This window comes from Euwallacea similis, chromosome 6, assembly GCF_039881205.1.
Source record: "Euwallacea similis isolate ESF13 chromosome 6, ESF131.1, whole genome shotgun sequence".
NCBI classification, from domain to species: Eukaryota; Metazoa; Arthropoda; class Insecta; order Coleoptera; family Curculionidae; genus Euwallacea; species Euwallacea similis.
In genome coordinates, this window is record NC_089614.1 from 3,846,121 (window position 1) to 4,074,811 (window position 228,691).

A 228,691-nucleotide genomic window follows, 5' to 3' on the forward strand; every position below is an offset into this window, starting at 1 on the left:
CAATGTACGTATTCTACCAGGAGGTAGAGTAGTTCCACACAATTCAAAATAACTCATAAGATGGGTCATTCTCAATTATTTGCCAAGATATGGGATATATATCCCCCCCCCCTCTCCGTTTTACCCTATTGCCTTTCGTGCGTTTCGCGAAGTTCCATTAGTTTTTCAGAATAAATGATATATGTATAAGATATCTAAATTAGAAATTATTCATGACAATTTTTTGGCGGAGTCCAGACCTGAACTTCTGTGACCGGCATTCAATGTGTATTACATCATCAATTTTGTCATCCAAATTTGAAATTATTATACAAGCTACTTGATAGCCAAATGAAAACTTGGCAAACATGTAAACTTCCCTGTACTTTGATAACAAATCGAAATTGACCCTTTCTGTATACGATTTTGAACCGTGGGGAGCTAGTCTACTCTCGAAAAGAGTTTTTATCTCTGAATCATGCTATATATGAACTGAAGACAATCAAAACCGCTAAAAACTGATTCTTGGTTATGCTAACTTAGCAATCGGTGTATGAGTAACTCAGTTTTCCCTGAGTGTCTTAAGATGGCTACTTAACGCTTATTTTCAGAAAAGGAGACGTTATTGTAACAAATAACTATCGCCCCATATCTCTATCTACTGCTAATTATGTCCAAAGAAATAGAGAAAAGTATGACCCAATAAATGGTTTCGTATTGAGCAGAACACCACTTATTCACGGACTGCCAATGGGGTTTCAGAAAGAATAAAAACGATGGCTGATGGAGTCTTGGACGTGCTTGGAATGCTTAGAAAAGCACATTTTAGAGTGAGTTACTTATATAAAGATACGTCATCATAGAGACTTACGTAAAATATCGTTTTATTATTTTATTTCCAAACTACCAAAGTGTCTAATCTAAAGATTATTTCAAATTTTATACAAAGAATGGTTTCATGAAGAGTCACAAGAATAAACAATATAGTGAGCAAGATTATCAGGGGCGGAGATATGGGTACTACATACTAGTAATTCGACCAAAAAAAATAGCAACGTAACAAGATGGAGCATTTACTTGTAGACCAATTTTTGTCCCTTGATGTTTTTTATACTAGTCACTATTTCGTTGTAAATTTGATTTTTATAGTATATTGGTTTTGAGTTTGTTGCATTTAGACTGTGAACTTTATTCATAGATATAAAAATTATAAATATCACAATTAAGTAATTTTAGATGAGAAAGAGATATTTAACAATGTCGACTCTTGCTGCTTGAGAATTCTTGGAAAATTGAACCACTTTTTTTTATAATCTATGTTAGAGTAATTAAATATTTTACCAATAGAATTATAAGTCGATCCTATTTCTTTTTTTTTCTGATTTAATACACTGGGTCGACGGCCCAGTGTAATCCGATATTAATGATGTTAACATAAATAAGGGCCTGAGCGTGGTTCTAGGGAAAAGAGGTAAGGGCAGTTAAAAGGATGATTTTGTTCGGGCCTCTTGGCTCCAGATAAGTTTTTTCTCGATTTTTGTTGGAAAGTGAAAATAAAAAGTGCTGTCTGCGAAATAAAGTGTCTCATTTTCAATCCACCTACTAACATCTATACCTACTTTTTTTATATACCAAATGGAAACTGTATGTATGACAATGTGGTATACATGAATGTCGTAGAATTCAATTGATAAAAGTCTTAAGACTCCCAGGTGTAATTTGCTGAAGATATTAATTATTAGTTTATAACGCGCATAATTTTTGAAGGACTTGTTGAAAAGATCGTAGATTAAAGGTATGTATGGGAAAACAATCTTAAAATTTAGGAAATAGCTAGTGATGCGGGAAAACTCAAACGACAAGAAATGGTTTACATTGGGCATACAATTTCAAATTATGAAAATTAAGAGTAAACGATGTAAAAAAACGTGTATTAAAACGGCAACAACACCAGAAAAAAATCACTTAGCTGATTATAGAAATAATTTAAGACGTCTTATATTTTCAACTAAATATCCCAAGAACAGTAGAAACTTCGGAACTGAAAAACCGAAATCGCAACTAAGATACAAGAGTCAATAAGTTCATTTTTTATTATTTTTAATGATATAGAGACTTAGGGACTTTTTTGAGCTAGGATAGGAATTCGAGAAAACTGTAAAATACAAGATAGGAGATGTTTACAACCTGATAATATTTTTATGAAGGTAGACGATCACCGTCTTATGTAGATATAAAGTTTTGATAAAACATTGTTAAATCCGTCTGAAGAATGCACTCTTACTTTCATATAAACCGTGAAATGCAGTAATAATAATTGTATAATAGCAACAGGCTCGATTTTCGATATACTCCGAGGTCACCAGGTTAAAGGCATTGAAAGAACAAGTTTACTGTTTAGTAAGATTTAATGTCAGTTGGAGACCTTTATTCATTTCTAACCAGGAACTTTCACTATTCACATGTTTTCGTTATAATTTCCTGCTAGGCTGGGACTAGGTCAGTGGCGTATTATAAAGGAAAATCGTTTTGTAATTACCGCGGATAATATATTTTGATGACACATTGGTGGAGGAAAATAATCTGGAGAAGATAAGATTAACATTTATTTTAGCAATGTTTAATGAAATTTCAGGAATTTTATTTATTTGATTATAGATCATGATTGTTATTTATTTATAGGTAACTAATAAGATTCGGTTAGGCGAAAAAGTTGACCGTTGTTGCCACTAATGCTATGTATGCAAAATTTAATAATAATAATATTTCACTCCGCGCAAATGAAGCGAACAATTAGCTAAGATAGATTTCTTTTGTACGTTTTCTTTCATGTAGTTTTCAGTGACTTCATTTTAAATATGTTAAAATTTGAATAATAATTCACATAAAATAAGAAAAACAACGGCAACGCGGCAATTTAGGCTATATGTATGCGAGAGATAAGAAAGGAAGCCAGCCGATCGGGTGAACGGAGTCGGCAAGCGTGGCATATAATAGAAGGTACCAACGAAGGTATGCCATCGTCCTCATAAGGTTCTTGAAAAGTGAATGACTGAATTCGCGGGTGTTTGTTTTCGTCATGATTTCGCTAGATCAAATTAAAGAAGTTATCAGAGAGTGCGAGCAAGAACATATTTTAAAGTTTTACGAAGAACTGAAGAATGACGAGCGGGAAAGTTTTCTGAATCAACTGAAGAGAATTAAGTTTAAAGAAGTGAATGGACTCTTCAAGAAGGCACAGAAGGCTTATAGCGAGGGTGTAGAGAAAGTCGATTCACGGATACAGCCTATTCCTATTGACCAATTCGGATCGGAGAAGAATGCTGACCCAGAAGAAGTATTGACTTACAGAAGTTTGGGATTAGAGGCGGTCTCACAAGGTCAAGTGGCGGTACTACTTTTGGCGGGAGGACAGGGAACTCGTCTTGGTGTTAGTTATCCTAAAGGAATGTATTCCGTGGATTTACCATCTGGAAAAACCCTGTTTCAAATCCAGTCAGAGCGAATCCGAAGGGTTATGCAACTGGCACAACAGGAGACTGGCAGAAATGGCAGCATTGTTTGGTACATCATGACAAGTGGTCCCACCAACGCAACCACCAAGAAATTTTTGGAAACCAACAACTACTTTGGGCTAAATAAGGAGAACGTTAAACTATTCCAACAAGGACTGCTGCCGTGCTTCGACTTTGAGGGCAAAATTCTTATGGAAGGAAAGAGTGTGATTGCTTTGGCTCCTGATGGCAATGGGGGAATTTACAGGGCTCTTATGGAGAACCACATTTTAGACGATATGGAAAAAAGAGGCATCAAATATATTCACGCCCATAGTGTGGACAACATTTTAGTCAAAGTGGCGGACCCTGTGTTCCTGGGTTATTGTATAAAGAAAGAAGCCGAATGCGGAGCCAAAGTTGTCAGCAAAAACAGTCCAAATGAGGCGGTCGGTGTAGTTTGCAAGGTTGATGGGAAGTACCAAGTAGTCGAGTACAGTGAAATCACGGAACAAACGGCAAACCTCAGAAATTCTTCGGGGAATTTGGTGTTCAGCGCTGGGAATATCTGCAACCATTTCTTTACAACTAGCTTTCTTCAGAAAATTGGAAAACAGTACGAATCCGAGTTGAAGTTGCATGTGGCTAAGAAGAAAATCCCTTATATCGACGACAAAGGGGAGAAAGTAAAACCTTCGAAACCCAACGGAATCAAAATAGAAAAATTCATCTTTGACGTGTTTCAATTCACTGATAAGTTTGTTACCTGGGAAGTACCTCGCATTTCCGAGTTCAGTGCCCTCAAGAATGCGGACGCTGCAGGAAAAGACTGTCCCTCTACAGCTAGGACAGACCTATTAACTTTACATAAAAGTTATATAGAACAAGTTGGGGGGCATATTAATGAAGGTGTGGAAGTTGAAATTTCTCCTTTATTATCATATGCCGGGGAGAATATCGAACAGAAAGTTAAAGGGAAGAAGTTTGATTCTACCACTATTTTACTGTCCGAAGAGGAAGCTCTCCGGTCTTACATAAATGGCGTTACGAATGGCTAGGCGTAGATACCAATCAATTTTCAACATCATGCCCAAGGCAATCTTAATAGAAACATATGGTAATGAGAGATGTGGGGTATGTGCAATAGAAAGTATTTAACCTTCAATATGTGATAATTTATTTTGTATTATTTTTTTGAGTAAATTATTAACTATTAAATTACTGAGATATATTTTTGATATTATACGTATAACGTTTTGTTTTAAGTATATTTTTTTATAAATTGCTATTGGTGAAAGGTAATACACTGTTAGACAAAGATATTAGGTGTGTTCTTATTTATTACCTCGAGCTATTAGGAGAAACTAACAAAGAGCAGGTCTTTGTTTTCTAGACAAAGCGTATCATAATACGTATTATTATATCTCCAATATTCAAGGTATGTAATAGATCTAAAATTACATTATATTATTCAAATTGGTACTTTGTAAGTACCAGATAAGCTCAGTACTAACATGTATCAATAGATCGAATCTAAAAATATTTACCCGATCTGTACAAAAAGTTGGTTCGTAAAAAAATTGTTTTTTTTTGCATATATTATAATGTGTTAAGTTAAGTACAAATATAGTTAGTGCTTTAGCGTGATAAATATATTTACTAAGTCTTATTTCAATTTGCTTTAAGTATACGGTATCACGAAAACATAAGAATATATTACAACCTCGTTTGTGTCGGTGAATGCACAAATTAATTTTATTAATTTGCGATTTAATTTTTTGCAATTACTCCACGAATTCTTGAGATACCAGCGAACAAAGTTTAGCAAGTGAAAAAAGAATATGTAGGTACTTGTCTTCCTTATGCAAAATTTCCGGAAATTTCTGAAATATTTGAGGTGCTGTTCTTCGATCTAATCGACTGGATGGTATATAATCGATAGACCCTACATTGAACTTGGGGGGATACTTCAATTGAGGCTCTGAAGCTTTGAAAATGCAGTTTGAGAAACTAAGATGCTATTAAAAAACGTATAGATTTAACCCGGTAAATATTTTCAGGCTCTCGGCATAAGATATGAACATATCGAATGTGCCACTCCATAGTCTAAGTTTGTTTCGCAATAACAAGGAAAATGTGAAAATTACAAAACTGGAAAATGTTACCGATTTATACAGTGTGTACATAAAGTATGAAATAAATTGATTTTCTCTGTCTGGAATTAAAATAATAAAAAATGCTTGGACACGTGGGCTTTAATTTAAAATTCCACATATTTTAGATGGACAATATTAGCCGTGACGTCATCATTGTTCCAGATATGACGTTAATGTTATATTTTTTTAATAGTGACCCCTGTTTTTAATAATTTTACGTAAAAGAGCTCACTTTTTTTATGTACACGACAAACTTTTTTACTATGTTATATAACAATTTCTTTGTGTTATTAAAAAACGCATTGTAATACAACTTTTATTTGAAATTAAACTTTCATGAAATCAAACCAAAACTAACAAACATGAAAATTGAAACATCATCGCAATGTTATGTATTAGACGAATAAAAATGTCTTTTCTACTAAAATCAATATACAAACCTTCCAAATAAATCAACAATAGACTACCCCGATCTGTTCAATGAATATCTTTTATTGTTAGATACTGTAAAGAAAAATATGTTTTCGAGAATTTATCAGAAATTTGGTACGCAACATAGTAAAAAAGGTTATGTCTTATACGTAAAAAAGTGCTCCTCTTCACATGAAATTATCAAAAATAGGGGTTAGCGTTAAAAAAATTTAATCCTGGCGCCATATCTAGAATAATGATGACGTCAGAGCTAATATTAACCAATCAAAATATGTAGAATTTCAAACTAAAGTCAACGTGTCCAAGCATTTTTTATGATTTTAATTCTAGATCGAGAAAATTAATTTATTCCATACGTTATGTACACATTATATACAGTGTGTCTCACGATTCATGGAGCCACCGTCACATTTCAGGAACCACTTACGCGATTTGTTTCAACTTAAGGTGATTAGAAGAGTATCTTTAAATTGCGATTTTAATTTTGTTAAGATCATTTCCTTTTACAATTGGTGTACATTTTTATACTAAAAAATAGGTGTCAATTTTAAGAAAAAAACTTTTAGGATAATTTTTAACAGTATTTTTATTGCAGTTTATGAAAAAGCATCGTCAGAAACCTCCTGATATACAATTTTACTCAAATAAGACTGACTGTCTTTGAAATATAACATTTTAAGAGAAAATTAATTTAATATCAAATCATTTAAATTCTTTTGTTACTAGCGTTAAATAATTATAAAATGCGTCAAATAAAATATTTTTATTGTTTTTAATCATTTTAGCAAATAGTGGTATTGTTACTCACAAAAAAATGTAAAAAAGTAATGCTCAACCCTTGTTAGAATATTCAAAATCAAGATTTTATCCCTGTTACCTCCATTAATTTTTTTTACATTTTTTTAAATTCGAATTAATTTTTTTGTTATTTTTTATGTTAAACTTATTTTTTTTAGAACGGTATATTGAAAACAAGGTACACATTACATATATTTTTTAATATTTTATTAAAATATTCTCGCTGCATCTTAAAATAAAATTCCAATTTTCAAGAAAAATTTATTACATGGTTCAACATAAAAATATTTCAATATAGCCTCCTTCTTTTTCTATACAACTTATCTATTGCAGTTTGAAGGTATCGTGCAATTTTTCCAATTTATATAGAAGTTATTTCAACTCTTTGGATCACTCCTCGGGGTCGTGGTCTATTTGAATAAATTTATTTTTTAAACGGCCCCATAAATAAAAATCAAGAGGGTTAAGATCAGCAGATTTGGGTGAAATTTTTTAATTCAGACTCCTAGGACCAGCCCATTTATTACCAAAATGTCTATTTAACCAATCCCTTGCAATATTATGGGCTGGAACACCATCCAGTTAAAAGTATAAATTATCTCTTACGTCTTATGGAAGTCTGTTAAGATATGGCTCAATCTCATTATTCAATAAACTTTAAAATGTCGCTATTTAGAAGATTCATGATTCTGTTTCTCCACAAACCGCATCAAACGTTTAAAAATGTACTGCCTCTTAGAAGGAATAAACCAATGAAGGTTTTCATATGCCTAATACCGACAGTTTTGAGAAAATATTATACTACTAGACGTAAATGTTGCTTCGTCTGTAAATATTATGTTTTTTTTAAACTTTGGATTATTTAACTATTCCCTTTAAGCCCCAAAATAAAATTCTAATCTTCTCTCACGATCTCCATTTTCGAGGATATGCAGATACTTTGGCTTAAATGTACTTTATCGATGTTTCTTTAAACAATGCCATACCTTATCCCTAGTTATACCCAACTCCCGAGCAACAATTCTAACACTTAACTGTGGTTGATTTCGAAACACTTGCAAAATTTATTCTTCGATTGTATGTTGGCTGTGCCTCACGTTATAACTTTTACTTCTTAATTTTGAGACATTGCCAGAATTCTTAAATAAATTATTTACCGCGGCTATAAGTTTCTGATGAATTAAAGGCTGATCCGGATGACGTTGGTTAAACTTTTCAGCAACCTACCTGAAAAATCCCGTATTCTGTTCGACTAATTCAATTAATTCGGCTTTTTCTTGAATATTCAATCGGCGCACCATTGCCAAGATAATTATTAAATGCAAAATAGAGAAAATTCACTTTTTAGTTTAGAAATTGACTATCTAATATTTTTCTGGTTTGTATAAGAGTAATTTCATTGCAAACAATTTCAATTCTTCTTTTAAATTCAAAAATTAGTATTAATTCAACAAGTGGAAATAACATGAAATTTCTCTTAGCAACCTCAGATATCAGCCAACAAAATTATTTAACGCTGGTAACAAGAGAATTTACATGACCTGCATATTAAAATAAGGTTAAACACTAATACTAAACAAATAAGTTAAACATTTAAAATTTCTCTTTTCAAAGATGACCGGTCCTGTTTCAATAAAATTGTACATCAGGGAGTTTCTGACGATGCTCTTTCATAAAATGTAATAAAAATGCAGTTAAAATTACCATAATAGTTTTTTTCTAAAAATTGACACCTATTTTTGTGGTATAAAAACATACACCAATGGCAAAAAGAAATGATCTTAATCAAATCAAAGTAGCAATTTAAAGATATTAAAATGAATAAAAATTTGAAGCAAATCGCGTAAGCGGTTCCTGTAACATGGAGGTGGTTCCATAAATCATGAGACACGTTGTATACATGAGATATGCCATGTTATAGCCATATGCATATTAGGTGTTTGAAAGATATGAATTCACGTGATTTTGGAATTATCTACGTTAATTTATTTACATTTTACAATATTGAAAATTTAGTTAGTTTACAAAAACTTAGCCGCCATACATTCCCAAAAATTTGCACAAAACCTACCTTACCATAACTGCTGTGAAGCATATGGTTTATAGTTGGCAGATGACGTAGCTCATCGTCTATTGATACCATATGGTTCATGGTTCCAAGTTCCCCAAACCCAGATGGAAGTTCCAACTCACCCAAATTGGATAGTTTCGTTTTTAGTCTAGACTCATTGAATCGTGTAGTCATATTCAAGACTATACGTTTCAATTTTAATTTTCAGCTATTCTGAATATTATCACGTTTATAGCATTTTCATTTACGATTGTGAACCTCCACGTGCTGCCATCTGCATTGTTTTCTTAATCAACATATTTAAAACGTTTAAGAATTAATCAATAATAATTAACAATAGATTTAATACACGCAAATACTGCTGTAGGTATTTGCAAAAAATGAGTATTATAGAAAATTAAATTAGAAGAAAATAAAAATAAAAAGTAATATAATTATTAATTATATTAATAAATAAAATTAATAATAATATATATAATAATATATAATATAATATAATAATAAATAAAATAAAAATAATTATTAATACCAGAATACCAAGAAGTAGCATATGACAGGTATGTCAAAAGAACATATCAACTAAATATTCTTATGAGAATAGTCATAGCATGTTCTATACGGAACAAGACTGGATGCTTATTCATATCAAGTGAAAAACGTATTACAAAGTTCATGCTCTATAAAAAACCCATTACGAATGCGCATAGCACCTGAACGGAATTTTAATGTTTAGTGGGGAATCTTTATCTCAGAAAGATATATTAGAACTGAAAACGTTAATTGAAGTCCTTAGAAAAAAAGGCAATTGCTCCACAGATTCTGGAGATATTGATGCTCAAACTTTCAATGAAGGTCTAGAGTAAATACTCTAAAAACCTCTACTTTTTAAATTTTCAAAAAAATTTATTATATTCAGTCTAATCGGCTGATATTGATTAAATATTACACGTAGGTTCTTTAATTGAGGTTGTAGAGCTTTGAAAGTACAGTTCGAAGGATCGTCATTTTAGAGGCCCCTTCAAAATAAAAAAAAGATATTACAGCCTGGTTTCCCTCCATCAAAAGTAATTAAAAAGAAATACTTCCTCACTACACAAAAATAAGTACTACTATTTTGGAAATTCTCGATAAAGTATCTAATTTTGGAGTGTCTGGTTTTTTACTTTAATCGACTGATATGGATCTTATATTGGACCTGTATAGTGCTTCAATTATTAAGCTTTGAGGCTCCTTAATTTTAGTCATACTTTCAAATTCATCGTAAATGAAAAATAGATCGAATCTCAATGTACGCTTGAGGGAAAAATTTTTAACTAAATAGATTTTCGTTGTTGTATTCCTCTATCGGTAAATAGGTTAATTCTGATTAGATCAAGTCAGCTTGTGAGTAGTTATAGAATAACAATCATTAACGTATTAGTTAATGAGCATCCGAGGTTATATACTGCGTGACAAAGAAAGGTAAACACCCATTAAAGATAATTTTATTTTGATAATTTTTTTTGTACGTGTTCAGTACCACATACTTATTCAATGATTACATTTTCAGCAAGATCAGAGGAAGAACTTCATTTCTTTTTTCAATAGTGTGTTGAGCATCCACGGTTCCTTATACACTCATTGATACGCCTGGGCTCGGATCTAATAAGATTGTCAATGTCTTCTTGAGGTATCTCATTCCAGGCAATCTGAACTTCATGAGTAAGGGCTGCTAAAGTCTGTGGAGGGTGCTGTAAACTCAACAGTCTGCGGCCAATCATGTCCCAGACATGTTCAATAGGAGACAGATCCGGCGATCGAGGTGGCCAGGGTAAACGGTTGATTTGATGTTGATCCATGAACGTTATTGTTTGCCTAGCAACATGAGGTCTAGCATTGTCTTGCTGGAAAATAGCGGTCGGGATAGTTCGAAAATATGGAATCACGTATGGCTCCAACACTTCTTGGATATAGCGTTGGGCAGTCATGTTGCCTCTAATGAAAACTAGGGGTGACCTGCTACCATATGCGATAGCACCCCATACCATAACGCCTACAGTACGGTGGACATGACGCTCTATGTCAAATTGTGGATCTCGCCTTTCACCCCGTCGCCTTCTCACCCTTGCCCGACCGTCGTTCATCCCCAGACAGAAGCGGGATTCATCACTAAAGATCACCTGAGTCCATTCTTGGTCCCACTGAATCCTCTCTTTACACCATTGTAAGCGGTTAGATCGATGTTCGCGAGTGAGAGGCAGCACCCAATGCGGACGATAGGACAAAAGGCCAAAACTTCGTATTCGGCGATATACTGTACGCATACCAACCCTATTCCCATGTTCTTCAAACCACTGATTTGCAATAGCTCGACTGCTGCTAAATCGGTCTCTAAGAGCCAAAAGTCGCAATCGACGATCTTCGCGCTCTATGGTTCCTCTGAGTCGCCCAGTGCCTCTGGCTCTGTGCCCACAGCCTTCCTGAATCCACGCCTGGTAACACCGCACTATGGTTCCTAAGGATCTGTTAGTTCTTCTAGACACTTCTCTGACCGACAGACCTGCTTCGCGCAACCCAACAATCCGCCCCCTCTCAAAGTCACTAAGCTGACGGATCTGTTCAATTCTACGCACTCTAGCCATAATGAGTAAAAATTATGACCGATTGCAACACACTTCACAAAAGTTGCGATGCAAATGTGAACAAAAATGTTTAAACAAAATTTTATTTTTTTGAGGAACGACCCATGGAAACTAAAAAAAAAATTAACAGATAAACTTGAAATTTTGATAATTTCTTTCTTTTTTTAAGATAAGTCAACATGCAAAAAATTATCAAAATAAAATGGTTTTTAATGGGTGTTTACCTTTCTTTGTCACGTAGTATATTATCGTGATAAAACCGACGCGACAGGGTTCCTAAAGTAAATAAATAAATGCTTTATTATTAATATTTTATTACACAAACTTTTTTTGAATAATTTTCTTTTTCAAAATTACATCATTTTAGTTTCAATTGCATTAGTTTATAGCTATGACTTAGTAAACATTTGTATAAAGTAAACATATAACCAAAACGTGGTTATCTGAATTGCTATATCAACATAAAGTCTCAGTAAACATTTGGTTTCACAAGTGTGTGACATTTTATTGTTAAAAAAGAAAACATTCTCTGAGATTATTCTATTTTCCTAAGTTTTCTTTAATTTTTTTCAGTTCGTGATCAGAAATAAAGATAAAGATCATCAGATTATCCTGAGTGGATAATAGCTATTATATGAGTCTAAAAAATGTGTTTCAACTTATGCACGATTAAATATCCGTGCGCTCCACATATTAATAACTAATTTTTTTCCTAAATTTCACTCGTTTTTATTTATGATTTATGCCCGGTTTTATACCTTCAGTTTAAACTCCACCTAAAGATAAACTCAAGATAACGACAGATAATCAATGGCATATACATCAAATCTGGAGTCCAATTTCAGGTCGAATTTAACCCTCGGTGATACAATCTGGCCTTAATGCCCAATTCTAATGCACAAATGGACTAAAATTAAATTAACTTTTTTGATTTTCAAAAATTTTCCTTGTCAGATTCTTGTTTCTAGAGCTCCTAATTGATTCGGACTTATATTACTAAGGAATTAATAATATATTATATAATATTTTTGACTTTGCACTCTTGCTGCTGCATAGCGGCTTGGAGATTTCAAAATCTAGTGTGTGCCATATTTGAAAGGTTCTATGGCTCTAGCCCTCTATTGGGGCATTCTCAGAAAAACGTTTACACGTAATTTTTTTCAAATTTTTCAATGTAGAATGAAATCACTTCCGGAAGTTTAGTATATGAGTTTCCGGACAATCTTTATTAATATCTATTTCATATTCCTGTCGACGCTTTCATTTACAGTGAAAGACAAGACTCATTACGTGTTGGTAAATTGATGCATAATGACCATATTTTTACATAGCTGTAGACAAAATTTATTTTGACGTTAAAAGGTGAAGGAAGAGGTAAGACTAAAAGAAGGCAATCACGCAGAGCTGGTATCAATAGATTTCGCGAAATAAATAAAATATTTTGCGCCAGTTTTCGATACGACTGAACCAAAACTACATAGAACGTGACATTTTTGATCAGTACGCGTAGGTTTCTTCCAAATGCAAATGATTCTGAAGCTGTTCCGTATTTTTTCAAAGTCAAAGGTACATTTACCTGCTGCAGGAATGGGAATTCTTTTGACTTTTATTTTTCATCATTAATGCCTTAAAATTATGATATTTATTTTTATGCTCGATTCGCGGAGTATCAACCATAGGGGCAATGGCAGGACATTGCAATCAAATATCCTCTTTTTTTGTATTTAATGTCCATTTAGCTCTTTTGGCCAGTAATGTAATAAAAAGGCGAATAGATTAGCATTAATAAGACAGAACGAAATCTGGATAGATTTACGTGAATCCCCGAATAAGAACGAAAGGTTTTATTAACATAACATCAATAGTGGAAACGTTTTAGAAAAGAAAAACAAAATTAAATTCTCGGCTGTGATTCGCTGAGAATTTCTATTACGCCGGATATGGATTCCAGTGTTGACCAAATAAAACCGAAAAACCTGATCACATTTTAAATCGAAAAACGTTTTACGTTGTATTTATTTGAACAGGGAAATAGACAAGCGCGTTTTGGACTTCCAGTTTCCCGAAAAAGGGATGCTGATCGTTTCGGGACTTCAATTCCAGCGTTCAGTCGCGTTAGAAATTTAATGCGCGTTGGTCTGTGAGATCTCGGCGTACTTCTCGAACTTCGGAAGTTTACGTGGTGAGTCTATTGGAAAACTTTTGCTGACTTGTAAATTTAATTGCCTTTCCTGCCTCTCGGCGGCACCAATCCAAACTCCACAAATAAAACTTATTTTAACTTTTTTAAGCTTTTTTACAACTATTGGAGATATCATACCAGGTATTTATTAACATAAAAACAATAAAATAATTAATGTTATCTTAATTGATCTAAATTGATCACTATTGTTGTTAGTGGTATACAAGGCGTCCCACAGACAAGTGTACAAATGAGTATTGGGTACTAGATGGAATAAAAATAGAGAGTAAATTTCAATTAAGTCTTTCGCTGCACTGCCAAAGACCTTATTCGCTGCCTGTATTACATTTTTTCACATTTTTTCACATTTTTTAATATTTTTGACATGTTTACTCACGTTTTCAATATCGATAATTAGCCATAATTGTACTAACAGCTTATTTAATTAGTGCGATAAGTAAATTTTGTTATACTTTCACCAGTACCTCGACACATGAATTCACTAACATGATAATATTAAGAGGATAAATATGGTTTGTGTTTATGCGTAAACAAATTTTAGAAGTCGTTGTACTGCTGAAAGGTACATGGAACATTATACCAATCATAGACAGCTAGATCATCGAATTTTTATGACAAACTGGGTAAGATTGGTCATTCAGTTAAAACCAGATAATAGAAGAACAAAAATTTTCACTGTGGATCAAGAAGAGGAAATCTTCATCTGAATCCCGGAGGATCCAAAAATTAGCATAGGCATTTTTCAAGCGACGGGGACCAGCAAAATATCAATATCTAAACTTCTACGGAAAGAAACGCTGTTTCCATATCACTTTACGCCTGTTAAAAATGTGTTGTCGAGGGATTTTAAACCCACAATTGATTTCTGCCATTTGTTACTCCAAAAGCAACATCATGACCCTTGTTCTTTAATAAAATATTGTTCACCGACGAAACAGCATTTACAATACATGGATAGGCATATTTAATTGGAAAAACAGCAATTTTTACAGCACAGAAAATCCTCATTTAATGAGAGGACATCATTTTTAACATGAATTTTCAATAAATATGTGGTATAGGATTTTAGGAGATATAAATTCATAATGAGATTAATATTCGGCAAAACTGAATAGAGAACGGTACTTGAGCGTCTTGAGAAACGATTTACCTCTAGCTTTGTAAGATATTCCTTTGACTTTCAGACATTACTTTTGGTTCATGCAAGATGGGGCCCCCGCTTATTACATCGTACATGTAAATGAGTTCTTGAATATGAATTTTCCACATCGATGGATTGGTCACGATAGTGAAAATCTGCGGCCACCACGAAGTCCTGACTTACATTCGTTAGATTTATTTTTTTGGAAGTCATAGGTATACAAATTTGTACCTAGCAGCAAAGAACAATTATGGGGTAATATTCGAGAAGGTATAAACAAAATCAGAAAAAATAATCAAACCCTTTTCAAGATGCGACAAAAGTGTAGTTTGAGACTTGGACAGGTCAAAAAATGTAGGTGAGGCTCTTAGTTCAACTAAAGATATTATTGATTTCGTGAAATAAAATATATATTAACTATAGATCACTAGATTGTTTCCTAATATTTAACGAACTCAATTGCTTCACAGAATAGTTGGTAATAATTTTTTAATAAACTAAATAAACATTTTATTTTTTTCACTTTTCACCTGACGGGAGAGGCGCATCAAGAAAGCCATATTAACGTTAAAAAGTTGAAAATGCACGGAATCACTCGATTGAAAATATCTCCAAAACCCTCAGAGAGACGAATTTTTTCCAGAATTTTTTTGATGTAGAAGAACCGAGAGAATTCGAATTTTCAAAATATGTTAGAGTTTATAAAAAGTTAGGTCGATTTTATACCTCGGTCAGGCACAGGCGGCGCCACCTATCAGCCAACCTGAAACAGATGTTTTGAATGAATTTATCGAACATAAAACCTCCCTAAGGGCAATTTCAACCCTGTAAATCAAAAACCATGAAAATTATTCCCAATTTACAAGATAAAAAATGTTTAAGCATCCCGTAGAATGAAGACAAGCAATTTTTATATGAGACGAGTTTAACTAAATCGCTCTATTTTCTTACTCTCTAGCACCCAACACTCATTTGTACCATTGTTTCTGAAATACCTTGTATAACCGTAAACGTACCTGCAGTCCCACACAGGATTCCCCCTTTAAGCACAAAATCTGTTAATGACACGTTAATTTCTTAATGTCTAAAAGTATAATGTTACTTCGGAAAAACAAAATCTCCCGGGGTTCTCTCATCTCTTTTGAGCTCCGTTGAAGCTATTTTAATTACTCTAAGCTTATGTCATGAACACTTAATAGGAAGCCTTAACTTGATTAATTTCTTTCAAATTACGAATGTTCACGTGCGCAGCCAGAGGTGATTGGTTACATCGTGTCTCATTTTTCCATCTTATGTATGTTCCATCTAGATACTCAGATTCACATTGGACTTCCCTGTTTTTATAACTAGATTTTCATAAAATTGTGGTATTTCCAATATGTATCTACCAGTAAAAGTATTCAAACTAAATCTTTTATTACTAGAGTGACATATTGGATTTCTATAGAGACTTGAAATTAGCCAAAATTTGATTGATCTGCTATCTGTTAATCCTGACTTATCGTATAGCAATCTGGAAATGATTGATGTTGTATTGTTTCAAGGCAAATTCGATGAAAAATCCTTCTGCTTCAAGTGGCTCTTCGCGTTTTATCTGAAATAAGCATTTTTATAATCACTTATTTAAATTTATTTTTACTGAGAAAATGTCTCGGCGCTAACAAACTATAAACTTTTGACTAGGGCCTCACCTTCGCTTTAAAGTCGCAAAATAACTTTTAATGAATAATTGCTTAATTAAAGGTCTGTTTTAGCTCCGAGGCATTACAATATTTGTGTGTTCTTAAACATCTTAAATGAAATACGAATCAATTAATGGCGAATTTTGTAAAAGGACTTGAGGGAAAGCTATTAAATAAATAACTCGGAGCATACAGAAATGTGAAAAGTTATGGAATGCATGGGGCGCTCGAGTTGGAGCTTTCCTTTTATAGACAGATGTAAAGCTATCGATAAATAGATCTATAAAAGAAAGCTTCGACCTCGGAACGTAAAATGAACCTAAAATTAAACCGTTGGCGCACTGGAAGTTTTTCCATACTTTTTAAACTTAGTTTAAGGGCAGTCTGGAAGAAATTGCGTTTTCAGTAGTTTTCCTTTGAGCTGAATAATTTACTATTTTTTTCGTTTTACCTTCCATATATAGTGTTTCGAAGAGAAGAATGTCCAGCATGGGGATTTCGTAAACGGCAAAAGGTAGAAACTTGGTTTAATGGAAACGAACTTTGCTTTCGTGGGATTAGCTTCACGATGCAAATAAATCCACAAAACTATTTTTGATTTTTCAATTATTTCGAAAAAAAAACAAAATTTTCGATTTTTTTTTAGAATTTTTTCCAAGTTATGGTAATAGATTAGAAGGAAACGCAACTTATAAACTGCATAAACTATCGGGGACGTTCTTAGCCACTAAAATCTCGGCAAAGCCTTTGACTCTCGCTTTATGCATGATTGCTTTCAGCGATTGCTTAACGTTCACGACCTCTACAGCCAATTCAGTGTAGTCTCCTTCAATAGCAGAAGCGCAGATCGTTAAACCTTTGCCAGCTTTCAGTTGCAAGACTAAGGAAACATATTTGCGATGCTCAAATTGGAACTCTGAGTCCAATGTTATCAAGAGCAGAAACCTGAGGACATCAATTTTTGGTATGTGGCCTTCTCCTAAGTGGAGGACAGAGAACCGTACAGCTATTAGAGCTGGACCTGTAATTTCGTCTCCCCATTCCGTTTCAGTCCTGGCGCTCCGTTTCACTACTTTTGGTAGGTTGATTGTTTCAACGAAAATTCATATGTCCGATTTGCAGTACTGAAGTAACTTACAAATAAGTGTACAAAAGTCGCAGAAAAAAAGATGTTTTATTCTTTAACCAGAGATAATGTATTGTTGTAAATGTTTGACAATGCGGCCTCCAGTTTGAGGTTCTAAGAGAAGTCTGCATAATACCGAGGAGGTGAACAAATCCATAGCACATCAAGATGAATATATAAAGAAGGAGAGCCAAAATGTCTACGTTTTTGAATAATAAATCATATTCGTAAATGACGAGGCTGAAAACTAGAGCCCTGGTGAGTTCCTCATGTGAAGATGGAACAGCAAAAGGAGCTGAAAATGGTATGATTTAATTTTTGGCTATAACTTATAATAGTTGAAGAGCCTCAATAAAAGATTGTATACCGGCTCCCAATGTGGACAAAAGTAGACCTATCAAAATAATTCATTGGTTTTTTTTATTTCCAAAACTGAAGGTAAATATTGGCCATACACTTCGTAAAATAAGGATGTCGAACATGGGGATTTTGTAAATAATAATAGGCGCAGACTTGATTAAACAGAGGAAAAGCATTAAAAGGAGAACGGAGTAAATATTTTACGATGAAAATAGATCAAGAACATTATTTCTCAGTTTTTCAATTATTATGAAAAAAACAAAATTTTCGAATTTATTTTTTATTTTTTTCTCAAGTTATAGGAAAAGACAAATAAAAATTAAAATTAATTTTCCTTTACACTTTCTTATAAGCCTCAACACGACAGTCTTGACTTTATTCTTTGATATTTCGTTTATCATTAATAATTACAACTTTTTTCTTTAAATACGACCGTAATAAGTGTTTTCTCGATTTTAAAACAATTTTTTTTACAAATTTATTAATGCATCACACTTTATAATTTATGAAATGTTTTGGTTTTTAATAAATCTTCATAGATTAATTAGTTTTCGATTGTCCATTTAACATCTTCTGATATTATAAAATGGCACAAAACTTTTCTTCTGACGAAAAATTTGATTTGGTAAAGTGTCACTTTTTGTGTCATAATAATACAGTTGAAGTAGAACGCGTATATGAAGAGGTTCACTCCGAAGGAATACAGCTAAATCATAAAGTTTTTGTACTCGTAAAAAGTCTTAAAGTATATGAATCATTTTATCAATCGGTAACAACCCGTAAGATGATGAAGAATAAGAAGAGCATGCAAAGTTATCGGTTACTGAAAATTCTGAAATATCGCTTGATGAATTGAACATACCATATAATATATCCCAAAATTACCAACTGGGTTTCCTCTACTTTTCCAGATGAGTACCATCGCTTGAAATTTAGAATTTGTCAGGTACTTTGGCCCGATGATAACGAAGGGCAAAGAACATTTTGCGAATGGTACACAGAAACGATCAGATGACAAAAAAATTTCCATCTACAATTATTTAGAGAGATGAGAGTCAAGGGGCAACTAAAGCAATTTTTAGCAGAAGAAATACGAATTATACTAGTATAAGGAGAACCCCCGATAAGATTGCATATTATCAGCATCGCTTTGAGTTTCACATTGGGTTGGAATATATAGCACTAGAACAACTAGTCCTTAGTTTACAACCATTCAAGCCTTAGAAAATATTCCATTGGCTTTAAGATGTAACTGTTATATTTTCGTACAATGCAAGAGTTGCACAGGAATATCTATCACATAGATTTCTTGAAAGATGAATAAGCACCCAGACATCACTCCGCTTGGAGATGAGAAACCAAAACGTTGCGTAAATTATTAAGTAAGATACACGAATGAATCTGTAATAAAAAGACGTCTTAAAATCGTCCAAAGACTTACCAGGGCTGTATTTAGAAAAAGAGTTTCATGCTCATTCCTGACAAACGAAATGTAGTAAAATAAAACCAATACTTTCATGTTGAAGTTAAAAAAAAACTGAAAAAAAAATGGATTCTAATTTCGATCTATCTCCGATAATTTGGGAAAAAAATGTTTTTAATCGAAAATTTCATCTTTTTCGAAATAACTGAAAAACTAAAAGTAATTTAATGGATCTGTTTCATAGTGAAAGACTACTTACTTAAATGGTCAACTTTCCTCCCTTTTAACCCAACCTGTATCTATTACCGTTTACGAGATCTCCATGCTAGACATCTCTATCTTGGACGTACTGTATTGGAGCGTATGTTCCCTTATCCATATATAACTAACTAGCTATCCAAAGCAACAAGTGGCAGTCGATACAAATATGTATTACCTATGGTAATGATTAAATAAGTTTAACACAGAGTTTGAAGCTATAAGGCTTGTGAGCTCGAAATGCACTGGACTGAGAAATAGAAACTACATTTGCCGTCATGCAAAACCGACGGAAGGAGCAATCAGTATATCTCTGTATCGATTGGTCTTTCAGCATTTGCATCGCATATCAATAAGCCTGTACAAAAACCAGCCCAACGAACATGTAAGAAGGGACCCTTGAACCTTCAATATTTTGGCCATTATCGAACGAATGTACAAAAATAAATTGTCACATCCTATTACGGCTCTTGTTCAATAACAACCAAACTGAATAATGGAAAAAGGAAATAAATATAATAAAACGTAATTTTCTGATATCTCTAGGGCTCCGATTTTGGCTACAGGAATATAGAAAATTCGACGTATACATATAAATTGAGGTATTTATTGAATGTTCATTTTGGGTTCTGTTACCCAATTGACATAGGATTTTCTTTTCTTGATTTAAGCTCTTTACGGTTCATACACTTTTATATTTTACGGATATAGCCATATTAAGAAGGATTCTCCTTTTCAGATCTCGTCGCGTTCGGATTTGTGATGGAGAGATGGAAAACAACAATACTGCTAAATGCGCTATTTCGGCTCATTTCGGAATTCGGTAAGTTGCTTTGGTAATTGACATATTCAACAGTCTAGTTAAATTAACTATCGTGGGATTCCCGGTGAGATTCCCCGTGTGTTTAATTCATCTAAATATATCTGAGTGTTCAAGCACAACTCTTTCGTCTACTTATTGATTAATAAGTGCTTTTCATCTTTCTGATGCAAAAATCAATTTTTACTCGGCCCCCGAATATTTTCTCTCAGGATGTAGCCTCGTTCAGAATCGAACACGACACCACTCATACATATTTGTGGTCAGAAAAATAAAATTGAATTCTATCCTTTTCCGCTACTTTTTCATTTTCTACGTGCACTTGCTTGGCATTAAGCGTTATTGTTATGTAAGTACATTCAATGCCGCAACTACAATTCTCTGAATATCGAATAATTCTGCAATATACGGATTTATACCTAATTGGGTAAGTCAAACCTGTGACGATATTGCAGTATTGTGAGAGTAGCACTTAATTTTACGGCTAGTGCTTTTTACCCTGGAAGTGGCATATCAAAGTGCGCCAACCAGTAGGTGAGGGATGAAATTTTAAATTTTATACATGAACTCCTGGGTTGAAGAACTTAAACTGACAGTAAAAGAGAAATACGAACTTTCGAACGGAAACTTTTCGGAAAATAACTTCTGAGGTGTTCGATGTTGATCGCCGGACTTTAATTTATAAATAATGCCCTTGGAGTGAGTTTCTAGGAACAAATTACTCAATTTCAGAGAAGGCTAGATTATAGTTTCAGTAGATTGAAGATTTTAGTAGATTAAGTCGGGAAAGTGCGAAATTTAACCTTATTAGTAATTTTTATTGGAGCGGTCCTATTAATAAGTTTATTAAGTTTGTTGCATCTAAGAGGGTCAAACATTTTCATGTGCTGTTTTTCGCCTTAATCAGCCGATACTATACAGATCTGTTATTACCCTTTAAGCATGGTTTGGGTTCCGGCAGATCAAGTGCGACAAATATTGTGTTGCAGTACTCATCACGTATGTGACTCTCTATATGCTCAAGCTCAAGTGGACATAATTTGTACATACTTCCAGAAAGCCTTCGACTAGATTGTCTATGATGGTTTCTTATTTAAGCTTAAGCAGCAGTTTGGTTTCTCTGGCAACCTAATTGGGATTCTTCGTTCACACTTGGTGGACCGTATTGTTATATGTAGAATAAACAAAGAGAGAGTACGCCATTTTTGATTACTCTCAGCCAGTGATTTGATCTGACCTTTTTTATTGTTTACAATTCTGATTAGTTACTTTTCACATGCTCCAAGATTATTTTTCACGTGTTCACGTGTGCGTTTATTTTTATGGGCCCGGGAATTCTTTATGCGTACTCGTAGTTTACTTATCACGTACCCGTAACTAAATTTTTATATGCCGGTAGTTTATTCCTACATATCCGTTGATCAAATCAAGCTTTAAATAAGTTAAAACGGCGAATATTCTGCTTAAATGTTTCAAAACTACTGGATGTCAAGGAATTGCCAGAAATCATGAAAATAATGATAAATTTAACTAATTTAGCCAAATATAACTAGTCAAGAATGTAAGTTATGCATATATGTACACTGTCCATTTTATATTGGTAGACTTTTAATCGACTGTAAAATCATAATTTTTTAGATACAAGTGTCATTAAAAAATTAGGTGAAATGTTTTTTTTCCAAAGTTTTATGTCGTAATTTGACATTTTCTCTATCGCGTTCGATTTTCCAGCTGTCGCATAATCTCATTTTTTTCAAATGAGGTGGAAAAAAAGAGCTTGAGCCAGCTCAAGCTCTAGTTTGAATCAGAGAACTAACACTGACATATTTCTATGACGCATATTTAAAATCAGAACAATAATATCTGTTGAAAAATACCAAAATATAAGGGTGCCCCATTTGAAAAAAATGAAGTCATACAACAACATAAAAATAAAACGCGATAGAAAAAAATCTAAAATTACGACATTAAACTTTGAAAAAAAAAACATTTAACTTCATTTTTTAGTGACACCTCTATCTCAAGAAATAATTATTTTACAGTCGTTTAAAAGTGTACCAAAATAAAATGGACACAATGTACATATATGATTAGAGTAAACATTTTTAACAAAACTATTTAACATCTCGTTTTATATTTGTGAATTCGATAACGTTGAGAACTTTTTAAGTTGAAGTTTGTAGTCTTTATTGCAACATTTGATTACGCTCTTATTGTTTATTAGAACTTAAGAGAGAAAGAATTAAGCTGGAAAAATAAGATAACACTAGTAATTTCTTTTAAATTTAAATTTTATATTTAATGTGTCCACTTCGCTTCTCAATGACTGCCAACATTCGAGGAGGCATTGAATTTTTGAAAGATTCAAGGATATTTCAAGGCGGTTCTAAGAATAACAGCTAGGTCTTCTCTGTTGCTAAACTGTCTTTCGCCGATATAGATGCGTTTGATTGTCCAATCTCACAAGTTTTCTATGATATTTAAATCAGGTAAAGTGGCAGGCCATTCTAAAACTGAGTATATTATAATCATTCAATTATATCCAATTAACATTTGGGAAGAGTGAATTGGCGCCTTGTCCTGTGGCAATGTTCAATCTTGTCCGCAATCCCAAACACTTTTGAACAGCCTGTCGACCTTTCAGACACATCATCCCAACCAACTTGATTTAAACAATCAAAATCATCGATATTAAACTTTTTTTCTATCGTCTAGGATCGCAAGAACTTAAGGAGAGTAATCAAATGTCGCCACCTTAATTATAAAATTCTCTTTAAACATTTTTTCAAATTATAGAAATGGAAAGTATGAAATTAAATGATAAACTAATATTGATAAAGTGCTCAGTCTAATTATATGTGTAGTGTCCAAATAAAAATTTTGACCATTAAACAAATTAGACCGAACCATTAGGTGAGTATTAACAAGTCTTGCGCATTCTAAATGGTCTGTATGAATAATTTGGTGTTTTGCGAGGCTCACACTTAGATTTTCTTCTCTTTAAAATTTGTTTTAACGATTTAGTGTCTTGTTCTACAGAAGACTGTTCAGTTTCTCATCGGTTGGTGCTTTGAAAACCGATAATCTTAACGTCGGTATATGAGTCGTAGTGCCAACGGTAGTACTTTGCACTGGTTCTCATATTATCTTTGATTTGAAGATGTGCACCTTGCGTTTTATTCAATGTCAATGTCAGCTTCAACGCAAATCAAACAAAGCAGTTGGTGTATAAGTACACGGCTCAAACGCATTTTCGGTACCACGTCATAGCCGGTTAACTCCCAACCAGGTCACGTATAACTGACCACACTAGACTGCATATAACTAGCTATTATGTACAAAACCCTGAAGGTTGCATACAACCGACCCCTCTTCGACTTATCAGTACAGCAGTGCAATAGGTGAGGGTTAATTCGGGTTAATTCAGGTTAGTTAATTGATTTTAAGGTCACGGGGTAAGGGGGCAATTTTAAATTTATTTATGAAACCACTAAACAAGTGACACTAATTTTTTTTATCTGTAGATTTTAACATTGGAGGCCAATGATTTCTTTCACAGGGGAAGCATATGTCACGAATAACGCTTTATACACCCTGGTGTTATATTAGATTCGACTTCGGCTATAGCAAGATGTGTATAACCAGCTATTTTCCACATCATATTGAGCGTGGCCCACGACAGATCCCTTTTCGATCGATCACTAGATACGGTAGTTCACCTCCTTGACGGTTATTCTCCAAAGGGGATAATCTCCATTGTCCTTAAGAGAAGGGAACTATTCATACCACCATAATGACATTGTCTCCTTTACGACTGGCTCATTACCTCAATATATAATAGTAAGTTCCTTACCGCCTTACACCTGTGACAGCAGCCAGTTACCACAGGCTCGAAAATTTAATTTTTTCCCTACAGCGTTGTTATAGCTATTGAAGTAAAGAACCGCAGTTTTTAGATATCGGTATACTATGATTACGCATAATGTACGGTATGTCACATTATTTATAATATTATTTTATAATATATTATTACATCTTTTCTTAGCAGTTTGTATTTCCTTTTTAGCATCTCATTTTGTTTAAAAAAATTGAGTCCCATGGCTACTGAAATAAAAGACGATTCATACCATTATACAGTCTGTCCAGCCTATATCCGTTTCATAATTTATTGTATAGATAAATTGACCCATATGTACCTGTGAATGGGGCATCCAGTTGCGTGCGTGTGGACATTTATCTATTCCGTTTACATACCGCCAGTCCTATGTGATGGAAACGGTATGCGTAGTGAAAATCAGCCTTAAAGAGCTTATTTATATTGACGCTAACCTGAACCCAGATTCAATTCGTTCTGTGTGAGCCTACGGAGCTAATCAATAGTTTGGTCGATCTAAAATTGCAAACAGTTGAAATTGAGGAAATCTTCGAAATTTGTGACATCGTGCTATTCGGTGGAATCCACTGATATGAACCAATATTGAACCCGGACGTCTTAAATGACGTCTCATAAGGCCTTGAAAATGCAGTTTGAAAACAGAAGAATCAAAGTAACTCTATGTCTGAGAAACTAAAAGAGATATTACAACCCAGTTTGTGTTTTAAAGAAATTGGATTCCCGAGATATCGGCGATCGAATTTGGAAAAGTGGTACAAAGTAGATACCTTTTTCCCTTTACAATTTTCGTCTTATATGCACTTTATATTGAATTCGGATACCTCAATTGACGTCCTTAAGCCTTAGAAATACATTTTGAAGCTCATTTATTTTTGAGGCACTTTCAGAATTGCAGGAATAGGTAGCGAAATGATCCCGTATATCAGAAACCAAAAGAGATATTACAATTCGATTTGCATCACCAATGTAGACTATAAAGGTCACCGACATTATTAATTTAAACTAGTAACGAAAAAATGTAGGCGCCTCTGTATAATAACAAATTAAGAAGGATTCTTAGCAGAATTTTTTGTATTTCTAATACGTAAGAATTTGTACAAATTTTCCATTTGCGGATTTTCGATTTCGAAGACACTCTTCCTCCCTACGCCACTGGTTTGTAACAATTAAGATAAACATTTTCATATTTATTCACCATACTTTAACAACTATTGTTGCCTGTAATGATGTAACGGAAAATACTTCGTTTTTGCGATAACATTTGTTCAGAATTTTTCCTTTACGGTTCATTCCAGTTTCGAATTTTATCTTTTTCAATTCGCATTCCCTACTCGACCATTCTACAGCAAACCAAAATACAAATTTTTCCTATTTATCCGCAATACTTAGAGTTATTATTGCCAAAAAGCGAAGCACAAAAAGTTCCTGTGTCTGTGATAATAATCTCCCAAAATTTTCCCTTTGCGGAATGCTTTCAATTCAAATATTTTTCAGTTTAAATTTTCGCGTCATCTAATATACTTTCCTTACGCTGCGCAACAGTTCTACAACAACCAACACATAACTTTTCTTATTTAAGCACAATTGTGGAAAATCGCGACAGAAAACTACTTAATTTGGAATACGATTTTTCAAAATTTTATTTCTCTGAAATCTAAAACTTATAGTTTTGTGAAAAATACCAAGGGAATATAGTAAAAGTACTCTTAAAGCTTTGGTTTGGTCTTGCACTCTTCAATTTCTCTTGCAACCGCCCCTACACCCCAAAATTACACCCCTAAACCACTCCTCTGCTCAACTGCTTTCACTGCAAATTTTCAGGAAAATATCGAATCGAAATCGACTGATATAATGGACCCTAGATTGAACTCGGATACCTCAATTGAGGTCCTCTAGCTTTAGAAATGCAGTTTGAAGGATTAGAATAAAAAGGAAAATAGGAATTGAGGACAAATGTTATAGGCAGCTTCTAAATGCTGTTGATGTGAAGACTTTTCGGAATTTGAGAATAGTATGAAAAATCTCTCAACGAGAATTATCCAATTTCCAAATCATGATCCCCACGTTATTAGGGATGCCTTTAATTGATGTTCTAAGCTATTAGAAACACGCACGTAGCCAAGGGCCAATATACTGACAGGTAATATAAGACTAAATTACCCTGTGAGAAAACTAAATACGATTTAATTTCCCTAAAATTACCGTAACACTTGTTTGCCGATGAGCGACTTCTAATTTAAGTTTCCGCGGGACAATAATAAGGCAAATTGAAGCTAAATTAAAATCTGAGGAATTTACTTGGTTAAGTAGGGAGTTCTTCTCTGAAGGCTTTTAATTATTTATATTGATAAATGTTATTTTGATGTTCTCTTAGAATTAGTTCTTTTCGAAACATAAATATAACGACTTTAAATTGAAATTCGTGCTCTTCTTGAGGAAGAACTTTTATGTATAAAGGACGCATTACGTACGAGCTAAAGGAAAATAAACAGTTCAGTGGATATTTAGGAGCCGTGATAGAAAATCGCTCGAGTATGAGGATGCTCTTGCGATGGCCACAAGGGATTGTTTGATTAAAAAAAGCAAGTTTTCTGCGAGCCTTGGAAAGTCGATGTTTCTGCTTTCTAAAATTTCCTGTACAAATTCATCACCAAATTAGAAAATAATAATATAGGCGTAAATTCGTTGAAAATGAGCAGATGATTGATCACTTGTTATCTGTTTGTTTTCTTCCTTTTCCATTTAAAGTGATTGATGAGTAAAATTTTTGATAGAGAATATTCCAAAGGGCGATGCTCACCGTTATAGCTAAGGTTTTATTAAATTTCGCCTGAATGCTTTTTGATACTACTCAATAAATACAAAGAAATGCCTCGAGTCTAACAGCTCTTTGAAGGTTCATTTGCACCACACAATGCAGAGCGATTGTTAATTTAGTTAAATGGATAAATAAGCTAACGAACTTAAATATTAGAATTTGCCGTTAACTAACGCTTTCATTATAACTGCAAATCGGGACATGTGTTTTTCGCTTGTTATCGAGTAGTTGAGAGAAAATAAATTATTGCAGGATTTAATCTGGCCCAAAGAAGGGATTTGAACAAAAATCGATCAAACAACAATAATAATTATTAAATCAGGTAACGCAATTGAAAACAATCTCACTGAGTGGTTCAACCAGACTCCTGAATCCCCAGTGGAAATCAGAAGTTACCTACTCTAAGGGGATATTATTGATTTCCGGTTTTTTTGAAATAAGATTCGGCCATAGCTTGCTTGAAAAATACTTTAACTACGTCTTTTAGTTTATACAATTTATGTGTCTGATGTGTTGGAAAACTCAAAAAACATTATTTAGAGGTGTAGTGTCACTTTGTGGAGTTCAACTAGAGGCAGCCATAAAACATAAGAGGCCGATTAAATCGGGACAAAATTGCGCAATTTAGTATTCAAGAATATGCCGTTTTAAAATTTGAAAAGTTTCTATAATTAATAATTTGAAGGTATACGAAAAAACTGAGATTTTAGAAATCGTTGATTTGGCAAGGTAACTCAAAATGATCGACAACGAATCAATGAAATTTTTCCTCTTCTACAACGTCCTTAAAATTGTGATGATCTGCCTTTGCAATTCATTAACATCGATGGATACAGACTTCTAGATTGGGTCTTTCATAGTTTCTCCCAAACAATAATCTCATGTGAAAAGATCTGATAATCAGCGTGAATTGTTTGAAATGTCTCTACTGAGAAGCATTTCAGGTTAATTCAGGTTAGTTCAGCCACTTTCCTAGCGTTACGTGGCGGAGCACCATCTCGTTGGAACCAAACGTTATTCAAGCGGGTAAGGTGTTTTTATTGATGATCGTAATCCGTAAGATGGGTTCTTGCAAGCTTTAAACATCGATCGATAGGGAAATTGTCTTCGTAAATGTTCTAGCCAATTATCGTATCAGCAAAGAAACCAATTCATAGGTTTAGCCAGACACATATTCGTGGTCGACGCCCTTTGTGTTCGTGTGGTTTTTGAGTGGGTCAGACATGTTTATTGTAATGACTGAACATGCCTGCGCTGGTAAACTTGAACTCATTCATGAATATCACATTAGAAAGAAATTGGGGATTTTGCTCCAACAGTGCCATGATGTTCCCACAAAACGCTACTCTGTGATCAGTATTTCCTGGATGCAAGGCTTGAGTGATATAAATGTTTTTCCAAGATTCCCCACACTTTCATTCAATTCGAACTTCAAATTTAATTTGTGAGTTCAAAAATGTGAAAATCCGAGATGATGTCAATAAGAAAAAACAAAGGTAGTGATGGTTGTCGAAAATCTAAACGTTGGATTTCAAAAATGAGATCACCACGTTATAAAAGAGGAAAACGATAAGGTTTCAATCACTTTGAGTTGCCTCATTAAATAAAGTGAGAGCACAAACGCACAAACTCATACTTAATCTACTCAACCAATGTATTAGAACGAACACGATACCAGAAACTTGAAAAACGGGAATAATAATATCAATCATCAAAACTGAACTGGGCAACGAACAAACACAAAACTACCTATTACTTACTTTTAGTGTTGAGCAATATATTTGAAAATATCATAAAAACTAGGCTTCAACAACTAACTGGACAACATATACCACCGTACCAATTCGGGTTTGAACCTAAACACTCGGCTGTACATCCCTTTTTTATACTGACCAACAACATAGAAACTACACATCTCGACAACAATAAAACAGCGTGTCTCTTCATGGGCATTAATAAGGCTTTCGACAGTGTTTGGCACAAAGAACTATTTATACAAATTACACAAGCTTAACACATCAAAATACTTAATACATACAATAAGGAATTTAATTAAAAACAGATAACTAGAAGTACGCATAAACAACACCCTTTCCTTTACCTTCCCCTCCGAACAAAGGCTTCCACAAGGGTCACCACTATCACTATTTCTTTACAACATACATTGCCATGACATATATAATCACAACTTGCAAGACAAAAACTATTTTGACAAAACAGCCTACATACTGCAATAGGCAGATGACACGGCACTGATCGTGCACGACAAAACTTTAAAGAAAGGCTTTAATTATTGACAGACAACGCAATTACTTGGTTCTACAGATGGACATTAACACTTAACGCCACCAAAAATCAACTCTTACTGCTGAACCATCAAAGTAAAGAAAACTCCCCCAATAATAATAGCAGACGGTCACCAAACTCAAGCAAAACATTACGTAAAATACTTGGGGATAATAATAAACAAGTTGAAATTCACCAAACACGTACAAAAGGCAAAAACAGAAATTATTAAAAGGACTAAACACTTTAGAGCACTGACATATAAAGACACAAGTATTAATGCAAAAACAGTCATCAAAATCTACAATTTCATCTGCAGACCGCTACTGGACTACGGACATATTCCGAGAGCAAATATTACTGACAAAACAAGGAAACATACAAATTGCAAAACAGATTGCGCTGAGACTAATTACAAAGGTAATACACCCCGGAAATCCCCTTCAAAACTCATTTAACGAATTCTTATACAAACGGACACAAATGACTAGAATAACAGGAAGACTACTAAAGTTACAGACAAAATGGAAAGACAACCATCATAATTGACTATATTTAATCCTCTTTGCCTAATAAGGCGGACGAAACAATCCCGATACCTCTTCCCTCCCACGGCCCTGTTGGAACATCATTCAGATTGAAAATGTACTCACCTCTTTTTGTTTTGTTTTTTTTTTTAGAGGCTGTGGAGATTTAAGGATGATGTTATAAGATACATTATTAATATTGTAACATAGGCAGAAAGACTAAGTGGTCCATAGCCTGTTTCTTCGGAAATAAAGATTTGTTTAACTGAGGGCAAATAAAAACCTTTTTCCAAAATTTCAGTTTTTGCCAAGTCATCCGAAAATCATTGAAACTTTTGAAATTTTAAAGCGGCATTGTTTTGAACTCCATACTTTGTTCTGATTTAACCGCCCTGGTATCTTTAATCGTTACTAAGATCTTGACGGTTGAATTTCGGCGATGGACACCCTGTACATGACATCTTTTTGTTTCCACATTGGGTTGTTTGGAGTCTTCTTATTGAGAAAAAAAAACAAGAAAAAGGGCGTTTCGCTTCAAAAAGCCCTTTTTGGGAGAGATTATACTGCAAGATTACGTCAAATTGAGATAATTTATTACCCCTGTGTACTTTTCGTGTGTATCCTATGTGAATAATCAGAAATACTTACTGATTGAAAACAGAATGTAAACAGCAACTCAATTAACCCAGCATATGGCATAAATCAATAAAAATCCAATTAAACTATATGGGATATATGTAGTGGTGAATATAACCCATTACAGACTTCGATTGCGTATACCGCGATGTGTAAATTTCATATTAACGTGTTTAATCTAGCATGGTCGGCACGGCGACATGGACATAAACAAACTGCATTACTGCATGCAAATTAGCGACTGATGAGATAGGGGTCTATGCATAGCAAGTTTACCCTTACACACCGAACTTGCTAACAAACACCCCATTCAGACCAGCTTATTTTTGCTAGTGCCCACTGAATCGATCAGGAACCTTCCAATTTCCTTTGCACCTGCAGGAAACACTGGATAATGCCGTTAATGCATATTCAATAGCGTTAATAGATTTCATAATCACGACTGGGCTTATATTCAGCATGTGGGTGTATTTAGATGGAAATGTCGAATTCATATTCACAATTAAAATAATGCGGTCTGACTCCACACATTTCAGCAATAATTGCCACTGTTTTGTTCGATTCTGTAGGCTTTCATTGAAACGTATTACAGCTGTTCTCTGATCCATCTATTGAAACCAGTCATCGAAACAGTAACCAAAAATGTAATGCATTGGTCGATGCTGAATGGAATCGTCAGTAAATGCAGTCAGTAAAAAATCATTTGCTACCGCATTTGCCACTGCGTTGAAATGAACCTCGCTTATTTGAATCAACTGACACCTAAAAATCTTTTAAACCGAAATTCAATAACTGTAAATTACGTTTTCGACTTGTTCTCTTCATTTTTCATCCAATCTTGTTTTGCCTTTTGCCCCAGTTTGATTTTTTACAAGTGACGCTGATTGGCACTTAACTGCTGGAAAATATATATTAAATTTTATTGATTCATTTCAGGGGTAAAGGCTCAAAACCATGGTCCGGTGTATCTTTTGGAACCGCCAGCTCAGCTCACCTTTTCCAATACTACCGGTTCTCAAGTCAGCTGCTCAGCCCATGGGTCTCCAAGTCCTCAAGTAGAATGGTTGTTGCACGATGGAAATACCGTCACTGCGGTACCAGGATTAAGGTGAGTGTTTTCCAAGCTAATGTTTCTTGTATTAAGGCAAACGTATTTTCCCAGGAGATATAAAGAATGTGTCTGATATTAAGATGAATAGGTTTAAACCTTCTGTGTTTTATTTTTAATTTATTGTTTTCATTTTCTTATCTAAATTCACATGTTTGGATCATGTACAGTGTGTCCCGAGAATAAATAGCTATATTATAACCACATATTTTATATTAGAAAATGGCGCTATAGTTTGCTCTCTAAATCGTGCTTCAAAAATACTTCTTTATGAAAATACAAAATGCAAAATTTTATTGAAGAAATTTAATCTTCTGAATTTCTGCCAACTGTTCGAGATATTTAAATGGAATTTTGTAGGCATTAATTGAAAGAAATATTTGTAGCTTTATTAGTGGCGCGAGTACCAACAAATCCCTGGTTCTCTCTAAAGAAAGAAAAACGAGTTTGCCACTCTTTTTTCGCAAAATCAAAACTATTTCCTAATTTCTTATTTAAAAGAGACGAAAAAGTTATCTAAATACCTATATAATACTTACATTGCTGGTTCTTTAACTCAAAGCCAGGAGCCTTAAAAATACAGTTTGAAAAAATTGAAGACTGAAGACTCCAAAGACGTCTCTAGGAGAGCTGAAATATTGCAACGACGCACTTCATTTAGCCTCTTTGAGAATTTTCTTTGTTTCATCTGAACCTGTACTAACCGGAATTGATTTCTTGGTGTGCTACTAAAGGCTTAAATTGAAAATCTGAAAAGGAAAAAAAGTCAGGAGTAGCAATATTGAAAAGTCAATTTGACTTATATTACAAATTCCAGGGCCGTCTCTAAGAAGGTTAAAACATTATAACGAGACACTTTATTAAGCTTCTTTCTTGTTTAACAACATCCAGGGGCATCCCTAAAGGGGCCGAAATACTGCAACAATTTAGAAAATTGAGAAAAGGTTGGTGCGTTCCTTTCTCTCTTTGGACATTTTGAAATTTCGAAAAGAGCACATTGATTTTATTATTATTAAATCGACTGATCGATGATCTTATGAACCCTGGAGGCTTCAATGGTCACTAAGAAATCTTGGAAATCCAGCCTAAATTACCCTTATTTTGAACGAAATTCAAAATGGTAAAAATAGGAATCAGTGAAGTTACCTCGTATTTCAGCAAGTAAAAGAAAAATTACAACTCGAGTTGTGTAGATTTATTAATCTTTTCAAAGTTTGAAAATTGACAAAAAGTAGGTATCCCAGACACTTGAATTATGATCCTGGAGCTTGAATATGCAGTTCGAGAAACTTTAACTTTGCGGCGCTCTCAAAATCGCGAAAATAGGCTTCGAAATTATCCCGTATCAATATAATCCCATTTGTGTAAATTTAGTGTTTGTCGAGATACATAATTTCGGCCATTTTTTGACTCAAATTGGTCCACAGATTTTCAAGATATTAACAGTTAAAATTTGAAATTTAACAAGAAGTACTTGTCATTTTTTAAAATTTTATTTTGTAATGGGGTTTTTTGGCTCGAAGCGTTTAATTTTGTTCTTAAATTGATCCTGGTTAAGTAACTCCATTTTCAGGCACTTTTAAAATTACGAAAATACAGGTATCAAAATAACATCGTATCTTAGAATTTAAAAGAGATATTACAACCAGGTTTGTTCAGACTTGTAGAGCCCAGCGAAGCAATTTTGAGTCACAAATTCTTCAGATATTGATGGTTAAAATTTGACAATTCGTAGAAATAATAGAAAAATTTAAGAATTTACTATGTCATATAATGAGACTGTCGTTTATCATAACATGAAGTTATATGATGTACATTTTATTTCATGTCGCTGTTTCGTAAACGCTGTTTTAAATGGGAAAAAGTGAGATGAATTGAAACATTCATCACTTAGATCGTATTCTGCTTTACACAATTTATTATTAGTTGAGCGAGGCCAGTAACATTTTTTTTTCTTTTAGGAGAGCTCTTGGCTATTGCTCTTACACGAAGAAACGTATTGACCCTTAACTATTATCGTCCATTTTCCCTCCCATAACTGCTTTAATGGAGTCACATGCAACACCAATTTATATTTTGTTCAAATATTATGGAAAAATATACTTTGTGGTTTTGTATTATATTTTCCATAAATGTATGAATATACAGGGTGTCCCAGATAAGGATGAACAGCATGGGGATCTCGGAAACGGTAATAGATACAAAATGGTTTAAATTGGGAAAAAGTTAGGCAATTTAAAGCAAATTAATAATCTGTTTTTATATCGACGAAATTCCGAATGGTTACGAAGATATCCGGAAAAAAACGAATTTGGCGGTTTTCGTTTTTTGCAAATAACTCTTATACGGTTATAGTTAGAGGAATAAAAGTTTTACATTATTAAAGCACTTTTTTGAGAACTGTTTAGCAGTGTTGCCAGTTTTCTTGTTACATCCTTACTTTCGGAGAAAAATGAGTAAACTTTTGATTTTCATATGGGCGTGATATCAATTATTTATATTTTCAAAATCGTCATAAAATTCCCTTTTCAGCCATGCATTACATTTAATATTTTTCTCAGAAACTCTATGAGTTATAGCCATTAAAGCATTTTTTGATAAGTAGGCCATGATTTTGACTTATAGTAATGGTGCACATTAAATAAATGAATGCTGTGGAAACGTCAACATTATTTAAAAGTATAAATATATTACTGGTATCACCCTAAAATTAAAAAAATAATTGTTTCAAATTATGTATTTAATAACAACAATGCGGCTAAACTTGGATCGAATCAAAATCTCAAATTATAACAAATGTTCAAATAAACCACCATTATTTTCCAGGCATAGGTATGCTTATCAAAAAATGCTTTAATGGCTATAACTCATAGAGTTTCTGAGAAAAATATTAAATGTAATGCATGGCTGAAAAGGGAATTTTATGACGATTTTGAAAATATAAATAATTGATATCACGCCCATATGAAAATCAAAAGTTTACTCATTTTTCTCCGAAAGTAAGGATGTAACAAGAAAACTGGCAACACTGCTAAACAGTTCTCAAAAAAGTGCTTTAATAATGTAAAACTTTTATTCCTCTAACTATAACCGTATAAGAGTTATTTGCAAAAAACGAAAACCGCCAAATTCGTTTTTTTCCGGATATCTTCGTAACCATTCGGAATTTCGTCGATATAAAAACAGATTATTAATTTGCTTTAAATTGCCCAACTTTTTCCCAATTTAAACCATTTTGTATCTATTACCGTTTCCAAGATCCCCATGCTGTTCATCCTTATCTGGGACACCCTGTATAAAAATATTTCAGATATATTTAAATTACACAAAGCAAATATATGGTGCGGTTTTATGGAAACGGAAGTAAAAAATACTGCCTAAAGCAAAAAATAAATAAAAGAAAAGAGTAATTATTTACAAATAGGTTAACAGAGCTCTTGCCGTCACTCGTAACAATATGAAACCGAAAATAATACATCATTATAAATTATCTGATGTTAAATAGGTAAGCAGTTGCATGGTTTACAGGTAAGTCGTTGTCGCGAATGTATTTTGTGCACGATCCTATGCACAAAGTGCTTCATAAATCACTTCGACTTTATTAACTTTTATTAGAGTATACATATACATAATACACTTTTACCAAATCAAAATTTGCATGTTAACCCCTCTAGTTACATTTGGAATCACTTTGCAACGTCAGGTGTCGTGTGAAGAATCCAATTTTCCTTGAATGCATTTTAGCATCGTTTCCTTGGGATCACACTTATTTTGTCTGATACAGCTTGATATAATTCTACTTCAATATCATCGTTTAGTCTCGACAACTTTTGCAGGAACTCATCATTTTTTATTTCTTAATTAAATTTTTCTATACACGTGAGCATGAACATGAGCTCCGTAGCTTGACGGTCTCGGACTGACCGTCTTTCGTGTTTCCTAGGGCCTGCCCTAATTCCTCCCGTTGCTATTGTGTATGACTTTCCAAAACTAGACGACCAGTTTTTTTACGTATCTTTATTATAATGACTGTTAGTTCAGGTTTCATTTAAGGACTCTAAAAAGTTATAAAAAACCGCTAATTATTACATTGTTACGAAACATTCTTGTGTAGCACCTAACTGAAAAGGTGCTGAATTAATCGTTATCATGGGGTTAAATTTGACCTCATAATCAAACTATGTGCGAATGACCCAGCGAAACCTGCGCATCGAGCCGGGTTAATAATTAATGGGTGAAAGTAAGAAAATACATAGATCGTCAACCCTGAGAGTCCATAACAGGAATTCGGTATTCACAGAAATTTAAGAGTTGCGGTGTAATTATATATTGTGTGGTATATAACATATTGATCCCTTAATAGTAGTTCGGGATTAATCAAGTTCTCTGTAACAGTTCACGCATCCATTAACCGCCTAAAATATTATGTAAACCTTAAAACATGGCAGTCACATCCTTCTCCATTATTATTATGGCAACCTATTGTTCGCTTAGTTTTGTTGATGATTCACCCGTCCTATTTTTATCCATTATTCCTGGTTATATAAAAGTTTTTGTACAAAACTGTACAAAGCCATAGAAATGTGATCACTGCTGTAGCGGAGAACCGTATATAACCGGGTTATAATGTGTTACACTGTAACTCCAGTAATTTACGGGACTCTTTTAACGTCTTTATGTGTTGATTTTAATGATGGTGGCGTCCCCCTTGGTGTTGTTTTCAATGAAAACGCCGTTCCTCGTTGCATATTTTACTAAGGGCTTTATGTCATGCAAGTTTTGTTCACTTTTTGATATGAGTGTATGCTAACACCACCCTAAACAGAAACAGATATGTAATACAAACGAAGTTATTTGTTGCGTAAACTACGCTGCCAAATTGCCTCCGGCATCATGGTATATTAAAACTATTCAGTATGGTGCTTGAAATTGAAACAATTAATGCTACAAAGATCGATTGAACTCCGAAAATAACCCGCATAAAATATTTAGTGCCCTAAATGCAGCTTCTAACTGAAATGGATAGATGACCTAATATGCAGAGTAGAAGCAGATTTTGTATTCTACAGAGTGTCCCAGAAGCACTGGTTCAAAAAATAGAGCAATCCAGCTGAACTTGCCTTATGCGAAAGTCGATTTTTTAATTTTGTAAATTGATCAGAAATTTCACAGTTTTTGATTTACAAACGATCGATTTTGGGTACGATAAATTCATTTAAACTATCTGTTTCAAGCTGATTTTTTGCCAAGGTACAAAAATCGACCTAACTTTTTTATCAGTGTCGATAATTTCAATATTTTGACGAATTCTGATACTTCGAACACTGTTACAACAAAAAAGTGTTGTCAAAAAAACTCGTATCTCTAATGATTTTCGAGATATTTTCAATTTAGTGATTTCGTAAGTTTTCAATCTACTTGTCTCCAATCTTGATTTGGTTGAGTAAAAAGTACTATTTGAATGAAATTGAAAAGTATTATTTGAATTAATTTATTCCATAACATATTAGAAAACAATCCAGATATTTGCAGTTAACGTATACGTTATATAACAAAATCCGAACCTTTCCTACGTCTTGAAAATCACAAAAAATTAATTAAATTTAATTTTCAAAATGTCGGCCGTCTACACCAATTTATTTCTTGAATATTATCCCGCAAATCTTCTGTGATGTCGGGTACAGTTTTATATAACAACAACTTCCAAAAAAAACTTAAAAATAAAAATCTAATGGATGTAAGTCAGGACATCGTGGTGGTCACAGATGTTCACCATCTCGGCCAATGTGTCGATGTAGAAAATTTATATTTAAGAGCTCCCTTACATGTATTGGATAATGAATACGTGCGTCATCTTGCATACGGCAAAAATAATGTCTCAAAGCCAGTTTCATTCATATTAAAAGTGATGTTCTTTCATTAAGTGAAGATTTTCTGTGTTGTAAAAGTAGCTTTTGTTGTAAAGTTGTAAAAGTAGTTTTTCAGTTAAATATATGTCTTCTTATGGATGTTGCCTTGTAGGTAAGCAATATTTTATTAAAAAATAAAGAATCATGATGTTGCGTTTGCAATAGAAAATTCCACAATTTAGTTTTGAGTTAAATCCCAGGCGTGAAATGGTATCGATAAAGATTCTCTTTCCGGAGGAGTCTATAAATTAATAATTTACTAACTCCCGTCATTTCAGAGATACGTCTGATGCTAGTTTCTAGATCTTTCAGTATTTGGATGAAAATTTCATTTACTTTATCCACAGTGAGAATTTCTGATCTTCCATTACCTGGATTCGAACCAAATAACCAGGCTCAATTAATCTATCATGAAGTCGTTTGAAAGTTTCATGATCTGGTGGTCTATTTTTTAGATAAACTTCCAGACATCTTTCAGCAATATCACGATTTCTAAAATTTTCTAAAGTACAAACTATATTTTTCATCTTAATATTCTATGTATCTTATAATGTATGCAGTCAATTAATTCATGATATTTATAAATCATAAACTTAATTGAAAATATCTCGAAAATGGTTAGATAGGGGAGATTTTTATGCAGAATATTTTTTTTGCGTGAAAAAGTTTAGAGCATCAGAATTCTTAAAAAGATTGATGTTATGGACACTAATAAAAAAGTTAAGTCGATTTATTGTACCTCGGTACGGTGACCTTACCTATCAGTTAACTGGAAACAGATGTTTTAAATAAATTTATTCTGCCTAAGAGGTGGGGCAATTTCTAATCTGAAAATAAAAAATTGTGAGATTTACCTCCAATTTACACAGTTAAAAAATTCATTTTACCAATTTACCTGATTGACTCTAATTTTGTATTCTCTAGCATCCAATACTCGTTTGTACCATTGTTTCTAAGATACCCTGTATATCTAATTTTGTGTTTGGTGGAATAATCGATTTTGCGCATTGCTTTTGACAGATTTTAAAATATCTATTCGAATACGAGATCAATAGAGACTACAGGTCAAATAATAATCACCGAATGTTTGTTATTGTCATCGCCACGTTTTAAAAATTAAATGAAAACGTTCAAATGTATGAATAAGCCGCGTCCATTCTCGAGAGCAATAAAATATATCGAGAAATATATCGACAAAAACCGGTCATGTGAAATGAAATAAAATTAATTTATTGTTCGGATGTTGTTTCAGGCAATCACTTGGCAATGGAACCTTATATTTTCCACCATTTCGGGCCGAGGACTACAGGGCTGACGTCCATTCAACGATATATCGTTGTCGGGCATCCAACATTGCCGGAACTATTCTCAGTAGGGAAGTACATGTCCAAGCCGGTAAGAATATTGTTTTGACATACTGTATGATAATGCGAATGTGGGAGAGAAAGGAAAATCGATCGACAAAGAACGACAACACGAAAAAATCTGAAAACAAATCTGCAGATGTGGCCCTTTGAAGTTATCCAGCGAACAATTACAAACACTACCTTGTACGTTCTTTCGATGCATCCCGCTATGAAACCGAGAGGTATTATGTGAATTTCGAGGCAGCTTTTGTGGAGTGTGTTCGTACGAACTTAGATTATAGCGATTCAATTACTCCAAGTTTTTCCTCTACAAGCGAGTATTTTAAATTTCAGCACTTCCGTTCCCCAAATAAAGGGAAATTCGGCTGACGGGGAATATCGAGGAATACTTTGAACAAAAAAATATATAACAAAATAACACGAACTTAACGAGTAAGATTTCAAATCCGTCTCGTATTCCCTTCAAAAGGAAAATGGAATTCCGCCTTCAAAGACGCTAGTGTGTGAAAATTTGTATTCGATCTCGGAAATTTGCGGTTTAGATTTTCTATTTATCTTCCCAAAGTAAATATAATTTAGATGAGGGCTTTTCGAGCGGGATCCCCTTCGATATACGAGAACCTAAAGGTAATTATTATAGACGTGGATATTCACGTTTAAAAGGTCATAATGCGGTGAGCAGCAACTCTGTATTCTTCTCAAAGGTCTTAAGACCGAAAAAGGAAATCCATCCTCCTTAAAATAACCATAAACCCTGTACCTACAGCTTGTCTATTCAATTCCAAGTAAATAATAGAGCCTCAGCGATTCTGATTTCCCTCGTGACGGTCTCTATACTGCGGGAGGTCATATTTGGATTAGCAAATGATTACATACAATTTAAATGGGTGTAATGATAAAAAAAAACATCTCCACCTTTAAAATTTAAAAACGTTTTTCGAACGTTTAGTTTTCCGTTACTTTGTTAATTCTACTGAGCGAAATAGATTTTTTAAGTCTGCTATCTTTAATATTCTGGATTTACCCAAACCCCAAGTACTTATCGATGGTTAAGTACAATAATACTTATCGTTTTACTGCCACGATAAAACATGACAATGAAAAGTAATCCTTGTAATGAGTATTGTGTAGGTGTAGCCCTGTAGCACTTAAGTATTTTTTTCGTCGAAATTCAAATACTGTACTATTGAAAAGATAAGAAATGAATCGAAAATATGACAATGATATTTGCCACATCTCCACATGCAGATAGACCGATAAGCTGTACAAAAAACCCCCGCATGTCAATCAAGGGTATTCAAATAGATACCCGTATTGAAATTTCAAATGAAGATATGTGTTTTATGACAAGTAATAGTACGCGAGATGTCTGATTTACTGAAGAGAAAACTGTCTAGTGTGTAATATTGACTTCCTTTTAGGTTTCCAGGCAAACATTCTGGCTGAATTCTTTCAAGACCTCTGATATTTATTATGTCACCAGAAGCTAGCACTTTATCACTTTCAGTAAACAATTTTAAAGAGGTATTTGGGACGCGGAATAAAAGAACCGAAAGAGGAAAATACGTATTTGAAATGTTGACAGCTTCGTGGAAGAGGAAAATTCAGAGCCCAATATATATCTCCAGCTATAACCCCCCCGCCCCCGTCATAGGCTCTAAATAAACAATGAGAGTGATTATAAGGCAAGCCATGTAGTCATGTGCGCTTCCCTCTAAACACAAAACACATCAACACCTAAGGGCGAAGAAAAACAAACCTAGCTAAAACAAACGTTGAAAAATTGATGAATTCGGGGTATAAAAGAGTGCGAATGCAAAGTTTAAAGGGTCCTCATGCATATTCATGAGATGCATCGTATAGATTCTCTCCCATTCTATCTCTCTATCCGCATCAACTATTTAGCTCATTATTTATAGATGATGTGAAGTGTGAAACAACAGATTTTGCAATTCGTGGCGTTTCCAGCTGTCACGTTTTTAAAATTTGTTGGGGCCATTACAGTTAAATTATTAACTTTTTTAAGTTCAAAATTTGCTACTCGTCCTGTAACAATAGTATGGGGCCCGTGATTAATGAACGAGCCGTAATAGGTCAAACACAACTGTTATATCGATTTTAAATCGTTCGTACAGGAGGCCTTCTAGTACGGGAGGGTACCAATCGCGTTTAGTATTAAGTTGGAGGAAAAAGTCAAATACTGAGCGTTACAATGAAAACGAGCCACCTTGTATTATTATTATTACATTTTTGTTGCTCATCTTCTATCTTCCAAAATACGTTCAAAATGCCGTCCTTCTACCTATAAAAATGATTAATTATTTGATTAAAAATGCACCCCTTACGAAACTGTATGTCATAAATTTTTAATTAAAACGTCAAAATGCGTCCCCCTTGTAGCATATTAATGTTCTGAATTTTCATTTTAAATAGCCAAACTGTTCTCCAAATACCTTCTTGTAACATTTAAAAAAATTCACCTCGTATTCACATTTTATTGTTAATAAGCTATCTTGGACTGATTACTTGGAATAAAATTCACATATGCAGATGGTCAATTTGGTCAGATAGTCTTTTGAGGTCGTGTGCGTTGGTTTTTCGTAACTTCATGTTCTCCATCATGCCACAGTTTTTCTACCCAATAAGTTGTAAATTTTTAATGTAAATTAACATTAATTCTTCATTCTACAGAGATTGTGGAAACCGAGATACTTTACTCGAGGTACCGAGGAAATCAAGATACAGATGACCTCTGTAGACAGTTACAATTTTCTGATTTTACAAAGTCTTTTAAAGCCATGTGAGTTGTTTTATTCCGGCGTAGTGTGTGTGGTACCAAAGTTTCAAACAAAAAATGTCACTACTGCTCATTACTGTTGATGTAACTTGCTGAGCAAACAAGAAGGGGACGTCCAACCCACTGGTGGCGTACCAACTTTTGGCTTAGTTTTTATGTCGTTTCGCCGTTCACGATGATCCTGATCGCATATATAATAAAATACATGGAACGGGAATCCTAGCGAACAATTTCAATGGCAGGATGGTTTCTGTGTTGAAATAAATGGAGTAGCAACGATTCCTCACTACATCGGTAGTCACTAACTAGTTTATTGTCCAATTCCATAAATGCAAAGATTCGGTTCACCAAGGGAAGAGAGGATACGGTCGGTTACTTTTCTCAAATGATATCAATGTCTAGAAGATCAAATAGAAAGGATAGGATACACGGTATACCGAAAATTAATGTATACTAGTCACTATCTTAACTTTCAGCTTCAGAAGACCTTAAGATTATCTTCCCCACCGAAAAAACATTTAGCTGGAATGGTTATGGCAAACAAGACTTCGGGAGAACATTTCTTTCCGTTAAAGTTCCTCTATGTTTATAGAGTTATGGTAGAGGTAGATTAGACAAACACAATTTTTGGACAATGTTTAAATCAACTTTTTCAAATTTTTAATTTTATTACTATTATTTACCACTAAAAATGCAATATTTAGTTGCTAATTTTATAACACATTTTCAAAATAGAGTCTTTGCGCTTTTATGCATAGATTATTTCTTCTTAAGAAGCTACTTTCAGACTCTAAAAAATGTTTTCTCTTTTGTCTAATTTCCTCACGGCTAATAATTCGTTCTGTAAATCGTTGGACCTTATGCACGGTAGTGCAATATACTGGAGACTGAGAAAGAAGAACCGTAGAAAGAATATAGCTCCTATAGAGGCGATAATTCATTGGGTTTCAATCGGATGACCTATGAGTCCGTCCTATAAACCTACTGCGTTCTTTGCATCTTTCAGGACACGTGTCGGTTAAAAATCTTTAAATTTCGATACCATAATGTAGTTGATCTTCATCATTAAGTAGCTACATAGAATTCCTAACTTGGAGGGATACATCTTTCTAAAGAATTGGCAAGACTTAAAAATATCTAAGTATATTTCACTATTGAGTCTTGGTGGAATGAAATGTAGTCCAACTAAGTGATCTGGTAGAATTCTTACCATACATTTACATTATTTTGAAAATTTCATTTAACGATCAAGTAACGATTTTCATCCATCTACTGATGATCATTTAAAAAATTATTAAGCCTTCGTGTCCAAATCCCACTATAGCTCTGAACAAACCTTACACGAAACTTTCATCACCGTTATGTAATTCCAAAATCCTATTGCACATGTTTAGTTGATCCGCAGGATCGCCAGGACTTACAGCTTACTAAAATTTTTGATAATCATACAAGTAACTTGCTGTACTGAACTTTTTGGAATATTTTCTTACACTTAGGTTTGGGTTATTCTCCATTACATATTAGACTGGACGCTTATTAAATCGGCTTGATTTCCCTATCCACCTAGTACCATGATTTAGTCTGTATAATCACTACAAAACGTAGAATTAACACGAGGGTCACGATGAATAAAAACTATACCCGCCTGAAACTGACAGAGATATCTGTTATAGTTCAGCGTCTACTGTCTTTTGGCATGGTCATCAAACTTTTTTCAACACAATGCACAACATTCATCAATACCAACGCTACCATCCATGATTTACGAAAGGTTACAGAGATATTCAAGTATAACTAACATTTTAACAGGGAAGAAGAAATCGTTATGTTGAGTTCGGACTGGGGCCATTCTATTTACTACGTTACGCTCTATATCCGCCGATGCTCTTCCCCAACCGCTAGAAGAGAAACAAATAAATACATCGAACTTTTCAGTTATTACTTCAGTCAATCAACCTTGAGATAGATGGAAGTAAAAGTGAAGAACTAACGATATTTACGGCTTTTGATAGTTACCGATTGTCTGATAATTAATTATCGATAACTGTTGATCGTTTACTAAAACTCCAAACACTGGTTAAGTTAATATTAATTGTTTTTATTTACATTTACAAGAGCCAATAATTTTCATTTAGAAATAAAATCATATTTCCATTTTTTAACGTAAGTCGAGATCTTCGGTCATTAATAATTAAAGCTGCTGAATTAAAGTCTCTTTCGGGTTGATAGAAGATGCAGAGAAACAAATATTTTATGTTTATTTTTGGGGTCGATGGAGTTCTTAGCATTTGCCTAAAATATCCATAAATGCTTGGAAGTAAGAATCTAGGCAACTACCATAAAAATATTTTCTGTCTTCAAGAATAGCAAGCAAAGTCTCGTCAGATTATCCCAGATTTAAGCTGTTCTTACAATTGTGAATCTGCATTATTTCTTGATCCAATAAAAGTGAAGATTAGCCAGCAATTTTAATAGTCCCGAAATCATCATTTTTAAATCTTGGAACTGATGGTGTTGTGGTTCTTGTTACTGATCTCATCTCCTACTGAAATAGTCTATCTCAAGTAAATTCAATTAAAATCTCCCAAAATTCTCTCCTGTGAGTTGTACCAGACACTGAAGGAAATCTTACAATACAGTGTAAATTTCTAATGATAATATAAGAAATATAGCAACATAGTTTGAATCGGAACTTTTTTGGTTGCTTCTTCTGAATAATTCAAGGAATGTTGAAATTGTTTTAAAATAGATAACTGATCTAGTAACGGATGATGGTGCTTTTCTCGTATTTAGTAAGGATCTATAACATCACGTGTTTGAGCAATTCTTTGTTCATATATGAAGAGCTGTTCCATGGAGTGGTTATCTCCTGAATCAACTTCTTCAGTTGTGATTCCTTTCGCTGAACGGTAAGTTGTTCTTCATTGAACATAACGGCAGCTATTGTACTGCTTTTTGAAATATCCAACACTTTCTTTGCAGAGGGATAAAATATTATGATCATTATAGTATCACATGCTATTACCACACATCTTGCATTTGTTGGTAGGTATTTCTTGCAACTTGGCAGAACACTCATCATACATATTGAAAAGTAATATTTCACGCACTGTAAATTTCCTTGGAATTACAAATCAAAGGTCAAGCATATGGTTAAACATACTAACTTATGAAACCTTTGTCATTTACAATATTAACAGATCGGAAATCTGTATTAATGATCATTTGCGAGAGCTTTCAAAATTCAAGATTTTACTATTCCACAGCACAATTAAAAGAACGATTTAGAGTTTTTTTCCCGTTTTAACTTGACATTATATTCATTAGTTCTCTTAAAAAATTGAATGATACATATATTACTACAATTTGCAGAGATATGTGTACTGCTAGAAATAGGGATCGAAAAAGGTTAACCTGTATCATCTTCCTCATTACGTGCAAATATCGTACGAAACATTTTTAACTGACCAACTAAATTAGATATGTTTCCACTAGTTCTATACTCCTTGTTATATGTCAGATATTTGGCCAAAGTGTGATCCTTGCCTCTCGTATTTTATTATTTTGTCATATTTTTATATTTTAACTCTTTTTCTTCTTCTGCTCACGCTTAAGATTACCACAATAGAAGGTTCAGATTTTGTTCCGATTTCGGTATTTCTCTTTTGAAATTCCTCAGATTCACTAGAAGTAGCCGCTGAGGAAGAAGTATTGTCGACTGCAAAAGTAGGTACTTTAAAATAATAAAATTTGAAAGCATTTTATAAATTTTGTGAGCTGTAAATAAAGCTTTTGAAACATGTACTCTGAATGAAAATGAATGAAAAGTGCTCAATTAAAATTAAATAGTATAATATTTATTGTTATTATTAGATATTTAATAACAAAAGAAACTTTAAACTTTACAAAACTCATACATTTATGACTGACATTTCTATTAAAAAATTTTCCCATTTTTAATCTGTAACTACAGCCGAAATATTATTTGAATTAGGAATAGAGAAATATAAATCTACTAATAGAAGATCTAGGTCTTTATATAATAAAGTTTTAGAGAGAGAAGGAAAGAAGTAATGGGTAAAATGTACAATGGTGTTACAAAAAGAAAAAGAAGGAGCGAGAGACGCAGGAAAATAAAGCGGAAAAAACATCGATAATCAAAACTATCGAGTGTTGGTAATAGTGCAATCGATAGTTCTCCGTGCTTATTTCGGTCAGTTAACATCGAAAGACATCGAAAATTATTTTATTACCCCATCACGTTTGATAATGCCCCTCGCAGTTGTGAACGAAACCTTAAGAAATAATTTGAGTCGGCCACGGTTTATATGTCCAGAGAATATTTCCAGTGGTATTTTGTCCGGTCTGGAGAGCCTTCGCAGTCTAATAAATTTGACAAAAGTATAAAAGATGAAAAGGCAATTATATCCCCAGATGCAAAATTTCACAAGCAATATGCTACTACTATATTAGGTATTCGATAAAAAAATACACTCTGTATATCGAAAAATAATTTCGATTTTTTTTTGCTTTAATTCTTCTTTCGAGTTCTAATTCTAAAAGCGGTATATGGTGCTTTTCCACATTAAAAGTCAACTAAAGGGTTATTTTATAAAAAATCACCCTTGTTAATACCTACTAGAGCGTGTGTCCTAGTGGCGGGATAACAGGGCAAAAAGCTTTCCACTCGTAAGGCAATCCGAAACCATCTAATTATCTTGATGGGAATTGCATGTTTACATATTGTGTCTGAATTAACAAAGCTCATGTAGTGCCTTAACGTATTGTCTAAAATTCATGGTTTGTCCAAACATGGGGGACTTTGATTGACGTTACATATTCTATAATAGTATATTCCATCACTGTCGATTTCATATTTCTAATAATTAGCTTTCCATCAGTAAAATGGAAAAACATGAAAAGACATTAACCATCCGTCAGTTTTATACACATACCTGGAGATTATGAGAAGTGAAATTAATAAAGAACATGCAAAAGCTTTTCCCTGATTTGTTTTAGCTGATCGTTCGATTCCTAATTTGGTGACACGAGGTCGGCGAAAGAATTGTGATTTGAATTCAAAATGTACGTTTGTAAATGAAAAGTGGTTCATCGCTAAGAATCTATTTTATCAAAACGTGATTAAATTCCGTTAATTTGTTTATTACGTTGTGCTCTAAATTTTAGAACATAACAGACACCCTGTTTATGCGATTAAAAGCCCCGTGCCGAAGCATCCTAGTGAAACCGCTAGGAGCTGCAATTGCGAATGAATAATAATAAAGCTGTGTTGTTTTAATTTCCCTCGGTGATGCCAGTGGGTCGCAAACCATAAAAAATATCGCCACTAATTCTAACAAAATAGCTAAAATTGTTGACTTTCATACGCTGCTGCGGACCAATCGAGGCCCCGATGCCAAATGGGCAAAACTTCTTCATCCCTCGGCTCCATAAACACGTCGGGCTTGTATACTTCATTTCTCCTTCATTAACTATTTAGAACCAATTAAAAATGAGGGGCCATATAGTGCTCACGGTATTTTCCCAGTAGATTGCAAGGCGAAACCTCTTATGACACTTCGGTTTATCAAAGCAAAAGGAGTCTCAAAGTTGTTGTCGCTTCATTTATTTACACTTAAGGCAGGCATGAACGTGACGTTTATTACGTCGCTATAGGTTCTTTAATGTCTCTGTATTGTTTCAGTGGTGAGCGAACAATATGAAGTAAACGTTTATCACTCTCACGTGATAGCCGGGAATACCGCAGTATTAACCTGCGTCATTCCTCCTGTAGTCAAGGAACATGTTACGGTTACGTCGTGGTCGAGGGACGAGAGTATCCTTTTACCCGGTCCCAACATGGGTAAGTTCAATCAAAATTGATACGAACCTCCCACAACATCATAAAAAGTTCACCATAGTAGCAGTAATAATCATAACAAAGTACCCTGTGATTTACAGCCTTTTTTGCCGGAATAAATGCAAATCGATCGCTGCTCAGTTAATTTTCAATTGTTACGAGCCCATCTCGCATGACAATAGGTCAAACAGACTTGGCAAATACGGGAAACAATTAATAAAGCCGTTGTTTACCGAAGAATTTATTGTGCAGCTATTCTGTATGGTTGGGTCGCATTAAACTCTGCATTTCGAAGATATTCGCAATCGACCGCTAAAGGATTGCCTAAAATAAGTCAAAGCTCTCTTCGGGACTCATGAAAAGAGTCTTGTGGATCCATATCGAAATTAAAGATTTCATACATGGGATAAGAGCGGAAACAAATATTTCTCCATATAATATATTCCGGGTAAATCTGCCGAATGCATTTCTCCAGGGATTGTGTTCCTTGCTCGTTCCATAAAATGTGAACCGAATTTTAAGATTTGAATTGTAAAAGGAAAGCGAAACAGTGCGGCAAGTTATAAATTATTGAAGAACCTCTTTATTTGAAGGTCATTGTATGCCATTATCTCAGGGAGTGTTTTTTGCGTATTTTCATCAAGAAGGGATGCATAAATTCTCGTCTTGTTATTCAATATTTAATTTTTTAAAAGTGCCCGAATTTAAATGTACAAAGCTTTTCTTTGCTATTTTGTCCAGATTTTTTCTTGTTCCATTTCCCCCTTCCCCTCTTCAGGTTCCAGGTGTCATGGATGATACGTGTGGTACAAAATTGTTACGCGTTGGAACCTATGCGCGTCGCAGCGCCACATCTATCCCTTAAGATAACTTCAAAGTCAAAACCAAGTAATTAATGTGGTATCGGGTTTGGTACTTTTGTAGATATAGGATATAGGTCTTTATATCTATTGAATGGAATCACAGGTCAGGAAAAGGGTTATAAATGTGCGTTTATTAATACAAAGTGAACAAAGCGGAGGACAAAATGCCTTATGAATTTGCGAGTGAGGATGCGGCTTCTGAGTCGCCAACGACCTACCAAACCCAGAAGAAAAGAGAGCCTGTACATGCCCTGCAAATCCTTAAATATTAAAGCGTATGGTGATGGACCATGGGCGTACCCTGGCTAGGGTGCCATTTGCACTAACCGCCACATTAAACCGTGACGCCTTAACCGAGAATTGGAACTGCAACTATAGGGCCGACAAAATCTATTGCAGGGAATTCCAATGCCGACAAAATATAGCATGGGAAATTCCCCTGTTCCAACTAATGCCTACCAAGGTAGTACCTCAGGAGTATATCATTCTTAAAAATAATAGCTATTATCTAACATCTATCAAACTTAAAAGTAATCCCTATCTATAATACAAGAGTAGACCCACAGCCAACTGTAACTGCAGCTTAGTTAGACAACCCTACATTAATAAGCTTTTTATTATCATTTGACCTAGAAAGTAGTGGTTTAACACTGGTCAATGAATAACATCTTGTAGCTTGTCGACAAAAGCGAAGCTTTATCTGGAATGGGATATTTGTGAATATATCTCCGGAGATACGTTAGGTCTTTAGGATTTCAACGCTTTTAAGAGAATAAATCTTCGTATTAAAACATTTAACGCAGAAGGAACCACGCCAAATTTGGATTCTAACAGTTGAGATACTGACCAACTTTTTGAAGTTAATGATGCAGATTGTGTTCTTTTTTTGCCAAAATGACACGAGAGAAGATGAAGATGAGAGTAACCACTTTCCATTGAATAATGAACCATTAGCGTATTATCTAGAAAATAGTTCAACAAGAAATCGTGTATTCACGCCGAAGAAATACAACTTTAATCCTGAGGAGTTAAATTTTATGGGAACTTGCTCTACCAGATGTGTACTTTAGAAAATATGTATATTTAAAAAATTACCTTGGAAAAAATCTGCCCTTTTTAAAAATATGCGTGAAGTTATACAAGAAGCTGCTCCCTTGAAACTTCTTCAAAGGATATAAAAACTTTTTTTTTTGGTGTTTCCATGTTGATGAGCGTGTACGGATTAATAAGGATTTTGATGTTTTGAGCACGAGAAACCAAAGTACCAATCATTTTTTTCAGGAAAACTACACATGAGCCAATATGTTCGAGAAAAACCTTACCAAGTGGATTTAATAAACTTTGTGACTACCATCCCACGAGGTATTTCATTTAATTTCTGGTCTCTTTGAAGAAAAAGGAACATCTCTGAAACGAGATTTTGCTTCAACACTTGAAAAAATAGATGTAGGCGGTTAAATGGTTTAGAAGCTTTCTAATACGTTGTTGATAGAAGTTTCTGTTTACCTACATATACAGATATTTTATATAAATTTTTTTAATTAATGCTCTATTTGCCAGATAGATTTCCTTAGGTGGTACAACAATGGCCGACTGAATTTTTAAAAATACAGTTCTTTTTAAAAAAAAAATGAGCTAAAGAAATTAGGACAGGGCCCATCTCACAATTTTAAATGATTTGACCTAAGACCTGGACATTTTACAAGTTAAAAATTTAATGTGGAAACAGAAAGTACATGTACTATATGGTTAAAGACTGATACTAAATTATATCACTGTCCAATAGCCTACTACAGTAACTGCGTACAATGCCAACATGGGTGAACTACATTTCCTAAACTAGATGATAGGGAAACATTAAATGCGTGCAAGAACCAACAAATGGACCATTAAGACTATTTTCCATTTTTTTTTAAATTTTACTAGCTGGTGGAATATCAAGAATATGATATATCGACAACTGTTATCACAAAAATGTTTATAGACCATCTAGATTTCAAATTGCAGCTGGTCAAATCGCTGGCTTTTTTTTCAAATAAACGGGTTCTTTCTGAATCAGAAATTTCAAACGAAGACGGACCACCTCGCAAACAACGAAAAGTTCGATCGCTGCTAAACAGCATATTATCCAGATAAAGCAGTTATTATATGCCAGCTTTTATGAAACATAAACAGAAATCAAGATCAAAATGTAGATACAGTGAGTGTAAAAAATTTACCTTTGAAAAATGTTCTTTCTTTGAAGCTTATTTATGTTGTGCAGAGGAAAGAAACTGTTTTGCTTTATTTTGTCAATAAATTCTAATATTAAATTCTCTGCTCTGTTAAGTCTCAAAGTATCATCAATGATACGCTGTTTTAAAAAAAAAGTATTGGTTTGTTTTCAATTCTATGTTGTCTTTGTAGTCTGAATTAATACAATAAAACATATTTTCTCGCAAAACGTGTCCTAATTAAAGCTTGGGTCCTAAGAGATTATGCAAAGCGTTTTAGAAATTGATAGTTCGCTTTCGTCTACATGTACAATTTTAGAAGGAAACTTTATTACAACTTCTTCTAAAGTGCTCTCTTAAAAGGATGTATTAGATTTATGTATCCCGCCAGTCTAGATCCAAAAAGGAATAAATAATAATATTAGGTTTCATTTAAGAGCAAACGTCTAAACTAATTAAGAATATTGATGACTAGATAAAATAAACAAAAATTTCAAATTTTCTTGAGATTTTTTTGCACAACCTAGCGTTTATTAGTGGAAAAATAAAATTTATAAATCATACCAAATCACAATTAAGTCATCGCTCGTTAAAATAGTTTATCCTGTATAGTTCGATTCGTTTTTTAGGTGGTAGAATTGTTGTAACTTACGGAACCGGCGAGCTTTTAATTAGGTCCGTTAGACATGATGATAGCTTACCCACTTACTCTTGCCTGACCATTCACGCCTTAACCCAGGAAAGGAAGAGATCTCAAGCCGCCAGACTCACTGTCATTGGTAAGCTCCAAAAACATAAATTTCAAACTGAATCACAAATACCGCTAGCCTTATTATATTCAAACTTTCTGCTTTAACGTAAAAAAAAAACACTGCTTAAATTTTCCCTGTCTCAGGCTTGTTTTCGTTACAATACAAAGAAGAGCAACCTCCTAAAATGTTTTCAAGAGCCTGTTCGTTAACTTTTTGAGGCGTTTTTAAATGTGTTCCTTTATTTAGAGGATGAAAAATGAAATATTTACGTCATGCTAATAGCTGAATGTCTGCAGAATATGAGCAAAAGAACTGTTCTATATAAACCAAGTTTTAATGTACTATTGTAGAGTCGACGAGAAACGTCCCTCCACGTTTAAACCCTACATCATCATCATTCGATGCCTATAAAGAGACTGATATTCATTTAACTTGTACTGCACAAGGAAACCCGCCTCCGAATTTTGGGTAATTATTGAGGTATTTTATGTTTAGGTATATCTTGACAAAAAAAAATCACACTTTTATTTCACAGACATCCTCAAATGCACTTTTCACACAAGTCACAAAAAATATAGTGCGAAACACGTTCAAAAATCACTTTTCACGCGAAGTTTTAAATTCATAAAAAATTACATATTGGAATAGAAATTGAAAGTGTTTTGCAATTAAAAAAATACTTATACAATGTCCCAGCGAAAACAAAACAAGGTTGTGTGAAGGTATTTTTTCTTTTAAATGGAGATTATCTGCCCCAGTTTCCATTCAAGGGGAAAACATTTGCGAATATTTTCACCTTCTCAAATTTATCATTTATCAAATGGAGGTATTAATCTATCTTTTAAAGACTTTCAAAATCTCGTCTCAATGATACCTGTTTTTTAAATTCCATGAAAATTGAGTGCTTAATCCCATCGCAAATTCAGAAGTAAGCCGTTGTTTCAATCAATCAAATAGAATTTAACTGAAATTGCCAACGCTCCTGGAATATTTTAGACCAAACTTATATACTCGCTACATGTCTCAGTTGACAATTTCAATGGAGAACAAATTATGTTTCTCCGCCACTGAAATACATAGTGTGTATTTCAGTGGCGTTACATAAGTTTCTGACTTACGTACATATTAATTGAAAATAGTCACACCGCTGAAGATTGTGACGCTAAAAGAAGGATCTAGAGAGCAACTCTTGCTATTCAGAATAAGTTCCAGTGGACGGTTTCAATGGTGGCACAAATTATTTTTATTTAGATGTTCAGATAAAACTGTCGATTTTTTGCAATTTTATAATTTACTTCTATAAATTTTTATTGTAAATTCTGGCGCCACTAGAGTTTATGAGACTAAAACGCATCGATAGGAACATTTTTTATACTCAGAACAAGTTCCAGTTGATAGTTTCGGTGACGGCACAATTTATTTTCATTTAAGTATTCAATGGAAATGTCGAAGTTGTCCATTTTTTGTAACCTAAAGAACAGGCGAATTTACTATTTTTTACTTATCGTAAAAAATGATGGATTAAAAGTTTGGAAGTTTCATATTTATATATACTTGTTCTTCATAATTCCTAAAGCTTTTGAGGTACGTGGCTAAATGCAGAATGTACCTTTAGAATGTTAACAAAATTAAGATTTTTAAATTAAACAGAAAATAAAAAATAGTAGTGATGATGATCCGACGAAAAATATCCTATCGATTTTCATAATCATGTGAGACGTTTAATTGTGCACACCGTAAGAATTCACAATTTCAGTTAAATATTTCAGAAACTCTAGATGCTACAGAATGCAAAATATCAGAAAATGTGAAAGCTAACCATTTGTATACCCACGTTCAATATGAATTTTTTCTCATATAATTATGGTAAATCTCCTCCTATTCTTCCCATACTTTTGTCAGTTCAATTTTCAATCACTCGATTTTCAACGTTATTTTCTATTATATGTATGTTTCGAACCAAGATAATCACAAGAATCTGATGCTTGAGTGAAGTAATAATATCTTCACGAACGTTGCTTATATTTTCACTTGGACATCTTTAAAATAATTTTCTCAAAGCAAATCTTGAGATTTTGCCTTGAAGTAGAGATTTTTTTCATAAACTAGGTGGTATCGAGATGTAAAAGGTTACCTCCAGCCGGTGCTTGCTTCGCCCAGATTGGAACCATCCCAAGATATTTTGCTACTAAAGAGATTAACACCTGAAGACTCCGGAAGATGGACTTGCAAAGTGTTCAATTCCTTTGGTGAACAGCGATTGGACGTTCATTTAAACGTAATAGCTCATCTTAGTGTTCATGTATTGCCTCAGTTGCAGGTAAGTGCGTATTTATACAAAGGTAGGTTTTCACGTAATTTGATAAACAATTTTCATTTCATGGCATATTCAGCCATCTCAAGGGACATAAACGAACCGACTTAGTGTTTTTATTTTGGTGTTAGCTATATCATCTTCATAACAGCGCTTTGCTCCTTATTGTGCAGAAAGAGAAACGAGATATTGTCTTCGAAAAGGGCTGTGGTACATTGTTGGTATAATCATAACGACCAGGCCTGTATTCTGTAATATCCAGTTTTCGGATCGGATTAAAGGGAGCTGGGACAATCATGTTTTTTAATTGGATGTTTATATTAAAAAAGTCAAAACAACGAGTTGTGTTTAAAAAACTAGTTACACTGCGGCATTTTCCGTCCAGGAACAAAATTTAATTCGAAAAGGTTGTCTACTCTGGGATGAAGTAATTTTCAGCCCGACTATGACAAGACACCCTTTGGGACGCTTGATTGAGGAACGGAAAAGCTCATTTTTCCTTTTATTTTGTCGCGACGGTGTTATTCCCGGATTATACCTACTAATTTAGTCGAATAATTGGGCGCTTGGCAATAAGTATGTTTTCATTTAGTCGAATATTTAATAAAGTCGAATTTCAGGTTATTAATTCCGGAGAAAATGCACTTTTTAACTGCACCGTGTCAGGAACACCCATAGGCCGGGTGCGATGGGTGAAAAATGGGCTACCAATCGCTTTTGATAGGAACGAAAAACTAAAATTACTAGACCCCTTGGTGCTGCAAATAGCGGGTGTGACACGCCACGATAAAGGCATGTACCAATGTATGGTAGAAAACGAAAAAGAAAATGCACAAGGCAGCGCTGAATTAAGACTAGGTGGTAAGTTCTATCTTGTCTGTAATTACCATTTTCTAAAATTTAAACTCGAGAGGTTAAAATCTATTTCGCACTTTGCCTGGAAAAAATTAATAACAGAAATGGACTTGTATTCAGCACTTAACGCGAACAGACAGTCGAGGGAAAAACCCCAGCGGAAATGAGTTCCAACTTCCGTCAACAATAAATCACGTGGGCCAAGTTTCCTCTCTTTTCTCATAAAATAATTTAATACTCGAATAACACCGATGCTAGGTGAAGACAATCTTCTATGGCATTGTTTGAATTAAATAGGAATACCATGATGTTTATACAATTTGCTGTTCCACAGAAACTTTATTATAAATATTTATTAGTGGATTACTGCACTACAAAGCTATGGTTAAAATTGTTTCAGCACAAACGTGTTTTTATTTATTTAGCCATGTTAAAGGTTTTAACCGAACAAAATTCAGTTAAAATAATTTGAAAACCTATTTAAACAAAGAAGATTAAAGGGTCCTTAGACATCACCCCGAACCCTAATATTTTATCTGGTAAAATAAAAATCCAGGCTGATAAAAAATCCCCCATACATATTTATTTGTAGGGTCATTTGGAGTGTTTCTATTAAAGGAAAAAAACGGTCTCAAAACCTTTTACGTTAACTAACTAACCCCATTTCCTAAATAACAAGTCATGCATAATTGATTTTAAATATCAACAGGTTTGCGGTTGGGAAACTTGAAAACTAACGTTAACCTAAAATGAATTCATTAACTTGAAAATGCCTTCTCATTTTTTTTTTTTTTTTTGAGATAAAAGGATTTTTTTTTCAGACACTGTCCCAGAAATGCAAAACTATTTTATAGAGCAGGCTGTCCAACCTGGAGTTCAGGTGTCCCTGAAATGTTCAGCCACCGGGTTTCCACCGCCGCAATTTAAGTGGCTTCTGGATGGTCAGATTTTGACTGATTTAAAACCAGACTACAGGTATGCATAACACCAACTGGTATGACACTCCGATCAATCTATTATTCCGATATTCATTATCATAATCAGAGAGCATTATAATAATGTGTTCGTCAATGTACTTATATTCCCTCTCTTGAATTGTAGGTTTCACTAAACAAAATTAATTATTGGTTATAAATTGGGCTATATTAGTTAGAGCGATGTGACGTTTTTGCAATTTAGATCCTTCTGGTAATAGAATATATCCAATTTCCATTTAAAATTACCTTTGTCAAATATTACAAAACGCAATTAACCATTAGTAATTAGTTTATGTGTCTTGTGAGCGGAGCTTGTTTTGCATGTATTAAACAAGATAATTCTCTCTCCTTTCGTTGGTAAAAACTAAAAAATGATATACAAGGTGTTCGTAAAGTCACGTAAAAATTCACTTTTTCTGAAGAAAGAAATTTTTCAAAAAAAATCTTGAAATGAGTCACTTTTTTTTAAATGTACTTTCTTTGGCATTTTGTTTGTGTCAGTGACGTCAGCCGTATTTAAAATATGACGTCATCGACAATTTTTTAATAACAACCTTCGATTTTTTTCACGAAATGTGAAAGTGCGTCATTTCTACTTTATAACTACACAAAATTATTAGTATGTTATATAACAAACATTTCAAGACAATTAAATTCAAAATTCGAAAATATACTACTTTATTTAAATTATAAAATATTCAAATTAAAAACATTTTGAATTTAACAGTATCATAAACAGTCAGTAAATGCCTGCTTAACTCTTTGTAAAATCTTCTGTGCAATGTTGTTGCGCAGGATTCTTATCCCGTTTTTCAGATATTCAATACTGTCTAGTTTACTTTTGTACACTACATTTTTAAGATGGCCCCAGAGAAAAAATTCTAGTGGATTAAGGTCTAGAGGCCTCGGTGATACCACGTCTTCCAATATATGAATTCGGAAATATCTAATGAAGATATTCACGAAGAATGAGCGAATAATGTAGTGGATTGTATTTGCCGCATTCGAGGACTTTTAAAAAAAATGTTTTTCTTAAAATAAGAGTTTATGTGTAAGTTGACGAACACCCTGCATATAAAATTGCATTAGTATACAGCATCCAGTATTTCAGTAACGAAGCTTTTCTAGTTCAACGTTCAAATATATTTTTTTCGAAATTATCGGTACTTCAACAGGCTAAACTATACTCAGCTTATTTAATCCAAGTATTGAGCATTTAATTGGATTCGTATCTTTTACATTTTATGGCATCCTGCATTCTGTATACAGAATGATTTAAGAAAGAAGTTCATATAAGCATAATAGATCTGCAGGTTCCCACATTTTATGTTTTATCTTTGTAAGCTAAAAAAATTCTATAAAATTTGATTGAAACTGACAAAACCCCTGAAATATTTTAGACCCAAAAAGGGCACCGATAGGAGCACTTTATGTACTCGGAATGGACTCTCTGTTAACGATACCAGTGGCTTCGTACATTATTTTTGTTTAGGTAGTTGGTTAAAATAATTTTTTCTTTTTTGGCCTAAAGACCCTAAATAATTCTGAAAATTGAATTGAAAATACGGACAACACTACGTTTTTGAGTCCAAAAGGTGGATTTATCGGAGTTTTCATATTCAGGATAAGTTAACAATTTCAGTAGTGTCAGAAGTTATTTTTGTCGAAGTTCTCGTTTAAAATATCTAATTCTTCGATTTTTGTAACCTAAAGAATTCTATAAATTTTTATTGAAAATACTAACGTAATTGAAGCTTAGGAGACTAAAAAAACATCTCTAAAAGTACTTTTCATAGCCAACCTTCAATACCTAATTGATGGTTTTAGTGCGGCTCAAACTATTTTTGTTTAAATGTTTGGGTGAAATGTTGACTTTTTTAAATTTTCCAACCAGAAAATTATTTTACTTTTGATTTAAAGTACCAAGGCCACTCACGTTTACGAGGCTAAAAAGAGCATCCATAGAGACACTTTTCATACTCAGCACAACTCTCAATTGATTATTTCAGTGGGGGCACAAATCATTTTTTTTTTTAGGTGTTTGGGAAGGGATAATTTACGGTATTCATAGAAACGTATATGGGAAGGAATTAAGACAATATCAATTACTAAAAACCATTGACATAAATATGTTAAAATATGGAAAGTCTGCACAGTGGTGACAATTACTAATTTTAATCGACAAGTTTCATGCCATATTTTCCCGCAGACGTTGAATTTAAATGTCTAGGGGCTGTGTTTGAGTTTTAAATAATGCTCAAAACAGTATTTATGTCGGATGCTATCGTTTGGTAGACAACTCTAGAATTCCTCTCCTCCCATGTTAAAGTGACAATTCTAGGAACGAAAGCTTTTACGAGGAGTCAATTGAAAAGCTAGCTTTTGTGTTTGGACCGCGTTAAATTGGATTTAGTTTCGACGACTCGCCAAGGGAGCCCCCGGGAATGGGGCGATCTTTACTTTTTCCTAGTTCAGTTCATCCCGTTTTAAATTAGGCCATAATCTGTTTTCTAAAATAGATTTTTTAATGGTTTTAATTGTAAGCAGGTTTAGGCATTATGACTTTTAATCATGAGCAGAATAGAGGAAAGTTACCACACTCAATACGGGGAGTATTTTAAAACGAATCCCAACTTCAGAAATTAAATTAAAGTGCTGGAGCTACACACTGTCCTTGGGGAAAATCTACATTTTGTTTGCCCCTGCTCCGAAGGAATCAATTACGTTTTACTCTCTCGAACACATTTTTAGCTATTTTCATCCATGATAAAAGTAATTAAATTCGGTGCTTAATAATATGAAGAGCCCTTTGCTTGCAGATATGCCATCAGCCAGTACTTGAATGACGCAGGCGACGTCATTGCACATCTTAATGTAACCAGCGTTAGAGTGGAAGATGGAGGATTATATACGTGTATGGCATCAAACGCTTTAGGAATTGTCGAACACTCTGCCAGGCTTAACGTCTATGGTACGTCATTAGTTAAGCAGGTTTCATTAATGAAAATCCCTATTTGCTCTTCAGCCCCATCGAGGGTGAGTCACAGTATTTGCACTAACGGATATTTCCGTTATTATGAATCCTAACATATGTTTTAAACAGAAAAGTTTCGCATATGTTCTGAATAATCAAATTCTACGTAAAAATCTAAATAAATATATTTTTGAATAATGTTCTGTATCTAACTCCAACGGTCCTTGTTATAATAAATATTTTGTTGAAAATAATGATAAATAGGCAAAAATCTGAGAAAATAATGGCGTATTATGATTCTGTGCCTCATTCCAGCCCTGTGTTTAATTAATTTCAGCATCCCGAAAACCGGTTTTGATCCTCTAGGATCTCGTCAGTTCGGCTTATCTTAAGTCAATTAAACGCAGGCGAAATCGGCAGTGTCAACAGCAAGCTTGCAGCGCCTGTAGGAAAACATGTTACCAGCGCCATCTACTGTGTCCTTTTTGCTGCATCTCAATCAATTTTTTGATTGTAAACAACAAAATTTAATACGCTGGACCAACCTATACAAAGAGTGACGAAAATTAATGCTAACAGTCATAGAAAAAAATCTGAGAATATGAGACTGTTGCGGCTCTATGCCTCAATCCAAGTCTTCGCTTAGTTAACTCGGCCACCTATAAGACTGGCTTCGTTCGGGAAAAAAATTTCGAAAATCTTCTAAGATTTTTTACAACTATTCGCATTCATCTCCATTAGTCTTAGCTATAAGTCGACACTGTATATTAATTTGTGCTGCTTACCCTCGAAGATTTTCTCAAGAGGCAGCAAAAAAAGTAGATGGTATGACGATTTGTTGCAGGCTCAACAGACTCGCCGTTAATTTCACCTGCGTCTAATTGACTACAGATGAATCAAACCGACGAAATCTTATAGGATCGAAACTTGTTTTTAGGATGCTCGAGTTAATTCAACGTAGGACTGGAGTGAGACATAATAGGCTTTAATCTTCTGAAGTAATTTTTGGTCAAAATTAAAACCTCCCGATACTGAGATGTGTATAGTATCGGCCTCAGTTTCAGATTTACAATTAAATCTCGATCTTGTACATATATTGACACCGAGATCGAGACTTACATTATCTCGGTCTCGTAACAGCAAATAGATTCTCACTCTTAGTCTCGAGTTCATGATCTAGATTAGTTGCATGCTCTCGCGAAGCTCTAGTATAAGCCTTAAACCATTATTAAGTCTGTTCGAGCAAAGAGGAAACCCGATTTCGGACCGTCAGAAATATCGTAGTTATAAATATACGCAATATATGGTCGGGACTCCGTGCAAATATTTCTGACTGCTTCTGATTAGATTTCTTTCCTATTAGAACAGATCTACTGACACAATAGAACGATTTTATGGTTTTCCCAGGTTTATGTATAAAAATTTTTCACAATGGTTACTGGCAGTTCGACTCAGAATTCTTGAAATTCGAATGGAACGATTCTTTATTCGAATGACAGGATGATGTCAGAATTGACAGTAACATCACTCATTAGATATTAAGAATTCTTCAAAATTTGTCAATTTGACATTAATCGAGTACGAAATTGTTCGAATGCCATTTTGAGAATAAAGGCTATATCGTTTGAGAGTGGTCATCGATTTTAATTATTATTTTGAAATAAAGGATGCATCAGTTTCAGTTTTTGCTCCTTGCCAATATTATCGCAAAGATGTTTTGTTACAAGGAGTACATGCTTATACTAGCTACCTAGACCTTGCGTGTCAACCCTATAATTAAACAATCTAGTTCAACTTTACATGCTCTAGGTCGACAATATTTTATTCACCAAAATGCTGTTTTTTCTCCATTATTGAAACACCGCCAAAGTCGAAGACGTGCGCAGTCAACAAGTCGCATCCTGTACAAGAGATTTTATAAATGACATTGGATGTTAGTTCAAGTGATATGAAGTTTTCGAGTTTAAAAAAAACTACATTCATTGTATGGGTATTATGGAATGCCAAATGTGTCATTGCATACACTCTAATAGCCTCGTATATTCTCATTCATAGCCCTACGCGATGATGAGTGTCGAGCTACGAGGTATCAAAGTTAAAATGTTTAATTTAATTCTTTATTAGAGCACTTAAACTAAACTATTCAAATTCATGAATTCATTTCCTGGGGACTTGATAATAATCATAGAGGGCATGACATACATGATACTCAATTAATTCATTCGTACTATTTTGTCCCTAACCGTAATTCGCTTTTGAATATAACTTTTCCGTGACTAAAAAAGGTGTAAGTAAAGTATTTACAATTAGTAAATGCACATGAGTCTGTAAACCGAGTTCTAAACCGTAACCAACAGATTCACAGAACTATAGTTAAAAATCGATTTTTAAACTTTGCCATCATGAAGTTCTGTTATTATTTACTTATTGTATATTACCAAATAACCCAAATTAGCATTAAGGTACATACGGCTCAATCGTTTTATTTTGAACCCAGCAACGTGTGGTAAAGCGCTGCAAACCTTTGGGGACTGTTTAGAGACTCTCGTACATTCAGAAGTTCAAAAGCATTTTTCTCGAAAGTGGTTGCTCACAGCGACATGTCTAACAAATACCTTTTTGAAGCAGAAACAATAGACAAATACGTTTTTGTGTTTAAAAGTGGATTCCCGTTACGAGTAACTAGCAACCTGAATAGTATGTCGCGGCTTCTGTGGTCAATGCAAAACTACTGGATAGTAATAAAAAATGGGAATCTGTAATATACATAAATATAATATATATAAATATGTAATATATTTTGGGTCAGGTGAAGGGGGTATCAAAGGTACTATTTAGTTGACCCTGGTATTGTTTAATTGTTCATTAAGGATTTTTTTCATTCATTCATTTATCATCATTTTAATTCTTTTGTCTGAGATGTGAACTAGAGAGCGTATAGCTTCTTTAAACCAATCTTTTTGGCTAGAGGAATGTATCAATTAATAGTTGAGCATCATTCCAGAAACAATGAGTTTCTGGCATGTGTGAGTAGAGTGTCAAGAAGCGAAATTTTCATGGTTTTTTTGGCCTCTATGGCAAACTATACTAGACGTGGGTGTTATCTATTAGAGTAATTTAATAGTTGCGGAACTCCATCGAGAGCATATAAAAAAACTACACCTCATATGGGATTTTTTTTAATTTAAAACTTGAGGTCAGTTTTGACTTGTCTTCCGATTCAAAAATGATGATAAATGACATTCAAATCAAAAAATAAATGACTATAATTATCAAATTTCAGTTTCTGAAAAAAAATATTTAATTTACTATTATTTCTCTAAATTTAGAATAAAGATAGTTTAACAATTTTTCCAGTTTCTATGGCGACATTCAATTATTTTTTTTGTATTTCTGCATTTACGAGGTATTCAAATCGATGAGCAACTTTATAATAACAATTCTATTATATCAAAGTATTTGTTCGAATGAATATTTTTTAATTAAAGACTTTTTAAACTTTTTAGAGAAATTGCAAAACATAAGCTAATTGACACAGAAATAGATGTGTAAACAAATGTCAACCTAAAATGGCTACATTCTGTATAAAATAGCAATTCTGAATGCTTCCCCAAGCACACGTTATTAATATTCCAACCCGAACTTCGAAATCTGTAAGAGGGTCATAAAAAGAATTTTTTCATATCAATAAATTGTTAAGTTGGAAGTTTCAGCAAATTACTATGAGCAATATGTTATCTCTTCCAAAAAAAGTTGAAATTGTGTTGATTTGTGGAGAAAATACACCTCACCGAGAAGGAGCTGCTGTCTTTAATGACCAACATTCAGCAAGAAAAGTACAGCTCTCAATGGTCACTAGGTTAATAGCTAAGTTTAAATTTACTGATTCATCAGGTAATAATTTTAAGATGACTCAGACGACAAAAAAATATAGAATCACAAGTATGTGATTAACATCAAAAGAACAAGTATTCAAGCCTTTGTCAAAAGAACAGGTGTTAACCGAAAGAATATAAGACACATTTTACATTAAAACAAATTTCATTCATACCAAGCCAAAATTTATAAATACCTTGAAAAAATGTGATTTCCCCATGAGACTAAATTTATCTTTTTTGTTTCAAGGTAAACAAGAAGAAAGTCTTGAGTTTTTTTATCAAATATTATATACATACGAAGCCTGCTTCATACCTAATGGAGTAGTAATCTAACAAAACTGTACCTGGTGGTCCCAATAAAATCCAAATTTTATAACTGATCAATATTTAAATTACTCAAATCAATATTCTTTCAAATCAAATGTGTGTTGCACTATGTTGAATAATCAAATTATTGGTGCTTAATTTTTAAACAGATCTTAAATACTGAATTAATAAATATGAGAAATTAAAAAGGAAATCTTTGTAGTACCAGTGCGACATAACTTAAAATACTTTAAAGAACGCCTTCAGAATATGTTTTGAGGCAAAATAATTGAACACGACATAGAGCAATTCTGGTCCCCTAGGTGACTTGTTTTGACTCCGCTGAACTTCTTTTATGGGCGTTTTTAAAACATAAAGTTTATAAACAAATATCCGTTGGCGATGTCGATTACTTTGAAAGATATTCGACAATGTGTTTTAAACATGAGTCTGCAGGCCATCAAGAATTCAATGACAGAGGTTTCTTCTCTCTTTTCGAACGGGTCCCTCTCTTTTCTCGGATAACTACTATATTGAACGAGATGGAAAGCACAAGGGAACATAATATTTTTTCTTTTTAACAGTTGCTGATAAGAAAACATTTTTGTTCTATTATGTCCAACGTTATATCATTAATCGAATTTCCAAAACAATGCATTTTCTTGAAATAGGTAAAAGATTGTTTTAAAATGACTGAATGATTGAAGAGAATGATTGTTACAAAATTGCTGACCGATTTGAATACCTTGGAAATGCGAAAATACGAAAACATTTTTGGCAAAAATTAGCATATGGACAGGAATTAAGAAATCAAAAAACGTCTTCCCTTTGTAATTTTTGCCAAATTTTGTGAAGTAATAATAAATATTGTTTTTTTAGTGCAATTTGATAATTATTTGTTTTTCGATTTTAATGTAATTTCTCATCATTTTAGACTAAAACCGAGAGATGAAGTCAAAATTTACTTAAATTCATAAGGAAAAAATCCCGTGTCATGTACAATTATGTGTGACACTGTGTATAGAGGCAAATGTACAGAAATGTTTTTTAATTGAATGTACATAAATAATCGGTGACGCAACACAAAAAAATGCTGAGCTAATAGGGGGTTCGTCCGCAGGAAAAATATCACATTGTAGATTTTCCAGTTTTAAATCAAAACGTATGGATTATCAAGTTAAGCAACGACTATTTGAGTTAAATATCTGAAAAGGAGGGGTTGTGAAAAATGCAAAAATTTATTTTTGAAGTGCTAACAATAACCAAAATATCCGTTAGTGCAGTTATAGTGATTCACCCTGTATGTTAAAAACAAAACGTTGAAAATCCTTTCTTCGCGTACGAGGGAATTTCTTTTCTGAGAAGAAATGCATAATTCAATGCAATCAAATGCTGGCGGTGTGTGTAAAAACGGCTGACTGATTATTGTGGTGGAAAGCTCGCTATAAAATTCGAGTAGAATGTGTTCAATATGTTTTATTCATCGCCACTCACTGTATTCCCTTTTTAGAGACGATCTTTAAAGCGCTGAATACTAGATAAGATATTGACGGTGCAAAGAGAAACGAAATTTCAACGGACGCAAGGGGAGAATTTTATTGTAAAATTTATTAAAATTGCTCGCCCTGCTATTCTTGGCAGATGACTTGTCACAGCGTTGAAAACATTTTCGATTCTTGATGCGACTTCGTGTCTGCTCTTTTATGGCAGAGAACATTAGAAGTCACGTTTGTTTGCAAAACGTAAAAATGTCACCGTAGGGCCCCCATTTATCCGATCTATCGGCCCAACGAAAGCCGTAGCGGGAAGCGACGCAATAATACATTGTCCCTATTCGGGATATCCCATAAAGTCTGTGCGATGGGAGAGGCATGGGCAGGAGCTCCCACAAGACGTGAGGCATCGCTTAGAAGAAGGTTCAAATCCCTTTATTCGGAGCGGGAAGGAACAAATAAAAGTGTTCGCTATTGCAGGTGGGGCTTTAAAAATAATGAAAGTTGACCAAAATACGGACAAAGGTTTTTACACGTGTTTCGTGTCAAACAAAGAAGGGCACGTAGCGCGGAAGGAAATTCAGCTGGTTGTTAATGCCCCCCCGGTAATGGAACCTTTCAATTTTCCGACCAGCATACAGGAAGGGGGGAGAGCCCAAGTAACATGTAGCGTGACAGCTGGAGATTTGCCAATTCACTTTTTCTGGTACAAAGACGAGGAACCCATTTCAGCGTCATTAGAGGTCAGTTGCCAAATCACGCCTTGTCCCGAATTATTTACTGTAAACTGGGAACGCTTTAGTGGCACCCATAAAAGTTTTTATTTCCGATCTAACAAGAATCTTTATTGTTTCTGCGGAATTTATGCCCCTTGCCATTAAAACCATAGCCGGTTCAATTGCTTTTAAAATAAATGCACCCAACGCCTGAGAGTAAAATGATAAATTAATATACTTAGGGATGAACTTCATCCCAAAGTGAGCTATAAATAAATCAGAAAACTTTGTAACTGAGGAAAGTTATTATTTCTTGGGAGATGTTACTGCGTTAATGTTTTCCGCGTTCTCCTTCCCCAAATTGCCATATAGAGGGCATTAAAAAAACACCAAAAAAAAAAAACGTTTTTTTCAGGTGGAGGAAATTCAAGCTGCTTTTTATAGTATTTTAGTTTTCAAAAACGTGAATTCAAAACATACGGGGGCTTACACCTGTGTGGCCAGCAACTCTGCTGCCAGGGTGAACTACACGGCCCAGCTCATGGTAAAAGGTAATTTTAGTCGAGCTGCGAACTAAGCAAATCACAAAATATTCTCAGCGAAAAATCGTGCTTTTCTTATTAGTTGCTCCACAATGGACTATAGAGCCACAAGATATTTCCGCATTACTCGGCAATTCAGTACTTATCCAGTGTTTGGCCAAGGGCTTTCCCGAACCCACGATATCTTGGCTAAAAGGATATGGTAAGTATATTTGTGAAGCAGCTCAATACATCGATAGAAATAGTTCACCAAAGTTTTCTGTCTTGTGTCGAGTTTTAATCCCTCCTTACAGATATTTTTTCGGGGAATTTTTCCTCCACAATAAATATTTTTATTTTTTTAGTTGCAATATACAAGATACCTCAGATTTTAGATTAGAGGACGAAAAACGGTTAAAACACACATTTATAAAATGGAGGCAGAGGTGTAGGCTGAATATAATTTTTTTAAACCTACAGGGTGGGTCAAAAAAGTGTATTAAAATTCAACTTTTTAATTTTAAATGAAACAGCGCATATGTTATTGCATTTTTGGATTCTTCGTACATTTTCAATATTATTTTGTTTAAAGTATTCTATACATTTTCGAAATATCGACTTTTAAAATATGGCACTTTTTCTCACATCTTACTTGCGAATAGCTCGAGTCATGCCCAAATCGTTTTTACATTCCCATCTTAAATTTTTAAGACAAATCGGAATCCTGAATTTGATATTTGTCAAGTTTTAGACAAATGTGAAAGCTTTATAAAAAATAAAAAAGGAACATGCAAATTTTTTTACGGTAGTAGTATTAGCAAAGCGGAAGAACCGAAGTTCTGCGATTAGTCTCTTAGGGCCCTTTCCGCTCCGCATTTTAAGGAAAAAGGAGGAGAAAGTCTGTTATTTTTACAGTTTTACAGTTAGCTTTCTAGAAGTTGATGTTCAACCAAAAACTTAAAATTTTTGAAAATCGCATCGTAATTCTCACAAGGAAACGGTTATTATATTTTTAGTCTCGATAGCTTACAATCTATGCTTTCGAATGCAGTTAATTTCATAGACACTGAAATTTTCATTTTAACCAAAAAATACAAAAATTAGAGCACATCAAAAATGTTATGGAAATGAACTTTTTTACAAAATCCAATTTCACATTCAAATTCCAAGAAATCTATTATTAGATATTTAAGATCCGGCAGATTAAGATTTATTGTTCCAAATACAACTAATTCCATAAGCATGAATATCTTATTCTTGATCCCTTAAATTGATCTAAAAATTTTATTTATTTAGATAGATAATTTGCAATATCATTATGGTACCTCCAGGAAACCTGTTATTTTTAGTTTACCTAGTATAAAGAATATTCAATTAAACACAATTAACTTCATAGATGGAGAAATTTTCATTTTCGCACAACAAATAAGAAGAAGGAAACTATCAAAAATTAATAAGAATTTACATCATTTTTTTGTAGTTCACACTTCCATAGTTTTGTAGTTTAAGATAATTGCTGCAAATTTAAATCTGGAATACTTTGTATATAAGAGTTTTTCCAAAGGGCTGAAAACGGCTTATCACCTCAAAAAGTATCTTGAAGAAATTTCCACTTTTCGGTCTAAATATTTACCAAAACTTTTATTTTAAATGAGATACCTATAATTTTTGAATCCAAAGAGCCACTTTAAGCATCTATGAAGATATATGTCTTCAACCGTTGTTGAGATAATATTGCCGAAAACTTTTTATTTTTAACATTTTTATGACTAGCCCCTGATAACTCCATTAAATGAGGCATTATTAATTTATTAAATTTACATATAATATTTTTAAAGATCTAAACCCTTTCCAGGCTTCGCATAACTCCACGTACAATTTATACAGGGTGTCCTAGGAACGTAGGTACAAATGAGTATAACGTGCTCGCGAATAAAACAAACAGCAAATTAAAGTTGCATGATAAAAAATTGCTTGTTTTTATTCCACAGATTGCTTAGGTATTTTTTTATTTCATAAATTGAGAATAAATATCACAGTTTTTTATTTATCGGCTTGGAATTGCTCCTAGGAGAGTATTTAGATATGATAAATTCATTTAAAATCCGTGATTCAAGCTAGTTGATACATATTCATAATGAATTAAAAAAATTATTTGACCTTCTGCAGAATGAAAAGAAACAACTTTTGTATAAAGCAAGTTCAGCTGAATCGCTCTATCGTTTGTACCGAAAGTTTCTAGGACACCCTGTAGAATGCAAAATCTGGTTCTGCCTTGCATAATAGATCACCTATCCATTTTAGTTAGCAACTGCATTTAGGGTACGAAATATTTTATGCGGTAAATTTCGGAATTCAATCGACCTTTTTTTTAACTCTCTAGTACCCAATACCCATTTGTATACTCGTTTCGAAGACACCATGAGTAACTATACCCTGAGTAAGTACCTGAAAAACGATCATGAAAGTTTACAGCAAGAAGTTTCTAAGGTATGAAATGAAATTTTGAATTGACATCTTCACTCTATTTTCAGGTAAATCAACAGACTACAGACCAATATCTGGAATTCATAGGGTGACTAAATTAGGGAACGGTTCTTTGTGGTTCGAGGCAGTCACATCTGAAGATGAAGGAAATTATCTATGTCGAGCCACAAACGGTATTGGATCTGGACTAGGGAAAGTAATTGACGTATCCATTAAAGGTACACTTTCACGATTTGCAAATATTTCCCTGGGATGTTTTCAAAGAATTTCCGCACTGATGAAAATCGCCCTTGTTTATGTCGACTTCAGCCCGTCAGTATTCAGCCGACGGCCAATAGTCGATAATTTTCCATTTGTGCATACAGGTCGTTGATTTAAATACATTAACTAGAGAGTATCTGAATAAACAAACTGTCTATAGGAAAATTTAAACTACAGATTATAATTGTGAATCTTCCCTTAAACATTAACAAACAGAGCATCGTCTTACTAGGATGGAAACGCATTGAAATTCTAAATTTGGTAGAGAGTGTGATTTATGAGGTTGTAAAAGGTAATGAATTCAGTCTCTATATGCATAGTGTTACCCCATCTGAAGAACTGAGCGCTTTGTTCGCGTAAGGTGGTGATCCGTGAAAGCAGATTGATTTATAACGTTCCATCTCGGGAATCTTTTATATGGTTTGGCCTATAATAAAAGCCTAAATAAATTTCTTTATATTGCCAAACTTTTTATATTCACGACATCTTTTTGCGATTAATGATGGTTCGTATAATGATATTCGGGTAATAGGCATATATGGGAGATAAAGATATATGCAGACATATACGTAACACACAAGCCAACAGACGCTCTAAAAGTGACAAATCGTTTCACTTTCAGGCAGAACCACCTTCGAAAGATGCGAAAACCTTCGGAGCACATTATTCCTCATATATGGAAAGACAAATTCATTACTCTTCTAGTTTCGTATATTTTACCCGGAGATAAATTTAGTCCTATGAATAAACATGTATTTACGGCCTATTTTGGAGGGCATATAAAATTTGTTTCTCGAAACTGAATTCCCACACCTTTCGAGGCCTGTTCCCGTTTTAGTTATATTCTACATTCCCCGCTAACACATATTTAAGTCATTTTCTTTCTGAGACCGAAGAACGAAAAGCCGGATTCGAGGTGGTGATTTATTACGCCGGCGATCTATGAAAATGAGTCATTTTTTTGCATATGTGCCTTAAATTTAAGTCAACTGATTTATGTCTGCACCCTAAGCCCTTTTTTAGCTATCTAACTAACGCTTAAAGACTTACAGCCATGCAATTGATTATATGATTTGGGAATTGAATAATCAATATTTTTTAGAGCCAGTTAGGTTTGACACTTCATTTAAAAACATGTCTGTGAAACGAGGAGAAGAGATTACGTTGATTTGCAATGTTCACGGGGATGCTCCTATAGAACTGGCATGGATTTTCAACGATTCTCCGCTAGACCTTCATAAATTAAGGTAAACTATATGCTCATATTGTTTTCAAAAATCGTAATTGTTCTACTTCAGTATAAAGAAAAAACTTAAGCATCGAGGTCTCAGTTATTTGAAGATTAGCTCTGTTTAGTTACGAATGGTTACTAATTTTGATCTTAATAACTTTTTTTTTTTAATTTGGATAATTGGCTAAATTTTCTTCTTTCTCTTTGGTTGTTATTTTCGGCGAGAAGTAGTTTAAGCTGGGGACATTTAGTATTTACACAAAAATAGGTACAATGGGTATGAAATACGTAATAAAGTTACAAAATGAAAAGTTGCAAGCTACAAATGCATAAAAAATTTACCCATTTTTGAAGAGAGTGGCTGTAAAATGACTCTCTGTAGGTGCGTAAGTGCTTCTGCTTCGTCAGTGTCCTTTCTCTAGTTAAATTTGAATAATAAAATTTTAAATTATGTTTGACTTTGATGCATCTTTCAAGGCTATCAAAGTTGTCAGAAAAAAAAATTAAGAGAATAAAAATGAATATGAAGGAAGTTATAAGTTACAAAATGAAAATTTCCAAACAAATTTACTCTGCGACCCTTCCATTGATTGTAATAAGAGATACAACCAAAAATGATTTTTGAAGGAGACAAACAGAATTACTTCATCACTTACTACATATTCGTTTTACCTATGTACTTTTGCGTAAACGCTAAAAATTCCAACAGAGATTTGATCGTAGAATGTACACTTTGTATAGTGTATGTATCCGGGTGCCGAATATTGGCGAGATTGGAGCGACTCAAATTTCTGGGATGAAAATTTCAACTATGTGTCATGTATAGCGTATATTAAATCTAACAAAATACGAAACTCTAGCAAAAACGTGTCAAGTACGATGCTTTTCTACGATGCCACAGTTCTAAGTTCGTGATTTGTCCGCTAGAAAATCAAAATGGCTCATGTTCACAAGCGATGTCGGCTAGCAAGTGATATACGTTTGATACACTAAATTGGTATGTTCTATCCTTATTTAACTCTGTGGGTGGAATAAGGAAAAAAACACCAATTTAAAGTACTAGACGCCTACCAATCATCAGCCAAAATCGCCTGTTTATAAATGCTTCGGTCAATAATACATACGTTATGAAATTAAACCTGGCAATAGCGCCAATTAGTCTAGTGGTGCGAGTCAAGTTTTGCCGATTTTTGTAACATTTAATTGTAACTTTTAGTATTTATTAACTGTATATGGTTTTTGAAGTAGAAATTTCGACTAGTTCTGGCATTATATTCAGCTATAAATTACGCAATTTCAACCTAATTTAACCGACATTGTAACTTCACAAATACCAAACACATTCAGGGCAACTCTTGAATCTAATAGAGAATTCAATTCATTACCGTTTATTATTTTTGAAAAAGTTTTAACATTTCACTCACCACGTTTTATTCAGTTCCACTTTATTCTTGATTGATCTATGAATGGCTTAGAAAATGAACAACTAGGCCAAATTTCTATTAAGTTATTAAGGTATAGAAAATAGTTTTGAGCTGGTGGTTCTTTCTGGATAGCGCTGTAGATATGTTTCCGAAATAACTTGCATATTTCGATGCGAAGCGTAATTAATTTCTACAGTACCTTGTTTTGCTTCACTTCAAAACTGCATTTTGTTAATAAATTTATGCTAATTAGGTAGCAGTACGTAACGTCTGTTACCGTATTTACGTACGTAACAGACGTTACGTACGGCAACCACAATTAGCATATTCTGCAGTTAGCATATAATACAGTTTATGTGTTAATTAACATAATTAGCATATAAACTGTCAAAAATGTTTTTATAAACAAAAGTATGGATATCGTTTCCAAGATCTTCTCAACAAAAATAGGATTTTTGATATTTATACCAAAGTATCAAAAAGCATCTTAGTAAACATAGTAGGCATCCTTGTAATAGAAATATTTTTTTATTATTAAGGATTTATCACTTATTCACATCAAATGTTGAAAATGGACTGCATCTATCTTAATGGATTCTCTAATTCTTTTCTTTATAGATTTCGATGTCCATGTAATTGTGTATCGGTTTATAAAGACACATTTTTCTGAAAAAGGGTCTGTCCCAACGAGATAAAATAGGAAGTTCTTTTTTACTTAAAAATATTTGCGATTCAGTAATTGGATTTCAAAAATTAAGAAATATCATAAACAAAAAGTTAAGGCAACATTCCGTAGGAGACTCCCTATATGTGGTGCATCTAACTGAAATCTGCAATTGTTAACACAAAAAAAAAATTCCATTCCGACTTATTAAACTATACCGAATTTCATAATTTTGACGCAAACTGTTTTGAAAATATCGCTAAAAATCCATTTGCAGAGTTCCCCCTTTAAAGGGTTCTAGTCCCTTGAAAAAAGAATTTTTGGAGTATATATTTAAGTACATATATTTCTTTATTATTTAATCTTTAGAATCACCTCCAAAAATATTTCTTCATTATTTCCGGATACGCTGTATATCTATACATATATGTATTCATTAATATTAACTGTTAAAAACTTGCGCATAACTGAAAAAGGCACTTACAGGCAACAAAAAGATTCTAAAGGAAACACATAATTCAAATTTAAGACCAGCAGCAGTCACCGGTGCTTTCCAAAAAAGTTTCGGGTGGTAAAAGAGGACCCGACTGCCGCCGTTTAAAAAAATATAACTATTTTCATAATGGTTTAAGCGGTTTAACAGTATAGAGTTTGAAGAGCAAATGCAACAAATTTAAAGTATGTAAATACTGCAAAAATTATAATAGAAACTATGAATAAAAAACAAACAACAATTTTTTTCATCTTTAACATACTGTGCCTCTCTCGACAACACAATTTTTACGAACCGAGATATGTTCTTATTAACTTTTTAGCTCAGAATTAGGTCCCTTATTATGAGTCTAACTTTGGATTTTTACAACTCAATTTTGAATATTAGGTATTTCCTGCCCCTATATGTATAGGTATACCTACCTCTAAATACTTCGGAATTTCAAAGTGCCAAAGACGATGTTGGTATAAGTTAAGAATTATGGGCGAAAGTGATAAAAAAATGAGGCTCACTACTTCGAAAACCATAAATAATTCAGTACATAGTACCAATTTTTGCTATAAAGCGAACCTTACATAATCATTCTAGTGTGAGTTTTGATGGACGAGCATTAAAGAAAGTCACTTTAAAGAAAGTCGAAATACAGCGAAATAATTCCAACGTTCAAACATTATCTCAAACCCTGTTCTTTTTGAAATATCGAAGATGTTATCTCTGCTGCTCAACTAACTACACAATAGCCTTTTCCGAAGTAAATAAAATCCGTAACAAAATACCATGAACAACACAGGCCGTTTCGCAATTCGAAAACAGCTCGTGGAATGCCAGCTTTGAAATCAAAAGTTTTTCTATGAAATGGAACGAAATGCATTCGAAAATAACGGGATGTAAAGGAAAAATATTGCATTTATGCATTTAAATCGATTTAATTATGCACGGTCCGGTTGCAGCTGACAGAAGAGGTCATATAGACTCTTGAATTTTAATCCGTCAGTCATCGCATGGGGGATATTTGTGGTTCTTGGGTATCAACAAGCGGAAAGGTAAAAAGGCCTTTTGTTTGGTGAATAAGAGTAATATTTCCCTGTGGCACCATTACAGAGTGTTCAATGGAGCATTTTCATTGAGATTACTAAAGTTTGGCAGTTTAAATGAGACGTCTTATCGGTGGCTTTCATTCTTCCGCCGATGTTTTCATCAATTTTATCCATCCCCGAAAAACCCATTTCAGGTTTTCTCACGTTAGTTTGAAAGAGGAAAAAGAACTAAAGTCGCAGTTAACCATTAGTAGGAGTGATAGAGAAGATTCGGGTATATACAAGTGCCTCGCGGAGAATGATTTTGGCCGGAGCGAGCATGTCATCAATCTTACCGTTCAGGAGAAACCCGATCCTCCCTCTCATTTAGAGGCAATAGAGGTAAATTGCTATGCAGTACCGAGTTTGTTCTCTATAATAAATTCTTGTCATTTTTATTTCCAACTTTTTAAACTTTTGTTTCGAGAAAGGCAATTTAAGGATTATTCGGCTAGTGCGCCATAACAATACTTCAGTTTAGTTTGCATTTCACCTTAAAACAGGTTTTAGGGAAATCCGTAAGACTCTCTTGGAAAAGGTCTTTCGATGGGAACACGCCCGTTGTGGGCTACGTAGCCCAATACAAAATGCTGGATAGCCATCACTCTACATGGGAAAAAAATCAAATACTCAATCTCAGCATGACATCCAGCACCCATCCTGGGTTGGTAACAAAATTGTTTCCCATTATTTCTCACATCTCCTATCATTTTTACTCCACAGCGAAATTATCGAGCAAGCAGTAATAAACGGCCTAAAATCGGCCACCGTATATACGATTAGAGTGGCTGCAGTAAATAACATCGACAGGAGCGAATTCACCGAACCGATAGTAGTAAAAACCTTAGAAGAACGACCATCCGGGGCGCCCCTAGACGTCAAAGTAGATTCAGTAAGTTCCACAGAATTATTTATACAGTGGACGCCACCCTTAAGGGACACCTGGAATGGGGAATTGCTCGGATACAAAATAAATTGGAAAGAGCATCACGGCCCTATGAATCATTCTAACGTACACACGGTAAACGGATGGGCGACGAACAAGTTCCATTTGCCGGGTTTGAAAAAATTCACCACCTACGACGTCACCATTAGCGCCTTTAACAGTATTGATGAGGGTCCGTCGTCACCTACCATTATTGGTACCACCAAGGAAGGGGTTCCAGAGGCACCACCTTTAGATGTCATGTGTTCTGAGATTTCCTCGCAGATTATGAAAATCTCTTGGAAAATACCTCCGCCGCACTTACATGGAGGACTTATACAGGGATATAAGGTTTTTTATAAACCTGTGGAAAATCATCAAAGTGTCACAGGTATGAGATCAATGTAGTCAGGCTTAATAAGACATTGTAACTGCATTGTTCCTATTTATCTCGAAAACTAATTTAGATACGTTAAAACCCTTTATAGGCTTATAGACGTGGTCAAGATTGTTGGTCAAATTTGTTGTATTTTTCCTCATTAGGCCCACAAATTCTCGAGATATCGTAGCACTCCCCTCCCTGTTTGGAAACTCTTCTGCAAAATATTTGAATTTTTCAAGTGCTGTTTGTCGAACTGGGTCGTGAAAATAGGTATCAAAGTAACACCATATCTTAGAAATTGTAAAGAATATTGTACCAACCCGGTTTTGGAAAGGTTATAGATCCCATAAAAATGATTAATTTAAATTCTTATTCAAGACAAGTGTTCCAGGATACTTGGAATTTGTTAAAAACAGGAGCGTATGAGTAAGAATTTTAAAAGAGTGAAATAACTATTAAACAATTTTTCTAATAATTGGCTCTTAAAACTTTTTTTTTGTCTTAACTAATTTTACAACATGTACATTTATGTCACTGATATCAATGGATATTTGATCACAAAAAATCTCTTTTCGAGTTGAAATTTTGACCTTGATTTGTAAAATTTAAGAACGCAACAGCTAAAATTTTAAAAAGGTGAAGTCTCTTTAAAACTGGTTTTCTGATAACAAGTTCCTAAAAATTCGATTGTAATCTTAAATAACTGTCTTCTCTCTTTTTCAACCTTTATCGCTATTGGTTATTTTTTAAAGTCAAATTTCAAAATTTAGAGCGCACCAACCAAAACCGCAATGTTTAGAAAACACATGAAATGCCATTCGAATTTTTGAACGTAGTTGACAATATTTTTCCACTACGGGCACAGAACATCAGTCCTCGGTTGTTTTCATAAGCTGCGTTCGAAAATACCACTGCCACTTAACACTGTTAATACATTTTCTTTCGGAAAATTTGGAAATGACAATAACAGGTGAATATCGGGAGGGTTTTTATGCAATATCTCGGAAACTAAAAATTTTACGACCAGGTATGAATCTTTTGATCCCATTTCAATAAGTTATATAATTTATGATCTCTTGTCTCAGGACTGCAAAATATTATCTAACACTTCAACCACTAACGTAACATTTCTAGATGTATCTTCATCAGTAGGAGGTGAAGTAAAACGCACTCAAAGCACTGAAACATACCTTCACGGCCTCCAAAAATTTACCAATCATTCCATTAAAGTCCTCGCCTACACTAGTGCTGGAGATGGAGTCGCGAGTGCAGAACTTTTCTGTTGCACTGAAGAAGATTGTTAGTATAATTGGTTTTAAATGAATTTATCTTAAACGACAGTTTCCTTGTAGTTCCAGGAAAGCCTGCAAGTCTCAAAGCAAGTGCTGTAACAGCAGAATCTATCTTAATATCCTGGCTACCCCCGGTAAAAAGAAACGGCCTCATCATCCTTTATACCGTCTATTGTCGAGAGGCTGGACGTGTGGGTCATCACAAAAGTTACAATGTAAGAATCGAGGATATTAACGAAGCAATTGGCCTAATTTATGAAGTCAGAAATTTGCGCGAGCATCAGTTATATGAGTTCTGGGTAAGTTTCATTATCATCAACATGTTTGTCAATCATCAAATGTATCACATTGTTGCTTTACCGTAAGAAGTATTGAGTAAATCGATAATATATTCGACCTAGAGCAACAAAGGCTTTATAAGATTACATGGACTTTCGCTTAGCTCTATTGATGATCCGAGTCAATCTATTTAAAATGTCATGATCCAATAGACCACAAGAGTGAGTCGTTATTAAAGGGGCTTCGTCGTTAAGTGTCACTTTATCGGAGGAAACGACTTTAAGCAGACTTTGAATTATTTGATTTCGTAGGAAGGCTTTTTCATACAGGTTTCTGCAACGACTAAAGTAGGAGAAGGTGAATCGACTCCTATCGTGGCCCAACAAACGGCATCCACGGCGCCACCTAAAGTCGCCTCCTTCAGTCAAATCATATACCAACCCATTAAATCGGAAATAGTTCTTCCTTGTTTGGCAGTGGGAATGCCCAGGCCCAATACTAAGTGGATTCATGAAAAAAAGCCAATCACATTTGGGAAATTTTACGCTGTAACTATAGAGGGGCATTTGCATATTCACGGTGAGTTTTCTTTCTATTCTTGTGAATGTGTATGATGTTGAACGTTAGATGGCGCCAAGAGATCAATGTGCTATATGCCGTAGATCGATATTGCTTTTGGTAAAAAATTAGGAACCTTTTCAGACTTAATGAAATGCGTATAAAATTTGCATTACGATAACCAACAGCAATTAATATACCGAAGGATTCTAATATCGAAAAATTGAATATAGTCCCCACATCCTTCTTCACTTCCAATTAATCGAATCAACCGTTATTGCTTTATATAACTAATTAAGCGATATTACAACACAAATTACATTTGTTTTAAAGCGCTCTTTAGTATTTTTATATTATGTGACCTAGTAATTTACCGACGCAAATTAAGTACTCTATTCATTGAAAGTGATAATTGTATAATTGCAGCGGTATCACCGAGGGATGTTGCAATGAATTACATATTTAGATTTCACGATTAAACGCTTTCGGGGTTTTTTATTTACTTATTTATGGAGGTATGATTGGCATAATTATAGAAGTAAGTGAAATTAATTACATTTCTAACATTTTGAAATCATGGAATACGTAAAATCCATGCTAAAAAGATACCCTTCTGAAATATCGGAAATATAAAACCTAATCACTTTGTAAAATTTGGAAGAGTTGGAAAAAATTATGACATTTTTCATTTAATACGTCGACTTAGCACTTTTACTTCGAATTGAAACTTAGGTGACTTTGTAGATTAAAATTAATAAATTACAGAAAGTATAAATTAAATGGAGAGTGTAATGGAGTACTTCAATATCAAATTTAATATTTGTAGGGCTTAAAAGGGCTATAAAATGATATTGAACTTTATCTTTATTAAGGAGTTACCCAGTTTATCTGATTCAATTTCCTAATACCTCTTTCCATGTTAGAATATACAGTTATATATATATATGAATGGCATCTAAACCTAGCGATATTGGTTTGAATCTCATCGATGAAAATAGGAAAACAGGGGTGAAAAAAATTAAAGAAAAAAGGAAATTTAGAAAAATTCTTAAAGTCCCGATAGTACTATAGGTCTCTACTTGAAAATACAAAATAAATAAAAAGTAGTCACAAAATATTTTTAATTATATAAATTTAAATTTATCGTCTATCTTTTAGAATAGCGTGGCCTCAAGAAAATTATAAAACATTAATGCATTTTGATACATTTCTAAAAATTTAATCGTCTTGGGACGCCTCTGTAGGCTTCACTTCTAAACATAAAAAAATCAAAAGAATTCGCAATGGTGAAATTTTAATTTAGTGTCCAAATAAGAGTACAAGGGCGCTTTAAAATTTAGAATATATTAAGGCATTTTGACGAATTTAAAAAAAATCTAGACGTGTTGGAATGCCTCTGAAGGTTTCAGTTCTAAATATAAAAAGTTGGAATAATTCAAAATGTTGAAATTTTAATTTGCCAACTAGATCTGAATATAAGGTAGTTCCAAAAAGTAAAAAAAATTAACACATTTTAACAAATTTCGTCCTGGGACGTTTCTTGAAGACTCAATTTTAAACAAAAAAAAATATATCCAAAATGTTGAAATTTTAGTTACGAAATGTCACTGAAGGCTTAAATTTTACGTTAAAATTGTTCCAAATAATCATATTCGCGAAACTTCGATTTGACGTTCAAATACCGATACATATGTCTCAAAAATGAGAAATACTTTTCAAGTTCTTTAAATTTTCTTACGTCTCAAAAAAGTAGAAAAACATTAGTTTGAAGAAATTTTGAAAAATTCTATGAAAACATTGTGGATTTCAGTTTGAAGTGTAAATTTAGTCAAACCAAAAACAGCAACATTTCCAAAATGAGAATATAATAACAATAATTTAAAAAAAATTAGAAAGTATAAATGGTTCTTACAGAAAGGAACCAATCCTCCAATTTTGTAATTTATAGACTATAGCAAGATATTTTACTAAGAGCCATAAACCTTTTCTGCAAAAAAAAATTTATAGCATATTCTGGTTCCTGCCATTATTGGTCAGCGAACCCACGAAGTTAGTTCCATAGAGTAAGATACCTGCAGAAGCGATCCGACACCTAATTATTCAATTACTTTTTTTTGTTTTTTTTTTTGTAAAAAGGCATGCAACTCTGGATGGCTTTAAATGTCACTCAAAATTTCAATGTGAAGTTAACAATTTACCGAATAATTCACATTCTTGTAATTTTAATTTAACATTCAAATTCTGAAACAGACATGGAAAAAATAATTCAATAAATTTGAAAAATTGCTAAAAGTATCGGGACGTTTTGTAGTTAAATTGTAGACTGTACACCTCACTGAAGTTTTAAATCTGATCGAAAGAAAATAAAAAAATGTTTTTAAAGTGTTCAAATTTCTACTCGACATTTAAATTTGAATACAAGCGCGTCTCAAAAGTAATTTTTATCATACGATTTATTAGACCCTCTATGTATCTTGAAATTCGGGGCATCTTATATAATAGATACAGGGTTAATCGGTTAAATTAGAGCACATTTTATCAATAACCAACAATTATGTCTTCAATTATAATTTAGGGTATAACAGCAAATCTCTTAATCTTCTTACAGATGTAGACGTATCCCTAACCGGTAACTACACTTGTAAAGCCGAAAACGTATATGGAAAAGACTCAATAACATATTCACTCATAGTTTTAATGCCTCCCTCAGCTCCAGATATTGAAATAGAGTATGCCACCTCCAATAGCATTAAAGTAAAATGGACGGAACCTGAAAATGGTGGGGCCAAAATCCAAGGTAAATTATTAGCACACATATTCGAGCTTCATTGTAGCTACTAATTACACTGGACGTTAATAATATCACCTTCAAATTTGGGTCTTTCCACGGTAGTATTGCGGAACTAGATTGCAAATCTACTTTTACCGAACCATGCTGGACCTGTATGGTTGCTTCGACCTTGCCATAAGGGACCGAAGTTGAAAGTGATTGCTTGGCGGGTCAGATACAAACCAAGAAATGAGTACACTTTAGATTTTGTTTTTAAACCACATACATTCTACTATACTAAGTTTCGTTAAAGGTCGAAGAATAACCATTTAAGCTCACTGAGTTTTTAATATTTGGTTTCGATTAACTTTTTACTCTCGTGTTTTAAAAAGTAATATTCTTTTTAATGAACTAGTTTAACTTTCGAAGATATTTCATATTAATGTGTTAATTTCATTGGTAATTTCTCTTCCGCGGTTTGTCCAGCTATTTCGTAATAAAGTACCTACGTTTGGATAGTTTAATGTCCACGATAAAATTGGTTGCACAACGCCTTTATTCTTGACCGGTGTCGCTTTGTAGAACCCATGAAACAAAAATTATACCGTAAAATTTGTATATAATATCAACAACAATAATTAATCACTAACGCTTTCCAATATTTTTACGTTTCATAAAACTCTTCAGGTTACGCTTTAAACATAAAAGATGAACATTCAGATTGGACTCGAATAGACATTTTGCCTGAATCGCAACAATACACAATAGAGAATTTAAAATGCGGTTCTCCCCATTACGTGTACGTTGCTGCCCAAAATGGAGTTGGAAGGGGCACTTTTAGCCCTATTGTTAGTATTCGGACTAAAGGTATTTGAGTGATGTACATTCAGAGCCTAATTATTATTTTAAAAAAAAAATTCTCTAGGGGGACCTCCTCTTTTGCCAAAGGAAGATCAGATTTTTGCAAGCAATTCCTCAGTTATCACTGTGATCTTAAAAAATTGGCCCAATGGTGGATGTCCTATCACGCAATTTTCTCTGGAATATAAGAGTTATACTGAATCCAGCTGGTTGTTGGTGGCTAAAGACGTCTCGAAGGAACAGATTGTGATTGAGAATCTGCCCCCTGGCACTTGGTACCAAATTAAAATAACCGCTCAAAACGACGCAGGAATGGTTCGAGGGTTTTACAACGTGGCGACTTTGACGATCGATGGTAGTAAGTGTAACAATTACTTGCGCAATGTCTGTCCATTACTTTTACTGTTAAATCGCAAGTTTTCCGGCGAAACATCGATTATAGATAGAAAATTGGATAAATAGAAGCGACTTGTGTGCCGAGCTGTATTTGTAAATAACAAATTATTTAACACCAATTCGAATATTATACAAACAAATTCATCAACTTATTTCTGGTTTGCTCATAATCGACAACTATGCTTAATCCGTTTTGATGAAAATTTTACATAATTCTTAATTTATCTCGTATTGTTTTCGTGCAAATTAGAGCACTCATTTGGCAGCGATTTTTCGCTTTCATAGAAGATTTTAAAAAATAGATCACCACGTTTACATAAACACTAAAATCTCGCCACTTTTGTCCAACCAACTTTCCAAATTGTGACAAATTAAGAAATTTAGCTTCCTCGACATGTCGCGAGCCGCGCCGTATTAACTAAACGATCGTTACTTAATCCGTTTCTCTGCATTTACGTATGTGTACAAGAACAAATGTGGATTCGGCAAGGTCGTTATATGGAGCAAAAGATCACCTTGAAATGTCGAAAAATTAACGCCAATCTGTTGGTAACAGCTGACTTTTTAAACACGATCTTTATTGGGTATATCAGCGATTACTCGGTAGATCCAGGGCGTGGCTTTATGTGCTGGTTTCCTGGTAAAATACACTATAAATGGTTTTTAGTAGCTAATGATGTTTATAGCTTGAACAAATAAGAATAAACAGTCTTTTTATGTCACAATTTAGTGGACGATTATCTTTCAACATTACTAAAAAGAACTAAAGAATGACTTTTGCTCACTGTAGTTTATCGCCAACTGCGGGCACATCCTGCATCTGATTTACTACCTCTTTGATTCTATAGATTTTTCTAAATACCGTTTGTAATTTGTATGCATATAATGGAGGTTTCCCAGGTAAAATACACTGTCAATAGCTTTTATTAGGTAATTATAATTATAACTTGGCCAAGCAAAAATAAAGAGTTTATATGGAAATTAGTTTACAATTAATAAAGCACATTAATAATTTGGGCTCATAGGCCAAAAAGCGTATATTACAAACCTCTACTTTGAACGGGTCTGGAATATAATGCGCATGAAAACCAATTGATCAATTCTATAAAAGATTCTTCCTAGAAAAATTATTTGAACTCTTTTTCTTCACTATTGGAGTTAGAAAGAGTTAACAAAGAAACAGATAATTTAGCTGGGCTAGGCGTGTTCTGTCTGGGTTCCATTAGCAATACTATTTAACTTGGCAAAAATGTACAAAACATTTTGGTAATATAAGAATGTCGTAATTTAGGTCACAATTTAGTGACCGTTTATTTTGCAATATTCGAAGAAATGTTAAAGAATGATTTTCTTCAGTGTGGTTTATCACCAAACGCGGTCACATCCTACATCTGATTTACTACGTACTTGATTCTACAGATTTTCAATATACCATTTGTAATCGTTACATATATAGAAAAGTTTCTGTTCTGCTCGGCTATTGATATTTTCAAGAGATCAATAATTGACAGTGAGAGCACAAATCCAATAAAAGTGGTTTTATGCAATATAAATCAAAATTTTTGTATCTAGTGTAGATTTCGATAGTGTACACCCACTAAAAAGCTTACTAAAGGTGTCCAAAAAGTCTGAAGACACTTTCCTTTAATAATTTGTTCTTGTCAAAATCCAGAGGTACATTTAATTACACATTTTAGTTATGCTGACGCTTATTTTTATCAATACTTCTCAAAGATGTGAAGTTATGACACATTTTTTTAATGATAAGGTGGGTCCAGTGATATTTTCAGTGAAAGCTCTTCAGTTCTGAATGTGTTTGGAAATTTCTTTGAATTTGGTTAAGCTCATCCCAAGTGGAAGCGTGTAACCATTCCGAAGTGTACATGTTAATAATCATTAAATTTTACAACAATGAAAAAAAATTTGTAACATTTAGGAAAAAATTGTTATCAACAGGATATAGACGTATTTGCCGTATTAGCATTGGTTTTTACGGATTTTTGCGCATTTTTTTCCTTTGTCGTTAAAATTAACAATAATTATTAACATGAAGAATTTGAAATGTTTAGTACGCTGCTATATGTGGTGAGCTTAAAAAAATTCAATGAAATTTGTAAGTTTATTCAGAATTGAAAGCCCTTCATCGAAGGTATCACACGAGTATTTTACCATTTAAGGAATGGATCATTGTGTCATTACTTTGACAAGAGTCATTAAAAATAATCGTCAATATATTCAAAATATGTCATTAAAAGTAAACTTTCTGATGTATATAGGCAAGAACTAAGTAGATAAAGAAATACTCAACTCCAAATACAATAACCTACACTCTATGGATGATGGTTGACTGATGCAGAGTCGTCCGGAGCCAGGATGTACAAGGCTGGTCGTAGAAGGGGCGAATTGTTAGAAGAGACTGAAATGGGAGGTTTACACGTATTACGACAGTCAAAGGGTCCTATCAGTTGTCTATAGAAGCTGAATAACTTCAAAGGTCATTTAGGAATGCAGAAACATTCTTCAGGAACTGGACATAAGAAGGATGAGTCCTGGACCGTACGGGCATCGAAGGATACCGACGAGGGCTGATGATTTCCCAATCATGCTTGAATGGACCTGAACCATGGCCAGGGGTTAACAAAAGAATATTATTTAGGCTGCAAACGCATAGGCATGGGAGCAAACAAATTTTGGACAACCTGGAAACATCCAAGGTATCGTGGCTAGTGAGGAGAAGTCGGCAGTGCATCGGGAATCTTGTGGAAGTCCTCACAGTTCATTATCCTGTTCAGGTTAATTCAAACTTGAATTAACTTGAACTAAATAAACATATGCACCTCTCAAGAATGGAAGACAGCCCGTTTTGCAAACACTGTCGTGCAGGAAATGATTCCTCATCTCCTCATGCTTCCTTGAAAGTGTGGAAGAGTTGGGCAAATTTTCGACAGAATATTTTCAGAGTCGCCTTTTTTCTCAAGGGGGACCTTCCGACTCTTGGATGAGACAGAATACTCTTCTTCATAAAAAGGACTGGAGGAAGAGAAAGCCCACATGGAGTAAAAGGGGCATGGATTGGGGAGAGACAAGGGATCGTAATAGCCTAATCTTGAGGCATCCCTCGCTCCTCATTTTACCAACACTGCTACTAAGATAATATTTTGATGTATCTAGACTTTTTTTGACACCCTGTATACTAGAAATTATAAACCATATGACAAAAAAAACTAAAAAAGTTAGAATATCAAGAAAAAAGTTTCCATAAAAAGTGTTGGAATTAATTCTAATACTTTTTAAAAATAATAATAACCAAAAGAATCGAATCTTTAACGACTTAACAGACAGCAAAACGATCTGCATTATCTTCACTTTATTGAAATATTAAAAAAATAATACTTTTTTAAATTTCTTCGCAATACCAAAACCAAAGCTAAAACTCGTGTAGCATATTTGGTCATAAATGTTTTTCCCACTAGGTAAAGTCCCAATGCTTCCAAAAATGTTGGAAGAAATCACCGATTTTAAAGATGACCGCTTCTGGACACAAAAAGTCTTCATAATACCAGCATCAGTCCTGCTGGGACTCACAGTTGTAGTCCTGTCATGTGTCATTGTCATGTACCAGAAAAAACGGTATGTACTGTTATATAGGGCGTCCCAAAAATTGTCAAAAATCGATATAGATATCTATTTTAACACAAAAGATAGAGCAAAAAAATAAATAAAAGAGTTAGGAAACGCATATTTGAAAATTTTAAGAGGATATACAGTGTGTTTTTGGGATGTTAACACCTGTATTGCCAAATAATTTGACATAGGAGAAACGATTTACGCATTCCTGTCATCTATCTGTAAATAAATGAAAAAAAAATTGAATAAATCGTAAAATTTTTTAATTTCAAAAAATCATTTTATTTCGTCCTTATATAGGAACAAAAATAGGGTAGCGGAATAAACGTGAATCAAGGAACAATACGTTTGTTTGAATTTTACAGGGTGTTTAAGCAATTTTTTAATTTTGTAAATTATGGACTTATCTCAGGGGTTTTGAACTACCACTTGCTTCTAGATAACACACATATCCACAAAAACTCAAGTTAACACTTCTAATCAATTCCAAATTTTTACTAAACCTCATATTCTGAACTTGCTTACATGAAACACAAATAAGTGCTAAATAAAAATTCGTATGTATAACTGTTTTTGAGATTCTTGTGCGAGAATCATATGAAGATATTATTAAAGATACTATTAATTAATAAAAAGCATGAAACTTTTTAAATTCTAATTCTAACTTAGAATAATGTTTCTACGGCCCAATATTTTTAAGCTGATACTGGAAAAATAAAATCGTTTTCTTTATTTCAAAAAGTTAAGAAACTACTTTAAATAACTGTAAAAAGTTTTGAATCACTCAGTATTTCTTCCGTGTTAAAATATGCGCAGCACACTTCCTTGATTAAATTTAAAAAACATTGAACTATTGAGACTTATTATATGGAAATGAAAAATTTTAATGGTGTAAATTTACAGTAATCGTAAACAAGGAAGATTCGATTCCAATAATGGCAAGACTGAAACTCATTCTGCACGTCACCTGCGTCATCGACATGTGCAAGACAAATTAGCAGAACGGGAAAGTAGCAGGACTAATATGCAGCAAATGTATTTGCCACCTCCAGTTAAGGGTTCCGATAAAGTCGTGGAGAATGACATTGCCGGTAATTTTAAATATTTGTCAGTTTGGTAGTCCGCTTATGTGACTTAATATTCCAAGGTTGTTCGGTATGTTTTTAGATGTGAACCGGAGAAAACCTGCTTTTTTGACGTAGAAATATATTCATGATTTATAAAATATTTTGCTGGGAGGGAAGTTTTGAAAAAATCACGGCATATAGAACCGCGTATAATTACCAACCTTGCCGGTATTTTGGAATTTGTTTAACATATTGTTGAAAGGACATCAGTAATATCAAACTTACGTTCAAAGCCGACGAAGGTTATTATAATAATCTTATAAGATTGCGTTACGATAGACTTATTCACATTGTCTCGAAAGCAAAAATTCCGCAATATTTGGCAACATTTCCACTATTTCAACAAAATTCTTCTCAGATTACACCATGCAGTTCAAGACCTTCAGCCATATGGAAGACGGTGATCGATCTAGGGGAATAATCTCGAAGAACCAATCGAGCAAAGGAACCTGGCATAAAAACCAGCATTACTACAACAACGAATGTATGCATATAGCACAAACTTTTTAGTTGGGTTATAAAAATTCTCTTTACAGCAGCTCTACTTCCACATCCCACCCAAATATTATACCGGCCTCAGTTGCACCACAATGAACCTAATGCGGACTCAGATTCGGAAGACACCAGCGGTAGTGGTGGTTGTGGAGATACCACGGGTACAAGTTACCGCCCAACAAAGAAAAGAGAACGGGGTCACTCGGGTGTAGGGTACACGGGTTACGAGACCCTCCTGGTAGCTGATTTGTACAGAAATAAAGATTCCAGCACGGAATCCAATGAGTTGTCTCCATTGGCGGAAAGGAGACAACCGGCGGTTAAGAGACATTATAGGACTGCAAGTAGTAGCAGGTAGCCAAGGTACATTATTTGATGTTGATTATACTTATCTTTACTTTAGGTCGATTAAGTATTAGGTATCATGCGCTGCGAAACGTTTTCAACGAGCATGTAAACGAGGTGAAAGGAACTTATTACGCGTAGAGGGAGTATACAATTTTCGAACTACATTCTATTATATAACGATCAAGGTGTAGTGCACGTAAGTTATTCGACTTTTAAAAAAATTAACTGCAGTCGGCACCGTTGCCTCGACAAAGGATAACTATTATGCAATTACACTATACATTGATAAACTACCCATGAAAACACACTCCGATCACTCGAATCGAATTAGAGCGAATTAGAATCGAGTTCTCTTTTCAAATCTAAGCCCTTCCAACAGGCGGATCAGGGCGGTTCCTCTAACAATCTAAAATCGGTAAAAGGCGTGGAGCGTACACGAATTCACACAAAAAACTTGCTGAAAGGTTATAACCATTTCCAAAGTAATAGATTTTCAATTTTGTAGTTCAGAGAATGTTAAAGTTGAAGCAGCTCAGGTGAATATCCGACCTCCGACTTGCTTTTCCGATAGCAGAGAACTGAGCGAAGCAGAATGCGACAGGGACTTAAAAATTGCAGAAATTATATCTACAGAACTTTCAGATATACTAAATAGGTAGGTGGGAATATCCAAATTTACATTACAGAAGGTATGCATTCCCCATAAAAGCCATGTTAAAAAGAGTGAAAAGGACCCCCGAAAATAAATTGTGGTTTTGCCCGAATAAATTTGTATACGCATGCGTAACAAATAACTTTAAAAAATAAAGTGAATTAAGATGTTATTACAATAAATCGAATACGAAATAAAAAAAATCAATCTTTTTTTTTTGGAAATAATGCTTCATACTTAAGTTGGTGTTGTAATGGTGGAATTGTACACTATTCTCAATTAAAACTAACTTCGAATAACATTCACCCTTTACTAAAGGCTTGGACCATAACTCTTGTTAACGTTTAAGTTAACTACTTGTCACAGTCGCCAGAACTTAAAAAAAAAGAGTAGAAGATGAAAATAAACGATAAATTACAATGTATGGGAGGTGGATATTTAAATTATGTGAAACACTTCGAAATTCCTCTTCTTAATCGCTGTGGGATAATAATTTCTTTGACACGAGTCATCTCATTATTCTAAAAGCTTAATTTGAGGTCAATGATTGACGTTTGATCATTGTACTTAATTAAACCTGTATTTTATTTTCATTTCATTTATCCCGTGTTAGTAATTTTTAATTTTTTTTTATGTGTTCGAAGTTGACTTTATGTTGAAGCATAGGTAACCAAGCATTATACATTTTTACTGAACAACTAGGCTACATATCGTTTTTCATTAAGTAAAATACGTGCATTTTCTTTGATTTTTATTCGGACGGACCAGGGTCCTCCAGGCCAGAAAGGGGGACCCGAGACGTTCAGGTCTGACTTAGATACCCTGACTGCCAAGGTCTGATTGAAATGTGAAATGAAAAATGGAATCCCGACCATCCAGGTTCAAAAAGAACAACTCAATCACCCAACTTCAAAAGTTGACCCGAATTCTTTGATAATAAACGAGTCTTTGCTAATAGTTCCTTGGTAACGGTGAAAGTATGATTCAATTGAATTCTGTGATCATTGTTTAATTGACCTATGAAATTCTCTATTTTTAATGTAATTTTGGAATTCTTAAATTTCCTTTCTTAAGGGTCTAGATGCTTCGTCATTACAAAATTTCTCACATTTCCAAAAAACTTTATACAGGATGTTAGTAAATAAGTACGAAATATTTTAATGGGTGATTGCTAAGGTTTTTTTAAGTAAAAAAGTTCATATAAACCCAGATCCGAAAACGCTTAGTTTCCAAGATACAGAATGTTACAGTTCTTATACGGCCATGCCATGACATATTTTTAAGGAAAAAAAAGCACACCAACAATTTTTTTCAAATGTTCCATGAATTGTTAATTTTAAGCGCAATGTGTTTTCTGTTCTAAAAACTGTTTTAACATTGAAATTATTTCCCAATCATTTGACGTGGTATAATATATACGCTAGGTATGGTAAAAAAAGTAAGTAATATAGATTTGTAATAAAAGACCTATTTTGATTTTGTTTCATTATAAACTGTTCGACATTGAAATTTGGTTTATTTCATATTAGTTTTTCCCGATTATATAGACGTTTCACAATTCCCCATTTAAACAAAAAAAATAAAATAAAATAAAACTTAAAAACATGTCATTTGAGTCCAAATCTGTATCTTTTAATTTTTCTAAAAACAACTAAAATTTTTTATATATTGAAACTTAATATTCATTTAAACCCGGATAATACTTGGTTACTACTTGAAATCCTTTAGCAATTAAGAAGAATTACGGATCTTTCATACAGTTTAAATATTCACCTCTTACCCATTTCAATTTACCGTGGGTTTTCGTTTTTCGACTTTTTTTTCCCAAATTTTGAAGTGATAGATTTGTCGCCGAAACGTTAAGAAGGATTTTGTTCAAGTAAAAGGTGAATGTTATAATCAGTTAATATCAACTGAAAATAATGTACAATTCTAACGCAATTCCAATGACAACAACGATCCCTACTAGTGTATTCTCTAAAAATTAAATAAATAAACAATAAGCCCCAAAAAAGAAGACTTGGGAAAGTACTTACCGCACATGCGTATTTGAAGAGTTCCCAGTTTCATTACCTTTCGCTATAATTTAGTCCACTTCATTAAAAACCTATTAACATAATGAACGCTCTTTTTAAAAACCGATTTTAAAATATTACAGATCTGGTAAAATTTGGGTTACATTCATTTTTTAGCATCAGAATTGGTGATTTTTTCAATAGTTGAGCCTACTGCTTTTAAGCGCATTTTCTAAAATTGTAGATGGAATTTACTATTCCTAGAGTTTATAAAATTGGTTCAAATTTGCAAGAAGAATGGCATATAGTAATGTGCACCGGAGCAATTACAAAGCAAATTTAAGGCTGAAGCATAAAAAAAATTCTAAGCCAGAAATTAAAATATGTATAAAAATGTGAATGTAAGAGCAAATACGGGGTGTTTCAAAATTAAACAGTATCCATTCAAGGTCGAAATATACTTTAAAAAATAATACCACAACTTATATACATAAAACAGTGACGCATAAAAGTTAATATAAACGTTGGAGATCGGAGGTGAATTTCACTTTAGATAAGTTTTTTGTAATTTTTAAAGAATTTATATTACATTGATATAGTTTTTCTTGAATTTTTTTGCATCACTTCATTTAGGCTCACGTTAAACATGCCATAAATAAAAGCCGCACTTGGTTACAAATAACCGCAAATCATCGATATAGTTTTTAGACGTCCAGTTTCCTCTTTAGTAACCCCATTTGAATATAATAGCCTTTGGATACTATTGAATTTATATTTTGCATTTTTAGATACCATGAAAGGAAGGAAGAAGAAAGAAAACAGTTTACTATTCACGTTTAGTGCACGGTTGCTGCGTCCGACAAGACTTGTTGGTTTTTTAGTTAAAGAATTTTTTTGATACAGATCAAGATGCTTTGTTTTTTAAACATACACTAAGGGTTGTGATATATGAGGTCTTTTGTACTGAATATACCGAGTGATGCCAAGACACTGTTTCGCCAATTAGAGAGAGTCTTTTTTGGGCAACTTCTACCAAATTTCCTACATTGTACAAGTTTTTTTGACTATTTTTTACACTCGCCCCTATATTATGTGAATGAGACCGACTGCAATCTTTGTAAGTATTCGTAAAATGAATGTTCAATAAATTTTTTCAATGTTGATAAATAGTCTTTAATAAAATTGTAAGATTTATGTGTTCTTTCATTTGCTTAAACATTTTAAATAACAAAAAGCAATTTAACTGTCAATAGAGGCGACAAGTTTGATAAATTAAAAAGGATATTTTCGCAACAATCAATTTGAGATTGCTATTCTTTAATTCTAAGATGTCGTATGGTTAATTATAGGTTGTGGCATCGTAAACAACATTGGAGACCACCCCATTCATTGATTTATTATAGAGCTGCAACTCCCAGGCTCAGTACGGCCGCTCGCTTATCTAGTTTAAAATTAAATTTAGTGCCAAAGGCAGAAATGTGACACCGAACATAAAACATGTTCTCCTTTGTGGTATTATAAAATATCCCACTAAGGGAGTGTAGCACTTAAGATCTACGCTGTCAAGCGCCTCGGTCGGATGAAAAATAACCCGCGAAAACTGATGATAATCGTCCGCAGCCATATTTATTATTTATTTTTAAAAAGTAAACAACACAGGACAATGTATACTCTCAAGATAGCAACTCTAGGCAAATAAAGGGTTCCGCATACTCTTCATTATCTACCCGGATCGGATAAATATTTCTTCACAATTCAAGGCGATCAGACCTCGAGCAGATCCGTTTCCGTTTGGGATCTGAACGGACACAAGTGTGGTTCCTGCGATTTTGATCTGCAGATTGATGAACCTGCCGGACCCGAGGTCTTCAAATTTGTTGCAATCTTCCACCTCAGTCTAAAATCCATTCGTTGCTTGTGTATGGACACATATAAGAAAATTATAGTTGACCTTTACGAAAATAATGGGCGTTTTGCAATAGGCGGTTATGATTTTACCCTTTGACTTTATTAAGTAATTAATTTGCTATAACTAGAAAAATTGCCCACAATACATTGATGTCATTGGAAAGCGATAATAATAAAAACCTTCTGAAACAGTGAAAGGAAGTTAAACTGAAGAATTGTAAAAAAAATCAGGGACGCCCTGTATAGTTCTCATATACGAAAAATTTTAAAACCGGTACGAATAAGCAATTTTTGGGTCATACAATTAGAAGGACATTTGTCCCCCACGAATGCTTTCTAACTCTTACATTAAAGCACTCGAAGACTAATTTGTTTAGTATTAGATAAAAATCTCTTAATAAATCGATATGAGCAACAAACATTCATTCGCGAACCAATAAGTACCGAACGTCTCGGCGCTGTATTAGTGGGGGTTCCTCGGGTTTTCTCTTCTCGGTCCCCACTTGGGACATTTCACTGATCATTAAAGAACCACTTTTATTCCTTCGGCAACCCAGTCAATGCATAAACGCGTTCTGTGCTGTCACATTTGGGGAGAATTTGTCGATTTCTACATGGGTGAAGTGCATTAGCTCCTGCGTGTGATCAGTGTTCCCTGGATATTAAGTGCCAAGTGGAATCAACATGGTGTCGACTCATGTCGTTTCCGCGATTCTTCTCTCAGCTGTTCAGATTACTTTGCTCATCGGTAAGTAGCTAGATGAGGCGCGCAACGTCGCGACGCTGGGTCTAGCTCGACGAGTCGCGCAGCGTCGCGACGCCGAGCCTTTTCATGTACGTGTATGAACATTCACTGTCAAGCACGCATACTTTTTGCAGTGCAGTGCGTTGAAATCGCTGAATTTTTATTCGCAACAAATGAAAAATTTTAACGCAGGTGTTGACCTAAAAACGATTGCAAACCTCCCTCAAATTTATGTGTCGCCATGGCGTAAAAATTGAAATATTGCCATATTAGCGTAAAAACCTAATCACAAATTCCAACACATTCTTGCTGTTACAAATCAGCCTATTACAAGGTTAATCAAATTAGAATTTTGGAATCAGAGCGGAAATTATTTGACAATAATTTTACGCATGAAAGTGACATTCTCGCCTGTTTTATTTAATATCCATTTGGTTTTTGTTGATAAGTAACTTCGACGTAATAATTGTTATAACACTCACCGGAACAACTTCACAGTGCCGAATTCTATTCAGAGAAATAGTGCATATCCAATGCAGTTATGCAGCATTTTACTCAACAATACAGACAACAAGGGTGCCATGCAGTACTCCTGAATTAATTTACCAATAATGGATGATGATGAAAATGATTTTATGGACGCGTTTGGGGTGCCAATACGTTTTTCTTCTTAATCTTTCTTATGCACACCGAAAAAAATTTGATCATGAAACCGCCTGTTCAGGAAATACAATAGATGATGGCACATATTTAAGAAGTGAAAACAAATTTACATTGCGGATATGAGGCGTCAGCTGGTACATTTCATGGAACCTCCTTGGCTATTTAAATACTACATGTAAGAGAGAGAGAGCAAACTGTAATGATCGGAGGTACCCACTACGTAACTAAGGCGAAGAAATTAATAAAGCCGTTTATCCCTCACCGCGAATGCGAGTATAGAAAGCAAGGCCAGTCATGGAACTATGTATTTGTAAATTCTTTTTTGTTATATGTCAAGGACTTGACTATTGTGATTTGAACTAATTTGTGATTCTCTAATCCGCTAAGAAAAAATATGTGGTGGGAAAACTTCGATTTAGGTTAATGTCTGCGTTTCTCTACTATTTATACCTTAATTGCATGTTCACTAAAATCTGATCAAACGCATTAAGGAAGTCCCTAGGGCTAAACGAAACCACCAGCTTTCATCAATGTATTCGAGGTCATCAGTACAAATCAACGCGAACCCTTCAGATGCGTTATGCCATTTAGTTCCCATGAGAAGAAAGAGCCGAATTAATGCGTAAAGGTTACGACTTAATGACATAAGTTCATCAGTTTGATTAGGATCAAACAATACGTGTTATGAAACAATGAAGAATGAGCGGCGATTTACGGTACAAGTTATATATAGGATGTTTTAAGTAATGTGACAATTTAATTAGATTTGTAATAAAAATTTAAGGTTTTGTACAAAACGCAACAAGACAAAATAATCCCTCGTATTAATTTTGTAAGGAATTATGTGATTCTAAAGTTCATTTAGGTTTCCTGTTGTCGCCTTAAAATTCCAATTTGTGGCGCTTCAAAATTACATTAAAAACGGGCGTCACTAAAAGTCGAATTAAATGTCACGGCCAATGATTTTAAGAACCTCCTGTACATAATGAAGGCAATCCAGCTCTGCTAAATTGGTCCATGTCAAATCTTCGGTTAACAATACAATGAGAAGCGAGTAATTTAACTTGTTGTGCTTCCGTCTTGCGTTCGACGCTTTTGGAAAAATTTCATGAAACAAATTTCAAGAAGAGATAAAAAGGAATATTGAAGACATTTTTGTGAAGATCGAGGAAAGTATGATAGGGTTTTTCATGACGTACTCTTTTTCCGAAACCACATTTTCAATTTATCGAAATCGTCTTTCATGCTCATCGCAATCAGCGCGGCAATGCCCAATATTGAGAGTTCCACACATAACAGGACCGCAGTAGTCAGAAAAGCAGTCACCATAAGAATAGCGTTCTATGATAACTATTTTTTGTCAACCCAGAGACATATTGATTAACCCAAGTATAGGGACGTATGATTGATAAAGTGGTCAAAAACGAAAATTCTTCCATTAGCACATAGAAGCAAAAAATGCTTGTTAGTCGTAAAGCCTTTAGCATCGCTGCTATCTTATCGCACGACTATCTAGACTACACTATGCTCAATAATAGACAGCTCTATTAAATAACCAAGAAAACATCACTTACCAAATAATTTCCAAGCTTCGTGAGATGTTTGTTTGCACAACTTCAAATCGGTGGAATAAGGATCCCGTAGGAAGAATACGCTCTTCGTAACAATGCCGTCTTCGTAAATCTGTTCACCCGGAGCAGGCAAACTTTGACAAAACTGTATAGAAAATAATCTTAATTATTCTCTTAGGATTTTTTCCGGCAAGTATTTACTGGATCGTCCTCTTTCCAATGAAATTACATTGTTTCCCATGCTGGTTGATGGGAATTGAACGTTGATCAAAGATAACGTTGTCAAATGTAAGAATATCTCGTTTATAAGCCTAAAATTTGATGAGGCCCATTTCCGGAATTAATTCGCTGTTGATCCGGACTGCCAAGACTTTGGGCGATTTCTCAACCATTCTTCTATATCCGCTTTAAATTCCTATACATTCATTTTTTCATTATTTTTTATCTAAGCTTGAACAAGAACTCCTTACCATGGCAGCCATTAGATGGGTGAGCATTTAGATAGTGTACCTGGGGGCTCATTTATTCCTCTTAATCAGCCAGTTCTTGTAAGATAATGTTCTGTAATTAAAAAGAAATATGTAATTAAAATCCATAAAACCCAAGCAATACAGATCACAATTCATTTTAAACAAGAACCAGCGAAATGAGAAAATACATATTACTAAATTGCTAAATACGCCAAAAAGGACTATGATATACCAACGAGTTTTAGAGAATGAATAAAAATTTAAAAACAGAGGCCTATGGAACACAATTCCCAATAAAGAATCATGCTATAATAAAAAATCAAATTGGTTGAAAAAAGTTAGCTTAAATAAAGCTTAAAAAAGTTGTTGCTTATTACTCAAAATTGTGAAACATGGAGGAGACTGAAAAACAAGTTACACTGCTGATCATCATATGGATATTGATAGCTCTATAAACTTGATAGTAGCGCTACAGGAATATCAGAGTTTTAACGAGAACCTAATGAAGAAGGAAATAACAGTAATAACGGAATTTTTCTTGGTATAAAACTCGATTAAACCTTACCAAATTTGTAAAAATTATGAAAGTTCTGTAAAGCCAAATACGCCACAGGTTTTTAGAAATATTTAAATATTATAATTTTCAGTTCTGTAAACCAATTTCAAAAATCATAGAGGCACATGTACCCACACGAAATTTAAAATCGACAAAATATCAAAGTGAAAGTTATCTCAAAAACTAAAGAAATCAAACAGATACGTCCCTGGTTTTCATAAAAATTGGAATGCTAATGATTTTGTATATTGAGCGCTATCAGAATTCTTTGAAGGTTAATAAACATAGACATGGTAAAACATGCATTGTAATTCAGTAAAAACATAGGCGTACAGGATCCAACTGTCGAAATAAAAACCAAGAACAAAATGAAAAATTAAAAAAAGCAAGAACAAAAAACATAAATGTAAGATACACGAATAACTTCGAAAAATTGCTGAATCTTAAAAGATTATGATACACCAATGATTCGTAGTACTAGACTAATCTTGTAAAGGTTCTCTATAAACTGAAAAATTTTGTGTTTGATTTCATTAAAAGCAACATCACCGGCAACAAAACCAAAAAAAAAGAAGAAATAATATTGGAAAATTGCTGGATCCTAAAGCGTTATGATAAAAAGATGTAAAAAGAATAATTCCTCAACTTTTTGTAGAGTTAATTTGTTTAAGCATACATGACTTAAGTAAGATTTTTGCCCATCGTCGTTCCATGGGAGCATTTCGCTCGTTGTAGACAAACAAATTAGGTATTGATTGCAATCGCGGGAGCGATATGTAATTTTTTCCAATCATTCGACTAAAATCTTCTTTAAGTCGTTCCTTCCCAGGATGACACAACGACTGATTTAAAGACGTAGGTAATATAACAATTCATGCGCAACACTTGCAACAGACAATCAAGGAGCTTATTCATGCTGTTGGTTTCAATAACTACTCGCTTATTTATATATCACATTTTATGAGAAGAGCCGAAGATTATATAATAGGCATGTTAGGTATCTGTACCGTAAAGGTCACTATCAATTACCGCGATGTACATCGTTTGGGCGCGATGATCATGTATGTTAATGGAGAAAGTAATTTTGCCATAAGTATCTTGGGCCTTGACCTATTTCGTTCTCGTCCCGGATCGCAAAAAAAATTATAAAACCGGCCACATCTCGATTATTGTAACACTTTCACACTTTCCTTAGTTTTATTATATGTTTGTCATCGGTAGCATAATTTCGTTTTCGCTTATTGTTTCAGCGACTACTTTCGGTTTTCATGCGCCGGTGCAACAGGGCTTTGCATGTGACTGTAGCAGTAGCATACGATCAACGGGTGATTGTTGAATTGCTAATTTGCATAAAACCGGTTTTAGCTATATTATAAGTACATAATCATAATAGACACCTCGCTGGTTCTTACTTCGACCTAGATTTTCTTTCCAATCGAATATTTTCGCTTTCAAAGCCTCAGTTTTCGTAAGCCTTACGCAAAGCGCATGTATGCAACTTAACTTAAGTACATACCCGCATCAGGAACTAGGAAGTTGATTCTCAAAATTTTATTTTATCGACAACCTGTTAATTCCATATTGCTTACCTTGAGTAACAATGTGGAAATCGAGCCTTAATCAGGTCTTAAATGTCTACGACAAAAATACTTGGCATACAAAATTCGTGGCCTTTGTGTTGGGCAATATTTGTTGATTTCGTGTATGTTTAATTTAAATGCCTAATGAATTTTTATAGGAATCTAGCGATTAATTACCGTAAAGATAAAACTTAGCAAGAACCAATTATTAGTTATGAATATTTTGTGATTCGCTTTGTTTAACCGTCAACGTTTGCGTAAGCCTTTGTCACGATTATTTTAACGATTCAAATTAATTTGTAAACTTTTGGGATCATTTAGATTTTGAATGCACGATTACATCCACATTTTCCTGGTCGACGTGACTTAGTGTGGTAACTATGACTGAGACCGGGGAAATTAAATTACACAGAAAACATTCTTTTTATTAAGTAATGCACTGAGAAAAAATGTTCCCACAAAAGAAAAAAATGAAATAATTTCTCCACATGGTCAAGGGAACTTCGTGTATAAGCTATAGAAACAATCGTACATACAGAGTGTCCGGAAATAACGTTTGAAATATTTTGGGGGGTAATTTTAGAAATAATAAAAAAAATTCTTAGAAACATACCCCAAAAACTGCGTCTTTAAGGGTGGAACTCTGAAAATGTTTTTTCGCAATATTTTCGAAATGGTGTGCGCTAAAACGATTAAATTAGGTATACTGTAGTAAATTGGAATCGGAAAACTTTGGATATTAATAATTGCAGATTTTAGTCAGGGGCATCACATAGAAGGGGTCTTCTATGTAAATATCGCCTTAACTTTTTTTGTAACATTTCTTAATTTTTCAAATTAGTTTACTAAATCACAAATATTTTTAAGTAAAAAAGTCCTCTTATGTCATCTCGTTAGGATAGACCGTTTTCCAGAAAAATGAGTTTATAAACCGTTGGACGATTACATAAACCTCGAAATCTGACGATAAATTCTTAATAATATTAGTCTTGTTATTGCTGGCTAATAAAAAATATTTCTATTAGGAAGATGACTACTATGTTTATTAAAATACATCATTTCATAAATGCCTATTTTTCTGAAAATCTGGTCTAGTCTAAAGAGATGAAATAAGAGGACTTTTTGAATTAAAAATATTGACAATTCAATAATTTGATTTCAAAAATTAAAAAATGTTACAAACAAAAAGTTTGAGAAACATTTACGTAGGAGACTCCCTATATGTGACGCCTCTGACTGAAATGTGCAATTGTTAACTCAAAAAAAGTATTTTCATTCCAACTTATTAAACTTATTAACAACTGAAATATGCACGTATGAAAATTAAATAACAAAATCTTTAATTACTACTCATTTCGGAATTGGCTACAAAAGGTGTTCGAAATTGTCGACATTGGTTTTTTTTACACAAACCATAGCTCGCCTTAACCATAACTGTAAATGTTGTTGGAAGAGATCTTTTTTCTTGAAATATTTCTGCGGCATTTTGTATCCGCTAATGCAACTCTGCTACTGTGTGAATATCAGTAGTAAGTACCAAACTTTTCGTATAACTCCGCAGATACAAATCACGTGGATTTAGGTCTAGTGGTCTCGTGATCCATCTTATTGGTTCACTATGACTATTCACCTGTTAGAAAATTGGTTATTTACAAACCCACTTTTTTTCCTTTTTTTCATGCGTGCATATTTTAGTTGTTTTTGAAATTTCCAAAAATTGTTAAATAAAGACTTTTTAAAAAGTAAGAATTGCCATGGAGCATCACACATGACACGGTTAGCACTTGGAACACTTGCAAGAGGTAAGGCATCTCTCCTGAAGAATCGAAATATCGGCTGTTCGTTGTGAATGAGGAGATCGTGAAACTTGTGCTATGCAAATATGCAGCAATTGCCAGACAAAAATTTTATCTGTTGGGCAAAGCAATGATCGCGCCAGGAGGCTTAAATAAGATGTCACTTAAAAAAGTAGTCAGGTTCGTGAGGAACCAGATCATATTAGGAACCAACGTGTAAAGTGCAGTGCATGGCTCCAGATACAAAATTAGTATACATTCATTAAAAAAATGCTTTTTTCAAGTAAAGAAAAGTAAGTTAGTAGAGTATTAAAAATTTATGACGCCTCGCATCGAAATGTGCAGGTCACCTCGCAAACGTGTGTACAGCAGCATCTAGATGTACAACAGCTCAAAAGTATATTTTATTCCTGCATAGAAATTTAGCCGAGTAGATTTCATTAGATTCGAGATAATCCTTCTGCTTTGACAAGAGTTATAATAGAATAAATTTGTATAAATCATCGAGCAATGTGAAGAGTCTTGAAAAAACATAAATATAGCCTAAAATATAGTTTAAAATTAATATAACTCAAGTCTTGTGTCCAAGAGATACTGAAGTATTTCGCAGGAATACCAGGGCACTATTGGCGCAAAATCTCCTTTTTCTGTTTAAATGCGATATTCACGGATGAGTGCAACTTTACTAACTCAAGCATATTCAATCGTTATAATGATCATATTAGGACCACTGAAAATCCACACTAACACCAAAGATGTCGACCACAAGCACGTTTTGGGCTAAATGTATTGTTGAGGTGGTTTATTTGGTGATACGATCACTGTACCGTACATCTACGAAGACAATTTGACCGCAGATGAGTATTTTCCCTTTTTAAAGACCTATCTTACGAATTATGTACATCAATAAAAACACTTATCTCAACCGCTTGGATAACATTTGGTTCCAACAAGATGGTGCTTCACCACATAACGCTAGGAAAGTGGCTGATTATTTGTCTGAAATACTTCCTGACAAAGTCATTTCACACAATGAAAACATACGTTGGCCGGCACGTTCACCAGATCTTTCCCCGTTAGATTATTGTTTGTGGAGAATTATGAAAGATCTCATTTATAAATCTGTAAGCACAGATATTAATGAGTAGCGAAGGCAAATTGTCTCATCTTTAAAGACCGAAATAAGAAGAGACGTTTTAAAATGAATCCGGAATTTTTGAAGACGCATATAGCTATACTTGAAACCCGATGGCAAATCCGTTGGGTGCCTTTTATAATTTTTTTTTATTTGCTTGTCTCTTATTTTGTTATTTTCCTGGCACTCTTTGCAAAACAGCATTTTTGATACTTTAGATTTTAGGTTTTCTTTGAATATTAAATTCCGAAACTCATCGTAATTTTTAGAATTTTAAGGCGACATATTCTTAAACTCCAAATTACGAAACTTTGCTCCAACTTAGTCAATCTTCTAATCTTTTATGATTGCCGAGATTTCTATGGATGAGTTCCAGGAACGGACACCCTGTATATTTATAAATAGCGGTGGGGTATATTTATTAGCTCGGGCACCCTGCAGATAAATAAAACATTTTTGTTTGATTGTATATGCTCATTATTTTTATGTCGCAACTTTTAGCATAAGCTCGAAAAGAACAATATCCTCAAGCGTCCTTTGGTCTTGCTCGGCAAATAAGACATTCACTTCTAGTTGCCTACACCCACCGTATTTTTCTGACAAATACAGCTGTAATACAATAATATCGTGGCGTCTTAAATAACACGGTGGGTATACAAATATGTAACAGAAAATCACTTTCAATGAGTATTTGGGTTATGTAATTATGCTTAACTACACTCGTTCTATTAATCACTCTTTCGAGTGCCACGTAACTGATGAATGCATTCTACAAATTGGGCTGGAAATCGGCCACATGCTCACCCTGAATGCGTGTAATTGTTGTTCATGTCCTTGTCAACCTTGACTTTTTCAATATGTGTAATCACTTCAGTATTGATACCACGCTAATTTAATTAGTCTTTTGTAAATGGTGTAATTTTCCCACAGATTTTCATTAAACTTACAATTATTAACGGTTGATACAGAATCAGACTTGCATACGGATATACCTAGCGAATGGAAGGCCAATATGGACCACGCCTCATTTTGACGACCTTCATCTCCAACACAACAATCATTAGAAGTCCTGTATCGGTCTGTATTTAGTTATGTATTTATTTATTCAGGTGGAAAAGAAGTCGCGCATGCCTACGTGGTCACTGTGGCAAAAAAGTAAATTATAACGTTGCAATATGTACACCCAGTGGCATAAATCACATTCACGTTCTCTTTAGGCAATTTGAAAATGGAGCGAGCGATACACTTTCAATTTCTACTCGTTTAAATGGTTTGAAGACCATTTATTTATCGGCCGTAAAGTTCATTCATACCCGATTCTTATATAATCGGCCAATCGAAGCTCGATGGAAGCAAATAAATTGCTTTTAGCGGTTTTGGTCTAAAGTTTCTTTTGTAGATTTTAATGTTACTACATAAAATCTTGCAGTGGACATCCTGATAACCGAAAATAATCCTTAAGTACTTATTTAAACAAGCTCTGATGTACAGAGTGTCTCAAATACCGCAGAATGCAACGGCGCGTTTCGCTTCTTCTGCACGATATAGTTTAGCCGCAATTAACCATAATTATGATTTTTTCAACGGGACACGCTATACAGGGTGTTTGGTAGAACGATAGAAAGTTTTCAGTGGGAGATAGATGGGGCCATATTGAATCTACGCATAAATGTAACCGTATTTATCCTTACACAAAGTCTGACCATTTTTGAAATATCGACGTTCTTAGGTTTTTTATGCTGAGTAATTGAGTTGTTAAAATTAAGTTAATATTTTTTAGTATTTATTAATTTCCGTCTTTGGAAATATTTTAAAAATATTCTTAATAAGCATAGTAACAAAGCAAAACAAAAATTCATTAAATTTCATTATTACAATCAAATATGTACACAAATTAATGCGTTAAAATATTTGGTTCCAATTTATTCTTCCATTTTTAACGAAATTTTCTCCAATGCGGCACTAGCTCAAAAAATTCAAATAGTCTAAAAAACTTCTCTGCTGTATATTCTTTCAAATAATAAATGACATTATAACAAAATTATAGTTCACAAAACTAAAAACAAACAAAAATTACTCGCAATAAAAAAATAAGAGACATTAAATTTAAATAAGTATTAATCAATTTAAAATTTATAACGTTAGTTCTAACTTAAACAATACTTTTTTATTGATTAATTTCATTTTCAAAACGAGACCCTTCATTTCTAATGCATTTACTTGTCCCTCTTACTCTTTGCCGTCCCTTCTCTCCCCTCTTAACCAATATTTCAAAAACGATGCGGTTTTGTATGAAGATAAATATGGTTATATAAATTCAAAATAACCCCATCTATTTTTCTTTGAAAGGTTTTTATCGATCTACCAAATGCCCTGTATATTATTAAATATTCTGTAGCGTCTCGCCACTAGCATTAAAAAAAGACAACAAATACTTTTTTATTGTTTCTTAAAAAAAAACTAAAAATTATATTCGCCTTTCAAAAGCTATTGACAAGGCAGTTTAAAATACCTAATACTATATAGAAGAGATAGTGTATCAAAAATTATAATTAGAGTTAATTGTGCCTAACTGGTGTGGTACAGAACAACGGGCGCTGTGGCAAAAACTCTATGAGAATCCGTTTTTATATCTCGTTGGATAAATTAAAGACACAAGTGGTAATTAGTAGCTCCAAAATGTAAAGTTTTCTAAAACACCTTGCATCCACGAAATTACAACGACTATTATTTTGTCTCTGTCAACTCGCGCTCCATAAATATAGAGCACGGAATTACGAAATCCGTATGTCTCCAACTTCAATAATAACTATGGTAACCGTAAAATCATCAAATTCGAGACACCCTGTACATTGCATCCCATTAAATGCGGTTTCTGAAAACTATTACTTTCGGCCGCAATCACTTTTTCTTTAACTAATAATAACTTTTGATCACTCACTTTATTGCAAGCTTTTGTGAAATATTCGGTTTTGGTTTGCATGCCATAATCGACCATTTCCCTAGATTTAAGACGATTAAAGTTGCATCAATGTGACAGTTATCTAACGCTGTCCAAAGTTGCCATAATCATTCTAATGAGCGACTTAATGAGCACGAAGAGATTCACCTTGCATATAATAAGCATGGCTAATATGGTGGTAGATGGGTACTTATGAAACACTAGTTACGTAAAGAGCCCACGCACCTTCTTCCAATAACACACATTTAACTCAAAATTCAGAACAATGCTTGCAAGTTTACGAAGATTCATTATTGTTCCATGGGATTATTTCGACATTTAAGGTACATATGTAAGTCCTATATTCCGCGGAAATTAATTTAGGGTTATTCAGAAATATCAAGCGCATTGCTCGTAGGTGTTTATTATACAGCATTTGAATGTAAAGTTGAAGGTTAAGCGTCAGCTACCAAACATAGCATTACGTGAGAACCGCACCGTTTAGAAAAAGGTTAAAAGTTACTTCAAAAATACGTGATTTTTTCAACTGTATAACATGATATATTTAAAGAAAAACAAGACAAACTTTTCCTTATGCGAACAAAGAAAATGTTATTTATTGTTAACCTCTGAATGGCAATTTTACGCCCATTGCTTGCAAGATCCGCTTTAATTATAGATTACTCAGTCTGTAAGAACCAATGTCACCAAATAGGAAAACATGAAAAGGTGTGCAAATAGGACTCTCGACTTGTCTTGTGCGCAAAGAGAAAAAATTGAAAATGTCCATTTTACTGCCTCGTAAAGTACTTGCGGCAAAAATGCGCACATGCCTGGTATGTTCAACGCAGAAAGTAAAAGTAAAATTCGACCGATATGTGTCACGTCTGATATCTATGTTAATTGAACCACTACCAAACCCTTTCCCTCTTTAACTCTTGCAATTTTAATGGCTTTCCTTGAGACTTGATTAGGAGTGGGTAGTTTTTTCTGACTTGTTCACACAGCAATTAAAAAAAAACTACTTTTTACAAGCCTACAAACTTTCAAAAAAATACTAAAAGTAATGTGAATTGTCTAGTAATCATAAACGAAATTATTGACTGATGTTAAAAGCAACCGATCAGGCCTTGGAGCGTCTCGAATACGCAGCGTGAATCCTGCACGTCGAAGCGCAATGGGCTGAACTGTCATTTGTTGTGACGCATCAAAACGTAAACATTTACAGCTATGTCTGAGCTGCTTACGCTTGTAATCTATTTGGCATTTCGATATAAAATTTTGTACATTAAAAAATAGAAGTCGGCGCTGAAAAAGTAGGTCGTTCATTTACGGTTAGGTTTAATTTAGTCTAGTTTTGAAAAAATAGCTTTTCCATATCCAAGCGTGTCAAACATGTAACCAAAAAAGGGTACCATAACGAACATATCACACTTTTGCACGAACATCTGTACACTACAGTTCATGTAAACAGTGACCGCTTCAACAAAGCATTCAGAAGGCTCCGTCTAAGCGGCTATGGTACGCTTTGATGACCTGAATCTGTCCATTATTTTACTTGATTAAAATTTATCAAATTTCACAGATGTTTGATAGGTAAATGGTCAAATATTCAGTAGTCAAATGTGAGTCATAGAAAAAAAATGGTACACACCTTTAAATTTTATAGGAATGTATACAGGGTGTCTCAAAGAAGTGTGATATTTATAAATCATGTTTTTTTAATGTAATATTTTTATTAGCCGTCAACATTTTCATTTACTTATATTTTGAGGGTGACACTGCAAAATTTCCTATCAAACATGTTCTATATTTAACTTCAACAGTTTTTGAGATAATGGAGAACCGGTGGAATAGTCGAGTAGGTAGTACCACTGGCCTATCATGGTGAGAACCCGGATTGGAGCGCTGGTAACGGCTGTGCGAATTGCATAACGCTCAAATGAACTTTTACCAAAGAGAAAAAATTGTATAAAGGTTGGTTGAAAGTTGTAACTAACTAGTGGCCATTATGACGAAGGAAAGGATAATAATGAAACATAAATATTTATTTTTTTCATAGAACACTGTTTAGAGTATAGAGAGAACAATGGTCTGTACCTAAACTTGAAAATTCTCCACGAGCAATACAAGGGAAGACATCATTGCCGGAACATTATGCCAAGTGCGGATTTGCTTCGCTTCTAGTAGCAAAACATTGCTCCGCCTTCCAAGCGCTGCAACACGGAGCTGCTCCTTGCAACTCAAAATTTGTGATAAAATTTTGTTTGTAAAATTGATTAAAGGAAGACATGTTGTGTTTTCCCAACACGTTCTGTTTCCTGCTTTCATTAAGCAATATTTCAGTACTTCGAAGTGAATATTCAGTATCAGTTATTAATTTGTGTTCAACCATATACATAGATAATGTAACGTCTATTATAAGTCCAAAAATGAATATTGCACAGCGTGGTAAAGTCTACAAACGAAATTTTCTCGGGGATCCACAGCATCTTTGACTCCTGAAACTGAAAATTACCCGAAAAACATTTTTGTACTTTAGCGAACATAGATGAAAAACCGATAGCCGCCGGAGTACTGCGCTTCGCGCTTCTCAACATGTTCACAATCAAAATGTTTGCAGCATTGATTGCTTCGTCGATTTTATAACGCTCGGAGCGAGAAGCAATGTTTCGGCAACAAGGAGCGAAGCAAGTCGGTACTCGACGAAACGGAACATGACCGTAAACAGGCTCAGGAGTATAGAGTACACTACTTCCCCACCGTCATTATTTACATTTATGTTCGCAGCAGCGAAAATTGCATTGAACGTAACATGCAAATAGTAAATACAATGTGAGTAGAGCAAGATTCAATTGCAAGAAGGGAAGCAAATTGGTATGCGGTCTTTGCAGCGTCATCCATATTGCAACTCTCGGAACTGGAAGCAATCTTTTAGAATAAGGAAGGGAACAAATCCGTACACGGCTATTGCAGCATCGCCCAAGTTGCAGCACTCGGAACGCGCTGTTGTTACAAGGAACAAAGCAAATCCGTACGCGGCTAAACGTAACATGACCGTAAACATGTTTGAGAGCGCTCAGCGCACCTCTCCATCACCGTCTGCAGGTCAATGTTCGGAATCACTTAATTCTAATTTCTGATTTTTTTTCTAAACAAAATTTGAGTGGAAATCTGAGGCGAGTAATGTTTAGTTGCAAAAAACGAAACAAGTCTATATGTGGCTTTCTGCTTTGTTTACAAATGCTACTTACATTGATGTACCCATAGCAAAGGGACGAATTTTATAAATAAGTGCCACCAAATTTCAATGCAGTACTTAAATTCGCCAATGACCAATTTAGTTGGTATTTCACATTGAACTTCACAGAAGTGAACTTAAAACGAACTAATTACTGAGCACTCCATGATAATGTAGTAAAACAAAATTTTATGTTTATAATTTTGTAAACTCCTTATAATTTACGCGATTATACAAATAAGGCTGAAGCTATGTTCAATTTAAGTTTTAGCTCACTTGAATCCTTTCACAGCATTCAATTCTGTTGTTTGTCAGTTCTTGTAGAGCAAATGATGGAAATCAATGGCAGTGATGGAGAAGTTTTGTTAAACGAGCGTCATATTAATAATTTACAATATTATTATCTTATTTTCTATCATGTCATTCTATATTTTTAATCCTTTCACTCAGTGAACTGATACTCCTCCTGACTCACCCATTTTGTGACTTTCTGAAAAATCTTCAGAAGAGTAATTGTAAAACGCGAATCTCGCTCACTCTAATAAATATTTTTATTTTCTTGTGAAATAGTGAAAGGCTGATAAAGTTTGTCTCGCCGTTAAAATAACGCGATTTAATTCAAATTTCACTTTGTCTGCTACCTCTTATATCGAAGACAATATTATTTGTTTTCCGCTCTAGTTGCTTACACATGTACGTCTCCGACAAGTTGTTACGTACTCGTTATACAAGGTGCCATATGCGAACTAAACACACGTTCAAGTTAGTTGCCATTGTTAAGTAATTAATAGGTACCCTTTTACTGGACAGACTTCCTCTATTTTTTATTTAACGCCACTTTCATTTGGAGAGGACCAAACGAGGACAATGGAACAATGTTTCACATTAAGCACATTAAGCATCTTAAAAATCGCATAAATTACATTTATGAGAAATCTCAACTGTTAAAAGGTACTCACATAATTTTGGCCATAAGTGATTAGTGTTTTCATGGCCATTTCACTTTTAATACCACGGAATCTAATTGAGTATTCGAAGTAGGTCTCGTATTATACGTTAAAACGGATTATGGTAACAGGTAGAAACAGCTTACTTGAAGCATTCAGCGATCGAATTCAAATATAACAGGTATTTGTCCCAAAAGAATAATTTAGTGGTAATCAAATGTAATTATGAACGTAACCAGAAAAACTCTTAAACTGCTTTTTTGTGTTGTAATTATTCACATTCACTATTATGGCAAAAATTGACTGAACAAAACTACTGAAGTATCACATTTTTGCATAGTGAACTAAGTGATTACCGCAACATTGAACATTAAGTAACAATTTCTTGTTTGTTGCACTAGTTTCGCATATAAAGTTAATTGCCCAATGTGCCGCCATGTGAAGAAAGTAAAACTGTTCAAGCCATAAATTTCATGTACGCATTAATGAAATTAACAGGAAATCGTCCAGTTTTAAAAGTATAAAAACGTGGGATTATCCAGCAGGAAGGGATTTGTGTTTCGCATTTCCGAACAGGTGTCACAATAATGCGTATGGTCGAAAAAAAATTGTTATTAAAATATCGAAAGTTCCGGGCACTCATTAATAACAGGTATAAGAAGAAATGAAGTTACAAGACAATAGCCATATGATGTAAAGTAGTTAAAAACGAAAACAATGTACAGAAATGAGTTATATAATTGGTTTAATTAAAACGATAGTGTTTTTAGGTTCCTCCATATGCAGGTAGGCACTCACAGAGACAGGTTTTGGAATTGGGTTATGAACGACGTGCATACACAACTATTAATATAATTCATAAACAATTACGAAATACCGCAATCGCTGATTTCGTGTCTTTTTAACCTTTAATCACGAAAGTCTGACAATGCGAGTTTCCCATGTATAGCGAAAGACACGAAAATAGATTTTGCAGTTAGTATTATGAAACGTGATTAGTAAAAATCTCTTACATAAACTTATGACCACCAAAAAAGGACAATCGGTGTCAAAACGTGCGGGTGGATGTCATTAACACAACAAATTTTGATGAGTGCAAGAATCTATTGAACTTTCACTGTTATTCACTTTCGTTTTTTAAGACTACGTTAGTCTCAGCCGACAGCTTATATTTGCATAGAATTTTAATTTAATACGGTAACCTATTTACGGTTTGTGATACGATTCAAGTATTACAAAAAAACGTTACGACAAGAAGGATACACTCGAAATCGTTGTAAAAATTATTGTTCTGAGCACGTTTGGCTAATTGAGGTTCGTTGTAACTGTTTCACTTAATTTGCATAAGAAAAAATTATTATAAAAACGAAAATTAACAGAACCAAAGTATACGGAATGTGAGCATGCAAAATTTGGGAAACACTGCGAAAACTCTTCGTCTCAATCGCCAAGGAATGACAGCCTTTGACATGAGTCATGTCATTGTTTAAATGAAGAAACATCCGATAAAATCTGTATGGAACAAAAAAAGGGCATCGCTTAGACAGGCCAAACTTAAAATGCTTTTAAGTGCACTGCTCTCTCTTTAATATGCCTCAACTTCGCTCACATCGAGCTTTCACCCTCTCTTCCCCTCTGCAGCCATGAACCCAGGATATTATGGGCGAACATACTTTCTTATCCCTTTCACTGGCCTGTGTCTATTGAATTTTGCAGCTTAAGAAAACTCAAGAAACTAGCGTTATGATATTTTACAAATTTCTATGAATGATTTTGGATTTTTGAAAAATATTTGAAAAAGAATCATGGAGTGGAAGAATCCAGAGCCCAAAAGAAAACTGCGCTAAATAGAATTTCAATACTTCATAGAAACTTGGTCAATTTTACATAAATTCATCGTCATTTCTTTGAAGTAGGCTTGACACACAAAACAATAACGTCCGATAATGGCCTCCCTGCATCTCCACCCATCTTGTAAGTAAAAAAAATCAAATTTCGAGTTAATTTTTTTTTAATTTAACAAAAGTAAAATTTTTGTAAAGGTTAATTTCGTAGAATTACAGGGCGTGTTCGTTTACAAGTATGCCTCACTGAAAACAGATAAAAATCACATTTTCATAACTCTGTAGGTTTGACAGTCACGCCAATATTATTCGGATGATAATGGCCCACGAAAATTGAATTTTTGACGCAAGATCATTACCGATATAAATACTGAGAAAAAGTATGTAATTAAATAATAAAAATATTAAACGTTTACAATTTATTACACTATGCAACAAAATTTAAAAAAATCATTTTATCTAGGTTTACAATATGTAATTATGATTCCTTGCCCTAATGTTAGTTGAGATTTAGAAAATAATATTTTACCACACATCAGGTTTCATAGTGAAAATGATTTATTCATGATATTATTGTCTACATCAATAGTACTTTATTTCTCACTAGAAAACTTATATTTACTCGAACGATTTAGTCCTCTTTTGTAATCAGATTCTGCAGTTTCCCTGTGAAGGCACCAACAATAGTCTGCAAACATTACGGGTTCCCATCTATCTTGATAACGTTTCTCAAACTCCGCAAAATCTTGATGAAAACGTTTTCCATGTTCAACATTTACTGCAACCATATTTACCGAAAACTCAAATATTAGTATAAAAAGTGAATTTTCAGTGACATATTACATTCTAACTGATGATAAGCATTTAATAAAGATGTAATTTTTCCATGGATATCTGGCGATTTATAATTTCCGAGAAAATGTTTTGTCACATTTACAAATGCTGGTCATGTCGTCTTTTCTATAAGACTCAGGTTTAATGAAAAGGAGGGATCATTCATTATTTTTCTTACATCAGTGCCCAGAAAAATTCCTTCTTTAATTTTGACCTCGCTTAATGTAGAACATTTTTAAATCAGGAATTGAAATCCTGGTCCATCTTTGCGTAGTGTTTTAAGAACATTCTTTATCAGTCCGAGTTTTATATGTAATGATCGTAAAATTATTTTCTCAGGAGATACCAATGGGTCATTTTGGCATTTTTCTAGTCAAAAACGAATCTAGTTCTTAGAGGCCAGTCCTGTTTAATGTAATACTTTAAGAGCGCTCTAATGTCCCATTCACATAGGAAACAACAACATATTTTGTGTATCCTATTTGCAGTCCTAAAATTAATGCCACTACTTTTAAATCTGGACAAATTTGCCATTTATGCTCTACATATTTGATCTTTCCCAGAATAAATTTTAAAATTTCATGTCTTTTTTAAGTGAGCACCATATAATATAGCTACAGATAGCAATTTACAATATTACCGTTGTGAAGTAGAACTACCTTTAAACTTAGCTTCAATTCATCAATAAATAGTCTCCATTCTTCTGATATATGACTATGACCTAATGTCAACATTAATCCATTAATATCGGTACAAAAAACTAAATCATTTTCTTTCGAATAAAACTCAGCTAAAGAAATGTATCGTTTTCTGTACATTGCTGTTTTAATGTTATTTTACAAAAGGTTCCATTGCTTCAATCTGGATCCTAATATTTCAGACTTTTCCTTGATCAATCCTAAACATCTGACAAGGTAATTTAGTTCTGATTGACTAATTAAACGCGGTTTTCTATTAACTGCTTCTTGAAACACCTCTTCACTAGAAGGGAGACTTGTTGAACTTACCGAACTAGGGTACCTTATCAGAACTGGAAGTTTTGCAGAATGAGGTAACAGCATTATTATAGATGTTACCTTGGCATATTCTACTTAACTCTTTGATTTTTTAGAAAAACCCTTCACTTTCGTTAAACAGAAATAGCAATTGTCGACGTAATTCGTAGGTTCCCGCCACTGCACTGGTACACCAAAAGGCATTTTTTTAATTGTTCCATTGTACCACCCTGTCAAATATTTATAACATTTTCAGCAACAAATATGGGGTACCCACGATTTGTCCTGTCCTTTAATTTTAATATTAAAATAAGCCTCATAACAGATTTCCAGTAATGAGGAAATTGTTTTTTTTACACTTTTCGATGTAAACTGACCACAAATATAACAAAATAAATCAGAAGAATTCAAACAAACTCGCGCCATTACGTAATTTTGTAACTAAAATAACAAAAATTATAACTTTAAGTCACAAAAAGGTTTACTCTTAGAAGAAACGTCCAACAAACGTATCCAAACCAAGAGTGTGTGTGTCACTAAATGATTTCACTTATTAAAGTTTTGAGACGTGATATGCAAGTATAAACTTGTTTTAACTTTTTTCAATGTATTTCTAACCAAAATTAGCTATCAAAATGTTATCGAATTTTTCAATGTTGCATAGAACTATTAACAAGTTCCTTTATTATCTGAAAGGCCGAGTCACTTACCTCCTTGTTGGCCCTGGAGTCACTCCTTCGTATCTAGATTGCTGGGGTCCCACTGTCAGACTTGGACAGAAGGGGTTCTCCTTTCGAAATTGGACAGCCAGAGCTCCTTGTTAATGGACAATTTTTCTAATTCGAAAAATAGGTTGCACTTCCTTTTTGCGTCCAACCAATCGATGGCCATTGCATATTTATCATGTACCTTTTATCGAGGTCTTCATGTTTGACATTAGGTATTTTCAACCTCTGGTGAAAGTGCAAATGCAAACTAACTTCAGTAACTTTGAAGTCTGAAAGTTGAAATATTAAAATTTTATTTATTTTTTCGCAATTTAGTCGATGCAACAATGTTAGGAAACTAACGCATTTATTTATGAGTGATTAGTAATCATTTTAAATGCACGATTGTGAAATTTTCTAAAATCCTTCTTTTCTAAAATTGTTTAAAATTTTTCTGAAATATTCCAAAATGTTAAAACTGATATCATTGTCGTTTCGCTTGAAAACTGCAATAAACAACCGTACTGTCCTATCCCAATACCTTGTCCTATCTCAAACCGTGTAAGAATTGCAGTTTCTTGAATGAAAACCTGAAAAACTGTTTTAAATACATATCTACTCTAAATAATATTTTCTGGGGAAATTTACTTATGCAATCGTATCACTTTCACCACTGCCATCTCGTCTACAAATCATTACCGAAATCAACAGTGTTTTAACTAATAGTAATTAAACATAATGAGGCCAGTTCCCACGATTTTGTTAATTTTAATTGAGGCAAACCACAATAGAAAAAAGCGCTCTACTATTACCTCAACGGTTGTGACATTCCACAAATATTAAGAAACTTTTTGCACAAATTGGTTCTCCAAAACTAATAGTAATGATCTACTGATGGTTGATGGTTGCCCCATTGTATCGCAACCTGGGGTTTGTTAGACCTACTGGTGTGGTCAGTGGCGAGGTTAACATTTAAATTTCACAGCAAAAGGGTCAACAAAAAGTATAAGCACGTTATTTACAACAAAATGCATCACGAACGACGTTTCGGGATCCATTGTGCAATGTACCAGGCGTTGTTTATCACGAAAAACCTTGGCTGGTGCACTTTTCTCGATTTAGCAGCTTAGAAAGCTGCTTTTCAGAGTGGTATACTTAATTTACAACTAAAATATTATACTTTATAGGTCTCCACACATCAGTGAATTCCCCACGGCCGAAGCTTTTGCAACGTTAAGGCATTTTTTATATAGCCAGTTAGCTTTTAGATAACGCATCTTGAAAGTGATTCAAACTACCATGTAGATGGTTGTTAAAAAAAGATAGTGATTTAACAATGGATTAAAACTGCACATTGTTTACACAATCGATTACCTTATTTCGAGGTAAAAAAAAATAGTTCAATTACAACTAAAACGATTGTTTCTTGATCCATTCGGTTTAACCTTTAACAAATATAGTTGTTGTTGACCAATCTATATTCTATATTCAGGAGCAAACAGAGGTGTGCTAGACTAGAACTCACTCTACGTTAATGGGTTTTTATACAGCTCTTAAGCATTATATTTGCATTATAAACCTCTATATTTTCAAATTAAATAAAGGAAATCTGTGGATGCGATGTATTTTTTTCTAGTCAGTTTTTGAAAGAACATCCATTTGAAACCACGCTATGCTATTTTTAATAATGATTTCGAAGAGTAAAATTTTGTCTAAAGAAAAACCTCAAACTCTTTAAAACCACACCACACCAGTATGTTTTATACATTTCTGAAGACTAAAATTGTCTCTATGAATATAGAAATTTGCATTCTAATCAAGTAATAAACATAGGCGTGCCAAACCGAACTTTGGGAAGAAAAACTTGTTAAAGAAAAAGCAGATTTTGGTTTATACCAAAAACACATAAAGTGGGATATCGAGGGAGGCAGGACACCAACTGTAAACACATATGCTTTTAAAGGTCGTTTTAAATGGAGGTGGTATTTTTTTAAAGAAAACCCTGAATTGTGTGGTATTTTCCAGTCTACAACCTCGATTTATTCGGTCAATAACTTATTTCCATATCAATACTCCCTACGCAAACAATATCTTAATTCATTACTTTTAACGACTGATCCCTTTCTTGGTACAAAGTTGCTTGTTGTTAGGCTAACATTAAACCAACGCATTCTCGGGATTCAAATAAACGAGTTTCCATTTCAATAATTTTCAATATTGGATCTGTACTGCGAAGCACGTTTGACGATTTATGGTTCCAGGTTTAGCTGAAGGCCAAAGAAAAGCCAGACCGCTGCCGACTGCATCAGAAGCCAAAGAACGAGAAAGAGCCAATTTCGACTGTCCTGAAGAATTCGGTTATTATCCTCATCCGAAAGACTGTACTCAGTACTATGTTTGCGTTTTCGGAGGAGCCTTATTGGAATCTTGTACTGGAGGCCTTATGTATAGGTAAATGCTACAAGACGAGCCTCTCAAATGAAATTTAAAAAACCGTTAATCGATATTATAGTCACGAACTTCAAACTTGCGATTGGCCAAGGAATGTTGGATGCGATGGCCTGGAATTAGCTCCTGGGGCGCCATCTGCTGCGTCGGTACCACAAAGGAGCCGAGAAAGATCGCGCGAACGAGAAAAGGATGACTCCAGAATAACCGATTCCAGAACCAAGTATTCCCCACCTCCACCACCACAACCCAAAGCTGTGGTTACATCCAGAGGACAGCCCAGACAGCTCCAGAACCAACAAGACATTATAAAGGTTATTTATTATTTTTCTGTACATTCTCACATTCTCTATTGTATGTTATTAATTAACAGCAACTGTATGACGCGGTAGAAGAGTCTCTGCCTCCAGCTGAAGAAGTAGAAAACGATAGACAACAAAGAGTCTATAGAGGTCAACCATCTACAATAGGTCAAGTTCAAAGGGATAGAGATGGTTACAGGCATAGTAATGTGTTGCCAGTAAGTTTTTTTTTATTATACCCCCTAATGAAATGTGTATGTGTTCAAGAGAAGACGCCCCCTCTTATGTGCAGATTTTAAAAAAATTTAATAGAAAACTTGGTATTTTTTTAAAGTTTATATAGATGTTATAGTGTTGGGTAACGATTGACAGTGACAAGAGAACGCCTTTTTTACAATAAAATTTGACTTGGAATTTTCACTCCAGTGGTGTGCACACTAGGTAGTCACTGGTAGCGTCAAAAAATTACAATGGGATGTTTAATGGAACACCATATGTATATATGGAAAATAGAAATTCTACTAAAATCGTACAACTTTGGCATTTTAACGTTTTTTCCAAAACTTGCTAGACATCCAGATAAGAGGGGTGCGGCATCTTATTCCAAACTACCTGGTAATTAATACCTGCTTTCAGACAAGGGAAAAAATCGGCGTAATTTCGTTTGGTACCCAGTCGCAGCTGCAGCACTATAGGTAAGTGTCAAACCAACTAAAAATTACGAAACTCACTCGGCTCAATCTACTAGTCATGCACCGGACTTGACGGAAATATTGACTAACGACTTGACAACGAAGAGACGACACAAAAGAGACGCACAGAGAAGGTAACAAGTAACTCCCAATAAAGACCAATCGATTCTAATTGTAATCAAGGGTAATTTCTAGTCGACCCACACATAACGAACCCATATTGTGGCATGTCGCTCAAAGGAGGTACCCCCAAAGACAGCATCGAAATGGTCTTAGGCAAAAAGTCACACTTGTTGGCTATGAAAATGACGACGAGTTCCAACCGTTCATTCCTAATTACGCACTCCCGTCGAATCAAGTAACGGTTCGGCATGTTCCACCTAAACACTTCCATCCCAACTCTTTTAAAACCCCTGTAACATCGGCTACAGCACACAGTTTTAAGTTTAGAGGAGATGGCAAAGAAGACTCATTGAGACACTATCATAATAAATTCCCAATAAATACGCTGGAATCGGCATTTTCTAATGTGGTTTCTCAGACTGTTAAGCCTCAAAATGGTGATTTCAAAGATAATGTCAGGAGCCATACTGAAGCTGTTACAAGAGGGTTTACGCCCCGAGAACCTGAGACGAATTCAGAAAAAGGGGATAATGATAAAATTATAAGGGAAGAAGGAGAGAAAAAAGAGGAAGATGATCAAAAATCTAAGGAAACCAAAGAGGAACTGGAGGAGCAAGACGGATATGCAAACAGTGAAGAAGTAAACAGTGGGGAGGAAGCTGAGGGAGCTGAAGGAAAAGAAGGTGAACGACCTAATGACGGAAAACCCAATAACTTCACATCAAGCTACGAATATCACTCCAATGACGATGACGATGACGAATTGGGACCTCCCCCAGAATTCTTCAAAAGCTCTAACAAATATGAAAACATTTACAATCCCTTTGAAGACCCAAATTTTAACTTTGACCAATTCTTAGAAAAACTAGGGTCTACTACTACTACCACCACTACTACAACTACAACTACAACAACTACCACAACAACAACACCAAAACCGTACATAGAGGAATCTAGGCCCGTTATTGTTAAAGAGCAAAGACCATCCCACATTGTTAATATTCAGAAGGAATCTCCACCACTTGAGGTGCCTAATGAGAGTCATGATCCTACTTTAATCGCTGTAACTGATAAGTACCATGTATTGAACCCGAAAAGTGAAAAATTCGTGCCAAACCAGAAATTCAAAGAAGAGTTTGTCCTGGAACAAAAATTTGTCCCTGCAAATGAGAGATATGTTCCAGAGGAAAAGTTTATTATAACCGTTTCACCGGAAGCTATAATACAACCAGCCACGCCTGCACCTCATATCCACATCAAACCTGTTAATGAGGAATTAACTGATGATTATGATGAAGGCGGGTCGCGTAGTAACAGGAAGGTATATCCCAGTGAAGACGCGTCGAGTGCAGAAGTTGATTCCAAGACAACAACTCCTGAGTATGAATATTACTGGGAAGAGTACGATTACATAGAACCAAATGTGACGAGCAGTGAAGTGAAAAATGATACTGAACCTGTGAAATATTCAGCGAAGTACAAGGATGACCCCAAAAATATTGATACAACTAAAAAACAGTCGAAAGTAATATATAATGTAGCTTCACAAAAAAATAAACCTAAAACCACATTGCGGCCTTCAGTATCGACAAATTCCAGCAACTCCACTCCAAATCCCACCCCTTTTACTACCTCTACTGCTCATACCTCTGGACCCTTTATTATCGATACCTCAGATATTACAACTGAGACTCCTAAATCAAAGAAAACTAAGATTCCAAGTCGAAAAAGGACTACTTTATTACCTACGCAAAAACGAAAACAAAAGTCGACCACAGAATCGTACGAACATGACTCTAGACAAGAACAATCAATTATCATTCCCAGGTAAATTTAACTTTCTTCCTAAATTTTTTGTTAAATATGACCATTACATACTTACGATTACGCTAATGTTAGAATTACTAAGATTAATTATAGGATAATATATAAATTGCTACAAGTCAATATTAACAGTGGTTTTGTAATATCCGTCTTGTTTCACTTGCCTTGCCGGCATTGGAACAAAAACTTGACCCATTCTAATAATTATTATTCTAATCAGTGAAAGCTATTTTTTGAAAAATATTTGACCGCAGTATGGTGCCTGTAGTACCAGCAACATGATGGAATACTAGAAAAACAAACTGTGACAAACTAAGTGGATGTTACAGACTCGTTGCGGTTTCTATGTCAATCACGTAAAACCCAAGAAATAAATTAAATTGTCTCTTCAGAATTATTCCATTATAAAACGAATAGTAGATTTACCTGTTAAATTCATGTGATATTCTAGTGAGGAAAAGAGTCCAGTGTCTCAAGCACCCATCTCTACAGCTACAGCAACAGCAAGGACTTTGTACAACAGCAGTCAGTACAACAATATAAACCAAAATGACAACCGCTATGATCCGTTTTACGCTCTGTATGACGAGGATGCTGAAATTTACAAAGATGTTGGTGAGTATTTTCAGACGATGTAAATAATGTCAATATTTGCAGTTGCATTCGTATTTAAGTATTTTTAATACGCCAATCGATAGCGCTTTTGAACACATTCAAAATCATTTTTTCTTCTTTTGCGGTTCACAAACAAAACAACATTTTTTTGCACAAGACTGGTAACTCGTATTATCCTTTGAGAAATTAGTTTTAGGAATTTAATGCTTGTTTTACTCTTCTCTTTAAATTAAAATAGGCTTCTTTCTAAGAAAGATTTTTACAACATTTTATCTTAATGACTTGCGTACCATCAGTGAAGTTACCACCAAGTGGTAATAGAGGCTCGGGAATTTTGGTCAGTGGGAACATACCATGCAGCTCTAAATTGTACCCATATTAACTTTTTAACAAAATTTCTTTTATTCAAAAACAACAGTAAATAGGATAAAAAGTACTATCTTTTGCCGTTTGTTTATTTCTCTAAATGTTGTTGACTTCACTGCTAGGGCAAAATGGAAGATTTTTTAAAATTGAAGCATGGGTCAAGTGATATTTCAAATTAAGTGTTTTGAAACTACATTTACTGGGGTAATGCGGTTTACGATAGATTGATTAACATTTGAGAAAAACAGCTATAAATAGAAAAAATAAATGTAAAAGATGCAATACGAAGTCAGTTTAATAGTACAGACAAAATAAAAACTTGTTTGTTAATAGGAAATAACAAATAATACGATAATTAATATAGTTTACAATAATAATAAAATAAAAAACGGAAACAAATTTTTCGTTGGTCGACCATTCGGCAACATGGTAGTTTCGACCAGCTTCAGCAAAAATAAATATAGCCTCAACTTTTTCTTCTAATGCACATATAACTAACAAATTATTAGCACTTTTGAATACCACTTAGTAATTTGTAAAAATAACCAAAAACCGCTTGTTTGCACAAAACCGAAAACAAATTTTATTCTTATTATTATTATTATTATAAATCATATTAATCATCTTATTTTTTGTATTTCCTATTAACAAACAAGTTTTTTTATTGTTTATGTATTATGAAACTGAATTTGTATTGCATCTTTTACATTAATGTTTTTTTTAATTTACAGCTCTTTTTCTCAAAAACTAATTGATCGATTTTAAATCACATTACACCATTAAATGTAGTTTAGAAACACCTTTAATTTAAGGTGTCACGTGACCTATACTTCAATTTTAAAAAATCCACCATTTTTCCCTAGCGGTGACGTCTATAACATTTAGAGCAATAAACTGACTTCAAAAGATAGTGTTTTTGTCCTATTTAATGCCGTTTTTGAATAAAAAAAATTATAATTTATTAAAAAGTTTAAAGAGGGGAGGGAGGGGTGTAAATTTAGAGCCGCGCAGTAGGTAGAATGTAGATAGATACAAACTCAGGAAATCGTTTCCTGTAAGAAAGTATAAGAATCTTATTTTCTCACTGATATCTTGGTAATAAACAAACCAAAATATATGAAATACCTGTTGTCCCAAATAAAGTGAGTTCCTTGGGGATTATGGAAATGGTAAAAGATACAAGGTGATTCAATTAGAAAGAAAATGTGCGTTTTTGTGCCCATTCAGAAAATGTTCTAAAATCAAAAATATGCACAGGGGCTGGCAAAATATGAGCAAAAATCATATATTATGTGGAAACCGTTTGAGTAAATTCTACGAAATTTGTCACAAGTTGCTCTTAGACCTACTAAAGTAAAAAAAATAAACAAAAGCATCATTTCGCCTTAGTAGGCTTGAAAACAAGTGATTTGTGTTATAATTAAAAAACACAACTGGATTCTAGTATATGTCATGTATCACGAGTTCGATAAGACTGATGTATGTAAGTGGAAACAAAATTTATATTGGATAAAAAACGCTTTTCAGGGACTCAGTGTTGCATATCAGGACTAATTGTAGATTAAATATATTTGCGAGGGTCTGCAAAAGGTACATTGACGTTACAAATGATCAGGGACGTTCCACTTAATGAACTAATAGCTTTAACGTGTCTGACAGAAGAAACTTGTTTGATAACAACTGCCAGAACAAATCTAGAAATTTGTCAAAGGAATATCTTTTTAAAATAATAAATAAAAATGATAAGATTGAGATTTACAAACTTGCTTTTATGTCGTATCATTGACGGGGCATTGGCTTGAGACTGCGGAACCTTTTGTTGTGCTATCAGATGGTGTCAAGGTTTTGTCGCCAAAACTATGGAATGGAGGTATAATTACGTTTATTTTGGCTATCTAATAAGAGGACTGCGATCAACTTTACCTTCACGGAAATAAGTTTTTTTCTTTTTTTGCCATTTATACAGGGGGTCCCAGAAATATTTTTACAAGTGAGTATAGCGTGCTAGCGTTTGTACGATGATAAATGCATTAAAAAATTATGTTTCAAGCTAGTTGATAGATGGCACTACCTGTGTTTTACCAAAATTCAGAAAATCGAAGTAACTTTTTTATCAGTGATAATAACTTCAATATTTTTAGTAATTTTGGTACTCTACTACATCCAAAAGGTATTTTGAAAAAAAATTATCACTCTAAACTTTTTCTAGATACTTTCCATTTAATTTTTGGGTGCATTACCAAGGATTTATGAATACCATCAATTCGTTAATTTGCTCCTTTATTATATACAATGTGGAAGTTTTAAGTGGAACAGTCCATATAACTAAGATGCCGAACATATACTGCCAAAATTCTCAAACACGTCGATTTTTATTTTTTCTTGTAGTTTTTTTAATGATAAATTCATGTATACAGGGTAGTCCAACAATCAGGTACGACTACCAACTTTGTTTGTTTAAATGGAAACACCAATTTTTTATTTCATTTTTGAAGTCTACGCAAAATTCTAAGTGTGTTTCATATACCATGTCCTATACCTAAACGCAACAGCTCTCGAGAAATTTCCAATTGAACACATCAAAAACTAAAACTTTTAATTCCTTTTAACATTTCTTTGGTTTTGAAAAGGACCAATTTAATACAAAATAAAACAACAAGCAACAATTAAATTAAATATTCAAATTGGATCTCACCTACTTCTTGACAGTAAGCAAGACGATGAATGAATTCCTATTTGATATTTTGAAGTATTGCTCAGGTAATTGTTCTTATTTTATCACGGATTTTTTTTTAAGGCTTTGATAGTTGGTGGTTGGTTAAAGTATACCTTACTCTTAAGATAACTCCATAGAAAGTAATCTAAAGGCGTGAAGTCAGGTGATCGTGCCGGCCATTCATTTACCTCTTATCTCCCAATACAGCATTAAAAAAAGATGTCATTTTAATAAGCCCTAACATCAACGTGGTAATGAGGAGGTGCTATTTTGTATTAAATCGGTCCTTTTCAGACCAAAGAAATGTTAAAACATATCAAGTTTTACCCCTTAAAAAAACCGCAAGAAAAAATAAAAATCGATATGTCCGAGGATTTTAGTCGCATATGTTCGGTATCTTAGTTATATGGACTGTTCCATCCAAAACTTCTACACTGTATATAAAAAAGTTCTTGATATCAATTTTCCACATCGATGAATTAATCAGGACAGTTAACATCTGTGGCCCCCACTAAGTCCTGCATTGAACCTATTTAGATGTCTTTTTTGAGTTTTTTTGAACTCTTTGGCAAACAAATCCGTGTTTAACAGTAGAGGGGAGCTATGAAGTAATATTCAACAACGTTAAGGATTCTGAGACGTGGAGAACCCTGTTCAAGGTGCGCAAAAATTTTGGTTTAAGACTTGGAAAAAGTATTGGTGTAAACGTTCCTCAACTCGGATTAATTAATTTTTTAATTTTTATCATCTTTAAAAATGTTCAAACAAGAATGTAGGATTTTATTTGAGACATTTGATTTTTATACAGTCGGTAAGTATTTTAGGCAGTGATTTTAAGAGGTTTCAACAGGTTCTTGCCATAACAAAATATTTTACCTTAGGCTGTATTATTGGTTGGTTGCATACTAAGTATAATTTAATTTCTATTTGTTTTCAATATCGTTTTTTTTTGTCATTTCATATCGTTTTAATTCCTATGTACATATTTTAATATTTTTTAGGCTTTGTCAATTAAAGTCAATAACAATTTAGGACAATAAAGCATTGATTAACTGATTTATAGAAAATGGAGCTATGATGCCTTTCGTTTTTAAATTGAGCTGGCGTCTTCATTCGTAGATTACACGCCCCAAAACAACAACTATCAAACCAACCCTCCGAACACCAGAGGCAGTACCACCAGCGTATACCGCGGATCTCCTGCAGCGGTGAGAGATGAGACTCCAAAACGTGGAAATATAGTTTACAATAATGTAAATCAGAACATTTATCAGCAATCTTCTACCGTCAGTGATTACAACGACAATTCCTATCAGGTACGTTTGCCTTTATAACCTGAACTAGCTTCAGCAGTAATTTTCAGGAAGAGGATCCTGACTACCGGCAATCGAGCAGAGCTCCCTCCAGGTAAGTTGGTCGATGAGGTAGTTTACCGAGATTAAGTTAAGCTTTAGCCACAGGGGAGACAGGAATGAAATAAATGATATTGAGGAGGTTGCGACAACTAAAAGAACTTCTTCAACTCCTGCAATCAGGAAACCTTCTACTACAACGGCGCAAGCACGTACCTTATCCCCACAAAAGATCACTACTACCCCTTCAAGGTACTACAAAACTACAAGCTGAGTTCACTTCATTGGCCAATTAGCGAGAAAATGCTTATTTGCTCCCATTTTTGTAGTATCTTTGATATTGCCATTGATATTGATCATACGAAATCTCATCAAGCTTGCGCGAAATTTATATTTTGCTTTCATTGGTTTTAAAAATCAAGGGGATTCTAAAACCATTATCATTTATTCTAGCCAAGCGCCTGTCACAGCGATTGAAAACCAAACACAAGTTGCACTGTCAAATAATACAAACCCGGGACACATAGATGTTCCTGATTCCTTAAATACTCCTTTCGAATCAACGACGGACTTCGAGCCTGACTTGCATGAACCATACACAACCAAACTTACTCCATTAGAGCATTTAACTACAGTTGAACCCGCTTTTCACTATATCACCAAGGCACCCAAGTCAACTCACCAGGTCTCTTCTAGCACTGTTAGCAATGAGAACGTTGATGTAGAGGTGCAGCCCTCAGTGAAGCTAAAATTTATCGTTCCGACCACGTACTCACCTCCTAAATACTTACGAAAGTCCATTTTACGTAACAGCTCCGTAGTTTCTCCTTCGTTGTTCAGTTTCAGGCAGAAAAATCAAACTAAATCCAACCCGACTTATCAGTACAAAACATTGAAAGCTGTGCGAAAGTTGATAAACCCGATATCTTTGAATCATGAGTTGGAGAAGTCAAATGGGGCTACCTATGAAGTAGCAGAGGACATTGTTTCGAATCTAGAGGAGCAACCCCAAGACTCTAATAACTCTACTGCTTCTACGACTATGACAACATCATCCACTACGACTTCAATTCCCACAACAACACTCAAAAATCGACTATTCGAATTACTGTCGAAAGAAAAACTCAGACCGTACATAGAAAATCACAAATCCTCAAGTGAAAAGCACTTCTCACTAACAGTAGAAATTCCGCCTCCCCAAGACTTCCTTCCTGACGTAGACGAAGAAAAAGCAGAACCGGACCAACCGCCGTCCTACAAACCTCGACCACCTTCGTTCTCACGACCTGACACTAAAACAGAACCTCCTCTCACGGCGTCCCTCCCCGCTAGAGTATCCCGGGTCAATGCTGCCATTAAATCCCTCATTGCTATTGGTGGAACTAAAGGACCAACCAAATGTACCAACAAAGGTCCGAAATGCAAGGTCGAGGCGAAACAGAGGTACTTGATATTCGTCCTCTTTCTGCAAATTAATTTGCATGGAATAGCACCGATTTTCCTGATTTTGCACCTCTTCTTAACCGAGTTTGGTAAACGCTTTCAGTAGCCAAGGACTTTTAACTTAAAGTTAGTGAGACTGGAAGTTGACTCTGGACCTTCCCTACTCGGACCCAGTAACATATTTACCTAATTAACACCATCACACTAGAACAGTTTAGGTACACATCCCTCCTATAGGGCAGCACAGTTTCTTACTTGCAGGAAAAGGCTATTTGCTTTCGCTTACTGCTCTTAATTAGCACATCCCTTGGAGTAGCAAACTTGCTGGCACTATTATATCTACATATACGTACACAAATGTATAAAAGCTAAGTTCAAGTTCATAGGATCTAGAGGTATATAGGCAGTAGTACTGGTTATAAGTAAACACCCCTTTTTACTTTTTTATGTAAAAAAATGGAAACATTTGCTAACTAATTAATATAAATGCAATGATAGCAGTAGGAAAAATATTCTGTTTTAAATCTTACCAGTTCGGTTCATCTCGAAACAATTAAACACAGGCAAAAATCGACTATGTCAACAACGAATATGTTGGGCTTGCAGACAAAAATCCCACCAGCACCATCTGCCGTGTCTTTTTTGCTGCATCTAGACTAAACCTTTAAATGTGAGCAACAGAATATAGAACCCTCTTAGAGACAAGAGCATTGAAGATGAATGCAATAATAGTCGTAGGAAAACTTTGAGAGGATTATGGTCTAATATGACTTTATGCTTCATCCCATCTCTACGTTTAATCGTCCTCATGTAGACACAGAGTTAGAATGAGACATAAACTAATAAGCTTTATTTTTATCAAGTTTATTAAGTGTACTTACATAAAATCTTTCATAAAAAAGCCGAAAAGAAATTATTTTTCTCCTCTAAAACAATAAAAAAAACCTCCAAAAGTGTAATTATTAATCTAAAGACATTCAAACAAATCTGTCTAGAAACCTACTCAAAAATTCTGAGATTGAAGGCCCATTAATGAATCCTACACAGGTTGATCCTCCAAGAACTGCCTTGATTGATTATGTAAAAAATAAAAATTTGGCGATTATTTAAAAAAATAGTTGATTGGGGAATCAAAATTTCAAGATGGTGGCAGATCGGGTTATAATAGCAATGAACATGTTAAACTTCTTATTTTATGTCATTAGGAAACTCAGCGCCCGCAGTATAAGTGTATCACATTCTTCTCTATGCTTCGATCGAACTTAGCATCCATTGTAACACCAATTTAGAGTTTTTAGTTTCCATCACGTCGGTTCAACTCTAATTCATAATACACAGGGAGGAAATGGCACGCGTTATTTCTCTGAATCGCGCCTTCAAAATCCGAAAGAATCCTAAGAGTTAATGAAAATCCAATAAAAGGATCAAAAACCTTACAAAAAATATCTGAAAATAATATTTGAAGAGCTCACTAAGAATGCCTAAAAATTATCCAGGAATGTTCTCAATAATAGCAGCAAAAATTCTAAGCTTAAAGGTCCTTTCAAAAACTTAAATAATACTTAAAAAAACACCAGAAAAATGCTGAAAATTATTGGTATCCCTTAATCGCCTAAAAAAGTTTTGAGAAATTTTCCTAAAATACCCGAAAATCATAGTAACAATTTCAAAAAATTGTACTGGAAATCCAATATCAACCTTTAAAACCTTCAAGGAACCTTTCATAATACCACAGTTACAACTTTGAAAGATATATTCAGTATATTCTTTCTTATAGGAATTTACGAAAACATCCTAAATTCTAAAGACTTTTCATTAATCCCTGCTATTCGATGCATCACTTTTTTGGAAGCAAGAAAAAATTGTGGATCTAAGTGTAATATACACATTTTTATGTCCAAATTTTTCCAACTATAGTATATTCTTCATTTTCAGTATCAAATGTTTCAATTTTCTAAATAAAGAAGCTAAAAATGATGTTCACCTATAACCGACAACCCCGTAGTCATAGAAGTGGCGGTATACGGCTCCGCATGTTTTGTTGGGTGGAGTTACACTGTAAAATTGTACAGCAACCTACTAAATTACAGTTTACTTAATTTTAGAACACCTTCAAGAGGACGAGGTACATCCCATTACACGAACTCTGCTTCTATTGCTAGTAACGAAGTTACCGTTAACGTTAACAGGGGTACTCCAGCTCCGTAAGTTGACCGCATGGGAATAGCTGATTTGCGTGTAGATCTTGGAAACTGCGAGAGACAGCTCATTAAAAGGTTTTAATTGTCACTGTTTCCAAGATCCGTATGAACGAATGTGCTAGTAAAACCCTGCAGTATCGTGTTTGCAAAAGTTTACCGGAACAGTTTACATTACTAAACCAAAAAAACACACTTATACAGACTCGATTTTAAATGATAGATTAAACACATTTGTCCCTTACACTTATGCGGTATACAGTGACTAAGATGGTAAAAAAAGCATGAAAGTACGACCAGGATTGACGTAACTGTTTTTGCAAATACTTACTCTGTTTAATTTTTTTTACTGTCGAGCGAAATGATGGACAGTAAACTTCGTTTATAGCCGATCTCGCCCAACGTTGAAACCTTCGACCTCCATTGTTTCCAAGGCCTCAGAATTTATAGATATCTACAGGAATCCACCACGAAGACCTGATGCCTTATACCCTCAGCCCCAACCAGATAAAACTGCTGCTAAGTGTAGGAAGGACGTTTGCTTGTTACCCGATTGCTACTGCGGTGGAAAAGACATTCCTGGTAAGTAAATCTGGGTCGTTTAAAAAAGAGAAAAAGACGAGGTTCTAGAGACTAAAAAAAATAAACGTGATTTCCTGAAGGTATTTTTGTTAACTAGGAGAGATTCCTGTGGAAGAAGTACCACAAATAGTCTTAATGACTTTTGATGACGCTGTTAATGACTTAAATAAACCGTATTATATCGACTTATTTGAAAATGGACGTACAAACCCCAATGGCTGTCCCATATCGGCCACCTTTTACGTTTCTCATGAGTGGACAGATTACAGCCAGGTGCAGAACTTGTACGCCGATGGTCACGAACTGGCGTCCCACACAGTGTCGTAAGTGGCCCTTTTTGGCCATTTTGGGACAGGAAAAGCCGTCTATTTCTATGATCAATTAACATTTCAACATTCTGAAAACAAAAATGACATATTATTAGTCTACATTGTGGGCATTTAAAATCTGAATACACTATACCTACACTATTCTCTTCCTCATGTCATTATGCTGCTATTTATATGTTACATTTGTATACATTCATTGTTTTATGTAATGTTTTTCATCGGGCTTTTTCTTTCTTTTCTTGTGCCTACTAACTTAAAGGAGACTTACCGGTTGAACAAGTACCCCAAATCGTCCTTCTCACTTTCGACGACTCTGTTAACGACCTGAACAAAGGTTTATATCAAGATCTCTTCGAAAGAGGACGAACCAATCCGAATGGATGTCCCATCGCTGCTACCTTTTATGTGTCCCACGAGTGGACAGATTATAGCCAAGTGCAAAATCTGTATTCCGATGGCCACGAACTTGCCTCTCACACCGTATCGTAAGTTCAAAAAGACAGTATTTTGCACAATGCTAGATATTGCTTGATTTACATTGCACCCTTATGATTTCACTAACAATTTCAATGTCTCTACTAATTAATGGGAAATGCTTAAAACACCGCAGAAGAAATTTCTTCATGGATTTTAACAGAGTATCTACGAATTTAGGCACAGCTTTGGAGAGCAATTTTCGCAAAAGAAATGGACAAGAGAGGTTGCTGGACAAAGAGAAATATTAGCTGCCTATGGAGGAGTCAAGTTAGATGATGTCAAAGGAATGAGAGCGCCCTTCTTATCGGTGAGTTTTCAATAAATTGTTGTACGTTATAATATCCTTATTCAATAAAGCAAGTTCGCATGTATTAAAACAACCTCTAATCTATAGAAGAATAATACACACATGAATTATACTAGGTGTTTCTGAAACGTGGTTTCCACCAACATTTTTTGATACTTTTAAAGTAAAAATTTGTTCAACTTTTAATGTTTTATGACTTTTAAATCGCTGACCATTTTATGTACACCAACACGCATTTACGAACACAAAAATATCATGTAATTCCATGTGTATTTTCAGTTAAATTTTTTAAACAACCTGCCGATACCCAAAAGGATTACCCCTTACCCTAACGTAACAGCCGTAAAATTTGTGCTTCAAACACAAAATTTAGTATTTGGAAACCGACTATTGCCCAATTAACAACATTCTAATCAAATATACAAGTATATTTGATTAGAAGTGTGCAGCCATAATTGTTGCTAAAATTGCAGTTTTCGCTGTTAAAATTCTCAAGTTTTACCACTATATCAACATCAAATCATATTTAGCGTTATGTCCCCACGTCACATAACCGTCTTTATTTATTATATGGGACTAGACAAAAACGAAACTGAAACTTGGAGGAAAACGATAAAATAAGTTGTGGATGAAATATGTTCCATTTTCGTTTAAGAGCGTATAACAGAAACGATAGCTATATATTACGCAGCAATGAACATTGGCTATATTCACAGGTCAATACAAATAGTGATGATAAATGAGAGTTTAAACGGACAAAATTGAAGATTTCTTTAATTTTTAGAATTTTCCTTGAACGTTTTTGTTCGTATAATTTTTAACTCGAATTAGAACAAGCAACAGGAATCAATCAGCCTACACTTCTGATTGCCATTTTTCATAATTTAAAGCGATAATAACAGTAGAGTATAATTAAAAATATAGAAAAACTAAGAAATTTCACTAACCTTTTGTTTGATTGGCATATAAGATTACGCTTCCGAGTTGAAAACCATTACACACTGTGTCAGTATCAATGGACCCAGAATGCTAGGCCACACCGTTACCGGTTTCGTGGTTGTTGGCACCTATTAAATCGTCGTGGACAAATAGCCTCTGGTAATGCCTACTTGAAATCCAAGAAATTCTGCTAACCGTAATTAAAAATATAGTCGCAACATCGATCATTATTTTTTCACAGAAGAGAACTTGTTTTAATCAGTCCTACACCTGCGAAAATAAGGTTTTCCATTCAATGAAAATATTTATAACTTTCAATCCCAATTTAGGTGGGAGGAAATAAGATGTTCAAAATGCTCTACGATTCTAACTTCACTTACGACTCCTCAATGCCCATCTATGAAAACAAACCTCCAAGCTGGCCTTACACTTTGGATTACAAGCTATTCCACGACTGTATGATTCCTCCTTGCCCAACCAGATCTTACCCAGGAGTGTGGGAAGTGCCCATGGTGATGTGGCAAGATCTAAATGGAGGAAGGTGCTCTATGGGTGACGCTTGCAGCAATCCACCAGATGCCGACGGTGTCTTTAAGATGTTGATCAAGAATTTTGAAAGGCACTACACTACCAACAGGCATGTTTTAAATATTTGAAATTGGGTTGATACGAATTTAAGATTTTAGAGCTCCATTTGGGCTCTTCTATCATGCTGCGTGGTTCACGCAACCACATCACAAAGAAGGTTTCATTAACTTTATTGACACCATCTTGACCATGAAAGATGTGTGGCTGATAACCAACTGGCAAGCCCTTCAGTGGGTGAGGGACCCTACTCCCATTTCAAGGTTGAACAATTTCCAGCCATTCCAATGTGATTATGCGGTAACTACTCTTATTTAATGTTGCAGAATAAGAGTTTTGATTTGTTTTTTTAATTCAGGACCGTCCAAAACGATGTAACAACCCTAAAGTTTGCAATCTCTGGCACAAATCTGGAGTTCGATACATGAGGACCTGTCAACCCTGTCCTGATATTTACCCTTGGACTGGCAATACTGGTATTCGTAGTAGCAAAATTGACAACGACATTGAAGATTAGGCACTTGAGCGATTACAATTGGTGTTTTTTTGTTATTAGGATACTATTAGGCCATTAGATGTTAATTTCAAAGATTTCTTGGGAATCAAGCCCGGATTATTTAGGAATGCGACAAATTAGCAAATGATGTTCTTTAGGTGTCAAGCTTAGCCCATCAGCTAATTCATACCTGAATAACATCAACAATCATGGCCTTAGTGAATATTTATGTATATATCGGCTAGGATGTAATAAATTATAATAATTAATACTGCCAAGAAGGTTAGTTTTATCAAGGTGTTCAAGAAGCTGTAATTGATGAAAACACTGCCTAATACATCAAGTTATAATAGGCAAAAGCATTAGATAATTTTTATATTATTCCTAATTTATTATAAATTTTTGTTGCGTGTACAGAATAAATTGTGAGACGAATCCAGTGAGTGATAAATAATAAAATATTTCGAGATTAATTCAATTCATTTTTCCTCAAAATAACTTTATTTTGGAACAGTCAAGGATCCCACGAAATCCATTGAAATAACACCTGCACCGTGATAAAGAATTCACTTCAATACATACTAAAAAGGATTTTTTTTTATATTTCCTATACCGCTCAGTCTCAGTCGGATAGAAGACATTAACTGACAATGTTAGGACTACTAATAGTAACCTCAACGTTGGTAATCTCGGCGAGCTTCGCAAATATAGAATATTCAGAAGCCGTTTACCCTGGAATAACAAAAAGAGCTTTGCAAAAATCACACGAAAAATCAAGGATAATGAAACTCTCCGAATTGTTTCTGGAACGGGATTTATACATGGAAGATCCAGACGCTTCCTTAATAAACCTACTCAACAATATCGCAGTGCAATACCTGTCTGACTGCACCACAGCCATTTTGTACGATAACTTCACAAACGCTCAAGAGAAGGTGTTTTTGTCAAAGCTTTTCCAACAATACCCCCTAATACATGTACACGGAACCATTCCAAGTGACTATCACATTCAGATAGGGGAATTGGTAAACCAGCAAGACAAAAAATGTGTCCATTTCATCATTTTCATCAAAGACGTAATGAGATGTCAAGACGTGGTAAGTAAACGAAGTGAGAAAGTGGTGGTAGTGGCAAAATCTACTCAGTGGAGAGTCCAAGAGTATTTAAACAGCGAGTTCTCGAGGGAAATTGCAAATTTACTTATAATTGTGAAGTCTGAGAAATATATAGGCCAAAAGGTAAGAAAGTATATAAGTGTCAAGAAAGTGGGTCCCCTCTGTAACAAGTAGACCCACCTTCTATCATCACCCCCTATATTTACTATTTATATATGAATCCATAAACAAAAACCTACAAATTATTTTTAGCAAGAGGCGCCTTACATTCTCTATACTCACAAACTCTTCGTGGATGCCCTGGGTTCTAGCAAACCTGTAGTGATAACATCATGGATCAAAGGAAATTTTACCAGAAGTGTTGAATTATTTAAGCCTAAACTAAAACACGGCTTTTCAGGACACAGGTTTATAATAGCTACTGCCCATCAACCACCCTACGTCATTAAAACGTAATTAGCACTTTGTTATGCAAGTGTCTTTGAAATTAACGCCATAAATTAAACTACTTACTACTCTACACTCAAAAATATTAATACATGAATTGGATGAAGACTTCATACAAATATGTATCGAACAACTTTTCGTTTTCCCTATATTGGATGGAAAAAGTTAGTTCCTGAGGATCGTTTTTAATTAATATTTCCAGAACGTGTTGAGATAAATTAATGACCTTTTGTACAGTATCATATCTTTTTATGCCAATTGTCACTCTTAATAACAATGGACAAATGTATCCATGGGCGGGTAATAATGAGGGGAAGATAGTGCGTAACAACTATCGAAACCTTTCCTGAAAGTCAACAATAATTTGCAAAAATTCTGTAATAGATTACAAGACAAAATAATTTTAATAACATTTCAATACTATTTCATAATTAACATTACAGGTTGTTACCTAAACATATTGAATAAATTTAAGAAGATATTCGTTAAGTTAAAATAAGAAAAAAAACTTTATCTAAATTTAATATAACCTTTTTTAATTAAACATCCTGTATTTCAAAAATTAAGCTATGCCGAACATATGTATGTAAATGTTTGCAGTATGTTTAGGAAATGCCTCGTAATAACCTCATAATGACAATAAGTTAAAATAATTTTTTATTGGAAACAAATCTCAAATGCTTTTTACATACAAAAATCTTTAAATTATTCACTTTCGCTATTAAATTGTCAGTAAAATAAAAGGTACACTACTCCCTTCTATTGCCCATCCCTAGACAAGTGTGTCCATTTTTTTTTCAAGATTCACAAAGAGCGCCGAAAGATATAACAACATACAAAATTCCGTCCATTTATCTAAACATGTATTGAAACTATCAATTAAAAAACATCCTTAGAAACTGACACTTCACACCTTGTATATCTAATTTCCACGTGGTTAAATTTATTACACTGTTTTCAGAAACAATTTGTGTATCTTATTCCAATAGGCAAAACTCTTATTTAGGAGGAGAAATGAGAGAGATGAAACTGAGTACTCCGGCATTGAGATCCAACTAGTGAACTTACTCTCAAAAATGTATAACTTCAGCACTGACTTCAAAGAGAGTTCAGAAACAGAAAAACTTGGGTCTGGTGAAGCTGTTATTAAGACTCTTAAAGGGGGAAATATAAATATGGCTATAGCAGGACTCTACATTACAGATAGTAGATATAACGCAGGCACTCTTAACTGGCATGGGGAAGATTGTGCCGCATTTATTTCCTTAGCTTCAACAGCATTACCAAGGTATCGGGCTATTATGGGACCCTTCCATTGGTCAGTTTGGTTGGCGCTCATTGGAGTGTATATTGGCTCCATACCATTATTTTCATATTCAGAGAGATTAACTCTAAAATATCTACTCAGCGATCCGCTTGAATTTGAAAACATGTTTTGGTATATGTTTGGGACGTTTACAAATTGCTTCACATTTACTGGAGCAAAATCGTGGACAAAAGCAAACAAAGGTGTTACGAAGGTGCTGGTTGGTAAGACATTTACTTCTGCATTATACTTCTATTATGATAGAAAACCCTTCAGGTATTTACTGGTTGTTCACAATTATAATAACAGCATGCTACACAGGTTCAATTATTGCTTTTGTGACCTTACCAGCATTTCCAGCTGCAATTGACACTGTTGAGCAGCTGTTAAATAACAAATATCAAATCGGAATGCTGGACAAAGGAGGCTGGCCCACTTGGTTTAAAAATGTGACGAGCAAAAGTAGTGAGAAGATTCTTAGTCATGTTGACTATGTCCCCTCCGTCGAGAGTGGTTTAGTCAATGTAACAAAAGCCTTTTTTTGGCCTTACGCAATGTTGGGGTCTCGCGAAGAACTTCAATTTATTGTAAAGACAAATTTCACTATCGGGTAGTTAATAAATAACAACCCAATGAAACATAAACTTACATATGAATAATTTTAGAAGTAAAAAAGCTTTGTTTCACATAACACAGCAATGCTTTGTACCCTTCAAAGTGGGCATTCTCTTACCATCACATTCAGTATACAGTGAAGTTATAGCTGAAGGTATTCAAATGATCCTGCAATCGGGCTTCTATTTGAAAATGAAGAGTGATGTAGAATGGGACGTGCTGAGATCAGCATCTGGCAAACTCCTAGCAGTAAGCCATAGTGTTTAGACTTACGAGATCAATTATCTTCTAAATCAATTTCAGGCCAATTCTCGCAGTGGGGGCCTAAAAATGTTACCTCCAGAAGATCGCGCCTTGACACTAGATGACACACAAGGCATGTTCTTGCTGCTTGCTGCAGGCTATATTGCCGGAGGTAGCATATTGCTTTCGGAAATATTCGGAGGTTGCTTCAACCTCTGCAAACAAATGAAAGCTTCTCGCACACATTCTTCCACCAGTTCAATTCCTAGTAATCCTAGATTTCATGAACGACAGACTAACAGGGAATGGAATAGGGGAACTTACATCTCGGAAATAAGACAGAGATCTGCTTCTTTAAAATCAGAAGTGATTGATCTTGGGAATTTTAATTCTCCATTACATAAGACATCTAAATCTGAAAGAGTTGAAAATAGGGATTTTGAAAAATGTGAAGAAACTTATGGGTCAAAAATAAGTGATATTGAGGAAAAAATTGGAAAATTGTTTAATGAAGCTTTAAGTGTGGACAATAGCAACAGTAATACATCATCGACAGAGGAGAAAATGAATGAAGATGCAAAAAATATTTAAAGCAAAAATTATATCGAGCAAACTAGATAATCTTCATTTGAAGATGTAGGTGCCTACTTAAATAGCTGTTTTTCCATATTTACAATATTCAAATTTTCCCAAAGTTTAACTACCAAAATCATCACTAGGCAAGCCTTAAAGTCCTAATAGATACTACTTTTCAAATGATATTTTAAGAAATATTTAGGCTTTTGGAATTTTTGTGAAAATTTGACAAGTACCAAAATTGCAAATTTCACCCATATACCTAAATAAAATTGTGCCTGCCTTTCTCATAGTTTCTGAGCTCTCAGTGGTGAGGCTCAAATTTGAAGCATTCTATACTTACCTTTTTTGCTATGCAAAATATAATGTAAAACAGTAACATATAAAATAATTTATGTTTGTGCACATAATTACAAACTAACAAAAATAAACACTTCTCATTTAGGTGTGCATCATGTTACCTGTCTAAGTGTTTTTCCACTTGATTTGGAACCAATCCAGTTTTTTTTTTGATAAACCATTCATGTGCATTTCCCCTGTCTACAATAGGGCATCTTCAAAATAAAATGTGATAAATAATCAATTTGTCTAATCAATTTATCAGCCCTAAAATGAATTCATGATTAGCTCATAAAACAAGCATAAACTGTAAAATTAAATTTGAATAAAGTATTTTTGATGCTTTTTTTACACTCAACCAAAAAGGTACATCTCATAGCTTTTCATAGAAGCACTCTTTATTGTTTCATATAATTGTTGGCGGTGAAAGGCCTAATGCTTAAATTCAAAATGGGGAGTTACAGTAAAGGGCCATTTGAGTTATCTAGTTAAGTCATATTTATCCAAATAGATCTCGGTATCGGTTATATTACAACTCATAGTGTTATTTAAATCCGGGGTTGTTTCAGGCTTAGAGTATAGAGCAAGAATTTAGTGGAAATTTATAGATCAGGGCTTTATAGTATGCCGAACCGAAAATTGCAGAGTTGTCAAGAATTAAAAAAAAACAAAACAACAAACAAAAGCGAATTACTAAATTTGGAACAAAAATAGAAAAAAATGTTACCAAAAATCACAATGTTTTAACAATTGAATAACAACAAATAAGCTTATTCATTTGTTTATTTTCTTTTGACAGTAGAAACAAATATTGACATTGACGTAACCCCCTTTTTTATTACGACGAATATTATAGAGTATAGTGTTACTCCTTCAATGACGTTTGATAAAAACAGATCGGAATAGATTATTAGGTATCTGAAAGCTATTTCTGCTTCAGATGTATAGATGGCGTTGGCTGATAATGTTTTCCTTTTTTTCTTTTTGCATTACATTTTAGAATGTTATAAACAAAATGGTGGTTGTTTCTGCAACTTTCGTTGAATAGCCCTATTTTCATTATCGTAGTGCCGTAATTTCATGAACTGCAGTTCATTATTAACTTTTAAGTGTGTTTTCTTGAACAATTTTCCGTACACCTCCTGTTAAAATGAATAAACCGATGCGGGACACCCAAGATCTGGATGATATTACTATGACCGCCCAAGAACTTCATATTCTTTCTGAGCTTGACAGGTATGTTATTTTTTCAATACCATTCAAAAAGTAAAGCCTCCATACATCTTTTCAGTCGGCAGTATGGGTATTTGCTGCTTAATCTGCCCGAAAATGCCAAGAAGAAAGCCTTAGTTCAAAAGGTACAGTGGCCCAGCATTTAAGGTTATGTGAAGTATTTAAATAAATTTTCACTTTAAGGCGGTAAAATACCTACAACTTATGGTAATTCAGGCCCGCAAGCACCAGAAGGAACAAAATGAAAATGAGCCTAGCAATTTTCAAAAAAAGCAAATCAGTATTGACCCAAAAACTTGGGTCAAACTTGGCCATTTTCATTTGCTGCTGGAGGAGTACCAAAAAGGTAATGATGTAAACTTTTAAAGTTCATAAATCTGAAAAATGTTTAATCTTTTCAGCTCTGTCAGCCTATCAAATGTTCTACAAGATCCAAGCAGAAAACCACTGGCAAAACACAACTTTCCTGTATGGGTTGGGATTGGTGTATTACCACTTTAAGGCTTACCAATGGTAAGTCAAACAATTTATTTACATTCTGATTTCGGTTTGAAATAGTCCTGCAGTATTTTTAGTGAAAATGAATTTATATTTACAAATTTCTTGATTTTACAAATTATGGTAAATTACTGTTGATTCTAAAATCAAAATTGAAAATTCCTGCAATGGCAACATAATACGTATTAATACAGACTTCTGCCTTTAAATTTCTTAGCTTTGACGCAGGTCTGTAGGTGGCGTTGTATGTATGATATTGATTTTTCAGTTTGACTAAAACCAGTTTTTAGATATATTGTTATCTTCATGCAAATGCAATTAATTTGTCCTCTGGTCAAAACAACAAATAATTGAAAAACCAATTCTAAGACCTGAAAAAAAGTGGGTATACCCATTTTTTTATTCATCTGTGATTAAAGACATCTGAATCTGGTGTTTGACCCCTGAAAAGTATCACTTTCTAACCATTTATACAGCAAAAAACATAAAACATAAAAGTTTGGGAACTTAACTTTTTTATGGTTTTATTTATGTGAAAATTAGACTGGACAAAACAATACAAAAATAACAAAATGTCAAGGAGAAAGGCGACAATGCACAGAAGTCCTTTACAATTCCAGATCGGCTTAAATTTTGCTGCCCTACATTCCACATATATGTATTATAGAAAGGACACTTAGTTATGTTAACCCAAATATGTCCTTAATAATTGGACTGCATCTACCTCTTTTTTCGCGCACCCGCTGAAAACGGCGAAAGCAACAATTTTAAAACGCTCTAATACACACTAAAAAGGCAAATAGGTTTTGTGCAGTAAGTTTTTATATGAAAAAATGTTTATTCGTTAATTAACGCACTGCTGAGATAAAACATTTGTACAAAACTGTCTTGAAGCATCATACATATCATGATACATGATTAGTAATTAGAATAAATTCAAAAGAAAATGCTTCTACTAGAGGAAAAAGAAAAAGCTAGTAAAGGAAGACATTACTGAATTTGCCCTATTGCTGAAAAGAGGATATAAGAAGCAGATATAGTTTCTATTAACATTAATAGCATCCCGTTTTCTACATCCATGTTGTAGCGTTGCTCTATAAGGGAAACTTTTCGATGCAAGGAACAAACACAGGTGCGTTAAAATGTTTTTGTATAAAACAAGAGATCGTGATTGCACGTCAAGCAGGACGAAGCATGTCAAAACATTTCGTCAGTCTAAACACACTGACAAAACAAGTTGCAGTTTAAGAAACCGTTTCTCTGAAGAGTAAAACGTTTTGGTTTTACTCAAAAACGTATTAATCAAACGAAAACACGTTCCAGCAAAATTTGTCTGAGGCTCTTTTAGTATGTTTTACAATGTTATTTGTTTTTATTTATTAATTTGTGTTGGGTAATGTGCTGAAAAGAGGCTTTCCATGAAAACTGATCAAAACGTTTTCATTGAAACCATTTTTATTTCATCAGTGTGAATGCAGGTCTCTGTCAGTTCTATCGGCATTGTGCTTGACCAAATCAAAGCTTGACGGCGACTTAACTTTCTATATTAAATCATAATATATGGAGTGTTTTTGCAAAGTGATTCCCCCAAATTACTTCACAATGTTTTTGATTAAAATTACATTTTTCGTCATGTTTATAATTTGCCATTTTCGAACATATTTGATAGGTATTTATGATTTCCAGTGTAATCGAAGTATCCTCAATTTTACTATATGAAATGTAAGGTTCCAAATATTTTTATACAGTGTGACCCACTTAAGAGCGGGACACCCCTGTAAAATTTTTATTTGTGGTTCGATTTTGATCATTTTTTTATATGTTGTAGGGCATCAAAAACTCTATTTTGTGACAAGTTCTTGTTACGCTCGCTTAAAATCTAAGGTCTACTTTGCCCCTTTCTTATGACGAAATTTTAAGAAAAGACATTAGGGAATTTTTTATTTTAAATTTAGCTTCAGTAATAACTTTAGAATTATTCAAAATGGCTGTATTTCAAATTTCGTTAAAAAATGTTTATCCATAAAAAAGTTGTAGAACAATTAAATTTTATTTAATTTAAATTAATTAATGATTCAATGTGAAAAAAAAATTGTAACGAAAAGAGATTTAATTCATTTTAAAAAACACTTGCTTCGATTAAGCTACCGTTCAACTGGATACATTTCTCGTATCTTCTTCTAGTATTACTCATTACTTTTCTGAGAGATAAGGGAGTAATTTCTTCACAGGCGCGTCTCAACCTTATGCATAGTTCTTCTCTATTTCTGGGGCGGTTTTTATATACTTTTTGCCCAAGAGTACCCCACAAAAAGAAATCTAAAGGGGTCAGGTCCGGTGATCTGGGTGGCCATTGTATTAATGGACTATTCCGTCCGATCCATTGATTGGGAAAGTTTGTATTTAGCCACTGCCGAACAATTTTCGCGTTATGTATAGGACTTCCATCAAGTTGAAAGTACATGTTACTTGTGTATAATAGTGGAAGATTGTCAATCGCATTGGATAATTCATTTCTCAATAGTTCTAAAAAACTTGCAGAATTCATATTGCCCTCAAGAAAAAATGGACCGATAAGTTTGTCATAGATTATTCCACACCAAACATTTACTTTTTGGGAATATTGACTTTTGCAGTTGATAATCCAGCGTGGATTTTCATGAGACCAAAATCTACAATTCTGTGAAGAAACTATCCCGTTAGTAGTAAATGTAGCTTCGTCACTAAATAGAATACATTTTAGAAAATTGTTGTTATCTTGATACTCCCCTTGCGCCCACAAACAAAATTCCAATCTTCTGTTCTTGTCTCCTTCCTCCAAAGTATGCAGAAATTTTGGTTTAAATGGCTTAATTTTATTCTTTTTCAGGCATCGACGAATCTTTTCCCTCGGTACATTTAAATCTAAACTTGCTATTCTTAATGTAGCATGTGGGTTATTAGTAAAATAATTTAAAATTGCGATTTCTGTATCACCTTCATTTCTATTTCCAGGACGGTTGTTTTTTAACAATTATCTATCAACGGCTCCAGTTTCATTAAATGTACGATTTATTCGATTCACTGTACTTTTAGTAATCGGACGTCGATTAGGATATCTTGTGTTAAATATTCTAGTCACTTCCCTTACACTTCTGTCATTGTCACCAGAAAGACGCACTATTTCAATTTTTTCCCTTAAAGTTAATTGATTATTCATATCTGAACTTTTTCTTCAATCAAAAACAGTTAAATTTTCTTCTAAACCACCAAGAACTGGTTTATTTATTTACAAAAAGACAATTGCATTGTATTTAATGACAAGGATAAAACAAGTGACTTAACTATGTTTATTGGATCCGTACTCAGCCAACTTGACCAAAAATTATTACATCCAGATGGTTCAATAAATTTAAAATTGGATTGCTCTACAACTTTTTTATGGATAAACATTTTTTAACGAAATTTGAAATACAGCCATTTTGAATAATTCTAAAGTTATTACTGAAGCTAAATTTAAAATAAAAAATTCCCTAATGTCTTTTCTTAAAATTTCGTCATAAGAAAGGGGCAAAGTAGACCTTAGATTTTAAGCGAGCGTAACAAGAACTTGTCACAAAATAGAGTTTTTGATGCCCTACAACATATAAAAAAATGATCAAAATCGAACCACAAATAAAAATTTTACAGGGGTGTCCCGCTCTTAAGTGGGTCACACTGTATATTCAAAAAGGGCATAAAATTTACTTTACAGTGACATATTATAAGTTGATAATTGAATGCAAAATGGTGACAAAATAATTTTTTTCAAAATGTCAAAAGAACGACGTATTTGTTTGTTCATGTTTTTACTGCAGCACATTGTTCCACCAGTCTAGTTTACAAAACAACAAATTCTGTAATAAACATGAGTGCGACAATCAGTTTTATGAAGCATGAAAAATAAAAATACTGTAATTTTGACTGTTAGAAAATAAAACGGTTTTGCCGTCGTTTTGAATCCAAATATCACTGTTTAATACATCATTATAAGTATAAATTATGTAAAAAGATCTGTAATCTTACGTTTAAAATAAACAACCTGTCACAGTGTAATAGTGTAAAATCATGGCACTCTGTATGCGTTTATAAGAATTTTTCGTTTCATTTTTAGAATATTAAACTTTCTGAACTATAATATGCTCTATATTTTTGTTTTCACGTTTTTTTTTTCAATCGTGATATAAATTTTCCCAACCCAGGTACATGTATTTTGTTCAGGACAATAAACCATTTGTTATCAGGCAGCCAAAACCCCAAAATTTTTGAACTGAAAGAAACCGGTCCAGTTTTCGCAGGAGGTAAATTATCTATTTCTAAAAGCTCAAGAACCGAATCTCAGGTCTGGTGGACCCGATCTGTAATTATTTTTACCTGAACTTATAAAAGCTTTCAGGTAGTGGGCCTCTACTCTCATACAAAAGACCTTTCCATGAACTTGAAGAATTGTGCTTTTAAGGGAGTTAACTAGGAAATATCCTTACATCAAATACATGACGATAAGCTTTTATGTCGCACGCAAGCAAGCCATTAAACCACCTGTGAAGTGTCACTTTTTAAAGACCTTGACCATGACTCAGTTATAGAGACCATCTGATAAGAAATTGCTTACTTCAGTTTTGCAATGCATACAAGATGTTGAATTAGTGCGTAAACACTTATTTAAAATATAGGACCAGGTACAAGAGCAATTGTGAAGAGGAAAGTGTGTGTTTTGAAATTAAACAACAGTTATGGGATTAACTTAGAAGAGCGCAAGCTTAAAGACTACTAGCAAAATAAAATTTAACATAATCTTATGTGAAAATTGGAAAAAGCCAAAAATTACTATAAAAAAAAGTAAAACGGTTCACACCAGTTGTCCAACAGTGTAATTCGATTTGAACAACACATGTGACTAACTAAACCACACAATGTACACGTAAATACAACTTTGCATTGGTTGCGTAATAATCCTGCAAGTGCAGGCGGGCCGTGTTGCCACGTCTCTCACGCGCCTTACTCGATACAGATCTAAAAAAGTTATAAAAGCTAGGTCTTTTTTTTAAAAGAAAATCCTCTTTTTCTTATTATTATTGAGGTCAGCTTGTAATTCTAAGGAGTTTTCGACTGTTTTTGAAGTATTTGAGTTTCAAATGAAATGTAATTTTACCAATTTTAAAAGCTATTAGTAAATACAATAACAATTAGAAACAATGAGATTTTGATTTAGAAACATTAAACCTAAATAAATGCTAATATAAGGAGGATAAGAAAAACATATCTCAACATGCACATATGTATAACTGACCTATCACAGAATTTTTAGTATGCTTCATATTTAATTGAATTTATACAATGCTTTCGAAAACAACTGTAGTATATTATTTCACATACTGCGTGTCATTTTGACTCTATCAAATTGAAGTATTGGAGTCCTGCATTTATATATTTCTTTTCCAAGAATTATTGTTATTAATGATAATTTTTGAATGTTCATTGGTTTTATTAAGTTTCACTTGATAACAAGCAAACATGCCGCTCCTCAAATTGTAGTATAAAAATCTCAATGACGACAAGGAAAGTCCAAGAATGATTTGACATATAAATCTAACAAATATGGAATATAGACTTATAATGAAGTGTTAATGCACTTTATAAACTTTTCAGGTTGTTCCTATATTTAGTTCAAAAGCCACCAAGATCTTTGAAAATACAAAACATACTACAAAAATTTATTTTTACATTTATCTATGTAGAAAGTGAGTACCTTACATGTCACTTCCATCCTGGTTGAACGTAAAATGATACCTCAACGATGCAACAATTCTTGTCGGTCTGTTCATTTTGTAGAATATATACAAAAAAAACTATAAAAATCCAACGTCTAACATATTTTCTTAAAATTTACGTCAGGCGTTTGAATAATAAATTTATTTGTCATGCCGCTTTTAACAATACAGAGTATCGGTGCCATTCTGATTATAATGTGTATACATATTATATGTATGTATATCGAGGGACACATTTAGATCATTTTAAATTTTCCTTATTTTCGTTAAAACGTGATTGTAAATAAAATGTTTAATAGAAGTATACACTAGTATGAAAGTGTTCTTATATGTATAGCTCAAAGCTCACGTAAAAAGCAAAAAAACATCTTCCCTTAGTTATGTAATCTGTTATTTTCTTATAGACACCATAAGGAATTTCCATATTTTTCATAAAATTTTGTGAATTATATTTATTTAACACTTTATTAATGTTCTAAGATATGTTTTTTGAAATACGGGCCACTTTGTTAGTAAACGAGATCGTCATGTACGTCATAGATATTTTTCGGTTATTTTTTTTTAATGAACTGAAAAAATGGTAGATCCGATTTTGATTGACACTCATGTTTTTTACTAAGTAGATAATGGGATATGTTTAATTTTTAGTGAGACATAAGAATACCCGAAGAAGATCAGTAAAAGAAGAAAAAAGCTGTCGATGAAATGGGAGTTTTAGCGGAAAACTGAAATTGTGACAACAGTGGGACGAATCAAAAAGAGGTCTTAGCTCCTAGAAAAACGTAGAGCGGGCGAGCCCACTCCATCAATGCTTGTGTGCAAGTGCACGAACGTAACCGACAGAGGTCGTTCGTATTCGAGCGCAACAAGCGAAAATCCACCGAAAGGAAACGTAACATAGGACCGTTCAAGCCGAACAACGGTACTCCCCGCGCTTCGTCTTATCGTTGTTCCCTTGAATCAACCGTGGATTTAGGGTGATTCCTTTTTCAGTCGGATAGAGGCGTGCGGGTCGGTTGTATTGGCGCAGGCGGGTGAACTGTTTTTTTGTTTATTTATTTTCCACTTATAGTGTTCACTAGAATTTAGTGTTTAGGAAACACCATCAAGTGCTCTTTACACACCTTGTGAATGAGACTGAAGTGCTTACCTCGAATGTCACGTCAATTCTATTTAGGAAATTAGATATTGAACGTCCTTTACACACATCATCACTGCCTTTGTTGTATATGTATATTAGCAGATACTGTTGTTACCTAGTTATAATGGTAAGTCGCATCTATTAAACTAATCTCATACAGCATCTCGTACGCTTACCGCGGATGTTTAAATTAGAAGAAAACATCCGCCATTGCCGCGATGACATATTTCACGTCCATCCCTGTGATGTTGGTTCCGCAACTCGTGACGTCACTATTAAATACCTTTGTCTATATACAAACTAGTAGAAAGCTATGCAGTTGCATCGATGATGCAGCTGGTATTGTCCACCTACTAGTTCACTTTCGTTCCCTTGAGACTCATTTTATTAATACGCTCAATATTTATATTATGCAGATAAATATATTTTTGACCTATCAATGAATGAGATATCTCTGAACTCGTGTATAACCCTGGATCAAAGGTTCATATATTTTTTCTGCTTGTCCGGTTTTAGCAAGTTTTTGTTTGTTGTACTTTAGGCTTGATTTTTTTAATCCTTACCAATAGAACTTGTTGCATTATCAATTTTTATAACTGCATTATCAAAACATGTTGACACAGCATATTAAATTGGAAACTAATGTTTTGTTGAAAAAACGTGGATTTTTACTACATACTGGTCTTGTTTGTACTCTTTTTTGCCAAATTCACAGTCATAATTTAATTTGTTGAATAATAAATACCTTAATGCCAAACTAACATCTTTGGCAATTATTTTTTAATCAATCATTTTCTGTCACTGTCAGAATTATTTCTCAAACCCCTTTTTAGGATTTACATCCCCCTTATGTATTGTTAGAGTAAAAAATCTATGTTGCAGTGACATTTCACAAGCTGATGTCACTTGAAAAATGATAAAATTTCTTAATAATATTTAAAAATTTTGAAAAACATTATTTGTTACCATTGAAAACCCTCTTGATTTAAAAATGCCTTTTGCTGTCATTTTGAATTTGGATGCCAACTTGTAATAATTCATCATTATTTGAAAAACATGTTTTGTCCAACAAGGTGTCACAAATATAGTGAATTACATAGAGAGCAATTTTATGACCTTAACATAAATTTATGGTTTTCAAAAGTCACAGATTCAAGTTTTCTCCTTATATTTGGAAAGGTATTGTATATATTTTGAGTTCTAAAACATTTATTTGACAAGAGAGATAGAAAGAAATGTTTTTGCTAATTTTAGAGACCTTTAACATTGAATGGCCTAATTATATTATTTGTTACTAATACCAAACCAAAAATATTTACTTAAATTTTACTCTAGCATGTCATTTGTGTCAGGCTTAAGGTGCTCCCCATTCCAAAACAGAGAATTAGCTTTTATCTGTGAGCCAAAGGAGCAATAGTTTCAAGTTCTCATGATATTTTGAAAAATCTTTGGATTTCCAAAACATTAATTTGAAAGGATAGATAGAAGGAAATAGTTTGAGCCTCCTTTAACATTGAGCAATATAATTACATAATTTGCTGCTAATACTAAGCAAAAGTATTTGCTTAACTTCTACTCTATCTAGTAGGTTATTTATGTCAGGCTTCAGATTCTACCTATTGCAAAACAAAGCTTTAACTCTCCCAATCTCCTATTTGACAATAAAAGTATAACTTTGTAAATAATAATATTTATTAATTTGTACCGTTATCTTGTCCCAAAATAGAACTACAAACAAGTTATCTTTTATTAGGAAGATATTCTTTGATTGCAAATGATTTAGTTTCTAAACTTTTATCACTATCTAAACCTCCTAGTACTTTTACCTGTATCATGAAACAATCACGATAATGCTGAACAGAATTAAAGCAAGTTCCAAAAATTCTTCCAGGTGGACGCCATTGCATGTCAAAGTAAGGAAGTAAAACAGGTATCTACATGCATATAACAAGAGATTATTATCAGCCTAGGAGCCCCTATACGAGCATGTATGGCCTAATCGCCAATTATTCACCCTTTTGCACACAAGAATTTTTTCATAATTAATTTTTATGGGTGCTAGCTATCTGAAATACTCCGGAATTTCATTAAAGCTGCGACGCCATGCAAACTTATCTGAATTAGGCCATAGCGTCGATTTTAGTTAACATTTTCAGGACGTTAAACTGGGAGCTATATAAAGCGTCTGATGTAGAGGGAACGCTCTCAGACAGTAAAATTTCGGCGTTATGCACACGTTAGTTATAAAGGGGACGTTGTACTGTTATCACTGTCAATCGATACGGTCTGTCTAATTCAGCGGAGGGGTTATTCACCCAATCTATTCCAAGTCTGTTGCTGTTACTGTATAATGATTCTTCTTTCAACTGGGAACATTATGAACTGACCCCTTCTTATTGCACAACTGCATTACAGTGTCACCTTTATTACTTAAATATATCACTCAAGGTTCTCTTAATAAATCAAATTAATTATTATAGACAATAAACAGCCCTTTAGTCCAGCACACTATTATTTATCGCTTTGCAATCTTAGCCGTATTTTAATATTGCGCCACTAAACTGGGACGAGGAAATGCATTGTTTGCCATTTAAATGGCTTGACCTCCTTTTGTTACTAACTATTGCAAAAAACCTTAGTGCAGTTGCAGTAGGTACCTATGCAGTGGACCACTGGAATGTTAATTATTCGACATGTATGGCATTTACCGAGTATTCTTTGGTTAGAAAGATTACCTAACAGTAAAAAACATAAGCTTGTATAATAATCGACTGAATTATTGTTAATGATATCAGTTTTATAATAATAATATGACCTAAACAAGAAGTAATTCGGCCGTTGACCTGTCTGACCATGAATACAGTTACATTATTCAGCGCTTTGTAAGTTTGTGGTTGCAGTTTTTATTAATAAAATGCGGCTACCAAGAACTTCTGAGATTGACTTGTAGGGCTATTATAATGAGGATGAATTTGAGGACTGTACTTATATGGAAGATACTAAGTTTCCATACAAATAATTGTCCAAAAATCAAGAAGTTGAAGAAAATGTCCAAATTAAATGTTCCAAGTGAAAAACTCTGTATGTTCTAATTTTACCTATGACACAAAAAAAATTGTGCAAAAACTCTTCAGTGGCGTGAAAATTGATAATCAAGGAAGCCCATTATGAATTTATGATCCATAATATTCGCATGAGTTCAACGATTTCCTTTGTTTAGTACCTTATTGTTATGGAATAAAAATTCTTGATTTGCGTGAAAACTATTAGAGATAATATCATTAAATCATATATTTTTTAAATCAAAATGAATAGCCTCATATATGGAGTAATAATAATATCCATGATGTTTCATTAAAAAAAAAAAACAAGTTTTAGTCACCTATAAAAAAGGTGATGTTACTAGAGTAGGACGATAATTGTTCGATTGGTAAATTATTGCAAAAGTATTTAACCAAGACAACCAAGTCAAATTGAATTTATCAGAAGAAATATATCTGACTATTGTGATCAATGAAGGTGTAATACAGTCTAAAGTAACAAAGAAACCAAAAATTAAGAGAATGACTAGAAGCAAAGAAGAAACTACTCAAATTGTCACTGTAAAAGAAGCTGGCCAAACCCCTTAAAGTACCGTTACTGTTTGAGTTAGTAAGTAGAGATATAATACACAGTATAGATGAACTATCCATTTATATTATGTAGATATTATTCATAGTAGTTTCTAATATTTATATAGGAAGTTCTTTCACAATATAGATGAATTACACAATTATGAATGAACTTCCTAAATAAATACTACAAACTACTCTGAATGATAGAAGAATAAAAAAGAAAATCGTAAGAAATAACCGAAATTGTCACTAAAGAAATTGAGGGTAAAAAACCTGAGGTAACTGTGACTATGCACGAAATTGAGATAATTGAAGAAAAACCGCAATATGTAATTCAAGAGCTACTAGTTGAAATACAGGAACCTCTGGTAATTGATAGAAGAGTTTCTAACAAGAGAATGCAGAAGAAACGTACATTAAAAAAGGAAAAGGCTGATGGAAGGCAAGAGATTACAAAGATAGTGGTAATTGAAATAGAAGATAAGAAGCCGGAAATTGTTACAGATTGTGAAGGGATTTAAGTTACTAGTAAAATCCTAGAATTGAACAATTGCTTGAAGGTCTACGGGAAGTACAAGTTGTAGGAGGCAAATCAAGAAGAAAGTTGCTAAAAAAGAATAATTAAAAAAACCGAAGGACCGAATTTGCATTTGTAAATTTGTTATCTAGGTTAATTATTACTGAAAAAGAAATTTATCTAGGAAAATACACGTTTATGTGTTCTTTAGTGAATACAGATGTCTAAAGCATCCGATGACTTCGTGCAGATGGACGGTTTCTTAATTGTATTTTTTACTAAGTAAACAGAGAGATGGCCCCATTTTGTGTTGTTACCCAGAATATGTACATAGTGATCTTGAAAATATTGTTATAAATTTAACTAAATATCTAAGAGGCTCAGGCAAAAAAATCCCTCTAAATATAGGTAACAGGTAATATTGATAAAAATCGTCAGGATATGGCATTTACTTCAGGCAAAAATAGCTTCCTAAACTCATTACCTGAGCAGCAGTCAAATTGTCGCAGACAAGGTCTCTTAAAATATCCCACGAACTGCACACATACAGATATGCGTTTTGTCAAAAATAGTCGTTGGGATGCAGGAGATCTCTCTCTTGGCAGACCACAAGGACGTGTGTTTCATTTACGTCACTGAGTCGTTGAACTACTACTTTGATGGTCATGAATGTAACCAAAAGCAATAGATGCAAGTAATTAAAACATTAAATATTTCTTATAAGACAGTCGCTAACCATGAGGGTTTTACTACTGGTATTCAAACATATTGAAAAGTTAGAGATATAGTAGTTGTGTGTAATACCTTGCAGCTGCTACAGGGCCCAACCCGCACTCTTGTCAAGTAATTTATAGCGTTGACGGGCGTCTTAAGCCATAAAAGTTCTATGTTTATCATGTTTAAAAGACTGATTTGAAAAACGTGGATAGGGGAACGCATTCGCCTAATTCCTGGCGGAATACCTAATTATTGCATCCAAATAACAAAGAAGAAGCAGAGCCGAAGGCATTGATAGCCGGTCAAGAATAGTTTGGACAGCAGGTAGCTGTGCGGTCATTGACTGGTTGCCAAGGTTATACCTCAGTCGTACCGATGCCATCCTATCTTGTTGCGTTTTGGTTTCGACGACCACACCTCAGGCCAGTGCCCCTAGTGTGACCCACCACGATCTCGTCACAGTACGTTTACATTGTTTTTCACGACCTTCCACAATTTATGTTTGGGCCTTTTTTCATTGGCTCACAATTTTCTTGTAGCTTGAATCTTGAAGTTTACCCTCAGACAGGTAGTGGGCCTTAAAAAGGGAGCATTGAAAAGGAATATCGCTTTGGCAGCTGTTCAAAACAGCTGACCCAATAATCACATCTGCTTCCGCACATGCTTCGACGATATTATCATCGGAACCTGACCACACCACCATCATCGTCGATTTCTTTTTATTTTCTGTTTTGTAACGAAATTCATCCTATTTAGAAACTAAGTGCAAATTTATATTTTAAAGTCAAATGAAATCCGTCTGGAATTAATGTAGATCTTTTGAACAAGTCCCAAATTTGTTAATATTTAAATTTAACTATCGCGAATAGATACCACACAGAACATGAAAAATATTCAGTCATTAAACTTTTGAAATTGAGCCATGTGGTATGAGCGCAGCATATCAAACAGCTGATATGGGCCCGGAAGTCGGTACGACCGAAAAGATTTCTAACATTGTTTTCGTAGTACTATCTGATGACTCATTTTTAGATGGCTCATCTGAATGAGAAGATGTATAAGTTCAATTCCCAAAAGTAGTGACACGCGTATAATCGCGTGGGTCGCTTGAGTAATACGAGAGTCCTGACTAAGCAATTTTTTATCCAATTTATCAAATCTGTTAAAACCAAACAAATTATTCGATTTAAATCCAAAGCACAACAGTTCGATTTAGACATGCACATATTTTGCATTTTAAGTGCAAAACTCGCTATTGTTTCGACGAAAACACGTCCATATCCTTCGGTCCTAGCCAGAAAAATAGCGTTTGATTATAGTTCGACTGCCGTACCAATACCTTGAATACTCGTTGGTGCTTGGAAAGCCCACCCACGCAAAACACCCAGTTCCCTATTTGGTTTAATCACTCTATACTTAGAACTTTAATAGTGCATTTTTGAACGTGATGGGATTTCCACTTTGATTACTAATCGATTCTAATTTGATTTAAACTTGGTCTTGGTTGAAGTGTAACAAACGAGGTGAGGAAACATCCGGATTTAAGTTCTCAAAAGCATATTTATTCATGAACTGAATAACAATCAAAATTTAAAAAAAAACTGGTCGCTATGTGTTGCGGGAGTGATACAAAAGGCCTTTTATAGTATTTCCTTAATTTAATTTCCTGGTTACACTTATACAATTTGAACTTGGCACATATACAGGATGTTTTAGAATAAGCCTAACCTGAACTAACTAACTTACTATAGGGTCTTGTGAACGAAATAAAAAAAAAAGTTCATAGGAACATGGGTCCATTTTCTTTTCTTGTCTGAAATACAGGGTGATAAAAAGTTATATATTTTTTCCTAATAAGTCATTTCCGGCGTTAAATTTTTTTAATGAAAATTGGGGAGCCTAACATAGGTGTAGCGACATATGTTTTAAGAGGGAAAAATGTTTTTAATTTCATCAGCGGTGCTCCGATTGATGTGACTCTGCACATTATAAATGAAAAATATAATACGCCACTGGTTAAAAAATAAATAAAAATGATTTTCCGAATGCTTCATATTTCTGGGAAAAAAGGGTCTCTTGAATATTTTTCATAACGTTAACCATTTTCGTGGAAGAAAGAAACCTCAACAATCTACAACTGAGAAATCCCATAATTCGTTCTTTTAACACAATAAAAAATACTCCATGACTTTTTCAAATAGTGCGCGATGATATGCGAAAAACGGCTGAGGCATGCATTCTTGTAGGCGGTGGGCATTTTCAAACTCTTAATTAATTTTCTTTTATAAATAAGGTAATGTACCTAATTTAGTCTTGCAGTTTTAATATTAGTTAGCAAATAATGTAATTTTTTATGAAAACTTTTAATACTATAAAAAATATTCAAGAGACTTCACAGAAATATGAAGTATTCAGAAAATTATTCTTATTTTTTTAAAACCAGTAGCGTATCATATTTTTCGTTTAACATGTTCAAGGTCACATCAATGGGGACGTTACTCGAAAATTTTTAAATATTTTTCCCCTTAAAAGATATGTTCTATACCTGCTTTATGCTACCCAATTTTCATAAAAAGATTTAATGTTAGAACTTATAAGGAAAACAATTTTTAAAATGATTTTTTTATTACCCTATATTTCAGGCGGGAACCTGGGAAAAAAGGGAAAATGGACCCATGTTCGTATGATCTTTTTTCTTATTTCGGTCAGAGGAACCTACAGTAAGTAATTGACTGATTTATTCGGAAACACTCTGCATAAGTAAATTACAGTATTCTTCAAGTAACTGTAGACCATATTAAGAATTTTCCTCTTTACAAAATGTTGTCCTAATTTCTAGACACTTTCTTTCTTGTGCGCTTTGTTCAAGCAGTTCACTGCCATGATCTTCCTCTTAGGCGCGTAATTCCATTAATTTTTGACTCTCATTTGATAATTGTCAAGCAATTTTCTCTACTAAGCAATTGTCTAACAAAAACAGATATTTTGCAATTAAATAAAACATTGATGGAAAACATTCAGTAATAAATACTGTATATTCAGTAAGTTAGGCGAAAATATTTTTGAACGTAATATTTCTACAATGATTAAAGTTAAACACCATTGTACCCATACTAGCCCTCTACAGGGTGACATTGAAGGAAATGTAAAGTGTAGTACCATGTCATTGACAAACGTATTTAAGGACTTTTTTGTACGTCCTCTATAGTGTGATATTATGTATTGCATAGATCACTCCAAAAGAAACTCGGGAATAAGGAGTAAACATTAAGTTTGATGGGTCAAAATACTCTTGGGCAATATGTTCCACAGTAATTAAGTTTAAACATCACTGTGACTCTACTAATATTCTATAGATATCTTTCATATGGTGGTTTTAATACACAATAGGCTGAGCTTTTAATTTGGTTCATGGTACCTATTCAAATTTGTTTTGTTAGTGAACATTCTATTACCTTAGGTTAGTTCAAGTTTTGTGTATTTTGTATTAATGTTATAATTCTCTTGAATTTTTTCAGCTTTCAATTAACAGTAATAACTTTTTTAATAATAACATTTGAGCCCGGATGAATTAAACCCACACAAAATTGAATATGTAAATTTGTCACAATAAAGTCTTTCTGAGTTCTATATGCATACATCCATCTAAATAACCGATTTCAGTATGAAATATACTAGTTTGCCTGAAAAATTATCAATAGTTTGAGAAACTTGGTCAAGTTTAAAATAAAGTTAAATAGTGACACATATTATCTGAGGATCCTGCAGAAATGTCATTACTAACAGTAGTGACACTTTGAGAGTTCCTATAGGGTGATTTTCTGACATGGAAAAAAATTAATATACACTCACTTTCACATAAAATGCATCACCCAGTAATAATAATAATTAAGTTTTGTAATTTTGGCAAAGTAATGCTTCATAATAGAGTATCAAATGATCAGACTTTCAGTTAAAAGATACAACATTTGATAATGAAAAAATTAATAATAAGTGACATCGCCTCGTACGGCAATGCAAGCACGTACTCTTCGCGATATGCTTTGCAACAAATGATCAATATCTTCCTGGAGTATTTCATTCCATGCTACCTCAAGATGATGTCGTAGGTCATCCACATTGTTTGGAGGCCTCGGTAAATTTCGAAGGCGGCGACTCATCATACCCCAAAGATGTTCGATGGGCGATAGGTCCGGTGACCGTGCAGGCCAAGGCAGTATTTCCAATTGTGCTTCTTCCAGGTATCGTCGAGTAATGTTCGCACTATGTGGTCTTGCATTATCCTGTTGGAAAATGCCATTTGGTAAAGTTTGCATGAAAGGTACTAATACTGGCCTCAGAACATTGTCAATGTAGCGACGTGCGTTTAGGGTGCCTGGAACGAACACAAGAGAAGATCTTCGGCCAACACATATCGCACCCCAGACCATAACACTAGGTGTTAAAGCTGTGTGGCGCTTTTCAGAAAATTGCAAATTTCTTCTTTCACCTCGGTATCGTCTGACTCTTCTACGACCATCATTGATCCATAAACAAAATCGCGACTCGTCACTGAAGACGATATTGTTCCACTCATGATTCCAATCAATTCGTTCTTGACACCAGGCCAATCTGGAAGCTTGGTGTTGGGCGGTTAGTGGCAGTCGTAGATTTGGGCGGTATGAATGCAGGCCAAAAGACGAAATTCTTCTGTAAACTGTTGCCATCGACACCCGACGATTTAGAGCTCCCATCCAATCTACTGCAACAGACATTGTTGTTTGAAATCGATCACCAATGGCCATCCGTCTAAGAAGTCGATCTTCACGTGCGTTGCTGCTACGGGGAGGACGTCCAGCTGGACGATGTCGCTGAACCCTTTCTTCAGACCACGAAGACCATATTCTCGCAATCGTGGTGTGGTTCCGATTCATTCTTCGGGCAATCTCACGAAAAGAAAGTCCACCCTCCTTCATGCCGATAATTCGCCCTCTATCAAAATCCGAAACGTGGGAAAAATTTCGACGCCGTCTCACTGGGGGCATTTTGAGATGTCTTTTTCACAGTTCAACAACAAAATAAACTGATATTTCCATGTAAATATTATTTTATTTATTTAGAATTGAATAAAAAATCTAATAGGTCGATGACAAAAAAACCACTAGCATTCTTTCTTTTTTACTGAAAGTCTGATCATTTGATACTCTATTATGAAGCATTATTTTGCCAAAATTACAAGACTTTATTATTATTATTACTGGATGGTGCATTTCATGTGAAAGTGAGTGTAGTTTTAAATTTCATACGTTTACAAGAGCATTCATTTGAGTCTTAAATATAAGTGTAGCAACCGAAGGTACGCAGACGGTAATTTTTCTGAGTACTGTTTTGTCACGAAGTGAGTTTTTGAGGCATTTTAACTTTTAGGTTCATTGACAAATATGAGAGGAATATGAAAGTTTAAGATGCTATTACCCACTAAACACCCCAGCTTAATTAAGAACTTTAGTACAATGGGTCTTTATAAAAATTTTAAATAATATTAAATATTGGAAGTTCCAAACTGTCAAACTATGGAAAATATCCGTTGAGATGGGAAATATTAACTGTTAATGTTTAAATGTTATTCTTCGGTGTTACTATAGCTGTTTAACCTAAGGTGCACAGTATGTAAATTTCCCAAGTGCCTGTTTTCTGAGGCAAGCACTTTTATTGTTACTCATTAATAAACATAAAAGTATCAAGACACTATTATGTGAATGTTTAAGACCCATTATGGAAATTCAAATAGAATTCAATATCAAAAATCTTAACTAAGACGTGGCGGTTTTGTGTTCCCAAACAAACTTCAGTATAAGAGGATGCTACATCTAAAAAATAGTACATTTTTTATATAAATTAGTAAACAGATGCTATTTTCCCATCCACCATTAAACATTAAACACTCATATTATGCCTTCCCCAAGGGTCTTGGTGGGTCGCTGTTTCAAAAGCATTCTGGTTTTAGGTCGCAACAATGTACACACAAGTTCCAAGATACCAATATGCCGCTATAATAACCCATTTTAAATAACAACAGGTGGTTCCTCCCTGGCTTGAAAATTCAATAATGCTCAGTTTTAAATTTCATATATTGTCGATTCTGTTTTATAAGATTTTCAATATGTAAATTTGATGAGTATCTAACGCTCCCAGGCATGCTTATTTTGAGACTTATTAATTTACATACATAAAAGTGTCAAAACTACTATGCAATTTCGCATAAGAATATATGGTCTACCCCGTATTGCCCGCTAGTGATTTATACATGGTATTATTTACATACGTGGCCAAACTTAAAGTGGTGATTCTTTGAGTGATTCTAAGATAAAAAATTTATATAAACTTAGGTCCGGTAATGCTTCGTTTTCAAGATGCAGGGCTTCAAACTTTCATTAAAAAAGCGTTACATATTTTTAAAAAAACCTTTTAAATAAAAAGAAGATGCAAACTAATATAAAGTTGAAATTTGGTGACAGTTTTTAATGTGGTATAAAGGAATCTTTTAAGCTAGAAATTGTTTGTCTCTTTTTACTAGTGGCGTGCACATTCTGGCGTTTCGTCTTTCTACTGCCATCATCAACTTTATTTTTTCTTATAAACGCCATATTGGAATTTTTGACAGAAAAATAGTTGGATGGCAAATCTGAAAATGTCATCGTATAACTGAGAAAAAGCGGCAATGAAAATGTGCTTGTGGTTTTGGGCTTTCTTGTCAAATAACACTAAAAAAATAACGAAATCTCCAATTTTTAGTATTTTTCGGACATCTTCGAAAGAACTTGGAAAATAAAGATTTTAAAAACGTCATTTGGTCAAGTGCTAAATTACATAATTTTGCCCCCATTTAAACTTCTTCGTATATCTTCTATTTTCCCAGATCCCAATAGTGAAGGTCGAATTTAAAATGCGCCGTATTGGTGACAATAACAAAAAAAAAAGCTTGAATTTGCTGAAAAATACAGGGCTGGTGAGCCAAAATTTTGGGAAAAAGTTATTTGACCGAACGAAAGTAAGTTCACCCTTTTTAAACCAGATAGATGTAGAAAAGTGTGAAGAAAATCGAGAAAAGCATTAAATCCGAAAATTACAATTCCTACCATTAAGCGTGGAGAAGGCGAATTAATGATCTGGGGTTACATGTCCGCTTCTGGTGTAGACACTTAGTGTAAATTGATGAAATTATGAACCAAGTGGGGTATCTGAACGTTATGAAGAAAATTCAAAACTAAGTGCAGATAAATTTGGACTGCGAGGAATTTTTTTACTTCCAGCAGGGTAACGATCCTAAGCAAAAAGCCTATACTGCAAGTAAGTGGCTAATCTCTAATTGCCCTCATTTATTAGAAACTCTTCCTTAAAGTCCCAGCCTCAACCCTATACAGGGTGATTTTTAAGTTGATTTTTTCCTTTTAACAAAAGATGAAGGTCAAAAAAATAAGCGTTTTTTTTTATTTATCACTTCCCAAATATCAAAAGTAACGGAACTACAGGCTGTTAAAGTTTATAATTAAAAACTAAAATTATTTAACAACAATGAAACTAAACTTAGTGTTACTTAAATAATATGGTAAAAATGATCACCATTCACTTCTAGACAGCGTTCAGCGCGACGTAACCACTGTTCGGTCATCGCGCGACGTATTGAAATTCGTTTGCTTCGAATTTCTGTTGTAACCTCTCTTATGAGCGCAATTAATTCCTCCCTTGTATTTAGCGGAATCTTAAAAACTAAAGATTTCATGTAGTCCCACAAAAAGAAATCACATAGAGTGAGGTCTGGTGATCTTGGAGGCCATGCTGTTGGACCATTTCGACCAATTCATACATATGAAAAGTGCAGTAAAAGCCTGTATTTCTGTTAGTTTTGATATTTGGGAAAAGTGGTAAATAAAAAAACGCTTATTTTTTTTACCTTTATCTTCTGTTAAAAGGAAAAAATCTACTTAACAATCACCTTGTAGAATATTTATGGAATTATTTGTAAAAACAAATTCGGTAATTTACAATAAAACGCATTTTAAAAGGGCTATCTCAGAAGAATGGTTACACATATCGAATGACCTAACGAGAAAACTGGTTCGTCAATGCCAAATTGTTTATTAGAAGTTTTTAAACAAAAAGGGTATACCACGCGATATTAATTTTTTTATATTTGCAAATAATTGCTATGTTACCTGAATTAAAACTTTTGTGGAATTGATTTATTATTAGAAAATGATTTTTTTTTCTAAATAAGATTGATTTTTTGTTGGATTTTATTATTATTTCTAGTATACAGTGTCCAAATGGGGTTGCCAAGAGAAGAGAGTTTCTTATGTTTCATTTTATGAGAAAAATTATGAAAATTTTTGGTTATTCCAAAATGGTTGAATGTCTTCTCATCGTTTTAATTTTCCTTTTTGTTACAGAAAAATATCGAAAAGTAAGTCAGTTTTGTTGAAAATTTTGTATGTAGGACCAAAAACCGATTCTCGTTTTCATGGCAACCGTAAACAAGACTTAAATTAAATGATAATGTTACCGAAAGAATAACAAATTTACCTGATAGTATGCCAAAGGTGATAAAGCAATTCGTCGAATTATCCAGAAATATAATCAAGATCTTTGGTACATTTACATCTGAAAATATGGCGCACAAAAATTTATCTAGAAATTCGTAACTACCGGCTACGTATTAGACGTAAAGAAAACGTAAGATAGCTCGAGATGAATATGACGCTGCGACTCTTAATGTTATGGATTCGGTTTAAAATCATCCAAAATTTTCTTTACGACGAAGATCACTTCAATTAGAAACCAATAAAGCTCATATTCATAAAACATTGAAGCAATTGAAAATTCATCCCTTCAAATCAATTTTGAATCACGCTTTAAAGCCAGGAAATCGAGTATAACGTTTGGATTTCGGCTTGTAATTGGACGCTCTAATTGTGAATAACCAATTCTTTTATCGAGACATTGTATTTTGTGATGAAACCACGTTCTCCATCGATAGTACTGTTTCATCTCAGCACATAAGGTACTGAGTAATCATAATGCCTATGTCCAAATCGGCAATATTCGGCTAAAGCCAACGTATGATGTGCAATTTCTTGCCATGGTTTAACCATATTATTTTGTTTTTTTTACTTACGCTATTATTTTGTTATTTTTACCATATTTTTTTTGTGTTTGAAATTTTTATTTCCAATTTCCTCTTTTTTGTTGAATTACCTTAATGAAAACTTAATAAACACAAGTCTTAGTTACGGTTGTCAGGAAAATGAGAATTAATTTTTGGGACTCGGCCAAATTTCCAACTAAACGGACCTATTTTTCGATATTTCTCTGTAACGAAAAGGGAAATTGAAACGGTGAGAACTGTTTGAATCGTTTTAGAACAAGCAAAAACTTTCATGAAGAATACATTTTTCTCGTAAAACAAAAAATAAGAAGCTTTCTCCTCTTGGCAAGTCCATTCGAGGACATACTATAGATATAGATAATACATCTATTTAAATAAAATTAACTTTTGATTTTACACGGGATAAATATTTACACCTTTTAATGAAGTAGGGTACTGTACCAAGCCTTTTGCGGGTACAATACAATTGGATGGTATCTTATTTAACTGTTTAATAAGTCTGAATCTTACAAAACTTTTCGGATCACTAAAACTCCTGCACCGGGGATTATTGACAAGTTTACAAAACCTAAAGCTAAATCTGTGGCCTGTTGGGAGGAGTTTAAACGATTACGAAATTGGTGACTTCATCAATTAGAAATGGAAAAAGGCCTTCCTTGCCCACAGGTTTAGAAATAGTCCGGGTGAAATCTGGAACGCTCTGAATTGGTTCTGGAACGGTGCTGTAGTTGATGTCGAAATTTTAAGGTTTTAATTTTCGTTTCATTAATAACATTTCTCATGATAATTTTAATTTAAACAACAATTCTTTTTTGAACTATTATAGCAGTAAATCTCTCAGCGTATATATCCGCGATTTTGGTTCAGAGAGGTCAACGATACGAACGTCCCAAATGTGATGAAAGCGATAAAATCGAATGGCAGTAACGCTGATGGGCTCAATTTGGAGAAAAATTATGAATTAACTATTAGGGAAGTACTTTTTTTTTAATCACATTATTCCTACGACCCAACCAGATTTCTGATCCAGGTATGGCACCACCACAGCGGTACAGAATGATATCACGTCGGCATGGATGGAGGAAATTTTCTTGCCTTATATCAGTTGATTACAGCAAATCTTTTCACACTCTTAGTCATGAAATGCTTCTTACTAAGTTTCACTTGATTCGCTTCAATTCTCATCAACACATTGACGATCATCAACTATATTAGTTTTTTGACAACAATATTCCTGTATCCTTGATTGCGATAAATGATGAAGAATTTCTTCCTGTCCATAGTCTTGTTCTAAATGCGCTAAAAATGCAACTGATTGTATTTGGTAGGGATCAAGCCTTTACTAACACCCTTCAGTATTCTGCTGGATAATAAAAGAGTCAACCCTACTGCGATCTATAAGAAATTGGGCACTTGCTTTGACTCTGATTTGAAATGTTCTAATCTCGTTTCTACAGTTTTGCAGAGGGATTACGGAAAGCTTAAGAACTTATCCCTCCATAAGGCTTGTCTGAGCAAGGGTCTCAGGACGAAATTGTGCAAGTCGCTTATGTTTCTACTATTGCTTATGATGACATTCCATACTGGCCAACTCGTATTCAGGCGACCTAGTTTGTTTGCAAATACTGGTTAATTCTTGCCTGAGATTTTCTATTGGAGTTCGAAAATATGACCAAATAACTCCTATTTACATTCAAGTAATGCGATAGGCTTAAATTGGACAAATCTTTGCCACTTAGGTACTTTAGGGTATAAAATTGATAAATGATCTGAACATTGTTATCTTGATGATGCGGTACTTAAAACAAATCACAGGCATAATCTCGCGATTAGGGGGTCTCTTAACTATACCATCCTTAGACACAAAACTACCTCTTATAAAGAATCATTTTTCATGATCTTTTAGTGTTACTTCATCTTTGTTATAGCTTTTCAAGCGCCTATACTGTTTCTTTGGTTTTTCCTTACTGACTACTTATTTTGTCATTGTAACAGATACTGTATATAAGGTATGCAGACAGCAAAAGTGCCAAAAACTGAACCTTTTTCAGAAACAGCTGAAAATTATAATTTGGTAGTTGGATGAAAAATGTCTAAAATTACAAACAGAATGCAATAATAATAAGAAAAAAGCAAATTTCCGTTTAAAAAATCTTGGTTTTATAACTTTAAAAAAACCGGTGTATTAGGGGCCTCAAACATCTAACTAAGTACATAATATGGATCATACAGTAACCATAGAATTAAGAACATCTACTTATTTTACTGAAATCGGAATATGTTGAGAAAATCTGGCAACACTGTAAAAATCTATCTTCGCAAAGTATCTGTGGGAATCCCGAAGTTTCTATTTTATAATAGAGGATTCCCATGTGTTATGAAAACACTAAATCAGCCAATTTCAAGTACTGACAAAGAGCGGACACTACATTAAGAACGCTGTTGATTTGTCAGTTTAGCATATCTGCTGGTGATAATTTGTGAAAGTTTTTATAAGATTTAAATTTTGAGAATTAATTAAGAATATAATGAAAATATCAAAAAGTTGCACATAACAACTTAGAAAATGAATTATGAATGTGAGGTGTTCTGGGATGTTGTATAAAAATATGACAACAAAGTTAAAGTGCTCTAAAATAATGTTTTTTCCTGTGATTAAGCACTTGAAGGAACATGGAACTACACCAAACTTATTACGCAAAAAAAATTCTCGAAAATCTGATCCCTGAACAGATAGACAAATTGTGAAACTTTTTCACCGTAATCCCATGATGACGGTTTATATCAAGAAAGAGATTTTTTCAGAAAATTGTGTAAATAAAAATTTAGTGTCATCCGTTCGAACAATTAGACGTCGCTTGAATGAAGCCAATTTACATGGATGAATTGCGCGTAAAAAATCCATGATTTAAACAAAAAATCGCACGGCTAGAACACAGTTTGCTAGGGACCATAACGCATGGACCTTGTCTCAGTGGAAATACGTTCTTTGCTTCAATGAAACAAAAATCAATCGGGTAGAATTAGATGGGAGACAGTATCTGCGGTATCCTGCAAACCAGGAATACAATCCTAAGTACACCACAATCACAGTGAAACATAGAGATGGATCAATTCAAGTCTAAGGTTATTTTTCCTGGTCCAGGGTAGACCCCATTCATAAAATTGAGGGGATTATGAATCAAGTGCAATATAGGAATAGTATAGAGATTGTAATGCTACCGTATGCCGAAGAAACTTGCCAGTATTTTGGAAATTTCAGCAAGACAACGATACGAAGCATACGGCAGTTCTCTTCGGTTGGTTCGACCAGATTTCTGTGTCTTTTCTAAAATGGCTTTCTTGAAGTCCGAATCTTAGTCCGATTGAAAATTTGTGGAATAATGTAAAGAAGACTTTTAAGCAACAAAACATCGAAGATATTACAGATTTATTCGGCGCTGTTAAGCAAGTGTGGTACTTTATTCCTAAGGAACGTTGTCCGGCACTGATCAAGTATATACTAAATCGTTGTTGTGAAGTAGAGAAGAATAAAGGCTACCCAACTAATTACTAGTTATTTTAAGTTTTGTTGCTTTGTTTTTTTAATATTATTATTTGCTTAAATCGTTTTTAACTATATGTCCGAGGAGGTTTCAAGTTTTTTTTTATGAAAAACTGTTTTTGTATTGTGTTGATTATTGCAATTCTCCTAAAATTTACATTATTAACTTCTCCTATGATCTAACAAAAGTCGTTAAAAAAATGGTTCTGATTTTTTAAAGATTACTTCCAAGGAATTGCATTTTCTGTTTTTTATGTGTCGCCCCTAAGTCTATGGCCGCCACTATATGTCAGGCCGGTAATTCCCAAGTATAAATTCAGTAAATGGATTCAAATTTGCATATTTAAAATACAATAAAATCTTCTTTCCAGGTCTGTTAAAGCCTTCCAACAGCTCTTATACGTGTCGCCAGGTTTCCAAAGAGCCAATGAAGTCCATCTCAGACTGGGTTTCATGTTCAAAGTAACTCATGAATACCATTTGGCGCATAAACATTTGCAGTTAGCATTAGTAGACGCCAGTCCGTCTTCAACGCCAAAAAATACTGGTAAGTGGCCAATGGTCTGTAGGAATCAAATATGCAAATTAAGATTTAAACATCTCGTTTTTCAAACCAGATATGACGGTGAATCGATAAAATCAAAGACAAGTCGGACTAAACTAGCCTAGATGTTTAATAATTCTCTTCACGAGACCAGGACCTAGGCCAATGTATTTCGCGTTATTCGTTGCTGGCCTTGAGAACTGTTTCAAATTTTGCAGCATTTGACCTTTGTGGTTTCAAATAAGATATTTCAGATGTAAACATACTACAAAGTTATGGTTTATTTAAAAATGAATGTGTTGCTAATTTTATTTTTGGTATTGATGGTTTGTATGAGATGAGTTTGGTAGGTTGATTGAGTAGGCATCACAGTGGTGTGCAGGAGACCATAGTGAATATAACGAGTTGTTGAAAAAGCTAGCGGTAGAAGGTAAACCGTAAACGCAAGGCGTTAGTTTACCATCAAACATCTGACATTGACCACAGATGTAATAGCTGAATATATCCAAGACATGCCTATGATATTTCAATGCTCACTTGAGGTTTCTTTTAATGATTACTCTTTACATTAAGCATATGAAAATATGTGCATTTCCTTGAAGTAAAATCGCCGACTTCCGATCAGTGTCAAGGTTTCAGGACATACATACGTGTGCAAAATCATAGCCGTGTGCAAGTACTTTTTAAGAAAATCCTTTAGTTTTGTACACATTTCAATAATGAATTGTTTTTTTTCTAAGAAACATACAAAGTTAAAGAGAATAAAAAGGAAAGTATTAAAATTAAAAAAAAAACTCATTTACGTAAACTGATATTAATACTTTGCACTGTTTTTGGGCAATAGCAGCCAAACATTTTCTCGCCATTGAGTCGACTAAGCGTTGACACCTCTCAACTGGAATTGCATTCCAAGTATCTTGAAGAATTTTCCTCAGATCTTCATTATTGGTTGAAGAAATTCCTTTCTTAACATCTGTCCATAAATGCTCAATGAGACTGAGGTCCGGAGATTGAGCAGGCCACTTCAAAACCTCGACCCTATTGTCGGAAAACCATGCCCTTGCTTTTCTATTCGTGTGTTTAGAGTCATTATCTTGCATGAAGATGCATCTGATGAGCATATATTGTCGTTGGCATAAGGAAACATTACATTTTCTAGGATATCAACATAGACAACTTGACCCATGATCCCCTCAATACGAATATCGAACAAGTATCGAATCTATACTGTAATACGAAAAACAACCTCATAACATTATGGAGTACGCGCCATGTTTTATAGTTTTCAGGGTATACTTTGGGTTGAATTCAGATTGTGGCGGCCTTCTAACATATTCTCTCTGTCCAGAAGAACGAAAAAAAATATTTTTTGGTTCATCTGACCAAAGAGTATTCCTCCATCTAGACGGGGGCCAAGGGGCATTCTCTCTTGCAAATTTTAAGCAGTTGAAGATCTGACTGTCAGTTACTTTAGGAACTTTCGAAGAGGAAAATCCGGATCGAAAATCAGTTGGAAATAAAAAACGAACAGGTACTGTAGAGCAACAAAGTCGCCTCCCTAAGAGTTGACATGGACGGAAACCTTACGTGGGTAAAACAAAAGGCAAGGAAAAGAACCAAAAAAGACAAGAGCGAGGCTCTATCCCATCATGGGAAGGAAATCAAAGTTGACGTACGCATCGGCAGCACGGGGCTATGCAGCAAGGACACATTTAGAGAAGCTTCAGACAGTGAAAATCATTGCTTTGAGGGCGGCCTTAAAAAGCACCTTCACCACCCCACCCTCAGCAACGACACTATCAAAAGGGATTTAAACGATAAGAGAATGACTGACGTAATAAGGGCTTACGCAACAAAGACGTTCCAAGAAGCCACGGAATATCCAAGCGAACTGATCCGGAGGGCAACGGACAACCCAGAAAATACCATCCCGCATAAGAGGCCACACTAGCAGTGGGACATGGGCTCACCGGAAAACAATTTCGACCAGGACCATCAAGGAAGAAGAGACTAGACAAATCACTTCCCGACGACGAATCCCCTCGAATTGAGGGAATTTATTCCCATAAATCTGGACGAAACCTATCCACAGCTAACTACTGCTAACTAGTTTTGGCTGAAATCCTAGCTTCACACCCATCAATATCAAACAAGACAGTCATTCCTTGAAATGATGAAGGGATAAAGCCAGATGGCCATCTAATTTTTCAAATTTATTATTTCCTAAGGGACAACCCGCAAGGTAAACAACCCATGAAGAAAGAAACGTCCAGGAGGACAGAAAGAGGTCAAAAAACCCCCTGTCGGCGGAGGAACTTTAAACTAGATCACAGGAACGCCACCGATTTACAATTAGTCATTCGCAAGAATGTATTAAGGGTAAAAAGAGGGCGAAATTTCCTGAAAAAAATGTGTCGAGATCTAGAGCGATGACGGAGTAAAAAAGCGATAGCCCTGCTTGACTCTGCTATCTAAGATCAAAAACACCGCGACCCAATAAAGCCCGATCGAAGATATATGAGCACGGGCTCATATATCCTTATAAAAACATGGGGTTTCTTTAGTCTTACACAAGCTGGTAGCATGGGCTCCAGTACCGTTTTACCGAGAAAATTTATTTTCCCCGTGGCCCTCCCCTCAAAAGGAACCACATCATTTTTCGTTATAACTTTCTGTGAGTAGTTACGTTGCAAGTCTGATAATCATAAATTAGTTCTTTAGTGCAATAAAAATAGTTATTAGTGTTATTATTGGCGACAATTATCAAGTCGATTTCAGTTGAAAATACTTAAAAACGTATAATAAATTTACAAATATGCTTAAAGTACATTTTTAAAGCAATAAGAACTCCGATGAAGCAGTACTTCTTTATTCTACCCATTTTCCTAATAGAGAAATACCTAATCGTAACAAATTTAAACGTTTGGAAGACAACTTACGACGCTATGGATTTTTAAAAAGCTATTTGTAATATTCAAGATAATTTATTAGTACTCTAAAATATAAAATTGTTCATTCATTTTTTCAGGTAAAAAGTGTTTTATCATTAACTTGTCATAAATTATCAAATTCAAAAAAATTCTTTGTTTCAAAAAATGTAAAAAAAATTCGGAGTTCTGTGTAAAATTCTGAAATTGACCCCTGAACCAGAAAAGTCATGTTAAAAAATCAACTTTGACGTTATGAACAGATTTTGATGAACTAAAAACGAAATAAAATGACATTGTTCGGACTACTAAATAAACAACTGAGTTATAACTTTTTTTATGAGACAGTTTATATTATTAAAATGTACTGTAATTTTGCATCTCTTCATTAAAAAATGAAAAAAAAAATCCCTTTCTCTACCAACGATTGAGCACTTGAAGCGTGGATCACCCCTATTTGGAAGCTGCGCACGCTGTTCTTCAATCCATATGACCAGTTTAGGAGGTTTGACACGAAAAAAGAACAATTAACACAGATCTGTTTATTGCTAGCTTTGTCTAACGCGTTGAAATCGGCGTCTGAAATGTGAAGGATTTCTTAACTAACTTCAGGCAGGGGTTTTAGAGAATGGGTTTTCCTTCTTCTCCCAAAACTTAATTTTATTTATTGAAAGCAAATTAAATAAAGAGTTAGATGAAAAATGTATAAATCCAAAATGGATAATTCTAGACTAGCCAAGCAAAACAATTAGTGTTACCTAATGATTTAGAATTGTAATGTTGCCAAACTAGCATCGCCCAATCTGGCAACGTTGCTATATAATATTTATTTTATTTCACAAATTATCAATAATCGATAGTAATCGGTACTCACAGAATTGTGGGTTCTACCAAAGAAATTTGTCCTAATAAAATGCCCCTCCTAGACCACCACCCGCCACCTGCAATACGTTAACAATTCCCTAATTCTTTGTTACAGTGCGATTCCACATTGCCCACTTATATGAAATCCAAGGAAAAGTGAAATTAGCAAAAGAAAGATACGAGGCCTTGCTCAAGGACAAAACTATCACCTCAGTCCTGAAGTCAGAAATATTCCGTCAACTGGGCTGGCTCTATCATAGTCATGACTCTCTTGGTGACAAAGGTCAGAGAATACCATTAGCCATTCACTGTCTGCTTCGAGCTGATGAGGCTGATCCGCTCTCGAATGGTACCACCCTATATCTGCTGGGTAGATGTTACGCGAGTATAGGGAAAGTTCATGATGCATTCGTTGCATACAGAAACTCAGTGGAGAAGTCTGAAGGTAATGCAGATACTTGGTGCAGCATAGGAGTACTATACCAACAGCAGAATCAGCCTATGGATGCTTTGCAGGCCTACATTTGTGCGGTGCAGTTGGATAAGTGTCATTCAGCAGCTTGGGCCAATTTAGGTAAAAAAAAAACATATTAAAATACAGTTTTCGTGACAATATATTTTTTTTCCAGGTATATTGTACGAAAATTCATTACAAGCCCGAGACGCATATGCATGCTACCTAAACTCGCAGGCAGGATTGAAAAACAAGGGAATTGCAAAGGAACCAGTCACTACCAAATTGCCCAAATTCGCGTCCAGTGCAGGGGTGATGAACCCACATCTCGCCCAAAGAATAAGTTTTTTGCAAACGCACCTCGCCAACGCTCCAATGCCTAGTGTCACTTCACAGTAAGTCTTACAGGTTTTTTCTAATGTAAAAAGATTACTTCCTGTGCCCAAAACCTAAATAACTTTACCAGGGCTATTAAAGTACCAGGGCCGGCGCTAGGCAATTTGCCGCTCTATACAAATTGACGTTATGCCCCCTCTAGCCTCTAAATTTAAGGGTATAGGCTAATGTTGCGGGTTAAAAAAAATTCACATTTTTCGGTAATTTATTGTCATAGAATTAATATTTCATCGTCGATTTAGGCGATTCCTTCCTTTTTGACTGGTAATAACGCTTCCAAGCAGGAACACTAAAAGCGCGCGCTAGAGATCGGAGTAGCTAGATAGGGTATGCATTGAGGTTCTTTCTGCATATGTCCATTTTCATATCTTTCTATAACGTGATCGTACAGAAAGTTATATTTTTCAATCAATCATCAAATTTCTGTCATGCATGTCATGTATGGAATGGCAGAGATGATACAAAAGAGTATGATGCTTGGTAGGAGACTCGCAAGGAAAAATGTCGAGCAAATCATCATGGTAGTGTTGGTGAAATGGAAGTAGATGGCATTACTGAAATATTTCAGCGATCACTGCAAAATCACAATATAAAATATGCCTTTAACATCGATGATGGAGGCACAAAACCTTTATAATAATCTACTCGAAACTACTTACGGTGATAACTTTGCTGTGAAAAAAAGACGATGCTGTTACACATAAAAAAAAGATGTATAGGAAGGTAAAAGAAATAAAAAAAATAACGAAAGCTATTGACAAAGGCACAGAGACAGGTTGAAAACAAGGATTAGAAAGCAAAGCAAAAAAAAAGGTCCAATCAAAATCTGAACCGAAAACTTTGACTTTAATCAACAAAGTAATGCAAGATTTGTCGCTGTATTATGGATTAGCGATTCGGCGACATCCTAATTTAATGGAGAGCATGCGCAAAGTAATATGGGCTACTCATTATCACAAAATTTCTACGGACGAAAAACCTCAGCATCACCTTTGTCTTGAAGGTGACGATTCGTGGGGTAAGAGGTAACAGCATAAAGCCAAGGGAATTACGTATTCTCATCCACCTGTTTTCGGTGAAGAAATTCAACAGATTTTAATGCCAGTACGTGAAGATTTGAACTAACACGATCTTTTCGAGAGATATTTAAATTCCAACACACAAAACAATAACGAGAGATTCAGCACTTGCGTTTGGCACGTAAACACGTACTTTGCGACAGGAAAATCTTGGAAATTGTCACTCGTACTGCTGCATGGTACTTAACGAAGGCCACGCACCCATTTTGAAGATTTTCGAGATAATAGGATGCGTACTTGATCCAGAAAGCTTACGTTTGTGAGTATGACGACAAGCGAATCCACGGGGCAGGCCAGCGCAGCTCCAACGACGAGCGTGTCCACAAAGCAGACCAGCGCAACTCTCCCAACACCTTGAAAAAAGCTCGCATCGCCAAAAAAGAGATCAGAGTAGCTCAAGATGACTTTTCTGATGCAAAGGGGAGGGGCTTATATATGGTCCTAGCACTGCTGATTACTTATAAAAGTTCAGATTTTTATGACTTCTTCACTTGAAAACTAAACGCGTTTTTTTTCAAAACGACTTTTTTGCACCTGGCACAGGTGATCACTCAAAAACGGCTGAATATATCGACTTCAAAATTTAACATAATATTCAGCATATTTATGGTTATTGGCTGTACCTCAATCATGTTAAAAGTTTGATTCTAACGCATCATTTTACCTCATATATAGCGCAAGAAACTGTATCTTTCTTTTGACTTTTGCAAAAAACGCCACTATTTTGATAACTTACAGTGAAATTAAAAAAATTGGTACGGAGGATAGCGATAGTGATGCAGGTTAAGAATCCCTTTCGCTTTTCTATTTCAGATATCTAGGAAGACCGGAATTACCTGCGCCAGCAGAACTAACATTTTTTTAATTTATGTGAAAGCAGCTTTATAAATAAATAAATACATATTTTTTAATTTTTTTTTAAATCTTCTGTACTAACTTATAGCTTCCCAGGAAAAAACGTTTGCTCAAGTATATGTAATACTTTTTGGGAAAAAAAATGTTAAAAACGTGCTTATTTTTAGACGTTCACACTAGACTACCCTTTTAAATGTCTTTTCCCACGACCTCCGTGGAAAAAAGAACTTTTCTCCCTCATTTGAGAGAAAAAACAACACTGCTCCCTATGCATCATAAATACATATAATACCTGCTGCTTTTTGAAAAAACATTGGCCGTGTGTCTTACAAATACCTATTAAACAACAAAGGGGCTTTTACTCCCGCAAATAATTTTAGCCCCAACACAAAGCAGTGGACATCAACATTCGAGGGGGTAAAAGCGTTTTCCTCCAGAGGCATGCATCTAATTTTTCCATGACTAGTGCTCTATTTTATAGAAAAAAATCAAATATTAGGAATATTCATGATGCATACAGAGCGAAAAAGAATTTTGCGCCCAGGAAGGACTTTTACTCCTTAAAAATAACCGTTGCGTACTTATAAAGTTGAGGGGAAATATTTTCCTCGCTGGGAAACAAAAGTGTTGTTTTCTTCCCTCAACTGAGGGAGGAAAGTTTTCTTTTCTACATATAAAGGTCGTTGTAAAATAACTGTTTTTCGTCCGCCTATGGCTATTTTACCGCTCGCTGAATTAACCGCCTTGAGCAAATGCACAGTGTGCACATCGAGTTATATCAGTTTTAAAAAAATCGAAGGTAAACTGCTAGACTTCTGGGAAAAATTAGCTTTTTAAATTACATTCAAGGCGAATTTTTCCCTAACATTTTGCTTTTTGATTTATTTTGATACCTCTGATAGTCGAGCAATTATGGACTCCTGAACAAAGTATGCACCATTTTTCCGTGGTTAGCGCATATTATGTTTTTTAATTTGCTGCAAGTAGACTTTATGACTGTATGACATTTAATGCAAATGTCATTAAGGCATCTTTTATTTCAATGTGTTTCTCAATTAACAAAAGAAAAGTATCGACATCGTGAAGAAACTGGTAATAATTGACACTTATTGCATCTAATTTAAATCTCTTTCGACAGGAAATCTTATTGATACAATTGAGAACAAAATTGTTACCTTCTAAGAATAGATTCCTTAGAAATCTTTCACGTTAAATGCCAAATCAGATTCCCACTTGTAATCATTAAAAATACATATTAAACTAGGAAAAATGCGCTAATTTTGTTTAGCAGTTCATAATTCCTTCATTATCACAGCTATTAAAGTGAGCTAAAAAATGAAACTTAAGAAAAAAAGGTGTCTACAATATAATTTTAAATGCGATATTTTTTAAATGTTAAAATAATTTAAAGAGGACTCCAAAATTACTAAAAAAAACTATATATATTTTTCACTCGGAATTTTAATAGAAATTCAAGTACGTGATGTAATTCTTAAAGATTGGGCCTATAATTAATTTTTTTAAATCACTAAGATTAGATAATAGGTCTAGCAGTGATGTAGCATCAAAGTTATGACATATTGTTAGTAAAACGTTAATTTTGTTCTGGATTTTATATTGTGAAAAACAGGATAAGGACCAAACTAGGTATATACTACGAGGGCCGTTTGATAAGTCAGTGACTTTTTGAATATCTCGCGTAATAACTTTAAATGCAATACTACTCCCGTTATCTGTCGTCTATTAGTAGACTACTGTCAAATTTTGAGCAAGGTACGTCATTTAGTTTGTGTTTAACAGCCATTGAAAGCAGACGACCTCATGAATTTGGACGAAAATGTAAAAAAGTAAATTTCGTGTGCTAGTCAAGCATTATTTTTTACGTAAAAAAACATCACCGAAACCAAGGAAAGGCTTGATAAATACTATGGGGACTTTGCTCCATCAATTTCAATGGTTAAGAAGTGGTTTACTGAGTTTCGTTGTGGTCGTACTAGCACAAGTGACGCAGAACGTTCAGGTCGTCCAAAAGGAGTCCTCACGCCAGGAATTGTCGATAAAATCCATGGAACGATATTGGACGATCGAAGAATGTGCGTGAAGTGGCTGAGGCTGTAGGCATCTTAACTGAGCGGGTACATCACATTTTACATGAATATTTGGATGTGAAAAAGCTATCCTCGCGATGGGTACCACGATTGCTCACATTCGACCATAAGCGCTCCCGTGTGACCATTTCAAAAGAATGTTTAGCGATGTTCAGCCGCAATTTGAACGAGTTTTTGCACCGTTTCATAACCATTGACAAAACGTGGATCCATCACAACACACCAAAGACCAAGGAACAATCGAAACAGTTGGTTTCTCCAGGTGAATGTGCACCAAAAAAGGCCAAGATGGGTCTGTTGGCTAACAAGGTGATGGTCACAGTTTTTTTGGGATGCACGTGGTGTCATTCACATCAATTACCTTGAAAGAGGTAAAACGATCACTGGTGAATATTATTCAGAGCTTTTGGACAGATTCGATATTGAATTGAAGCAAAAACCACCACATTTATCGAAAAAAATGCTGTTCCATCAAGACAATGCTCAGGTTCCCACGTATGTAGTCGCTATGGCAAAAATCCATAAATTAGACTACGAACTGTTACCCCACCCGGCATATTCTCCAGATTTAACCCCCAGCGACTATTTCCTGTTTCCAAATCTGGAGAAATGGCTGAGCGGTAAGAGATTTGGATCGAATGAAGAGATCATCACTGAAACAAATGCCTATTTTGAGGACCTTGATAAAACCTATTATTTGGAAGAGATAAAAAAATTGGAAAAACGCTGGACTAAATATATCGAGCTCAAAGAAGACTATGTTGAGAAGTAAAACGTTTTTTGGCCGAAAAAATATGTTTTATTCAATAAGTCACTGACTTATCAAACTGCCCTCGTACAAAATCTTGCGGGAATACCCTTATCGATAAAATTTCCACGCTAAGGCTCAATTACATAAAAATTTACTTACACAACTATCATTTAATGCCATATCACTCTATCACTAATCTTCTAGCACGTGCAGCAGGTGAAATAGCACTTTCCACTTGCAGGGCACATTTCTAAGTGTGTGACACATGCGCCTCATGGTGCCTCACATTCATTGGACTACGAGTTTTAACCCATATTCTTACGTCACTTCATTTAGTTGCGAAAATTCCATTTTGCTTATATTTTTTTAAATTAAATTTTTAGAACCGCTCTAACATAAATTAATAGAAAAGTAGCTATTAAAAAAATAAATTTTTGTTACCTGAGAGATTTTAGTTTCATAATACATATTTTTGATGTTAATTGTTTTTTGGAAATGCTGGATTTTTTTGTTCTAAAAATAATGAGGCTGATAAGATGCACAGCGTTATTACATTTCTTTCAATTCGTACTTTATTGCGTTGTTGAATTTATGATAGCCATAAGATTAAAGTATCGATATCAACTAGTGCTTTACTGTCAAGTAGTATAGTGTAAAGCAATAAAAATATTTGTTGTAACAACTGTGCTACGCACATACTTTTTTTTATACATAAGTAAGTACAGGACATATGCATTTTCTCACCACATGTGTTCCTTATTTGATAACGTTGTGATAAGGAATTGTTTTTGCTAGTGTTTATAATTTTTAAAATATGTTTGAAGGCTTTTTGATGAGGTAACACGCCAGTGGATACATCTTTTTCAATTAAACTTTTCAATTTGGTCCTAATTGGTTTTCAAACGTGGTCACTATGAATGTTTTTAGTTCAATGAAGAAACCAGAAATTACCTCCTTTTAAAACTCAAAGTAATCTCCCTTCCTTGAATTCTGAAATTTTTTAATAACCTGAACTAACATAAGTTTATTCCCCCTCCATGGAGATCTAAAATGTGTCAATAGTTTTTAAATCTCACGACTGTTTTTCTATAATTTTTCAATTCCTTCAAATTTCACCTTCACCAAAAATTCCCGACTCTCAATCAATTTATTTTTGAATGATTCGAAATTTTTGCAAACCCGAGCTCATCCTTCATTTCAGTTAATTCTGCAGCTTCCAAATTATCAGCATGCGATTTCGCCACAGCTTTTACATAAGTGTCTGTAACAGCTTTGAAGCTATTTGAAAAAATATCACCGCATTCTCCTCCAATTCAAAGAACGGTCATAAGTATTTTGTCTGTGATGACCTCAAATAGCTCGAAAATTGTTGCAATTATGAAAAAATGTAAAAAAAAGAACAAAAGAACGAGGTTTCGAAGTACAACTAATAGTTTTTTAGGGAAATTAACAGTTGAGGTGGTAAAAAGTACTCTAAAAGTACCATCCTGTAGATTTTATCCACTATTTGTAAAACTTACGTAAATTTTAACGAATTTTCTATGTTCCAAATTTCAACTTAATTAATACCTTAACTTCCAAAGTAGTTAGGGCCATAAAATAAAGAATAAAATCTTTAAAAAATTTGAAACTTTTACGACATGTATATTGATAGCAGTTTTAGAATATAGTTTATTATGTAACTAGTGTTATTTCTGCAACATAGGAACAACGTAAACTTGTGTCCTTTCAGATTAGTAAGTAGTAGTAGTAGGTAAAAAATCGCAAATTGAGACTACTTGGTAAATGAACATTAATTGAAAAACGAGTATTAACAAACATATAGGATGTTCAAGTTTTTAATTTTTTTCCAGACAAGTTTTCCTTTGCAGCACTTTGAATTTTTGAGACATTTTATTCCAATTTGGGATGCACATTTCTCATAAGAGTCCGCATTAACCGTCTCCTAATGCCAATTTAAAAACCCACAAGGTGATCTTTTTTGAGTTAGGGTTACTTTAGGTTAGTTAAGAGAGAGGTTAGTTTGAGTTAGGACCCCTTTTACCACTCTTAATATTTTTTTAGTTTGCCATTATTATTTAGGGTAGGAAAGGAATTAAGTCCATATCTAGGTTGTTACTAAACTATTAATTATTGTAGGATAAAGGTGTGGATGTTAGGAAAAAAGTAGTTGTGGAGGTGTAAAATTCGTAATATCTACTCGAGAATTAAGGTAAAAATGAGGCGTTTGTCTGTGTACTTTTGCCAATTGCTGGAAAACAGGCGACACAAAATTGCAAAAGACAAAAAACTTTCTAAATTGAACTAGGCATTAAGCAAGTAAATATCAATGGCGTACCAAAGAAAACCTTTGGGGCAATAAAGTCCCTCAAAAACCCAATTTGAGGGGGTCTGAGCTCTTAGAAAATATCATACGGTAGATTTTCAAATTGGCTTTAGAGACCAGTCTATATGAAATTTGAATCACATGTCTAAAAAGTAGAAAAAATTGAGGAAAAACAAAAAATCTGATACTTGAGCACCTTATATGTTTGTTAATATGCATTTTTCCATAAATAATGATTTTCAAAATAGTTTTTTTGTGACTTTCTGTCATCCTCTGAAAAGCGCGGATTAGCTTTGAACCGCCCTGTGTGTTATAAGACTATCCTTAGCCATGTCAAAATAATTCCCATTTTGAGTGTAACTTTTGTGACAAAATCAATTGCATCTCAACCAAAAATAAACCTCGCCCATCAGATTGAAGGTCTTTCATATCTGTTAGCAGAACACAGAAGCAGAAAAAACTTAAATGTTTATATTCGGCACCACTAGCATCAGCAAAAACGCTTGGGTATGGTGCGAAATCTCAATATATAGTCCATTTCGTCCGCATATCTCAGTTGAAATTGTGAAAGTACATTTTTTGGTTAATCCTTTGGGACAAAAATTCGGAAGACAAGTGTGTCATAACTAAGTTCAGCAGGTTTGTAACTAAAATTTAATTCCTTGTTTATTTAATATAAACATTAGATGCCCTAATACTTCCTAAGTTCAAAGGGTCAAGAGATCAAGACAATTATAACACTCTTATCAAGCTTAACCCCGATAAGCAAAACTGTATTCCGATGACTTTAAATTAAGCTTTTATTTGTTTATTTACGATACTCTGTACCTATTTTTGTGTAACACATTACTTAACAAGTATTTCACCTTCACTAAAATGTTTTTTTGTAATTCCAGACGAAGGCAATTGCTTTCTATCGAAGAGGCGTGGAATCTGCCTATATCAGCGGAAATGTCCTCGAGACAGCAGCAGCAGCCCCAACAAGCACGTAATTCCTCCCAGTCCTTTCAGAAAAGCTACCCCCAGGGATCAGGACCTCAAGGCCCGCCTCCGCCTTATCCCAGTCCTAGCGGAGCCTCCGGAAAGCGATTCAAGATGGAGCCGGACCCGAAGCCCACGCAGCCCAACTTCATGTTAACTCAGCAGCAAATTAACCTGCTAAACCACTTGCAAGCAAATGCAGCTACCCTGACTCAACCCCAGATTAACTTAATGAGACAGCTACAGCATCAGCATAATCTAATGCAGCAACATCTGAGGAGTCAAGGACAGACTAGGCAAGCTGTTAACTCTGGAGTTAGGAGCGGAGCGACGCCGCCCTTCGCCGGCGGCGCGGTTTCGATGGGGTCGTCCTTGAATGGAAGCAAAGGATTTTCTCCCACGGGAAGCGTGAATGTCGGTTCCTCCTTTCTACAGGGACAGCAGCATGATTTAGATGTCGAAGCCGAATTGAAAGATTTGCTTTCGCAGAACGATCTTGCAGCTACTTTAGCCGAAAATTTGTTAAAGCATTTTGGGTCAGATGCTATTGAAGATGCCAAAGAAGGAACCGACGCCACTACTGCTACGCCTTCAGGACATCCAGTTCCAGCTGGTAATAAATAATTATATTCGACAGTTTTTAGTAGGTACAAAATTTGCTTTCGGTTAGCGCTATTTGACAATTTTGGCATTAACGACAAACGACAAATTACATCTTACCCTCTGCCGCTACCGCACGTCTCCTGTAGCTTAAAGACGATTGACTTAGTAATTACAATAATGAAACCCAAATAATCTGATCTTGTTGCCACTTTACCTTTCTCCTCTCATAGATGTACATGGAGACGTTTAAAACACGAAACTACAAATTTTTAAATGTAATATTAACTAAAGTCCCATAAACAGATTCAGCATTCGCATTCGCGCCGATAGTGGACAATATGAGAATTATTTCGTGATTTGCCCCTTAATAACGTTTAAGTTGGCTGCTAATGGTCAAATGTACAAACTGATAGAAGTATCTATTGCCCTGATATTGAGTTTTTTCGATTTCAGAACCGGCAGTTCAAGTAAACCCAAGCACGCTCTCGTCAGGACCTTTTTCTCCATCAGGCATTGAAGCCAAATCCGAGCCTATTGAGCCAAAGAAAAGAAGGATGAAGTCTCCCAACCAAGAAAGCGTTTTGATAGTTAAATCAGAACCACCCTGGGACTTTGAAGCACTTAATTCGTCGGAAAAGAAGTCCAATATCGAGTACAACATTGATATGAGTGCTGAAACTGTTATTCAGTTGTGCAAGTAAGTTTTTCCATTAATTCCAAGTTCGTTCTAACTGTCGTCTTGAACGTTTCCAGAAGCGAAGTCGTGAACGGTGACATCAACAATTCAATAATATCAGATGATTCACCGCCCCCTCAACCGCCGGATCCCCCAGCGATAACGTTGACCCATCAACAGCTAATCCCTCCTACGCCTTCTGTATATTTGGATAACAAAAAACACGCGTTCAGCCCTCAGCTACAGGAGTTCTGTTTGAAGCACCCCATTGCGGTGGTTCGAGGTTTGGCTTCAGCCTTAAAACTGGATTTAGGACTATTTTCAACAAAGACTTTGGTGGAGGCCAATCCTGATCACAGTGTTGAAGTCAGGACCCAAATTCAACAGCCTTCCGATGAGAATTGGGATCCCCAAACTGGAAAGAAAGTGTGGGCGTGTATTTCACATAGATCCCACACAACAATTGCGAGGTATGCACAATACCAAGCATCAAGCTTTAAGGAAAGTTTAAAGGTAGTTTTTGTGTGATTTTTGGTGAATTAGAAGTTTATGGATAGGAATCTAATAGGAAGAACGAGAGAAAAACCAGACAGTCCCGGGATTGTCAGATTCCGATTCTAAAGACTCGAACTGTGGAGCAGGCAAAAGAAGGAAAACGAACACCTCAGTTGCCCCATCTTCCATAGCCAAAACGCTCAAGGAAAATAAAACATTGAAGTACGTTTTAGTTTAACCGACTTAAAACTCCACTTATTTGGATCGTTTACAGATTTGGAACGAACGTAGATCTAAGTGACGAACGAAAATGGCGTCCCCAGCTGCAGGAATTAATGAAATTACCAGCATTTGCTAGGGTCGTCTCGGCGGCAAACATGCTTTCTCATGTTGGGCACGTCATTCTCGGCATGAATACAGTACAGTTGTACATGAAAGTTCCAGGAAGTCGCACTCCAGGTCATCAAGAGAACAACAATTTTTGCTCCATTAACATCAACATTGGACCCGGAGATTGTGAATGGTTTGCAGTTCCTGATTCCTATTGGGGCGCTATCTGCAGGTAAATAAACAGGAAATAAATACGTGGCGGAGTCAAGTGAAAATCGTAAAAGTGCCCCTCAAAAAAATAATGCGCGAAATTACACGTAATAAATCTGTAGAAATGTTATTTTTTGTGACGTATTATGACGTTTCGTGTACGACGAATCGTGACGTAGAAACAAATGAAGTTGTTCACAAAGTGACAGTTCCAAAATGACACCTCCACTAGAGCGTTGCACTAGGGAGGAACAGCATTCTATTCTTCGTTTTTTAGGAAGTGCAGAAGTGAAACTCATTGATATTCACCATAAAATGAAGTCACGTTATGGAAATTCACGTCCGTCGCTTCAGCAAGTGTGTATAAATGAAGCAACAAATTCAAAAACGGGATGACTTCCGTAATTGATTCTCCCCGACCTGGTCAAGCAAATCACGCCTGCTTCGATTTCAGCAGATGAAGTGTTAGTGAAAGAAAATCCTCATATTATTCTTAACGAAATCGCTAAAATTTTAAACAAGAGCCATGATTACGTACACCACATTATGCATGACATTCTCCAGTTGCATAAAGTATCAGGAAGGTAAGGTGGGTGCCAAAGCAATTGACTTCAGAATTGAGACAACGGCGTGTTGATGCTTGTGAAAAACTCTTGCGTCGGTATAAAACAGAAAGAGATGCCCTTCTGACAAGAATCGCCCCTGGAGATACTGCATTACCATCAACGTGAAACGAGCAACCAAAGAATGGCGTCACACTCCTTCACCAAAGCCGAAAAAAATTCACACTTAGCTCTTAGCAGGAAAGGTTATATTTACCTTGTTTTCGAATGCTAAAGGGGTTATTTTAAAAGACCATATGCCTTAGGAGGCACAATTACTAATACTACATACTAAGAACTTCTAAATAACCGTTTCAAGCCTGCAGAACCAAAAGGCTAGAATCTCTGAGTAACAACATTCTTTTGCAACACGATAATACGCGACCATATACTGCCCGTATAACAGTAGTAGTCATCCAAAATTTGAAGTTTGAACATCTATCACATCTTCCACATTTGCCTGACCTCATCCCCAGCGATTATCATGTATTTGATCACCTTAAAGAAGCTTTGAATGGGAAGAAATTTTAAATTGACGAAATGATTCAGGCAGTGCATGAGTAGCTGTCTTCACTACCAAAAGATTTTTTTCCTTCGGGTATTCAAGCACTTCCAGAACTATGAAGAAGATGTATTGAACGTAATTGGGACTGCATTGAAAAATGACATATTCGTTTTTGACATGAATTAAGTTTAATATCGTTTTTGAGGTTTTCATTTGGCTTTCCCTCGTACTGCTTTTAACGTCGATTGTGACCCCTGCTGTTTTCGTTTCTCTGCAAAAGATTTCGACTAAAAAGGGTCCCAAAAAGTGAGTGAAGTAAACGTTGAAAAAGTTCACGATTCTCTCCATAAACAAACTTGAGCTACTCAAAGTCTTTTAATTTGTATATTTCGATGTTTTCAGGCTTTGCGAACAGAACCAAATCAACTACCTTCACGGATCCTGGTGGCCAGTCTTAGAAGATTTATATAAAGCTAATATCCCGGTGTACAGGTTTCTGCAAAGGCCTGGGGACTTGGTCTGGGTAAACGCGGGCTGTGTACATTGGGTGCAAGCAGTGGGATGGTGCAACAACATTGCTTGGAATGTGGGCCCCTTAACTGCTAGGCAGTATCAATTGGCCATAGAGAGATACGAGTGGAACAAGCTCCAAAGTTTCAAAAGCATAGTGCCCATGCTTCACCTTTCTTGGAATCTCGCCAGAAACATTAAAGTTTCCGATAGAAAGCTATTTGAGTTGATCAAGTATGTATTCAATTTATTTATTAATCAATTCCTTTATAATATTTTTTCAGAAACTGCCTACTTAGAACTTTGACGAAATGCAGTAGGATTTTAGAATTTGTTAAAGATAAAGGGGTAGAAGTTAAGTTCCATGGTAGGGGAAAGAACGAGGCGTCGCATTATTGTGGACAATGCGAGGTAAGTAGGATTTTGCTAAGTGTTGTTGGCCCAAATTACCGGTTTGATGCAATTTACAGATTGAAGTGTTCAACATTCTGTTTATAAGAGAACAGGAAAAACGACACGTGGTGCATTGCATGGACTGCGCCAGAAAACAATCTCCCAACCTCGAAGGTTTTGTCTGTCTAGAAGAATACAAAAGTCAGGAGCTTTGCGACGTCTACAATAGCTTCGTGCTTCACAGCAACGTGTCGAATCCAGACTCTTATAGGCTCACGTAATTTTAAGCTACTAAAGATAGTTGATCTTCACTGCCACTCGAAACTGATGTACAACTACTTTAAGGTACGTTTTGCTTGTTTTCTAGGTGTAAAATTACAATCGTGATATTCGTATAAGGGAAATGTAATTGTAAAGGTGTAAATACATAAATGAATATTTTCATGAAAACACGCGAACTGAAGAGATGATTCTTTGCGCTTCGTTGGGTTTGGACGAAACCCTGAAATCGGTGATCTCAGACTATTTAGTAGAATTTGATTGTATGATAATATTTATTTTTACCATTGTATTTTACGATTTTTCTGTTAATTATTCAGATTTTTTATCTTACAGCGGTATTTTATTGTGTTCCTCTAGCATATTTAATATTTATTTTTCCCTATTCACTTTCTCCAAAAAATCCTGGTTGACCTTACCTTTTGGAGCAACTGAATACCACCATATACTTACTTCATCCGCTTGAATATTTATACGCATTTATTCTTTGTAGATTAAGTAGGCAGGTCTGAATGGTTTATTTTGTGTCTTCTACACTGCCATTTTGTGATATAGAACTGCTAACAAGCGAAATTTCTTGACTATGCAAATTTAAATTGTGCACTTTATGTAATTAATGTTTTATCCTTCTTTATGCTCTTCTGATCAGTGATTTGCGAAGCCCTAGTTGCCAGGTAACCTGGATTATCAGTGCCTTCAGCTATAATAATCGCAGGAATAATCCTGACTCAGAATAAAGAAAACTTTAAAATCTATTTTGCATTCATGACCAAAATTTCACGTAAAACCTCGTGTATATATTAGCGAATCTAAAGAAAAGAAACAAACTAGCTCAATTTTTGTATGTAATTTCATATAAATTGTAATAAAAATTAACTTTATATCATTCGTATAAAAGTCTGATTTTTGATTGCGATTTGCCTAGATTTTAATTGGTTTATTGTAGATTGTACTGAACATTCACATAAATAAATTTAGGAAAAACCTTTATTTGTTTTAATTGCGTCCGGTGTAATAAATAACCTGAACTTCCCAGTATTTTGAGAGCTCTGCGAGATGATAAATACTAACAATTCTAGCCAACCTAAACAGAAGCGATCTGCAGTATGGTTAAATTCAAGAACTCATTAAGCTCAGTTTTTACTACTTGGTGATAAGTAGTACTCTACACACCAAGCCACCATCCCATCAACCACGCTCGAACAACAGGCACATTATCTGCGTACTGATAAATGTCTATAACTCTTCACAAAATAAAGCTCTGTGTTACTTTGGAGATAGTAAAGTTGCCCTTATATGTGATAGATACACGGTTTGTGATTGTGAAAATTCCAACAGTCGGGCGCTTCTGTACTCTCGGAGCTACAGCATTAGAATGACCACACAGATCACAACAGACCTGACTGAAAACATCCTGTTAATTGTTGTCCAGTTGTTCTGTAACATATTTGATAGTCTGAAGTATAGAAAGTTATATATAATAGTCGATTTGTTGAGTTTAAAACCATATTGTTGTTCTCCAAACATGTGTTTGTAGGAAACTCATTAACTTAACATAAACTGATCTTCCAAAAACTTAAAGAAATTCTTCAACCAGGTATGAGCGTTTCTTAAAATTCCTTAAAACTCTCCTTTTTACCCTGCATTTCTTATGGTAACCCAGATACATGTAGCATCATTTGGGACACATTATATACTTCGTAATCAGTCACAGGTATCATAAAAATAGTGGAATGGTGTATGTTACTCACCTTATTCCAATCAGCTATGTGAAATGGAACTCAGTTAACCTATTTAAATTGGTCGATTAAAAAAACAACTGGTCGAATAATTGGTGTATTCTCTGAATGATAGTTTAATATAATAACAATTTACAATTCTAAACTTGGCAACAACGCAAAATTTAAATTTCAAATGTCCCAAACATTTCGACTAGAACTTATGGAAGCAAATAGGACTTAGGTGGGTTGGTTAAATTTGAAATAGCTGGAGGTGAACTATTCATTGCTGTCTGGGTATTTTGTGCGGGTTTCTTGAGCAAATCTCCGATCTCCGAGAGAACGAAGCGGGACAGTTTAATTAAAGCGATATGACCCACGTATTGCAAGATAAGAGCTCCGAAACCTTTATACAATCCCGCCGTTCCTTCTGTAGCAATGCACTTTTCGTAACAGTCTATCGCACCGCTATAGTTCGTTAAAATGGGCAACACTGATTTACCGTCATTTAGATTGTCTATTATAGTTCGAGTACCCTAAAATCAATGAAAATAACGTTTTATCCATCTCGCAGCAAAAATTAACATACCTGCAAATGCAAGCGATGCACGATTGTCTCACAGGGATAAAAAACTATATCACTAGATACAGTGGCAATTAGAGAAGCCGTTAAATTAATATCTTCCATTACCGCGTTGCTGTCTTTAGGGATGGTGCCAGTCTTCTCCCAATTGCTTATCTGCCGCATGTTCATGATTCTGACAGCTACCTCCTTAACCATAATTGAGAATAGGTATTTTGCCAATCCTAAAGTTATGGTGGGTACAATGAGGGCCCAAATCGGTAACATTCGGCCCTTAGCTGGAGCTCCCCAATTCAGCAACCTTACAAAACCTTCTCTGAAAACGTCGAGAATCCCAGGAGTTTCACTGGCAATGTCACTCTGAACTGTTTCCACAAAGGACGCTGAATAAAAAGGTGTGACTATTGCGAAAGTCACACTGCAAGTATATGTTAATAATGAAGTAACTTTATATGCATTCGTACATTACCACTTCAACATTGTGTGTTGTAAAAATTGCTTCAGACTACTATGTGCATTAGTTTCCCTAAAAATTCGATTTCAATTGATAATCACTAGGTGCATCGACTGTTTTATGTTACCTAGGCCAAGGAGTTAATTTTGAAATTAAATCTTCAATACCTAATGACATTCCCCTTACAAGGAGAACAGAACCTAAGCCTTTCCATAAAGTAGTAAGTCCTTGATGCTGCTGTAAATGGCATACTGTTGGTAAGAGAGTGATTGGTAGCAAATGGTACCTCTTTGAGGTATGATTAACCTACAAAAAATTCCCATCAAAGTCCAAAGTAATCATTCAAACCACAAGCTCTTACTTGGCACTGCCTTCTTAAAACCAGAAATGGATGACTGAGCAGGTTCTCAGTTATGAGGCTTACAAAAGCTACTCCAGAGCCTATGTAACGCTTCACTGTTACATCTAAAAGGTGTTCAAAATGTAATAGTCAGGTTATAATGAAGAGTTATTTAGCAAGTAAAATGGTTCGTTCGCAACATTCAAGATTCGTTATATTAGAAAAATTTTTGGTGGTTTTATTAAAAATGGCATTAGAAAACTACTGGTGACTTTAATAAGCCTTTTAGCACTAAGGAACAAAACGCCCTGCAACGTTCTGACACAATGGTTGGATTTGAAATAGGATATGTATAAATGTAGCAACCAGACGAAAGTCTTGCTTGGTTAAAGTCTTTATGAGTGAAAATGTTGATCAATCTCAGCTGATAGATCTTGACATGTTGGACTGTCTGAGGTAAGTTGTTAGTGTTTCTGGTTCTCTGCATGTTGGCAGCTTCTTTCAGATAAGAGAAGAAACGCCATACAATACTTTCCAGAGCAGTAATACATTATATGCTGAAAAAATGATATTAGGTGGTTCAAAACTTCCGGGTAATCATAAAACCTTTGAAGCTATTGGGTAAAATCAGCAGATAGTAGAACACATATGGAAACAAATAATATTGTATAGGGTATTATTGTATAGTATGTATTTCAAAATTGCACTATTTGAGGTATGTATTCTCTAGTACAAAATAAAGAAACAAGTTCACACAAGCATGCATTCAATCTCAATCAGTAGTGGCATTGCAAGGTGTTGAGTTAAGGAAAAATTTGGTTTTCATTTTATTTTACTTGATCTATTGCACAAAGAGCTTTTTAATTTTATATATGCATTAGGTAATAGGTGTTGCTTAATATGAGAGTAGATTGCCTCCAACTACTATACAGTGTAGTGTATTTTCTGAGGTATTAGTGCATAAAATCATTTAGAAAAAATTGCTTGTACACCACTAGTAAATTTTAATATTTCCTGAAGTTCTTAAATCTATTACTTAAATTTTATCTTTCTTAATTTTTGGTTGAATTCTGTTCAGTTCCCTCATAAATTAATTAATTTATAAATTCAATCAAATCTATGGGCCTTAGTGTTTTCAGACAGAGACATTCAAATACATCTCTTCCATATCAACAAAATTATAAAACATATTTTGAGAAACTTGGTTTTATTATAAACCTCACAAATATGTTAAGTGGTCATCATTGCCTATGTCATTTGTTTCATGTATACATACCTGTATAATTGGAAAGATTGAGAACTCATGAGTGCACTTCGAAACATAAAGTGAAGAAAGCATATAAAAAATAACTTCTACTAACTTAAAAAAACATTTGATGTGAAATTGTCACTTATTTTCTTACATTCACATTTTGCCTACCAGGTATTACTGTCATTTTTTAAGTTCACAATATATAAAAATTTGAATTCTATTTAAACCCTTGACAACAAACCAATGATTGAGATGAAGGAAAGGTTTAAAGTGAATGTTTATTATAACCTAATGTATTATTAAAAATATATATATTGAACATATAGCACATAAGTTTACTTCTTCATGAAAAGTTCATTATAGCTAGGAGTTCACTCCAAAGAGGTTCATTATAGATGAATATTAGTGTATCAGATATGTGTATAATATATTACATGACTTCTCTCACCTTCATGACTTGAATATGATTGAGGACTTTGCTGCTGAGAATAATTTTCTTGGTAAGGATATGGGTAATAATTGTTTCCTACAGGGAGCCTTCTTGTTAAGTCAGGAGCCTCCCAATAATTTTCTTGTAGGTTGAAGTCATGATAAGGATTTGAAATATCCCTGGGATCCATTTTTTTTTGTTTGGGGCACCAACGTTACAATAAGGTAAGTACTGAAATGATAAGCCCCTACTGATGGGGTTTAAAATCCATGTAGTATGTTACTGGGAATAATTTACCATATTTTTTATGAGATGATTTTATGAGAAGTTGTAAAAATGGGTTAAATATTAGTTATCCCAGTATTCATTATTTAAAATCACACCACTTTGCATGAATCTACTGCTGCCAATTTTCCCAAAAAAAGCTTGAAATTTGGAAATATTTACAAAAATTAGGAGGATTGCGGCAACAATGACAACAATGTAAAGTTTCGCTTGTCTAACTGTCATGAAGACAAACAGCTGATTTAACGTCATGAATATGCTCTAGATGTCCTAAAAATTGGAAATTATGAAAGGATACTAAGAAAAGCGTTAAAAAATATTGAAAATAACTAATAAACCACAAAGCTGGATGTGAATATACCGTAACAATTACAACACGGCTCTCAAACTCAAAATAGTGTAACACTAACGCACTCTACACTATGTATTATAATCAAAATAGCTATGGTTATTTGTTGTGACATGAATGTCAAAAACGTCAATGCCACTCTTGATTAAAACATTAAGTAATTACAATTAATTATTAACACATCAAACATTACTATAATCAGCTTAAATGCTACTTAAAAACTATAAACGGCTTTTCAAGTATTCGATTTGTTGATAAAGCTTTAGTATACGTGTTAAAAAAATTAAATTCTGTACGATGTCATTTGCTAGTCTTCGTGCTTCAATCACCAATATCAGCAGAAAGCCTTTAAAATGTTAATTCTGCAAGTAATAGTTGAAATTCATCGTGATGAGTTTTGTAATAAAAAGGAGACTTTTGCGTGAGAGTCCTGCGAGGAAATCGACAAACATGGTGGAGAAAGAACAAGAAAATGTAAACTTAATTAATGCTTTAATTTTCTCATAATAGTAGTATCTAATCATAGGATGAAGAGGAATGCAAGGATCACGTCACAGACACTTGTTCCCTTCTAAACGCGGACGAAACAGAGTCACACAGAATCCAAGTCATTAAACATGAACCTTTGTGGATAACAGCAATCCAAATGTTCATTCCTTTCCTTCTTGCTGGTTTTGGTATGGTTGCAGCTAGTTTACTTTTGGACAAAGTTCAGCATTGGCCAGTCTACAGGAATATTTCCGAAGTATACATTTTAGTACCTGCCCTCCTTGGTCTTAAAGGAAACTTAGAAATGACTTTAGCATCTCGCTTATCAACACATGCTCACTTGGGACATTTAGATAGTCATAAGCAGAAGTTAAGTTTAATAACAGGAAATCTTGCATTAATATTATGCCAAGCAATCATCGTCGGTTTCTTAGCGTCCCTAGCAGCAGTTGTATTTGGTTGGATTCCTCGTGGGGAGTTGAATGTTAAGCATGCTTTACTCCTGTGTGCTAGCAGCATTGTTACAGCCTTTGGTGCCAGTTTTGTTTTAGGAGTAGTTATGATTGGAGTCATTATTTTTTCGAGACGTTTTAATATTAATCCTGACAACGTAGCAACGCCTATCGCTGCAAGCCTTGGGGATCTTACAACCTTGGCAGTTTTGTCATACTTTGCTTCCTTATTTTATCGCACCATGGATAGTCATCCATGGTTAGCTCCTTTTCTAATAGTCTTAGGAATTGGTTTTGTTCCCTTGTGGGCCTATGTAGCTAGTCGAAACAAATATACACGTGAAGTTCTCTTCACTGGTTGGAGCCCTGTCATATCAGCAATGGTAATAAGCAGCGCGGGGGGCCTTATCTTAGACTTTACAGTATCCCAATACAAAGGAGTGGCAGTATTTCAGTTAGTAATAAATGGTGTAGGTGGAAATTTAGTCGCAGTTCAGGCTAGTCGAATTTCTACTGAACTGCACAGCATGGGGGAAGTCGGGAATCTTCCTGAAAACATGCAGATTTGCATTAGCCCCTGTGACGCGTTCTGTGATAATCAAAAAACCAGCCACACAGGCACTGCTAAAATGCTTATGCTTATGGTGGTTCCTGGTCATTTAATTTTCTCTTATATGATTAGCTACTTACAGGCAGGACATACCTCATATACGTTTACTTTTATTGTGGTATACCTCAGTGCGGCCTTAATACAGGTTTTTCTATTACTTTACATTGCACAAGTACTTACTCTTGGTATGTGGAAAGCCGGGGTTGATCCCGATAACTCTGCCATTCCTTACTTAACAGCATTGGGCGACTTAATTGGTACCATGCTTTTGGGAATTGCGTTTCAGCTCCTTTATTTCATCGGCGATAGAGATAGCGATGTAGGAGATTAATTGAACTCTTGTTTTCTTTGAAGTTTAGTCAGTTCCTACATATTGTTTCTTTAGTTCCGTTCCAGTTAGTTAAACCTATAACGTATCCATTCTGTGTAGCTACTTTTCCAGCTGCGAATGCTCTTTTGACCTAGAGCAAAAGTCTGAAAGTGCAATTTTGTAATAGTTTCAGGAGATAAAACTTTACATAAATCGTAAAAAGTGCCAAACTGTTGTGTTTATTTTTATATAAATAAGATAATTATTTGAGGAATTAATTTAGATTTACAGGGTACATTTGCAAACAGATGGGAGCATCTTAACTTAATTTATTTTTTAAATTATGTTTTAATATTGTTCAATTTGAGTATTACATTTATCAATGTTATTCAGATAGAATAATACATAAAAGTGCTATAAAAGTAATTTTTAAATCAGAACATCAGGTTACTAAGCACATAAAATTGTTGCCCAAAGTAGGACAATTTTATTTAACGGCAATCCGTAATGTGATTATACCAGTATAGCTAATGTAAGGAAATAAAGATTTTTACTGTTTTAAGGTGGTGGTTTCCTTACAACATACTTAATTAAATAAAGACAATCTCCCAAAACTGATTAGCATTACCTATAAACCTTTCAAAAATTCTAATGCTTTTAACAATTACATATTCTCATTTTTGGGTACCAAATATAGTGTAGGTACAAAAATGCGCATTATCCCTCGTTTCAAAAGAGCAGATATTTGTTTAGCTTTGACTATTCTTTACTAATTTAAATAAAAGATAAGATATTCAAGAGAGAGCATCTATGTCTGTATTCGTAATTTAGTTTCAAAATGGTAAGATTGTTTTAAAAGATCGTGTCAGAAATGTTCTATTTGATCACTTTTACAGGCTCGATTCATATTCACTTGGGATAATCTGAAGTATTCCGTACAAGAAAAGCATGGTTCCATTTGGAATCAGCGCAAAAACAGAAAAGTTATTATAGATGGAGGTAAATAAAATGTTCTGTAAAAGATTAACTTAACTATTTATTTAACCAACAGTTTCAGGTTCAGCTTTTTCGGGGTCTGTAACTGCCATAATGGGCGTAAGGTAATTAACTAGATGTTAAATCTCAATGAAATTCACACACAATGAATCCCAAAAACATTTGGACGTATTATTTTTTTACATCAAAAATGTCTTCTTCAATCATTTCATCAAGTTTGCATAAAAGAGAACATAAAATTTTAATAACTTATTTTCCAATTTCAAGACAAAGTCCAGAGACAATTAAGTGCGCCACAAAAATATTCTGATGGTAATAACTAATATATAATTACTATACAGGCATTACTAGTCCAAGAGAAACATATGGATTGTGCAAGTGGAAGAAGGAGCGGTTAAGATTTAATATGTCTCCAACAAAGATCAACGAAGTGAGTTGTGGGACTATTGGCTGACATGACTGGAGTCAGTCTAGTGTTAATAGATCTCTCACCATTTCAGAATTTTTGCTAATAAAAGTTCTAGTCACTTTTTTTTTCATTTATCTACATTGCTGCTTTTTGTTCTGATGTTTTTTTAAATTTCCATCGCTGCGAAAGCAGCAAAATCGTCACTAATCTAAACATTAAAGTGAAGACTGACTCGGTTCACTTCAACCCCAACCTATTTCGTGGTCTTTGTCGGAGGCATATGAAACCTTATTCGATCCTCCTCCCACTTGCACAATCCCTATGTTTCCACTTGAATTGGTGATATATCTATAATTGGTTTAAAGATAAATAACAACATAATTTAGTAAATTAATATTTTGTATGACCACCTTTAGATTCAACTACACTTTTCAAATATTTAGACATAGAAAATAGAATTTATTCTTAAATAATTGAAATCAATTTTATTCCTTTTTTCCTGCAACCTGGTTTGTAATACTGTGTTCGATATTGTTTCATATTTTCTAAGCTGTTATTCCAAATAATGTCGTACATTTTTTTAATTTGATTAAAGTCCGGAGATTAGGAAAGAGTTTTAAAGATTTTCGGAGTTGTACTACATCCATTTGCGAATAATGCAAACGCTATATTCTGAATCATTGTCTTGATATAGCTTAAACGATCTTAATATGCCAATGTTTTTCGCATTTTCCTTTAGATTTTGTCCTAGAATATTTAAATATAATACACATTTTAGTTCATAATACCTTCAATAAAAGCTAATTCACCGATTCCTACTGATAACACACCCCCAACCATAATCGAACCTCCTCCATGTTTTACTATTGGACGAAGATGTTATTTTTGCAATTCTTCATTTTTTTTTCTCCATATCATTTGATGTCCGTTTGAGATAAAAATATTAAATTTTGACTTTTCACGGAAAATTATATCGTTTCAGTAATTGTCTGACTTGGAAATGAATTTTTTACCAAAATTTAATCATATTTTTATATTTTTACTACTAAACAATGACTTGTTCTTGGATCCTCTACCGTGATATCCACCACTTCTAATATACTAACGAATGGCTTCAATACTAACTATTTCATTACAATGATTTTGCAATAGGATTTTTATCTTTGAAGCACTAACTTTGTAATTTTCCTAATGGTTCTCAACATAAAGTGGTTGTCCTTCTCATTTAACAATTTTTCGCCGACCTGTTTATTTGAAAGTATTTTATCTTAATTTTTATAACGTTGGACTATGTCTCCAACCGTGCTCTTACTTAATTGGAACGTTTTCCCAATCTTTTTGTAGAAACTATCTTTTTCGTAATGAAATACCACTAAGCGTTTTTTTATCAAAACTAAAATTTTTTTTTGTTATATTGTTTGTTTTGGTATCCGACCCATTATGAATATTATTTCTAACTCTACTCTGCGATATCTAGGTTCAGCAAGCAAAAAGTTCATAACAAATATCTAAAAAATACATTTTTCTACTATGAATCATTTTGTTGTACAGGGTGGTCCACGTAAAATGGTTCACTATCTTATTTCAAAAACCGTAAGGTTTAAAAAAAAATATTCAGTTTTTCATGAATTTTAATTTTTTAATATTTTCGAAATTACTTATTATTTCAAATGTATCATTTCTATACATATCATTCAGAAAATTAAAAGAAAAGTTCATTTAAAAAAAAAAACGGGATATCTCATTTAAAAAATCAAATTTAATAAGTTTGTAATGTAATCGAGTTGATCGAATTTGTAACTTTTAGCGGATCTGGGAAGACTACTTTGCTCACTTTGCTCTCTGGAGAACGCAGGGGTAGGTCTCCCATATTTATGCGTTGAAACTTTGTTTAAATACGATTTACGATTTAGGTAGAGGACTTTTGAAAATTAACGGAAGAGTCGTAACTGGGCAAATCTTGAGAAGCAACTCGTCATTTTTACAACAAAAAGACTTATTCACCGAATCCTTGACTGTCTATGAACACATGAATTTCATGGTAATTTCAATTCAACGTGCAGACTCATTTCAATCACTTCTAACGTTTTAAGGCCGCCATGTACGTATACACAAAACCCTACAGTGTTAGAGTTCAAATTATTCATAAACTGCTCAGAGATCTCAATTTAGAGAACTTCAAGTACAGTAAATTACAATATTTGTCTTCGGGGGAAAAAAGAAAACTATCCTTGGCCACCAAGGTAAGTAATAGTACGTTCTTAATTCAGGCTCAGTGTTAACTTCATGTTTTTAGCTTCTCTCAGACCCAAGTATTCTCTTTTGTGATGAACCCACCACAGGATTGGACAGCTTTAGTGCAATTTCCGTTGTACGACTCCTGGAAACAATAGCTGCCTCGGGAAAAATTGTATTTTTAACTGTACACCAACCTTCTTCACAACTCTTCGAGTTATTTGATAACTTCATCCTACTAGCATCGAATGGAAAGGTGGTGTTCCAGGGATCTAAAGAGAACGCGAAAAGATTTTTCGAAAGGTATATAGGTACTAGTATTATCTAACATGACAATTCAAAGTAGAATTTTAGTCAATTTCTCTTTTGCCCGGCAACGTATAATCCAGCAGATTTTTATATAAAATCAACAGTAATTAAATCCCCAAGGGAAGAAGTGAAAGTTAGAAGTTTGATTGAGGCGTTTGAGGATGAGTACGCAGTAAAGTTTAATTTTGCAGATATAGAATATGATGGTTTACTGCTAAGAAAAAAGTAAGTTTTTTGAGTTTCATTTACAGTTTTTATTCGCTGATGATATTTAAAGGACTGATGAGAAAAGATTTCTGTACACTCTGGGCTGGCTAATTTGGCGCACATATATTGACCTTAAAGGGCAGTCCAGGCAATATTTAATTTCCTTTTTGCTCATCATTGTGAGTATATATCTACAATTTTTTTAAATAAACCCTACATTTATCGTCTCTATAGGTAACAGCTTTCATAATCGGAATATCATACTCAAGTACAACCATCACAGACCTAAACAGCGTTCAGAGCATTCAAGGCGCGTTGCTGTTGATAATTTCTGAGCTAATTTTCGACGAAATGTATCAAGTTATTTATATTTTCCCTCAGGAAATTGAGATATTCATACAGGAAAAAACCCTATATGCAGCTTTGCCGTACTTCCTTTCAAAGATTCTTTCTCTGGTTTGTACTTAATGTGATATAATTGTGTCTATGAGTTATAATAATAACAATAATTGAATTTTAGATTCCCCTAGTGGTACTACACTCTCTAGGATTTACAGGAGTGTATTTTATATGCCTTCAGTTTCTAGGAGGTTTGCAACTTTTCGTTAATATGTATGTAGTCGTGCTTGGGGCTTCTTTAGGTGGTTGTGCTTTCGGTAATACTACATTTAAAAATTATTCTCGTTACTTATCGAAGTATTTCAGGCTTATGTCTTTCAGCCCTTTTCCCGACAGTGGAATTTATTCACCTTTTTATAGTACCATTGCAATTGTTATGCGTCCTGCTCTCAGGATTATGGATTAAAATTGATTCCCTCCCAAAACTATTTGCAATAGTGAAGTATTTTTCACCATTTTATATTTCTTTTGAATCAATTTGTATCGTCTATTGGATTCAAGTGGAAGGAGTAGGTAAGGGATCAGTTAGCAGGAAAATTGTATTTCAGGGTTCATTATTATTGATATTATTGCAGATCTCTGCTCTTCGGTAGACGAAATTCCTTGCTACCGCAATGGAACTGAAGTGTTGAACAGTTACGACTTTGCTGTTGGTTACGATAAAATTTTACAAAATGGGGGCTATATGATTTTGCTGATTGTAGTATATTCTTATTTAGGATATATCGGGATATTGCGTAAAAGAGCTTTGCATCATTTATAGTCTTTGGTGTAGCTTGGAAAGTTCAGTTAACTTTTTATGTTTTTTTATTATATGTTTCATATGTACAAAAGCCGGAAAATGTTGTTTTGAGATAAATGTAATATAAGTTATACATATATACAGGATGTTTCAAAATAAATCTGACAAGTATTTACTGTAGGTTCCTGTAAGCGAAACATGAAAAAAGATACGAACATAGGCCCGTTTTTGCTTCCTGTCTGAGATAAAGAATGGAAAAAAAATTATAATATTTTCGTTTTTTTCTTATTAAATAAATATTAAATATTTTAATGAAAATTGGGGAAGGTAAAATAGGTGTAGATATACATTTTTAAGAGGAAAACAATGTTTCAAGTTTCACCAGTGGTGTTCCCATTGATGTGATCCTGAACGTTTTAAAAGAAAAATATGATATGCTACTGGTTAAAAAAATAATAATAGTAAAATAGTACTGGTAAAAAAATTAAGAATCATTTTTTGAATGCTTCATGCATTCCCACAAAGGAGGTTATTTCAATAAATTTAAGATCCACGCCATCATGTCTCACTATCGAAAACAAAATCGACGTGTCTTGAGGTTTTACGATATTTTTTAAATTATCCAAAATAACCGTGGTGGAAAGTTTTCCTTGAAACACCCTGTATATGAATATAATGAGTCAAGCGCTTTTAACGCAACCGGGATGAGGAAATGAACGAAGACAATATATATATTTAGAATGACTCGAATTTAAGCAAACCTGACATGAATAACGTATCTGATTTAGTGCATACACTGATAAATTCTGAACTTCCCATGTTCATTCTAACGAACATTTCTTGTAACAAAATTTCGCTAAATCCGAATGACCGGTATGTAGAGTAACCGAAATCCAACCGAACATGACAAGAGTAATGTCCCTGATACAATGTAATACACTCAGAAATTCTGAACTTGTCTGCTGAGAGTGTTAGTCTGTTAATTAAAAATAAATTTTAATCTTTTTGTTCCGTAGTTCCCTTCCCAAAAAGAGATGTTGCAAAAAGGAAAGTTCTGGTAAATGTCTGCTAGATAAAACAAACATCTGTGTGAGAATAATATTCACAATATATAGGTGATACCTATAGGTATTAAGAGATTGATTTTTTGGATATCTAACAATACCTTAAACCCAAATTACCCTTTCGTATGTCGGAAAAGGGTTAAAATAAATGTAAAAATTCTGTACTTTGTGGTGACTGCATTTAAGTCACGTATGGGTAAACGCAGGAATAGATTAATAGCTTGAAAAAACATTCGAAATAAAAACTAAAAATTAATTTTTTTTAAAGTAAATACGAAAATCGTTAAGAGAATTGACTTTTCGAAGATAAGTTTATATTAAATTATAAATTTAAATGAAATTTCTTTTCAATAAGGTTGAAACAGCCGTGTAAAAAGACTAAGAACCCTGGAATAAAAGTAGATATTCTGAAGGTGGATTTAAATGCATATTTTTGTTCATAGTAATATTAACAATTGCAGTAACGATATTCATATAATCTGCAATAATTACTATTTCTTTTGTGTTATTTCCTCATCTGAAATATAAACCACCGTTAATGACCTTACTGAAAAAATGTTCGATCTCTTTTGATAAAGGATCTGATTTACAGCCCTTCGGCAATTTATGTAATTTATCCTATTCCTATCGTTTCCCTTCGAAGTACGAGGAAATATTTTAGCCCACTGTTTTGGAAAAATAAAACTCAAAAGAAAAATAACAAAAGGACCACAGATTTTAAAAAAGTTCCCGACGAATAAAACGCGCATCTCATTACGACACACATGAAATAATTAGTGAAGTGAATTTTTAATGTGATAGCATGTAGTTCATACGACGTTGCAAAAATTCATGCGTCAAAGTCTCCTCTTGCCATTTGTCATTGTCAATATTTAAAAGATGGGCTCGTGAATTCAATCCGTATTATTTATAAGTTAATAATTTGATTTTGTTTTTTTATTACATAAATAGTTATAAATTAGCTTTTAAATACAAAAAAGTATGAGCCGTAAACGAGGAACTCTCGAAATACCAGAAGAAATGCAAACTAATGAAAGGCTGTCCACAAAAAAGGTAAGAGTATGAGTAATACTTCAGTTGGAACATGTTTATTATTCGCCTAAACCCACATTGAATGTTTTTAGGAATTGGCAGACAAAGGAAGACATCCCTCCTGTCCTGTTCCACTTAAACTAAGGAAAAGTATAACATCAAAACAAAGCAAGAAAAAACTGGCCCCTTTATGTTTTAACAACAATGGTAAGCTTACCTGTAAGGCCCAACTGTACAATCATGGTTCATAGTTGGTTCAGCTAAACCCTACTAGTTCTTCAACTGTCCCATGAGAGCAGCATTGCTGTCAGATTAACGCTACTCTTAAAGGGTAGTTCAAGTACCAAGGCAAGTTTAGCTGAAACAACTTCTGAACAAGAATTGTACAACTGGACCTAAGTGCCAAGTATTAAATACAGTTCTATGTTCTATTTTAAGTACTTCTCAGCCCACTATATGATCCCAAGCAAAGAGTTTCCTATCTTGACCAAGTTTTCATAAAATTGGGTTGCATAGGGGAGGGAAGTTTTGGCCGAGTGTACAAAGTTAAAAGCAAAGAAGACAAAAATCTGTATGCTCTGAAACGAATAAAAAATCATATAAGTTTCAACGACCGCTGTGCAGAAGTGAAAAACAATGAGATTCTTGGCTGGCACCCTAATTGCGTTCAATTTTTCATGGCATGGGAAGAAAATTTTGGCACCTACATGCTCTTAGAATATTGTGACATGTCTTTAGCTGATTATGCCAAATTGAACAATGATATCCCTGAAACACTACTGTGGCTTGTGCTTCATGATATTTGTAAAGCACTTGATTTTCTGCATAAAAAGCAATTTTTGCATTTGGACGTTAAGCCTGGTAATATAATGATGAAAAAAGGAGTGCTGAAGTTGGGAGACTTTGGTTTACTGGTGGATTTACAATCTGTAAGTACCCAAATTAATATAACATTACTCTAAAGAATAGATTGGGATCAAATTAACTGTGATTTTACACACAAGTTATAAAGCAGTTTAATCAAACTTATTATTACCTTAAACCAGAATGATCAAGTTAACAAATCCACATTATCTGATGGAGATTCAAAGTACTTAGCAGTGGAGGTGCTAGATGGTATTTACACTACTGCATGTGATATTTTTGGCCTTGGCCTTACAATTTTGGAGTTGGCAACAGATATAGAGTTGCCTGAGCATGGTATTTTATGGCGCCAGCTTAGAAATGGCACATTACCACTAATGTTCTATGACAGTGAGTTGAATGGCAAACAGGTTAGTTTAAGTACTTAATGAATTTTGTGCTTAGGAGTGTCTTCAGCTCTAACCATTGTGGTGGAAAAAATGATTTCAAAAGAGTATAAAAACCGTCCTACAACTCAAAAAATGCTAAGCTGTCCAAAATTGCAGAATATATCTAAAAGAGATGCAAAATGCCCTAGGGTTGATTTTGCTGTAAGTTGTCTGCTTGTGGTGGTAAATACATTTAAAAATGGTATTTTATTTGTAGGCGCCCTTTATTAAAGAAGATCAAAACTGCAATATGCCTTTATCACCCATTGTTTTAAACACCAACAAGACTGCAAATGTGTCTACACCTCCTCTTAACAAAGTGCAAAGTCCTTATAGTTCTGACAGTGATATTGAGTAAGTTTTCAACATTTTTGTACTTTTGAAATTGAGTGTTTATCAATTTTGTTGTTAAAGAAATAGCGATGATGAAAGCAACAGCCACATCATCAAATGCAAGAAATCTCTGTTTTCGGGCATTAACCGAAATTCTCTTTCACCTGAGAACATAGCAACAGATAAACCATTGATACTAATAAATTCGCAAGGAGATTCTGGGATGGATTGTGATTCTGTAGATTTAAGTGCTGCTAACAGTGAAAAGGGGGATACATTCAGTACAGGCACATTAATAACTTCAACTCCAGTCATGGCCAACCGACAAGTGAGGCGTATTCCAAAAACAAAACTGGTTTTTGATTGATTTCACAGCCATAATTTAATTTCATTTTCTCATTTTTCCCAGGGTAGATGTAGGTGTTCACACGCAATTAAATTTTGCTGATGAAAAATTGTTTGCTAAAATGCCGTTGACGGTGTATGGTGGTTATTGTGTTATTAATTTTGCAGCCCACGTAGCCCAAAATTGGTATATCATGCAAGCTGATTGAATGTGATGTTTTAATTTTGAATCGAATATTATTAAGCCTCACATAGAAAGTTTGGAGCAAAATCAAATAAATTCATTTTTTTTTAAATTGAATTAGCAACAGATATCATATCACTTCGTTATTAAAGGAAGTGATATAATCTACCAAGTAAATTTCAATCCATGTAAATCTCAATATTTAAATTAACGGTTTTCTACAAATCCGAATAAATTTATTCAGGTTCAATATTGTGATGAAATTTCAGTAATTAAAGAAAAAATCGTAAGTTCTTAAATTTAATACCTATAGCCGCTGCGTCTATTGTCTCAATTAAATTACAGGAAATTTTATACATATATTTTCATTTAAAATGTATTATAATATTTCCTGAGACCCAAATTCAAATTATTTAAAAGGGTCTATATATAGTTTTGCTGTTATTAGAACGTCTTTGTAGAATAAAATTACTCTATAAAATATATGATGGACTTCTGCGCTATGTGGGCGGCAAATATTACAAACAATTGGTTATTATCTTTATGAATGTACTGAGTGACGCCAAAAATATTGTCATTTTGGCAAATTATGCTTCTCAGTATTTACTGAAACATGTAAATAATAGTCTGGATTTAATCCTGCATATTTCCATAAATGTATTTAAATTCCAAATGGCTGTTTATGAAAAATAATCTGCAAGTGGTGGCAATATTACGTAGTATTATGTTTGGTGCAATATTTTTCACTATAAATTCTATACCTAAAATACGTTGTTTGTTAAATATTCAGAACCCTGGCCTATGCAGTCTAGGTTAAAACGCGCACAATAGTAAAATTTGCGTCGAAAGTGGTAAATATGTATGTTACAAGTTATTAGGTATTTTTAACGTCTGAGTGGTCGAAAAGAACGGCTTATAGCTAATGATTCAGCTCAGAAAACAAAGCAGTTACTAAACTTTGCAGCCTAGATATTTTAACAATGATTAGTTCGCTGATTTATGGAAGTTTTAAGCTATATTTAGACAGGGTATAATTACACATTACTCGCACAAGAAAACCATTTTGAAGTATTGTGAATCTAATAATTTAAACTTATTTCTACCTCTACGTATTTTGCTAATAGTACTTAATAATCCTTTAAACCTAAGTAATATTTGATTTTCTTTTGGTGGTAACATGGCTAACGTTATGAGCTTTTTGTTCCTAATAACTACCGTGTGATGAAATAAATATTAATACTTATTGTAATTGCAATAAAAAGGCATTTGTTTAAACGAGTGACTGATTGAAATTCATTCTAGACTTAGTTAGCATTCAAATATTTATTGAATCACGTATTTATTTCCATTCATTAATGACAACGCTCCTATGCGTTTCGTTTCTTCTGTGGTGGTTGTGTGATTTAGTTTATAATCATTTGTTCTGGAGAGTTTATCTATGTTACTTATCCATCTAGCTTTAGTTAATAAAACCGTTTTTAATAATGTGTCTTTCATTTCTATTAACAACTATTTAACAAATTCGTAACTCGATAAAAAATAAAAGCAACGAGAAAATCGGAAAATATACGAGGTGTCTCTAAATGGTCCATTTAAAATCTACCCCGAGTTCTGAGATTGATATACTAAGATTTAACTCAACTTGCCTTCGTCCAAAAGTTGACCGTTTTCGAAATATGGAAAGTCGAAGTTGTTATTTTTATGTTTATGTGTTATTTTTTGCAGTTTATTTTTATTTCTTTTGTAATGGCAATATTTGAGTGATATTTGGTATTTAGGGATAACAAATTAGGATCTGCTTACATTTTTATGCACATTGCAGAGGGCGCCTTCGGTACTGTGTTAACGCCATAATTTTTTTTGCCACCCGAAATAAAATTTATTTCAAGTTCGATCAAATTTGAATCCCTTGTATGTCTTGTAGAAAATGGTATACCTTGCATAAGTCTGCATGGCCCGCATTAGATATTTAGCACTAAAATGAAAAGGTTTGTTTTCATTTACTATTTTCTTAATCTTTTACTTCTTTGTTTTCGTTCTTAAGGGTGTTTTAGATTTTTTTTTACTTCGTAAATTGGGAATAAAATTCGCAGTTTTGGATTTACCGGCTTGCATTTGCTTCTAAGAGACTTTTTGGTTCCAAATTCATTTCGAGTCCTGTTTCAAGCTAATTGATAGATGGCACTACATCTGCCTTGCCGAGGTGAAAAAAACCACCTGACTTTTTTGTCAGGGCTAATAACTTAAATATTTTTACTAATTGTATTACCCTGAGCGCTTCTAGATCAAAAAGATATTTTGTAAAAAAAAACTAAATTGTTTTTCGAGATATTTTTAATTAAATTTTTTCGCTGGGCTAGCCAGAAGTTACAAATATTCATCAATACATTAACTGCTCGTATTACGAGGTAGGCCGTGAAACAACAAAAGTCACGTAGATGTCATTTTTGACATTTTTACTGGCTTTTACAATATCGAAATTTGGGCATAACTATACCAACGAACAGTTTGTTTCTTTAGTATGATAAGCAATTGCGTTATATATTCACGGATGCCTCGTCACAAAGAAATAATTAATAGAGAAATGATAAATATGGGATGAATTTATATATAAACAAGCTGTAGAAGTCGTCGTCGTGCTACCGAAACGGTACCTGAAAATTTATTCCAGCAATAGACAACCAAATCAATTAAACTTTCAAATGACTTTACAACAAACTGGGTGAGACTAGATCATTTCCTTCAAAACCGGATAATAGGTGACTAAAGATTCTCACTATGGATCAAGAAAAACTTTTTTCATTCTGGCTCCAATATTTCAAGAACGGTGGCCCGTGCAGAGATATGCAAGGTACATCTTTTTTCCACAAAAAATGCTGAGGGATCCAACAAGGGTTGACGCAGCGCCGAAAACGCTCTCTGCGATGTGTATAAAAAATGTAAGTAGATTCCGATTTGTCGCCCCTAAAGCTCCTAGAGCACAAGACGTTGCTCAAGTATTGCAAAAACGAAAATAACAATTACACATAAACGTTGTAAAGAAAATTTGAAATTTCCCAGTTTGAAGTTAGATCAAATAGTGGCTGATAGATGAAAAACAATATGTATTTAGTTCGGGATTAAAATTTAAATCACCCGCCTTCATGAGACGGATTAGTAGGGAAGTGACAATTTGGAATTCTGTGAGCGGGAGAGGATTTACGAGGTCCGAGAGATTTTCCAGATTTTATGTTATGCAGCAGGTGTTTTTAGTTTATTCTAAAAATAAATCGATTCTCCTTAAATTTCAAAGCTGAAATTTCTCATCGACTCCTTAAGTCTATGTATAAATAATACAGTACAGCAATAACAGTTGCGTATCTTTGCAATGTCGACATGTCCTGCACTAGCTGCAGTACCTCAAAACTTAAGGCATCAATTCATCGCACCTCTGCCCTAAATTTCAACGCACTGCAGCAGAAAACGTAACTAGTTATGTCCAATTTGCGATAAAGAACGCTCCGGTGCAGCAAGTACAAAAAGGTACAAAATGTTCAGCAATAAAGTACCCATTTTAAAATTGGTCCGATTTATGTCCTCATCCTTCATAACGAGCATCATTGCCGCGCTTTACCGAATGTCCTCATATTTAGGTATTTCTATCACATATTCATTTTGACCGACCTATCGATTTCTCATTTCCGCAATATAAATAAAACACTGTTCAACCTCACTATGAAGTATGAGGTGAGAAGGTGACATTTCTGACATTTTTGTTTTGTTCGTTTACAGCAACTTCCTAAATTCGTCAGAAAGCACGTTTCAGCAGAAGAAATGTCTAATATATAAAATAACTCCGAACAGAAATGGATGATAACTTAAAGGCCGATATCCACACGGTGAAATCTGAAATGCTGAGTGATAAAAGCCGACCTAACGCTAACAATATGTGTCTGACCATCGAACTTTGTGTTGTTTGTGGAGATAGAGCTTCAGGCAGGCATTATGGAGCTATATCTTGCGAAGGCTGTAAGGGATTTTTTAAAAGGTCGATTCGAAAGCAATTGGGGTATCAGTGTCGGGGAAGCAAAAATTGTGAGGTCACTAAACACCATAGGAACCGATGTCAATATTGCAGGCTTCAGAAGTGTCTTGCCTGTGGTATGAGAAGTGATTGTAAGTGGGTTCATGTTAGGGTGTTTTAAAGTCACAAAAGTGAACTTTCCAGCTGTACAACATGAAAGAAAACCAATAATGGACAAAAAAGAATACAGTAATGCCAGCAATAACTTTAATCCATCACCTTTAAATAATGTTAAAGGAATATTCATCCGAAAAGATCTTAATGCTGAATCTGGTATCATGACTAATCCTTTCAATCAGTGTGATTTGGGATTGCAATTCCTCACAAAACATATAAGTAAGTTTTCATGGGAAGTTCATACAATAATAATGAACTTTTTTTCAAATTGAACTGCCCGTTTGTAATCATTTGTTGAGCTGAGAAACATTAACATTTTGACTTAGCTTGAACATGAAGTCATATTTCCAAGGTCAACTAGAGATTAGTTTTAATTAAATAGGTCATGTTAACCTTGACAATTTGATATTTTCCACATTTTCCAGACTCATGTCAATAGTTTAACCCTTTCGATGCTCTGGGCAAACATTCTCATGGTATGCTAAATTGCTCTGAATAAGTGTTTATAATACAAAATATGGGCACAGTATTAGGTGTTAATATTTTACACTAATGCTGGCCACCTGGCAGTACTCAGCTATGCAGCAATATATTTAAAATGAAGTATGAATTTTAAAGATGAAAAGTCAATTCTATTAGATGATAATTACTCATAAGATCTAGGAATTCCAAGCTTCTTAGCTCTAGTCAATAACTGGCAGAACTGGTACTGTTACATGTTAAAATGTATTAAACATATACAACACCAAAGATCTATTTAATCTATTTAAATATTTTGACAATATTTGGGAAAAAAAATTAGAAAATATAAAAACTATAACGAAACCACTATAAAATTTGAAGAAATAGGAAGTAAATGTTGAATCTGGGTTTTTGATTTTGTCATTGTTGTGGCAATAATTACTTTACATGTCAATTCCAAATATTTGTGAATGCATAAGAAATAGGTTTTGGCTTCTGTAAAGAGCTATATTTGGTATAAATATTTAAAGGGTGCACCTATCAGCTTAAAATTTTGAAACCACTGTTCTCATCATCAGCTCTCTATATTCATACCTTTAAATCCCTGTTGCCTTGCATTGTATTTCATCTGTTGTGTTTGTTGATTTAAAAAAAAAATGTAAATTCAATATTTAGTAAAGTGGGTGTGATTGCTGTGGATGAACATAGGGGTACAAGTGCAACCTCATTCTGTTGATGCCAATGAATTTAATTGCCTAGGTTGGCAGACTTATTGGCAGGAAGGATTCTACCAAATAGAAAATGGGTAGTGAAATATTTTTCTTTCCTCTTATAGCTGAGGGGGAAATCTGAAAATGATTTAACTTACTTAAGGACAATGGAACAATGGGGTGGGATGGGTTGTCTCTGACCCTTTTCATGGTTTTACCTGGTTTGGTGTTGGAGCTCTTGGCAGAGACAATTAAATAGCCACTATTGAGTGAACATTTCAAGTCGCTTCAAAAGAGCTTTTGTCATTCCAAAATTTAAAGGTGGAAATCACGAAAGTGTATGCGATTATCGTCTTATAGCATTCTTCATCATGCTACCTAAAATAAATGAGTAACTTGTAAGCTTGTAAATGCTTTTCTTCCTTAAGTGCAAAGAACTAATATGCCCGCAGTAATTTAGATTTTAATCCACGATGCCTCTTCTTGGATCTTCATCTTCTTCTGCTTCTCATTCCTAAAGCACCTCTACACTGACCTAAATAATGGTGAGGTCTGTGCTTATAGCCTTAGGTAAGAACAGGCCGTATGATATTTCAGGGCGCCATGATATCTTCATTTCTAAAAATTCTAGTATGCTTTGGAATCAATGCAACATTTTTAATTGCCATTAGATTTTTGAATCAAGATATCATTCAGCCCACTTTATATGATGCATTATTAAACATAAAATTGAATTGATTGAATTAAAATTGGAAATGAGTGTCCCATTTAAAATGTTCAAGAAATCATAAAAGTTTGAGTAATATTTAAAAAACGTCCTCTAACCTATTTCTCGTTACCCAAAGTAAATCGCCCAGTACTTCCCCAAATAAAGCAGAAAGAACCCTTTCTAAGGAGTTTTTAGTTTTTAAAATCCAACTAACCATTTTCGAGATTATTAAATATTTCTCCTTCGTTTCAAGATTTGTCTATAGTACTTTCATAGAAAAGGGTTATTCTTCACTTTTTTTAATTTTGTTCGTCAATACTTTGTATTGTCATTTATTAGGAGGTTCAATCTTTTATCTCATAATTACCGAATTACTGATAATATTTTACAGAAGAACAATTGTTGCAAAGATCTTGGTATTTCCATGAAATCAAACTTGACATTCAATACTTACTATCAAGAAATTGCAAGTAGAGCGTATAGATTAATTGGCTTGATTATTAAGCATTTCGAGACCGTTTGGGAGCATGCAGATAGTTGTATGACTGTAAAATACTCTTGTTTATACGTATGTAGACTATGCCAAAAAAATCTGAACTAACATGTATGTTAGGAAAAGTTATGAATTTTCTTATTTAATTTCTTGTAGTACATTGTTAAGTTTAAATTAGTCAATCTTAGGAAAAGAAGAGAAGTATATTCTACTATTTGTTTATAACATTAAATGTGAATATAATAAAGCGATCAACTATAGGTGTAAGTCTTAATATCCTAAGAATAAAACCTATGGATGAGAGATTATATATATTGTTTTCTACTGAAGCCACTAGTTGTTCTTCTCTCATTAATAAGCTTTGTGTGTGTACTGAATACATTCATAGATTTGATATTATTCTTTTCAGAACTTCATTAAGTATAATTAAGAGTTGTTTTAGATTATGAGCATATTTCTCTTACAATTTAATCATTTTTGATGAGCTATCCCCTAGTGTATAAATTCTCTCTAGTTTTCAAGTTATTTTATCTTACATGTAATTATCATATGTATGATATTTCTAACACGCATATTAAATAAATAAACACTGGGAAAAATTATACCATCGTCTTCCAGATAGGGCGAAGAGGTGTTATCATATCCATCACAACTTAGTTACTTGTTAGGAGAGCATACTATCTCACAGAATAGTTTGGTGATAATTTTAAGCTTTATCCAAGAGTTTATTTTAATTGGGGACAATAAAACATCTTACCTATCTTATGTTATGTGCGATTCAACAAGAAAAATTGCGTAATCTATAGGAGCTTTATATGCGCGCAAAGCAGCGAAAGAGTTAAACAGACAATACCTTATGTGTAATAATCTCCTTTGAAATTGAGGTATTTTTCAGCAAGCAATAGTTCAGGAGAACCCTTTCATCTCTCTCCTTCACAAGCGAGTCTAGACGATGAAGCATCTCTTGAGAGTACAAATACTGGAAATGAGTTGTCCGATGCGATAAATGTTGCTAAAGACAAACAACTTATTTCCAAGGCTTTAGATGTGATTGCTAAAATTCAATCACTCAGTGGAACTGACATCAGCAGTGACGAAAAATGTGACTATGAGGGGCCTATCTTAGAAGAACAAAATATACCATTTAATCTTCAAGTTCCTGGCCCTGTGCCGCCTTATTTGCACATCCATTACATTTGCGAAAGTGGTTCTAGACTTTTGGTTTTATCCATCCAGTGGGCCAAAAATATACCTGCATTTCAAAGTTTAAGGTAAAAATATTTTAAAAATTTCAAATTTAAATAGGTATTTAATTTTTGTTTTTTGCAGCTCAGAAACTCAAATAGATTTATTAAAAAGTTGCTGGGCTGAGCTATTCATATTGGGTTTAGCCCAATGTTCACATTCTTTGTCAATATCAACAATTTTGTCAGCTTTAATTAGTCATTTGCATGCTTCAATAGCACAGGAGAAAATGTCTGCTACAAAAGTAAAACAGGTCACGGACCACATAGTAAAATTACAAGTATTTGTTAGCTCTATTAATCGTCTACAATTGGAGGAGCAAGAATATGCTTTCTTAAAGGCTATAACTTTATTTAGTTCAGACCAAAATGATATTATTGTCAGCAGAAAATCAATCGAAAAGCTGCAAGAAAAAAGTTTTCAGGGTTTAAAAACCTATATTAATACGACAAATCCCGGAGATAGCGACAGATTCGCCAAGTATGTCCGTTTGGTGTGGCTCTGATGTTTTCTTTAAAGTTAATCTTTTTTCTAGATTACTGTTAAGATTACCTCCATTGAAGGCGTTGGAACCGAATATATTAGAAGAACTATTCTTCGGAGGGCTTATTGGACAAGTCCAAGTTGACAGTATTATTCCGTACATATTACGAATGGGGACAAATAGTTGCAATATGGGACTTAGTAGGACTGTCAAGACAGAGCTTGAAGAGTTCTGCAAATGACGTTTAGTTGCAATATTGTTGTTCTACTGTGTGATTTTTTTTATCATATTACTTAATTTCGTTTACTTATAATGTGGAGTGTTAGATTTTTATTTTTTATTTTACACACTGACCAAATGTGTAGATAATTAATCTATGAGATAATAATTCGCATCAAAGCGCCTTTTAGATTATACCAAAACCGTATATTGAATACTATTACTAATAAAAAATACTTTTGCAATTTAAGTGTTTTTTTTTTACTTGGAAAATCAATAATTCGTTTTATGTTTTAGTACGTTATATTATATACGTGTTTTGCTCAAAACATTCTGTTTGGCTGAAAATTTGTTCCTGATTTAATCTACATAACTACAACTGATAGCGTGTGTACATCTTACATGTCGCATGCATTGCCTCTGATTTAATCATTCAAACTGAGTTCAAGGGCTTGAGGTTAAACGATGCACCCAGAGCTTCAATGGGAGCCCCCAATTATTGGCGAACCTGTAAACTTACCCGATCACACTATATATTTCGTATATCAGAACGGGCCGAACTACTGTACATTAAAGTCAGTACAAGGCTTGCGGGCTGGAACATCAGTTACAGCCGAAGGCCTTTTTGGACGTCCCTACATGTGATCTCTGGTTTTATGTGAGACGCGTTCGCGTCGGATACCCGGATTGGTACTTCGTCACTTAATGATACCCAAGTGTCACGCTTTGCAAAGTGACATCTGGCCACTGTATTTATTTTCTTTTATTACTGAAAAGAACCAGCTGTGCTTTCGTTAGATTTGTTTATTAGTCCACTAAGAAGCTCCACAGGAGAAAAATTCCCCTGACCGACAACCACCGTAACTTATTCATTATAAATCTCAGTCTAAATATTTTGTCTCAGTTTAAATATTTTTTGTTTTTTCAAGGTTAAATAACTTCTAAATATTTGATGAAGGTTAAATCAGATAGTACTAATATACAAGTAACAATGAAAATGCTGTTTGCTAAATTGAAGTACAAAAAACGTAAGAAAATTCTTACCGATGAGAAAAGTTTTTATATTCACTACGGCCTTCCCAAGTCCCGCATTATACACACACTACCTTCGACTATTTACTGCTAAGAACTAATTGCAGGGGATTATATTACAGAGCTTGCTTGAAACCATCGGGTCTTCGCCCCATTGTCAGATGCAATGCCGGTTGGGTCGTTTTCTTTTAAAGGAAATTTGAATTAAAAAGGAGGCATAGGTTCACGGTTCAATTATTCGTTATAAAAATAATTTGTAGACAAATTTATGAATAAAAATTAAATAGAAATATATTATAACGCATTTTTCCGAAATTTTCTGTTTTTCAAATTTTTCTTGAAGACGTCTTTTTCCGGACGACAAATTTTTTTCGATTTTTTGAACCTCTCTTCAGCTTTGGTTAAGGGAAATAACGGCGTGACAAGGAATGAATCATCATTTACTTGATCAATTTGGAGAGCACGTTTAATATTATGAATTTTCTTATCTATAAAAATGCTTCTTTTATCTTAATAAAAAATAAATAAATATAGAAACATATAGGCATAACGAGAACAAATTAAAAATTAACAATATTTGTACATTACAGTTTCACATATCTTTTAGTTTAGAATATAAATATTTGTAAATTGTTAGGAAAAGATGCCATTTTCCCAGGAACCAAACTTATACTTAACGTAAAAAATAGTGAAACGATTAGCAGTCTTAATCGTTAAATTTAGAAGAACAAAAACATACATCGAAATGGCAATGTTCTTCTAACAATTTATTTAAAAGCGCTTTGTAACTTTTCACATCTTTCCGCAAAATATCCGATCCAGGGAAGTCTGACTCCCTCTGGCTGCGTCTCTCTCGAGACCGCTTCTATCCCTATCCGTCGGCGAAAGTATCAAACATGAATTCGAAAGATTCGTACTTGAATCGTTAACACTTAAAATAGAAGGAAAAGCGACACCTGGCTGATTCAACTCCAACGTACCATTTTCGCTTGGCGCATAAATCTGTACCATTTGCATTAAACAATCTCTAAACAACTCACTATGGCCGTCCATATTGTGAGTGTCACCCTAAAACAGTCATTGAATTGAATGAATTTCATGAAAATGGGTATATTTCTATTTACCTGTTTTACTTTCAGAAAAGAACCTGCAAACCTCCATAACCCGGCAAAGCCGCAATTTTGTAAGTAGTGTATGTTCTCTTGACTAGTATTTTCGCAAGCAATCATTGTCTGTATTATAGTGCGCACGGCACTTAGTGTTTCCAAATCGTGGTTTCCAGTTAGTATGGTTTTTAAATTTTGGTCCAATAAATTATAACTGCAAAACAACAATAAACTCTCTCTCGTCTCATCAACCACTTAGCTGCTTACATTACTGGAAATACCCTTGGAAATACCGTAGCTCCCTCCGCAAGAAACTTATAAAGAGTCCTCGTCTCCACTTCACCGGTGCTATGTTTTGCTAAAGTAGCGAGAGTAGTCAAAACCAGTGCTTGAGTGCCAAAATCTGTCAACACTTCTGGATCCAACAACACGTTGTTTTCGTTACTTACTGACACTCTGGCACTACGGTCCTGAAACAGTAAATTTATAACAAATTCAGACAAGTCATGTTACAATACATACTTGTGCTTGACTGGTAGAAACTGTCTTGCTTTGTCCTACAGTACTATGATCTACAAAATCGCAAGACTTTTGCCTTCGCGTGGTATTACTACTAAATACACTGCTTGACATGGTAGTGGCAGGTTGCTGAGGCACGGTAAATTGCGCGTTAGGCTCCATTAAAAAGTTTTCCTGTGACATCGAATCCGAAATATATCTCGGTATGGAATGTTTTACATGACATCTACTTCTGACTTCTTCAGAATAACCAATTAAAGCTAAAACACATGGATATTCTTTATTAGTTGTGAACACACGAAATTACATTTATCGAAAATCAAATGAAATATTTCAAAGTCAGGCAAAACCTCATAAAAAATGATTAAAAATATCAAAGAATTGATGTCTAGAATAACCCTCTACGAAATTTGATGTATCCAGGATTCACTATGACCCTAAAACCTTCGAAACAGCTGGTTGGAAATAATTTCTTCTAACAAATTTGTTATTTATGACCCTTATAATGTTTTGACCTATCCAAGAGTGAATTAAGTGCAGTATTTCTTGTTAGATCAAAAAGGATTCTATACTTTAGTCATGGCAAATTTGGGTCGATTTCATGAATTCCTTTGCCTGGATCAAAGAAGCAGCAAAAGATTGGAACACATCTATAGTAAACTGAATATCTTAAATTCAAAACTTGACATCAGCTGAGTATTGAAATCATATAAAATTTGAAAAAAATGCGGCACATATAATTTCCAGAGGAACTGAACCTACAAAATTTCGAGAATTCTTGTTTTGGTGTCATAGTCTGAGGTAGCTTCAGGACAACCAGTATTCATTCACTCGGACAATTTCAGAAAGAACAGTGCAGAAACATGATATTAAAATATTATATATATATATATTTATTTTTATATTATATATATTAAAACATGTTTCATCGCTAACGACATTTAATCGCGTAACGACATTTTGCTTAAGGTTTATCAATATCTGTAAAAAAATTCACAACAGAAAAAATACGCTAACAATATAAGAAATCGAGGATTTTACTATCGGAGCGATGTGAATCATTTCTACAGAGATTAAGGCACTGAAATATTAATAAAGAATAATAACAAAATGACCCTCACAAGAATGTTGAATTTTTTAAGTTATCAATCCTCATAAAATTTTTAAATTTACAGTAGTGTGAAAATTAACATAACGTAATATAAAGGGTTTGATCGCATTGAGGGGAAGTTAAACCAGAACTTATTAAACCAATATTTGAGTGCAACTGGTTAAATACCAATCGTATAACAATTTCACTCAAATATGATTTAATAAATTCTGTCTTAATTTCCCCACGACGTGGTTCTTTCCTTTATGTGGATAGATAGGCCAAACCTGCATTATTGTCTGACACTTACTTCACAGTTTGTGAAATAAAAACAGCTTTGCGTTATTGCAACAGGGTTACTACATATGTTTTTTTCCATTCTTTTCCCATTTAGTGCGAAATTATTAATGTGCTCTTCACACTAAACTAGTTTTAATAGAAACCAATAATCTGACTAATACCCGTCTCTATTATAAAGTTTTTGGGAAAATTAATTTGTAATTAAAGTTGATAGAACATTAATCATTTGGCCTTTAAAAGATATTTTGGATAGGAAGAGTTTTATTAAATTTGGGTGAAGTAATAGGGAAATAAGGAGAACATATTAAGACAATTGTTTAATTTTCCACCACTATGGATTTTCAGGGCATTTGCACGAGGTATTCAGAGAGTTAAAACAATTTTCCTAATTGAAACTTCTCTTTACAACCAATATAAAGTATGAAAAATTGCCTATATTACCTGTCAAATAGGCCACACTTTCAGGGGTCACTTCAAATTTATCCTTTTTAGTAGGCTTGGCAACTATCGACAACAACATAGTAAGAACTCTAATGGTTCTAGATACCGTGGTTGCAGTGGTATGTCTGTAGCCTTTGAGCAAGTGGCCCACGAGTGCAAAATGGAAGTTTGTTCTAAAACTTAAGCCCACATTATGATCCATCTGTTTAAAATAGGATTCCAACGGATCTCTGGTTGACATCATCACTTCTTCCAAGGACTAAAACCAACTCGTCACTTCTATACTCTGTGTATACTAGTTACTACTTACACTTTCGTCAAACGTGCCTTGAGAGTCTAGAGTATGAAGATTTTGCTCCAAAAGCGACAAACCTACGGCGTAGAGATTCGACTCGTTTAACTGTAATACTGACACGGCTACCCAAAATATGGATTTATGGAAAGGAGATTCGGAAGAGAGTACTGGCTGTAGTCTTGTCAAACACATTATTGAGGCTTCTAGCAATATAACATCGTTCCATGACTCCAGAGATTTGATCATGGTGCGCATTATTTGGACCATCTCCGAATCCGTAACGGTCTTTGCTATACAACCGAAAACTATTAAGGCTCTAGGTTGCAGAGCTGGGTTGTAACAGTAGGCTAAGCTTTTGGCTAACGCAATCCACTGGTTCAACCAATCGCACTCTTCCACTTCATTCATGCAGGCTTCCAGTATCTCCAACAGAGCATCAGTAATAACTTCAAGAGAGCTTAAAGAAACACGTTCTCTTTCTTGAATAGCCGCGGAACTAGTCATTTTTTCCTTTTCTCCATGAGGTATTGGAGCCGTAGGTGTTGTAGTACTAGTATTCACGGTCTGTGCAGCTTGGCAACTATGCCCGCATGCTTGATGATGACACTGTAATCCAGGACCCTTTTCGCAGGAGACAAACATCCGAGATTCAAGAGGATGATTTATGCCTAATCGGAATGCCGCAACTGAAGGATTCTTTACCTTGCTCACGCCAAATAAAACGTAATATTTGGGCAAGGCAAATTCGTCCAGCGAGAGCCTCAAGAATTTCTGGACATCTTCAGAGAAGCGAGGCTCAGTGCAAGTGCACAGGGAATGAATAATGTTCATAATAAGACCGTGAGTAGCCGCTCTCATGTTAATAGAACCGGCACACACCAGAAAAGTCGCAGTGTGGAAGAGATATGGTAAGTGCCGGACTACGTCCAGGCAATTGTTAAAGGAGAGCATCAAAAGATAGCGGGCCAGTACCGTTAAATCGTCCCACATTGAGTTGTTTTCCAGGGCGGTGATTGGAGGAACTGCGTCTTGAACCTGCAAAAATCACTTTAAAATTGCGTGCGAACCAAATTTTTGAAAACCTTACCTCTATTTGTAAGGTAGTTAAATTACGTATAACTTTAAAGAATCTCGCGATCGTTTTCTTGGCAACGAGCTGTATATTGGCTGAAGCTAAAGCTACAGTGGTGTCAGCTAAAACTTCCACCATCAAAGGGCTATGACCATCACTCACTGAGCAGCTCAGAAACGTATCCAAAATGATATCAATAAGATCCGAGACTTTCCCCAAAGTCCCCCAAATTTTTGCTTGAACCGAAGGATACATTTCAGTTTCCTTAATGGTCAATACAATGAGTTTCTCTAAAATCTCCCCCACTTTTTTGTATCTCTTGAAATCGTCCGTAGGTTTACAAAACTTGACCAAATTAGGAAGCCATGGAGTCATATATTCCAAACACAAATGCTTTAATTCTATACTGGATACTCTGAAGCCCTGAATGCATTCTTCCAGAAACTCTAAAGTCAAATGAGGCTCGTTCGTTGCCAGTTTTTCGGAGATCGACTTTATGAAAAGGGTGTTGTTTGATGGAATGCATAGCCCTTGGGTTTCTAGGAGCTGACCTTCTATTTTTAGGTCGAAAGTTGCAGTTAAGGCGCAAAGCAGGTTATATGCTGCAGTGCGCAACATAGGATCATGCACTCCTAAATTTAGCAGGGCCATGTTCAGCAATGTTCCCGGCACGTCTTTTGGTCGGATTTTCTGATGGACCGTAACAGTATCCTGAAAACGGTCAGGATTTTGTAAATGGGGTTATAGCTATTGTGAAGTAGTGGGTGTAAAGCGGGAAACTTGCCTACAAAGTATATTGGGTATTATGCGTTGGGAGTGAAAATTATTGTAATTTTATAGTAATATAACGCCAACAGTGAGCAGTTAAATTATGGGATAAATTTGTTGGAGAAGACCATTAAAGTAGAACACGAATTTTCGTAGTTAAAGTAGAAAACTTTTTAAGTTAACTATGTTCGTTAGGTGAGGGAACGTTGATAGAAATCGCTTTCCATTTAATCGTGTACAAAATAGAGACGTATTAAGACTGGGAAGTGGTGCTTTTCTTTGACATAAAAGAAGTATTTGATAAAGCAAGGTCTGGCAGTACTTGCAATGCCCTTATTATAGCCCAAGGCATCCGACTCCAGCTGATAAAATGGGTAAAATTGATACTTCGGGATAGCAAAGTCATTTTCAAAGTCTTTTCAAGAGGTTTCAGACCAGGGGTTTTGAAGCCGGAAGTTAAGTACTTAGAGTAACATCGAAAACAAGCTAATCTACAAAAGCAACGTGGAAAAAACGTGCAATAAAACAATAGCGTTAACACATCAACTGCGCATTGTGGTGGGAAAAAGATGGAACGTAAAACCCCATTTCTACACTGACTTTTCACTACTGTGAACAGATTGAAGATGTCCTACGGACAGGAAAAGACTTGCTATTGACTAAAGTTGGGCATACTATGTTGAGAGCGGCCTTCAATATTTTATTCAGGTTGCTGGAGGTTCCAATCTGTCTTAATAGAGACTACGAATTCTCATATGAGGATTAAGGCCTGCAAAAATGAAAGCAGACACAAAATAAAATCTAGCCTTTGAAGATTTCCGGGCTTGTTCAACGAGACATTTCCGTCACACTGTTGAAAAACGAGGACTCGGATAACCGACTAAGGTGACGGTTACACTGGATGCGAGTTCATATAAAAAATTGGTTGTACGAGATCGTAATAAATTTGATTGTACGAATACGTAAAGAAAAAGTAGTTACATAGTACATTAGTTTAGTATTTCTAATACGACTTGTGATGCTTGTTGGTAACAGGTTTTATTTTATTTTTATTACAAATATGTATGGCCGTCATTTATTCAGTAATAAAATGTTATTTATTAGATAGTCTTTCTATAAAGTTCGCTTTTTTTTTAAAAACAAAAATCGCATTTTTGATTGACAGATATTTTACATCAAAAACCGAAACAGAGAATTCAACAGATCATTTAAAAAATAAAAGGATGATCAAAAGTTACACAATTATTAATATTTTTACAAAGATGCATAGTGTTTCCTATATTTAAACTGCTTTTTGTGAAAACTTTAAATATTAAAACTGTAAATACGAAGGACTACTTGTTGGAATCTAGCTTAATTCAGAAAGGATTTTTCAATTAATTGGGATTAATATTAGAAAATAGATTAATTGATAAAGAATCCTTTCTTAACCAATCCCACAAAGTGCATTTTTGCGGGGCATCACAACTTGCTGGTGGTTTTTGCAGATTATTGTAGTGGTAGGCTAAGCATGTTTTCCACTTCACAAAGTCTATACTAGTTTCATTTAAAAGCATCACCCAACAATTACATATAGTTGAGTAGCATACAGTCTTGTGGTTTCCATTTGGTCAAATGCCTGTAGAAAAAAAAAACAAGAAAACAAATAGGAACGCATTAAAAAAAGTCGAAAAAAAAGTTTTTTCTCCACTCTAGTTTATGAGAAAATTTGGTATATATTGCGCCACTCAGCATGATTACAAAATTTTAAAGATTTTTGGTTCTCCTTAAATAAAGGACTACTGCCCAAGAATCAATCCCTAGATTTTTATGAATTTTGTGTTTTTTCCTAATTTCGCCATGTTTTTTGTTTCACGCAATAACATTTTCTGGCGATTTAAAAGTAGTCCCACAACACAACAATATTTAAAGAAACACTCTATAGTACGGTAAAACCCTTTTTTAGAGGTAAAATGGTAAACTACGCACAATTTATGATGAAATTTTAAATGTTCTGATCGCTTCAGAATGGTTTGTCCAATTCGTACCATTCCATATGAATTCGTATGAAAATAATACAGTCATATAATTAATCGCAAAACAAGGATCTTTGCAAAATCGCACAATCAATTTTTCCTACAAATTTGCATCCAATATAACCGCTGTCCGATTGGGGAGCAAGAAGCTCAAATGTTTATAAGAAATTATATATGTATATGTATATTTATTTACAATAGGAGTTTCATCAGAAACACCCATCTTGAGTTTACCTCAACTCGATTTACTGTGAAAAAATAGGAGATAAATCTGATCAATAAATTGAATTTGAAATTAAATTCTTGTCAAGTTCAGTAGTGTAAATGCGTATTATTTAAAAATGCGTGATATGGGAAAATACACAATATACAGTGTAGGAAAGCTTTGATTGATACATTTCCACGATCCTGAAAAGAAAATAAGTTTGGGCCTGATATGCTTGCATTGATAGCCTCGCGACTTACCAGAAGTAGCATTGATTTGCATAAATAATATGTTTTGAAAAAATACTTACAGGCTGGCTAAGCTCCCATCTATTCCTTATATGAATAATAGCTTGTACGATAGCATCACAGTCGTTGTGGATAAAACTCAAAGGGCCACTCTCGTTAGTAATAGTTAAAGTGAACTGATTATCGTCCACTAGACATACTTCCTCAATTTCGGAAGCATAATAAACGTCATTCAAGTAAATAGAATGAGCAAGAACTTTGGTTCTCTCCGCCGAAGTTATTTGTATAGCTGTAGGTCCTACTTTAATCGACACCTTGGTGTCTTTGTGCGATAGTTTTAAGGCGTTGTGGAAAACTTTTAAGTCTTCGTCTAAACTTAAGGTGGCGCCGGGAAGTTTTTGTTGCTCAGGATCGATGAAGTCATTTAGTTTCGAAGGATGGTCAAGAAACACGATTTTACGGTTTCCCTGAAAAATTGCGAAAGGATCGTTTGAATATTGAGAATAAGTATACCGGAATTTTTTTCAAAACAACGGGAATCATCAACGTTACCTTCAGCGGATACAGGACTCTATCATGATATTTGGTGTATTCCCGTACCCAACTGTTGCAATTATAAACGTAAGCGGCGTGAATATTTTCGATAGCTACTTCTGGTAAGAGGCAAAACCACCCCTGTAAGCACTCAATCCTAAAACTATTCTCAGAACCGGTTCGAGTAAAATCAACCACCAGCTCAAATGAGGAATGACAAAATGGTTTCAAGGTTAAAATTGCGTGGTATATTAACAAGTCGCCGTTAGTTTCGCCCACTCTGAAAGGCGCGCTGTGAAAATCACGGAAAACCTTTAAAAATACCATTACTTGAATCTCCTGGCTATATAGTAAAACACCGGGTAGCCAGCTTTGCTAGTGCCGGCTTGATAAAATATGTTAAGCGACTTTATAGATTTAAATTCCTCCTTTTCGTCGATATTGTGCCTGGTCATCAAGTCTTCGAAGTTGGTAGACGACATATCTAGAGACCTCCACCTAGGATTGGCAGCAAACAGAAGGCTGGAATTTAATTAAAGTTTTACAAAATAAGCACAATAAATGAGTATTGGCTTACTGAGAGTCAAACGCTTTATGTTCGGGGGGTCCTAAATAGGCCAGAAGGGTGGCCATTTTATCAAAAGGCCGCCTTCCCACAGATCTATGATCCCGGCTGCTCGACAAATAATCTCCGATTTTTTCTTGATGGTTCCACAGAAGCCTGTGCAAAGCTAAAACGTTGGCGTCAGAAATAAAGGACATGGAATGAGAAGCCTGATCAGCAGTTTCACAATCTGACGCTATGGTAATGAAGAATCTCCTTCCAGTCTCAAAATGGCTTCGCAAAAAGTCGTTAAAAGGCAACATATGTTGTTCCTTACTAAACTCTACATGGTTAGCTATATTTTGTAATATTTTCGACATTAGCATCAGTCCTCTCCGTATGTTGGTGGGCACTTGGTCGCTTACAATGCCCATTTCGTGGGGAGATACGATCGCCGGATTGATAAACCTTAGGAATATCACCGTTCCCACTGCTCCGATATTATTTTGGGGGAACTGCGGAAACCTCTTGCTCAATACCTGATACAGGCAATGACACATCGAGCGTAATTGAGGAGGAAACCTGTCAGCAGAACAAACTATGGCGTCAAAAACCTTTTGAGTAAGAGCGATCAAATTTTGTCTGTTTTCCTCAATATCTTCCGTAGCGTCTAATCGAGCTGGATCTACTTCGAAGCTCTGGAAAGGTTCGTCTAATAAAGGCCGAATCAAAGGTTCCAGGAGCGTCTGCAAATAGCTAGCGCCGTAAATCTTAAAGCAAAATGCCATGATTTTGCTGCCCAGCGAATTGCCTCTAAAAAGAGTCTGCATGCAGTCAGAAATCTCAACTTCTCGATAGAACATATTCCACAGCAAAGGGGAAAGCAAATGCTTTGCGTCAAATAACGTTACAAATACTCTAGCCAATTCATCCATTTGAGACGTAGTGACTACGTTGGCTAAAGCTACTGCTATTGGCAATTCTCCTTTGTCACTTATCATTGTTACTAACTGTACCAGTTGTTCAAATCTATCTGCCAAAACTGTTTCAGCGAGGGTATCAAATTCGGTGCCTTGTTGCAGGATTTTTGTTAAAACTTCGATGAACGCGGCCCTAGTTTGCAGATCCTTGTTATAACCCAAGTCTAAAGGGCAGATAAACTAATGATTTACCAGATAAATTTTAGATTTATGAACTTACCAATTGAGTGCATTAGCCCGCTGTCAATATTGGCCGAAAGCAAGTTAGACATTGCCTGAATTGTGGCACTTCTCAAATTGCTTAAGTTCTCAGAATTTAATCTGTGCCTGCATTCTTCACTGTCTGATAAATCCAAAATTTCAGATCCGCTCATCGGATCGGCGCAATCGTTCAGTAAGTTCATGAACAATGTAAAATACTTCAGAAACAACTGGCTTTTGGCCTCCATAAGATCTCCCCTATCTGATTCTTCAGGTTGCAGAGGAAGCCCTCTCAATAACGAGGTCACAGCTTGCATCGCTGATTGGTCTAATTCTCTTGTCATGTCTGTAATGTCACTTCCACTGGGAGGAGAAATTTGATGGCTAGATCCCATAACCCAGTCAGTAAGGTATTCTACTAGTTTATTTCTAAATTTCATCTCCTGACGGAAGGACAAATCATCCCTCCGACGCATCATTACTTCCACTAGCTGGCAAAGTTTGGTTTTGATGTGCAATCCATGTACAGACATATCAAGATGTCTAGAGTATCTTACAATTTGCAGCATCATGCCTTCAATGCTAGTTACTCCTAGATGCTCTGAAGGTTGGTCATTTTTCGAATAATCCAGGATGTTTTTTAGAATAACGATTATGTGCTCAATAAATTGGGTATTTAGGTCTGTTACGGTGACTTGCCCACTTTGATCAAAGAACTTGTCTATAATCACTTTAATTTGCTCAAAAAGTATAGGGTATAGAGCAGGAGCCATTTCATGACCGATAAGTTCTTTGACGTGTTTCTGTATTTGAGTACCAAATTTCTCATTATTGCATACCAAAAGCCGCAATAACAATTCCACAAACCTAAAGGAAAATGAGGAATATTGTAAGCAATCTAGTTTTTTTTTCGAAACATACTGTATGACGTTGCTGCCTTCAAAATCAGAATGGTGCCCCCTCGAAGGTCCCATACCACGCCTTGTAGAGCAATTAGAATCGCTTTGAATACTGGAGGTAGCCGTATTTAAAGATGACATACTGGAATAGCCAGAAATGCTACTACTGACGTTGCTGCTATGGCTGCTGTGAGAACCCGATTGCTGACCGGGCTGTTGCTGAGTTGCTCCCACCCCTTGACCCCTGGTTCGGGCTTGCAAACAAACTCCCCCCAATGCACACAAGAACCCCGTCATATTGGCCCATTCTAAGATTTGCTCTTTCTATAATTGTAATGTGGCATGTTGAAATACAAAATAGAACAAGACGTAAATTTAGATGAAAAACAATAGAAAAATCAATTTTCATAATTTGTTGGTAAATGACGAAAATGCCTCATTCCATAATATAATGTAAAATAAAAAAATATCCATGTATGATTTGATCTAAATATAATATAAGTGTGCTTGTAGGCACGAGTTGTAGTCTTTCAGAAAACAGAGTAATGCAAATGTGGTTTGAAGACTAGTGAGAACACAAAATGAAGACACGATAATGAAGGATTCTGCTTTAAGACAGGTATAAGGTAAATTATGAATGTCCAAAACAAATACATTTACTTGAAAAAAAATCAATAATGGTAGACAAGTTTATCACATAAATATAAAAGCATTAGTACCTCAAGTTCATGCTCCGAGTTCTGATGTGATGCCCGTCTTTTCCCGACTGATCGATGAAATGGTTCCAATTGACCATCATCAGATTTTATTTTTGATGAAGCAGTTATACTCTTATAGGAAACGGTCCAATTTCTAAATGTTTCTTCCCACGCTGGATAAACCCCATTTACACAATGTTCTATTTTTCTAAGCAGGGCCATAATGCGTTTTTGCAACGCTAGCCGACCTGATTTATAGATAGTTTCTAACGTCAGCTTATAAGCTTTAAGTGGATATTACCCGTAGTGAGAACTGTTGAGGCTTGAGCCAATTCCAAATAAACATGATAATTAGGAACTAATGTAGTGACGCTGATTTCCTCTGATGAACAAATTATCTCAGCCTCTTGGCATAACAATGAAAAACAGCTCATTGCAACTAAAACGGCGTCTATGTCAATGCTCCACAAATACATATAATAGACAACCTAAAACATGTATTAAATTAACAAAACGTATTTAATACTAACGGCATTTATACCTCCAGTTTTACATGAGCTTCCAGAGACTGACAATATAGCAAATGCTAAAACGTTAATAAAGATTCGGTTATCTCAAAATTTGTAATATTATCTTTGTCTCTCACCTCTAATTTGACGTGTGCTTGCAAAGAATGACTAATAGTACTACCTAAGGTAGCATATTCCTTATGTTTAGTTAAAAATGCATTTCTATATACTAAAATTTCCCTAAGCCATTTTAGAATATCAGTATAATTTACATATTGATGTTGTATAAGTTTCCCAGAAATTTGGCTCAAAACCTGGGAGCCCACATCCCAAAAAGTATTAATAGGCGCTTCGGGGTTCCACATTTCAATTTTATCGGGATGATGAAGCACCAAAAGGGCGTCCATTGCTTCTTGTGCCACCTCTGGCATGGCTTGCAAATGGACTAAAGATACGAGCCCGTTGATCAGATCTAGAGTGCAACTTTGAACTTCATGGCCCGGTTTTCCGAGGTGATTCAAAAACAATACTGGATCGGCATGAATAAGTCTTACCATATACAATAACAAATTTCTATAACCAGGGGTTTCTTCCGCCCCTGAGCGGTACTTTGGCTGCGAATCTTTGCTACCTTTCAAGGTAATCATCATTCTTAGGGGTACATGTTGATTATACCCAGGAGTGCCTACTTTAGTTAAAATGTCGGCAAAAATGTCTTTTAGTTCGGCTGACTTAGTGTAAACTATGTCAATCATCGGCCACCAAGGCAATCTGGGTTGAGTTACTATTTTATATAGTGATCTAACCAGAACAAAATGATAAGTTGGTGGCGAATTCAGGTTTAGGCAGACGTTAAGACAGTCGTTGCAATGCGGGTTTACCCTGAACGCCGAAACAAAACAATCTATCATTATATCAATATCTTGACCTATACATGTAGGTACCCTTCGAGAGTATGGATGTGTAGGGTTGAATAGAAGATTCTAAAAACATTTATTCCTGTAGCTAATCAAAGCAATATGGTTAGTACACTTACCTTAAGATCATTCATAACAGTTTGCACAAGACTGAATATTTTTGTGGTAAATTCTAACGTACTAATGTAGGTTGATGCTTTACATAACTTTACGCCAGCTATTACTGCAGCTTCTATTGACTGTTTATTGTTTGAATGTAACGCGAGAGACTTTTTTATATTATCCACGTAATTTTTCTTTTTGGTATACCTTGAGGTCCCCCCACTACCTTCAGTAACAACTATTTCTTCAAGAACTTTCTAAAATTGTCAAATATTATGTTAATCATTGTAAAATTAATTTTAAATATACACAAAACCTACAGGAATTAATATTAGCAGCATCATCTGTAAGGACCACATATTGGGTTTAATCTTTTTATTATCGCTGAACGATTCTATGATATCAAAGAGTTGATCTGCATTTCTATATAAATCTTCATCTGGATTTCTTTGATAATCAGCAAATTCAAAAGGATAAGTTTCAATCCAGTTCCAAATAGCTTTTTCAAGGGATGTTACAAATAACTGCTGAGCATTTTTTCGAAGTTGTTTAAATTTTGTCACCCCTTCTAGGAACAATTTTGACAACCTCTTAACATCCACATTTATGTGTTGGATAAGCTCAATTTCACTCAATTCAACTATTTCTTCTGGTGAAGAAGCAAACTCTTGCAATTTCGAGGTAATTCTTGTAAAAACAATGTTAAAAAAATTTACAGAGAGTGCGAAAAGTACTTTACTAGCTAATAATCTCAGGGCATGAGTGTTGGGGTTGTTTTCAGGAAACACATCTGTAAAATAGTCATTTGATTATTTCGTTTTTTTTAAATTAATATTGTAACCTTTTATCAGAAGATAACTGCAAATTTCTTTGAGCAGTATCTTTAAATTTTGGCTTTCCTCCATAGTTAATGAGATTGAGTCTCTGGGTTGAATGTTGAAACATTTTTCCAATGTTTCAAGGACTATAAATAAACTGTCAAAATAATTTTTTTCTTGTTCAGATCCATGTTTTTGATTCTTGTCATACTATAAAAAAATCACAATATTGCATATAATTAATTGTGCTCTAAATTAAGAGTAAGATGTGCATTATTATCTATTATAATCCCATGCACCAATATGAAAAGAATATTTACTACATATATTTAATGTGTTCTGCAAGAAATGCACATTCAACAGGAACTGAATATTGACAATCATTACCAATATTTTTGAAATATTAGCTAATAGATGTGAATATTTTAAAAGAATCATACTTTGGACAAGATGTCGTAATTATAGAGCAAATATTTTAAATTTTAATTAGAATTAATTTAATATGAATTTAACTACAATATTAATTTTTTTTGCAGGGATTCTAGTACATCACGCTGTAGAGTTATTAGTTTCTTTTATTTTTTCTTAAATATTTATTTTTAAGACCAAATCCTTTAAGTTGATTTTAGTAAGCAGTAATACTAGTGGGTTTGTACACTACTTATTTTATTATTTTTTTCATTTTTTGGCGTAAACCATGTAGTAATTCACTTATTGGATTGAAAAAATATATAAATCTTGAGAGCACCAATTTTATGCTGATGAATTGATTGATTAGGTACCAAAGTACTTGAGAAAATAGGAGCGCTCAAGATTTAGTTATTTTATTGGAAAATGCTAGTAATTTTGTAAGTTTCCTGTGGTTACTAAGAGTACATAGTGGATACTCAATAGATATAACAAAATGTTAAAAAACAAGAAATCTGATTGGAAATATTTCATATTAAAATAACAAATTCTATAAAAGAATATGAATGTATTTAATGTTGAGATAGCTATTTAAAACTTTATAATTGGTATCATATAAATTTTATTGATTTTATTAAAGTTTCTAAATATTTACAAAAATTCCTGCATTTTAAAAATATTCGCAATATTTAGATGTTTCCAAAATTTTACATCACTATATTCAACAGCTAAAAAACAGTAATGTTGCATATGTACAATTTGTTTATTTTTAATTGGGCTGCACATAAAAATGACCAGAGAGTTTCTTTTTTATTTGGTAAAGGTGCATAATACTGGTCAATCTTCCTATACTTTATAATTGCTTTAACATGAAGCACTTCAATTCAGATTAACTAAGTAAATCAACATGTGGTAATTGTTGACTCTTTAATGAAAAAAGTACTAATAAGTCTTTTGGAAGAAGTGAATGCCAGAGAACTCAGCTGCATAAATAAAACTTTAGATCTTCAATGTGCCTTTTAATTTGATTGAAAATTGGATTGCTTTTGATGAGTGGTATCAACACAATTTCTAAGACAAATGAAAACTATGTCTTATTACAGCTTTCTCTATTGATTACAAGTTTGAAGGAAAATATGTATTCTATTGCCAAAGTCTCAATTAAAGTTTTTGAGATTTGGCTAGTTTCTCTCCTTGTGATATATATTGATTATTAAATATATGAGTTTAACATTACAATATGAAATATTTGAAAAAACTAGCAATACAAAAATGTTTTTTTAACCAGGAATATGAGGAAACACTTACGGTTTCATTGACTTTCTTCAGAACTTTAACAAAGCCATCCAGAACTAGGGAGAACTTGTACTTAGAGATTTGAATAATACATAGTTTATTTTGTTCCTGATTAACAGTAGTATGGGTAGTTTGAGGTCCAATTCGGCAAGGAAGCTGAAATGAACAATAGAAACAAGAAAATTCAATTTAAATGGACTCCTGGAATTGGATTATCAGTAGTAGATGTAAATATTGATTAGTTGGTGGGCAGTATCACCCTTATGAATCTATTCGATATTAAATGAATGTGACGACACTTGCCTGATCTCCGAATCTGTTGATTAAGTGATCAGCCCATAAGCTCGGCTTTTGCATTGCCATTTTATAGTTTAATTTTTAATTTATATTACATTTTGTATGAGATTTTCGTCCGGTCTGACATTTTTTTTATAAATAATGGTGAATGATGCCCCGTGCCCCTTTGGCAACTGACAACGTTAGACAATTGACAGATGACAGACAATGTACAAACAAAAGCTTTACTCCTTCGGCACACTTCGAACTAGTTTTCAATTCTAGAACTATGAGAAATTTAAAGGCAGGTCCGGAGTCAGGTAGACAGAAACGGATTCGCTATTATTTAAAGTTGACGTCAAATAATATGATAAAATCACAGAGAATAAAAAGTTTAAAACTATTATCTATAGCATAAGCCAATATTATTTTTAAATAAAACCTTCATAACTCATAAAAATTACATCGATATAGTAATGAAAGCACCACAATTCTTCAAAACGTTAAAATTATTTTCCTGTTACTAGAAATAGTTTAAAACTCCAAAAACGGAACAATAAATAATATCCTATTTGAAAGCCAATTTTGGGTTGTGAGCTGGGAACCCATCTAAAAAAAAATAGCAAAAACGGCCGACAACGAAATTCTTAAGATAAGTACTGCAAATTTAAAAACTTGTTTGTTCGAGACTTTCTCTCTATAAGGAGCATTTAGCAATAAATTTAAAAACTTCGCTAAAATGCAGACTTCATTAAAGATTTTAATTTGCTCCATAATTTTATATTTTAATTTTGTAAGACTAAATGCAACACAATTGATCGTATCATTACAAAAAAGTCAAATGGAAGGCAGTAAGTATAACACATATGTATTTCTTTAAAATGGAATTAAATAAAATGGTGCTCAGATGAATAGCAGAGATATAATTTGAAATAATTTCTTAGTTTCAGCAATGAATCCTTGCAAAAATGACTCTGATTGCCAAGGCCTGAAAGACGCCGTTTGCGTAAATGAGTACTGCGACTGCAACGGCACTCAATTTTGTGCCAATATGTTGGAATTAAAGGTCACTAAATTAGGAGAGCAATGTCAGCAATCTTCTAATTGCCACATCGAACATTCTATATGTCTAAAAGAAATTTGTCAATGTCTTACTGGAATGGTACCCAGTTTAAATCAGAAAGAATGCTTAGAAGGTACATATAATGGAGAATTAATTTCACACATAAAAATTCATTGTATTCATATTTAGAATCTTCGGGCAACTGTACAAAATTCGGAAATTGTTCTCAACCAATTGTCATCAATTGTCTTAAAGGCTTTATTTGGAATTCTGAATCTACAAAATGCCAGGAAGTTCCTCAAATCCTTCAAAGTGTTTGTCAAGAAGACGCGCAATGCTCCGAACAATTTGGTAATGCTGTTTGCATTAATGCAACTACTTGTCAATGCCAACCATCTTACCAATATGATGATATTTCTGGAAAATGTACCAGTAAGTATATAATCTTATTTTTATTTATTTATCTAAAGTACATTACCATTCTATCTTAGATTTGGAAATTAATTGTCGAGAAGATAGAGACTGTTTGGACAATGAACGAGAGGAAGACTCAAACTTATTCAGTTGCGTTATGGGCGTGTGTAAATCTTGTTTCGAAGATGCAGAACTGTGTAAAAGTAAGCGTATAGTAAAAAACTAGGAAATGTTCAATGGTGCAAATGAGTTTTCTTTCTTTATTCCAGGCAGTGGTACCATATCCTCCCTGGTGGGGACACTGCTGTTAGTTTTAGTGTCTTTGTTATGGTTTGCAGTTTAAGTTATCTTTTTTTACTCTTCTGCCAATTTTAAATTACCTATATTTTTGTTATAAATTACTCGTAACAATACAATAAGGTATGGATTGCCTGGAATAATAAAAGAATCTATGTTTAACAAGTCTTATGATTTAGCTGCCATAATGTATTATTCCTCTGAGACATATTACAAGATAATCCTCAAATATTTTTATTAGTTTAAAATCACAACAAAATTCAAATTTCTAGATCGTCCAGGAACTGGACCATGCCTTGAACCTTCATGTAATGGATCCAGTGCAAACGTCGAATCTAGGACGTGTAATACAGGCAGATGTGAGTGTCCAGAGGAGCGCCAGTTTTGCGTAAATAGCGCGATGGCAGAAGCGGTGCGAATTGGGGAAAATCCTCTCAAAAAGTACTTTGCCCCAATAAAGGCAAAAAATAAGCGTCCTATTAAGAAAGCTACGAGTCCCGTTAAGAAGCATACAAGTACCGTTAAGGAGGATACGAGTCGCGATAAGAAGGATACGAGTAAGTTGACAACAAATGCTAAAATTATATATAATATTTGCCATGCGTAGATATAACCTTGAAGATAAAAATAATCAGGAACTGCATACAGGGCATCCCAATTTGCATTGGCCAACATTGACGTTTGACAGAACTTGTCAAAGTAAAACAAAAAGGTGATCTTAATATCGGTAGGCAAACGTTTTGTGCCCGGGATATAGGGAGAAAAGGTTTAATGCCTCGAAATTTGAAATATAAGGCTTTAAACAATTCAAAAACAGCAAGAAATAGGAGTAAAACCCATAAAAGAAAAATGTTTAAACTCTTTTCTTTCATGAGCATTGAACAAACAATTAAATTCTTGAAACAAAAAGTATGATGTGTTAAAATTGGACTTAGTCTCAGAAAAACATTTATTACCTCAATTGTATAGATTCGCTCCTCGTTCACATCATGAAAGGAAGTCGATCAATTTTCAAAATGTAAACTAAAATAGTATAGACACTATGGGCACTATAAAGAAAGAAATGAAAAGACATTTTTAGCTTGATTTTATTTTTTATACTGGCATATTGTCATCAACTTTTTATTTGAATTTTGACAAGTTCTATTGAATTACATTTATTAGCCACTTCCAATTCGGGACACATACATATGTCATAAAAAAGAACTTCCTTATATTAGTATTTAGAGATATTTCAAAATAACTGTCACTTTATCATCGCTGCTCTTTGCACGCTATCAAATTTAATACCAGACGTTACATTTATAATCATTCACATTTTTTCTGATACTGTCTTACAATTTTTAAATTGAATTTTGGACCTCATTTGTATTCTAAATTCAGTGACATATGAGCTTTAACGATTTTATTGCTATTTAAGTTAGATTTTGATGCGTCTATTGATTTGCTCTGTTACGGACCTGTTTATAATAATATTTTTAGCATTTTCACTATTTGGCACTGTGCCTGATCGAAATTCTCAAGAAATTTGGTTTCTATTGTTCATTCCATTGAATAACGGAATATTTTTTTAACAAGAATTAGATTTACAAAGAATGGATAATTTGAATTAAATTAGGAGTAGCTTTTATGTTTGTATCAAGAATACATTATCAGAGAGCGAAACAGGACAAAAATGTACGGATTCGCTTTTTAATGACTGATTGAATGTAAATATCGACAAATAAGGCAATATCCAGTAAGATTATAACCGGTATGAGGTACCATTAATAAATGTATTTTCGGTATTATCGAAAATCCGAAGTATTTATTAAAATAGCGAAATACTTCGCTAATATACAAATGGTACTTCTTATAGGATCTTTTATAAACACAAATAAACATTTTAAGAATTTTTATTTTAAAACTCATTAAATGTCACATATCTCTGAATTCATAATAAAAAAGAGGTTCAGTCTCTAATTCAGAACATCTAGAACCATACTTATAAAATGAGGTTGATGATAGTTGCAGGAAATAAAAAATGTCGGATTTTAAATATGGATACCACTGTGTAAAAGGTAAAAAGTGGCTAAAGTGGCAATAATTTTTCAATATCTTTTGGAGTAGTGTAAAGAATATTTCCAAAAGTAGTTGAGATTTTACAAATTTTCAAAGAGCATTTTGTTAGGCTCTAAAATGCGCATTTTTTTTCGTTTAACCAACTTTGTATCTCTTAACATTTTCAAGATTCGATTATGTTTATTTTTATATGGGGCACCCTGTATACCCATACTAAGTAATCTCGCTCTCGTCTTATCCCCAATTTTATGCTCGAATCAAATTTTTTAGGTAATACGTACCTGAATTAACCTAATATCTAAATTTTCGTTCCCGTAATTGTTTCAGAACATACTGAAGACCACGTAGTGAAAATATCGACTCTGCCGGTATGGCACAAACGGCCTAATTTTGTAGTCGCTACAAGTTTAATAGTTACTGGCCTAGCTTGTCTAGCTATACTATCCATACCAATATGTGTTGAGATACGGGGATATAATAGTTGTATACTATACTTTACCGCAGTTAACCTCTGTCTTATTGCTTTATCTATTTTGTGGATGTTAAAATTTTATGAAGAAGCAATGTTTTTCCTTTACGGGGTAGTGTTCACATTTTTTTTCATACTATTTGTATCAATCATTTGCGTTGTGAGAAGTTATTTAATAGAACGTATGCTCATAGCACCTCAACCACGTCGAGAGAGAGTCCATATTAGAATGCGACCTTTTCGTGGCTACGATGGGATTGTTATGTTCCCTCATAGGCCTAATCCTCCACCTGAGGAGCCTATTGTTATCCCTGATGAGCGTCGTGCTAGCTTTGATGACTCTGTTAGTGACCCTGATGAGCTTAGTGTTTGCATTGCTGGGCCTAGTAGTCGCCCTGATGGTCCTAGTAGTCGCCCTGATAGGCCTAGTAGTCGCCTTGATGGGCTTAGTAGTCGCCCTGATAGGCTTAGTAGTCGCCCTGATGGGCCTAGTAGACGCCCTGATGGGCCTAAAAGTCGTCGCGATAGGCCTAGTAGTCGCCCTGGTGATCCTAGTAGTCATCGTGAAGGGCCTAGTGGTCGTCTCGATGGGTCTAGTAGTCGCCCTGATGAACTTAGTAGTCGCCGGGATGTAACTATTCCCCTCCTTCATGAGGTTGGGGCTATTGCTCGCCCTGATAGACGTTCTACTCGTCCACGTGGGCCTATTGTTCGCCCTGAGCCTCAACCGGATGGTTTCCGTTTTGGCAGAAGATCATTACGTAGCAACGTTAGTGAGAGTAGTGTGTAAACTTGTTATATTACATAAATTTGAATTAATTTAAAATAATTTTTAATTCGGACAAGTACTGTATGTGCTAATTTATGTGGTGTTACTGGTTTCTATATACCCACTGTATTTTTGTTTTTTGTTTAAGTATATCGTGTTTACTCATATTTTTAGTTTCATGTTTACATCAATACTTTGAACGAAGATATGTAGGTATACATGACTAGTTTGTTTATTACTACCCATTTAAAACGTACGTTTTTGTATAATTGGATAGGCAATAATGAATAATATTACACTATTCATTAGTATACCTACTTTAAATTCTATAGTATAAAGTAAACTTCATCCAACTAGGTGGATAGCAATATCAAAAGGAATTGTCACAGAATTTTTACAGCGCGTGGTGGATGTAGGCTTCAATAATAAATTTAACATTATTGACAGCACCCGAGGATGTTTGAGTTCTCACTCCATCCTTTGACGTCACAGATCATTTATGGAGCAATTGCATGTCGAATTAAATACCCTTGATTTTAGCTTAAGATTTTTCACTGTAGAGCCACTATATTATTACATGTCAGAGCGGACGCTCGTTAATTCGCCTTGATTTCCTATCCACCTAGTGCTGTGCTTTTATCTGAACAAGACATTATATACCAACTTAAGTTGATATATGATAAATATAAACGACGCTTTAGAGAAATAATGTTGATCGATTACTTGTAAAATAAATATATACTCACGAATTTAGTAAATGTACCGTTAGTTTCTTTATGTGGTATTGATGATCTATAAGTACCTTCTTACCTACTTATTTAAGGACTGCTACATCAATGTGCTGACAACTTTACCTAAAAGGTAATTTCCATTGAAACCTGGAAACTAATCAATATCCTTTTTTTATTTTTACGCTTTCATGGGTATTACCATCTAGGTAAAGTTACTCGCACATATTCAATCTATCTGCCCTAAAAAGAACTTGGTACATTTCAGTGGTAGGTGTCTATATTACCAAACATACATTGATAATAGATAAGTTACTTGGATAAACCCCGGATACGTCTTTGATAAGTTGACTTCCTCTACCTCTTACATCGTGCACCCATTGAAAGTAGCGAAAGCAGCAGTTTCATTTGCTTACTATGTGCTATCGGATGATAACAGTGACCCAAAATAGGCGACGGATTTGTCAATACACCAGGGACTCGATTCTGTAAACTGGAGAGGTACGTTCGCCAGGGAATGACGTCAAAAATGATTTATTAATAAAGGTCCGATCGAAGGTCCGGCATATGAATATATGACTAACCACCAACACACGTCAAAAGTTTGGCCCCTGGCATTTTCGGGCTCTGTTTATGTCGCTTTTGAGCTGAGAGCTTTGAGTGTTTGCGATTTAAACAAAAATGAAAACAATATTTAGATTTTTAAATGGAGCACCTTGCATATCGTTATTTTGGTAAATTAAACTCTTCTTGCTGACACATTACCTTTATGAAACAAATATCCTTCATTTGTAAGAAAACAGTTAAAAGTTATTGCATACAACCTTATATATTTGAAATCAACAAGAAAAACTCCATTGAACAAAAACAATATACAGAGTGTCCCTTTTAAAATTCAGGTATTGATGTCATTACTTTTTCAACTGTACTAACTTATTCATACATACATGCAATATGTACATATCATTTCAATTGGTCAAAAAACAAAAAAATAAGAGGTGTTAACCATCTCTCAGAGAAGCCCAGAATATAATTCAAAATTATAGTGTATTTGACCGGCCGCACTCAGTGGGATAATGTAACCGACTTTTCTTACTGTCTTTATTATAACGTATAGTAACATGAAAGACAGTAGTGTTACATTCAGTGCAAACTGTTAGTTTGTTTTGTTGCTTTTTGCTCGTTTGAATAAATCAAATGAACCTGTGGGATAGTTATATGTAGATATATACAGGGTGTACCATTTAAGACTTTGCACTCGGCTTATTTTGAACTACGATCAGAATATTAGAAATTGTCGCGACACGTCGATTTTTTTTTCGAGGGAGATACATTTTAGCACTAAATACAGATTCACCAAAACAACCCCCTTCGCGGGGAGCGTTCAACTTTAGAATTTTAAATGAGACTGTAGGTCAAGTGATACTTTATTTGAAAGGGTTTTTCATTGTGATTGACAACACGTTTTTTTTTTAAATTTTAGATCATCTGTTAAATAATAAACTAATGTAATCCACAAATTTTAAAATAGGTACAGGCTGGGCAAATTACAATGAGGTTTGAGGTGGCTACTTATAAAATCTTCCCACTTTAAATGTATGAAATTGACATCCGTTTTTTCAAGTAAATTTAGCAGTAATATAATTTGATTAATTAATACCAAAACTTTAAATTATTTTCAATGTATATTCATCATATTTCGATGTATTTCAATGTACCTAAAATTGAACAAAAATACATGTTAACAGTTAAAAACCCTTTCAAATGAGGTGTCACTCAACATATAGTGCCATTTAAGATTCTAAAGTTAAATGCATCCCCGCAAAGAGGGTTGCTTTGGTGAATCTGCATTTAACGCTAAAATGTGTCCCCCTCGGAAGCAAAATCGATGTATCGCGGCAATTTATAATATTTTGATTGTAGTTCAAAATAAGCCGGGTGCAAAGTTTTCAATGGTACACCCCATATACATTATGATTAGACGATTAGTATGATGTATGTATTATATGTATTTTAACTAAATTTTCATTTCTATTGTTTTAGAGAATACAAAACAGCCCAGTAAGGAAGTTCCAACAGAGCCAAAGTACTGGTATCAAAATCGTAATTTTGTTACCATGTTGTGTAGTTTTATAGTTCATTCCCTTTTTTCTACTACAGTAACCGTAATGACCGTCTGTCCTCGGCATATAAGTCACTTATATGCTACATATGTTTATCCAGTTAACGTAGTAATCGTTATTAACTGTTTATTCTTTTCCTTACGTGTCGACCAATATATATTTGAAATTAGTCTAGTTATATTCATAACGGGCATTGTAGTTGTAATCCTGGTAGGAGTGCGAAAATTCTTTCGTTTCCTAAAATCTCTCATAATTAAACCCGACCAACCTAAATCTCCTCAACAATATTCTCGCATTCCTAGTGAGATGTTCACCTCAGACGAGTCTACAATTGTAGATGAGTCCGAGTCCAGGGATGAGTTAAGGAATGAGTCTGCTGAAGAAATTATTAATGTCGAATTGAATAAGTCTATTAAAGTGGTTCAACCTATTGTCCTTAAGAAAAGAACCGTAGGACAGGGACGTGGCAGAGCAGGGCGTCGTAGGCGTCGCTAAACTTTATTTTCACGCATAAACGTTTGGACGTTTGGAAAATGTTAGTTTACACCATAGCATCCCCGTATAAGTGTAGTGTGTTTTTGTGTACGTACCTATATTGTGAAATTTTAAGTATACATTCCTTTCTACTTTGAAGTTAAACCAGAGTAGATGCTTGACAAGTTTGTTTATTTATATTTTGCTTGTATCATATATTTTTGTATGGTACCAGCCTAAAAGGTATTAAATA

The 228,691-nt window shown here is 34.2% G+C and overlaps 12 protein-coding genes across 17 annotated transcripts; 10 read left to right on the forward strand and 2 right to left on the reverse strand.

The window, feature by feature from the left end:
- The first annotated feature begins 2,940 nt into the window (after positions 1-2,940).
- On the forward strand, positions 2,941-4,793 carry mmy (UDP-N-acetylglucosamine pyrophosphorylase mmy). Its single transcript, XM_066390975.1, has one exon. The coding sequence runs from the start codon at positions 3,059-3,061 to the stop codon at positions 4,529-4,531; it is 1,473 nt and encodes a 490-aa protein (XP_066247072.1). The 5' UTR covers positions 2,941-3,058; the 3' UTR covers positions 4,532-4,793.
- Positions 4,794-13,668: 8,875 nt separating this feature from the next.
- Positions 13,669-90,096, forward strand: Dscam3 (Down syndrome cell adhesion molecule 3). Of its 4 annotated transcripts, XM_066391282.1 has the most exons (32): positions 13,669-13,733; positions 20,484-20,567; positions 31,663-31,834; positions 38,996-39,138; positions 47,612-47,770; positions 51,473-51,622; positions 51,946-52,063; positions 53,705-53,915; positions 54,530-54,770; positions 55,586-55,739; positions 58,561-58,712; positions 64,660-64,815; positions 64,873-65,135; positions 65,524-65,659; positions 65,733-65,852; positions 68,164-68,334; positions 69,480-69,624; positions 73,421-73,607; positions 73,769-73,929; positions 73,989-74,581; positions 75,707-75,871; positions 75,925-76,163; positions 76,455-76,722; positions 79,310-79,498; positions 80,159-80,338; positions 80,397-80,690; positions 84,202-84,358; positions 85,259-85,446; positions 85,841-85,966; positions 86,019-86,331; positions 86,831-86,980; positions 89,781-90,096. In XM_066391282.1, the coding sequence occupies exons 2-32, from the start codon at positions 20,507-20,509 to the stop codon at positions 89,830-89,832; spliced, it is 5,814 nt and encodes a 1,937-aa protein (XP_066247379.1). In that variant the 5' UTR covers positions 13,669-13,733; positions 20,484-20,506; the 3' UTR covers positions 89,833-90,096. The 4 variants fall into 4 exon arrangements, with proteins under 4 accessions (XP_066247379.1, XP_066247382.1, XP_066247380.1 ...); XM_066391285.1 differs by lacking the exon at positions 89,781-90,096 and having other exon boundaries at positions 76,473-76,722; positions 86,019-86,340; positions 86,831-86,970; XM_066391283.1 differs by lacking the exon at positions 89,781-90,096 and having other exon boundaries at positions 64,660-65,135; positions 86,381-86,972.
- A 1,315-nt stretch (positions 90,097-91,411) lies between these two features.
- Cda5 (Chitin deacetylase-like 5) lies at positions 91,412-129,192 on the forward strand. Its single transcript, XM_066391294.1, has 17 exons — positions 91,412-91,648; positions 113,187-113,376; positions 113,438-113,687; positions 113,747-113,893; positions 114,312-114,370; positions 116,766-116,929; positions 121,131-121,327; positions 121,375-121,418; positions 121,466-121,615; positions 121,817-122,806; positions 124,912-125,010; positions 125,393-125,586; positions 126,175-126,400; positions 126,570-126,699; positions 127,968-128,275; positions 128,325-128,523; positions 128,582-129,192. Exons 1-17 carry the CDS (start codon positions 91,585-91,587, stop codon positions 128,738-128,740), a joined length of 3,570 nt encoding a protein of 1,189 aa, XP_066247391.1. The 5' UTR covers positions 91,412-91,584; the 3' UTR covers positions 128,741-129,192.
- Positions 123,949-190,100, forward strand: LOC136409646 (protein white-like). Of its 2 annotated transcripts, none has more exons than XM_066391302.1 (13): positions 123,949-123,952; positions 185,615-185,717; positions 185,770-185,818; positions 187,931-187,980; positions 188,037-188,164; positions 188,217-188,366; positions 188,420-188,661; positions 188,713-188,892; positions 188,945-189,053; positions 189,109-189,330; positions 189,395-189,530; positions 189,580-189,786; positions 189,849-190,100. In XM_066391302.1, exons 1-13 carry the CDS (start codon positions 123,950-123,952, stop codon positions 190,034-190,036), a joined length of 1,767 nt encoding a protein of 588 aa, XP_066247399.1. In that variant the 5' UTR covers position 123,949; the 3' UTR covers positions 190,037-190,100. The 2 variants fall into 2 exon arrangements, with proteins under 2 accessions (XP_066247399.1, XP_066247400.1); XM_066391303.1 differs by lacking the exon at positions 123,949-123,952 and adding an exon at positions 185,541-185,559.
- Positions 129,469-133,163, forward strand: Ir21a (Ionotropic receptor 21a). The gene is given in 5 exon segments (XM_066391304.1): positions 129,469-129,957; positions 130,087-130,286; positions 131,288-131,811; positions 131,864-132,197; positions 132,253-133,163. Coding segments are annotated over 5 exon segments (2,298 nt in total). The 5' UTR covers positions 129,469-129,501; the 3' UTR covers positions 133,037-133,163.
- On the forward strand, positions 134,362-178,432 carry Utx (Utx histone demethylase). Of its 2 annotated transcripts, XM_066391286.1 has the most exons (15): positions 134,362-134,596; positions 134,652-134,718; positions 134,777-134,939; positions 134,995-135,106; positions 159,930-160,105; positions 164,009-164,467; positions 164,523-164,742; positions 172,759-173,456; positions 173,900-174,143; positions 174,200-174,635; positions 174,691-174,839; positions 174,892-175,179; positions 176,667-177,008; positions 177,059-177,185; positions 177,245-178,432. In XM_066391286.1, the coding sequence occupies exons 1-15, from the start codon at positions 134,511-134,513 to the stop codon at positions 177,446-177,448; spliced, it is 3,771 nt and encodes a 1,256-aa protein (XP_066247383.1). In that variant the 5' UTR covers positions 134,362-134,510; the 3' UTR covers positions 177,449-178,432. The 2 variants fall into 2 exon arrangements, with proteins under 2 accessions (XP_066247383.1, XP_066247384.1); XM_066391287.1 differs by lacking the exons at positions 134,362-134,596; positions 134,652-134,718; positions 134,777-134,939; positions 134,995-135,106 and adding an exon at positions 141,591-142,148.
- LOC136409653 (mitochondrial outer membrane protein SLC25A46-like) lies at positions 179,270-182,503 on the reverse strand. Its single transcript, XM_066391313.1, has 6 exons — positions 182,242-182,503; positions 180,563-180,666; positions 180,329-180,507; positions 180,217-180,273; positions 179,754-180,165; positions 179,270-179,700 (listed from the first exon to the last, which is right to left on the reverse strand). Exons 1-6 carry the CDS (start codon positions 182,411-182,413, stop codon positions 179,386-179,388), a joined length of 1,239 nt encoding a protein of 412 aa, XP_066247410.1. The 5' UTR covers positions 182,414-182,503; the 3' UTR covers positions 179,270-179,385.
- LOC136409650 (solute carrier family 41 member 1-like) lies at positions 182,990-185,280 on the forward strand. The gene is made up of 2 exons (XM_066391309.1): positions 182,990-183,331; positions 183,384-185,280. The coding sequence occupies exons 1-2, from the start codon at positions 183,248-183,250 to the stop codon at positions 184,737-184,739; spliced, it is 1,440 nt and encodes a 479-aa protein (XP_066247406.1). The 5' UTR covers positions 182,990-183,247; the 3' UTR covers positions 184,740-185,280.
- Positions 190,101-191,955: 1,855 nt separating the features above from the next.
- On the forward strand, positions 191,956-195,750 carry Myt1 (protein kinase, membrane associated tyrosine/threonine 1). The gene is made up of 7 exons (XM_066390973.1): positions 191,956-192,132; positions 192,204-192,318; positions 192,550-193,040; positions 193,158-193,365; positions 193,420-193,565; positions 193,621-193,757; positions 193,818-195,750. Exons 1-7 carry the CDS (start codon positions 192,061-192,063, stop codon positions 194,101-194,103), a joined length of 1,455 nt encoding a protein of 484 aa, XP_066247070.1. The 5' UTR covers positions 191,956-192,060; the 3' UTR covers positions 194,104-195,750.
- Positions 195,751-197,986: 2,236 nt separating this feature from the next.
- Hr78 (Hormone-receptor-like in 78) lies at positions 197,987-203,013 on the forward strand. Its single transcript, XM_066391121.1, has 5 exons — positions 197,987-198,420; positions 198,473-198,664; positions 201,715-202,090; positions 202,149-202,544; positions 202,600-203,013. The coding sequence occupies exons 1-5, from the start codon at positions 198,111-198,113 to the stop codon at positions 202,787-202,789; spliced, it is 1,464 nt and encodes a 487-aa protein (XP_066247218.1). The 5' UTR covers positions 197,987-198,110; the 3' UTR covers positions 202,790-203,013.
- Positions 203,014-204,247: 1,234 nt separating this feature from the next.
- On the reverse strand, positions 204,248-220,234 carry Nf1 (neurofibromin 1). Its single transcript, XM_066391276.1, has 22 exons — positions 220,068-220,234; positions 219,777-219,920; positions 218,084-218,270; positions 217,563-218,032; positions 217,260-217,499; positions 216,361-217,206; positions 216,256-216,300; positions 216,016-216,202; positions 215,736-215,962; positions 215,039-215,340; positions 214,137-214,984; positions 212,970-214,080; positions 212,723-212,914; positions 212,411-212,672; positions 211,921-212,325; positions 208,638-209,333; positions 207,566-208,585; positions 207,256-207,514; positions 205,428-205,684; positions 205,173-205,375; positions 204,924-205,119; positions 204,248-204,867 (listed from the first exon to the last, which is right to left on the reverse strand). The coding sequence occupies exons 1-22, from the start codon at positions 220,125-220,127 to the stop codon at positions 204,592-204,594; spliced, it is 8,433 nt and encodes a 2,810-aa protein (XP_066247373.1). The 5' UTR covers positions 220,128-220,234; the 3' UTR covers positions 204,248-204,591.
- A 459-nt stretch (positions 220,235-220,693) lies between these two features.
- On the forward strand, positions 220,694-225,871 carry LOC136409645 (uncharacterized). The gene is made up of 6 exons (XM_066391301.1): positions 220,694-220,891; positions 220,985-221,236; positions 221,293-221,535; positions 221,595-221,720; positions 222,087-222,371; positions 224,203-225,871. Exons 1-6 carry the CDS (start codon positions 220,780-220,782, stop codon positions 225,132-225,134), a joined length of 1,950 nt encoding a protein of 649 aa, XP_066247398.1. The 5' UTR covers positions 220,694-220,779; the 3' UTR covers positions 225,135-225,871.
- The last annotated feature ends 2,820 nt before the right edge of the window (positions 225,872-228,691 follow it).

What these genes read in the sequence shown, in the direction of transcription:
- mmy (XM_066390975.1), top strand. Translation starts at nt 3,059, where the DNA reads ATGATTTCGCTAGATCAAATTAAAGAAGTTATCAGAGAGTGCGAGCAA.
- Dscam3 (XM_066391282.1), top strand. Translation starts at nt 20,507, where the DNA reads ATGGAGAGATGGAAAACAACAATACTGCTAAATGCGCTATTTCGGCTC. An exon ending in AATTGACGTATCCATTAAAG is followed by an intron (nt 68,335 to 69,479) that starts GTACACTTTCAC and finishes AATATTTTTTAG; the next exon opens with AGCCAGTTAGGTTTGACACT. An exon ending in TGGTGGGGCCAAAATCCAAG is followed by an intron (nt 79,499 to 80,158) that starts GTAAATTATTAG and finishes AAAACTCTTCAG; the next exon opens with GTTACGCTTTAAACATAAAA.
- Cda5 (XM_066391294.1), top strand. Translation starts at nt 91,585, where the DNA reads ATGGTGTCGACTCATGTCGTTTCCGCGATTCTTCTCTCAGCTGTTCAG. An exon ending in ACTGGAGGCCTTATGTATAG is followed by an intron (nt 113,377 to 113,437) that starts GTAAATGCTACA and finishes TCGATATTATAG; the next exon opens with TCACGAACTTCAAACTTGCG. An exon ending in TCGCAGCTGCAGCACTATAG is followed by an intron (nt 114,371 to 116,765) that starts GTAAGTGTCAAA and finishes GTGATATTCTAG; the next exon opens with TGAGGAAAAGAGTCCAGTGT.
- LOC136409646 (XM_066391302.1), top strand. An exon ending in AAAAGTTATTATAGATGGAG is followed by an intron (nt 185,718 to 185,769) that starts GTAAATAAAATG and finishes TTTAACCAACAG; the next exon opens with TTTCAGGTTCAGCTTTTTCG. An exon ending in AACTATCCTTGGCCACCAAG is followed by an intron (nt 188,367 to 188,419) that starts GTAAGTAATAGT and finishes TCATGTTTTTAG; the next exon opens with CTTCTCTCAGACCCAAGTAT.
- Utx (XM_066391286.1), top strand. Translation starts at nt 134,511, where the DNA reads ATGAATAAACCGATGCGGGACACCCAAGATCTGGATGATATTACTATG. An exon ending in AGAAAGCCTTAGTTCAAAAG is followed by an intron (nt 134,719 to 134,776) that starts GTACAGTGGCCC and finishes TTTCACTTTAAG; the next exon opens with GCGGTAAAATACCTACAACT. An exon ending in AAGGAAAATAAAACATTGAA is followed by an intron (nt 174,840 to 174,891) that starts GTACGTTTTAGT and finishes GATCGTTTACAG; the next exon opens with ATTTGGAACGAACGTAGATC.
- LOC136409653 (XM_066391313.1), bottom strand. Translation starts at nt 182,413, where the DNA reads ATGGATCCCAGGGATATTTCAAATCCTTATCATGACTTCAACCTACAA. An exon ending in AAATTAACTCCTTGGCCTAG is followed by an intron (nt 180,274 to 180,328) that starts GTAACATAAAAC and finishes TCGAATTTTTAG; the next exon opens with GGAAACTAATGCACATAGTA. An exon ending in TGCATCGCTTGCATTTGCAG is followed by an intron (nt 179,701 to 179,753) that starts GTATGTTAATTT and finishes CATTGATTTTAG; the next exon opens with GGTACTCGAACTATAATAGA.
- LOC136409650 (XM_066391309.1), top strand. Translation starts at nt 183,248, where the DNA reads ATGAGTTTTGTAATAAAAAGGAGACTTTTGCGTGAGAGTCCTGCGAGG. An exon ending in TGGAGAAAGAACAAGAAAAT is followed by an intron (nt 183,332 to 183,383) that starts GTAAACTTAATT and finishes ATCTAATCATAG; the next exon opens with GATGAAGAGGAATGCAAGGA.
- Myt1 (XM_066390973.1), top strand. Translation starts at nt 192,061, where the DNA reads ATGAGCCGTAAACGAGGAACTCTCGAAATACCAGAAGAAATGCAAACT. An exon ending in AAAGGCTGTCCACAAAAAAG is followed by an intron (nt 192,133 to 192,203) that starts GTAAGAGTATGA and finishes GAATGTTTTTAG; the next exon opens with GAATTGGCAGACAAAGGAAG. An exon ending in AGTTCTGACAGTGATATTGA is followed by an intron (nt 193,758 to 193,817) that starts GTAAGTTTTCAA and finishes TTGTTGTTAAAG; the next exon opens with AAATAGCGATGATGAAAGCA.
- Hr78 (XM_066391121.1), top strand. Translation starts at nt 198,111, where the DNA reads ATGGATGATAACTTAAAGGCCGATATCCACACGGTGAAATCTGAAATG. An exon ending in CTGTGGTATGAGAAGTGATT is followed by an intron (nt 198,421 to 198,472) that starts GTAAGTGGGTTC and finishes TGAACTTTCCAG; the next exon opens with CTGTACAACATGAAAGAAAA. An exon ending in CCTGCATTTCAAAGTTTAAG is followed by an intron (nt 202,091 to 202,148) that starts GTAAAAATATTT and finishes TGTTTTTTGCAG; the next exon opens with CTCAGAAACTCAAATAGATT.
- Nf1 (XM_066391276.1), bottom strand. Translation starts at nt 220,127, where the DNA reads ATGGCAATGCAAAAGCCGAGCTTATGGGCTGATCACTTAATCAACAGA. An exon ending in TCAACAGATTCGGAGATCAG is followed by an intron (nt 219,921 to 220,067) that starts GCAAGTGTCGTC and finishes TGTTCATTTCAG; the next exon opens with CTTCCTTGCCGAATTGGACC. An exon ending in CATAAAGCGTTTGACTCTCA is followed by an intron (nt 212,915 to 212,969) that starts GTAAGCCAATAC and finishes ATTAAATTCCAG; the next exon opens with CCTTCTGTTTGCTGCCAATC.
- LOC136409645 (XM_066391301.1), top strand. Translation starts at nt 220,780, where the DNA reads ATGCAGACTTCATTAAAGATTTTAATTTGCTCCATAATTTTATATTTT. An exon ending in AAAAAGTCAAATGGAAGGCA is followed by an intron (nt 220,892 to 220,984) that starts GTAAGTATAACA and finishes ATAATTTCTTAG; the next exon opens with TTTCAGCAATGAATCCTTGC. An exon ending in AGATGCAGAACTGTGTAAAA is followed by an intron (nt 221,721 to 222,086) that starts GTAAGCGTATAG and finishes TCAAATTTCTAG; the next exon opens with ATCGTCCAGGAACTGGACCA.